Source organism: Rhinoderma darwinii (genome assembly GCF_050947455.1).
Source record: "Rhinoderma darwinii isolate aRhiDar2 chromosome 5 unlocalized genomic scaffold, aRhiDar2.hap1 SUPER_5_unloc_2, whole genome shotgun sequence".
Lineage (NCBI taxonomy): Eukaryota > Metazoa > Chordata > Amphibia > Anura > Rhinodermatidae > Rhinoderma > Rhinoderma darwinii.
In genome coordinates, this window is record NW_027461776.1 from 935059 (window position 1) to 1167558 (window position 232500).

Below are 232500 nucleotides of genomic sequence, written 5' to 3' on the forward strand. Positions count from 1 at the left end.
CCCCGTGTAATATCTGACACGTAATACAGGCCCCCCGTGTAATATCTGACACGTAATACAGCCGCCCCCACCCGTGTAACATCTGACATGTGATACAGACCGCCCCCCGTGTAATATCTGACATGTAATACAGACCCCCTTGTGTAATATCTGACACGTAACACAGACCCCCCCCCGTGTAATATCTGACACGTAATACAGGCCCCCCCCCGTGTAACATCTGACATGTGATACAGACCCGCCCCCCGTGTAATATCTGACATGTGATACAGACCCGCCCCCCGTGTAATATCTGACATGTGATACAGACCCCCCGTGTAATATCTGACATGTAATACAGACCCCCCGTGTAATATCTGACATGTAATACAGACCCCCCCCCGTGTAATATCTGACATGTGATACAGACCCCCCCGTGTAATATCTGACATGTGATACAGACCCCCCCGTGTAATATCTGACATGTAATACAGACCCCCCCCGTGTAATATCTGACATGTAATACAGATCCCCCCGTGTAATATCTGACATGTAATACAGACCCCCCCCCCGTGTAATGTCTGACATGTGATACAGATCCCCCCGTGTAATATCTGACATGTGATACAGACCCCCCCCGTGTAATATCTGACATGTGATACAGACCCCCCCCGTGTAATATCTGACATGTAATACAGACCCTCCCGTGTAATATCTGACATGTAATACAGATCCCCCCGTGTAATATCTGACATGTAATACAGACCCCCCCCCGTGTAATATCTGACATGTAATACAGATCCCCCTGTGTAATATCTGACATGTAATACAGACACCCCCCCCCCCGTGGAATATCTGACATGTAATACAGACCCCCCTGTGTAATATCTGACATGTGATACAGACCCCCCCCCCCCCGTGTAATATCTGACATGTAATACAGACACCCCCCCGTATAATATCTGACATGTAATACAGACCCCACCCCCCGTATAATATCTGACATGTGATACAGACCCCCCGTGTAATATCTGACATGTAATACAGACCCCCCCGTGTAATATCTGACATGTGATACAGACCCCCCCGTGTAATATCTGACATGTGATACAGACCCCCCCTGTGTAATATCTGACATGTAATACAGACCCCCCCGTGTAATATCTGACATGTAATACAGACCCACCCCGTGTAATATCTGACATGTAATACAGACCCCCCCGTGTAATATCTGACATGTAATACAGACCCCCCCCGTAATATCTGACATGTAATACAGACGCCCCCTCCGTAATATCACACATGTAATACAGACCCCCCCCGTGTAATATCTGACATGTGATACAGACCCCCCGTGTAATATCTGACATGTGATACAGACCCCCCGTGTAATATCTGACATGTGATACAGACCCCCCCGTGTAATATCTGACATGTGATACAGACCCCCCCGTGTAATATCTGACATGTAATACAGACCCCCGTGTAATATCTGACATGTAATACAGACCCCCCCCCTGTGTAATATCTGACATGTAATACAGACCCCCCCCGTGTAATATCTGACATGTAATACAGACCCCCCTGTGTAATATCTGACATGTAATACAGACCCCCCTGTGTAATATCTGACATGTAATACAGACGCCCCCTCCGTAATATCACACATGTAATACAGACCCCCCCCTGTGTAATATCTGACATGTAATACAGACCCCCCTGTGTAATATCTGACATGTAATACAGACCCCCCCCCGTGTAATATCTGACATGTAATACAGACGCCCCCTCCGTAATATCACACATGTAATACAGACCCCCCTGTGTAATATCTGACATGTAATACAGACCCCCCCGTGTAATATCTGACATGTAATACAGACCCCCCCTGTGTAATATCTGACATGTAATACAGACCCCCCCTGTGTAATATCTGACATGTAATACAGACCCCCCTCGTGTAATATCTGACATGTAATACAGACCCCCCCCGTGTAATATCTGACATGTAATACAGACCCCCCCCGTGTAATATCTGACACGTAATACAGACCCCCCGTGTAATATCTGACACGTAACACAGACCCCCCCGTGTAATATCTGACACGTAATACAGACCCCCCCCGTGTAATATCTGACATGTAATACAGACGCCCCCTGTGTAATATCTGACACGTAATACAGACCCCCCCCCGTGTAATATCTGACATGTAATACAGACCCCCCCGTGTAATATCTGACATGTAATACAGACCCCCCCTGTGTAATATCTGACATATTACACAGGGGGGGGGTCTGTATTACATCTGACATGTAATACAGACCCCCCCGTGTAATATCTGACATGTAATACAGACCCCCCCGTGTAATATCTGACATGTAATACAGACCCCCCCGTGTAATATCTGACATGTAATACAGACCCCCCCCGTGTAATATCTGACACGTAATACAGATCCCCCCCGTGTAATATCTGACATGTGATACAGACCCCCCCGTGTAATGTCTGACATGTAATACAGATCCCCCCCGTGTAATATCTGACTCGTAATACAGACCCCCCCGTGTAATATCTGACATGTAATACAGACCCCCCCGTGTAATATCTGACATGTAATACAGACCCCCCCCGTGTAATATCTGACATGTAATACAGACCCCCCCCGTGTAATATCTGACATGTAATACAGACCCCCCCGTGTAATATCTGACATGTAATACAGACCCCCCCGTGTAATATCTGACATGTAATACAGACCCCCCCGTGTAATATCTGACATGTAATACAGACCCCCCCCGTGTAATATCTGACATGTAATACAGACCCCCCCCGTGTAATATCTGACACGTAATACAGATCCCCCCCGTGTAATATCTGACATGTGATACAGACCCCCCCGTGTAATGTCTGACATGTAATACAGACCCCCCCCCCGTGTAATATCTGACACGTAATACAGACCCCCCCCCCGTGTAATATCTGACATGTGATACAGACCCCCCGTGTAATATCTGACACGTAACACAGACCCCCCCCCGTGTAATATCTGACATGTGATACAGACCCCCCCCTGTGTAATATCTGACATGTAATACAGACCCCCCCCGTGTAATATCTGACATGTAATACACAGACCCCCCCCCCCGTGTAATATCTGACATGTGATACAGATCCCCCCGTGTAATATCTGACATGTGATACACAGACCCCCCCCCCGTGTAATATCTGACATGTGATACACAGACCCCCCCCCCCCGTGTAATATCTGACATGTGATACAGACCCCCCCCCTGTGTAATATCTGACATGTGATACACAGACCCCGCCCCGTGTAATATCTGACATGCGATACAGACCCCCCGTGTAATATCTGACATGTAATACAGACACCCCGTGTAATATCACACATGTCATACACAGTACGGATGTTACAGGTGAGGACGCAATTGTTGGGGGTCATACATGTAACATGTTCTCCCTCCCCGGCTCTCACCTCCGCCCGCCCCCGGGCCGCCATAGTCCTCCCTCAGCCCCCGGAGAGGAGGGAACAGACCCTTCCGCCGGCTCAGAATGGTTCTATGAGCAAAGCATTGTGGGGTTGTGGGAGGAGCTACACACTGACAGAGGTTCGCGGACACTTCCCTCCAGTGCTTCTCTTCGTTAGGACACGCCCCCTACACTGGTTCTTGCTTATTCAACTATCCCATTATATGACCCTCCTACTAGGACACGCCCTTTATATGACGATGCAACTAGTAAATGCCCATTAAATGACGCTACTACTAGGACACGCCCTTTATAAGTCGATGCAACTAGGAAATGCCCATTATATGGCGCTACTACTAGGACACGCCCTTTAGATGACGCCACTACTAGGACACGCCCCATGGGACCGTGTTGTTACTGCTCCTCCCTCTCCCAGCGCGCGCTGTGTCATGTGGCCTGGACACTCCGACCGGGGAAGCCAGAAACTGTGTGACAGCATGATACATGTCCCGGAGCGACGCAACTCTGGAGGAAAGAGATAAAGTGTAATCACCTCGAGAGGAAAGAGATCCAGCGTAATCACCTCTAGAGGAAAAAGATCCAGTGTAATCACCTCTAGAGGAAAGAGATCCAGTGTAATCACCTCTAGAGGGAAAGAGATCCAGTGTAATCACCTCTAGAGGGAAGAGATCCAGTGTAATCACCTCTACAGGAAAGAGATCCAGTGTAATCACCTCTAGAGGGAAAGAGATCCAGTGTAATCACCTCTAGAGGGAAGAGATCCAGTGTAATCACCTCTAGAGGAAAGAGATCCAGTGTAATCACCTCTAGAGGAAAGAGATCCAGTGTAATCACCTCTAGAGGAAAGAGATCGAGTATAATTATCTCAAGAGGAAAGAGATCCAGTGTAATCATCTCTACAGGAAAAAGATCCAGTGTAATCACCTCTAGAGGAAAGAGATCCAGTGTAATCACCTCTAGAGGGAAAGAGATCCAGTGTAATCACCTCTAGAGGGAAGAGATCCAGTGTAATCACCTCTACAGGAAAGAGATCCAGTGTAATCACCTCTACAGGAAAGAGATCCAGTGTAATCACCTCTAGAGGAAAGAGATCGCGTATAATTATCTCAAGAGGAAAGAGATCCAGTGTAATCACCTCTACAGGAAAGAGATCCAGCGTAATCACCTCTAGAGGAAAGAGATCCAGCGTAATCACCTCTACAGGAAAGAGATCCAGCGTAATCACCTCTAGAGGAAAGAGATCAAGTGTAATCCTCTCAAGAGGAAAGAAATCCAGCGTAATCACCTCTAGAGGAACGAGATCCAGTGTAATCACCTCTAGAGGAAAGAGATCCAATGTAATCACCTCTACAGGAAAGATATCCAGTGTAATAACCTCTAGAGGAAAGAGATCCAATGTAATAAATTCTAAAGGAAAGAGATCCAGTGTAATAACCTCTAGAGGAAAGAGATCCAGTGTAATCACCTCTAGAAGAAAGAGATCCAGCGTAATCACCTCTAGAGGAAAGAGATTCAGCGTAATCACCTCTAGAGGCAAGAGATCCAGTGTAATCACCTCTACAGGAAAGAGATCCAGTGTAATAACCGCTAGAGGAAAGAGATTGAGTATAATTATCTCAAGAGGAAAGAGATCCAGTGTAATCACCTCTACGGGAAAGAGATCCAGTGTAATCACCTCTAGAGGAAAGAGATCGTGTATAATTATCTCAAGAGGAAGGAGATCCAGTGTAATCACCTAGAGGGAAAGAGATCTAGTGTAATCCTCTCAAGAGGAAGGAGATTCAGCGTAATCACCTCTACAGGAAAGAGATCCAGTGTAATCACCTCTACAGGAAAGAGATCCAGTGTAATCACCGCTACAGGAAAGAGATCCAGTTTAATCACCTCTACAGGAAAGAGATCCAGTGTAATCGCCTCTAGAGGAAAGAGATCCAGTGTAATCACCTCTAGAGGAAAGAGATCGTGTATAATTATCTCAAGAGGAAAGAGATCCCGTGTAATCACCTCTACAGGAAAGAGATCCAGTGCAATCACCTATAGAGACAAGAGATCTAGTGTAATCACCTCTAGAGGAAAGAGATCCAGTGCGTGCACCTCTAGAGGAAGGGGATCCAGTATAAACCTCTCAAGAGGAAAGAGATCCAGTGTAATCACCTCTAGAGAAAAGAGATCAAGTGTAATCCTCTCAAGAGGAAAGAAATCCAGCGTAATCACCTCTAGAGGAACGAGATCCAGTGTAATCACCTCTAGAGGAAAGAGATCCAATGTAATCACCTCTACAGGAAAGAGATCCAGTGTAATAACCTCTACAGGAAAGAGGTGCAGTGTAAACACCTCTACAGGAAAGAGATCCAGTGTAATAACCTCTAGAGGAAAGAGATCCAGTGTAATCACCACTAGAGGAAAGAGATCCAGTGTAATCACCTCTAGAGGAAAGAGATCCAGCGTAATCACCTCTAGAGGAAAGAGATCCTGTGTAATCACTTCTACAGGAAAGAGATCCAGTGTAATCACCGCTAGAGGAAAGAGATTGAGTATAATTATCTCAAGAGGAAAGAGATCCAGTGTAATCACCTCTACGGGAAAGAGATCCAGTGTAATCACCTCTAGAGGAAAGAGATCGTGTATAATTATCTCAAGAGGAAGGAGATCCAGTGTAATCACCTAGAGGGAAAGAGATCTAGTGTAATCCTCTCAAGAGGAAGGAGATCCAGCGTAATCACCTCTACAGGAAAGAGATCCAGTGTAATCACCTCTACAGGAAAGAGATCCAGTGTAATCACCTCTACAGGAAAGAGATCCAGTTTAATCACCTCTACAGGAAAGAGATCCAGTGTAATCGCCTCTAGAGGAAAGAGATCCAGTGTAATCACCTCTAGAGGAAAGAGATTGTGTATAATTATCTCAAGAGGAAAGAGATCCCGTGTAATCACCTCTACAGGAAAGAGATCCAGTGTAATCACCTCTACAGGAAAGAGATCCAGTTTAATCACCTCTACAGGAAAGAGATCCAGTGTAATCGCCTCTAGAGGAAAGAGATCCAGTGTAATCACCTCTAGAGGAAAGAGATTGTGTATAATTATCTCAAGAGGAAAGAGATCCCGTGTAATCACCTCTACAGGAAAGAGATCCAGTGCAATCACCTATAGAGACAAGAGATCTAGTGTAATCACCTCTAGAGAAAAGAGATCCAGTGCGTGCACCTCTAGAGGAAAGAGATCCAGTGTAAACCTCTAAAGAGGAAAGAAATCCAGTGTAATCACCTCTACAGGAAAGAGATCCAGTGTAATAACCTCTACAGGAAAGAGGTGCAGTGTAATCACCTCTACAGGAAAGAGATTCAGTGTAATCAGCTCTACAGGAAAGAGATCCAGTGTAATCACCTCTACAGGAAAGAGATCCAGTGTAATCACCTCTACAGGAAAGAGATCCAGTGTAATCACCTCTACAGGAAAGAGATCCAGTGTAATCACCTCTACAGGAAAGAGATCCAGTGTAATCACCTCTACGGGAAAGAGATCCAGTGTAATCACCTCTAGAGGAAAGAGATCGTGTATAATTATCTCAAGAGGAAGGAGATCCAGTGTAATCACCTCTAGAGGGAGAGATCCAGTGTAATCCTCTCAAGAGGAAAGAGATCCAGTGTAATCACCTCTACAGGAAAGAGATCCAGTGTAATCACCTCTACAGGAAAGAGATCCAGTGTAATCACCTCTACAGGAAAGAGATCCAGTGTAATCACCTCTACAGGAAAGAGATCCAGTGTAATCACCTCTAGAGGAAAGAGATCCAGTGTAATCACCTCTAGAGGAAAGAGATCCAGCATAATCACCTCTAGAGGAAAGAGATCCAGTGTAATCACCTCTTCAGGAAAGAGATCCAGTGTAATCACAGCTAGAGGAAAGAGATTGAGTATAATTATCTCAAGAGGAAAGAGATCCAGTGTAATCACCTCTACGGGAAAGAGATCCAGTGTAATCACCTCTAGAGGAAAGAGATCGTGTATAATTATCTCAAGAGGAAGGAGATCCAATGTAATCACCTAGAGGGAAAGAGATCTAGTGTAATCCTCTCAAGAGGAAGGAGATGCAGCATAATCACCTCTACAGGAAAGAGATCCAGTGTAATCACCTCTACAGGAAAGAGATCCAGTGTAATCACCTCTACAGGAAAGAGATCCAGTTTAATCACCTCTACAGGAAAGAGATCCAGTGTAATCGCCTCTAGAGGAAAGAGATCCAGTGTAATCACCTCTAGAGGAAAGAGATTGTGTATAATTATCTCAAGAGGAAAGAGATCCCGTGTAATCACCTCTACAAGAAAGAGATCCAGTGCAATCACCTATAGAGACAAGAGATCTAGTGTAATCACCTCTAGAGGAAAGAGATCCAGTGCGTGCACCTCTAGAGGAAAGAGATCCAGTGTAAACCTCTCAAGAGGAAAGAGATCCAGTGTAATCACCTCTAGAGAAAAGAGATCAAGTGTAATCACCTCTAGAGGAACGAGATCCAGTGTAATCACCTCTAGAGGAAAGAGATCCAATGTAATCACCTCTACAGGAAAGAGATCCAGTGTAATAACCTCTACAGGAAAGAGGTGCAGTGTAATCACCTCTACAGGAAAGAGATCCAGTGTAATCACCTCTACAGGAAAGAGATCCAGTGTAATCACCTCTACAGGAAAGAGATCGAGTATAATTATCTCAAGAGGAAAGAGATCCAGTGTAATCACCTCTACGGGAAAGAGATCCAGTGTAATCACCTCTAGAGGAAAGAGATCGTGTCTAATTATCTCAAGAGGAAGGAGATCCAGTGTAATCACCTCTAGAGGGAGAGATCCAGTGTAATCCTCTCAAGAGGAAAGAGATCCAGTGTAATCACCTCTACAGGAAAGAGATCCAGTGTAATCACCTCTACAGGAAAGAGATTCAGTGTAATCACCTCTACAGGAAAGAGATCCAGTTTAATCACCTCTACAGGAAAGAGATCCAGTGTAATCGCCTCTAGAGGAAAGAGATCCAGTGTAATCACCTCTACAGGAAAGAGATCCAGTGCAATCACCTATAGAGACAAGAGATCTAGTGTAATCACCTCTAGAGGAAAGAGATCCAGTGCGAGCACCTCTAGAGGAAAGAAATCCAGTGTAATCCTCTCAAGAGGAAAGAAATCCAGTGTAATCACCTCTAGAGGAAAGAGATCCAGTGTAATCCTCTCAAGAGGAAAGAAATCCAGCGTAATCACCTCTAGATGAACGAGATCCAGTGTAATCACCTCTAGAGGAAAGAGATCCAATGTAATCACCTCTAGAGGAAAGAGATCCAGTGTAATAACCTCTACAGGAAAGAGGTGCAGTGTAATCACCTCTACAGGAAAGAGATCCAGTGTAATCACCTCTACAGGAAAGAGATCCAGTGTAATCACCTCTACAGGAAAGAGATCCAGTGTAATCACCTCTACAGGAAAGAGATCCAGTGTAATCACCTCTAGAGGAAAGAGATCGAGTATAATTACCTCAAGAGGAAAGAGATCCAGTGTAATCACCTCTACGGGAAAGAGATCCAGTGTAATCACCTCTAGAGGAAAGAGATTGTGTATAATTATCTCAAGAGGAAGGAGATCCAGTGTAATCACCTCTAGAGGGAGAGATCCAGTGTAATCCTCTCAAGAGGAAAGAGATCCAGTGTAATCACCTCTACAGGAAAGAGATCCAGTGTAATCACCTCTATAGGAAAGAGATCCAGTGTAATCACCTCTACAGGAAAGAGATCCAGTTTAATCACCTCTACAGGAAAGAGATCCAGTGTAATCACCTCTACAGGAAAGAGATCCAGTGCAATCACCTATAGAGACAAGAGATCTAGTGTAATCACCTCTAGAGGAAAGAGATCCAGTGCGAGCACCTCTAGAGGAAAGAAATCCAGTGTAATCCTCTCAAGAGGAAAGCAATCCAGTGTAATCACCTCTAGAGGAAAGAAATCCAGTGTAATCCTCTCAAGAGGAAAGCAATCCAGTGTAATCACCTCTAGAGGAAAGAGATCCAGTGTAATCCTCTCAAGAGGAAAGAAATCCAGCGTAATCACCTCTAGATGAACGAGATCCTGTGTAATCACCTCTAGAGGAAAGAGATCCAATGTAATCACCTCTAGAGGAAAGATATCCAGTGTAATAACCTGTAGAGGAAAGAGATCCAATGTAATAAACTCTAAAGGAAAGAGATCCAGTGTAATAACCTCTAGAGGAAAGAGATCCAATGTAATAAATGCTAAAGGAAAGAGATCCAGTGTAATAACCTCTAGAGGAAAGAGATCCAGAGTAATAACCTCTAGAGGAAAGAGATCCAGTGTAATAACCTCTAGAGAAAAGAGATCCAATGTAATAAACTCTACAGGAAAGAGATCCAGTGTAATCACCTCTAGAGGAAAGAGATCCAGTGTAATCACCTCTGCAGGAAAGAGGTTCAGTGTAATCACCTCTAGAGGAAAGAGATCCAGTGTAATCGCCTCTAGAGGAAAGAGATCCAGTGTAATAACCTCTAGAGGAAAGAGATCCAATGTTATCACCTCTACAGGAAAGAGATCCAGTGTAATCACCTCTACAGGAAAGAGATCCAGTGTAATCACCTCTACAGGAAAGAGATCCAGTGTAATCACCTCTACAGGAAAGAGATCCAGTGTAATCACCTCTACAGGAAAGAGGTTCAGTGTAATCACCTCTACAGGAAAGAGATCCAGTGTAATCACCTCTAGAGGAAAGAGATCCAGTGTAATAACCTCTAGAGGAAAGAGATCCAATGTAATCACCTCTACAGGAAAGAGATTGTGTAATAACCTCTAGAGGAAAGAGATCCAATGTAATCACCTCTACTGGAAAGAGATCCAGTGTAATCACCTCTACAGTAAAGAGATCCAGTGTAATCACCTCTACAGGAAAGAGGTTCAGTGTAATCACCTCTAGAGGAAAGAGATCCAGTGTAATCGCCTCTAGAGGAAAGAGATCCAGTGTAATAACCTCTAGAGGAAAGATCCAATGTAATCACCTCTACTGGAAAGAGATCCAGTGTAATCACCTCTACAGTAAAGAGATCCAGTGTAATCACCTCTACAGGAAAGAGATCCAGTGTAATCACCTCTAGAGGAATGAGATCCAATGTAATCACCTATACATTAAAGAGATCCAGTGTATTCACCTCTACAGGAAAGAGATCCAGTATAATAACCTCTAGTGGAAAGAGATCCAGTGTAATCACCTCTAGAGGAAAGAGATCCAGTGTAATCACATCTACAGGAAAGAGATCCAGTGTAATCACCTCTAGAGGAAAGAGGTTCAGTGTAATCACCTCTAGAGGAAAGAGATCCAGTGTAATCACCTCTACAGTAAAGAGATCCAGTGTATTCACCTCTACAGGAAAGAGATGCAGTGTAATAACCTCTAGAGGAAAGAGATCCAATGTAATCACCTCTAGAGGAAAGAGATCCAATGTAATCAACTCTACAGGAAAGACATCCACTGTAATCACCTCTAGAGGAAAGAGATCCAATGTAATCACCTCTACAGTACAGAGATCCAGTGTATTCACCTCTACAGGAAAGAGATCCAGTGTAATAACCTCTAGAGGAAAGAGATCCAGTGTAATTACCTCTAGAGGAAAGAGATCCAGTGTAATCACCTCTAGAGGAAAGAGATCCAGTGTAATCACCTCTAGAGGGAAGAGATCCAGTGTAATAACCTCTAGAGGAAAGAGATCCAATGTAATCACCTCTAGAGGAAAGAGATCCAATGTAATCAACGCTACAGGAAAGAGATTGTGTAATAACCTGTAGAGGAAAGAGATCCAATGTAATCACCTCTAGAGGAAAGAGATCCAATGTAATAAACTCTACAGGAAAGAGATCCAGTGTAATCACCTCTAGAGGAAAGAGATCCAGTGTAATCACCTCTACAGGAAAGAGGTTCAGTGTAATCACCTCTAGAGGAAAGAGATCCAGTGTAATCGCCTCTAGAGGAAAGAGATCCAGTGTAATAACCTCTAGAGGAAAGAGATCCAATTTAATCACCTCTACAGGAAAGAGATCCAGTGTAATTACCTCTACAGGAAAGAGATCCAGTGTAATCACCTCTACAGGAAAGAGATCCAGTGTAATCACCTCTAGAGGAAAGAGATCCAATGTAATCACATACAGGAAAGAGATCCAGTGTATTCACCTCTACAGGAAAGAGATCCAGTATAATAACCTCTAGAGGAAAGAGATCCAGTGTAATTACCTCTAGAGGAAAGAGATCCAGTGTAATCACCTCTACAGGAAAGAAATCCAGTGTAATCACCTCTAGTGGAAAGAGGTCCAGTGTAATCACCTCTAGAGGAAAGAGATCCAGTGTAATCACCTCTACAGGAAAGAGATCCAGTGTAATCACCTCTAGAGGAAAGAGGTTCAGTGTAATCACCTCTAGAGGAAAGAGATCCAGTGTAATCACCTCTACAGTAAAGAGATCCAGTGCGTGCACCTCTAGAGGAAAGAGATCCAGTGTAAACCTCTCAAGAGGAAAGAAATCCAGTGTAATCACCTCTACAGGAAAGAGATCCAGTGTAATAACCTCTACAGGAAAGAGGTGCAGTGTAATCACCTCTACAGCAAAGAGATTCAGTGTAATCAGCTCTACAGGAAAGAGATCCAGTGTAATCACCTTTACAGGAAAGAGATCCAGTGTAATCACCTCTAGAGGAAAGAGATCCAATGTAATCACATACAGGAAAGAGATCCAGTGTATTCACCTCTACAGGAAAGAGATCCAGTATAATAACCTCTAGAGGAAAGAGATCCAGTGTAATTACCTCTAGAGGAAAGAGATCCAGTGTAATCACCTCTACAGGAAAGAAATCCAGTGTAATCACCTCTAGTGGAAAGAGGTCCAGTGTAATCACCTCTAGAGGAAAGAGATCCAGTGTAATCACCTCTACAGGAAAGAGATCCAGTGTAATCACCTCTAGAGGAAAGAGGTTCAGTGTAATCACCTCTAGAGGAAAGAGATCCAGTGTAATCACCTCTACAGTAAAGAGATCCAGTGCGTGCACCTCTAGAGGAAAGAGATCCAGTGTAAACCTCTCAAGAGGAAAGAAATCCAGTGTAATCACCTCTACAGGAAAGAGATCCAGTGAAATAACCTCTACAGGAAAGAGGTGCAGTGTAATCACCTCTACAGCAAAGAGATTCAGTGTAATCAGCTCTACAGGAAAGAGATCCAGTGTAATCACCTCTACAGGAAAGAGATCCAGTGTAATCACCTCTACAGGAAAGAGATCCAGTGTAATCACCTCTACAGGAAAGAGATCCAGGGTAATCACCTCTAGAGGAAAGAGATCGAGTATAATTATCTCAAGAGGAAAGAGATCCAGTGTAATCACCTCTACGGGAAAGAGATCCAGTGTAATCACCTCTAGAGGAAAGAGATCGTGTATAATTATCTCAAGAGGATGGAGATCCAGTGTAATCACCTCTAGAGGGAGAGATCCAGTGTAATCCTCTCAAGAGGAAAGAGATCCAGTGTAATCACCTCTACAGGAAAGAGATCCAGTGTATTCACCTCTACAGGAAAGAGATGCAGTGTAATAACCTCTAGAGGAAAGAGATCCAATGTAATCACCTCAAGAGGAAAGAGATCCAATGTAATCAACTCTACAGGAAAGACATCCAGTGTAATTACCTCTAGAGGAAAGAGATCCAATGTAATCACCTCTACAGTAATGAGATCCAGTGTATTCACCTCTACAGGAAAGAGATCCAGTGTAATAACCTCTACAGGAAAGAGATCCAGTGTAATTACCTCTAGAGGAAAGAGATCCAGTGTAATCACCTCTACAGGAAAGAGATCCAATGTAATCACCTCTAGAGGAAAGAGATCCAATGTAATCACCTCTACAGTAAAGAGATCCACTGTAATCTCCTCTAGAGGAAAGAGATCCAGTGTAATTACCTCTACAGGAAAGAGATCCAATGTAATCACCTCTAGAGGAAAGAGATCCAGTGTAATCACCTCTACAGGAAAGAGATCCACTGTAATCACCTCTAGAGGAAAGAGATCCAGTGTAATCACCTCTACAGGAAAGAGATCCAGTGTAATTTCCTCTAGAGGAAAGAGATCCAGTGTAATCACCTCTAGAGGAAAGAGATCCAGTCTAATCACCTCTAGAGGAAAGAGATCCAGTGTAATCACCTCTAGAGGAAAGAGGTATTTTGCCAGTGCAATTGAAAGGGGACATTGCATTGGATATTCCTTCCCTATAAACGGTCGGTATCCAACTTTATATTGATTGAGGGCGACCTGATCTATCATTTTCTTGCCCCCTTTTCTTCTTTTCCCATAATTTCTGGAGTCAGTTCACACATTGCATAAATACGGCGTATACCTGTATTATGCTGCGGAAAATCCACTACATGAGAAGAGATGAAAGAAGTCTCATCCGCACGCTGCGTAAATAACGAGCGGGAAAAACGTCCAGAAATTGTCCTGCGGTGCAGAATCTTATTCCATATCATGTCGGCTGTATTGGTGTGAACGCGGCTTATTAGTTGCGGCTTTTCCCTATTGAATTCAATGGGAGGTAAAACCGTCAAAAAATAGCAGCAGGGGCGTAGCTAAGGGCTCGTGGGCCCTGGTGCAAAATTCAGTTTGGGCCTCCCCAACACCACCAGACCCCTCCCTGCGCCTATGCCCTTGCCCAACAGTCCCCATGGATGCCCCAAGTATACTGACACCATAGCAGCCTTCACGGTATAAATGCCCCCCATAGCTTCCCCACACAGTATAATGCCCCCCATAGCGGCCCCCACACAGTATAATGCCCCCCATAGCTTTTCCACACAGTATAATGTCCCCATAGATTCTCCACACAGTATAATGCCCCCCATAGCGGCCACCCACACAGTATAATGTCCCCATAGCTTCCCCCACACAGTATAATGTTCCCCATAGCTTCCCCCCAAAGTATAATGCTCCCCATAGCTGCCACCACACAGTATAATGCCCCCATAGCTGCCACCACACAGTATAATGCCCCCATAGCTGCCTCCACACAGTATAATGCCCCCATAGCTGCCACCACACAGTATAATGCCCCCATAGTTGCCCCCACACAGTATAATGTCCCCATAGCTGCCCCCACACAGTATAATGCCCCCATAGCTGCCTCCACACAGTATAATGCCCCCCCATAGCTGCCTCCACACAGTATAATGTCCCCATAGCTGCCTCCACACAGTATTATGTCCCCATAGCTGCCTACACACAGTATAATGCCCCCATAGCTGCCCCCACACAGTATAATTCCCCCATAGCTGCCCCCACACAGTATAATGCCCCCATAGCTGCCCCCACACAGTATAATGCCCCCCATAGCTGCCTCCACACAGTTTAATGCCCCCATAACTGCCTCCACACAGTATAATGTCCCCATAGCTGCCCCCACACAGTATAATGTCCCCATAGCTGCCCCCACACAGTATAATGCCCCCATAACTGCCCTCCACGGTATAAATGCCCCCCATAGCTTCCCCTCACAGTATAAAGCTCCCCATAGCTTCCCCACACAGTATAATGTCCCCATAGCTGCCACCACACAGTATAATATCCCCATAGCTTCCCCCACACAGTATAATATCCCCATAGCTGCCCCCACACAGTATAATGCCCCATAGCTGCCTCCACACAGTATAATGTCCCCATAGCTGCCCCCACACAGTATAATGCCCCATAGCTGCCTCCACACAGTATAATGCCCCCATAGCTGCCTCCACCCAGTATAAAGCTCCCCATAGCTGCCCCCACACAGTATAATGCCCCATAGCTGCCTCCACACAGTATAATGCCCCCATAGCTGCCCCCACACAGTATAATGTCCCTATAGCTGCCCCACACAGTATAATTCCCCCATAGCTTCCCCCCACAGTATAATTCCCCCATAGCTTCCCCACACAGTATAATGCCCCCATAGCTTCCCCACACAGTATAATGTCCCCATAGCGGCCCCCCACACAGTATAATGTCCCCATAGCTGCCCCCACACAGTATAATGCCCCCATAGCTTCCCCACACAGTATAATGTCCCCATAGTTTCCCCACACAGTATAATGCCCCATAGCTGCCCCACACAGTATAATGCCCCCATAGCTTCCCCACACAGTATAATGTCCCCATAGCTGCCTCCACACAGTATAATGTCCCCATAGTTGCCCCCACACAGTATAATGTTCCCATAGCTGCCTCCACACAGTATAATGTCCCCATAGCTGCCTCCACACAGTATAATGTCCCCATAGCTGCCTCCACACAGTATAATGTTCCCATAGCTGCCCCCACACAGTATAATGTCCCCATAGCTGCCCCCACATAGTATAATGTCCCCATAGCTGCCCCCACACAGTATAATGTCCCCATAGCTGCCCCCACACAGTATAATGCCCACATAGCTGCCTCCACACAGCATAATGTCCCCATAGCTGCCCCCACACAGTATAATGTCCCCATAGCTGCCCCACATAGTATAATGCCCCCATAGCTTCCCCACACAGTATAATGTCCCCCATAGCTGCCTCCACACAGTATAATGCCCCCATAGCTTCCCCACACAGTATACTTCCCCCATAGCTTCCCCCCACAGTATAATGTCCCCATAGCTGCCCCCACACAGTATATTGCCCCCATAGCTTCCCCACACAGTATAATGTCCCCATAGCTGCCCCCACACAGTATAATGTCCCCATAGCTGCCCCCCCACAGTACAATGTCCCCATAGCTGCCTCCACACAGTATAATGTCCCAATAGCTGCCCCCACACAGTATAATGTCCCCATAGCTGCCACCACACAGGATAATGCCCCATAGCTGCCCCCACACAGTATAATGTCCCCATAGATGCCCCCACACAGTATAATATCCCCATAGCTGCCCCCACACAGTATAATGTCCCCATAGCTGCCACCACACAGGATAATGCCCCATAGCTGCCCCCACACAGTATAATGCTCCCCATAGCTACCCCACACACTATAATGCCCCCACACAGTATAATGCCCCCATAGCTGCCCCACACAGTATAATGTCCCCATAGCTGCCACCACACAGTATAATGCCCCATAGCTGCCTCCACACAGTATAATGCTCCCCATAGCTTCCCCACACAGTATAATGTCCCCATAGCTGCCCCCACACAGTATAATTTCCCCATAGCTGCCCCCACACAGTACAATGTCCCCATAGCTGCCTCCACACAGTTTAATGTCCCTTTAGCTGCCCCCACATAGTATAATGTCCCCATAGCTGCCCCCACACAGTATAATGTCCCCATAGCTGCCCCCACACAGGATAATGCCCCATAGCTGCCCCCACACAGTATAATGCTCCCCATAGCTTCCCCACACAGTATAATGCTCCCCATAGCTGCCTCCACACAGTATAATGCCCACACACAGTATAATGCCCCCATAGCTGCCCCCACACAGTATAATGTCCCCATAGATGCCACCACACAGTATAATGCCCCCATAGCTGCCTCCACACAGTATAATGCTCCCCATAGCTGCCTCCACACAGTATAATGTCCCCATAGCTGCCCCCACACAGTATAATGTCCCCATAGCTGCCTCCACACAGTATAATGCCCACATAGCTGCCTCCACACAGTATAATGCTCCCCATAGCTGCCTCCACACAGTATAATGTCCCCATAGCTGCCTCCACACAGTATAATGTCCCCATAGCTGCCTCCACACAGTATAATGCTCCCCATAGCTGCCTCCACACAGTATAATGTCCCCATAGCTGCCTCCACACAGTATAATGTCCCCATAGCTGCCTCCACACAGTATAATGCTCCCCATAGCTTCTCCACACAGTATAATGTCCCCATAGCTGCCTGCACACAGTATAATGTCCCCATAGCTGCCTCCACACAGTATAATGTCCCCATAGCTGCCTCCACACAGTATAATGTCCCCATAGCTGCCCCCACACAGTATAATGCCCCCATAGCTGCCTCCACACAGTATAATGCTCCCCATAGCTTCTCCACACAGTATAATGTCCCCATAGCTGCCTCCACACAGTATAATGCCCCCATAGCTGCCTCCACACAGTATAATGCCCCCATAGCTGCCCCCACACAGTATAATGTCCCCATAGCTGCCTCCACACAGTATAATGCCCCCATAGCTGCCTCCACACAGTATAATGCCCCCATAGCTGCCCCCACACAGTATAATGCTCCCCATAGCTTCTCCACACAGTATAATGTCCCCATAGCTGCCTCCACACAGTATAATGCCCCCATAGCTGCCTCCACACAGTATAATGCCCCCATAGCTGCCCCCACACAGTATAATGCCCCCATAGCTGCCTCCACACAGTATAATGTCCCCATAGCTGCCTCCACACAGTATAATGTCTCCATAGCTGCCTCCACACAGTATAATGCCCCCATAGCTGCCTCCACACAGTATAATGTCCCCATAGCTGCCACCACACAGTATAATGCCCCCATAGCTGCCTCCACACAGTATAATGCTCCCCATAGCTTCTCCACACAGTATAATGTCCCCATAGCTGCCTCCACATAGTATAATGCCCCCATAGCTTCCCCACACGGTATAATGTCCCAATAGCTGCCTCCACATAGTTTAATGTCCCCATAGCTGCCCCCACACAGTATAATGTCCCCATAGCTGCCCCCACACAGTATAATGTCCCCATAGCTGCCTCCACACAGTATAATGTCCCATAGCTGCCTCCACATAGTATAATGCCCCCATAGCTGCCTCCACACAGTATAATGTCCCATAGCTGCCCCCACACAGTATAATGTCCCCATAGCTGCCTCCACACAGTATAATGTCCCCATAGCTGCCCCCACACAGTATAATGCCCCCATAGCTGCCTCCACATAGTTTAATGTCCCCATAGCTGCCCCCACATAGTATAATGTCCCCATAGCTGCCCCCACACAGTATAATGTCCCCATAGCTGCCCCCACACAGGATAATGCCCCATAGCTGCCCCCACACAGTATAATGCTCCCCATAGCTGCCTCCACACAGTATAATGCCCCCATAGCTGCCACCCACACAGTATAATGTCCCCATAGCTGCCCCCACACAGTATAATGTCCCCCATAGCTGCCTCCACACAGTATAATGTCCCCATAGCTGCCTCCACACAGTATAATGTCCCCATAGCTGCCTCCACACAGTATAATGTCCCCATAGCTGCCCCCACACAGTATAATGTCCCCATAGCTGCCTCCACACAGTATAATGTCCCCATAGCTGCCTCCACACAGTATAATGTCCCCATAGCTGCCCCCACACAGTATAATGCCCCCATAGCTGCCTCCACAGTATAATGCCCCCATAGCTGCCCCCACACAGTATAATGTCCCCATAGCTGCCCCCACACAGTATAATGCCCACATAGCTGCCTCCACACAGTATAATGCTCCCCATAGCTGCCTCCACACAGTATAATGTCCCCATAGCTGCCTCCACACAGTATAATGTCCCCATAGCTGCCTCCACACAGTATAATGCCCCCATAGCTGCCCCCACACAGTATAATGTCCCCATAGCTGCCCCCCCACAGTACAATGTCCCCATAGCTGCCTCCACACAGTATAATGTCCCAATAGCTGCCCCCACACAGTATAATGTCCCCATAGCTGCCACCACACAGGATAATGCCCCATAGCTGCCCCCACACAGTATAATGTCCCCATAGATGCCCCCACACAGTATAATATCCCCATAGCTGCCCCCACACAGTATAATGTCCCCATAGCTGCCACCACACAGGATAATGCCCCATAGCTGCCCCCACACAGTATAATGCTCCCCATAGCTACCCCACACACTATAATGCCCCCACACAGTATAATGCCCCCATAGCTGCCCCACACAGTATAATGTCCCCATAGCTGCCACCACACAGTATAATGCCCCATAGCTGCCTCCACACAGTATAATGCTCCCCATAGCTTCCCCACACAGTATAATGTCCCCATAGCTGCCCCCACACAGTATAATTTCCCCATAGCTGCCCCCACACAGTACAATGTCCCCATAGCTGCCTCCACACAGTTTAATGTCCCTTTAGCTGCCCCCACATAGTATAATGTCCCCATAGCTGCCCCCACACAGTATAATGTCCCCATAGCTGCCCCCACACAGGATAATGCCCCATAGCTGCCCCCACACAGTATAATGCTCCCCATAGCTTCCCCACACAGTATAATGCTCCCCATAGCTGCCTCCACACAGTATAATGCCCACACACAGTATAATGCCCCCATAGCTGCCCCCACACAGTATAATGTCCCCATAGATGCCACCACACAGTATAATGCCCCCATAGCTGCCTCCACACAGTATAATGCTCCCCATAGCTGCCTCCACACAGTATAATGTCCCCATAGCTGCCCCCACACAGTATAATGTCCCCATAGCTGCCTCCACACAGTATAATGCCCACATAGCTGCCTCCACACAGTATAATGCTCCCCATAGCTGCCTCCACACAGTATAATGTCCCCATAGCTGCCTCCACACAGTATAATGTCCCCATAGCTGCCTCCACACAGTATAATGCTCCCCATAGCTGCCTCCACACAGTATAATGTCCCCATAGCTGCCTCCACACAGTATAATGTCCCCATAGCTGCCTCCACACAGTATAATGCTCCCCATAGCTTCTCCACACAGTATAATGTCCCCATAGCTGCCTCCACACAGTATAATGTCCCCATAGCTGCCTCCACACAGTATAATGTCCCCATAGCTGCCTCCACACAGTATAATGTCCCCATAGCTGCCCCCACACAGTATAATGCCCCCATAGCTGCCTCCACACAGTATAATGCTCCCCATAGCTTCTCCACACAGTATAATGTCCCCATAGCTGCCTCCACACAGTATAATGCCCCCATAGCTGCCTCCACACAGTATAATGCCCCCATAGCTGCCCCCACACAGTATAATGTCCCCATAGCTGCCTCCACACAGTATAATGCCCCCATAGCTGCCTCCACACAGTATAATGCCCCCATAGCTGCCCCCACACAGTATAATGCTCCCCATAGCTTCTCCACACAGTATAATGTCCCCATAGCTGCCTCCACACAGTATAATGCCCCCATAGCTGCCTCCACACAGTATAATGCCCCCATAGCTGCCCCCACACAGTATAATGCCCCCATAGCTGCCTCCACACAGTATAATGTCCCCATAGCTGCCTCCACACAGTATAATGTCTCCATAGCTGCCTCCACACAGTATAATGCCCCCATAGCTGCCTCCACACAGTATAATGTCCCCATAGCTGCCACCACACAGTATAATGCCCCCATAGCTGCCTCCACACAGTATAATGCTCCCCATAGCTTCTCCACACAGTATAATGTCCCCATAGCTGCCTCCACATAGTATAATGCCCCCATAGCTTCCCCACACGGTATAATGTCCCAATAGCTGCCTCCACATAGTTTAATGTCCCCATAGCTGCCCCCACACAGTATAATGTCCCCATAGCTGCCCCCACACAGTATAATGTCCCCATAGCTGCCTCCACACAGTATAATGTCCCATAGCTGCCTCCACATAGTATAATGCCCCCATAGCTGCCTCCACACAGTATAATGTCCCATAGCTGCCCCCACACAGTATAATGTCCCCATAGCTGCCTCCACACAGTATAATGTCCCCATAGCTGCCCCCACACAGTATAATGCCCCCATAGCTGCCTCCACATAGTTTAATGTCCCCATAGCTGCCCCCACATAGTATAATGTCCCCATAGCTGCCCCCACACAGTATAATGTCCCCATAGCTGCCCCCACACAGGATAATGCCCCATAGCTGCCCCCACACAGTATAATGCTCCCCATAGCTGCCTCCACACAGTATAATGCCCCCATAGCTGCCACCCACACAGTATAATGTCCCCATAGCTGCCCCCACACAGTATAATGTCCCCCATAGCTGCCTCCACACAGTATAATGTCCCCATAGCTGCCTCCACACAGTATAATGTCCCCATAGCTGCCTCCACACAGTATAATGTCCCCATAGCTGCCCCCACACAGTATAATGTCCCCATAGCTGCCTCCACACAGTATAATGTCCCCATAGCTGCCTCCACACAGTATAATGTCCCCATAGCTGCCCCCACACAGTATAATGCCCCCATAGCTGCCTCCACAGTATAATGCCCCCATAGCTGCCCCCACACAGTATAATGTCCCCATAGCTGCCTCCACACAGTATAATGTCCCCATAGCTGCCCCCACACAGTATAATGTCCCCATAGCTGCCCCCACACAGTATAATGTCCCCATAGCTGCCCCCACAGTATAATGCCACATAGCTGCCACCACACAGTATAATGTCCCCCATAGCTGCCTCCACACAGTATAATGTCCCCATAGCTGCCTCCACACAGTATAATGTCCCCATAGCTGCCTCCACACAGTATAATGTCCCCATAGCTGTCTCCACACAGTATAATGCTCCCCATAGCTTCTCCACACAGTATAATGTCCCCATAGCTGCCTCCACACAGTATAATGTCCCCATAGCTGCCCCCACACAGTATAATGTTCCCATAGCTGCCTCCACACAGTATAATGTCCCCATAGCTGCCTCCACACAGTATAATGCCCCCATAGCTGCCTCCACACAGTATAATGTCCCCATAGCTGCCTCCACACAGTATAATGTCCCCATAGCTGCCTCCACACAGTATAATGTCCCCATAGCTGCCTCCACACAGTATAATGTCCCCATAGCTGCCTCCACACAGTATAATGCCCCCATAGCTGCCTCCACACAGTATAATGTCCCCATAGCTGCCCCCACACAGTATAATGACCCATAGCTGCCTCCACACAGTATAATGTCCCCATAACAGCCTCCACACAGTATAATGTCCCCATAGCTGCCTCCACACAGTATAATGCCCCCATAGCTGCCTCCACACAGTATAATGTCCCCATAGCTGCCCCCACACAGTATAATGTCCCCATAGCTGCCTCCACACAGTATAATGACCCCATAGCTGCCTCCACACAGTATAATGCCCCCATAGTTGCCCCCACACAGTATAATGACCCATAGTTGCCCCCACATTATAATGTCCCCATAGCTGCCTCCACACAGTATAATTCTCACCAGTGATGTATATACAGTGATATCACTAGCTCTATATACTGGAGATCTGGGTGTAGTCATTGGCGTAGCTATAGGGGTCGCAGCGGTCGCAATTGCGACCGGCCCCCGAAGCCAGGGGGGCCCACGGCCCCCCGCACCACATCAATAAAAAGTTACTATAGTAACTCGGGCCGCGGGCCCCTGTTACTATAGTAACATACTTTACTTACCTTCCTGGTTCCGGATCGCAGCGGAGGTCCTGACGTCAAGCGCTGTGCGCAGCGCATGACGTCACAGCGCTATGCGCCGCGCACAGCATCGAGACGATAGAACTCCCGCCGCGGCCGAAGAGGAAGGTAAGGTTAGCCCTGACTGGCGGGGACCGACTCCCGGGACCCGCCAATCAGCTGTTTTGAAGGGGCCGCAGCACTCGTACGAGAGCTGCTCCCCTTTATTCCTGTCACTTCATTCCGGTCACACTGTGAATCGGTGTCGGCGATTCACAGTGTGAGCGAGTAGTGAAATGAAGGGGAAGCAGTTCTCGTACGAGTGCTGCGGCCCCTTCAAAACAGCTGATTTGCGGGTCCCGGGCGACACATCAGCTATTGATGGCCTATCCTGAGGACAGGCCATCAATGTTTAGGGACTGCACAACCCCTAAGCCTACGATGTAGCAGGCTTAGGGGGCCCATGAGACAGGATCACAGATTGTGTGATCCTGTCTGCTGGGCCCTGTATCTAAGCCAATCACATGGTAGGCTTAGATACATGGCCCATGCGTGATCCTGTCTGATGGGCCCTGTATCTAAGCCAATCACATGGTAGGCTTAGATACATGGCCCATGTGTGATCCTGTCTGATGGGCCCTGTATCTAAGCCTACGTTGTGGTAGGCTTAGATACAGGGTCCCACAGACAGTATCACACATGGGCCCTGTATCTAAGCCTAACACATGTGTTACTAATAGTTTTTTGTGTGTTTTCTTACAGGTTCGGTCGTTGGACTGCGGCGGATTCCAGGACTACTTCGATGACGGCTTTTTTTTTTATTATCAATAAAATGGTTAATAAGGGCTGTGTGGGGGTTTTTATTTCAATAAAATATTTTTTCTGTCTTTGTGGTTTTTTTTAAACTATATTACTATCGCCTTAGTAATGGCCGCCGGCTGATTGACGGCATCCATTGCTAAGGCGGGGCTTAATGTGAGCCGGTGCAGAGGTGAACACTAACCCCCATTATTACCCCGGTACCCACCGCCACCAGGGGTGCTGGGAAGAGCCGGGTACCATCCAGTACCTGACCATCTGTAGTGATAATCGGCCACTGGGGTGGCCGCAGGCTGGTATTATCAGGAGGGGAAAGGCCAGATACAGTGGCCCTTCCTACCCTGGTGATGCTGCCTGCTGCTGCTTTATTGTATCTGGCTGGTTATGAAAAATGGGGGGGAACTCACGTCATTTAAAAAAAAATAAAATAAAAAATAATTGGAAAGAACGATGTGGGGTCCCCCCATATTTTCATAACCAGCCAGATACAACACAGCAGCAGCAGGCAGCATTACCAGGGTGGGAGGTGCCACTGTTTCTGGCCTTCCCCAGCCTAATACTACCAGCCTGCGGCCACCCCGATGTCTGACCGTCACTACAGATGGTCGGGTACTGGATGGTACCCGGCTCTTCCCAGTACTCCTGGTGGCGGTGGGTACCGGGGTAATAATGGGGGTTAGTGTAGCCTCTGCACCGGCTCACATTAAGCCCCGCCTTAGTAATGGAGGTTGTCAATCAGCCAGCGGCCATTACTAAGGCGGTAATAATAAAGTTTAAAAAGATACAAGCACATAGAAAAATATTTTATTGAAATAAAAAAACAACCCTCATTAACCATTTTATTGAGAATAAAAAAAACGCCGTCATTGAAGTCCTCGAATCCGAAGTCCAACAACCGAACCTGTAAAATAACACAAACACACAAAAATAATCAGTAACACATAAAGAAGCAAAATTATTATTCTTACCTTTCCTGGGTCCAGCGCTGGAGCCACAATGTCAGCGTGCTGGGCCATGTATCTAATCCAATCATGTGTGATACTGTCTGCTGAGCTGTGTATCTAATCCAATCATGTGTGATACTGTCTGCTGAGCCGTGTATCTAATCCTATCATGTGTGATACTGTCTGCTGAGCTGTGTATCTAATCCTATCATGTGTGATACTGTCTGCTGGGCCCTGTATCTAATCGTATCTTGTGTGATACTGTCTGCTGAGCTGTGTATCTAATCCTATCATGTGTGATACTGTCTGCTGAGCCACTGTATCTAATCCTATCATGTGTGATACTGTCTGCTGAGCTGTGTATCTAATCCTATCATGTGTGGTACTGTCTGCTGAGCCACTGTATCTAATCCGATCATGTGTAATACTGTCTGCTGGGCCACTGTATCTAATCCTATCATGTGTGATACTGTCTGCTCAGCCACTGTATCTAATCCTATCATGTGTGATACTGTCTGCTGAGCCACTGTATCTAATCCTATCATGTGTAATACTGTCTGCTGGGCCACTGTATCTAATCCTATCATGTGTGATACTGTCTGCTCAGCCACTGTATCTAATCCTATCATGTGTGATACTGTCTGCTGAGCTGTGTATCTAATCCTATCATGTGTGATACTGTCTGCTGAGCCACTGTATCTAATCCTATCATGTGTGATACTGTCTGCTGAGCTGTGTATCTAATCCTATCATGTGTGGTACTGTCTGCTGAGCCACTGTATCTAATCCTATCATGTGTAATACTGTCTGCTGGGCCACTGTATCTAATCCTATCATGTGTGATACTGTCTGCTCAGCCACTGTATCTAATCCTATCATGTGTGATACTGTCTGCTGGGCCACTGTATCTAATCCTCTCATGTGTGATACTGTCTGCTGAGCCACTGTATCTAATCCTCTCATGTGTGATACTGTCTGCTGAGCTGTGTATCTAATCCTATCCATAGTTTATAGGGTCGTAGTGCTATAGATATGCTATGCTGTCTCCTATACACACACTTTTTTTTGGGCGGACACACATGTATTGGGGCTATTTCCCTGACATTTTAAGCCCTGAGGGTCTGTTCACACGGCAGCGTCCGTTACGGCTGAGATTACGGAGCTGTTTTCAGGAGAATGTGCATGTGCAGGCGTCTTTCGCTGCGTCCATTACGGACGTAATTGGAGCTGTTTTTCTATGGAAAACGGCTCCATTTACGTCTGAAGAAGTGACAGGCACTTCTTTGACGCGGGCGTCTTTTTTACGCACCGCCTTTTGACAGCGGCGCGTAAAAAAAAAATGACCGTCGGCACAGAACATCGTAAAGCCCATTCTAATGAATGGGCAGATGTTTGCCAACGCTTTTGAGACGCATTTTCGGACGTAATTCAATGCTAAAACGCCCGAATTACGTCCGTAAATAGGGTGTGTGAACCCAGCCTTAGTGACGCCCCCGGCTGCTAGTGCTGCATTGTTGGGTCACTTAGGAGACCCAGCGATGCAGCTGAAAGCTGCGGACCGTCGGCCATGAGAAGTTTGCAGGGGGGGGGGGGGGGCCCAGTAAGAATTCTTGCATCGGGGCCCATGAGCCTTTAGCTACGCCCCTGGGTGTAGCACTGATCACTATACTCTAGATGACCTCTCACCAGTGATGTATATACAGTGATATCACTAGATCTATATACTGGAGATCTGGGTGTAGTACTGATCACTATACTCTAGATGACCTCTCACCAGAGATGTATATACAGTGATATCACTAGCTCTATATACTGGAGATCCGGGTGTAGTACTGATCACTATACTCTAGATGACCTCTCACCAGTGTTGTATATACAGTGATATCACTAGCTCTATATACTGGAGATCCGGGTGTAGTACTGATCACTATACTCTAGGTGACCTCTCACCAGTGATGTATATACAGTGATATCACTAGCTCTATATACTGGAGATCCGGGTGTAGTACTGATCACTATACTCTAGATGACCTCTCACCAGTGTTGTATATACAGTGATATCACTAGCTCTATATACTGGAGATCTGGGTGTAGTACTGATCACTATACTCTAGATGACCTCTCACCAGAGATGTATATACAGTGATATCACTAGCTCTATATACTGGAGATCCGGGTGTAGTACTGATCACTATACTCTAGATGACTTCTCACCAGTGATGTGTATACAGTGATATCACTAGCTCTATATACTGGAGATCCGGGTGTAGTACTGATCACTATACTCTAGATGACCTCTCACCAGTGATGTATATACAGTGATATCACTAGCTCTATATACTGGAGATCCGGGTGTAGTACTGATCACTATACTCTAGATGACCTCTCACCAGTGATGTGTATACAGTGATATCACTAGCTCTATATACTGGAGATCCGGGTGTAGTACTGATCACTATACTCTAGATGACCTCTCACCAGTGATGTATATACAGTGATATCACTAGCTCTATATACTGGAGATCCGGGTGTAGTACTGATCACTATACTCTAGATGACCTCTCACCAGTGATGTATATACAGTGATATCACTAGCTCTATATACTGGAGATCCGGGTGTAGTACTGATCACTATACTCTAGATGACCTCTCACCAGTGTTGTATATACAGTGATATCACTAGCTCTATATACTGGAGATCCGGGTGTAGTACTGATCACTATACTCTAGATGACCTCTCACCAGTGATGTATATACAGTGATATCACTAGCTCTATATACTGGAGATCCGGGTGTAGTACTGATCACTATACTCTAGATGACCTCTCACCAGTGATGTATATACAGTGATATCACTAGCTCTATATACTGGAGATCCGGGTGTAGTACTGATCACTATACTCTAGATGACCTCTCACCAGTGATGTATATACAGTGATATCACTAGCTCTATACACTGGAGATCTGGGTGTAGTACTGATCACTATACTCTAGATGACCTCTCACCAGTGATGTATATACAGTGATATCACTAGCTCTATATACTGGAGATCCGGGTGTAGTACTGATCACTATACTCTAGGTGACCTCTCACCAGTGATGTATATACAGTGATATCACTAGCTCTATATACTGGAGATCCGGGTGTAGTACTGATCACTATGCTCTAGATGACCTCTCACCAGTGATGTATATACAGTGATATCACTAGCTCTATATACCGGAGATCCGGGTGTAGTACTGATCACTATACTCTAGATGACCTCTCACCAGTGATGTATATACAGTGATATCACTAGATCTATATACTGGAGATCCGGGTGTAGTACTGATCACTATAATCTAGATGACCTCTCACCAGTGATGTATATACAGTGATATCACTAGCTCTATATACTGGAGATCCGGGTGTAGTAATGATCACTATACTCTAGATGACCTCTCACCAGTGAAGTATATACAGTGATTTTACTAGCTCTATATACTGGGGATCCGGGTGTAGTACTGATCACTATACTCTAGATGACCTCTCACCAGTGATGTATATACAGTGAGATCACTAGCTCTATATACCGGAGATCCGGGTGTAGTACTGATCACTATACTCTAGATGACCTCTCACCAGTGATGTATATACAGTGATATCACTAGCTCTATATACTGGAGATCCGGGTGTAGTACTGATCACTATACTCTAGACCTCTCACCAGTGATGTATATACAGTGATATCACTAGCTCTATATACTGGAGATCCGGGTGTAGCACTGATCACTATACTCTAGATGACCTCTCACCAGTGAAGTATATACAGTGATATCACTAGCTCTATATACTGGAGATCCGGGTGTAGTACTGATCACTATACTCTAGATGACCTCTCACCAGTGATGTATATACAGTGATATCACTAGCTCTATATACTGGAGATCTGGGTGTAGTACTGATCACTATACTCTAGGTGACCTCTCACCAGTGATGTATATACAGTGATATCACTAGCTCGATATACTGGAGATCCGGGTGTAGTACTGATCACTATACTCTAGATGACCTCTCACCAGTGATGTATATACAGTGATATCACTAGCTCTATATACTGGAGATCCGGGTGTAGTACTGATCACTATACTCTAGATGACCTCTCACCAGTGATGTATATACAGTGATATCACTAGCTCTATATACTGGAGATCCGGGTGTAGTACTGATCACTATACTCTAGGTGACCTCTCACCAGTGATGTATATACAGTGATATCACTAGCTCTATATACTGGAGATCCGGGTGTAGTACTGATCACTATACTCTAGATGACCTCTCACCAGTGATGTATATACAGTGATATCACTAGCTCTATATACTGGAGATCCGGGTGTAGTACTGATCACTATGCTCTAGATGACCTCTCACCAGTGATGTATATACAGTGATATCACTAGCTCTATATACTGGAGATCCGGGTGGAGTACTGATCACTATTCTCTAGTGACCTCTCAACAGTGATGTATATACAGTGATAACACTAGCTCTATATACTGGAGATCCGGGTGTAGTACTGATCACTATACTCTAGATGACCTCTCACCAGTGATGTATATACAGTGATATCACTAGCTCGATATACTGGAGATCCGGGTGTAGTACTGATCACTATACTCTAGATGACCTCTCACCAGTGAAGTATATACAGTGATATCACTAGCTCTATATACTGGGGATCCGGGTGTAGTACTGATCACTATACTCTAGATGACCTCTCACCAGTGATGTATATACAGTGATATCACTAGCTCTATATACTGGAGATCCGGGTGTAGTACTGATCACTATACTCTAGGTGACCTCTCACCAGTGATGTATATACAGTGATATCACTAGCTCTATATACTGGAGATCCGGGTGTAGTACTGATCACTATACTGTAGATTACCTCTCACCAGTGATGTATATACAGTGATATCACTAGCTCTATATACTGGAGATCCGGGTGTAGTACTGATCACTATACTCTAGATGACCTCTCACCAGTGATGTATATACAGTGATATCACTAGCTCTATATACTGGAGATCCGGGTGTAGTACTGATCACTATGCTCTAGATGACCTCTCACCAGTGATGTATATACAGTGATATCACTAGCTCTATATACTGGAGATCCGGGTGTAGTACTGATCACTATACTCTAGATGACCTCTCACCAGTGATGTATATACAGTGATATCACTAGCTCTATATACTGGAGATCCGGGTGTAGTACTGATCACTATAATCTAGATGACCTCTCACCAGTGAAGTATATACAGTGATATCACTAGCTCTATATACTGGGGATCCGGGTGTAGTACTGATCACTATACTCTAGATGACCTCTCACCAGTGATATATATACAGTGATATCACTAGCTCTATATACTGGAGATCCGGGTGTAGTACTGATCACTATACTCTAGATGACCTCTCACCAGTGATGTATATACAGTGATATCACTAGCTCTATATACTGGAGATCCGGGTGTAGTACTGATCACTATTCTCTAGATGACCTCTCACCAGTGATGTATATACAGTGATATCACTAGCTCTATATACTGGAGATCCGGGCGTAGTACTGATCACTATACTCTAGATGACCTCTCACCAGTGATGTATATACAGTGATATCACTAGCTCTATATACTGGAGATCCGGGTGTAGTACTGATCACTATACTCTAGATGACCTCTCACCAGTGATGTATATACAGTGATATCACTAGCTCTATATACTGGAGATCAGGGTGTAGTACTGATCACTATACTCTAGGTGACCTCTCACCGGTGATGTATATACAGTGATATCACTAGCTCTATATACTGGAGATCCGGGTGTAGTACTGATCACTATACTCTAGGTGACCTCTCACCAGTGATGTATATACAGTGATATCACTAGCTCTATATACTGGAGATCCGGGTGTAGTACTGATCACTATACTCTAGATGACCTCTCACCAGTGATGTATATACAGTGATATCACTAGCTCTATATACTGGAGATCCGGGTGTAGTACTGATCACTATACTCTAGATGACCTCTCACCAGTGATGTATATACAGTGATATCACTAGCTCTATATACTGGAGATCTGGGTGTAGTACTGATCACTATACTGTAGGTGACCTCTCACCAGTGATGTATATACAGTGATATCACTAGCTCTATATACTGGAGATCCGGGTGTAGTACTGATCACTATACTCTAGATGACCTCTCACCAGTGATGTATATACAGTGATATCACTAGCTCTATATACTGGAGATCCGGGTGTAGTACTGATCACTATACTCTAGATGACCTCTCACCAGTGATGTATATACAGTGATATCACTAGCTCTATATACTGGAGATCCGGGTGTAGTACTGATCACTATACTCTAGATAACCTCTCACCAGTGATGTATATACAGTGATATCACTAGCTCTATATACTGGAGATCCGGGTGTAGTACTGATCACTATACTCTAGGTGACCTCTCACCAGTGATGTATATACAGTGATATCGCTAGCTCTATATACTGGAGAGCCAGGTGTAGTACTGATCACTATGCTCTAGATGACCTCTCACCAGTGATGTATATACAGTGATATCACTAGCTCTATATACTGGAGATCCGGGTGTAGTACTGATCACTATACTCTAGATGACCTCTCACCAGTGATGTATATACAGTGATATCACTAGCTCTATATACTGGAGATCCGGGTGTAGTACTGATCACTATACTCTAGATGACCTCTCACCAGTAATGTATATACAGTGATATCACTAGCTCTATATACTGGAGATCCGGGTGTAGTACTGATCACTATACTCTAGATGACCTCTCACCAGTGATGTATATACAGTGATATCACTAGCTCTATATACTGGAGATCCGGGTGTAGTACTGATCACTATATTCTAGATGACCTCTCACCAGTGATGTATATACAGTGATATCACTAGCTCTGTATACTGGAGATCCGGGTGTAGTACTGATCACTATACTCTAGAAGACCTCTCACCAGTAATGTATATACAGTGATATCACTAGCTCTATATACTGGAGATCCGGGTGTAGTACTGATCACTATACTCTAGATGACCTCTCACCAGTAATGTATATACAGTGATATCACTAGCTCTATATACTGGAGATCCGGGTGTAGTACTGATCACTATACTCTAGATGACCTCTCACCAGTGATGTATATACTGTGATATCACTAGCTCTATATACTGGAGATCCGGGTGTAGTACTGATCACTATACTCTAGATGACCTCTCACCAGTGATGTATATACAGTGATATCACCATCTCTATATACTGGAGATCCGGGTGTAGTACTGATCACTATACTCTAGATGACCTCTCACCAGTAATGTATATACAGTGATATCACTAGCTCTATATACTGGAGATCCGGGTGTAGTACTGATCACTATACTCTAGATGACTTCTCACCAGTGATGTATATACAGTGATATCACTAGCTCTATATACTGGAGATCCGGGTGTAGTACTGATCACTATACTCTAGATGACCTCTCACCAGTGATGTATATACAGTGATATCACTAGCTCTATATACCGGAGATCCGGGTGTAGTACTGATCACTATACTCTAGATGACCTCTCACCAGTGATGTATATACAGTGATATCACTAGCTCTATATACCGGAGATCCAGGTGTAGTACTGATCACTATAATCTAGATGACCTCTCACCAGTGAAGTATATACAGTGATTTTACTAGCTCTATATACTGGGGATCCGGGTGTAGTACTGATCACTATACTCTAGATGACCTCTCACCAGTGATGTATATACAGTGATATCACCAGCTCTATATACCGGAGATCCGGATGTAGTACTGATCACTATACTCTAGATGACCTCTCACCAGTGATGTATATACAGTGATTTCACCAGCTCTATATACCGGAGATCCGGGTGTAGTACTGATCACTATACTCTAGGTGACCTCTCACCAGTGATGTATATACAGTGATATCACTAGCTCTATATACTGGAGATCTGGGTGTAGTACTGATCACTATACTCTAGACCTCTCACCAGTGATGTATATACAGTGATATCACTAGCTCTATATACTGGAGATCCGGGTGTAGTACTGATCACTATACTCTAGATGACCTCTCACCAGTGATGTATATACAGTGATATCACTAGCTCTATATACTGGAGATCCGGGTGTAGTACTGATCACTATACTATAGATGACCTCTCACCAGTGATGTATATACAGTGATATCACTAGCTCTATATACTGGAGATCCGGGTGTAGTACTGATCACTATACTCTAGATGACCTCTCACCAGTGATGTATATACAGTGATATCACTAGCTCTATATACTGGGGATCCGGGTGTAGTACTGATCACTATACTCTAGATGACCTCTCACCAGTGATGTATTTACAGTGATAACACTAGCTCTATATACTGGAGATCTGGGTGTAGTACTGATCACTATACTCTAGATGACCTCTCACCAGTGATGTATATACAGTGATATCACTAGCTCTATATACTGGAGATCCGGGTGTAGTACTGATCCCTATATTCTAGATGACCTCTCACCAGTGATGTATATACTGTGATATCACTAGCTCTATATACTGGAGATCCGGGTGTAGTACTGATCACTATACTCTAGATGACCTCTCACCAGTGATGTATATACAGTGATATCACTAGCTCTATATACTGGAGATCCGGGTGTAGTACTGATCACTATACTCTAGGTGACCTCTCACCAGTGATGTATATACAGTGATATCACTAGCTCTATATACTGGAGATCCGGGTGTAGTACTGATCACTATACTCTAGATGACCTCTCACCAGTGATGTATATACAGTGATATCACTAGCTCTATATACTGGAGATCCGGGTGTAGCACTGATCACTATACTCTAGATGACCTCTCACCAGTGATGTATATACAGTGATATCACTAGCTCTATATACTGGAGATCCGGGTGTAGTACTGATCACTATACTCTAGATGACCTCTCACCAGTGATGTATATACAGTGATATCACTAGCTCTATATACTGGAGATCTGGGTGTAGTACTGATCACTATACTCTAGATGACCTCTCACCAGTGATGTATATACAGTGATATCACTAGCTCTATATACTGGAGATCTGGGTGTAGCACTGATCACTATACTCTAGGTGACCTCTCACCAGTGATGTATATACAGTGATAACACTAGCTCTATATACTGGAGATCCGGGTGTAGTACTGATCACTATACTGTAGATTACCTCTCACCAGTGATGTATATACAGTGATATCACTAGCTCTATATACCGGAGATCCAGGTGTAGTACTGATCACTATACTCTAGGTGACCTCTCACCAGTGATGTATATACAGTGATATCACTAGCTCTATATACTGGAGATCCGGGTGTAGTACTGATCACTATACTCTAGATGACCTCTCACCAGTGATGTATATACAGTGATATCACTAGCTCTATATACTGGAGATCCGGGTGTAGTACTGATCACTATACTCTAGATGTCCTCTCACCAGTGATGTATATACAGTGATATCAGTAGCTCTATATACTGGAGATCCGGGTGTAGTACTGATCACTATACTCTAGATGACCTCTCACCAGTGATGTATATACAGTGATATCACTAGCTCTATATACTGGAGATCCGGGTGTAGTACTGATCACTATACTCTAGATGACCTCTCACCAGTGATGTATATACAGTGATATCACTAGCTCTATATACTGGAGATCCGGGTGTAGTACTGATCACTATACTCTAGATGACCTCTCACCAGTGATGTATATACAGTGATATCACTAGCTCTATATACTGGAGATCTGGGTGTAGTACTGATCACTATACTCTAGATGACCTCTCACCAGTGATGTATATACAGTGATATCACTAGATCTATATACTGGAGATCCGGGTGTAGTACTGATCACTATACTCTAGATGACCTCTCACCAGTGATGTATATACAGTGATATCACTAGCTCTATATACTGGAGATCTGGGTGTAGTACTGATCACTATACTCTAGATGACCTCTCACCAGTGATGTATATACAGTGATATCACTAGCTCTATATACTGGAGATCCGGGTGTAGTACTGATCACTATACTCTAGATGACCTCTCACCAGTGATGTATATACAGTGATATCACTAGCTCTATATACTGGAGATCCGGGTGTAGTACTGATCACTATACTCTAGATGACCTCTCACCAGTGATGTATATACAGTGATATCACTAGCTCTATATACTGGAGATCCGGGTGTAGTACTGATCACTATACTCTAGATGACCTCTCACCAGTGATGTATATACAGTGATATCACTAGCTCTATATACTGGAGATCCGGGTGTAGTACTGATCACTATACTCTAGATGACCTCTCACCAGTGATGTATATACAGTGATATCACTAGCTCTATATACTGGAGATCCGGGTGTAGTACTGATCACTATACTCTAGATGTCCTCTCACCAGTGATGTATATACAGTGATATCAGTAGCTCTATATACTGGAGATCCGGGTGTAGTACTGATCACTATACTCTAGATGACCTCTCACCAGTGATGTATATACAGTGATATCACTAGCTCTATATACTGGAGATCCGGGTGTAGTACTGATCACTATACTCTAGATGACCTCTCACCAGTGATGTATATACAGTGATATCACTAGCTCTACATACTGGAGATCCGGGTGTAGTACTGATCACTATACTCTAGATGACCTCTCACCAGTGATGTATATACAGTGATATCACTAGCTCTATATACTGGAGATCCGGGTGTAGTACTGATCACTATACTCTAGGTGACCTCTCACCAGTGATGTATATACAGTGATATCACTAGCTCTATATACTGGAGATCCGGGTGTAGTACTGATCACTATACTCTAGATGACCTCTCACCAGTGATGTATATACAGTGATATCACTAGCTCTATATACTGGAGATCCGGGTGTAGCACTGATCACTATACTCTAGATGACCTCTCACCAGTGAAGTATATACAGTGATATCACTAGCTCTATATACTGGAGATCCGGGTGTAGTACTGATCACTATACTCTAGATGACCTCTCACCAGTGATGTATATACAGTGATATCACTAGCTCTATATACTGGAGATCCGGGTGTAGTACTGATCACTATACTCTAGATGACCTCTCACCAGTGATGTATATACAGTGATATCACTAGCTCTATATACTGGAGATCTGGGTGTAGTACTGATCACTATACTCTAGATGACCTCTCACCAGTGATGTATATACAGTGATATCACTAGATCTATATACTGGAGATCCGGGTGTAGTACTGATCACTATACTCTAGATGACCTCTCACCAGTGATGTATATACAGTGATATCACTAGCTCTATATACTGGAGATCTGGGTGTAGTACTGATCACTATACTCTAGGTGACCTCTCACCAGTGATGTATATACAGTGATATCACTAGCTCTATATACTGGAGATCCGGGTGTAGTACTGATCACTATACTCTAGATGACCTCTCACCAGTGTTGTATATACAGTGATATCACTAGCTCTATATACTGGAGATCCGGGTGTAGTACTGATCACTATTCGATGTTTTGTACAGATCAGACATGATAGACTTAGGCGACCATTGTTCCCGGTATTTTGTATATTCTTTTATTACTTGGTTGAAGACATTCACAAACTTTTGGCAATGTGAAGGGTCCCTCGTTCTCGGTTACGGGTTTTCTTGAGTCATGATTCGCTTCCCGCTATAACTTATAATTTGAGGGAATTTTCAGCAGTCAGCAAGCAAATTCTCGAATGGATCCTAAAGCCTGGTGACGAGGTAAGACGTGCGGGGAGCATTTAGGGCAGTATGGCGGGCTCTGCAGTGAGTGCCATGGATCCTGTGTAAAAGAAAAAGCAAAATGAGGTGGACAAGTAAGAGGGAAAGGGCATTGGGGTAACATTGGGAAATGACAGAAGGGTGAAGTGCCCCTGTCTCTTGTCCTGGGATGGGGGTGCTTATCTAGTTATACGATGGTCACCTTCTTGGTCTGCTGTGGTTGGGTTTATGTACAGGGGCATTTGTAAAGATGAGCGTGGTAATGAGACAAGATAGAAGGGGCCGGTACTCACTGGTTCATCTTGGTTCTCTGTGTATCTTGTCCACAGGGGGAGATAAGGTTTAGGGACTGAATCTGGGATAAGTGTTTTGGGAGTCCTTGCTTGGCCTTCGACTTACTAGAACTTTTAGGGGCTTTTGGTGGGACTTCACTTTTGGACCCCATTGATTGCATGAGGAGAGGGAGGATCGTGTGCCGGAAATGTTTTTATTGGAAATGTTTTTATTGGAAATGTTTTTATTGGAAATGTTTTTATTGGAAATGTTTGTGCTTCATTATTTTTTGCCCTTCTTTTCCTTTCTTGCTCTAAAAAAAGATATTTCCTGGTTTGAAGGATTCTCCCCCTTAAATGGTGAATTCTGGAATATCAGATCTTTACCTTTCTCCACATGCATCAGAGTAAATCCTGCAGGTGGATCATCGAACACCACTGATCCTGAGCGATCAGGTAAAGTTTCCTGGGCCCCAACTATTCCATGTATAATACTGGTGTCTTACGTGGCAGAGAGGTTTTTGGGACCCTCGCGTACCAGGGCTCCACTGTTGCCTCTGCACCCCTTCTAGAAACACCCAGATTTAGAGCAATAACCTTTATGTCTATGGCCGACTCAGTCATGTGACTGTCAACTCTTACCAAATGCAGAAATGTTCTGTTGTACATTCGACCTACTCTATACGAGGGGGCATTATAGAGATCTACGTGGTCCATGTTCTGTATGAAATACCAGGACAGAGTCAAGAAGATCCCAGGACTTGTGCACTTATTGCAATGAACTTTGTCCTGGAGAAAAAACTGCAGCAAGAACCAAACTTTCTACCTTCCCGTTCTTGGTACGTTGTAGAGGGAGCACGGATTGTGACCCGTCTATGTAATCATTTAACTTTACAGGGAGGGCCCCCAAAATCTCTGACCTGAAGCTCTAAAGCTGTGGCCCTAGGACATAAGCAGGAATCTTCTGAGATGAGCGAATTCGATGGTTTCAGCTACCAGGCTCAGGGTGGTCTCCGTTCATTAACCAGAACCCACAATGATAAGATGTGGCACAGGGTTGGACTGGCCTCGGTACCCGCGTGCCATCTTTTTCACTGATGATATGGCATGTGACTGCTCTACGTGTGGCCCCAGCGGTTCTATGGCTCTTCACAGCAGTTTTATGACATCTTCTACACGGGGAGTCCATGCACTGACACGGTACGAGAGAACTGAACCGGGAGGCTCTTCTCTTGACCACTCTTTCTATGTCCAGATCTGACTGATTGTTGAGTTCTATGCCGATGAGCAGAGAACTCCTGGCAGATGACTCCATAGATCAGATCAATCACTGAAGTAATGGAAGAACACGTGGAGAAAATCTGTGGGGAAGGATCCACATCTTCTAATTCCTGTCATAATCGTAAACCCCCTAGAAGGGCACAAGTCATCATTTCTCCTGGTCTCTGATCCGGTTTTTAGGATGACACAGATACAACCCCTACATTAAAGTGCACATCACGGGACTCATCGCTGTCCTCATCTGCATGGCCAGTCACCTACTAATGGGATCATATTCCAGGTACAGACGAGTGCTACCTAATGAGTCCACTCCTCAGATTCTCCAGTTTCCATGATACATCCCCGTCAGAACGTGGACACGCGTCTCCTCACGATTGTCCTGACCAACCTGTGATCAGAGGACCCTCTCAGTAGGACGACCCATGTGACTCTTACCAATGTTCTTGCTTTAGATTTTGGTTTTATCCTGTCACAGGAAACATTACGATCCTTCTGTATGTTTTCAGAACTTACTGACTTAGGCTTCATGCACACGACCGTGCCCGTTATTACGGCTCGTAATGACTGGCACGGCTGGCCGTTTTTACGAGCCGTACTCCCATTATAAAGTATAGGAGCACGGCCCGTAAAATAAAAAAATAGGACATGTCCTATTCCCTCCGTCTGGAAAAAGAAAGGTTCACCCTGCAGAGGCGACAAGTCTTCTTTACTGTGAGAACGGTGAATCTGTGGAATAGTCACCGCAGGAGCCGTCACAGCAGGGACAGGAGATGCTGCAAAAAAGGCAAAGATCATTTCTTAGAACAAAAAAATATCACCTCCTATGTGTAGAAATTGTTTACTTCCTCTTTCCCATCCCTTGGTTGAACTTGATGGACATGTGTCTTTTTTCAATCCTACAAACTATGTAACCATGTAAGGTGTCTATGGCACGGACACCCTCCCGTAGACATATGGGAAGGTGTCCGTCGGCCATAGAAATGAATTAGCCCGTAATAACGGACCATAATTACAGTCCGTAATTACAGGCGATTTTACAGTCGTGTGCATGGGACCCTAGACTTAGATTGGTCTTGAGATGTTTACTCTGTCACTCCTTTATCTTGAATAGACATTAATGACCGTGACGAGCTATAAAGATTCTCGTCAACCAGCTCTTACCACACCAGAGAATCCACAATCAGGGGAATAGCATGCAGTTAAGCCCATTCCCTGAGAAAAATTGGCTACCTGTTGCAGTACGCACATGATTTTGGCCAGTGCCAATCCTAGCTGGCATCAGTGGACGGATTCACATTCTCTGTTGGTATCTTACATGTAATAAGCAGTATCTCATTCCTACTTTAAGTAGCACTGTGCTTGGGGAGTCCTCAGCAAGCGGAGGAGCTTCCTCTGCTCCTCCACTCTGAACTAGTTCTCAAGCAGGGAACAGATGGTTCCCTGCTTCAGAATTAGTGGCTACTCCTTGAGCGGAATCACCGTTGCCAATGATCTGGCCGTAGATTCCGCTCCTAGACGAAATCCCTGAGGTCACTGTCCATATATGGTCATTGACGTCAGGAGCAGGGAATCGCTAGCCAGAGTCGGCAACAGGGATTCTGCTCAGGAAGTAGCCACTGACGTCACTGTCCATATATGGACAGTACCGTCAAGTGCTTCCCCAAACACAGCGCTTAAAGTAGCGCTGTGCATGGGGAGTCTTCGGTGAGCAGAGGAGCTCCCTCTGCTCCTCCGCTCTGAACCAATTCTGAAGCAGGGAGCTGAAGGTTCCCAGCTTCAGAATTAGTGGCTATTCCTTGAGCGGAATCCATGTTGCCGATGATCTGGCCGGGGATTCCGCTCCTAGAGGAAAGCCCTGAGGTCACTGTCCATATATGGACATTGACGTCAGGGGCTTCTCCTGGATCAGGATCCCCGGCCAGAGTCGGCAACGGGATTTCCGCTCTGACGTCACTGTCCATATATGGACAGTGACATCAGGTCTTCCCTCTAGAATCCCCGGCCTATGCTCTGGCTGGGGATTCCACTCCTAGAGGGAGTCCCAATGGCGCTATCTACGGGGGGTGGAGGGGGGCATGGCGCTAGCTTCAAGGGGTTTGTGGCACTATCTACATGTACACAGGGGCACTATCTACAGGGGACTCTGTGGCACTATGTACATGGGCACTATCTACATGGGCACTGTCACGAGCTACAAGAGAACTGGCACTAGGGCACTGGCACTAGGGGCAGCTAAGGGGGAATTATACTGTATGAGGCAGCTAAGGGGGAATTATGCTTTATGGGGGAATTTGTTTGGGCATTATACTGCATCGGTGCACCAGTATGGGCATTATACTGCAAGGGGTAATCTGTGTTAGCTTTATACTGGGTGCATCTATGGGCCAGTATACTGCATGGTGGCATCTATGGAGGAATTATACTGTATGGTGGCAGCTAGAGGGCATTATACTGTATGGTGGCAGCTATGGAGGAATTATACTGTATGGTGGCAGGCTATGGGGCAGTATACTGTATGGTGGCAGCTATGGGGGGCATTATACTGTGTGGAGGCAGCTATGGGGGCATTATACTGTGTGGGGGCAGCTATGGGGACATTATACTGTGTGGAGGCAGCTATGGGGACATTATACTGTGTGGGGGCAGCTATGGGGGCATTATACTGTGTGGTGGCAGCTATGGGCGCATTATACTGTATGGTGGCAGCTGTGGGGGCATTATACTGTAAGGTGGCAGCTATGGGGGTATTATACTGTAAGGTGGAAGCTATGGGGACATTATACTGTGTGGAGGCAGCTATGGGACATTATACTGTGTGGAGGCAGCTATGGGTTACAATATACTGTGTGGAGGCAGCTATGGGGACATTATACTGTAAGGTGGCAGCTATGGGGACATTATACTGTGCGGAGGCAGCTATGGGGACATTATACTGTGTGGAGGCAGCTATGGGGACATTATACTGTGTGGGGCAGCTATGGGGACATTATACTGTGTGGAGGCAGCTATGGGACATTATACTGTGTGGGGCAGCTATGGGTTACAATATACTCTGTGGAGGCAGCTATGGGGACATTATACTGTAAGGTGGCAGCTATGGGGACATTATCCTGTGTGGAGGCATCTATGGGGACATTATACTGTGTGGGTGGCAGCTATGGGGACATTATACTGTGTGGGGAAGCTATGGAGACATTATACTGTGTGGGGAAGCTATGGGGGCATTATACTGTGTGGAGGCAGCTATGGGGACATTATACTGTGTGGGGAAGCTATGGGGGCATTATACTGTGTGGAGGCAGCTATGGGGGCATTATACTGTGTGGAGGCAGCAATGGGGACATTATACTGTGTGGGGGCACTATGGGGGACATTATACTGTAAGGTGGCAGCTATGGGGACATTATACTGTGTGGGGGCAGCTATGGGGCATTATACTGTATGGTGGCAGCTATGGGGGCATTATACTGTGTGGAGGCAGCTATAGGGACATTATACTGTGTGGGGGCAGTTATAGGGGCATTATACTGTATGGTGGCAGCTATGGGGACATTATACTATGTGGGGGCAGCTATGGGGACATTATACTATGTGGGGGCAGCTATGGGGACATTATACTGTGTGGGGGCAGCTATGGGGACATTATACTGTGTGGAGGCAGTTATAGGGGCATTATACTGTATGGTGGCAGCTATGGGGACATTATACTATGTGGGGGCACTATGGGGGCATTATACTGTGTGGGGGCAACTATGGGGGCATTATACTGTGTGGAGGCAGCTATGGGGGCATTATACTGTGTGGGGGCAACTATGGGGGCATTATACTGTGTGGTGGCAGCTATGGGACATTATACTGTGTGGAGGCAGCTATGGGGACATTATACTGTGTGGAGGCAGCTATGGGGACATTATACTGTGTGGGGGCAGCTATGGGGACATTATACTATGTGGGGGCAGCTATGGGGACATTATACTGTGTGGGGGCAGCTATGGGGACATTATACTATGTGGGGGCAGCTATGGGGACATTATACTATGTGGGGGCAGCTATGGGGACATTATACTATGTGGGGGCAGCTATGGGGACATTATACTATGTGGGGGCAGCTATGGGGCATTATACTGTGTGGAGGCAGTTATGGGGTCATTATACTATGTGGGGGCAGCTATGGGGACATTATACTATGTGGAGGCAGCTATGGGGACATTATACTGTGTGGGGGCAGCTATGGGGACATTATACTATGTGGGGGCAGCTATGGGGCATTATACTGTGTGGGCTGAATCGGGGTGTGTATGGGCGGGGATTGGGTGGGATTAGAGGCATGGCTTAAAAGAAATTAAATTGTTGTGACGCACTGCGCCTGCCACATCAGTTGTCCCTCTTTGTGATATTTGAAAGTTGGGAGGTATGCTGTGTGTATATCGGATGTGTGTGTGTGTGTGTGTGTGTGTGTGTGATATGTTGTACTGTGTGTATCTCTGATGTGTGTGATATGTTGTACTGTGTGTATATCTGATGTGTGTGATATGTTGTACTGTGTGTATATCTGATGTGTGTGATATGTTGTACTGTGTGTATATATGATGTGTGTGATATGTTGTACTGTGTGTATATCTGATGTGTGTGATATGTTGTACTGTGTGTATATATGATGTGTGTGATATGTTGTACTGTGTGTATATCTGATGTGTGTGATATGTTGTACTGTGTGTATATATGATGTGTGTGATATGTTGTACTGTGTGTATATATGATGTGTGTGATATGTTGTACTGTGTGTATATATGATGTGTGTGTGATATTTTGTACTGTGTGTATATATGATGTGTGGGATATGTTGTACTGTGTGTATATATGATGTGTGTTATATGTTGTACTGTGTGTATATCTGATGTGTGTGATATGTTGTACTGTGTGTATATATGATGTGTGTGATATATTGTACTGTGTGTATATATGATGTGTGTGTGTGATATGTTGTACTGTGTGTGTATATAGGCTGTGTGTGATATGTTGTACTGTGTGTGTATATATGATGTGTGTGATATATTGTACTGTGTGTATATATGATGTGTGTGTGTGATATGTTGTACTGTGTGTGTATATATGATGTGTGTGATATGTTGTACTGTGTGTATATATGATGTGTGTGATATATTGTACTGTGTGTATATATGATGTGTGTGTGTGATATGTTGTACTGTGTGTGTATATAGGCTGTGTGTGTGATATGTTGTACTGTGTGTATATATGATGTGTGTGATATGTTGTACTGTGTGTATATCTGATGTGTGATATTTTGTACTGTGTGTATATATGATGTGTGTGTGATATGTTGTACTGTGTGTATATATGATGTGTGTGATATGTTGTACTGTGTGTATATCTGATGTGTGTGATATGTTGTACTGTGTGTATATATGATGTGTGATATGTTGTACTGTGTGTATATATGATGTGTGTGATATGTTGTACTGTGTGTATATCTGTTGTGTGTGTGATATGTTGTACTGTGTGTGTATATAGGCTGTGTGTGTGAGATATGTTGTACTGTGTGTATATATGATGTGTGTGATATGTTGTACTGTGTGTATATCTGTTGTGTGTGTGATATGTTGTACTGTGTGTATATATGATGTGTGTGATATGTTGTACTGTGTGTGTATATAGGCTGTGTGTGTGAGATATGTTGTACTGTGTGTATATCTGATGTGTGCGATATGGTGTACTGTGCGTATATATGATGTGTGTGATATGCTGTACTGTGTGTACATATGATGTGTGAGTGTGATATGTTGTACTGTGTGTATATATGATGTGTGATATGTTGTACTGTGTGTATATATGATGTGTGATATGTTGTACTGTGTGTATATAGGATGTGGGTGATATGTTGTACTGTGTCTATATATGATGTGTGATATGTTGTACTGTGTGTATATCTGATGTGTGTGATATGTTGTACTGTGTGTATATCTGATGTGTGTGATATGCTGTACTGTGTGTATATATGATGTGTGTGATATGTTGTACTGTGTGTATATATGATGTGTGTGATATGTTGTACTGTGTGTATATATGATGTGTGATATGTTGTACTGTGTGTATATATGATGTGTGTGATATGTTGTACTGTGTGTATATAGGATGTGTGTGATATGCTGTACTGTGTGTATATATGATGTGTGATATGTTGTACTGTGTGTATATATGATGTGTGTGATATGTTGTACTGTGTGTATATCTGATGTGTGTGTGTGATATGTTGTACTGTGTGTATATATGATGTGTGTGTGTGATATGTTGTACTGTGTGTATATATGATGTGTGTGATATGTTGTACTGTGTGTGTATATAGGCTGTGTGTGTGATATGCTGTACTGTGTGTATATATGATGTGTGATATGTTGTACTGTGTGTGTATATATGATGTGTGTGATATGTTGTACTGTGTGTATATATGATGTGTGTGTGATATGTTGTACTGTGTGTATATATGATGTGTGTGATATGTTGTACTGTGTGTGTATATAGGCTGTGTGTGTGATATGTTGTACTGTGTGTATATATGATGTGTGTGATATGTTGTACTGTGTGTATATCTGATGTGTGATATTTTGTACTGTGTGTATATATGATGTGTGTGTGATATGTTGTACTGTGTGTATATCTGATGTGTGTGATATGTTGTACTGTGTGTATATATGATGTGTGTGATATGTTGTACTGTGTGTATATCTGATGTGTGTGATATGTTGTACTGTGTGTATATATGATGTGTGATATGTTGTACTGTGTGTATATATGATGTGTGTGATATGTTGTACTGTGTGTATATCTGTTGTGTGTGTGATATGTTGTACTGTGTGTGTATATATGATGTGTGTGATATGTTGTACTGTGTGTATATATGATGTGTGTGATATGTTGTACTGTGTGTGTATGTAGGCTGTGTGTGTGAGATATGTTGTACTGTGTGTATATCTGATGTGTGCGATATGGTGTACTGTGTGTATATATGATGTGTGATATGTTGTACTGTGTGTATATATGATGTGTGTGATATGGTGTACTGTGTGTATATGATGTGTGTGATATGTTGTACTGTGTGTGTATATGATGTGTGTGATATGTTGTACTGTGTGTATATATGATGTGTGTGATATGTTGTACTGTGTGTATATATGATGTGTGATATGTTGTACTGTGTGTATATATGATGTGTGTGATATGGTGTACTGTGTGTATATGATGTGTGTGATATGTTGTACTGTGTGTGTATATGATGTGTGTGATATGTTGTACTGTGTGTATATATGATGTGTGTGATATGTTGTACTGTGTGTATATATGATGTGTGTGATATGTTGTACTGTGTGTGTATATCTGATGTGTGTGATATGTTGTACTGTGTGTGTATATGATGTGTGTGATATGTTGTACTGTGTGTATATATGATGTGTGCGATATGGTGTACTGTGTGTATATATGATGTGTGTGATATGCTGTACTGTGTGTACATATGATGTGTGAGTGTGATATGTTGTACTGTGTGTATATATGATGTGTGATATGTTGTACTGTGTGTATATATGATGTGTGATATGTTGTACTGTGTGTATATATGATGTGTGTGATATGTTGTACTGTGTGTATATAGGATGTGTGTGATATGTTGTACTGTGTCTATATATGATGTGTGATATGTTGTACTGTGTGTATATCTGATGTGTGTGATATGTTGTACTGTGTGTATATCTGATGTGTGTGATATGTTGTACTGTGTGTATATCTGATGTGTGTGATATGCTGTACTGTGTGTATATATGATGTGTGTGATATGTTGTACTGTGTGTATATATGATGTGTGTGATATGTTGTACTGTGTGTATATATGATGTGTGTGTGTGATATGTTGTACTGTGTGTATATATGATGTGTGTGATATGTTGTACTGTGTGTGTATATGATGTGTGATATGTTGTACTGTGTGTATATATGATGTGTGATATGCTGTACTGTGTGTATATATGATGTGTGAGTGTGATATGTTGTACTGTGTGTATATATGATGTGTGTGATATGTTGTACTGTGTGTGTATATGATGTGTGATATGTTGTACTGTGTGTATATATGATGTGTGATATGCTGTACTGTGTGTATATATGATGTGTGATATGTTGTACTGTGTGTATATCTGATGTGTGTGATATGCTGTACTGTGTGTATATATGATGTGTGATATGTTGTACTGTGTGTATATATGATGTGTGTGATATGTTGTACTGTGTGTATATCTGATGTGTGTGATATGCTGTACTGTGTGTATATATGATGTGTGATATGTTGTACTGTGTGTATGTATGATGTGTGTGATATGTTGTACTGTGTGTATATAGGATGTGTGTGATATGCTGTACTGTGTGTATATATGATGTGTGATATGTTGTACTGTGTGTATATATGATGTGTGTGATATGTTGTACTGTGTGTATATATGATGTGTGTGATATGTTGTACTGTGTGTATATATGATGTGTGTGATATGTTGTACTGTGTGTATATATGATGTGTGTGTGTGATATGTTGTACTGTGTGTATATATGATGTGTGTTATATGTTGTACTGTGTGTATATATGATGTGTGTGATATGTTGTACTGTGTGTATATATGATGTGTGTGATATGTTGTACTGTGTGTATATATGATGTGTGTGATATGTTGTACTGTGTGTATATATGATGTGTGTGATATGTTGTACTGTGTGTATATATGATGTGTGTGTGTGATATGTTGTACTGTGTGTATATATGATGTGTGTTATATGTTGTACTGTGTGTGTATATAGGCTGTGTGTGTGATATGTTGTACTGTGTGTATATATGATGTGTGTGTGATATGTTGTACTGTGTGTATATATGATGTGTGGGATATGTTGTACTGTGTGTATATAGGATGTGTGTGATATGCTGTACTGTGTGTATATATGATGTGTGATATGTTGTACTGTGTGTATATATGATGTGTGTGATATGTTGTACTGTGTGTATATATGATGTGTGTGTGTGAGATATGTTGTACTGTGTGTGTATATAGGCTGTGTGTGTGATATGTTGTACTGTGTGTATATATGATGTGTGTGATATGTTGTACTGTGTGTATATCTGATGTGTGATATTTTGTACTGTGTGTATATATGATGTGTGTGTGATATGTTGTACTGTGTGTATATCTGATGTGTGTGATATATTGTACTGTGTGTATATATGATGTGTGTGATATGTTGTACTGTGTGTATATCTGATGTGTGTGATATGTTGTACTGTGTGTATATATGATGTGTGATATGTTGTACTGTGTGTATATATGATGTGTGTGATATGTTGTACTGTGTGTATATCTGTTGTGTGTGTGATATGTTGTACTGTGTGTGTATATATGATGTGTGTGATATGTTGTACTGTGTGTATATATGATGTGTGTGATATGTTGTACTGTGTGTGTATGTAGGCTGTGTGTGTGAGATATGTTGTACTGTGTGTATATCTGATGTGTGCGATATGGTGTACTGTGTGTATATATGATGTGTGTGATATGTTGTACTGTGTGTGTATATGATGTGTGTGATATGTTGTACTGTGTGTATATATGATGTGTGTGATATGTTGTACTGTGTGTATATATGATGTGTGTGATATGTTGTACTGTGTGTATATATGATGTGTGTGATATGTTGTACTGTGTGTATATCTGATGTGTGTGATATGTTGTACTGTGTGTATATATGATGTGTGTGATATGTTGTACTGTGTGTGTATATGATGTGTGTGATATGTTGTACTGTGTGTATATATGATGTGTGTGATATGTTGTACTGTGTGTATATATGATGTGTGTGATATGTTGTACTGTGTGTATATATGATGTGTGTGATATGTTGTACTGTGTGTATATCTGATGTGTGCGATATGGTGTACTGTGTGTATATATGATGTGTGTGATATGCTGTACTGTGTGTACATATGATGTGTGAGTGTGATATGTTGTACTGTGTGTATATCTGATGTGTGTGATATGTTGTACTGTGTGTATATATATGATGTGTGTGATATGTTGTACTGTGTGTATATATGATGTGTGTGATATGTTGTACTGTGTGTGTATGTAGGCTGTGTGTGTGAGATATGTTGTACTGTGTGTATATCTGATGTGTGCGATATGGTGTACTGTGTGTATATATGATGTGTGTGATATGCTGTACTGTGTGTACATATGATGTGTGAGTGTGATATGTTGTACTGTGTGTATATATGATGTGTGTGATATGTTGTACTGTGTGTATATATGATGTGTGATATGTTGTACTGTGTGTATATATGATGTGTGATATGTTGTACTGTGTGTATATAGGATGTGTGTGATATGTTGTACTGTGTCTATATATGATGTGTGATATGTTGTACTGTGTGTATATCTGATGTGTGTGATATGTTGTACTGTGTGTATATCTGATGTGTGTGATATGCTGTACTGTGTGTATATATGATGTGTGATATGTTGTACTGTGTGTGTATATATGATGTGTGATATGTTGTACTGTGTGTATATCTGATGTGTGTGATATGTTGTACTGTGTGTATATCTGATGTGTGTGATATGCTGTACTGTGTGTATATATGATGTGTGATATGTTGTACTGTGTGTATATATGATGTGTGTGATATGTTGTACTGTGTGTATATCTGATGTGTGTGATATGCTGTACTGTGTGTATATATGATGTGTGATATGTTGTACTGTGTGTATGTATGATGTGTGTGATATGTTGTACTGTGTGTATATAGGATGTGTGTGATATGCTGTACTGTGTGTATATATGATGTGTGTTATATGTTGTACTGTGTGTGTATATAGGCTGTGTGTGTGATATGTTGTACTGTGTGTATATCTGATGTGTGTGATATGTTGTACTGTGTGTATATATGATGTGTGTGATATGCTGTACTGTGTGTATATATGATGTGTGATATGTTGTACTGTGTGTGTATATATGATGTGTGTGATATGCTGTACTGTGTGTATATATGATGTGTGATATGTTGTACTGTGTGTATATCTGATGTGTGTGATATGTTGTACTGTGTGTATATCTGATGTGTGTGATATGTTGTACTGTGTGTATATATGATGTGTGTGATATGTTGTACTGTGTGTATATATGATGTGTGTGTGTGATATGTTGTACTGTGTGTGTATATATGATGTGTGTTATATGTTGTACTGTGTGTGTATATAGGCTGTGTGTGTGATATGTTGTACTGTGTGTATATCTGATGTGTGTGATATGTTGTACTGTGTGTATATATGATGTGTGTGATATGCTGTACTGTGTGTATATATGATGTGTGATATGTTGTACTGTGTGTATATATGATGTGTGATATGTTGTACTGTGTGTATATCTGATGTGTGTGATATGTTGTACTGTGTGTATATCTGATGTGTGTGTGTGATATGTTGTACTGTGTGTATATCTGATGTGTGATATGTTGTACTGTGTGTATGTATGATGTGTGTGATATGTTGTACTGTGTGTATATCTGATGTGTGTGATATGCTGTACTGTGTGTATATATGATGTGTGATATGTTGTACTGTGTGTATATATGATGTGTGTGATATGTTGTACTGTGTGTATATATGATGTGTGTGTGTGATATGTTGTACTGTGTGTGTATATAGGCTGTGTGTGTGATATGTTGTACTGTGTGTATATATGATGTGTGTGATATGTTGTACTGTGTGTATATCTGATGTGTGTGATATGTTGTACTGTGTGTATATCTGATGTGTGTGATATGCTGTACTGTGTGTATATATGATGTGTGATATGTTGTACTGTGTGTATGTATGATGTGTGTGATATGTTGTACTGTGTGTATATAGGATGTGTGTGATATGCTGTACTGTGTGTATATATGATGTGTGATATGTTGTACTGTGTGTATATATGATGTGTGTGATATGTTGTACTGTGTGTATATATGATGTGTGTGTGTGATATGTTGTACTGTGTGTGTATATAGGCTGTGTGTGTGATATGTTGTACTGTGTGTATATATGATGTGTGTGATATGTTGTACTGTGTGTATATATGATGTGTGTGATATGTTGTACTGTGTGTGTATATAGGCTGTGTGTGTGATATGTTGTACTGTGTGTATATATGATGTGTGTGATATGTTGTACTGTGTGTATATATGATGTGTGTGTGTGATATGTTGTACTGTGTGTATATATGATGTGTGTGATATGTTGTACTGTGTGTGTATATAGGCTGTGTGTGTGATATGTTGTACTGTGTGTATATATGATGTGTGTGATATGTTGTACTGTGTGTATATATGATGTGTGTGTGTGATATGTTGTACTGTGTGTATATATGATGTGTGTGATATGTTGTACTGTGTGTGTATATGATGTGTGATATGTTGTACTGTGTGTATATATGATGTGTGTGATATGTTGTACTGTGTGTATATATGATGTGTGTGTGTGATATGTTGTACTGTGTGTATATCTGATGTGTGTGATATGTTGTACTGTGTGTATATATGATGTGTGATATGTTGTACTGTGTGTATATATGATGTGTGTGTGATATGTTGTACTGTGTGTATATATGATGTGTGTGATATTTTGTATTGTGTGTATATATGATGTGTGTGATATGTTGTACTGTGTGTATATCTGATGTGTGTGATATGTTGTACTGTGTGTATATATGATGTGTGTGATATGTTGTACTGTGTGTATATATGATGTGTGTGTGATATGTTGTACTGTGTGTATATCTGATGTGTGTGATATGTTGTACTGTGTGTATATATGATGTGTGTGATATGTTGTACTGTGTGTATATATGATGTGTGTGTGTGATATGTTGTACTGTGTGTATATCTGATGTGTGTGATATGTTGTACTGTGTGTATATATGATGTGTGATATGTTGTACTGTGTGTATATCTGATGTGTGTGATATGTTGTACTGTGTGTATATATGATGTGTGTGATATTTTGTATTGTGTGTATATATGATGTGTGTGATATGCTGTACTGTGTGTATATCTGATGTGTGTGATATGTTGTACTGTGTGTATATATGATGTGTGTGATATGTTGTACTGTGTGTGTATATGATGTGTGTGATATGTTGTACTGTGTGTATATATGATGTGTGTGTGATATGTTGTACTGTGTGTATATATGATGTGTGTGATATGTTGTACTGTGTGTGTATATGATGTGTGTGATATGTTGTACTGTGTGTATATATGATGTGTGTGATATGTTGTACTGTGTGTATATATGATGTGTGTGTGATATGTTGTACTGTGTGTATATATGATGTGTGTGATATGTTGTACTGTGTGTGTATATGATGTGTGTGATATGTTGTACTGTGTGTGTATATGATGTGTGTGATATGTTGTACTGTGTGTATATATGATGTGTGTGATATGTTGTACTGTGTGTGTATATGATGTGTGTGATATGTTGTACTGTGTGTATATATGATGTGTGTGGTATTTTGTATTGTGTGTATAATTGTTAATACCAATATCTGCTCCTGCACATGGACCTTAAGGGTATGTTCACACACTGAGTCAAAAACGGCTAAAAATTCCGGAGCTTTATTCAGAGCCTCTGATTTTCAGCCATTTTTGAGGCTATTGACACAATGAAAAACGTCTCCAAGAGCGCTCAAGATGTGACCTGCGCCTTCTTTTTATGCTGGATTCACACGAGCATGTTCGGTCCGTAAAGGACGGAACGTATTTCGGCCGCAAGTCCCAGACCAAACCCACTGCAGGGACTCCTAGCGTCGTACGGTCCTGGACTTGCGGCCGAAATACGTCCGTCAATTACGGACCGAACATGCTCGTGTGAATCCAGCCTGACAGGGCGTGTGTTTACTCTGTGTTTTTTTTAAATGGCAGCGTAAAAAAAAATGCCCCTTCTGAGTGAAACGCTGTTTTTCCCATTGAATTCAATGGTCAGACGTTTGTAGGTGTTCAGCTGCCGTTTTTTTGCGCGTATTTCGGAGCCTTTACGCTGAAAACACAGCGTGTGAATATACCCTCAGACTGGTCTGTCAGACTGGGGCACCTGGAGGGGTCACCTTGAAAGGCTCTGGATGGACAGGTCAGGGCTCCCATACAAGGAGGGAAGGTTTTCTCACGTTGGACAGACAGGGGGCGCTCTATGCTCCAGGTCAATGTGAAGTCTGAGGATTTACCAGGTCACTTTCTTTGCTCTGTGATTTCTTTCTCTTCTGTAAGTAGCTGAAAACTTTGTCCCGGAAAACCTGTAAAACAAGTAAGGACATGGGGCGTATGAGACATGTGGCGTATGAGACATGGGGCGTATGAGACATGGGGCGTATGAGACATGGGGCGCATGAGACATAGGGCGTATGAGACATGGGGCGTATGAGACATGGGGCGCATGAGATATGGGGTGTATGAGACATGGGGCGCATGAGACATAGGGCGTATGAGACATGGGGCGCATGAGACATAGGGCGTATGAGACATGGGGCGCATGAGATATGGGGTGTATGAGACATGGGGCACATGAGACATAGGGCGTATGAGACATGGGGCGCATGAGACATAGGGCGTATGAGACATGGGGCGCATGAGACATAGGGCGTATGAGACATGGGGCGCATGAGACATAGGGCGTATGAGACATGGGGCGTATGAGACATGGGGCGCACGAGACATGGAACGTATATGTGTGCAACTTCTACTTAATTCTACAAAATGTGGGAGAAAACACGTTTTTTGGAAATAGGGGGCGCCCCATCAGACATTACTCTTATCTGGAATAATGAATATCTCTGATCTGAAGTGACGACTTTCCATCATTCCAAATTTTGGATATTAGAGAAAAACGACCGCTTCACGTTTAAATTAAACCATTTGATGTATTGTCTCCCTGTCAACACTTCATATTTTTTAGTATTACCCAATCAAAGAATGATCACCCGCCTTTACTATACATGAGTGTCACATTATCGCCACTCTCAATCTAACCTCTAAAAGGGCCAAACCCCTAAGGTGCACGATCTGCTGCTGAAGATCAGCTGTAGGGACAACCACCTGCCAAGAAAAAAGATGGAACTAGCTACTGTCACACGAAGTCTCCCCTCACACGGCCCGGCTACTGTCACACGATGTCTCCCCTCACACTGCCCAACTACAGTCACACGAAGTCTCCCCTCACATGGCCCAACTACTGTCACACGATGTCTCCCCTCACACTGCCCAACTACAGTCACACGAAGTCTCCCCTCACATGGCCCAACTACTGTCACACGATGTCTCCCCTCACACTGCCCAACTACAGTCACACGAAGTCTCCCCTCACATGGCCCAACTACTGTCACACGATGTCTCCCCTCACACTGCCCAACTACAGTCACACGAAGTCTCCCCTCACACGGCCCAACTACTGTCACACGATGTCTCCCCTCACACTGCCCAAATACTGTCACACGATGTCTCCCCTCACACTGCCCAAATACTGTCACACGATGTCTCCCCTCACACGGCCCAACTACTGTCACACGATGTCTCCCCTCACACGGCCCAACTACTGTCACACGATGTCTCCCCTCACACTGCCCAAATACTGTCACACGATGTCTCCCCTCACACTGCCCAACTACAGTCACACGATGTCTCCCCTCACACTGCCCAAATACTGTCACACGATGTCTCCCCTCACACTGCCCAAATACTGTCACACGATGTCTCCCCTCACACGGCCCAACTACTGTCACACGAAGTCTCCCCTCACACGGCCCAAATACTGTCACACGATGTCTCCCCTCACACGGCCCAACTACTGTCACACGATATCTCCCCTCACACTGCCCAACTACAGTCACACGAAGTCTCCCCTCACACTGCCCAAATACTGTCACACGAAGTCTCCCCTCACACGGCCCAACTACTGTCACACGAAGTCTCCCCTCACACTGCCCAAATACTGTCACACGATGTCTCCCCTCACACGGCCCAACTACTGTCACACGATATCTCCCCTCACACTGCCCAACTACAGTCACACGAAGTCTCCCCTCACACGGCCCAACTACTGTCACACGATGTCTCCCCTCACACTGCCCAACTACTGTCACACGATGTCTCCCCTCACACTGCCCAACTACTGTCACACGATGTCTCCCCTCACACTGCCCAACTACTGTCACACGATGTCTCCCCTCACACTGCCCAACTACTGTCACACGATGTCTCCCCTCACACTGCCCAACTACTGTCACACGATGTCTCCCCTCACACTGCCCAAATACTGTCACACGATGTCTCCCCTCACACTGCCCAACTACTGTCACACGAAGTCTCCCCTCACACTGCCCAAATACTGTCACACGATGTCTCCCCTCACACTGCCCAAATACTGTCACACGAAGTCTCCCCTCACACGGCCCAACTACTGTCACACGATGTCTCCCCTCACACTGCCCAACTACTGTCACACGATGTCTCCCCTCACACGGCCCAACTACTGTCACACGATATCTCCCCTCACACTGCCCAACTACAGTCACACGAAGTCTCCCCTCACACTGCCCAAATACTGTCACACGAAGTCTCCCCTCACACGGCCCAACTACTGTCACACGAAGTCTCCCCTCACACTGCCCAAATACTGTCACACGATGTCTCCCCTCACACGGCCCAACTACTGTCACACGATATCTCCCCTCACACTGCCCAAATACTGTCACACGAAGTCTCCCCTCACACGGCCCAACTACTGTCACACGATGTCTCCCCTCACACTGCCCAACTACTGTCACACGATGTCTCCCCTCACACTGCCCAAATACTGTCACACGATGTCTCCCCTCACACTGCCCAACTACTGTCACACGAAGTCTCCCCTCACACTGCCCAAATACTGTCACACGATGTCTCCCCTCACACTGCCCAAATACTGTCACACGAAGTCTCCCCTCACACGGCCCAACTACTGTCACACGATGTCTCCCCTCACACTGCCCAACTACTGTCACACGATGTCTCCCCTCACACTGCCCAACTACTGTCACACGATGTCTCCCCTCACACTGCCCAACTACTGTCACACGCAGTCTCCCCTCACACTGCCCAAATACTGTCACACGATGTCTCCCCTCACACGGCCCAACTACTGTCACACGATGTCTCCCCTCACACTGCCCAACTACAGTCACACGAAGTCTCCCCTCACACTGCCCAAATACTGTCACACGAAGTCTCCCCTCACACTGCCCAAATACTGTCACACGATGTCTCCCCTCACACGGCCCAACTACTGTCACACGATGTCTCCCCTCACACTGCCCAACTACTGTCACACGATGTCTCCCCTCCCACTGCCCAAATACTGTCACACGATGTCTCCCCTCACACGGCCCAACTACAGTCACACGATGTCTCCCCTCACACTGCCCAACTACTGTCACACGATGTCTCCCCTCACACGGCCCAACTACTGTCTCACGATGTCTCCCCTCACACGGCCCGGCTACTGTCACACGAAGTCTCCAATCACACGGCCCAACTACAGTCACACGATGTCTCCCCTCACACTGCCCAACTACTGTCACACGATGTCTCCCCTCACACTGCCCAACTACAGTCACACGATGTCTCCTCTCACACGGCCCGGCTACTGTCACACGATGTCTCCCCTCACACTGCCCAACTACAGTCACACGATGTCTCCCCTCACACTGCCCAACTACTGTCACACGAAGTCTCCCCTCACACGGCCCGGCTACTGTCACACGATGTCTCCCCTCACACTGCCCAACTACTGTCACACGATGTCTCCCCTCACACTGCCCAACTACTATCACACGAAGTCTCCCCTCACACGGCCCAACTACAGTCACCCGATGTCTCCCCTCACACTGCCCAACTACTGTCACACGAAGTCTCCCCTCACACTGCCCAAATACTGTCACACGATGTCTCCCCTCACACGGCCCAACTACTGTCACACGATGTCTCCCCTCACATGGCCCAACTACTGTCACACGATGTCTCCCCTCACACGGCCCAGCTACAGTCACATGATGTTGTGGCGAAACCGGGTCAGTGGGGGTCGGTTTACGCCAAGAGAATGTGGGCGATAGATTCAGGCGACACAGATTAACCCCTTGCGTACCTTTGACGTAATAGTACGTCGCTGGCCGCTTATTCCAGCGTACCTTCGACGTACTATTACGGCGCAGGAATAAACTGTCACTATGTGAAATCACATAGTGACAGAACAGCGGCGGCAGCTGTCATTGACAGCTAACCGTCTCTGCTACCGGCCTGGGGACCAATTAGCAGTCCCCAATGCCGGCGATTGCTGTGATTGGTCAGTCTCTGAAGACTGACCAATCACAGCCGTCTGTGACGTCGTCTGCAGGAGAAAGCTCCTGTCACTTTCTCTGATCTCCTCACTTCTGTGAGATACGTGAGGAGATCAGAGAAAGCGGTGTAAAAAAAAAAAAAACACTTTTAATTAACCCCTTCCCGAAAATTGGCGTATAGTAACGCCCTGAGGATGAAGCGGGCACAGGAGCTGTGCTCGCTCCATCTTCATCGGATGTCGGCTGTAATATACAGCCGACATCCCACTGCAACTACAGCGATCACTGTCCTCTCCGATCGCTGTAGTTTAACCCCTTAAATGCCGCTGTCAATAGCGACAGCGGCATTTAAGTGATTGATACAGAGGGAGGGGGCTCCCTCTGCACCCCATTGCCCCCCCGCGAAAAATCGCGGTATTCTGATGGTTGCAATGGCAACCAGGAAGCCTAGCAACGGCTTCCTGGTTGCCAGGTACGGGAGCCTATTAGGTCCTGCCCCATGCAGGACGTAATAGGCTCAATTGTCAGTTGTAAAGTGACAGTTACAATACACTGCACTACATCAGTACATACAGAAGTAGTGCAGTGTATTGTGCAGGGGATCAGAAGATCAGATCTTCCAGTCCCCTAGTATGTGGAAAATAAAAAGTGAAAAAAAAGTAAAAAAAAAAGTTTTCGATAAATAAATACAAGTTTTACGTAATAAAAACAATAAATCGCCTTGTTTCCCTGATCAAGCCCTTTATAATTAGAAAAAAAATGAAAAAAAAGACAAAAACTAGACATAATAGGTATCGCCGCGTTCGTATCGGCCTGACCTAAAAAAATATCATATTATTTATCCCGCACGGTGAACACCGTAAAAAAAATACCATAAAAAACAATGGCAGAATTTCCTTTTTTGGTCACGTTGTTTCCAAAAAAATGGAATAAAAAGTGATCAAAAAGTCGCGCGTAGCCAAACATGGTACCAATAAAAACGACAGTGTGTCACGCAAAAAATGTATGTACTCCGCACAGATTACATATGCCCCCACATTATAAACTGAAACACCAGTAAAACACTAAACAAAACTACTACCAAGCAAAATCTGCGCTCCAAAAGCCAAATGGCGCTCCTTCTGGGCCTGGCAGTGTGCCCAAACAGCGGTTTATGACCACATATGGGGTATTACCGTACTCTGGAGAGCCGCTTAACAATTTATGGGGCGTATGTCTCCAGTGGTACAAGCTGGGCCCAACGCATTGGGCACTGAAATAGCATATATGTGGAAAATGTCAATTTTCAATCTGCAACATCCACTTTGCACTAATTTCTGCAAAACCTTTGGGGGTCAAAATGCTCACTACACTTCTAAGATGAATTCCTTGAGGGGTGTAGTTTCCTAAATGGGGTCACTTCTCGGGAGTTTTCACTGTACTCGTACCTCAGCGCAATGCAACATGGCGTCAAAAACAAATTTTGTAAAATCTCCACTCCAAAAACGAAATTGCACTTTTTCCGTTTAGACCCTTGCCGTATGTCCAAATAGCCGTTTACAACCACATATGGGGTATTTCCGTAATCAGGAGAAATTGTGTAACACATTTTGGGGTGTCTTTTCTCCTGTATTCCTTGTGGAAATGAAAAATTCTGAGCTAAAGCTACATGTTATTGGAAAAAAAAAATGTTTTCATTTTCACGGACCAATTCTAATAAAATCTATAAAACACCTGAGGGCTCAAAATGCTCACTACACCTCTAATTTAATTCTTTCAGGGGTATAGTCTCCAAATTGGGATCACATCTGGGGAATTTCTACTGTACTGGTACTTCAGGGACTCTGCAAATGCGACATGGCCCCCAGAAACCAATTCAGCAAAATCTGAGCTGCAAAATCCAAATGGTGCTCCGTCCCTTCTGAGCACTGCCATGGGTCCAAACAGCAGTTTATTACCACATAATGGGGTATTTCCGTAATCAGGAGAAATTGCTTTACAAATGTTGAGGTGCTTTTTCTCCTTTATTCCTTATAAAAATTAGAAAATTCTGTGTTTTTTCAAAAAAAAAGTCTCTTTTCATCTTCACAGACTAATTCCAATAAATTCAGCAAAAAACCTGTGGGGTCAAAATGATAACTTTACCACTAGAAAAATTCCTTGAGGGGTATAGTTTCCAAAATGGGGTCACTTTTGGGGGGATTCCACTGTTTAGGTCCCTCCAGGGCGTTGCAAACGTGACACGGCACTGAAAACCATTCCAGTAAAATCAGAGCTCCAAAATCCAAATGGCGCTCCTTCCCTTCTGAGCCCTGCTGTGGGTCCAAACAGCAGTTTATTACCACATATGGGGTATTTCCGTAATCGCGAGAAATTGCTTTACAAATGTTGGGGTGCTTTCTCTCCTTTATTTCTTGCAAAAATTAGAAATTTTTACGTTTTTCCAGAAAAAAAGTAGATTTTCATTTTCACAGACTAACTCCAGAAAATATAGTAAAATACCTGTGGGGTCAAAATGCTAACTATACCCCTAGATAAATTCCCTGAGGGGTGTAGTTTAAAAAATGGGGGTCACTTTTGGGGGTTTCCACTGTTTTGGCACCACAAGACCTCTTCAAACCTGCCATGGTGCCTAAAATATATTCTGAAAAAAGGAGGCCCCAAAATCCAAGAGGTGCTCCTTTGCTTCTGAGGCCGGTGTTTCAGTCCATTATCACACTAGGGCCACATGTGGGATATTTCTAAAAACTGCAGAATCTGGGCAATAAATATTGAGTTGCGTTTCTCAGGTAAAACCTTCTGTGGTACAGAAGAAAATGTATTACATATGAATTTTGTAAAAAAAAATGAAATTTGAAAATTTCAGCTCTACTTTCCTTCAATTCCTGTAAAACGCCTAAAGAGTTGAAACACTTTCTGAATGCTGTTTTGGATACTTTGAGGGGTGCAGTTTTCAAAATGGGGTGTTTTATGGGGGTTTCTAATATATAAGGCACTCAAAACCACTTCAGAACTGAACTCGTCCCTGAAAAAATCGCTTTTTGAAATTTTCTTAAAAATATGAGAAATTGCTGCTAAAGTTCTAAGCCTTGTGAGGTCATAGAAAAATAAAAGGATGTTCAAAAAACGATGCAAACATAAAGTAGACATGTGGGAGATGTTAATTGGTAACTATTTTGTGTGGTATTACCATCTGTTTTACAAGCAGATACATTTAAAATGGGAAAAATCATAATTTCTTCATATTTTCGCTAAATGTTGGTGTTTTTCACAAATAAGCAATGAATTTATCGACCAAATTTTTGCACTAAACTAAAGTACAATATGTCACGAGAAAACAATCTCAGAATCAATTGGATAGGTAAAAGCATTCCGGAGTTATTACCACATAAAGTGATACATGTCAGATTTGAAAAAATGGGTCTGGTCCTCAAGGCCAAAATGAGCTGGGTACTCAAGGGGTTAACAGGGGACAAGCCACAGAGGCGCGTTTATTAACAGGGAGAGACACACACAGAACCAATGCATCGCTGCTTCTCCCCTCTGGGCTGGATGGGACAGGCTACCTCACTATGGGGTCTCTCCACTGTACCTTTCATCCTTTGGGGTGTCTCCAGATCCTCCTTAGTTGGATGGGACACCAGCACTTGTCCTCTATTACTGTCCCTAGGTCAGGTACCATCTCTGAGGTAGACAGCCCCTGCCTGCAGCTCACACTGCTATCTCATCCTCTCCTGGGCAGCAACTAACTCAGTTCTCCTCCAGCACCACGATATCCCTCACTCACCCCTCCCTCAGGAAACAGGCCCCCTCCTTTTTCTTATTTACATTAAACAAGTTCCCGCTCTCAGCCTGTGACTCATTCTCCTGCAGTGTAAGATTAACCCTAGAGGGGGAGGACAGTGAAGCAGCACTGAATACAATACAAATAAAACAACTGGTTATCAAACATAACGTAATGCAGTTTGAGGGGACATATCCCCATCTAGCACCGGGCACCATCTAAGCTATGGCACCCGGATGGCGGGAGTGCGACGGTTTGCGGCAGGCTTAACCTTTATCTGGGTACAATGCCTGTAACCGTCACCCGTTCCGCCACAGACCTCCCCCAGCTTAGATCCAGAATCAGTCCTGCTGACCCTCTGTCGGGTCAGTGATGAGATCTGGGCCCGGTGCTGTCAGTCTCCGCCCATCAGTGTCCTGCTGCCGAGAGAGTCCATCAGCATTCCCGTGGTCCCGGCCCTTTTTATGAGAGATGGTAAAGTTATAGGATTGTAAGGCCAGGCTCCACCGTAGTAAACGCCCATTGTCCCCGGCGGTTCGGTTCAACCAACTGAGAGGACTGTGGTCTGTGACTATGGTGAACTCCCTCCCATAAACGTAGGGCTGGAGCTTCTTTAGAGCCCACACGACAGCCAGGCACTCCTTCTCAATGGTTGCGTATGCCCTCTCTCGGTCCAGCAACTTCTGGGAGAGGTACGTGACCGGGTGTTCGTGGCCCGCCTGGTCCACTTGGCTCAGTACCGCTCCCAGCCCGACGTCTGAGGCATCGGTTTGGACTATGAACCGCCGGTGGAAGTCAGGGGCAGCCAGGACAGGGGAGGTGGAGAGGGCAGTCTTAAGGCTCCCGAAGGCCGCCTCACAGTCAGGGGACCAGGGCATCAGTCGACTGAACCTTTTGGACGTCAAGTCGGTCAAGGGCTTGGCCAGGGTACTATACTGCGGGATGAATTTTCGGTAGTACCCTGTGACTCCCAGAAAGGCCCTAACCTGCTTCTGGTTGGCCGGCCGGGGCCATTGGAGAATGGCCTCCACCTTGGCCGGCTCGGGGCGGATCTGTCCGCTGCCCACTCGGTGCCCCAGGTAGGCGACTTCTGCCATCCCCATCTGGCACTTGTCGGGGCGGATGTTGAGGCCGGCGTACCGGATGCGCTCCAGGATCTGCGCCACGTGCCCTAAGTGTTCCTCCCAAGTCTCGCTAAAGATAGCGATATCGTCCAGGTAGGCCTGGGCAAACTCTTGACACCCCACGAGGATCCGGTCGACCACCCTCTGGAAGGTCGCGGGGGCGTTCTTCATCCCGAATGGCATGCACGTAAATTCAAACAGGCCGAACGGGGTGATGAACGCCGAGCGCTCTTGGGCTTCCTTGGTCAGAGGAATCTGCCAGTAGCCCTTGCTGAGATCCAGAGTGGACACGAAGCGTGCCCCTCCCAGCCTATCGAGCAGCTCATCAATCTGGGGCATCGGATAGGCATCCGTAACGGTTACCTCGTTCATCCGCCGGTAGTCTACACAGAACCTCGTGGTTTTGTCCTTCTTGGGGACCAACACAACGCCGGTGGCCCAAGGACTGTGAGATGGTACAATGACCCCCATCTCCAGCATTTCTTCTACTTCTTTCCTCATTGTGGTCAGCACTGAGGGAGCCACTCGGAACGCGGGCTGCCTCAGGGGTCGGGCTCCTCCAGTGTCGACCTCGTGAGCGACTAGGGAGGTATGTCCGGGGGACGCGGTGAACAGGGCCTCCTGGACTGCTAACACCTCCCCCATCTCCCTACTCTGCAAGCGCGATAGCTGGACTTCAAGCTGCACATCTGCCAGCCCTGTCTGGCGTCGGGCCTCTGCCAGTAGGTCAGGGATGCGGTCCACGTCAGGGTTGTCCATGGGCGGGCAGCATATCGCGACCGCTCCGACCTCCCTTACCACATAGGTCTTGAGCCGGTTTATGTGGTCGTTCCGTACCCGCTTTTCTGCCTTGTCGTGGGCTACTAGGTAGTTCGTCGTCCCCTGTCGCCCCACTACAGTGTACGGTCCAGCCCAATTGGCCTGCAACTTGTTGCCTCGTACTGGCGCGAGGACCAGTACCTTCTCCCCCACCCCCAGCTCTCGGGGTCGGGCGCTACGGTTGTACTCGTCCCGTTGACGGCTACGAGCTACTTCCAATCGCTGATGGGCCAAATCCATCAGCCGTGCTAGGCGCTCCCGCATTTGGCTCACATAGTCTACTACCGGGATCTCCGGGCTTGTAAACTTCCCTTCCCAACCTTCCCGGACTAAGTCCAAGGGTCCCCGGACCCGCCTCGCGAACAGCAACTCGAATGGGGAGTGCCCGGTAGACTCCTGCGGCACCTCTCGATAGGCAAAGAGAAGCTGCTGCAAGGAGCGGTCCCAGTCTCTCCCCTCCGAGTGGACGTATCGGAGTAGCAACTGCTTGAGGGTACCGTTGAACTTATCACACAGTCCGTTCGTTTGGGCGTGGTAGGCGGTGGTTCTTAGAGAACTCACCCCGTGCCGATTCCAGAAGTCCTGCATGAGTTCTCCCTGGAATTGAGATCCCTGGTCTGTGAGTACCTCACGCGGGAACCCCACCCGGCTGAAGATGTCCATGAGTCCCTGGGCGACGTGCTCAGCATCTATGGAGGACAGAGCCACTGCGTCCGGGTATCTGGTAGCGAAGTCTACCAGGGTTAGGATGTAACGCTTTCCCCCTCGGCTGGGGGGATTAATGGGGCCAACCAGATCTATGGCCACCCGCTGGAAGGGCTCTCGGATGAGGGGCAGCTGCCTGAGCGGCACCTTGCGCGGGGCCCCCGCCACCTGTTGGCAGACGGGGCACGAAGCTCGGTACCGCCGCACGTCCTCAGTCAGTCCTGGCAAAAAGAAAGCCTTCGAGAGCCGGGCCCTGGTGGACCTGGTCCCAGTGTGACCCGCCGTGGGTATATCGTGGGCCAGAGCTAACAGTCGTGCACGGTAGGCTTGGGGAACAAGCAGATGTTTTGAGGCGGTCCAGGGCGACTCGGGCTTGGTCGGGGCTTCGACCCGGTACAACAGCCCGTTGTCCCACTGGAACCCTGCCTGGGCCCCTCCACTGGGTGGTCGATCGGCCAGGCTACGGGCAGAGGACAGGGAAGGATCCGTATGCTGGGCCTCCCTAAAAGCGACCCTATAAACCTCCCCCAGGTCTGTCGGGGGGTTCGTTGGGTGGGTCAGTTGTGAGGCGTCAGGGCCTTGGGTACTTACCACCGGCGGTTCGGGGAGCGGGGCTTCCGGGAGAGGAGCCTCGGTGGTTACACTGGTCGGTGGTGGAGGCCGGTAAAGGTTCTCCCGGGCTTGGCTGCGGGTCACGGCCCCAGCGAACTGACTTGTGAGACCGTTCCCATGGTCGTTCCCCAATAAGACATCGGCGGGGAGATCCGGCATGAGCCCGACTTCGACCTCCCCTTTTCCGGGGCCCCAGTCCAGGTAGACTCTGGCGCCGGGAATGGACCACTGCTGTCCGTCCGCCAGGGCAATCCGGGCTAATCGCTGGGGAAGAACCTTAGACTGGGGAACCAGGTCCGCTCTTACCAGGGTGAGGGATGCCCCCGAGTCACGGAGTCCTTGGACGGTGCGGCGTCCCAGCACCACGGGCTGTCGGTGGCCCTGCATGTTGGCAGGGACCTGGTTCGTCACGAGGCTCGCAAGCTCTACGTGGTAGACCACCTCCTCCACCTCTGGTGCATCTAGGAGGTGGTCACACTCATCAGGGTCGCCCGCCTCCGGGCAAAAGGCGACCCGGGTTGGGGTTGGTCTGGGAAAGGGCACCGTTGATTGGGCCAGGGGGCAGTCCCGTCGGATGTGCCCCGGCTGGTGGCACCCATAACACTGGCGGGAGTCCGTAGGGCCGCGGACCCTTGGAGGGATCGGGGCGGCCGTAGGCTGCGGCTGGGGTCTCATCGAAGTTGGCCGGGGTGGTTCCGCTATTTTGGTAGGGGCTCGGAGCTCTCGGCGTTGGTCCTGGCGCGGAAGGCTTCTCCACTGGGGTCGGTGGGCCAAGAACTCGTCGGCCAGGGTGGCGGCATCTTCAGGGGTGCTGGGGTGGCGGTCCGCGACCCAGGCACGAACGGGGGCCTCTATCCTGGAGAGGAGTTGCTCCAAAATGACGAGGTCCTCCAGGGCCTCCCGACTGAAGGCCTTCTTCCCCTCGGCCCACCTGGAGCAGCTTAAGCGGAGCTGGGCTGCCAGTTCCACATGGGTACCCTGGCCGGCGAGCGTCAAATTACGGAACCGCTCTCTGTAATCTCTGGGGTGATCGCATACCTCTTCAGCAGGGCGTCCCGGAGGCAACCGTAGTCCCGTCCGTCCTCTGGACCTAGGCTCCGGTAGACTTCAAGGGCCCTCCCTTGCAGGCTGGGCCCCACGTAGCGAGCCCATTCGGTGGTGGGGATGTCATGCACCTGTAGCTGTGTCTCCAGCATGGTTAGGTGCGCATCGATATCCGTGGACGAAGGATCCAACTTGGGGAGTTCGTTGTATCGCAGTTGGGGTCTTCGGGGCCCGGCAGGGATTGGGGTTTTTCGTTCTGGGGGTGCCACTGCACGGGCCACGGCCCCAACGATGATCAGGCGCTCGGCCTCGGAGCTTTGAGGCCCCAGAGCGGTCAGCAGATCCCCCATCCGCAGGGCCTGGGCGTCCGAGATGGTGCTATGGCCGGTTCCCTGGTGACTGGCCGATTCTTCGGGGCAGTAGTCAACGTCACCCTCGGCCATCTCTCCCATCTCGGCCGGGTTCGCCAGGTTCCAGGCTTGGAGCTTCTCAATCAGCCGATCCTTGATGTCGCGGGACGAGAAGGCAATGCGCCGGAACCGGCACAGCTCTTGGAGTGTAATTCGGAGGTAGCTGCCATAGGGAACATCCTCTGCTCTGCCGGGAGGATCCATAGAGTCAGGCTCCATGACTGGGGATTTAGGTGCCTGTGGTCCCCCTGTACTGCAGCACGTGTGGCAGTCCGCCCTTGAGGTCTGGCCGCGAAGCGCCGGATGGTACCAGGGTACCTATCCCCTGCCGCTTCCCCAGGAACGGGCCGAATCTATCCCACCGCTGCCACCAAATGTGGCGAAACCGGGTCAGTGGGGGTCGGTTTACGCCAAGAGAATGTGGGCGATAGATTCAGGCGACACAGATTAACGGGACAAGCCACAGAGGCGCGTTTATTAACAGGGAGAGACACACACAGAACCAATGCATCGCTGCTTCTCCCCTCTGGGCTGGATGTGACAGGCTACCTCACTATGGGGTCTCTCCACTGTACCTTTCATCCTTTGGGGTGTCTCCAGATCCTCCTTAGTTAGATGGGACACCAGCACTTGTCCTCTATTACTGTCCCTAGGTCAGGTACCATCTCTGAGGTAGACAGCCCCTGCCTGCAGCTCACACTGCTATCTCATCCTCTCCTGGGCAGCAACTAACTCAGTTCTCCTCCAGCACCACGATATCCCTCACTCACCCCTCCCTCAGGAAACAGGCCCCGTCCTTTTTCTTATTTACATTAAACAAGTTCCCGCTCTCAGCCTGTAACTCATTCTCCTTCAGTGTAAGATTAACCCTAGAGGGGGAGGACAGTGAAGCAGCACTGAATACAATACAATATAAAACAACTGGTTATCAAACATAACGTAATGCAGTTTGAGGGGACATATCCCCATCTAGCACCGGGCGCCATCTAAGCTATGGCACCCGGATGGCGGGAGTGCGACGGTTTGCGGCAGGCTTAACCTTTATCTGGGTACAATGCCTGTAACCGTCATCCGTTCCGCCACAGATGTCTCCCCTCACATGGCCCAACTACAGTCACACGATGTCTCCCCTCACATGGCCCAACTACAGTCACACGATGTCTCCCCTCACACGGCCCAACTACTGTCACACGATGTCTCCCCTCACATGGCCCAACTACAGTCACACGATGTCTCCCCTCACACGGCCCAACTACTGTCTCACGATGTCTCCCCTCACACGGCCCAACTACAGTCCCACGATGTCTCCCCTCACACGGCCCAACTACTGTCGCACGGTGTCTCCCCTCACATGGCCCATCTACTGTCTCACGGTGTCTCCCCTCACATGGCCCAACTACTGTCACACGATGTCTCCCCTCACACGGCCCAACTACTGTCACACGGTGTCTCCTCTCACATGGCCCGGCTACTTTCACACAGTGTCTGCTTCTTAATGAAGATTAACGATAAACGAAAGATAATTGCTAGGAAACAATGGCGCTGCTCGTCCAGTGGGCGTCGACCTCATGGAAATTACAATCTGACTTTTCAAGCCACCGTTCTTCATATAAAGTCGCCCCATGTAAAGGGACTACAGGCTAGGGTTACTGGTGAACACTGGTCGAAGGCCTCTCACCTCATACAGGTAGTCGATGATTTCCAGAATAGTGAGGATGCTGGCTCCAATGAACAAGCCCATCTGACCGCCAATGTCACCTGGAGATTTACGTAAAGTATGAGACAACATGACATCTGAATCTTAATCCTAACCCTCCATACCGGCTCCACACCATCGACACACCGGCTCCACACCATCGACACACCGGCTCCACACCATCCACACACCTGCTCCACACCATCCACACACCGGCTCCACACCCTCTAAACACCGGCTCCACACCCTCTACACACCGTCTCCACACCCTCTACACACCGTCTCCACACCCTCTACACACCGTCTCCACACCCTCTACACACCGGCTCCACACCATCTACACACTGGCTCCACACCCTCTACACACCAGCTCCACACCATCTACACACCGGCTCCACACCATCTACACACCGACTCCACACCATCTACACACCGGCTCCACACCATCTACACACCGGCTCCACACCATCTACACGCCGACTCCACACCATCTCCACGCCGGCTCCACACCGGCTCCACGCCATCTCCACACCGGCTCCACGCCATCTCCACACTTGCTTCACACAATCTACACACCGGCTCCACACCATCTACACAGACACTCCACACCATCTACAGAGCCGCACCACACCATCTACAGAGCCGCTCCACACCGGCTCCCCACCCTCTACACACCGGCTTCACACCCTCTACACACAGGCTCCACACCCTCTACACACCATCTACACACCAGCTCCACACCATCTACACACCGACTTTACACTGGCTCCACACCATCTACACACCGGCTCCACACCATCTACACACCGGCTCCACACCATCTACACACCGGCTCCACACCATCTACACACCATCTACACACCATCTACACACCGGCTCCACACCATCTACACACCGGCTCCACACCATCTACACACCGGCTCCACACCATCTACACACCGGCTCCACACCATCTACACACCGGCTCCACACCATCTATACACCGGCTCCACACCATCTATACACCGGCTCCACACCATCTACACACCGGCTCCACACCATCTACACACCATCTACACACTGGCTCCACACCCTATACACACCAGCTCCACACCATCTACACACCGACTCCACACCATCTACACACCGGCTCTACACCATCTATACACCGGCTCCACACCATCTACACACCGGCTCCACACCATCTACACACCGGCTCCACACCATCTACACACCGGCTCCACACCATCTACACGCCGACTCCACACCATCTCCACGCTAGCTCCACACCGGCTCCACGCAATCTCCACACCGGCTCCACGCCATCTCCACACTTGCTTCACACAATCTACACACCGGCTCCACACCATCTACACAGACACTCCACACCATCTACAGAGCCGCACCACACCATCTACAGAGCCGCTCCACACCGGCTCCACACCCTCTACACACCGGCTTCACACCCTCTATACACAGGCTCCACACCCTCTACACACTGGCTCCACACCATCTACACACCAGCTCCACACCATCTACACACCGACTTTACACTGGCTCCACACCATCTACACACCGGCTCCACACCATCTACACACCATCTACACACCATCTACACACCGGCTCCACGGCATCTACACACCGGCTCCACACTATCTACACACCGGCTCCACACCATCTACACACCTGCTCCACACCATCTACACTCCAGCTCTACACCATCTATACACCGGCTCCACACCATCTATACACCGGCTCCACACCATCTACACACCGGCTCCACACCATCTACACACCGGCTCCACACCATCTACATACCGGCTCCACACCATCTACACACCGGCTCCACATCATCTCCACACCGCCTCCACACCAACTCCACACCGGCTCCACACCATCTACACACCGGCTCCGCACCATCTACACACCGGCTCCACACCATCTACACACCATCTACACACCGGCTCCACACCATCTACACAGACACTCCACACCATCTACAGAGCCGCACCACACCATCTACAGAGCCGCTCCACACCGGCTCCACACCCTCTACACACCGGCTTCACACCCTCTACACACAGGCTCCACACCCTCTACACACTGGCTCCACACCATCTACACACCAGCTCCACACCATCTACACACCGACTTTACACTGGCTCCACACCATCTACACACCGGCTCCACACCATCTACACACCATCTACACACCATCTACACACCATCTACACACCGGCTCCACGGCATCTACACACCGGCTCCACACTATCTACACACCGGCTCCACACCATCTACACACCGGCTCCACACCATCTACACTCCAGCTCTACACCATCTATACACCGGCTCCACACCATCTATACACCGGCTCCACACCATCTACACACCGGCTCCACACCATCTACACACCGGCTCCACACCATCTACATACCGGCTCCACACCATCTACACACCGGCTCCACATCATCTCCACACCGCCTCCACACCAACTCCACACCGGCTCCACACCATCTACACACCGGCTCCGCACCATCTACACACCGGCTCCACACCATCTACACACCATCTACACACCGGCTCCACACCATCTACACAGACACTCCACACCATCTACAGAGCCGCTCCACACTGGCTCCACACCCTCTACACACCGGCTTCACACCCTCTACACACAGGCTTCACACCCTCTACACACGGGCTCCACACCCTCTACACACAGGCTCCACACACAGGCTCCACACCCTCTACACACAGGCTCCACACCCTCTACACACAGGCTCCACACCCTCTACACACAGGCTCCACACCCTCTACACACAGGCTCTACACACCGGCTCCACACCCTCTACACACCGGCTCCACACCGGCTCCACACCCTCTACACACCGACTTTACACCGGCTCCACACCATCTACACACCGGCTCCACACCATCTACACCACGGATCCACCCCGGCTCCACCCCACCTCCACCCCATCTACACACCGGCTCCACCCAATCTACACACCGTCTCCACACCCTCTATACACCGGCTCCACACCCTCTACACACTGGCTCCACACCATCTACATAACGACTTTACACCGGCTACACACCATCTACACACCGGCTCCACACCATTTACACCCTGGCTCTACCCTGGCTCCACCCCGTCTCCACCCCATCTACACACCGGCTCCACCCCATCTACACACCGACTCCACCCCATCTACACACCGGCTCCACACCCTCTACACACCGGCTCCACTCTCCCTTCAGACACCGCTTCACTTTGCGCATACTTTCAATTCGCTGCACCTGGCAGAGAACTGAAGTCACATTGGGTTTTGTGTCTCACCCAACAGTCCCGCCACTTCATACGCTTTCTTCTGCTCAATTGTTTCATAGTTCAGCGCTTCAAAAAAGATGTCCAAAACCAGAATGTTGTCTCTGAGAGAAAAGTCAGACAACCAGAGTTATAGGTTTAAAACTGAAGACTGTGATCTCTTAGAGACAGTTATATTAGAGATAGACAGTCAATAGAGAGAAACGGTCACTCAAGAAAGAGCTGGAAACAGTCAGTCAGTCAGTCACTCAAGAAAGAGCTGGAAACAGTCAGTCAGTCAGTCAGTCTAGAAAGAGCTGGAACAGTCAGCCAGTCAGTCAGTCAGTCAGTCAAGAAAGAGCTGGAACAGTCAGTCAGTCAGTCAAGAAAGAGCTGGAACAGTCAGTCAGTCAGTCAGTCAGTCAAGAAAGAGCTGGAACAGTCAGTCAGTCAGTCAAACAGTCAAGAAAGAGTTGGAAACAGTCAGTCAAGAAAGAGCTGGAACAGTCAGTCAGTCAGTCAGTCAGTCAAGAAAGAGCTGGAAACAGTCAGTCAAGAAAGAGCTGGAACAGTCAGTCAGTCAGTCAAGAAAGAGCTGGAAACAGTCAGTCAAGAAAGAGCTGGAACAGTCAGTCAGTCAGTCAAGAAAGAGCTGGAAACTTTAGGTTCCCTCTGGTATGAAGCAATTCTCACTTGATGTATTCCTCGGTCCGGTTGTATTTTTTGGCCATGTATTTGGAAGCAGACTTGCTCGGGATTTTCACCATGGACAGCTCTTTCCCGTAGCGAACCATCTTACACGGCGTCTGACAGTCACACAGTGGCTCCTCTTCATTTGATGAGGTTTCTAGACACAGAACAGAACATCCTTACAGTCCTGGGCAGCTCCTGTACATCAGACACTGGGCTCATGTCTGTTTTATGACTTATCAATAACTCGCCATGTCCAAGTTTTCTGCTTTTTCCCATGACATTTAAAAATATGTAGCGGTTCTAGTCATCTCTACAAAAATATTCTGATCGACCATCACAACTGTGGAAAATACTGACTGCACACACCACAGAACTCACCACTCCAAACACTGACCTCACCACCCCCAACGCTGACCTCACCACCCCCAAAGCTGACCTCACCACCCCAAACGCTGACTTCACCACTCCCAACACTGACCTCACCACTCCCAACACTAACCTCACCACCCCTAACGCTGACCTCACCACCCCTAACGCTGACCTCACCACCCCTAACGCTGACCTCACCACCCCTAACGCTGACCTCACCACCCCCAACACTGACCTCACCTCCCTCAACACTGACCTCACCTCCCTCAACACTGACCTCACCACCCCCAACACTGACCTCACCACCTCAACACTGACCTCACCTCCCTCAACACTGACCTCACCACCCCCAACACTGACCTCACCACCCCCAACACTGACCTCTCCACCCCAACACTAACCTCACCACCCCCAACGCTGACCTCACCACTCCCAACACTGACCTCACCACTCCCAACACTGACCTCACCACTCCCAACACTGACCTCACCACTCCCATTGATGACCTCACCACCCCCAACACTGACCTCACCACCCCCAACTCTGACCTCACCACCCCCAAACAATGACCTCACCACCCCCAACACTGACCTCACCACTCCCAACACTGACCTCACCAACCCCAACACTGACCTCACCACTCCCAACACTGACCTCACCACCCCAACACTGACCTCACCACCCCCAACACTGACCTCACCTCCCCCAACGCTGACCTCACCACCCCCACCGCTGACCTCACCACCCCCACCGCTGACCTCACCACCCTTAACACCAACCTCACCACCCTCAACACTGACCTCACCTCCCCCAACACCGACCTCACCTCCCCCAACACAGACCTCACCACTCCCAACACTGACCTCACCACCCCTAACATCGACCTCACCTCCCCCAACACCGACCTCACCTCCCCCAACACCGACCTCACCTCCCCCAACACAGACCTCACCACTCCCAACACTGACCTCACCACCCCCAACACCGACCTCACCACCCTGGCTCAGTGACCTCACTTTCCACATCACTCACCTCAACACGCCCAACATGGAACTCCTATCCCTACATTACTGATCGCAGCACCCCTAACACAGACCTCACCTCCCCCAACCCACATCACTGAGCGCACAACCACGCATCACCCACTTCACCTTCCCACATTGCTTACTGCACTACCCCCCCAACCTCGTATAACTGACCTATTTTCTTCAAATGCTTCTCGGCACAGCTGACGTCATCCTCCAGTTCGCATATGATATCATTACCTGGAGAGAGATGGGGCAGTTAGTGGATCTGATTATAGACATTTACTCCATCTCAGTATTGTAGCCCTAGTCTGATCCATCTAAGCCCCAGTTGTTGTAGGTAATGTTATCACTGGTGTCTAAGGACTTCCGAGACGTCTGTTCTCTGGGGAACAATGTACCTGGCGGGCTGAATATTTTCTTTTGGATTCTGCATTTTTCCTCCAAGAAGATGATAGTATTTTCAAAGAATTCATTATTTGTCTTAATCCTGCAAACTTAAGTATTCACTCCCGGAAAGATACTGAACATGTCTAGATGAAAGAAATTGCCCTAACAATTGGCCTCTTCCCGTGAATCTAGAAAGTTCACATATCATTAGTCAGACTGTGAACCTGAAGGAAAGCTGTAAAGATGAAGAGCAGAAGATTACTGGTGGAGTTCTAGACGAGCACAAGATAGGAAGCGGCAACAAAATAATATCCAAGTGTTCGGACGTCCTAGGAGCAGCGCTGGAACAAATGTGAGGAAATGAACGCTGCAACATACTCCCAGCACTGCCTAGACCTGGCCGTCCCTCAAAGCTCAGCCTCATGGCAAGAAGGAGATGTCTGAAGGAAGCTGCAGAGAGGCCGATGGAGTTCCAGAGTCCAGTGACTGCGGTGAAGGTCACCAGCCACCCATATACAGAGCTCTGCATACAACCAGCATGGGAGGGCGGCTAGAAAGAAGCTATTACTGACGATAAACCCCATCAAAGGGGAGACATTTCCTCAACCTGTTGCAGGAAAATTTTATGGGCCAGTTTGTGGAAGACCCGACTAGAGGTGAAGCTCTGTTGGATCTGGTCATTTCTAATAATGCAGATCTTGTTGGGAATGTCAATGTTCGTGAAAACCTCGGTAACAGTGATCACAATATAGTTACATTTTACCTATACTGTAAAAAACAAACGCAGGCTGGGAGGGCAAAAACATTTAATTTTAAGAAAGCCAATTTCCCCAGGATGAGGGCGGCAATTCAGGATATGGACTGGGAAGAACTAATGTCAAATAATGGAACAAATGATAAATGGGAGATTTTCAAATCTACTTTGAGTTATTATAGTGCAAAATTTATTCCTACAGGTAACAAGTATAAACGACTCAAATTAAACCCCACATGGCTTACACCTTCTGTGAAAGGGGCAATACACGACAAAAAAAGGGCATTTAAAAAATACAAATCTGAGGGTACAGCTGTAGCCTTTGTAAAATATAAAGAGCTTAATAAAATCTGTAAAAATGTAATAAAATTAGCAAAAATACAAAATGAAAGGCAGGTGGCCAAGGATAGTAAAACAAATCCCCAAAAATTCTTCAAGTATATAAATGCAAAAAAGCCAAGGTCTGAACATGTAGGACCCCTAGATAATGGTAATGGGGAGTTGATCACAGGGGATCAAGAGAAGGCAGAGTTACTAAATGGGTTCTTTAGCTCTGTATATACAACAGAAGAAAGAGCAGCTGATGTAGCCGGTGCCAGTGCTGAGGAGCTGATGTAGCCAGTGCCAGTGCTGAGGAGCTGATGTAGCCGGTGCCAGTGCTGAGGAGCTGATGTAGCCGGTGCCAGTGCTGAGGAGCTGATGTAGCCGGTGCCAGTGCTGAGGAGCTGATGTAGCCGCTGCCAGTGCTGAGGAGCTGATGTAGCCGGTGCCAGTGCTGAGGAGCTGATGTAGCCGGTGCCAGTGCTGAGGAGCTGATGTAGAAGGTGACAGTGCTGAGGAGCTGATGTGGCCGCTGCCAGTGCTGAGGAGCTGATGTAGCCGCTGCCAGTGCTGTTAATATATCAGTTGATATATTGAATTGGATGAATGTAGAGATGGTCCAAGCTAAATTAAATAAAATAAATGTGCACAAGGCCCCGGGACCAGATGGGTTACACCCTAGAGTTCTTAAAGAGCTTAGTTCAGTTATTTCTGTCCCCCTTTTCATAATATTCAGAGAATCTCTAGTGACTGGTATAGTGCCAAGGGACTGGCGCAGGGCAAATGTGGTGCCTATTTTCAAAAAGGGCTCTAGGTCTTCCCCGGGTAATTATAGACCAGTAAGCTTAACATCCATCGTGGGGAAAATGTTTGAGGGGCTATTGAGGGACTATATACAGGATTATGTGACAATAAATAGCATTATAAGTGACAGCCAGCACAGTTTTACTAAGGACAGAAGTTGTCAAACTAACCTAATCTGTTTTTATGAAGAGGTGAGCAGAAGTCTAGACAGAGGGGCCGCTGTGGATTTAGTGTTTTTGGACTTTGCAAAGGCATTTGACACTGTCCCCCATAGACGCCTAATGGGTAAATTAAGGACTATAGGTTTAGAAAATATAGTTTGTAATTGGATTGAGAATTGGCTCAAGGACCGTATCCAGAGAGTTGTGGTCAATGATTCCTTCTCTGAATGGTCCCCAGTTATAAGTGGTGTACCCCAGGGTTCAGTGCTGGGACCCCTATTATTCACCTTATTTATTAATGATATAGAGGATGGGATTAATAGCACTATTTCTATTTTTGCAGATGACACCAAGCTATGTAATATAGTTCAGACTATGGAAGATGTTCATGAATTGCAGGCAGATTTAAACAAACTAAGTGTTTGGGCGTCCACTTGGCAAATGAAGTTTAATGTAGATAAATGTAAAGTTATGCATCTGGGTACCAACAACCTGCATGCATCATATGTCCTAGGGGGAGCTACACTGGAGGATTCACTTGTTGAGAAGGATCTGGGTGTACTTGTAAATCATAAACTCAATAACAGCATGCAGTGTCAATCAGCTGCTTCAAAGGCCAGCAGGATATTGTCGTGCATTAATAGAGGCATGGACTCGCGGGACAGGGATGTAATATTACCACTTTACAAAGCATTAGTGAGGCCTCATCTAGAATATGCAGTTCAGTTCTGGGCTCCAGTTCATAGAAAGGATGCCCTGGAGTTGGAAAAAATACAAAGAAGAGCAACGAAGCTAATTAGGGGCATGGAGAATTTAAGTTATGAGGAAAGATTGAAAGAATTAAACCTATTTAGCCTTTAAAAAAGACGACTAAGGGGGGACATGATTAACTTATATAAATATATTAATGGCACATACAAAAAATATGGTGAAATCCTGTTCCTTGTAAAACCCCCTCAAAAAACAAGGGGGCACTCCCTCCGTCTGGAGAAAAAAAGGTTCAAGCTGCAGAGGCGACAAGTCTTCTTTACAGTGAGAACTGTGAATCTATGGAATAGCCACCGCAGGAGCTGGTCACAGCAGGGACAGTAGACACCGCAGGAGCCGTCACAGCAGGGACAGGAGACACCGCAGGAGCCGTTACAGCAGGGACAGGAGACACCGCAGGAGCCGCCACAGCAGGGACAGTAGACACCGCAGGAGCTGGTCGCAGCAGGGACAGGAGATGACTTTAAAAAAGGGTTAGATAATTTCCTAGAACAAAAAAATATTAGCTCCTATGTGTAGAAATTTTTCCTTCACTTTTCCCGTCCCTTGGTTGAACTTGATGGACATGTGTCTTTTTTCAGCCGTACTAACTATGTAACTATGTAACTATGTAACTATCACAGCTACAATGTGGGAGGACGTTTTGTAGTCAACTGATATAAAAATGAGGCTTTATGTCCAAAATTCAGAAAACACCATCCTAGCAGGGGGGAGGGGACGCATCAAGTCAAGCACAAAGCTGAATGTTTTACAAGAGTTCATCACAGTCCATGTCCCAATCCAATCTGCGGCTACAAGCGTTATCCAAATAACATGAAGAACATGGAGCAGATCTGCCAGGAAGGATGGGGTGAAAATTAGCCCCAAACAGCGTGCAGAGCTGATAGAACGTACCCCAGCAGACTGGCAATGGTCACTGTAGCAAAATGGGGTTCTACTTAGCACTGGCCTAAAGGGGTTGAATACTTGTGCGAGATGCGAATTTCACTTTTTAATTTTATTTGAAAAACATTTAATGAAAAATAATAAATTATGAGTTTCAGACTTTACTGATTAATCTGTTGCCCCCAAGTCCTTCCCTTGCTCTGTTATCCCCAGGTATATTTCATTTAACATACACTGTATGGCTTAAAGTATATGCACCCCCTCCTAATTATTGAGTTCAAGTATTTCAACCACAGCCATTAGAAACTGGTGCATAAAATCAAGCACACAGCCATGTCATCTCCATAGAGAAACATTGCTAGTGACATGGGTCGTACTGAAGAACTCATTGACTCTACACGTGAGATCACAGACTGCACCAATGGGATCTTCTCACATGTAGCTATGAGAAATCACAAGATCATTCTGACTGCGTCTTCCCTTTAAAAAACGGTTCTGCTGTGAATGTAAATAAAAGTTACCTGGCATATGGACCAATCGACAATTGCATTCTTTCAGGATCAGACGTGTCTCACAGTCAATGCGACAGGCCGAGATGCTGTAGGAATCAAAGTAAGGCGAAGAAAAGGGAGTATCCTTACAGTCCCCCCACGGCGGGGGCAGGTATGTCAACTGAGGTAAAAGGCATTAAGGACAAATATTCACAAGTTTGTATGTGACTGGAAGAGGTGGCACTATACGACACAGACCCCCTGTGAGAACCAAGACCTCACCTCACAGGAGAAGCTACTCTTCCAATAACATTGAGCCCTCTTTTCCGAGCTTTAATTTCCGGGTTGGATTTAGGACTCTCTTAAGCTGCCCATACCTGTTGGGGTGTTTGTGAAGTTTTGTTGAATCTTAAGATTCTCCTAAGACTGGAATTATTGATGTCCACTGCCTACCATGAAAGATCAGCTGTGTAAATGGAAAACATCAGTTTCGTGATCGTCCCTTCAGGTGTTTTTCCAAAATAAGATCATTTCTTTAGACATTGATATCGACTGAACCGGGCAATTTTGTGACCACCTCTCAAAGTAGTTCAAACCTTTGTTGAATCTTTAAAACTAGTTAGTAAATACGACCTCTTCAGAACAAGGACAACACTCAGAGAGCAATACTGCGTATAGAGGACCTTTCTAGGGATCAAATTGTGATGTAGACATCAGTAAATGCATAAGTGACCATCATGTTACATCATCATCCACATCAACATCTACATCACCAACCATATCTACATCGTCATCCACATCCACATCAATATCACCATCCACATCCACATCACCATCCACATCAACATCACCATCCACATCACCATCCACATCAACATCATCATCCACATCAACATCACCATCCACATCAACATAACCATCCACATCAACATCAATATCCACATCACCATCCACATCAACATCACCATACACATCAACATCACTATCCACATCAACATCACCATCCACATCAACATCACCATCCACATCAACATCACCATCCACATCAACATCACCATCCACATCAACATCAATATCCACATCCACATCATCATCCACATCAACATCACCATCCACATCAACATCATCATCCACATCAACATCACCATCCACATCAACATCAATATCCACATCACCATCCACATCAACATCACCATACACATCAACATCACCATCCACATCAACATCATCATCCACATCAACATCACCATCCACATCAACATCACCATCCACATCAACATCACCATCCACATCAACATCACCATCCACATCAACATCAATATCCACATCACCATCACCATACACATCACCATCACCATACACATCAACATCACCATCCACATCAACATTACCATCCACATCAACATCACCATGCAGATCAACATCACCATCCACATCAACATCACCATCCACATCAACATCACCATCCACATCACCATCTACATCAACATCACCATACACATCACCATCCACATCAACATTACCATCCACATCTACATCACCATCCACATCAACATCACCATCAACATCACCATCATCATCCACATCTATATCACCATCCACATCAACATCACCATCCACATCTACATCCCCATCCACATCAACACCACCATCCACATCAACATCAACATCACCATCCACATCTACATCACCATCCACATCAACACCACCATCCACATCAACATCAACATCACCATCCACATCAACATTACCATCCACATTTAGGAATCTCTTAAGCTGCCCATACCTGTTGGGGTGTTTGTGAAGTTTTGTTGAATCTTAAGATTCTCCTAAGACTGGAATTATTGATGTCCACTGCCTACCATGAAAGATCAGACGTGTAAATGGAAAACATCAGTTTCGTGATCGTCCCTTCAGGTGTTTTTCCAAAATAAGATCATTTCTTTAGACATTGATATCGACTGAATCGGGCAATTTTGTGACCACCTCTCAAAGTAGTTCAAACCTTTGTTGAATCTTTAAAACTAGTTAGTAAATACGACCTCTTCAGAAAAAGGACAACACTCAGAGAGCAATACTGCGTATAGAGGACCTTTCTAGGGATCAAATTGTGATGTAGACATCAGTAAATGCATAAGTGACCATCATGTTACATCATCATCCACATCAACATCTACATCACCAACCATATCTACATCGTCATCCACATCCACATCAATATCACCATTCACATCAACATCACCATCCACATCACCATCCACATCAACATCACCATCCACCTCAACATCCACATCAACATCATCATCCACATCACCATCCACATCAACATCACCATCCACATCAACATCACCATCCACATCAACATCACCATCCACATCACCATCCACATCAACATCACCATCCACATCTACATCACCATACACATCAACATCACTATCCACATCCACATCACCATCCACATCAACATCACCATCCACATCACCATCCACATCAACATCACCATCCACATCAACATCACCATCCACATCAACATCACCATCCACATCTACATCACCATCCACATCTACATCACCAACCACAACAACATCACCATCCACATCAACATCACCATCCACATCAACATCACCATCCACATCACCATCCACATCAACATCACCATCCACATCTACATCTCCATCCACATCAACATCACCATCCACATCTACATCACCATCAGCATCCACATCTACATCACCATCCACATCAACATCACCATCCACATCTACTTCACCATCCACATCACCATCACCATCCACATCACCATCCACATCTACATCACCATCCACATCAACATCACCATCCACATCTACATCACCATCCACATCACCATCACCATCACCATCCACATCACCATCTACATCACCATCCACATCAGCATATACATCACCATCCACATCAACATCCACATCAGCATACACATCACCATCCACATCACCATCCACATCAACATCCACATCAACATCCACATCACCATACACATCACCATACACATCACCATACACATCACCATACACATCAACATACACATCAACATACACATCACCATCCACATCACCATCCACATCACCATCCACATCACCATCCACATCACCATCCACATCAACATCCACATCAACATCCACATCACCATCCACATCAACTTCTACATCCTAACTTGCTTAAATAGTGGCAGTTATGTGTTGATATATGTGGACATTCATGTAGATGGTGATTTGATTCTACATCCTCGAGACAACACGACACCCAACAGAAATCATCAGGGAAATGTTGTCATCAGAACCTCTCAGTGGTGCAGTTGTCAGACCTGTAATGTCAAATGTTCAGAAGAAAGAAGAAGAAATGAGTTTTGAGAACCCTCCATAGGCAGCACACGGTCCTATGTGCCTGCTGACAGCTTTGAATCTAAAACAGAGATAAAACGTCAATCACAGTCCTGGAGACAATGGAGAATATAGAAGTTCTATATCATGAAGGACTCTTCTAGCATTGTCATCCTTGACTAGTAATTGTTGTCACGTTGGGTTAGAGGACACACTATAGAACTCATACTGATAGAAAAGGATACCTGCTGCTGCTGACAGGACACGAAAGTCTGGAACCCTGGGGCAACGCCAAACCCCAGTTGGCCTATGTAGGGTGGCTCATCCTGACTGTGTATCTGCACCTTCACTCCAGCCTCCAGCAGAGAATCACCTGTGCAGGACAAAGTATGAGAACACAAGAGAATTTAATGTTTTATGAAGGAGAGGTCGTCAGCATGGCTGCTGATAATCTAATGGTCTCCTCAGATACAAGGTCATCATTATGGCTTCTTGTATCCCAGGCAGCAGCTCCTCTTATTGAGCCATCAAAGATGCTGGATATCTCCCCTGCTGAATCTGTTGTCAAGCTTTTCTTGATTTTTGCCTCTCTGGATTCCGTGCCCTGATTGCCTGATAAGTTTGACCCTTTTGGCTTCCTTTATAAGCCTGGTGCTTGCACTTCTTCCTTTCCAGACCATTGAGCTTCCTGCTTCTCTTCTAGCTCCCTGCTGGCTCTCTACAAACTGTTGCTTCATATCTGCACCGATATTGGATTGTTTCCCGACCACGTCTCTGCCTCATGCTACAACCTTTGGCTGCTTATCTGTGTACAGAACCTGGACTGTTCCTTGACCACTCTTACAGTTATCACCCACCTGCTACAGACCCTGACAGAACTGTCTGGCAAAAATATGGAGTCCACTGGAACAAGTCCATTGACAAACTACGAAGCAACAAATTGCGGTACTATAAGATAAGCATTTGGCACTACCTATCAAGAGATATTTGGGAGAATGGTTTTAACGGCTGTTGGTTTTGATGTGTGTGCCCCCCTCTTACTTTCTTTTAGATATTTGTTTAATATGGATCCTTGGTTACTCTTACATTTTCTGGGGAGCGTTGAGTCGACATTCGTCCGGATGGTCGTCAGTTGGGTCTTCCTTGTGAGACTGGTATCGTATGGTCTGGAGTCGGTGCTCCCCACGTTCCAGTATTAATGCAGGCTGGATCGGCCTCCCGATGTGCTGATACTGCACATTGGGGGAAACTATTTGGGCCTTAGGTACTCCCGGAATAATATCAGATACATAAATTTAATCTTTTGCGCACATCGTCGACTGATCCCAACTTGATAAATGTGTGGTCTGATATTGTTGTGGCTCAGAATTGGGGAATTGTGGTCCTTCATAAAAACTTGGAATCCCACTCTACGGAGTATTTACATAGTGATGGTCTCCACCTTAACGCCATCGGCACAGATTTCTTAAAGTTAGGTCTTTGTGTAGACGTGGAGCAAGCAGCGGTTTTGTGGGACTGGATGGCATAAGGTTTATGCATCCCAGTCTGTGGTGTGTGGATACGTGCTACAAATTATTTTATGGTTATTTTGGTGTAAGGAGGTCACATCGTAAGTATGATGATCTCTTGTTTAGCAGTGCAACGCCAGTAAAACTATCCATGTCAGTAAGAAGGTACCACAGGGATGGTAACCGTCACGGTGTAGAATTAAGTCTGCCCCCGGGGTGGTCCAGTGCGACTGCGGAAATTGGAGCAATTTGATGCTTCTTTTGGAGCCCTATACTCCAAGCAGAGTGCAATCTTTCTCTGGGTTATAGCTATAGCAGGTAAATATGTGTGTATTATGTGCCGTGCCTGTAAAATGGGAGACGGCCATGGTTAGTGACAGGGTTATTAATATTATTATGTATGTGATTACATATTTACTTATTGTGTTATTAAACGGCCATTAAACCAGTCGCATGCAGTCTGTGTCTTTATTTTTGTTCCACGGTTCAAGGCGGGTATTATACAAGTGTAAGTGAAGGGGGTTGAAAAGTTTAAAATTCCTCTTCCCATAGCCATGTAGGCTGTGCTGTATGTTAGGGTGCTGTATGTAGGCGGTGCTGTACATAGGCGGTGCTGTATGGAAGCGGTGCTGTATGTTGGCGGTGCTGTGTGTAGGCGGTGATGTATGTAGGCGGTGCTGTATGTACGCGGTGCTGTATGTAAACGGTGCTGTATGTAGGCGGTGCTTAACTTCATCACACACCCCCCATTTCCACTGCATTTCAGACCCTGCTACAACATTACCTGCTGACATTTCATGATCTGCTCGTTAGCTCAGAAAAAAGGAGGCTGATATCACTCTGTCCTGCTGAATGAATTATAATCGCAGACTGGTTGTTTTAAAAAGGGGGATGGTACCTGAAATTATTGTCTTCTTCTGTTAACCATGATTACCTCCAAGGAAATACGTGCAGTCATCATTGCTTTGCATCGAATGGGCTTTACAGGAAAGGACATTGCTGCTTGTAAGATTGCCCCTAAATCAACCATCTATCGGATCATCAAGAACTTCAAGGAGAGAGGTTCAATTGCTGAGAAAAAGCTACAGGGAGCCCAAGAAAGTCCAGCAAGTGCCAGGACCATCTCCTAAAGAAGATTCAGCTATGGGATCGGTTCAACACCAGTGCAGAGCATGCTCAGGAATGGCAACAGGCAGGTGTCAGTGCATCTGCACGCACAGTGAGGCAAAGTCTTTTGGAGGCCGGGCTGGTGTCAAGAAGAGCAGCAAAGAAGCCGCTTCTCAAAAACATCATGGACAGAGACATTGTGCAGGAAGTACAGGGATTGAACTACAGAGATGTGGGGTTGAGTGATTTTCTCTTATGAAGCCTCCTTCACACTGTCTGGGACATCAGGAAGAATGATTGTCTGAAGAAGAAAAGGTGAATGCTACCATGAGTCCTGTGTCCTGCCAACAGTAAAGCATTCTGAGACCATTCATGTGGGGGGGGTTAATTTTCATCCAAGGGCTGGGGCTCACTCACAATTATACCTAACACCACTTCCATTAATAAAGAATGGGATCTAAACATCCTCCAAGAGCGACTTCTCCCAACCATCCAGGAGCAACTTCTCCCAACCATCCAGAAGCAACTTGTCCAAACCTTCCAGGAGCAACTTCTTCCAACCATCCAGGAGCAACTTCTGCCAACCATCCAGGAGCAACTTCTCCCAACCATCCAGGAGAAACTTCTCCCAACCTTCCATGAGCAACTTCTCCCAACCATCCAGGAGCAACTTCTGCCAACCATCCAGGAGCAACTTCTCCCAACCATCCAGGAGAAACTTCTCCCAACCTCCCATGAGCAACTTCTCCCAACCATCCAGGAGCATCTTCTCCCAACCATCCAGGAGCAACTTCTCCCAACCATCCAGGAGCAACTTGTCCAAACCTTCCAGGAGCAACTTCTCCCAACCATCCAGGAGCAACTTCTGCCAACCATCCAGGAGCATCTTCTCCCAACCATCCAGGAGCAACTTCTACCAACCATCCAGGAGCAACTTGTCCAAACCTTCCAGGAGCAACTTCTCCCAACCATCCAGGAGCAACTTCTGCCAACCATCCAGGAGCAACTTCTCCCAACCATCCAGGAGAAACTTCTCCCAACCTTCCATGAGCAACTTCTCCCAACCATCCAGGAGCATCTTCTCCCAACCATCCAGGAGCAACTTCTCCCAACCATCCAGGAGCAACTTCTCCCAACCATCCAGGAGCAACTTCTCCCAACCATCCAGGAGCAACTTCTGCCAACAATCCAGGAGCAACTTCTCCCAACCATCCAGGAGAAACTTCTCCCAACCTTCCATGAGCAACTTCTCCCAACCATCCAGGAGCAACTTCTGCCAACCATCCAGGAGAAACTTCTCCCAACCTTCCATGAGCAACTTCTCCCAACCATCCAGGAGCATCTTCTCCCAACCATCCAGGAGAAACTTCTCCCAACCTTCCATGAGCAACTTCAACCAACCATCCAGGAGCATCTTCTCCCAACCATCCAGGAGCAACTTCTCACAACCATCCAGGAGCAACTTCTCCCGAGCATCCAGGAGAAACTTCTCCCAACCTTCCATGAGCAACTTCTCCCAACCATCCAGGAGCATCTTCTCCCAACCATCCAGGAGAAACTTCTCCCAACCTTCCATGAGCAACTTCAACCAACCATCCAGGAGCATCTTCTCCCAACCATCCAGGAGCAACTTCTCACAACCATCCAGGAGCAACTTCTCCCGAGCATCCAGGAGCAACTTCTCACAACCATCCAGCAGCAACTAAGTGTAGTTCCAAAAACCGGTTTGACTTACTGTGTTGTGTGTGACAAAGTGGGGGGCCATTGTATGTGATATATGTATTGATTGCTTGCTTGCTAAAAAGTTTGCAAAAGTGACATAATTTAAAACCATTTTTTCTTTGCAGCTTCCTTCCTGCTGAGCAGCTGACTAGGGGGAGGGGTTAGCTGGTCCCAGGTGGTATAAATCAGGCCTTAGTACTCTGTAGAGCCTGCTCTGTGGGCTTGAAAAAACAAGTGGTTTGTATATCAAGTGGAGTTCCAAAAACCGGAGTTGAAAAGAGGAGTTAAGCCCCAGTAAGTACGTGGATTCCGTGCCCTGATTGCCTGATAAGTTTGACCCTTTTGGCTTCCTTTATAAGCCTGGTGCTTGCACTTCTTCCTTTCCAGACCATTGAGCTTCCTGCTTCTCGTCTAGCTCCCTGCTGGCTCTCTACAAACTGTTGCTTCATATCTGCACCGATATTGGATTGTTTCCCGACCACGTCTCTGCCTCATGCTACAACCTTTGGCTGCTTATCTGTGTACAGAACCTGGACTGTTCCTTGACCACTCTTACAGTTATCACCCACCTGCTACAGACCCTGACAGAACTGTCTGGCAAAAATATGGAGTCCACTGGAACAAGTCCATTGACAAACTACGAAGCAACAAATTGCAGTACTATAAGATAAGCATTTGGCACTACCTATCAAGAGATATTTGGGAGAATGGTTTTAACGGCTGTTGGTTTTGATGTGTGTGCCCCCCTCTTACTTTCTTTTAGATATTTGTTTAATATGGATCCTTGGTTACTCTTACATTTTCTGGGGAGCGTTGAGTCGACATTCGTCCGGATGGTCGTCAGTTGGGTCTTCCTTGTGAGACTGGTATCGTATGGTCTGGAGTCGGTGCTCCCCACGTTCCAGTATTAATGCAGGCTGGATCGGCCTCCCGATGTGCTGATACTGCACATTGGGGGAAACTATTTGGGCCTTAGGTACTCCCGGAATAATATCAGATACATAAATTTGATCTTTTGCGCACATCGTCGACTGATCCCAACTTGATAAATGTGTGGTCTGATATTGTTGTGGCTCAGAATTGGGGAATTGTGGTCCTTCATAAAAACTTGGAATCCCACTCTACGGAGTATTTACATAGTGATGGTCTCCACCTTAACGCCATCGGCACAGATTTCTTAAAGTTAGGTCTTTGTGTAGACGTGGAGCAAGCAGCGGTTTTGTGGGACTGGATGGCATAAGGTTTATGCATCCCAGTCTGTGGTGTGTGGATACGTGCTACAAATTATTTTATGGTTATTTTGGTGTAAGGAGGTCACATCGTAAGTATGATGATCTCTTGTTTAGCAGTGCAACGCCAGTAAAACTATCCATGTCAGTAAGAAGGTACCACAGGGATGGTAACCGTCACGGTGTAGAATTAAGTCTGCCCCCGGGGTGGTCCAGTGCGACTGCGGAAATTGGAGCAATTTGATGCTTCTTTTGGAGCCCTATACTCCAAGCAGAGTGCAATCTTTCTCTGGGTTATAGCTATAGCAGGTAAATATGTGTGTATTATGTGCCGTGCCTGTAAAATGGGAGACGGCCATGGTTAGTGACAGGGTTATTAATATTATTATGTATGTGATTACATATTTACTTATTGTGTTATTAAACGGCCATTAAACCAGTCGCATGCAGTCTGTGTCTTTATTTTTGTTCCACGGTTCAAGGCGGGTATTATACAAGTGTAAGTGAAGGGGGTTGAAAAGTTTAAAATTCCTCTTCCCATAGCCATGTAGGCTGTGCTGTATGTTAGGGTGCTGTATGTAGGCGGTGCTGTACATAGGCGGTGCTGTATGGAAGCGGTGCTGTATGTTGGCGGTGCTGTGTGTAGGCGGTGATGTATGTAGGCGGTGCTGTATGTACGCGGTGCTGTATGTAAACGGTGCTGTATGTAGGCGGTGCTTAACTTCATCACAAACCCCCCATTTCCACTGCATTTCAGACCCTGCTACAACATTACCTGCTGACATTTCATGATCTGCTCGTTAGCTCAGAAAAAAGGAGGCTGATATCACTCTGTCCTGCTGAATGAATTATAATCGCAGACTGGTTGTTTTAAAAAGGGGGATGGTACCTGAAATTATTGTCTTCTTCTGTTAACCATGATTACCTCCAAGGAAATACGTGCAGTCATCATTGCTTTGCATCGAATGGGCTTTACAGGAAAGGACATTGCTGCTTGTAAGATTGCCCCTAAATCAACCATCTATCGGATCATCAAGAACTTCAAGGAGAGAGGTTCAATTGCTGAGAAAAAGCTACAGGGAGCCCAAGAAAGTCCAGCAAGTGCCAGGACCATCTCCTAAAGAAGATTCAGCTATGGGATCGGTTCAACACCAGTGCAGAGCATGCTCAGGAATGGCAACAGGCAGGTGTCAGTGCATCTGCACCCACAGTGAGGCAAAGTCTTTTGGAGGCCGGGCTGGTGTCAAGAAGAGCAGCAAAGAAGCCGCTTCTCAAAAACATCATGGACAGAGACATTGTGCAGGAAGTACAGGGATTGAACTACAGAGATGTGGGGTAGACTGATTTTCTCTTATGACGCCTCCTTCACACTGTCTGGGACATCTGGAAGAATGATTGTCTGAAGAAGAAAAGGTGAATGCTACCATGAGTCCTGTGTCCTGCCAACAGTAAAGCATTCTGAGACCATTCATGTGGGGGGGGGGTTAATTTTCATCCAAGGGCTGGGGCTCACTCACAATTATACCTAACACCACTTCCATTAATAAAGAATGGGATCTAAACATCCTCCAAGAGCGACTTCTCCCAACCATCCAGGAGCAACTTCTCCCAACCATCCAGAAGCAACTTGTCCAAACCTTCCAGGAGCAACTTCTTCCAACCATCCAGGAGCAACTTCTGCCAACCATCCAGGAGCAACTTCTCCCAACCATCCAGGAGAAACTTCTCCCAACCTTCCATGAGCAACTTCTCCCAACCATCCAGGAGCAACTTCTGCCAACCATCCAGGAGCAACTTCTCCCAACCATCCAGGAGAAACTTCTCCCAACCTCCCATGAGCAACTTCTCCCAACCATCCAGGAGCATCTTCTCCCAACCATCCAGGAGCAACTTCTCCCAACCATCCAGGAGCAACTTGTCCAAACCTTCCAGGAGCAACTTCTCCCAACCATCCAGGAGCAACTTCTGCCAACCATCCAGGAGCATCTTCTCCCAACCATCCAGGAGCAACTTCTCCCAACCATCCAGGAGCAACTTGTCCAAACCTTCCAGGAGCAACTTCTCCCAACCATCCATGAGCAACTTCTCCCAACCATCCAGGAGCAACTTCTCCCAACCATCCAGGAGAAACTTCTCCCAACCTTCCATGAGCAACTTCTCCCAACCATCCAGGAGCATCTTCTCCCAACCATCCAGGAGCAACTTCTCCCAACCATCCAGGAGCAACTTCTCCCAACCATCCAGGAGCAACTTCTCCCAACCATCCAGGAGCAACTTCTGCCAACAATCCAGGAGCAACTTCTCCCAACCATCCAGGAGAAACTTCTCCCAACCTTCCATGAGCAACTTCTCCCAACCATCCAGGAGCAACTTCTGCCAACCATCCAGGAGCATCTTCTCCCAACCATCCAGGAGAAACTTCTCCCAACCTTCCATGAGCAACTTCTCCCAACCATCCAGGAGCATCTTCTCCCAACCATCCAGGAGAAACTTCTCCCAACCTTCCATGAGCAACTTCTCCCAACCATCCAGGAGCATCTTCTCCCAACCATCCAGGAGCAACTTCTCACAACCATCCAGGAGCAACTTCTCCCGAGCATCCAGGAGCAACTTCTCACAACCATCCAGCAGCAACTAAGTGTAGTTCCAAAAACCGGTTTGACTTACTGTGTTGTGTGTGACAAAGTGGGGGGCCATTGTATGTGATATATGTATTGATTGCTTGCTTGCTAAAAAGTTTGCAAAAGTGACATAATTTAAAACCATTTTTTCTTTGCAGCTTCCTTCCTGCTGAGCAGCTGACTAGGGGGAGGGGTTAGCTGGTCCCAGGTGGTATAAATCAGGCCTTAGTACTCTGTAGAGCCTGCTCTGTGGGCTTGAAAAAACAAGTGGTTTGTATATCAAGTGGAGTTCCAAAAACCGGAGTTGAAAAGAGGAGTTAAGCCCCAGTAAGTACGTGGATTCCGTGCCCTGATTGCCTGATAAGTTTGACCCTTTTGGCTTCCTTTATAAGCCTGGTGCTTGCACTTCTTCCTTTCCAGACCATTGAGCTTCCTGCTTCTCGTCTAGCTCCCTGCTGGCTCTCTACAAACTGTTGCTTCATATCTGCACCGATATTGGATTGTTTCCCGACCACGTCTCTGCCTCATGCTACAACCTTTGGCTGCTTATCTGTGTACAGAACCTGGACTGTTCCTTGACCACTCTTACAGTTATCACCCACCTGCTACAGACCCTGACAGAACTGTCTGGCAAAAATATGGAGTCCACTGGAACAAGTCCATTGACAAACTACGAAGCAACAAATTGCGGTACTATAAGATAAGCATTTGGCACTACCTATCAAGAGATATTTGGGAGAATGGTTTTAACGGCTGTTGGTTTTGATGTGTGTGCCCCCCTCTTACTTTCTTTTAGATATTTGTTTAATATGGATCCTTGGTTACTCTTACATTTTCTGGGGAGCGTTGAGTCGACATTCGTCCGGATGGTCGTCAGTTGGGTCTTCCTTGTGAGACTGGTATCGTATGGTCTGGAGTCGGTGCTCCCCACGTTCCAGTATTAATGCAGGCTGGATCGGCCTCCCGATGTGCTGATACTGCACATTGGGGGAAACTATTTGGGCCTTAGGTACTCCCGGAATAATATCAGATACATAAATTTGATCTTTTGCGCACATCGTCGACTGATCCCAACTTGATAAATGTGTGGTCTGATATTGTTGTGGCTCAGAATTGGGGAATTGTGGTCCTTCATAAAAACTTGGAATCCCACTCTACGGAGTATTTACATAGTGATGGTCTCCACCTTAACGCCATCGGCACAGATTTCTTAAAGTTAGGTCTTTGTGTAGACGTGGAGCAAGCAGCGGTTTTGTGGGACTGGATGGCATAAGGTTTATGCATCCCAGTCTGTGGTGTGTGGATACGTGCTACAAATTATTTTATGGTTATTTTGGTGTAAGGAGGTCACATCGTAAGTATGATGATCTCTTGTTTAGCAGTGCAACGCCAGTAAAACTATCCATGTCAGTAAGAAGGTACCACAGGGATGGTAACCGTCACGGTGTAGAATTAAGTCTGCCCCCGGGGTGGTCCAGTGCGACTGCGGAAATTGGAGCAATTTGATGCTTCTTTTGGAGCCCTATACTCCAAGCAGAGTGCAATCTTTCTCTGGGTTATAGCTATAGCAGGTAAATATGTGTGTATTATGTGCCGTGCCTGTAAAATGGGAGACGGCCATGGTTAGTGACAGGGTTATTAATATTATTATGTATGTGATTACATATTTACTTATTGTGTTATTAAACGGCCATTAAACCAGTCGCATGCAGTCTGTGTCTTTATTTTTGTTCCACGGTTCAAGGCGGGTATTATACAAGTGTAAGTGAAGGGGGTTGAAAAGTTTAAAATTCCTCTTCCCATAGCCATGTAGGCTGTGCTGTATGTTAGGGTGCTGTATGTAGGCGGTGCTGTACATAGGCGGTGCTGTATGGAAGCGGTGCTGTATGTTGGCGGTGCTGTGTGTAGGCGGTGATGTATGTAGGCGGTGCTGTATGTACGCGGTGCTGTATGTAAACGGTGCTGTATGTAGGCGGTGCTTAACTTCATCACAAACCCCCCATTTCCACTGCATTTCAGACCCTGCTACAACATTACCTGCTGACATTTCATGATCTGCTCGTTAGCTCAGAAAAAAGGAGGCTGATATCACTCTGTCCTGCTGAATGAATTATAATCGCAGACTGGTTGTTTTAAAAAGGGGGATGGTACCTGAAATTATTGTCTTCTTCTGTTAACCATGATTACCTCCAAGGAAATACGTGCAGTCATCATTGCTTTGCATTGAATGGGCTTTACAGGAAAGGACATTGCTGCTTGTAAGATTGCCCCTAAATCAACCATCTATCGGATCATCAAGAACTTCAAGGAGAGAGGTTCAATTGCTGAGAAAAAGCTACAGGGAGCCCAAGAAAGTCCAGCAAGTGCCAGGACCATCTCCTAAAGAAGATTCAGCTATGGGATCGGTTCAACACCAGTGCAGAGCATGCTCAGGAATGGCAACAGGCAGGTGTCAGTGCATCTGCACGCACAGTGAGGCAAAGTCTTTTGGAGGCCGGGCTGGTGTCAAGAAGAGCAGCAAAGAAGCCGCTTCTCAAAAACATCATGGACAGAGACATTGTGCAGGAAGTACAGGGATTGAACTACAGAGATGTGGGGTAGAGTGATTTTCTCTTATGAAGCCTCCTTCACACTGTCTGGGACATCTGGAAGAATGATTGTCTGAAGAAGAAAAGGTGAATGCTACCATGAGTCCTGTGTCCTGCCAACAGTAAAGCATTCTGAGACCATTCATGTGGGGGGGGGGTTAATTTTCATCCAAGGGCTGGGGCTCACTCACAATTATACCTAACACCACTTCCATTAATAAAGAATGGGATCTAAACATCCTCCAAGAGCGACTTCTCCCAACCATCCAGGAGCAACTTCTCCCAACCATCCAGAAGCAACTTGTCCAAACCTTCCAGGAGCAACTTCTTCCAACCATCCAGGAGCAACTTCTGCCAACCATCCAGGAGCAACTTCTCCCAACCATCCAGGAGAAACTTCTCCCAACCTTCCATGAGCAACTTCTCCCAACCATCCAGGAGCAACTTCTGCCAACCATCCAGGAGCAACTTCTCCCAACCATCCAGGAGAAACTTCTCCCAACCTCCCATGAGCAACTTCTCCCAACCATCCAGGAGCATCTTCTCCCAACCATCCAGGAGCAACTTCTCCCAACCATCCAGGAGCAACTTGTCCAAACCTTCCAGGAGCAACTTCTCCCAACCATCCAGGAGCAACTTCTGCCAACCATCCAGGAGCATCTTCTCCCAACCATCCAGGAGCAACTTCTCCCAACCATCCAGGAGCAACTTGTCCAAACCTTCCAGGAGCAACTTCTCCCAACCATCCAGGAGCAACTTCTGCCAACCATCCAGGAGCAACTTCTCCCAACCATCCAGGAGAAACTTCTCCCAACCTTCCATGAGCAACTTCTCCCAACCATCCAGGAGCATCTTCTCCCAACCATCCAGGAGCAACTTCTCCCAACCATCCAGGAGCAACTTCTCCCAACCATCCAGGAGCAACTTCTCCCAACCATCCAGGAGCAACTTCTGCCAACAATCCAGGAGCAACTTCTCCCAACCATCCAGGAGAAACTTCTCCCAACCTTCCATGAGCAACTTCTCCCAACCATCCAGGAGCAACTTCTGCCAACCATCCAGGAGCATCTTCTCCCAACCATCCAGGAGAAACTTCTCCCAACCTTCCATGAGCAACTTCTCCCAACCATCCAGGAGCATCTTCTCCCAACCATCCAGGAGAAACTTCTCCCAACCTTCCATGAGCAACTTCTCCCAACCATCCAGGAGCATCTTCTCCCAACCATCCAGGAGCAACTTCTCACAACCATCCAGGAGCAACTTCTCCCGAGCATCCAGGAGCAACTTCTCACAACCATCCAGCAGCAACTAAGTGTAGTTCCAAAAACCGGTTTGACTTACTGTGTTGTGTGTGACAAAGTGGGGGGCCATTGTATGTGATATATGTATTGATTGCTTGCTTGCTAAAAAGTTTGCAAAAGTGACATAATTTAAAACCATTTTTTCTTTGCAGCTTCCTTCCTGCTGAGCAGCTGACTAGGGGGAGGGGTTAGCTGGTCCCAGGTGGTATAAATCAGGCCTTAGTACTCTGTAGAGCCTGCTCTGTGGGCTTGAAAAAACAAGTGGTTTGTATATCAAGTGGAGTTCCAAAAACCGGAGTTGAAAAGAGGAGTTAAGCCCCAGTAAGTGCTCTTCTTCTTTTCTTTTACTTTGACAATTGCTCACTGTTTTGTTGTAACTTGGATAATGGCCAGCAAGATTGGAGGTTTTCTTCAGTGCACAGTTTGCCATATGTATGCACGACTGGAGCCGGAGTTCCAGGGTGAATATCTCTGTGGCAGATGTGAGCATGTTGTTCACCTGGAAGCTCGTATTAGAGATCTGGAGGAGCAGAATGCAACACTGAGGAGGATAGACAATCTTGAGCTGAGCTTGCTGCTCACGGAGCATGCAGTTAGTGGGTTACAACTGGAGGGTGAAGACATGGGTGAGCAGGATCAGGTAAGTAGCTGGGTTAATGTAGTTAGGGGCAGTAGAAAGGGGTCAAAGAAAAGGAAGGCCGATGCGGTTTCTGACATTCCAACCAAAATTGCCAAGTTGGGTGATGATGCGAGGGTGTCAGTCTCAGAAATGGCAGCCCTAGTGGATACTGATCTCCCTAACAGCCGGGAGAACAGCCCAGCTAGTAGTCGGCGGGATGGTAATGCAGGTAAGCCAAGACAATTGATAGTCGTAGGGGATTCTATAATCAGGAAGACGGATAGAATAATTTGTCGTCAAGACCACCTCAACCGAATGGTTTGCTGTCTCCCTGGTGCCAGGGTTCGGCATGTGGTGGAACGGGTGGACAAATTGCTGGGAGGGGCTGGTGATGATCCAGCTGTCGTGGTCCATGTCGGTACCAACGACAGAATAAATGGTAGGTGGAGGAGCCTTAAGAATAATTTTAAAGAACTAGGCCACAAGCTGAAGGGAAGGACCTCCAAGGGTGTATTCTCAGGAATACTGCCTGTGCCATGCGCATCACAGAAACAAAGCAAAAAGGACACGGCGCCAAACTTGCGGAATCAATAGGTAATAGAGCGAAAAACGCACATAAATGCTCACCTCAAAGGCTGCAAATTACCGGCATGTAATTTGTAATGGAAAGCTGCTGCCAATCCCAACGCAAACTCCCACGGAGATGCCAAGGTAATAGAGATAAATGGTAAAAAACGGGATAAACGGCGCTGCTTAGTGAAATTGATTTAATAAAAATACAGGGGATGCTACGCGTTTCAACGCCGGACCGGCGTCTTCATCAGGCATGTCAACAGGATAATACATAAACACACATATATATACACATGCACATAGTTGATGACAGAGTGATTGGACCAGTTCAGACCAGCCTCCTGGCCAAAAAACCGCCAAAAACAGCAGGTCAGAGTTCAGTAGTAACATAAAGGGTAATGAATAGTCACAAATAGGTTAATAACAGCAATTGAATGGGTGGACTGATGATATACAGTAAAATGAGAAAATAAGCAATGTAAATGTTGAACCGCTCAGCCGAATTAAAAAGAGTTTATACGCATCGTACTAAAACTGCAGACAAAACATTCCATTGTTAATAAAAGAACAATATTATTATTAAGACACATGCAGTAAATGAGCGTAAAGGGGTGACATATTATCTGCAGAGGATATATACAATCGGGCGTTGTCAGGGAGATCGTAAGCACTAACAAATCATGGTGGAACGTTGTCATGGAGATCATAAACAATACCGCAAGAGAGGAGAAGTCGTGATGAAACTTTGCATGGTGGAACGCAGGACGCGAATAATGCGCTAGAAGGACCGACGGAAAGGAGAGGTTTTAACCGAAGACAGATTAGCCTAGATTTAGATTTGGGAAGGCATGAGTAAGTAATTGGCAGACGGTAGATAACGTGTTACATTCAAAAGTGAATTAGAAAAAAACGAATAGACAAAGCAAGGAATGTAGTCATGACGACCACTGACAACTACGGTGGCCGGGCAGGTTCAAGACGTTTTATGGGGAGTAAAACTCCCACGGCACTAGATAGTCGATGCAAGAAGAGAAAAAGTCAGATAGGTGAGTGAAACCTCTAAAATAATTAGACTGATAGGAATGTCATTATTAGAATGATTAAAAAACAAGGAATACATGGTAATGAATAGGCCGTATGGGTTATAATGTACAGGGAATAAAACCTAATGCCCAGATGTAAGACTACACCAAACCATAATATATATATATACTCAATTGACAAGGGAGGGGGGGGAGAATTGATGTAAATAGTGTTGATATGCACAAGTGATTAAAAAGAGATGAATGTTGAATAGATAATGACATAGATATATAAGTGATTGGACAGATGTGGTGTCATTAGTCCAGTGCGGACTCTGTAATGTCATTCAGACCATTTGGATATAATGTCCCCAGTTTATATATCCAAAAATGTTCCCTTTGCTTCAATCTGATAAACCTATTGGATATGTCTATAGGTATTTTCTGGATGGGAGTCACAGTGATGGTGTCAAAACTGCACTTGTGTTCCGCGGCACAATGGCGAGACACACTATGTTTATCAAAACCCGTCCTAACATGAAATCTATGCTTATTGACCCTACATCTGAGGGTTTGAGTGGTACGAGCCACGTATTGCCGATCACACGTGCATTGCAGCAGGTGGATGACGTAGTCGCTACCGCAGTTCAGAAAACTTTCATTAGTTGTTACAGAAGTAAAATGCGTTATTTTGTTCGCAATGTTTAGACAACATAAACATCTGGACTTGCCGCAACGATAGGACCCATTAGTGATTAATGATGTTTTCAGGGGGTCATGAGTCATTTTCTGTAGTTTGCTGGGCGCAATCATATTTCTCAGCGTTTTAGCCCTTCTATACGTGATCCTGGGCCTGATGGGAAGGACGCTTTTCATGAATGTGTCATTCGTAAGAATATGCCGATGTTTCAGGAGTACGGAACTGATCAATTTGCTCCCTTTATTAAAAGTAGTAATAAAATGACAATTAAAATCGGTGGGTTTCGATGCAGCGCGGGCACTGGGGTTATAAACTCGGATTGCGTTAACGCTTTCGCTCTGGATTCGGCTCCCATAATCAGACTGGTTGGAAAGTTTTTTTGTTTGAACCTCTTTTTGAGTATATTGCATTCAATGGAGAAGTCTTTATCGTTAGTGCAGTTCTTTCTTATCCGTTTGAATTGGCCAAAGGCACATTCTTCAGCCATGGACGGTAATGGGCACTTTTAAAATGCAGATAGCTGTTAACGTCAACCCCTTTAACATGTGTTTTGGTGCTTAAAAGGTGGCCATTTTTTTCAATTGTGAGGTCTAAAAAATCAATTCGTTCAAGAGAAGATGTATGTGTGAACGAAATGCCCAAATTATTGCTATTAACCCCTTAGCACACCAGGACGTACCGGTACGTCCTGTATTGAAGTGCTTTAAGCCACAGGGACGTACCGGTGCGTCCTGGCTAAAAACTGTCACCCTGTCAAAGGACAAGGTGACAGAACTGTGCCGTCAACTGTTTATGACAGTTGACCGGCACAGTAAGACGGCAGGGGACCATTCACAGCGGTATCCTGCCGGCGATCGCTGTGATTGGTCAGTCAAAGCAGACTGACCAATCACAGCTCTATGACGTGGGTATGTGATGACGCTGGCTCAGAAGCTGAGCCAGCGTTATCACCACCGGGAATCAGATGTCCTCTGCAATGGCCAGGACCGGAGCTAGGCTCCGATCCGGCCAATTAACCCCTTCGATGCATCGATCAACGTGATCGATGCATCGAAGTGGCTTGTAGCCTGTCGGCAACCACGATGGTTGCCACGGGCGCGGATGTCAGCTGTCTGTCACAGCTGACATCGTGCCCTAATGGCCAGGAACGGAGCAAGGCTCCGATCCGGCCTATTAACCCCTTAGATCGTACCCTATGATTGCTAATAACAACCATCGGCACCCGCGAAGGTTCCGATGGTTGCTATGGCAACCATAGCCTAACAATCGCTTCCTAGTACGGAAGCCTATTAGGCTCCGCCGGGAGGTGAAGCCTAATAGGCTTGCTGTCAGTGAATAGCTGACAGCTCTAATACACTTCACTATGTAGGTAGTGCAGTGTATTAGAATAGCGATCAGGGCTTCATGCCTTCAAGTTCCCTAGTGGGACAAAAAAAAAAGTTAAAACAAGTTAATAAAAATGTTGTAAAAAAGTTAAAAAAAAATACTTTTCATGTTAAAAAAAACACTATAACAGCCTTTTTTCCTATAATAAGTCTTTTATTATAGGAAAAAACAAAAAACATAAAAAAAAGTACACATATGTGGTATCCCCGCGTCCGTAACGATCGAAACTATAAAAATATCACGCTATTTTACCCATACGGTGAACACCGTAAAAAAATTAAATAGAAAACTATTCCAGAATCGCTGTTTGTTAGTCACTACCCCTCGCAAAACAGAATAAAAAAAGGGATCTAAAAGTTGCATGTACCCCAAAATTATACCATTAAAAAAACGCAGCCCGTCCCGCAGCTTTTTTGACGGAAAAATAAAAAAGTTCTGGCTCTAAGAATCTGGTGACACCAAAAATAATTTATTTGAAACAAAAGGGATTTTATCGTGCAGACGCTGCAAAACATAAGCAAAACTATATACATCTGGTATCGCCGTAATCGTACCGACCCGCAGAATAACGTAAAATTGTCATTCATAGCGCATGGCGAACGCCGTAAAAAAATAAATAATAAAAAAACATCAGAATTGCAGGTTTTTGGTCACCTGGCTTGCCAAAAAAATGAAATACAAAGTGATCAAAAAATTACATGTACCCCAAAATGGTACCAATGAAATCTACAGATTGTCCCGCAACAAATAAGCCCTCGCATGCCAAGTAGCACTCCTGCCATTCTGAGCCCTGCGGTGTATCCAAGCAGCAGTTTATAACCACATATGGGGTATTGCCGTAATCGGGAGAAATTGCTTTACAATTGTTGGGGCGCTTTTTCTCCTTTATTCCTTGTGAAAATGAAAACAATTCAACATTTTAGTGGAAAGAATGTAGATTTTCATTTTCACTGCATAATCCCAATAATTCAGCAAAAAAACTGTGGGGTCAAAATGCTCACTATACCGCTAGATAAATTCCACGAGGGGTATAGTTTCCCAAATGGGGTCACTTTTGCCGGGTTTGCACTATTTTGGCCCCTCAGTGGCTTTGCAAATGTGACATAGGGCCGCAAACCATTCCAGCAAAACTTGAGCTCCAAAAGTCAAATGGCGCTCCGTCCTTTCTAACTTCCGCCATGTGTCCAAACAGCAGTTTATTACCACATATGGGGTATTGATGTGCTCAGAAGAGTTTAATTTACAAATATTGGGGTGTTTTTTCTCCTTTATCTGTTGAAAAAATGAAAAAATCTGAGCTAAAACTACATTTTATTAGAAAAAAATTAGATTTTCAATTTCACGGCATAATTCACATAGATTCAGCAAAAACCGTGTAGGGTCAAAATGCTAACTATACCCCTAGAAAATTCCTTGAGGGGTGTAGTTTCCAAAATGGGGTCACTTTTGGGGAGTTTCCACTGTTTTGGTCCCTCCAGGGCGTTGCAAACACGACACGGCACCGAAAACCATTCCAGCAAAATCTGCGCTCCAAAATCCAAATGGCCCTCGTTCCATTCTGAGGCCTGCCGTGGGTCCAAACAGCAGTTTATTACCACATATGGGGTATTGCCGTAATCGGGAGACATTGCTTTACAAATGTTGGGGTGCTTTTTCTCCTTTATTCCTTGTAAAAACGAAAACATCGTATGTTTTTTCAGAAAAAAAGTAGATTTTCATTTTCACAGACCAGTTCCAATAAATTTAGCAAAAAACCTGTGGGCTAAAAATGCTAACTATATCCCTAGAAAAATTCCTTGAGGTGCTTAGTCTCCAAGATGGGGTCACTTTTGGGGGGTTTCCACTGTTTTGGCACCACAAGACCTCTTCAAACCTGACATGGTGCCTAAAATATATTCTAATAAAATAGAGGCCCCAAAATCCACTAGGTGCTCCTTTGCTTCTGAGGCCGGTGTTTCGGTCCTTTACCGCACTAGGTCTACATGTGGGATATTTCTAAAAATTGCAGAATCCGGGCAATAAATATTGAGTTGTATTTCTCTGATAAAACCTTCCGTGTTATAGAAAAAACTGTATTACAAATGAATGTCGTAAAAAAAAATTGAAATTTGTAAATTTCACCTCTACTTTGCTTTATTTCTTGTGAAACGCCTAAATGGTTCAAATAATTTCTGAATGTGGTTTTGAATACTTTGAGGGGTGCAGTTTTTAAAATGGGGTGATTTATGGGGATTTTCTAATATATAAGTCCCTCAAAGCCACTTCAGAACTGACCTGGTCCCTGAAAAAATAGCCTTTTGAAATTTTCCTGAAAATGTGAGAAATTGCTGCTAAAGATCTAAGCCTCGTAACGTCCTAGAAAAATAAAAGCACGTTCAAAAAACGATGCCAACATAAAGTAGACATATGGGGGATGGTAACTAGTAACTATTGTGTGTGGTATTACTGTCTGTTTTACAAGCAGATACATTACAATTTAGAAAAATGCAGATTTTTGCAAATTTTCTCTACATTTTGGTATTTTTTACAAATAAATATTGAATTTAACGACAACATTTTTTCAGTATCATAAAGTACAACATGTCACGAGAAAACAATCTCAGAATCGCTTAGATAGGCAAAAGAATTCCAACGTTATTACCACATAAAGTGACACATGTCAGATTTGCAAAAATCGGCTGTGTCCTGAAGGCCAAAATAGGCTGTGTCCTTAAGGGGTTAAGGTGATTAATAAACTCCGAAATTACAGTTATATCACCTTTAATGATAAAAAAGAGGTCATCGATATAACGCTTGTAAAAAATGATATTATCCTTATAGTTATGGTCACCGTATACGTAAAAATCTTCAAAGGCCCCCATATACAGGTTAGCGTACGATGGGGCAAATCTCGACCCCATCGCACAGCCCTTTGTCTGTCTGTAGAATTTTCCTTCAAATGTGAACACATTATGCTAAAGTATAAAGTCAATACAGTCCATTAAAAAATGTGTCTGATTATTCGGGAAACGTGGGTCTGAAGTTAAATAAGTTAAAGACGCTTCCATGCCCAGATCATGTGGGATATTCGTATAAAGTGATGACAAATCTGATGTTAAAAACCAAAGGTCCGTAAAATCGTGGCTAGTTTGCAGGTTGTACAATTCTCTAATTAGATGGGTAGAATCTTTAAGGTAGGACGGCAGTTTATCCACATGTGTTTGCAGATGAATATCTATGAAATGGGACAAGTTACTGGTCAGGGACCCTATCCCTGAGATGATGGGTCTACCAGGGGGATTAGATAGGGATTTGTGAATCTTTGGTAAATGGTAAAGAAATGGAGTGGTGGGAAATGGAACAGTTCAAAATAATTTTTCTTTTTTATTTAAAATCTGATCAATAAAAGCCGTTTCAATAAGGGATTTGTATTCTGATTGGAATGAAGGTATCGGATTGCACTGTAGTCTCTCGTAGAAATTTATGTCAGACAGCAATCTGTAGGCCTCATTGGTATAATCTAACCGGTCCTGAATAATGATCCCACCACCCTTGTCGGCAGACCGTATAACGATTTGGTGGTTTTTTTGCAGACTTTTTAATGAAATGCGCTCGAGTTTAGTAAGATTATCTGGAGAATAAATGGGTTGTTCTATTATTTTAAATTCATTGCTGACCAGATTGTAAAAGGTTTCAAGGGCCGGTCCACGATGATGGAGGGGATAGAATGAAGACCTAGGGTGAACATCTACACTAATGTTTAGGGATGGGGGGAAAAAAGGCTGAGGTCTGTGTGGGCTCAGGAGGAGAGATTACTGGAGATAATGCAAAATGACGCAAAAGTGTGAGTTTACGCATAAACCTATTAAGGTCCATGAAAATTTCAAAGCCATCAGGTGGGGCAAAAAGAAAGGCCCTTGGAGAGTAAACTGGTCTCGTTGGTGTTCAGAATATATTTGGATAGATTGAAAAGCTTTATTGTTTCTGTCTGTATTTCTTTGGGAGAAGGGGGAGGCTTATGTCTGCCCCCTCTGCATCCTCTGGCTCTTCCTCCAGTTTTCTTTTTGATGTGGTCTTTTGTATTCTTGGAAAGAAGGCAGTGATCGTTTGGGATTTTGGACTTTTTATGATAGGCAGAAGGATATCTCGTGATTGGGAAATCGGGGTGATTGGAGGTCTGGTGAACTGCGATGGAAGTCCTAAAAAAGAGACTGTTGCCAAAAATGGGTTCAAGGCCATCCGTAGTGATGTTATGTGGATATGGCACAATGTGCGGACTACTATCCAGGGCCAGGTCGTCATGTGTTGATATATTCAACAAAGATGATGGAAGGGGGGATGTAATGTCAATGGAGTCATTAAATAAGGGAGATTCAATGGACAGATCAGGCGGAGTATCTGGAATAAGATTAAATAACTTCAAATGTGCATCTCAATTGGCAGATTTAAATGCATATTGGGGTATTTGCCCCAAGTGATTGGTACATATAGTATTTGCAGTGTTAGGATTTTGGGGGTCTATGCGGTTAGTAGGAATAGAGTATTGAAGGTGTGAATGGCTGGTAGGAGTAAGGAATGGTTTGGGATTGCAAACAGGGGCCATTAATCTTGTGTTAGAACTGATATTATTAGATATGCTAATATTTTTGTTCATATGGACTAAGGGGGTGGGTTTGTTCATATTTTTTATTTCAGTTATGTTGGTCCTAGATATTTCATCACCAATAAGATCTTGTTTGGGTTTGGAGCGTTTAAAAGAGTAAGATGATTTGCTGAGAGGGGTATTGAGTTTATTTTTAAGGAGGTCCATATGTGGACGTTTGATTGGAAGGGGTTTGGAGGTCCAATCACCCAACTTGTTGTCAATATAATCAGCTCTGTCTCTTTGGAGTTTTTTCATTTTTTTACAGATGGTATCTCTTTCAAATAAATGCAAACGATCAATAGTCGATAATTCTAATTTTTTCTAATCGGGAATACCGGAGAAAAAGCCCAACTGCTCGCTTAGCTCATCTATAGTGTTTGACAATTCAGCACAAATACTTAATCTTTTTTTGTGCAAACATTTGATCAGCCCAGCATTGCTATGTTCCAATGCCTTGAGCCATTCAGTACAAAAACTACTGTCATTAAGGTATGGAGTGTTGAAACAGACCCTGAGGCCCCTAGGTGCTATTTTTTCTGACAGGTATATGTCCAAAAAACGACAGTCAATGCTCAGAAAGGCTTCCTCTTTCAATGAATCCTCTAATTGCAGGAATAAATCAGTCATTTTCTTCATTTCCTCAATATTGATGATGTTACTCACAGGTATGATCCGATCATCGTGGAAGTCCATTGCTGTAAGCTGTGTGATAAGACAATCCCGTGAAAGACAGCGGGAGCTCAGGGAGTTAAATGCATGGCTGAAGTCTTGGTGTAGAGGAGAAGGATTTGGGTTCCTAGAGCACTGGGCTGACTTTTCATTGGGGTACAAACTGTATTCTGCAGATGATTTGCACCTAAATGGAAGGGGGTCCGCTGTGCTGGGGGAGAGAATTCTAGCTGGGGTGACGGAGTATTTAAACTAGGGCTGAGGAGGGAGGTCAATGTAGAAAAAAAAGGGGTAGTTAGGTTAGAGAGGGGTCAGACTATATTGGTGGGGGGAGAAACAGAATGTGGGGAGAGGACTAGACAACAAGATAAGGAGATCCTTTCGTTACAGAACATCAGTGTAAATAAAAAGGCCCAATTAATGTAAAATCACATTTCTGATAATAAAAGTGAAAAACTGACAGGCAAGTTAAAGTGTATGTTCACAAATGCCAGAAGTCCAGCAAGCAAAATGGGGGAGCTGGAGGCCTTGATACTGGAAGAAAATATATAGTTGGTGTTGCTGAAACATGGCTGGACTCTTCACATGACTGGGCTGTAAATCTACAGGGTTTTACACTGTTTCGGAAAGACAGGACAAATAGGAAAGGTGGTGGTGTATGTCTGTATGTGAGAAGTGATATGAAGGCGGTGGTGTATGTCTGTATGTGAGAAGTGATATGAAGGTGGTGGTGTATGTCTGTATGTGAGAAGTGATATGAAGGTGGTGGTGTATGTCTGTATGGGAGAAGCGATATGAAGGCAAGTGTGAAAGAGACAATAGTGGGTGAAGATTGTGAGGAGGTTGAAACCTTGTGGGTGGAACTAGAAAGGGAGGTAAACACTGAAAAAATTACTTTTGGTGTAATCTATAGACCCCCCAATATAACTGAGGAGATGGAAGTTCAGCTATATAAACAGATGGAGCGGGCTGCACAGGCGGGTACTGTAGTGATAATGGGAGATTTTAATTTCCGGGATATTAATTGGTGTCATGGTTCAGCTTCAACGGCAAAGGGGAGACATTTCCTCAACCTGTTGCAGGAATATTTTATGGGCCAGTTTGTGGAAGACCCGACTAGAGGTGAAGCTCTGTTGGATCTGGTCATTTCTAATAATGCAGATCTTGTTGGGAATGTCAATGTTCGTGAAAACCTCGGTAACAGTGATCATAATATAGTTACATTTTACCTATACTGTAAAAAACAAACGCAGGCTGGGAGGGCAAAAACATTTAATTTTAAGAAAGCCAATTTCCCCAGGATGAGGGCGGCAATTCAGGATATGGACTGGGAAGAACTAATGTCAAATAATGGGACAAATGATAAATGGGAGATTTTCAAATCTACTTTGGGTTATTATAGTGCAAAATTTATTCCTACAGGTAACAAGTATAAACGACTCAAATTAAACCCCACATGGCTTACACCTTCTGTGAAAGGGGCAATACACGACAAAAAAAGAGCATTTAAAAAATACAAATCTGAGGGTACAGCTGTAGCCTTTGTAAAATATAAGGAGCTTAATAAAATCTGTAAAAAGATAATAAAATTAGCAAAAATACAAAATGAAAGGCAGGTGGCCAAGGATAGTAAAACAAATCCCCCAAAATTCTTCAAGTATATAAATGCTAAAAAGCCAAGGTCTGAACATGTAGGACCCCTAGATAATGGTAATGGGGAGTTGATCACAGGGGATCAAGAGAAGGCAGAGTTACTAAATGGGTTCTTCCGCTCTGTATATACAACAGAAGAAAGAGCAGCTGATGTAGCCGGTGCCAGTGCTGAGGAGCTGATGTAGCCGCTGCCAGTGCTGAGGAGCTGATGTAGCCGCTGCCAGGGCTGAGGAGCTGATGTAGCCGCTGCCAGTGCTGAGGAGCTGATGTAGCCGCTGCCAGTGCTGAGGAGCTGATGTAGCCGCTGCCAGTCCTGAGGAGCTGATGTAGCCGCTGCCAGTGCTGTTAATATATCAGTTGATATACTGAAATGGATGAATGTAGATATGGTCCAAGCTAAATTAAATAAAATAAATGTGCGCAAGACCCCGGGACCAGATGGGTTACACCCTAGAGTTCTTAAAGAGCTTAGTTCAGTTATTTCTGTCCCCCTTTTCATAATATTCAGAGAATCTCTAGTGACTGGAATAGTGCCAAGGGACTGGCGCAGGGCAAATGTGGTGCCTATTTTCAAAAAGGGCTCTAGGTCTTCCCCGGGTAATTATAGACCAGTAAGCTTAACATCCATCGTGGGGAAAATGTTTGAGGGGCTATTGAGGGACTATATACAGGATTATGTGACAATAAATAGCATTATAAGTGACAGCCAGCACAGTTTTACTAAGGACAGAAGTTGTCAAACTAACCTAATCTGTTTTTATGAAGAGGTAAGCAGAAGTCTAGACAGAGGGGCCGCTGTGGATTTAGTGTTTATATGAGAGGTGAGGAGAAGCCTAGACAGAGGGGCCGCTGTGGATATAATGATATATGAGGGGTGAGGAGAAGCCTAGACAGAGGGGCCGCTGTGGATTTAGTGTTTTTGGACTTTGCAAAGGCATTTGACACTGTCCCCCATGGATGCCTAATGGGTAAATTAAGGACTATAGGTTTAGAAAATATAGTTTGTAATTGGATTGAGAATTGGCTCAAGGACCGTATCCAGAGAGTTGTGGTCAATGATTCCTGCTCTGAATGGTCCCCGGTTATAAGTGGTGTACCCCAGGGTTCAGTGCTGGGACCACTATTATTCAACTTATTTATTAATGATATAGAGGATGGGATTAATAGCACTATTTCTATTTTTGCAGATGACACCAAGCTATGTAATATAGTTCAGTCTATGGAAGATGTTCATGAATTACAGGCAGATTTAAACAAACTAAGTGTTTGGGCGTCCACTTGGCAGATGACGTTTAATGTAGATAAATGTAAAGTTATGCATCTGGGTACCAACAAACTGCATGCATCATATGTCCTAGGGGGAGCTACACTGGGAGTAATAATCTTCAGCATCATATGTCCTAGGGGGCGCTACACTGGCGGATTCACTTGTTGAGAAGGATCTGGGTGTACTTGTAAATCATAAACTAAAAAACAGCATGCAGTGTCAATCAGCTGCTTCAAAGGCCAGCAGGATATTGTCTTGTATTAAAAGAGGCCTGGACTCGCGGGATAGGGATGTAATATTACCACTTTACAAAGCATTAGTGAGGCCTCATCTAGAATATGCCGTTCAGTTCTGGGCTCCAGTTCATAGAAAGGATGCCCTGGAGTTGGAAAAAATACAAAGAAGAGCAACGAAGCTAATTAGGGGCGCGGAGAATTTAAGTTATGAGGAAAGATTAAAAGAATGAAACCTATTTAGCCTTGAAAAAAGACGACTAAGGGGGGACATGATTAACTTATATAAATATATTAATGGCACATACAAAAAATATGGTGATATCCTGTTCCTTGTAAAACCCCCTCAAAAAACAAGGGGGCACTCCCTCCGTCTGTAGAAAAAAAGGTTCAACCTGCAGAGGCGACAAGCCTTCTTTACCGTGAGAACTGTGAATCTATGGAATAGCCACCGCAGGAGCCGTCACAGCAGGGACAGGAGACACCGCAGAGCCGTCACAGCAGGGACAGTAGACACCGCAGGAGCTGGTCACAGCAGGGACAGGAGACACCGTAGGAGCTGGTCACAGCAGGGACAGGAGACACCGCAGGAGCCGTCACAGCAGGGACAGGAGACACCGCAGGAGCTGGTCACAGCAGGGACTGGAGACACCGCAGGAGCCGTCACAGCAGGGACAGTAGACACCGCAGGAGCTGGTCACAGCAGGGACAGGAGACACCGCAGGAGCTGGTCACAGCAGGGACAGGAGACACAGCAGGAGCTGGTCACAGCAGGGACAGGAGACACCGCAGGAGCTGGTCACAGCAGGGACAGGAGACACCGCAGGAGCTGGTCACAGCAGGGACAGGAGACACCGCAGGAGCTGGTCACAGCAGGGACAGGAGACACCGCAGGAGCTGGTCACAGCAGGGACAGGAGACACCGCAGGAGCTGGTCACAGCAGGGACAGGAGACACCGCAGGAGCCATCACAGCAGGGACAGGAGACACCGCAGGAGCTGGTCACAGCAGGGACAGGAGACACCGCAGGAGCCGTCACAGCAGGGACAGGAGACACCGCAGGAGCCGTCACAGCAGGGACAGGAGACACCGCAGGAGCCGTCACAGCAGGGACAGGAGACACCGCAGGAGCCGTCACAGCAGGGACAGGAGACACCGCAGGAGCTGGTCACAGCAGGGACAGGAGACACCACAGGAGCTGGTCACAGCAGGGACAGGAGACACCGCAGGAGCCGTCATAGCAGGAACAGGAGACACCGCAGGAGCTGGTCACAGCAGGGACAGGAGACACCGCAGGAGCTGGTCACAGCAGGGACAGGAGACACCGCAGGAGCTGGTCACAGCAGGGACAGGAGACACCGCAGGAGCCGTCATAGCAGGAACAGGAGACACCGCAGGAGCTGGTCGCAGCAGGGACAGTAGACACCGCAGGAGCCGTCATAGCAGGAACAGGAGACACCGCAGGAGCTGGTCGCAGCAGGGACAGTAGACACCGCAGGAGCCGTCACAGCAGGGACAGGAGACACCGCAGGAGCCGTCACAGCAGGGACAGGAGACACCGCAGGAGCTGGTCACAGCAGGGACAGGAGACACCGCAGGAGCTGGTCACAGCAGGGACAGGAGACACCGCAGGAGCTGGTCACAGCAGGGACAGGAGACACCGCAGGAGCCGTCATAGCAGGAACAGGAGACACCGCAGGAGCTGGTCGCAGCAGGGACAGTAGACACCGCAGGAGCCGTCACAGCAGGGACAGGAGACACCGCAGGAGCCGTCACAGCAGGGACAGGAGACACCGCAGGAGCTGGTCACAGCAGGGACAGGAGACACCGTAGGAGCTGGTCACAGCAGGGACAGGAGACACCGCAGGAGCTGGTCACAGCAGGGACAGGAGACACCGCAGGAGCTGGTCACAGCAGGGACAGGAGACACCGCAGGAGCTGGTCACAGCAGGGACAGGAGACACCGCAGGAGCTGGTCACAGCAGGGACAGGAGACACCGCAGGAGCTGGTCACAGCAGGGACAGGAGACACCGCAGGAGCCGTCACAGCAGGGACATGAGACACCGCAGGAGCTGGTCACAGCAGGGACAGGAGACACCGCAGGAGCCGTCACAGCAGGGACAGGAGACACCGCAGGAGCCGTCACAGCAGGGACAGGAGACACCGCAGGAGCCGTCACACCAGGGACAGGAGACACCGCAGGAGCCGTCACAGCAGGGACAGGAGACACCGCAGGAGCTGGTCACAGCAGGGACAGGAGACACCGCAGGAGCTGGTCACAGCAGGGACAGGAGACACCGCAGGAGCTGGTCACAGCAGGGACAGGAGACACCGCAGGAGCCGTCATAGCAGGAACAGGAGACACCGCAGGAGCTGGTCGCAGCAGGGACAGTAGACACCGCAGGAGCCGTCACAGCAGGGACAGGAGACACCGCAGGAGCTGGTCACAGCAGGGACAGTAGATGGCTTTAAAAAAGGGTTAGATAATTTCCTAGAACAAAAAAGTATTAGCTCCTATGTGTAGAAATTTTTCCTTCCCCTTTCCCGTCCCTTGGTTGAACTTGATGGACATGTGTCTTTTTTCAGCCGTACTAACTATGTAACTATGTAACTACTCCCAACCATCCAGGAGCAACTTCTCCCAACCATCCAGGAGCAACTTGTCCAAACCTTCCAGGAGCAACTTCTCCCAACCATCCAGGAGAAACTTCTCCCAAGCATCCAGGAGCATCTTCTCCCAACCATCCAGGAGCAACTTCTCCCAAGCATCCAGGAGCATCTTCTCCCAACCATCCAGAAGCAACTTCTCCCAAGCATCCAGGAGCAACTTCTCCCAACCATCCAGCAGCAACTACTCCCAACCATCCAGGAGCAACTTCTCCCAACCATCCACCAGCAACTACTCCCAACCATCCAGGAGCAACTTCTCCCAATCACCCAGGAGCAACTTCTCCTTACCATCCAGGAGCAAATTCTCCCAACCATCCAGGAGCAATTTGGTGATGGACAATGCGTTTTCCAGCACGATGGACCTTGTCACAAGGCAAAAGTGAAAACTAAGTGGCTGGATGAACAAAACATTAACATTTAGGCTGGGTTCACACGAGCATGTTACGTCCGTAATGGACGGAACGTATTTCGGCCGAAGTCCCGGACCGAACACAGTGCAGGGAGCCGGGCTCCTAGCATTATAGTTATGTATGACGCTAGGAGTCCCTGCCTCTCCGTGGAACTACTGTCCCGTACTGAAAACATGATGACAGTACGGGATAGTTGTCCCGCAGTGAGGCAGGGACTCCTAGCGTCGTACATAACTATGATGCTAGGAGCCCAGCTTCCTGCAGTGTGTTTGGTCTGGAACTTGCGGCTGAAATACGTTCCGTCCATTACGTACCAAACATGCTCGTGTGAACCCAGCCTTTGGGTCCATGGCCAGAAAATCCCTTTGAGAACCTGTGGTCAATCCTCAAATAGCGGGTGGACAAACAAAGACACAGAAATTGTCATAAACTTCAAGACTGATTAGGTAAGAGTGGGTCATCAGTCAGGATTTGGCTGAGGAGCTGATATCCAGCATGCCGGGGTGAACTGCAGAAGTTTTGAGGAAGGGTCAACACTGGAAATATTGAGTCTTTACATAAACCTAATGGACTTGTCAATAAAAGTTTATTAACTTATGAAATGTTTCTAATTTTACTTCAGTTGCTATAGAAACATCCGACTGAAAGACCTAAAAACTTTGTAGAAACCAAAATTTGTGTCAGTCTCAAAACTTTTGGCCAGGACTGTAATATTGAGAAGATGTTTGACTCCAGAGTTATCAGGGATGTTGGGCAGCTCCACTGCTGAATCGATTGTCCAAGTTCTCTTGATTTTTGTGGATTCCTTGCCTTGATTGCCTGATTGCTCTCACCCTTTTGGATTCCTATATATTTCTGGCTTTTTCACTTTCTCCTTGCCAGATTATTGAGCTTTCTACCCTTAATCTGCTTAACTGCTGCCTGTCTACAAACTGTTGCCAATTATCTGCTCCGAGCTTGTTGGATTGTCTCCTGATCATGTCTTCATTATGTCTTCTCCACCCTCCACCACTCATAATCGTCTTCTAGAGAGTCAAAGTCTTCACCCCATATCATCTCCACCCTCCACCACACATAATGGTCTCCTACAGATTTAAGGTCTTCACCCCATGTCATCTCCCCCCTTCACCACACAATGATATTCTACAGAGTCAAGGTCCTTACCCCATGTCATCTCCACCCTCCATCACACATAATGGTCTCCTACAAATTTAATATATTATAACCTATATATATATATTTTTTCTTTGCCAATTCATTATTCAAGATATCATATAATCCATATTCATTAAACCAAAAAGAAAAATCCTGATATCATATCATTTCATTTATTCAAGATATGTTTATTAATAGTTTATTATACAATAATACAAAAAATACAAAGATAACCCCCCTCCCAAGTATATACTATAGACAAAATAAAATATGATTAAAAATAAGCCAGGTGTCATATGATACAATATCACAGGTCATAGATCATCAATGGTAAATATGTCCACATAACATATAGCATGCACCCTAAAGATAGATACGAAACTGTATGTGTATACAAGAGCAAAAAAATGCACTGTATAGCTATATTTCAAAGTCACTACACTGATAGGTTGTTCCAGTCACATGGGTACCAGCAATAGTATTTAGTTAAAGTAAGGGAACCCAATGTGAAACAAGGTAACTATTGATAGTTATAGAAGGTGCACTATACCTGTGGAGTACATGATGAATGTAGGGTGAGACACCTGGACACCGAGCACCTCGACGCGCGTTTCGCAACCTTCGTCAGGAGATGTGCTCACTAATCCAAGGACTACAGTTTAAATATTATGTGCAGGAAACCGAGGACCAATGGTGTGCAGCGTTTCGCACACACCCATTCACGTCACGTCATCAGAATCATGACACGCATCACTGCGTGTCACCCGTACGAACGGTGCGTGTCAAGCTTGCCAGAAATGCACATCATTCTCCGGACCCGTCCCAGCCTCAAAACAGTGAGTAAAACAACGCAGAAGCGCACTGTTCCCGGACTCAGCTTTATCAAGATTATCAATGAAAGAAATCATTCAGCAAGATTTAATACCATCGAATCATAAAGAGATTCAATGGAAACCCAGCCAGAGCACAAAAGTAACCCCTATAGATCTGGGCCGTACAATTATCAATAAATCCCCTCATATATGCTATAAGAGACATCAGAGGAGTAATACAATGACATGAAATACATAACATATATATATCCAATGTCTCTCACTACATATATGAAAGTGCGGTCAATACTCTTCACATATAGATGCCAAAATGTCTGTTGTTCATACAAAAAATATATATACATATACACACATATGAAAATCAATAATTAAAAATTACATGTATATATATATACAAAAAAAAAATATTTAATAAAAAAATATAATAAAATAAGAACAACAACAACAGTACTATATTTCCAAATACATACACATGTACAGTATATACACATAGAAAATACAACGAAAAAACACACGTGAAATAAGTGAAAAAGGTTATTATAATAAATTATTACATGTGTACAAACACCTATATAAACAAATTCATGTATACAATGTATAAGGTAAAATATATAAATATATGTGTAAAGATGAAGAATCAAAAAAGGAAATCCTCAATAAAAAACGAAATTTTATCATATAAAATTCCACGGCACGCCCACGAGTGCCAGGGCCAGAGCACGTGATAGTCCCACGGGAGGCGGACATCCGGGGCACTACCCGAGCGGGGGCTCTCCACTCGAGGATGTACACCGGGTCCAAACCTCACGCGGGACAAGCCAAGCAATCGCCAAAACAGTCACCAGCAAGCCAGGATAAATATATACATAAAAAATTTCATATAATATACAAAAATGATTCTTTGTGTTATATAGAAAAACCAATATATGAAATATATATAATGTGTCAAATGTGCTATTGAATGTGTTCCCACCAATCCAAATTCAATACAAAAAAGGAAAAAGTAAAACATGACCCAAAAATGAAATGATACTATAAAATGCAAAACAAAAAATAAGAAAAATAAGAAATATATGAATATATAAATGTACATCAGCTATATATACATGCCAAACCAACATTATAGAATACATAATATGCAAATATATAAAGTGAGATTAAAAAATCTTACGCTAATCTTTTTATGGGTTTCTGGGAACGACAAATGATTTTGGATAAACAGAACCCATATGAGCTCTCTGTTATTTCATGGGGGCGCTATATAGACGATGTGCTGTTCGTATGGCAGGGCGGTGAGCGGGACTTGACATCATTTCTTGACAATTTAAATAACAATGACATGAATGTCAAACTTGTCAGCAAATACAGCCGAACAGAGATTGACTTTTTGGACCTTAGAATTTCTAATGCATCCGATGGTCGGGTGGTTACTGATATTTTTAGGAAAGATACCTCCGTTAATTCCTATTTGAAGGCTGACTCCTCACATCCAAAACATGTGATTAAGGCTATTCCACGGGGACAATTTATACGTGCAAGATGTATTTGTTCCTCTGATACATGTTTTGATAATAGATCTAAAGATCTAACTGAAAGATTTCTTAGGAGAGGCTATGACAACTCCTATGTTAAACAGGAATATGAGTATGTAAGGACCCTAAAAAAAATGACCTTCTGAAACCCAAAATAAAACAACAATCAAAGAACAGTACTGTGAGATTTATCTCTAGATATAATAAGAATTTGAACTCTATTCGTGATATCTTTCAGAAACATTGGTCTGTATTACATACAGACAAGCGACTAAGTAAAATACTGACTGAGAATCCGGCTATGATACCGCGTCGGAGACCCAATTTACGGGATATGCTAGTCCAGAGTCATTATGTTCCTCCAATGAGTAGGTACATATTTGGTTCCAGGGGACCCAGATGGGGCAATGTACTCTGCGGATCCTGTGGTGCATGCCAAGTAATGGAAAGAACCAACTCCTTTTTGGGGTCAGATTCAGCTAAGTCGTATAATATAGTGCACTTTATAAAATGCAATGTCCGAAATGTGGTTTATCACGCGCAATGTCCCTGTAATAAAATCTATGTGGGGATGACCACACGGGAGCTGAAAGTACGCGTGATGGAGCACATTCGTGACATAAAAGGGATCACGAATAGGGATTATGAAGAAAGTTTTGGTGATCGAAATAAACCTTTGGCTAGACATTTTAGGGACCACCACGATAACAATTGGAGTTTGCTTAAAATTAAGGGGATCGATCGGATATATCAGGGGAACCGTGGGGGTGATATCTTTAGAGACCTTTTGCGGAAGGAGACCAAATGGATAGTTACTTTGGACACTGTCTCCAAAAAGCCTAAATGAATCTCAAAGTTTTGCATCCTCCTTGTAAGTATTGTTCGATGTTTTTAATCTTTTATATTTTGCTACTACTCCAATTAGATTCCATGTGACCATTTTCGACTCGAACTGAGTTTTTGATGACCGGAACACGCGACTACAAAATAAAGGATACTAAGGATGATAAGAAAAATGACCATCATGAATCTACGTCAATAGTTTGACTTTATCAGTTGATTATATGAGCGTAGTATTTGTTTATAGGTGGGTTTGATATCCGTTTGTGCAATCCCTCTAAAATGTTGTAGAAAGTGATATTTGATTGGGCCATTGATTGCGCTTGTTATCTGTGCATGTCATTTATATTAGTGTTCTATATATATTTTTTTAATCTCACTTTATATATTTGCATATTATGTATTCTATAATGTTGGTTTGGCATGTATATATAGCTGATGTACATTTATATATTCATATATTTCTTATTTTTATTATTTTTTGTTTTGCATTTTATAGTATCACACTAAGCAACAATTATTGCATTGATATATGACAAATGTCCGTTCACTTAATTAATTGCAAAACTAAGGGCATCGTGTACCTGATCTCCTGTGTATGTGGACTGCAATATGTCGGCAAGACAATCAGAGAATTTAGGAGACGAATAAGGGATCATATAGGCGACATTCGCCGCAATATGGACACTTCGGTGGCCCGACACGTATGGGAAAAACATGGCGGTGATACCCACGTCATCAAATTCCAGGGGATTGAACATATTAGGCCATCTGCCAGGGGGGGCAATTGGGACAAAAGGATTCTGCAAAAAGAGGCCCAATGGATTTTCCGCATGCATACCATGAAACCGGCGGGTCTCAATGAACAGATATCGTTCAACTGTTTCCTCTGAATTGGTCATATGTCACCTGGGGCCTGAGTGAATCATATTGTCACACCTTGCCAATATTCAATCGCTCTATTGTCAGTTCAACGCACGAATCCCTATGTGGTGACTTGTATTTTTAAGGAGGTTTTGAGCGGTCCCTTTAATGTGTAGTGAATGGCTAACACAACCCCTTTCCTTCTGTAAATAAATACGGCGATCGAGTGCACATTATCAACTGCATTCCGGGATTGCTGAGTCTCCCATTGCAGGACGACACACACTGCGATCGAATATGCCACTGTGTGGGCTTAGGATCGCTGTGTTCTTGTCTGGATACTCTTCCTAGCTGCATATCCCAGGCCAGTGGGTTACGGCCGCCTGGTGATCCCTGGTTACTAGGGACGCTCTTGTTCCTCCCACCTGCAGTGACAGCGAGCGCCCGGGGGCCGGCCCTGTCCAGGCCGCGCGGCCTCGCATGGATTGGCTGCCCGGCCGCCGCGTCGCTCCAGGGAGGGAGGGGCTAGTACTACATATGTCCGGCATTTCACTCGGCTCGTGTTCGACCAGCTGACTAGTGTCGTACACGAGCCGGGTGAATGATTTGAGACACGCAATAGGTGTCTCCCGGCCACATAACATAATCAAATATAGATGTGTTGTAATCGCATCAGTGTGACCCCTGATGAAGCACCGTGAATACTAGCGGTGCGGAAACGCGTAGGGACACGTGTTAGTGGCACGGATTGACCAGGTGTTATATCATAATACAGACAGGGGGAAGTGTTGCTTGGCAGCAATTGGTGCTAACAACAGTATCTAAAATCGCTCCTCCATCTGTCTGGTGTACCGTGCTTATGCCTTCTTAGTACTTTTGGCTACTTAGCCTAATTTTAGTAAGGTTTTCTATAATAAAAATCGAATTTTAATCGTTCATATAGGCAGTGATACTAGCATTTTATAGTATCATTTCATTTTTGGGTCATGTTTTACTTTTTCCTTTTTTGTATTGAATTTGGATTGGTGGGAACACATTCAATAGCACATTTGACACATTATATATATTTCATATATTGGTTTTTCTATATAACACAAAGAATCATTTTTGTATATTATATGACATTTTTTATGTATATATTTTTCCTGGCTTGCTGGTGACTGTTTTGGCGATTGCTTGGCTTGTCCCGCGTGAGGTTTGGACCCGGTGTACATCCTCGAGTGGAGAGCCCCCGCTCGGGTAGTGCCCCGGATGTCCGCCTCCCGTGGCACTTTCACGTGCTCTCGCCCTGGCAATCGTGGGCGTGCCGTGGAATTTTATATGATAAAATTTCGTTTTTTATTGAGGATTTCCTTTTTTGATTCTTCATCTTTACACATATATTTATATATTTTACCTTATACATTGTATACATGAATTTGTTTATATAGGTGTTTGTACACATGTAATAATTTATTATAATAACCTTTTTCACTTATTTCACATGTGTGTTTTTTGTTGTATTTTCTATGTGTATATACTGTACATGTGTATGTATTTGGAAATATAGTACTGTTGTTGTTGTTGTTGTTGTTGTTGTTGTTGTTGTTGTTGTTGTTCTTATTTTATTATATTTTTTTATTAAATACATTTTTTTTGTATATATATATACATGTAATTTTTAATTATTGATTTTCATATGTGTGTATATGTATATATATTTTTTGTATGAACAACAGACATTTTGGCATCTATATGTGAAGAGTATTGACCGCACTTTCATATATGTAGTGAGAGACATTGGATATATATATGTTATGTATTTCATGTCATTGTATTACTCCTCTGATGTCTCTTATAGCATATATGAGGGGATTTATTGATAATTGTACGGCCCAGATCTATAGGGGTTACTTTTGTGCTCTGGCTGGGTTTCCATTGAATCTCTTTATGATTCGATGGTATTAAATCTTGCTGAATGATTTATTTCATTGATAATCTTGATAAAGCTGAGTCCGGGAACAGTGCGCTTCTGCGTTGTTTTACTCACTGTTTTGAGGCTGGGACGGGTCCGAAGAATGATGTGCATTTCTGGCAAGCTTGACACGCACCGTTCGTACGGGTGACACGCAGTGATGCGTGTCATGATTCTGATGACGTGACGTGAATGGGTGTGTGCGAAACGCTGCACACCATTGGTCCTCGGTTTCCTGCACATAATATTTAAACTGTAGTCCTTGGATTAGTGAGCACATCTCCTGACGAAGGTTGCGAAACGCGCGTCGAGGTGCTCGGTGTCCAGGTGTCTCATCCTACATTCATCATGTACTCCACAGGTATAGTGCACCTTCTATAACTATCAATAGTTACCTTGTTTCACATTGGGTTCCCTTACTTTAACTAAATACTATTGCTGGTACCCATGTGACTGGAACAACCTATCAGTGTAGTGACTTTGAAATATAGCTATACAGTGCATTTTTTTGCTCTTGTATACACATACAGTTTCGTATCTATCTTTAGGGTGCATGCTATATGTTATGTGGACATATTTACCATTGATGATCTATGACCTGTGATATTGTATCATATGACACCTGGCTTATTTTTAATCATATTTTATTTTGTCTATAGTATATACTTGGGAGGGGGGTTATCTTTGTATTTTTTGTATTATTGTATAATAAACTATTAATAAACATATCTTGAATAAATTAAATGATATGATATCAGGATAAATCCTACAGATTTAAGGTCTTCACCCCATGTCATCTTGACCCTCCACCGCACAATGATCTTCTACAGAGTCAAGGTCTTCACCCCTTGTCATCTCCACCACACATAATGGTCTCCTACAGATCATCATTATTCAAGAGTCCTCCGATGTAAAGACAAATCTCAGCTGTCACATATTCCCACCTGCTGTCACCCAGGAAGTGACTTACCTGTATTCTCAAACACAGGGATATACTCATCCTGCTGAATGTCCAGCGTCAGTTCTAAGCCGTTTCCCGTTCCACCCTTTAAGGTGTACAGCAGCTCATATCCATCCTTCCCGGAGTTAAATGTGTAGCACTTTCCATTACTCGTATATTCCTGAAACAGAGGAGACAACAGTAAGACCTCACCTGACAAGGTCTCGTCCTGCAACATTCTCCACCTCACCTGACAAGGTCTCGTCCTACATCATTCTCCACCTCACCTGACAAGGTCTCGTCCTACAACATTCTCCACCTCACCTGACAAGGTCTCGTCCTGCAACATTCTCCACCTCACCTGACAAGGTCTCGTCCTACATCATTCTCCACCTCACCTGACAAGGTCTCGTCCTACAACATTCTACACCTCACCTGACAAGGTCTCTGCCTACAACATTCTCCACCTCACCTGACAAGGTCTCGTCCTACAACATTCTACACCTCACCTGACAAGGTCTCTGCCTACAACATTCTCCACCTCACCTGACAAGGTCTCGTCCTACAACATTCTACACCTCACCTGACAAGGTCTCTGCCTACAACATTCTCCACCTCACCTGAAAAGGTCTCATCCTACAACATTCTCCATCTCACCTGACAAGGTCTCGTCCTGCAACATTCTCCACCTCACCTGACAAGGTCTCATCCTATAACATTCTCCACCTCACCTGACAAGGTCTCGTCCTACAACATTCTCCACCTCACCTGACAAGGTCTCGTCCTACAACATTCTACACCTCACCTGACAAGGTCTCTGCCTACAACATTCTCCACCTCACCTGAAAAGGTCTCATCCTACAACATTCTCCATCTCACCTGACAAGGTCTCGTACTACAATATTCTCCACCTCACCTGACAAGGTCTCGCCCTGCAACATTCTCCACCTCACCTGACAAGGTCTCGTCCTACAACATTCTACACCTCACCTGACAAGGTCTCTTCCTACAACTTTCTCCACCAAACCTGACAAGGTCTCGTCCTACAACATTCTCCCCCTCACCTGACAAGGTCTCGTCCTACAACATTCTCCACCTCACCTGACAAGGTCTGGTCCTACAACATTCTCCACCTCACCTGACAAGGTCTCTTCCTACAACATTCTCCACCAAACCTGACAAGGTCTCGTCCTACAACATTCCCCACCTCACCTGACAAGGTCTCGTCCTACAACATTCTCCCCCTCACCTGACAAGGTCTCGTCCTACAACATTCTCCCCCTCACCTGACAAGGTCTCATTCTACAACATTCTCCACCAAACCTGACGAGTTCTCGTCCTACAACATTCTCCACCTCACCTGACAAGGTCTCGTCCTACAACATTCTACACCTCACCTGACAAGGTCTCTGCCTACAACATTCTCCACCTCACCTGACAAGGTCTCATCCTACAACATTCTCCATCTCACCTGACAAGGTCTCGTCCTACAATATTCTCCACCTCACCTGACAAGGTCTCGCCCTGCAACATTCTCCACCTCACCTGACAAGGTCTCGTCCTACAACATTCTACACCTCACCTGACAAGGTCTCTTCCTACAACATTCTCCACCAAACCTGACAAGGTCTCGTCCTACAACATTCTCCCCCTCACCTGACAAGGTCTCGTCCTACAACATTCTCCACCTCACCTGACAAGGTCTGGTCCTACAACATTCTCCACCTCACCTGACAAGGTCTCTTCCTACAACATTCTCCACCAAACCTGACAAGGTCTCGTCCTACAACATTCCCCACCTCACCTGACAAGGTCTCGTCCTACAACATTCTCCCCCTCACCTGACAAGGTCTCGTCCTACAACATTCTCCCCCTCACCTGACAAGGTCTCATTCTACAACATTCTCCACCAAACCTGACAAGGTCTCGTCCTACAACATTCTCCACCTCACCTGACAAGGTCTCGTCCTACAACATTCTACACCTCACCTGACAAGGTCTCGTCCTACAACATTCTCCACCTCACCTGACAAGGTCTCGTCCTACAACATTCTCCACCTCACCTGAAAAGGTCTCGTCCTACAACATTCTCCACCTCACCAGACAAGGTCTCGTCCTACAACATTCTCCACCTCACCTGACAAGGTCTCGTCCTGCAACATTCTCCACCTCACCTGACAAGGTCTCATCCTACAACATTCTTCACCTCACCTGACAAGTTCTCGTCCCACAACATTCTCCACCTCACCTGACATGGTCTCGTCCTACAACATTCTACACCTCATCTGACAAGGTCTCGTCCTACAACATTCTCCACCTCACCTGACAAGGTCTCATCCTACAACATTCTCCACCTCACCTGACAAGGTCTCGTCCTACAACATTCTCCACCTCACCTGACAAGGTCTCGTCCTGCAACATTCTCCACCTCACCTGACAAGGTCTCATCCTACAACATTCTCCACCTCACCTGACAAGGTCTCGTCCTACAACATTCTCCACCTCACCTGACAAGGTCTCATCCTACAACATTCTCCACCTCACCTGACAAGGTCTCGTCCTACAACATTCTCCACCTCACCTGACAAGGTCTCATCCTACAACATTCTCCACCTCACCTGACAAGGTCTCGTCCTACAACATTCTCCAACTCACCTGACAAGGTCTCGTCCTGCAACATTCTCCACCTCACCTGACAAGGTCTCGTCCTGCAACATTCTCCACCTCACCTGACAAGGTCTCGTCCTACAACATTCTCCACCTCACCTGACAAGGTCTGGTCTTAAGACATTCTCCACCTCACCTGACAAGGTCTCATCCTGCAACATTCTCCACCTCACCTGACAAGGTCTCGTCCTGCAACATTCTCCACCTCCCCTGACAAGGTCTCGTCCTACAATATTCTCCACCTCACCTGACAAGGTCTCGTCCTATAACATTCTCCACCTCACCTGAAAAGGTCTCGTCCTATAACATTCTACACCTCACCTGACAAGGTCTCGTCCTATAACCATCTCCACCTCATCTGACAAGGTCTGGTCATAAGACATTCTCCACCTCACCTGACAAGGTCTCATCCTGCAACATTCTCCACCCCACCTGACAAGGTCTCGTCCTGCAACATTCTCCACCTCACCTGACAAGGTCTCATCCTATAACATTCTCCACCTCACCTGACAAGGTCTCGTCCTACAACATTCTACACCTCACCTGACAAGGTCTCGTCCTACAACATTCTCCACCTCACCTGACAAGGTCTCGTCCTACAACATTCTCCACCTCACCTGACAAGGTCTCGTCCTAGAACATTCCCCACCTCACCTGACAAGGTCTCGTCCTACAACATTCTCCACCTCACCTGACAAGGTCTCGTCCTACAACATTCTCCACCTCACCTGACAAGGTCTCGTCTTACAACATTCTCCACCTCACCTGACAAGGTCTCGTCCTATATCATTCTCCACCTCACCTGACAAGGTCTGGTCTTAAGACATTCTCCACCTCACCTGACAAGGTCTCATCCTGCAACATTCTCCACCTCACCTGACAAGGTCTCTTCCTACAACATTCTCCACCTCACCTGACAAGGTCTCGTCCTACAACATTCTCCACCTCACCTGACAAGGTCTCGTCTTACAACATTCTCCACCTCACCTGACAAGGTCTCTTCCTAAAACATTCTCCACCTCACCTGACAAGGTCTCGTCCTACAACATTCTCCACCTCACCTGACAAGGTCTCGTCCTGCAACATTCTCCACCTCACCTGACAAGGTCTCGTCCTACAACATTCTCCCCATCACCTGACAAGGTCTCGTCCTACAACATTCTCCACCTCACCTGACAAGGTCTCGTCCGACAACATTCTTAAACTCACCTAACAAGGTCTCGTCCTACAACATTCTCCACCTCACCTGACAAGGTCTCTTCCTACAACATTCTCCACCAAACCTGACAAGGTCTCGTCCTACAACATTCCCCACCTCACCTGACAAGGTCTCGTCCTACAACATTCTCCCCCTCATCTGACAAGGTCTCGTCCTACAACATTCTCCCCCTCACCTGAAAAGGTCTCATTCTACAACATTCTCCACCAAACCTAATAAGGTCTCGTCCTACAACATTCTCCACCTCACCTGACAAGGTCTCGTCCTACAACATTTTCCACCTCACCTGACAAGGTCTCGTCCTACAACATTCTCCACCTCACCTGACAAGGTCTCGTCCTACAACATTCTCCACCTCACCTGACAAGGTCTCGTCCTGCAACATTCTCCACCTCACCTGACAAGGTCTCGTCCTGCAACATTCTCCACCTCACCTGACAAGGTCTCGTCCTGCAACATTCTCCACCTCACCTGACAAGGTCTCGTCCTAAAACATTCTCCACCTCACCTGACAAGGTCTGGTCTTAAGACATTCTCCACCTCACCTGACAAGGTCTCATCCTGCAACATTCTCCACCTCACCTGACAAGGTCTCGTCCTGCAACATTCTCCACCTCCCCTGACAAGGTCTCGTTCTACAACATTCTCCACCTCCCCTGACAAGGTCTCGTCCTACAACATTCTTCACCTCACCTGACAAGTTCTCGTCCCACAACATTTTCCACCTCACCTGACAAGGTCTCGTCCTACAATATTCTCCACCTCACCTGACAAGTTCTCGTCCTATAACATTCTCCACCTCACCTGACAAGATCTCATCCTGCGACATTCTCAACCTCAAGTGACAAGGTCTCGTCCTATAACATTCTCCACCTCACCTGACAAGGTCTCGTCCTACAACATTCTCCACCTCACCTGACAAGGTCTCGTCCTACAACATTCTCCACCTCACCTGAAAAGGTCTCGTCCTACAACATTCTCCACCTCACCAGACAAGGTCTCGTCCTACAACATTCTCCACCTCACCTGACAAGGTCTCGTCCTGCAACATTCTCCACCTCACCTGACAAGGTCTCATCCTACAACATTCTCCACCTCACCTGACAAGGTCTGGTCTTAAGACATTCTCCACCTCACCTGACAAGGTCTCATCCTGCAACATTCTCCACCTCACCTGACAAGGTCTCGTCCTGCAACATTCTCCACCTCCCCTGACAAGGTCTCGTCCTACAATATTCTCCACCTCACCTGACAAGGTCTCGTCCTATAACATTCTCCACCTCACCTGACAAGGTCTCGTCCTGCAACATTCTCCACCTCACCTGACAAGGACTCGTCCAACAACATTCTCCACCTCACCTGACAAGATCTCGTCCTACAACATTCTACACCTCACCTGACAAGGTCTCGTCCTACAACATTCTTTACCTCACCTGACAAGGTCTCGTCCTGCAACATTCTCCACCTCACCTGACAAGGTCTCGTCCTACAATATTCTCCACCTCACCTGACAAGTTCTCGTCCTAAAGCATTCTCCACCTCACCTGACAAGGTCTCGTCCTGCAACATTCTCAACCTCACCTGACAAGGTCTCGTCCTATAACATTCTCCACCTCACCTGACAAGGTCTCGTCCTACAACATTCTCCACCTCACCTGACAAGGTCTCGTCCTACAACATTCTCCACCTCACCTGACAAGGTCTCGTCCTGCAATATTCTCCACCTCACCTGACAAGGGCTCGTCCTACAACATTCTCCCCATCACCTGACAAGGTCTTGTCCAACAACATTCTCCACCTCACCTGACAAGGTCTCGTCCAACAACATTCTCCACCTCACCTGACAAGGTCTCGTCCAACAACATTCTCCACCTCACCTGACAAGGTCTCGTCCCATAACATTCTCCACCTCACCTGACAAGGTCTCATCCTGCAACATTCTCAACCTCAAGTGACAAGGTCTGGTCATAAGACATTCTCCACCTCACCTGACAAGGTCTCATCCTGCAACATTCTCCACCTCACCTGACAAGGTCTCGTCCTGCAACATTCTCCACCTCACCTGACAAGGTCTGGTCTTAAGACATTCTCCACCTCACCTGACAAGGTCTCTTCCTACAACATTCTCCACCTCATCTGACAGGGTGTCTTCCTACAACATTCTCCACCAAACCTGACAAGGTCTCGTCCTACATCATTCTCCACCTCACCTGACAAGGTCTCGTCCTACAACATTCTCCACCTCACCTGACAAGGTCTCGTCCTACAACATTCTCCACCTCACCTGACAAGGTCTCGTCTTACAACATTCTCCACCTCACCTGACAAGGTCTTGTCCTACAACATTCTCCCCATCACCTGACAAGGTCTCGTCCTACAACATTCTCCACCTCACCTGACAAGGTCTCGTCCAACAACATTCTCCACCTCACCTGACAAGGTCTCGTCCTACAACATTCTCCACCTCACCTGACAAGGTCTCGTCCTACAACATTCTCCACCTCACCTGACAAGGTCTCGTCCTGCAATATTCTCCACCTCACCTGACAAGGGCACGTCCTACAACATTCTCCCCATCACCTGACAAGGTCTTGTCCAACAACATTCTCCACCTCACCTGACAAGGTCTCGTCCAACAACATTCTCCACCTCACCTGACAAGGTCTCGTCCAACAACATTCTCCACCTCACCTGACAAGGTCTCGTCCTACAACATTCTCCACCTCACCTGACAAGGTCTCGTCTTACAACATTCTCCACCTCACCTGACAAGGTCTCGTCCTGCAACATTCTCCACCTCACCTGAAGTTTTCGTCCTTCAACATTCTCAACCTCACCTGACAAGGTCTCGTCCTATAACATTCTCCACCTCATCTCACAAGGTCTGGTCTTAAGACATTCTCCACCTCACCTGACAAGGTCTCATCCTACAACATTCTTCACCTCACCTGAAAAGGTCTCGTCCTGCAACATTCTCCACCTCACCTGACAAGGACTCGTCCAACAACATTCTCCACCTCACCTGACAAGATCTCGTCCTAAAGCATTCTCCACCTCACCTGACAAGGTCTCATCCTGCAACATTCTCAACCTCACCTGACAAGGTCTCGTCCTACAACATTCTCCACCTCACCTGACAAGGTCTCGTCTTACAACATTCTCCACCTCACCTGACAAGGTCTCGTCCTGCAACATTCTCCACCTCACCTGAAGTTTTCGTCCTTCAACATTCTCAACCTCACCTGACAAGGTCTCGTCCTATAACATTCTCCACCTCATCTGACAAGGTCTGGTCTTAAGACATTCTCCACCTCACCTGACAAGGTCTCATCCTACAACATTCTTCACCTCACCTGAAAAGGTCTCGTCCTGCAACATTCTCCACCTCACCTGACAAGGACTCGTCCAACAACATTCTCCACCTCACCTGACAAGATCTCGTCCTACAACATTCTACACCTCACCTGACAAGGTCTCGTCCTGCAACATTCTCCACCTCACCTGACAAGGTCTCGTCCTACAATATTCTCCACCTCACCTGACAAGTTCTCGTCCTAAAGCATTCTACCCCTCACCTGACAAGGTCTCATCCTTCAACATTCTCAACCTCACCTGACAAGGTCTCGTCCTACAACATTCTACACCTCACCTGACAAGGTCTCGTCCTACAAAATTCTCCACCTCACCTGACAAGGTCTCGTCCTACAACATTCTCCACCTCACCTGACAAGGTCTCATCCTGCAATATTCTCCACCTCACCTGAGAAGTTTTCGTCCTGCAACATTCTCAACCTCATCTGACAAGGTCTCATCCTGCAACATTCTTCACCTCACCTGACAAGGTCTCTGCCTACAATATTCTCCACCCCACCTGACAAGGTCTCGTCCTACAACATTCTCCACCAAACCTGACAAGGTCTCGTCTTACAACATTCTCCACCTCACCTGACAAGGTCTCTTCCTACAACATTCTCCACCTCACCTGAGAAGGTCTCGTCCTGCAATATTCTCCACCTCACCTGACAAGGTCTCGTCATACAACATTCTCCACCAAACCTTGTAACTATGTAACTATGTAACCTGACAAGGTCTCGTCCTAACACATTCCCCACCTCAAGTGACATGGTCTCATCCTACAACATTCTCCCCCTCACCTGACAAGGTCTCGTCCTACAACATTCTCCACCTCACCTGACAAGGTCTCGTCCTACAACATTCTCCACCTCACCTGACAAGGTCTCGTCCTGCAACATTCTCCACCTCACCTGACAAGGGCTCGTCCTACAACATTCTCCCCATCACCTGACAAGGTCTCGTCCTACAACATTCTCCACCTCACCTGACAAGGTCTCGTCCTACAACATTATCCACCTCACCTGACAAGGTCTCGTCTTACAACATTCTCCACCTCACCTGACAAGGTCTTGTCCTACAACATTCTCCACCTCACCTGACAAGGTCTCGTCCTACAACATTCTCCACCTCACCTAACAAGGCCTCGTCCGACAACATTCTCCACCTGACCTGACAAGGTCTCTTCCTACAAAATTCTCCACCTCACCTGACAAGGTCTCGTGCTACAACATTCTCCACCTCACCTGACAAGGTCTCGTCCTGCAACATTCTCCACCTCACCTGACAAGGTCTCGTCCTGCAACATTCTCCACCTCACCTGACAAGGTCTCGTCCTACAACATTCTCCACCTCACCTGACAAGGTCACGTCTTAAGACATTTTCCACCTCACCTGACAAGGTCTGGTCTTAAGACATTCTCCACCTCACCTGACAAGGTCTCGTCTTATAACATTCTCCACCTCACCTGACAAGGTCTCGTCCTACAACATTCTCCACCTCACCTGACAAGGTCTCGTCCTACAACATTCTCCACCTCACCTGACAAGGTCTGGTCTTAAGACATTCTCCACCTCACCTGACAAGGTCTCGTCCTGCAACATTCTCCACCTCACCTGACAAGGTCTCGTCCTGCAACATTCTACACCTCACCTGACAAGGACTCGTCCAACAACATTCTCCACCTCACCTGACAAGGTCTCGTCCTACAACATTCTACACTTCACCTGACAAGGTCTCGTCCGACAACATTCTTCACCTCACCTGACAAGGTCTCGTCCCACAACATTTTCCACCTCACTTGACAATGTCTCGTCCCGCAATATTCTCCACCTCACCTGACAAGGTCTCGTCCTACAACATTCTCCACCTCACCTGACAAGGTCTCGGCCTGCAATATTCTCCACCTCACCTGAGAAGTTTTCGTCCTGCAACATTCTCAACCTCACCTGACAAGGTCTCGTCCTATAACATTCTCCACCTCACCTGACAAGGTCTCGTCCCACAACATTTTCCACCTCACTTGACAATGTCTCGTCCCGCAATATTCTCCACCTCACCTGACAAGGTCTCGTCCTACAACATTCTCCACCTCACCTGACAAGGTCTCGTCCTGCAATATTCTCCACCTCACCTGAGAAGTTTTCGTCCTGCAACATTCTCAACCTCATCTGACAAGGTCTCATCCTGCAACATTCTTCACCTCACCTGACAAGGTCTCTGCCTACAATATTCTCCACCCCACCTGACAAGGTCTCGTCCTACAACATTCTCCACCAAACCTGACAAGGTCTCTTCCTACAACATTCTCCACCTCACCTGACAAGGTCTCGTCCTGCAATATTCTCCACCTCACCTGACAAGGTCTCGTCATACAACATTCTCCACCAAACCTTGTAACTATGTAACTATGTAACCTGACAAGGTCTCGTCCTACAACATTCTCCACCTCACCTGACAAGGTCTCGTCCTACAACATTCTCCACCTCACCTGACAAGGTCACGTCTTAAGACATTTTCCACCTCACCTGACAAGGTCTGGTCTTAAGACATTCTCCACCTCACCTGACAAGGTCTCGTCTTACAACATTCTCCACCTCACCTGACAAGGTCTCGTCCTACAACATTCTCCACCTCACCTGACAAGGTCTCGTCCTGCAACATTCTCCACCTCACCTGAAGTTTTCGTCCTTCAACATTCTCAACCTCACCTGACAAGGTCTCGTCCTATAACATTCTCCACCTCATCTGACAAGGTCTGGTCTTAAGACATTCTCCACCTCACCTGACAAGGTCTCATCCTACAACATTCTTCACCTCACCTGAAAAGGTCTCGTCCTGCAACATTCTCCACCTCACCTGACAAGGACTCGTCCAACAACATTCTCCACCTCACCTGACAAGATCTCGTCCTACAACATTCTACACCTCACCTGACAAGGTCTCGTCCTGCAACATTCTCCACCTCACCTGACAAGGTCTCGTCCTACAATATTCTCCACCTCACCTGACAAGTTCTCGTCCTAAAGCATTCTACCCCTCACCTGACAAGGTCTCATCCTTCAACATTCTCAACCTCACCTGACAAGGTCTCGTCCTACAACATTCTACACCTCACCTGACAAGGTCTCGTCCTACAAAATTCTCCACCTCACCTGACAAGGTCTCGTCCTACAACATTCTCCACCTCACCTGACAAGGTCTCATCCTGCAATATTCTCCACCTCACCTGAGAAGTTTTCGTCCTGCAACATTCTCAACCTCATCTGACAAGGTCTCATCCTGCAACATTCTTCACCTCACCTGACAAGGTCTCTGCCTACAATATTCTCCACCCCACCTGACAAGGTCTCGTCCTACAACATTCTCCACCAAACCTGACAAGGTCTCGTCTTACAACATTCTCCACCTCACCTGACAAGGTCTCTTCCTACAACATTCTCCACCTCACCTGAGAAGGTCTCGTCCTGCAATATTCTCCACCTCACCTGACAAGGTCTCGTCATACAACATTCTCCACCAAACCTTGTAACTATGTAACTATGTAACCTGACAAGGTCTCGTCCTAACACATTCCCCACCTCAAGTGACATGGTCTCATCCTACAACATTCTCCCCCTCACCTGACAAGGTCTCGTCCTACAACATTCTCCACCTCACCTGACAAGGTCTCGTCCTACAACATTCTCCACCTCACCTGACAAGGTCTCGTCCTGCAACATTCTCCACCTCACCTGACAAGGGCTCGTCCTACAACATTCTCCCCATCACCTGACAAGGTCTCGTCCTACAACATTCTCCACCTCACCTGACAAGGTCTCGTCCTACAACATTATCCACCTCACCTGACAAGGTCTCGTCTTACAACATTCTCCACCTCACCTGACAAGGTCTTGTCCTACAACATTCTCCACCTCACCTGACAAGGTCTCGTCCTACAACATTCTCCACCTCACCTAACAAGGTCTCGTCCGACAACATTCTCCACCTGACCTGACAAGGTCTCTTCCTACAAAATTCTCCACCTCACCTGACAAGGTCTCGTGCTACAACATTCTCCACCTCACCTGACAAGGTCTCGTCCTGCAACATTCTCCACCTCACCTGACAAGGTCTCGTCCTGCAACATTCTCCACCTCACCTGACAAGGTCTCGTCCTACAACATTCTCCACCTCACCTGACAAGGTCACGTCTTAAGACATTTTCCACCTCACCTGACAAGGTCTGGTCTTAAGACATTCTCCACCTCACCTGACAAGGTCTCGTCTTACAACATTCTCCACCTCACCTGACAAGGTCTCGTCCTACAACATTCTCCACCTCACCTGACAAGGTCTCGTCCTACAACATTCTCCACCTCACCTGACAAGGTCTGGTCTTAAGACATTCTCCACCTCACCTGACAAGGTCTCGTCCTGCAACATTCTCCACCTCACCTGACAAGGTCTCGTCCTGCAACATTCTCCACCTCACCTGACAAGGACTCGTCCAACAACATTCTCCACCTCACCTGACAAGGTCTCGTCCTACAACATTCTACACTTCACCTGACAAGGTCTCGTCCGACAACATTCTTCACCTCACCTGACAAGGTCTCGTCCCACAACATTTTCCACCTCACTTGACAATGTCTCGTCCCGCAATATTCTCCACCTCACCTGACAAGGTCTCGTCCTACAACATTCTCCACCTCACCTGACAAGGTCTCGGCCTGCAATATTCTCCACCTCACCTGAGAAGTTTTCGTCCTGCAACATTCTCAACCTCACCTGACAAGGTCTCGTCCTATAACATTCTCCACCTCACCTGACAAGGTCTCGTCCCACAACATTTTCCACCTCACTTGACAATGTCTCGTCCCGCAATATTCTCCACCTCACCTGACAAGGTCTCGTCCTACAACATTCTCCACCTCACCTGACAAGGTCTCGTCCTGCAATATTCTCCACCTCACCTGAGAAGTTTTCGTCCTGCAACATTCTCAACCTCATCTGACAAGGTCTCATCCTGCAACATTCTTCACCTCACCTGACAAGGTCTCTGCCTACAATATTCTCCACCCCACCTGACAAGGTCTCGTCCTACAACATTCTCCACCAAACCTGACAAGGTCTCTTCCTACAACATTCTCCACCTCACCTGACAAGGTCTCGTCCTGCAATATTCTCCACCTCACCTGACAAGGTCTCGTCATACAACATTCTCCACCAAACCTTGTAACTATGTAACTATGTAACCTGACAAGGTCTCGTCCTACAACATTCTCCACCTCACCTGACAAGGTCTCGTCCTACAACATTCTCCACCTCACCTGACAAGGTCACGTCTTAAGACATTTTCCACCTCACCTGACAAGGTCTGGTCTTAAGACATTCTCCACCTCACCTGACAAGGTCTCGTCTTACAACATTCTCCACCTCACCTGACAAGGTCTCGTCCTACAACATTCTCCACCTCACCTGACAAGGTCTCGTCCTACAACATTCTCCACCTCACCTGACAAGGTCACGTCTTAAGACATTTTCCACCTCACCTGACAAGGTCTGGTCTTAAGACATTCTCCACCTCACCTGACAAGGTCTCGTCCTGCAACATTCTCCACCTCACCTGACAAGGTCTCGTCCTGCAACATTCTCCACCTCACCTGACAAGGTCTCGTCATACAACATTCTCCACCAAACCTTGTAACTATGTAACTATGTAACCTGACAAGGTCTCGTCCTACAACATTCCCCACCTCAAGTGACATGGTCTCATCCTACAACAGTCTCCACCTCACCTGAAGTTTTCGTCCTGCAACATTCTCAACCTCACCTGACAAGGTCTCGTCCTATAACATTCTCCACCTCATCTGACAAGGTCTGGTCTTAAGACATTCTCCACCTCACCTGACAAGGTCTCATCCTACAACATTCTTCACCTCACCTGACAAGGTCTCATCCTGCAACATTCTCCACCTCACCTGACAAGGTCTCGTCCTGCAACATTCTCTACCTCACCTGACAAGGACTCGTCCAACAACATTCTCCACCTCATCTGACAAGATCTCGTCCTACAACATTCTACACCTCACCTGACAAGGTCTCGTCCTACAACATTCTTTACCTCACCTGACAAGGTCTCGTCCTGAAACATTCTCCACCTCACCTGACAAGGTCTCGTCCTACAATATTCTCCACCTCACCTGACAAGTTCTCGTCGTAAAGCATTCTCCACCTCACCTGACAAGGTCTCATCCTGCAGCATTCTCAACCTCACCTGACAAGGTCTCGTCCTATAACATTCTCCACCTCACCTGACAAGGTCTCGTCCTACAACATTCTCCACCTCACCTAACAAGGTCTCGTCCGACAACATTCTCCACCTGACCTGACAAGGTCTCGTCCTCCAACATTCTCCACCTCACCTGACAAGGTCTCGTGCTACAACATTCTCCACCTCACCTGACAAGGTCTCGTCCTGCAACATTCTCCACCTCACCTGACAAGGTCTCGTCCTGCAACATTCTCCACCTCACCTGACAAGGTCTCGTCCTACAACATTCTCCACCTCACCTGACAAGTTTTCGTCCTGCAACATTCTCCACCTCACCTGACAAGGTCACGTCTTACAACATTCTCCACCTCACCTGACAAGGTCTCTTCCTACAACATTGTCCACCTCACCTGACAAGGTCTCGTCCTACAACATTGTCCACCTCACCTGACAAGGTCTCGTCCTACAACATTGTCCACCTCACCTGACAAGGTCTCGTCCTACAACATTCTCCACCTCACCTGACAAGGTCTCTTCCTACAACATTCTCCACCTCACCTGACAAGGTCTCGTCCTGCAATATTCTCCACCTCACCTGACAAGGTCTCGTCCTACAACATTCTCCACCTCACCTGACAAGGTCTCGTCCCACAACATTTTCCACCTCACCTGACAAGGTCTCGTCCCGCAATATTCTCCACCTCACCTGACAAGTTCTCGTCCCACAACATTTTCCACCTCACCTGACAAGGTCTCGTCCCGCAATATTCTCCACCTCACCTGACAAGTTCTCGTCCCACAACATTTTCCACCTCACCTGACAAGGTCTCGTCCTGCAACATTCTCCACCTCACCTAACAAGGTCTCGTCCTACAATATTCTCCACCTCACCTGACAAGTTCTCGTCCTAAAGCATTCTCCACCTCACCTGACAAGGTCTCATCCTGCAACATTCTCAACCTCACCTGACAAGGTCTCGTCCTATAATATTCTCCACCTCACCTGACAAGGTCTCGTCCTACAACATTCTACACCTCACCTGACAAGGTCTCGTTCTACAACATTCTCCACCTCACCTGACAAGGTCTCGTCCTACAACATTCTCCACCTCACCTGACAAGGTCTCGTCCTACAACATTCTCCACCTCACCTGACAAGGTCTCGTCCTACAACATTCTCCACCTCACCTGACAAGGTCTCGTCCTACAACATTCTACACCTCACCTGACAAGGTCTCGTCCTACAACATTCTCCACCTCACCTGACAAGGTCTCGTCCTACAACATTCTCCACCTCACCTGACAAGGTCTCGTCCTACAACATTCTCCACCTCACCTAACAAGGTCTCGTCCGACAACATTCTCCACCTCACCTGACAATGTCTCGTCCTACAACATTCTCCACCTCACCTGACAATGTCTCGTCCTACAATATTCTCCACCTCACCTGACAAGTTCTCGTCCTAAAGCATTCTCCACCTTACCTGACAAGGTCTCATCCTACAACATTCTACACCTCACCTGAAAAGGTCTCGTCCTACAACATTCTCCACCTCACCTGAAAAGGTCTCTTCCTACAACATTCTACACCTCACCTGACAAGGTCTCGTCCTACAACATTCTCCACCTCACCTGACAAGGTCTCATCCTGCAACATTCTCCATCTCACCTGACAAGGTCTCGTCCTGCAACATTCTCCACCTCACCTGACAAGGTCTCGTCCTGCAACATTCTCCACCTCACCTGACAAGGTCTCGTCCTGCAACATTCTCCACCTCACCTGACAAGGTCTCGTCCTGCAACATTCTCCACCTCACCTGACAAAGACTCGTCCTACAACATTCTCCACCTCACCTGACAAGGTCTCGTCCTACAACATTCTCCACCTCACCTGACAAGGTCTCGTCTTACAAAATTCTCCACCTCACCTGACAAGGTTTCTTCCTACAACATTCTCCACCTCACCTGACAAGGTCTCGTCCTGCAACATTCTCTACCTCACCTGACAAGGTCTCGTCCTACAACATTCTCCACCAAACCTGACAAGGTCTCGTCCTACAACATTCCCCACCTCACCTGACAAGGTCTCTTCCTACAACATTCCCCACCTCACCTGACAAGGTCTCTTCCTACAACATTCTCCACCTCACCTGACAAGGTCTCGTCCTACAACATTCCCCACCTCACCTGACAAGGTCTCGTCCTACAACATTCTCCACCTCACCTGACAACGTCTCGTCCTACACCATTCTCCCCCTCACCTGACAAGGTCTTGTCCTACAACATTCTCCACCTCACCTGACAAGGTCTCGTCCTACAACATTCTCCACCTCACCTGACAAGGTCTCGTCCTGCAACATTCTCCACCTCACCTGACAAGGTCTCGTCCTGCAACATTCTCCACCTCACCTGACAAGGTCTCGTCATACAACATTCTCCACCAAACCTTGTAACTATGTAACTATGTAACCTGACAAGGTCTCGTCCTACAACATTCCCCACCTCAAGTGACATGGTCTCATCCTACAACAGTCTCCACCTCACCTGAAGTTTTCGTCCTGCAACATTCTCAACCTCACCTGACAAGGTCTCGTCCTATAACATTCTCCACCTCATCTGACAAGGTCTGGTCTTAAGACATTCTCCACCTCACCTGACAAGGTCTCATCCTACAACATTCTTCACCTCACCTGACAAGGTCTCATCCTGCAACATTCTCCACCTCACCTGACAAGGTCTCGTCCTGCAACATTCTCTACCTCACCTGACAAGGACTCGTCCAACAACATTCTCCACCTCATCTGACAAGATCTCGTCCTACAACATTCTACACCTCACCTGACAAGGTCTCGTCCTACAACATTCTTTACCTCACCTGACAAGGTCTCGTCCTGAAACATTCTCCACCTCACCTGACAAGGTCTCGTCCTACAATATTCTCCACCTCACCTGACAAGTTCTCGTCGTAAAGCATTCTCCACCTCACCTGACAAGGTCTCATCCTGCAGCATTCTCAACCTCACCTGACAAGGTCTCGTCCTATAACATTCTCCACCTCACCTGACAAGGTCTCGTCCTACAACATTCTCCACCTCACCTGACAAGGTCTTGTCCTACAACATTCTCCACCTCACCTGACAAGGTCTCGTCCTACAACATTCTCCACCTCACCTAACAAGGTCTCGTCCGACAACATTCTCCACCTGACCTGACAAGGTCTCGTCCTCCAACATTCTCCACCTCACCTGACAAGGTCTCGTGCTACAACATTCTCCACCTCACCTGACAAGGTCTCGTCCTGCAACATTCTCCACCTCACCTGACAAGGTCTCGTCCTGCAACATTCTCCACCTCACCTGACAAGGTCTCGTCCTACAACATTCTCCACCTCACCTGACATGTTTTCGTCCTGCAACATTCTCCACCTCACCTGACAAGGTCACGTCTTACAACATTCTCCACCTCACCTGACAAGGTCTCTTCCTACAACATTGTCCACCTCACCTGACAAGGTCTCGTCCTACAACATTGTCCACCTCACCTGACAAGGTCTCGTCCTACAACATTCTCCACCTCACCTGACAAGGTCTCTTCCTACAACATTCTCCACCTCACCTGACAAGGTCTCGTCCTGCAATATTCTCCACCTCACCTGACAAGGTCTCGTCCTACAACATTCTCCACCTCACCTGACAAGGTCTCGTCCCACAACATTTTCCACCTCACCTGACAAGGTCTTGTCCCGCAATATTCTCCACCTCACCTGACAAGTTCTCGTCCCACAACATTTTCCACCTCACCTGACAAGGTCTCGTCCTGCAACATTCTCTACCTCACCTGACAACGTCTCGTCCTACAACATTCTCCACCAAACCTGACAAGGTCTCGTCCTACAACATTCTCCACCTCACCTGACAAGGTCTCTGCCTGCAACATTCTCCACCTCACCTGTCAAGGTCTCGTCCTACAACATTCTCCCCCTCACCTGACAAGGTCTCGTCCTACAACATTCTCCACCTCACCTGACAAGGTCTCGTCCTACAACATTCTCCCCCTCACCTGACAAGGTCTCGTCCTACAACATTCAACACTTCACCTGACAAGGTCTCGTCCTACAACATTCTCCACCTCACCTGACAAGGTCTCGTCCTACAACATTCTCCACCTCACCTGACAAGGTCTCGTCCTACAACATTCTCCACCTCACCTGACAAGGTTTCGTCCTGCAGCATTCTCCACCTCACCTGACAAGGTTTCGTCCTACAACATTCAACACTTCACCTGACAAGGTCTCGTCCTACAACATTCTCCCCCTCACCTGACAAGGTCTCGTCCTACAACATTCAACACTTCACCTGACAAGGTCTCGTCCTACAACATTCTCCACCTCACCTGACAAGGTCTCGTCCTACAACATTCTCCACCTCACCTGACAAGGTCTCGTCCTACAACATTCTCCACCTCACCTGACAAGGTTTCGTCCTGCAGCATTCTCCAACTCACCTGACAAGGTTTCGTCCTACAACATTCAACACTTCACCTGACAAGGTCTCGTCCTACAACATTCTCCCCCTCACCTGACAAGGTCTCGTCCTACAACATTCTCCACCTCACCTGACAAGGTCTCGTCCTACAACATTCTCCCCCTCACCTGACAAGGTCTCGTCCTACAACATTCTCCACCTCACCTGACAAGGTCTCGTCCTACAACATTCTCCCCCTCACCTGACAAGGTCTCGTCCTACAACATTCTACACTTCACCTGACAAGGTCTCGTCCTACAACATTCTCCACCTCACCTGACAAGGTCTCGTCCTACAACATTCTCCACCTCACCTGACAAGGTCTCGTCCTACAACATTCTCCACAACTTATGAAAGTGACTCATGGGGGAATGTCTCCCAGCCACTTGGGATTATTGTGTCCACAGGGTCTTCGCAGGAGATTACAAACGGACCAGTGCTGTTGAAAAGTCCTATCCCCAGGTGTCCCCGGTTATTGCACACTTGACTATGTTGGTGAATCTCCAGCCCTGAATATTTTAGTTTTACCATTCTGTGGTATTTCCGACTATATCGTATCCTCATCTCCCCCGTCATCCCCCCCCCCCCTGTAGCCGCCATTACTGAATTACTGATCATGATGGAAGAGCTGCAGAAACTCAGGAATGACCACGGATCAAAAACTCCCCAAGATTTAGCCTCAGCCACAGTGTGAACAGGGGAGAAGTGGCTGTAAGACGCTTGTCTCTTCTCTGGTCACCACGGAAAGATGGGAGAACCGTCTCCCCTGGACAAGGCTGCTGGCCCCAGGAGCTAACAATCACATCCTACGTTCTGGCTCTGGGATGTCACGGGTTTATTTCTCAACGGGTTTACTTTTCATTCTAAAACAACGTTATTGACCCGAGCAGAAAATGTGCAGGAATCGACCGGGCCCCCGGGGGGATATCGGGTGCAGAGGACAGGAGGTGTCAAATTTACCGCAGGACATTAGTGAAATATAAGACGTGAGAGATGGCGTGAAATATAACGCAGTGTACAGCACCAGATGCAGGACATGTCTGCACTGAGAGTGTATCACACATGAGAGCCTTAGATACAGAAGCTCAGCAGACAGTATCACACATGAGAGCCTTAGATACAGAAGCTCAGCAGACAGTATCACACATTAGAGGCTTAGATACAGAATCTCAGCAGACAGTATCACACATGATAGGACTAGATACACAGCTCAGCAGACAGTATCACACATGATAGGATTAGATACACGGCTCAGCTGACAGTATCACACATGATAGGATTAGATACACAGCTCAGCAGAACAGTATCACACATGAGAGGCTTAGATACAGAAGTTCAGCAGACAGTATCACACATCATAGGATTAGATACACAGCTCAGCAGACAGTATCACACATGAGAGGCTTAGATACAGAAGCTCAGCAGACAGTATCACACATAAGAGCCAAAGATACAGAAGCTCAGCAGACAGTATCACACATGATAGGATTAGATACACAGCTCAGCAGACAGTATCACACATGATAGGATTAGATACACAGCTGAGCAGACAGTATGACACATGATAGGATTAGATACACAGCTCAGCAGACAGTATCACACATGATAGGATTAGATACACAGCTCAGCAGACAGTATCACACATGATAGGATTAGATACACAGCTCAGCAGACAGTATCACACATGATAGGACTAGATACACAGCTCAGCAGACAGTATCACACATGATAGGATTAGATACACAGCTCAGCAGACAGTATCGCACATGATAGGATTAGGTACACAGCTCAGCAGACAGTATCACACATGATAGGATTAGATACAGCAGCTCAACAGACAGTATCACACATGATAGGACTAGATACAGAAGCTCAGCAGACAGTATCACACATGATAGGATTAGATACACAGCTCAGCAGACAGTATCACACATGATAATACTAGATACACAGCTCAGCAGACAGTATCACACATGATAGGATTAGATACACAGCTCAGCAGACAGTATCACACATGAGAGGCTTAGATACAGAAGCTCAGCAGACAGTATCACACATGATAGGACTAGATACACGGCTCAGCAGACAGTATCACACATGATAGGATTAGATACACAGCTCAGCAGACAGTATCACACATGATAGGATTAGATACACAGCTCAGCAGACAGTATCACACATGATAGGATTAGATACAGTGGCTCAGCAGACAGTATCACACATGATAGGATTAGATACACAGCTCAGCAGACAGTATCACACATGATAGGATTAGATACACAGCTCAGCAGACAGTATCACACATGAGAGGATTAGATACACAGCTCAGCAGACAGTATCACACATGATAGGATTAGATACACAGCTCAGCAGACAGTATCACACATGATAGGATTAGATACACAGCTCAGCAGACAGTATCACATGATAGGATTAGATACAGGGCTCAGCAGACAGTATCACACATGATAGGATTAGATACAGTGCTCAGCAGACAGTATCACACATGATAGGATTAGATACACAGCTCAGCAGACAGTATCACACATGACAGGATTAGAGACACAGCTCAGCAGACAGTATCACACATGATAGGATTAGATACACAGCTCAGCAGACAGTATCACACATGACAGGATTAGATACACAGCTCAGCAGACAGTATCACACATGATAGGATTAGATACACAGCTCAGCAGACAGTATCACACATGATAGGATTAGATACACAGCTCAGCAGACAGTATCACACATGATAGGATTAGATACACAGCTCAGCAGACAGTATCACACATTATAGGATTAGATACAGTGCTCAGCAGACAGTATCACACATGATAGGATTAGATACACAGCTCAGCAGACAGTATCACACATGATAGGATTAGATACACAGCTCAGCAGACAGTATCACACATGATAGGATTAGATACAGTGGCTCAGCAGACAGTATCAAACATGATAGGATTAGATACACAGCTCAGCAGACAGTATCACACATGATAGGATTAGATACACGGCTCAGCAGACAGTATCCCACATGATAGGATTAGAATTGAATTTATTCAAAACAGAGCTCTGTAGACATCTGACCCTCTCTCCACTTGTCTTCTCCTGGATTCTGCGGTCAGTTCTTGATGTAGGTGCAGGTCTCAGAGGTGGGACCTGCATCTATCAGACTTTTTAAAATTTCCTGTAGACATGCCATAAATGTCCAAGATTGGAAATCTCCTTTAATACAACAGAGTGAAATCCAGTGACTCACCGGTGACGTCTTCTCAGATTGGAGTCGCTCACTTAACCTTTTTTTCTTCTTCCGACCGAGATTGTCCTGACGCCTTCTCCCCACTATGAATCGCCTCTGCAGAATTTGAAACACCAAATTTTTTTGCTTCTCGCTTTTATATCACCTGCCCACCCTCTACAAAAACCTCACAGTTATAGTACCCCAGATGGAAATAATGCCCCCTCGGTGACACACACTATATTAGTGCCACACACTGCTCTCTGAAGATATTACCACACACACTGCTCCCTGTATATATTACCACACACACTGCTCCCTGTATATATTACCACACACTCTGCTCCCTGTATATATTACCACACACACTGCCCCCTGTATATATTACCACACACACTGCCCCCTGTATATATTACCACACACACTGCTCCCTGTATATATTACCACACACACTGCCCCCCTGTATATATTACCACACACGCTGCTCCCTGTATATATTACCACACACACTGCCCCCTGTATATATTACCACACACACTGCCCCCCTGTATATATTACCACACACGCTGCTCCCTGTATATATTACCACACACTCTGCTCCCTGTATATATTACCACACACACTGCCCCCTGTATATATTACCACACACGCTGCTCCCTGTATATATTACCACACACACTGCCCCCTGTATATATTACCACACACACTGCCCCCTGTATATATTACCACACACACTGCTCCCTGTATATATTACCACACACACTGCTCCCTGCATATATTACCACACACACTGCCCCCTGTATATATTACCACACACACTGCTCCCTGTATATATTACCACACACACTGCTCCCTGTATATATTACCACACACACTGCTCCCTGTATATATTACCACACACACTGCTCCCTGTATATATTACCACACACACTGCCCCCTGTATATATTACCACACACACTGCTCCCTGTATATATTACCACACACGCTGCTCTCTGAAGATATTACCACACACACTGCTCCCTGTATATATTACCACACACACTGCTCCCTGTATATATTACCACACACACTGCCCCCTGTATATATTACCACACACACTGCCCCCTGTATATATTACCACACACTGCTCCCTGTATATATTACCACACACTGCTCCCTGTATATATTACCACACACTGCTCCCTGTATATATTACCACACACACTGCCCCCTGTATATATTACCACACACACTGCTCCCTGTATATATTACTACACACACTGCTCCCTGTATATATTACCACACACACTGCTCCCTGTATATATTACCACACACGCTGCCCCCTGTATATATTACCACACACACTGCCCCCTGTATATATTACCACACACTGCCCCCTGTATATATTACCACACACACTGCTCCCTGTATATATTACCACACACACTGCCCCCTGTATATATTACCACACACTGCCCCCTGTATATATTACCACACACACTGCTCCCTGTATATATTACCACACACACTGCTCCCTGTATATATTACCACACACACTGCTCCCTGTATATATTACCACACACACTGCTCCCTGTATATATTACCACACACACTGCTCCCTGTAGATATTACCACACACACTGCTCCCTGTAGATATTACCACACACACTGCTCCCTGTATATATTACCACACACACTGCCCCCTGTATATATTACCACACACGCTGCTCCCTGTATATATTACCACACACACTGCCCCCTGTATATATTACCACACACGCTGCCCCCTGTATATATTACCACACACGCTGCTCCCTGTATATATTACCACACACACTGCTCCCTGTATATATTACCACACACACTGCCCCCTGTATATATTACCACACACACTGCCCCCTGTATATATTACCACACACACTGCTCCCTGTATATATTACCACACACACTGCTCCATGTATATATTACCACACACACTGCCCCCTGTATATATTACCACACACACTGCCCCCTGTATATATTACCACACACACTGCTCCCTGTAGATATTACCACACACACTGCTCCCTGTATATATTACCACACACGCTGCTCCCTGTATATATTACCACACACACTGCCCCCTGTATATATTACCACACACACTGCTCCCTGTATATATTACCACACACGCTGCTCCCTGTATATATTACCACACACGCTGCCCCCTGTATATATTACCACACACACTGCCCCCTGTATATATTACCACACACACTGCCCCCTGTATATATTACCACACACGCTGCCCCCTGTATATATTACCACACACGCTGCCCCCTGTATATATTACCACACACACTGCCCCCTGTATATATTACCACACACACTGCTCCCTGTATATATTACCACACACACTGCCCCCTGTATATATTACCACACACAGTGCTCCCTGTATATATTACCACACACGCTGCCCCCTGTATATATTACCACACACACTGCTCCCTGTATATATTACCACACACACTGCTCCCTGTATATATTACCACACACACTGCTCCCTGTATATATTACCACACACACTGCCCCCTGTATATATTACCACACACACTGCCCCCCTGTATATATTACAACACACACTGCTCCCTGTATATATTACCACACACGCTGCTCCCTGTATATATTACCACACACGCTGCTCCCTGTATATATTACCACACACACTGCTCCCTGTATATATTACCACACACACTGCTCCCTGTATATATTACCACACACTGCCCCCTGTATATATTACCACACACACTGCCCCCTGTATATATATTACCACACACACTGCTCCCTGTATATATTACAACACACACTGCTCCCTGTATATATTACCACACACGCTGCTCCCTGTATATATTACCACACACGCTGCTCCCTGTATATATTACCACACACACTGCCCCCTGTATATATTACCACACACACTGCTCCCTGTATATATTACCACACACGCTGCTCCCTGTATATATTACCACACACACTGCCCCCTGTATATATTACCACACACACTGCTCCCTGTATATATTACCACACACACTGCCCCCTGTATATATTACCACACACACTGCCCCCTGTATATATTACCACACACACTGCTCCCTGTATATATTACCACACACACTGCTCCCTGTATATATTACCACACACACTGCCCCCTGTATATATTACCACACACACTGCCCCCTGTATATATTACCACACACACTGCCCCCTGTATATATTACCACACACGCTGCCCCCTGTATATATTACCACACACACTGCTACCTGTATATATTACCACACACACTGCTCCCTGTATATATTACCACACACACTGCTCTCTGAAGATATTACCACACACACTGCTCCCTGTATATATTACCACACACACTGCTCCCTGTATATATTACCACACACACTGCTCCCTGTAGATATTACCACACACACTGCCCCCTGTATATATTACCACACACACTGCCCCCTGTATATATTACCACACACACTGCTCCCTGTATATATTACCACACACGCTGCTCCCTGTATATATTACCACACACACTGCTCCCTGTATATATTACCACACACGCTGCTCCCTGTATATATTACCACACACACTGCCCCCTGTATATATTACCACACACACTGCTCCCTGTATATATTACCACACACACTGCCCCCTGTATATATTACCACACACACTGCTCCCTGTATATATTACCACACACGCTGCTCCCTGTATATATTACCACACACGCTGCCCCCTGTATATATTACCACACACGCTGCTCCCTGTATATATTACCACACACTGCCCCCTGTATATATTACCACACACACTGCCCCCTGTATATATTACCACACACACTGCCCCCTGTATATATTACCACACACACTGCCCCCTGTATATATTACCACACACACTGCTCCCTGTATATATTACCACACACACTGCTCCCTGTATATATTACCACACACACTGCTCCCTGTATATATTACCACACACACTGCCCCCTGTATATATTACCACACACACAGCCCCCTGTATATATTACCACACACACTGCCCCCTGTATATATTACCACACACACTGCTCCCTGTATATATTACCACACACACTGCTCCCTGTATATATTACCACACACACTGCTCCCTGTATATATTACCACACACACTGCCCCCCTGTATATATTACCACACACACTGCTCCCTGTATATATTACCACACACACTGCTCCCTGTATATATTACCACACACACTGCCCCCTGTATATATTACCACACACACTGCTCCCTGTATATATTACCACACACACTGCCCCCTGTATATATTACCACACACACTGCTCCCTGTATATATTACCACACACACTGCCCCCCTGTATATATTACCACACACACTGCTCCCTGTATATATTACCACACACACTGCTCCCTGTATATATTACCACACACGCTGCTCCCTGTATATATTACCACACACACTGCCCCCTGTATATATTACCACACACACTGCTCCCTGTATATATTACCACACACACTGCTCCCTGTAGATATTACCACACACACTGCCCCCTGTATATATTACCACACACACTGCTCCCTGTATATATTACCACACACACTGCCCCCTGTATATATTACCACACACGCTGCTCCCTGTATATATTACCACACACACTGCCCCCTGTATATATTACCACACACACTGCCCCCTGTATATATTACCACACACACTGCTCCCTGTATATATTACCACACACACTGCTCCCTGTATATATTACCACACACACTGCTCCCTGTATATATTACCACACACACTGCCCCCTGTATATATTACCACACACACTGCCCCCTGTATATATTACCACACACACTGCCCCCTGTATATATTACCACACACACTGCTCCCTGTATATATTACCACACACACTGCTCCCTGTATATATTACCACACACACTGCTCCCTGTATATATTACCACACACACTGCCCCCTGTATATATTACCACACACACTGCTCCCTGTATATATTACCACACACACTGTCCCCTGTATATATTACCACACACACTGCTCCCTGTATATATTACCACACACACTGCCCCCTGTATATATTACCACACACACTGCCCCCTGTATATATTACCACACACACTGCTCCCTGTATATATTACCACACACACTGCTCCCTGTATATATTACCACACACACTGCCCCCTGTATATATTACCACACACACTGCTCCCTGTATATATTACCACACACGCTGCTCCCTGTATATATTACCACACACGCTGCTCCCTGTATATATTACCACACACACTGCTCCCTGTATATATTACCACACACGCTGCTCCCTGTATATATTACCACACACACTGCTCCCTGTATATATTACCACACACACTGCTCCCTGTATATATTACCACACACACTGCTCCCTGTATATATTACCACACACGCTGCTCCCTGTATATATTACCACACACACTGCCCCCTGTATATATTACCACACACACTGCTCCCTGTATATATTACCACACACACTGCCCCCTGTATATATTACCACACACACTGCTCCCTGTATATATTACCACACACACTGCTCTCTGAAGATATTACCACACACACTGCTCCCTGTATATATTACCACACACGCTGCTCCCTGTATATATTACCACACACACTGCCCCCTGTATATATTACCACACACACTGCTCCCTGTATATATTACCACACACACTGCCCCCTGTATATATTACCACACACACTGCCCCCTGTATATATTACCACACACACTGCCCCCTGTATATATTACCACACACGCTGCCCCCTGTATATATTACCACACACACTGCTACCTGTATATATTACCACACACACTGCTCCCTGTATATATTACCACACACACTGCTCTCTGAAGATATTACCACACACACTGCCCCCTGTATATATTACCACACACACTGCTCCCTGTAGATATTACCACACACACTGCCCCCTGTATATATTACCACACACACTGCTCCCTGTATATATTACCACACACACTGCTCCCTGTAGATATTACCACACACACTGCCCCCTGTATATATTACCACACACACTGCTCCCTGTATATATTACCACACACACACTGCTCCCTGTATATATTACCACACACACGCTGCTCCCTGTATATATTACCACACACACGCTGCTCCCTGTATATATTACCACACACACTGCTCCCTGTATATATTACCACACACGCTGCCCCCTGTATATATTACCACACACACTGCCCCCTGTATATATTACCACACACACTGCTCCCTGTATATATTACCACACACACTGCTCCCTGTAGATATTACCACACACACTGCCCCCTGTATATATTACCACACACACTGCTCCCTGTATATATTACCACACACGCTGCTCCCTGTATATATTACCACACACACTGCTCCCTGTATATATTACCACACACACTGCTCCCTGTATATATTACCACACACACTGCCCCCTGTATATATTACCACACACGCTGCTCCCTGTATATATTACCACACACACTGCCCCCTGTATATATTACCACACACACTGCTCCCTGTATATATTACCACACACACTGCTCCCTGTAGATATTACCACACACACTGCCCCCTGTATATATTACCACACACACTGCTCCCTGTATATATTACCACACACACTGCTCCCTGTATATATTACCACACACACTGCTCCCTGTATATATTACCACACACACTGCTCCCTGTATATATTACCACACACACTGCTCCCTGTAGATATTACCACACACACTGCCCCCTGTATATATTACCACACACACTGCTCCCTGTATATATTACCACACACGCTGCTCCCTGTATATATTACCACACACACTGCTCCCTGTATATATTACCACACACGCTGCTCCCTGTATATATTACCACACACACTGCCCCCTGTATATATTACCACACACACTGCCCCCTGTATATATTACCACACACACTGCTCCCTGTATATATTACCACACACACTGCTCTCTGAAGATATTACCACACACACTGCTCCCTGTATATATTACCACACACGCTGCTCCCTGTATATATTACCACACACACTGCCCCCTGTATATATTACCACACACACTGCTCCCTGTATATATTACCACACACGCTGCTCCCTGTATATATTACCACACACGCTGCCCCCTGTATATATTACCACACACGCTGCTCCCTGTATATATTACCACACACTGCCCCCTGTATATATTACCACACACACTGCCCCCTGTATATATTACCACACACACTGCCCCCTGTATATATTACCACACACACTGCCCCCTGTATATATTACCACACACACTGCTCCCTGTATATATTACCACACACACTGCTCCCTGTATATATTACCACACACACTGCTCCCTGTATATATTACCACACACACTGCCCCCTGTATATATTACCACACACACAGCCCCCTGTATATATTACCACACACACTGCCCCCTGTATATATTACCACACACACTGCTCCCTGTATATATTACCACACACACTGCTCCCTGTATATATTACCACACACACTGCTCCCTGTATATATTACCACACACACTGCCCCCCTGTATATATTACCACACACACTGCTCCCTGTATATATTACCACACACACTGCTCCCTGTATATATTACCACACACACTGCCCCCTGTATATATTACCACACACACTGCTCCCTGTATATATTACCACACACACTGCCCCCTGTATATATTACCACACACACTGCTCCCTGTATATATTACCACACACACTGCCCCCCTGTATATATTACCACACACACTGCTCCCTGTATATATTACCACACACACTGCTCCCTGTATATATTACCACACACACTGCCCCCTGTATATATTACCACACACACTGCTCCCTGTATATATTACCACACACACTGCTCCCTGTATATATTACCACACACACTGCTCCCTGTATATATTACCACACACGCTGCTCCCTGTATATATTACCACACACACTGCCCCCTGTATATATTACCACACACACTGCTCCCTGTATATATTACCACACACACTGCTCCCTGTATATATTACCACACACACTGCCCCCTGTATATATTACCACACACACTGCTCCCTGTATATATTACCACACACACTGCCCCCTGTATATATTACCACACACACTGCTCCCTGTATATATTACCACACACACTGCTCCCTGTATATATTACCACACACACTGCCCCCTGTATATATTACCACACACACTGCCCCCTGTATATATTACCACACACACTGCCCCCTGTATATATTACCACACACACTGCTCCCTGTAGATATTACCACACACACTGCTCCCTGTATATATTACCACACACGCTGCTCCCTGTATATATTACCACACACACTGCTACCTGTATATATTACCACACACACTGCCCCCTGTATATATTACCACACACACAGCCCCCTGTATATATTACCACACACACTGCCCCCTGTATATATTACCACACACACTGCTCCCTGTATATATTACCACACACACTGCTCCCTGTATATATTACCACACACACTGCTCCCTGTATATATTACCACACACACTGCCCCCTGTATATATTACCACACACACTGCTCCCTGTATATATTACCACACACACTGCCCCCTGTATATATTACCACACACACTGCTCCCTGTATATATTACCACACACACTGCCCCCTGTATATATTACCACACACACTGCTCCCTGTATATATTACCACACACACTGCTCCCTGTATATATTACCACACACACTGCCCCCTGTATATATTACCACACACACTGCCCCCTGTATATATTACCACACACACTGCCCCCTGTATATATTACCACACACACTGCTCCCTGTAGATATTACCACACACACTGCTCCCTGTATATATTACCACACACGCTGCTCCCTGTATATATTACCACACACACTGCTCCCTGTATATATTACCACACACACTGCCCCCTGTATATATTACCACACACACAGCCCCCTGTATATATTACCACACACACTGCCCCCTGTATATATTACCACACACACTGCTCCCTGTATATATTACCACACACACTGCTCCCTGTATATATTACCACACACACTGCTCCCTGTATATATTACCACACACACTGCCCCCTGTATATATTACCACACACACTGCCCCCTGTATATATTACCACACACGCTGCCCCCTGTATATATTACCACACACTGCTCCCTGTATATATTACCACACACTGCTCCCTGTATATATTACCACACACACTGCTCCCTGTATATATTACCACACACACTGCTCCCTGTATATATTACCACACACACTGCCCCCCTGTATATATTACCACACACACTGCTCCCTGTATATATTACCACACACGCTGCCCCCTGTATATATTACCACACACGCTGCCCCCTGTATATATCACCACACACGCTGCCCCCTGTATATATTACCACACACGCTGCTCCCTGTATATATTACCACACACACTGCTCCCTGTATATATTACCACACACACTGCCCCCTGTATATATTACCACACACACTGCCCCCTGTATATATTACCACACACACTGCTCCCTGTATATATTACCACACACACTGCCCCCTGTATATATTACCACACACACTGCCCCCTGTATATATTACCACACACACTGCTCCCTGTATATATTACCACACACGCTGCCCCCTGTATATATTACCACACACACTGCCCCCTGTATATATTACCACACACACTGCTCCCTGTACATATTACCACACACACACTGCTCCCTGTATATATTACCACACACACTGCCCCCTGTATATATTACACCACACACACTGCCCCCTGTATATATTACCACACACACTGCTCCCTGTATATATTACCACACACACTGCCCCCTGTATATATTACCACACACACTGCTCCCTGTATATATTACCACACACACTGCTCCCTGTATATATTACCACACACACTGCCCCCTGTATATATTACCACACACGCTGCTCCCTGTATATATTACCACACACACTGCCCCCTGTATATATTACCACACACACTGCTCCCTGTATATATTACCACACACACTGCCCCCTGTATATATTACCACACACACTGCTCCCTGTATATATTACCACACACACTGCTCCCTGTATATATTACCACACACACTGCCCCCTGTATATATTACCACACACGCTGCTCCCTGTATATATTACCACACACACTGCCCCCTGTATATATTACCACACACGCTGCTCCCTGTATATATTACCACACACGCTGCTCCCTGTATATATTACCACACACGCTGCTCCCTGTATATATTACCACACACGCTGCTCCCTGTAGATATTACCACACACGCTGCTCCCTGTATATATTACCACACACACTGCCCCCTGTATATATTACCACACACACTGCTCCCTGTATATATTAACACACACACTGCCCCCTGTATATATTACCACACACACTGCCCCCTGTATATATTACCACACACGCTGCTCCCTGTATATATTACCACACACGCTGCTCCCTGTATATATTACCACACACGCTGCTCCCTGTATATATTACCACACACGCTGCTCCCTGTATATATTACCACACACGCTGCTCCCTGTATATATTACCACACACGCTGCTCCCTGTATATATTACCACACACACTGCCCCCTGTATATATTACCACACACACTGCTCCCTGTATATATTTACACACACACTGCCCCCTGTATATATTACCACACACACTGCCCCCTGTATATATTACCACACACGCTGCTCCCTGTATATATTACCACACACTGCCCCCTGTATATATTACCACACACGCTGCTCCCTGTATATATTACCACACACACTGCTCCCTGTATATATTACCACACACGCTGCCCCCTGTATATATTACCACACACGCTGCTCCCTGTATATATTACCACACACGCTGCCCCCTGTATATATTACCACACACACTGCCCCCTGTATATATTACCACACACTGCCCCCTGTATATATTACCACACACTGCTCCCTGTATATATTACCACATACACTGCTCCCTGTATATATTACCACACACGCTGCCCCCTGTATATATTACCACACACGCTGCCCCCTGTATATATTACCACACATACTGCCCCCTGTATATATTACCACACATACTGCTCCCTGTATATATTACCACACACACTGCCCCCTGTATATATTACCACACACGCTGCTCCCTGTATATATTACCACACACGCTGCCCCCTGTATATATTACCACACACGCTGCCCCCTGTATATATTACCACACACTGCCCCCTGTATATATTACCACACACTGCTCCCTGTATATATTACCACATACACTGCTCCCTGTATATATTACCACACACGCTGCCCCCTGTATATATTACCACACACACTGCTCCCTGTATATATTACCACACACACTGCTCCCTGTATATATTACCACACACGCTGCTCCCTGTATATATTACCACACACGCTGCCCCCTGTATATATTACCACACACACTGCTCCCTGTATATATTACCACACACACTGCTCCCTGTATATATTACCACACACACTGCCCCCTGTATATATTACCACACACGCTGCCCCCTGTATATATTACCACACATACTGCTCCCTGTATATATTACCACACACACTGCCCCCTGTATATATTACCACACACACTGCTCCCTGTATATATTACCACACACGCTGCCCCCTGTATATATTACCACACACGCTGCTCCCTGTAGATATTACCACACACACTGCTCCCTGTATATATTACCACACACGCTGCTCCCTGTATATATTACCACACACTGCCCCCTGTATATATTACCACACATACTGCTCCCTGTATATATTACCACACACACTGCTCCCTGTATATATTACCACACACACTGCCCCCTGTATATATTACCACACACGCTGCTCCCTGTATATATTACCACACACACTGCCCCCTGTATATATTACCACACACACTGCCCCCTGTATATATTACCACACACACTGCTCCCTGTATATATTACCACACACGCTGCTCCCTGTATATATTACCACACACACTGCTCCCTGTATATATTACCACACACACTGCCCCCTGTATATATTACCACACACGCTGCCCCCTGTATATATTACCACACATACTGCTCCCTGTATATATTACCACACACACTGCTCCCTGTATATATTACCACACACACTGCCCCCTGTATATATTACCACACACACTGCCCCCTGTATATATTACCACACACGCTGCCCCCTGTATATATTACCACACACACTGCTCCCTGTATATATTACCACACACACTGCTCCCTGTAGATATTACCACACACACTGCCCCCTGTATATATTACCACACACACTGCTCCCTGTATATATTACCACACACACTGCTCCCTGTATATATTACCACACACACTGCCCCCTGTATATATTACCACACACACTGCCCCTGTATATATTACCACACACACTGCTCCCTGTATATATTACCACACACACTGCCCCCTGTATATATTACCACACACACTGCCCCTGTATATATTACCACACACACTGCCCCCTGTATATATTACCACACACACTGCTCCCTGTATATATTACCACACACGCTGCCCCCTGTATATATTACCACACACGCTGCCCCCTGTATATATTACCACACACTGCTCCCTGTATATATTACCACACACACTGCTCCCTGTATATATTACCACACACACTGCCCCCTGTATATATTACCACACACACTGCTCCCTGTATATATTACCACACACACTGCCCCCTGTATATATTACCACACACGCTGCCCCCTGTAGATATTACCACACACGCTGCCCCCTGTATATATTACCACACACACTGCCCCCTGTATATATTACCACACACACTGCTCCCTGTATATATTACCACACACACTGCCCCCTGTATATATTACCACACACGCTGCCCCCTGTATATATTACCACACACGCTGCCCCCTGTATATATTACCACACACACTGCCCCCTGTATATATTACCACACACACTGCCCCCTGTATATATTACCACACACACTGCCCCCTGTATATATTACCACACACACTGCTCCCTGTATATATTACCACACACACTGCCCCCTGTATATATTACCACACACACTGCTCCCTGTATATATTACCACACACACTGCTCCCTGTATATATTACCACACACACTGCCCCCTGTATATATTACCACACACACTGCCCCCTGTATATATTACCACACACACTGCCCCCTGTATATATTACCACACACGCTGCTCCCTGTATATATTACCACACACACTGCTCCCTGTATATATTACCACACACTGCTCCCTGTATATATTACCACACACACTGCCCCCTGTATATATTACCACACACACTGCTCCCTGTATATATTACCACACACACTGCTCCCTGTATATATTACCACACACGCTGCCCCCTGTATATATTACCACACACACTGCTCCCTGTATATATTACCACACACACTGCTCCCTGTATATATTACCACACACACTGCCCCCTGTATATATTACCACACACACTGCCCCCTGTATATATTACCACACACGCTGCTCCCTGTATATATTACCACACACACTGCTCCCTGTATATATTACCACACACACTGCCCCCTGTATATATTACCACACACACTGCCCCCTGTATATATTACCACACACTGCTCCCTGTATATATTACCACACACACTGCTCCCTGTATATATTACCACACACACTGCCCCCTGTATATATTACCACACACACTGCTCCCTGTATATATTACCACACACACACTGCCCCCTGTATATATTACCACACACACTGCCCCCTGTATATATTACCACACACACTGCTCCCTGTATATATTACCACACACACTGCTCCCTGTATATATTACCACACACACTGCTCCCTGTATATATTACCACACACACTGCCCCCTGTATATATTACCACACACACTGCTCCCTGTATATATTACCACACACACTGCCCCCTGTATATATTACCACACACACTGCCCCTGTATATATTACCACACACACTGCCCCCTGTATATATTACCACACACACTGCCCCCTGTATATATTACCACACACACTGCTCCCTGTATATATTACCACACACTGCTCCCTGTATATATTACCACACACACTGCCCCCTGTATATATTACCACACACACTGCTCCCTGTATATATTACCACACACACTGCTCCCTGTATATATTACCACACACGCTGCCCCCTGTATATATTACCACACACACTGCTCCCTGTATATATTACCACACACACTGCTCCCTGTATATATTACCACACACACTGCTCCCTGTATATATTACCACACACGCTGCCCCCTGTATATATTACCACACACGCTGCTCCCTGTATATATTACCACACACACTGCTCCCTGTATATATTACCACACACACTGCCCCCTGTATATATTACCACACACACTGCCCCCTGTATATATTACCACACACTGCTCCCTGTATATATTACCACACACACTGCTCCCTGTATATATTACCACACACACTGCCCCCTGTATATATTACCACACACACTACTCCCTGTATATATTACCACACACACACACTGCCCCCTGTATATATTACCACACACACTGCCCCCTGTATATATTACCACACACACTGCTCCCTGTATATATTACCACACACACTGCTCCCTGTATATATTACCACACACACTGCTCCCTGTATATATTACCACACACACTGCCCCCTGTATATATTACCACACACACTGCTCCCTGTATATATTACCACACACACTGCCCCCTGTATATATTACCACACACACTGCCCCTGTATATATTACCACACACACTGCCCCCTGTATATATTACCACACACACTGCCCCCTGTATATATTACCACACACACTGCCCCCTGTATATATTACCACACACGCTGCTCCCTGTATATATTACCACACACACTGCCCCCTGTATATATTACCACACACACTGCCCCCTGTATATATTACCACACACGCTGCTCCCTGTATATATTACCACACACACTGCCCCCTGTATATATTACCACACACACTGCCCCCTGTATATATTACCACATACACTGCTCCCTGTATATATTACCACACACACTGCTCCCTGTATATATTACCACACACTGCCCCCTGTATATATTACCACACACACTGCTCCCTGTATATATTACCACACACGCTGCTCCCTGTATATATTACCACACACACTGCCCCCTGTATATATTACCACACACACTGCCCCCTGTATATATTACCACACACACTGCCCCCTGTATATATTACCACACACTGCTCCCTGTATATATTACCACACACACTGCTCCCTGTATATATTACCACACACACTGCTCCCTGTATATATTACCACACACGCTGCTCCCTGTATATATTACCACACACTGCCCCCTGTATATATTACCACACACACTGCTCCCTGTATATATTAACACACACACTGCCCCCTGTATATATTACCACACACACTGCCCCCTGTATATATTACCACACACGCTGCTCCCTGTATATATTACCACACACGCTGCTCCCTGTATATATTACCACACACACTGCTCCCTGTATATATTACCACACACGCTGCCCCCTGTATATATTACCACACACACTGCTCCCTGTATATATTACCACACACACACTGCCCCCTGTATATATTACCACACACACTGCCCCCTGTATATATTACCACACACACTGCTCCCTGTATATATTACCACACACACTGCTCCCTGTATATATTACCACACACACTGCTCCCTGTATATATTACCACACACACTGCCCCCTGTATATATTACCACACACACTGCTCCCTGTATATATTACCACACACACTGCCCCCTGTATATATTACCACACACACTGCTCCCTGTATATATTACCACACACACTGCTCCCTGTATATATTACCACACACACTGCCCCCTGTATATATTACCACACACACTGCCCCCTGTATATATTACCACACACACTGCCCCCTGTATATATTACCACACACACTGCCCCCTGTATATATTACCACACACGCTGCTCCCTGTATATATTACCACACACACTGCCCCCTGTATATATTACCACACACACTGCCCCCTGTATATATTACCACACACGCTGCTCCCTGTATATATTACCACACACACTGCCCCCTGTATATATTACCACACACACTGCTCCCTGTATATATTACCACACACTGCCCCCTGTATATATTACCACACACACTGCTCCCTGTATATATTACCACACACGCTGCTCCCTGTATATATTACCACACACACTGCCCCCTGTATATATTACCACACACACTGCCCCCTGTATATATTACCACACACACTGCTCCCTGTATATATTACCACACACACTGCCCCCTGTATATATTACCACACACACTGCTCCCTGTATATATTACCACACACACTGCTCCCTGTATATATTACCACACACACTGCCCCCTGTATATATTACCACACACACTGCTCCCTGTATATATTACCACACACGCTGCTCCCTGTATATATTACCACACACACTGCCCCCTGTATATATTACCACACACACTGCTCCCTGTATATATTACCACACACACTGCTCCCTGTATATATTACCACACACACACTGCTCCCTGTATATATTACCACACACACTGCTCCCTGTATATATTACCACACACACTGCTCCCTGTATATATTACCACACACACTGCTCCCTGTATATATTACCACACACACTGCCCCCTGTATATATTACCACACACACTGCTCCCTGTATATATTACCACACACACTGCTCCCTGTATATATTACCACACACACTGCCCCCTGTATATATTACCACACACACTGCTCCCTGTATATATTACCACACACGCTGCCCCCTGTATATATTACCACACACGCTGCTCCCTGTATATATTACCACACACACTGCCCCCTGTATATATTACCACACACACTGCCCCCTGTATATATTACCACACACGCTGCTCCCTGTATATATTACCACACACACTGCCCCCTGTATATATTACCACACACGCTGCTCCCTGTATATATTACCACACACACTGCTCCCTGTATATATTACCACACACACACTGCCCCCTGTATATATTACCACACACTGCCCCCTGTATATATTACCACACACACTGCTCCCTGTATATATTACCACACACACTGCTCCCTGTATATATTACCACACACACTGCTCCCTGTATATATTACCACACACACTGCCCCCTGTATATATTACCACACACTGCTCCCTGTATATATTACCACACACTGCTCCCTGTATATATTACCACACACACTGCTCCCTGTATATATTACCACACACACTGCTCCCTGTATATATTACCACACACACTGCCCCCTGTATATATTACCACACACGCTGCTCCCTGTATATATTACCACACACACTGCTCCCTGTATATATTACCACACACACTGCTCCCTGTATATATTACCACACACACTGCCCCCTGTATATATTACCACACACACTGCCCCCTGTATATATTACCACACACACTGCTCCCTGTATATATTACCACACACACTGTCCCCTGTATATATTACCACACACACTGCTCCCTGTATATATTACCACACACACTGCCCCCTGTATATATTACCACACACGCTGCCCCCTGTATATATTACCACACACACTGCTCCCTGTATATATTACCACACACGCTGCTCCCTGTATATATTACCACACACACTGCTCCCTGTATATATTACCACACACACTGCCCCCTGTATATATTACCACACACACTGCTCCCTGTATATATTACCACACACACTGCTCCCTGTATATATTACCACACACACTGCTCCCTGTATATATTACCACACACACTGCTCCCTGTATATATTACCACACACACTGCTCCCTGTATATATTACCACACACACTGCTCCCTGTATATATTACCACACACACTGCTCCCTGTATATATTACCACACACACTGCTCCCTGTATATATTACCACACACACTGCTCCCTGTATATATTACCACACACACTGCTCCCTGTATATATTACCACACACACTGCCCCCTGTATATATTACCACACACACTGCCCCCTGTATATATTACCACACACACTGCCCCCTGTATATATTACCACACACACTGCCCCCTGTATATATTACCACACACACTGCTCCCTGTATATATTACCACACACACTGCCCCCTGTATATATTACCACACATACTGCTCCCTGTATATATTACCACACACACTGTCCCCTGTATATATTACCACACACACTGCTCCCTGTATATATTACCACACACACTGCCCCCTGTATATATTACCACACACACTGCCCCCTGTATATATTACCACACACACTGCTCCCTGTATATATTACCACACACACTGTCCCCTGTATATATTACCACACACACTGCTCCCTGTATATATTACCACACACACTGCCCCCTGTATATATTACCACACACACTGCCCCCTGTATATATTACCACACACACTGCCCCCTGTATATATTACCACACACACTGCCCCCTGTATATATTACCACACACACTGCTCCCTGTATATATTACCACACACACTGCCCCCTGTATATATTACCACACACACTGCCCCCTGTATATATTACCACACACACTGCCCCCTGTATATATTACCACACACACTGCCCCCTGTATATATTACCACACACGCTGCTCCCTGTATATATTACCACACACACTGCCCCCTGTATATATTACCACACACACTGCCCCCTGTATATATTACCACACACGCTGCTCCCTGTATATATTACCACACACACTGCCCCCTGTATATATTACCACACACACTGCCCCCTGTATATATTACCACACACACTGCCCCCTGTATATATTACCACACACACTGCCCCCTGTATATATTACCACACACACTGCTCCCTGTATATATTACCACACACACTGCCCCCTGTATATATTACCACACACACTGCCCCCTGTATATATTACCACACACACTGCCCCCTGTATATATTACCACACACACTGCCCCCTGTATATATTACCACACACGCTGCTCCCTGTATATATTACCACACACACTGCCCCCTGTATATATTACCACACACACTGCTCCCTGTATATATTACCACACACACTGCTCCCTGTATATATTACCACACACGCTGCTCCCTGTATATATTACCACACACACTGCTCCCTGTATATATTACCACACACACTGCTCCCTGTATATATTACCACACACACTGCTCCCTGTATATATTACCACACATGCTGCTCCCTGTATATATTACCACACTCTGCTCCCTTCTTGTAGATAGTGACACACACAGTTGTACTATGAGGGTGCCGGTGCCGCAGCGGTCTCTGATATGCTGCCAGTAATAAGATAGGACATCAGTATTTGACCAGTGGGGGTCCTACGCCTGTGACCCCTACTATTCTGCAGAATAAAGGGGCCCTCACAGGACCAGCTGCTCTTCTGTATCCGACTCCTGCAACAATAAATTATTAGCGCCAACATGTCCGACTTACAGGAGCGGGGACCCAGGGGGGCGATTTAGTAATACGGTCTCATATGATGGGGGCACCGTGACTGTCACTGTTATAAAGGCAATGTGGCTTTCACTAACATGGAGACAATGTTGCTGTTATAGTGTTACCTTGGCTGTCATTGTTATGGGGCACTGTTGCTGTCATTGTTATGGGGACACTGTGGTTTGTCATCCTCCCTCTCGATAGGACACATGGTATACTGTACATTATCGGGGGGTCCTGTTAAACATGGCAGCAGAATAGGATGATATCTTATAGAGAATTACAATCTGTCATTGCCCTGATGGGGTGTTAGAGCTGGCGCCGCGCCATCAGCACACGCACCGCCGCCACCTCCTGATGACATCATTTTTTTATATCACTAATTCCACTTGGCGCTTCGGTTGCCATTTTGCATGTTTTTCAGACTATTTGAATGATGATTTCCATGTGTCCCGACCTGTGAGGACAACGTCAGTGCCAGCGAGGGGCCGAGGCAGAAAACAGGACAAATAAGTCCCCAGAAATAGGCTGAGATGTTCTGCAGATCTCTAGCTAGGTGAGTGGTGTAATAATCTGCAGAATACTATATATCTGTAAGGAGGTAGGGGGCAGTGCAATGTTCTGCAGATCTCTAGCTAGGTGAGTGGTGTAATAATCTGCAGAATACTATGCTCCGCTACCTCCTTATCTACCACCACTCATCTACCTCGAGATCGGCAGAACATTGCACTGCCCGCTACCTCCTTACAGATTCAATGTTCTGCAGTTCTGTGGCCTTGCTGCTCTTGTGGTGAGTGGAGATGAGGGATTGCCGGCCTCTGTGGTGAATATCCATTACTCCTTACAGTGTTTTCCCTATAAATTGTCAGACGCACCCTCGATCTGTGAGGGTCTTACGGGAGAGATTCTCCAGACATGAGGGGTCCCTGTATTTGGGGGAGGGGTACTGCAGATGATTGTGGCAGTGAGTGTGCTTGGGGGAGAGGTGCTGCACAGGATTGTGGGAGTGAGCGTGCTCGGGGGAGAGGTGCTGCACATGATTGTGGGAGTGGGTGTGCTCGGGGGAGAGGTGCTGCACATGATTGTGGGAGTGAGCGTGCTCGGGGAGAGGTGCTGCACATGATTGTGGGAGTGAGCATGCTCGGAGGAGAGGTGCTGCACATGATTGTGGGAGTGAGCGTGCTCGGAGGAGAGGTGCTGCACATGATTGTGGGAGTGAGCGTGCTCGGAGGAGAGGTGCTGCACATGATTGTGGGAGTGAGCGTGCTCGTGGGAGAGGTGCTGCACATGATTGTGGGAGTGAGCGTGCTCTCAGGAGAGGTGCTGCACATGATTGTGGGAGTGAGCGTGCTCGTGGGAGAGGTGCTGCACATGATTGTGGGAGTGAGTGTGCTCGGGGGAGAGGTGCTGCACATGATTGTGGGAGTGAGCGTGCTCTCAGGAGAGGTGCTGCACATGATTGTGGGAGTGAGCGTGCTCGGGGGAGAGGTGCTGCACATGATTGTGGTAGTGAGTGTGCTCGGGGGAGAGGTGCTGCACATGATTGTGGGAGTGAGCGTGCTCGGAGGAGAGGTGCTGCACATGATTGTGGGAGTGAGCGTGCTCATTTTTAGTTTCTCCCAGACATTTCTAAGGAGAGAAACCTGTCAGGTGTGACTCCCTCTCCTCCATGGATGGGGACCCCATGTTCTCAGAATTTGTGGGGTTCCAGAAGCTAAATGACATGACAAAAGGTTTAATAGAAGGAAAACACCTATAAATGTCAGGCTCCAAATATATATATACTGCACAAATTGCGGCCCACTTAATACCCAGCCATAGACATGAGATACGGGGCAGGATATTGCAAACATGTCTCTGGCTCTGTCACCAGACTATAAATAACAGTGCCAAATAACGGTTCCATATAGTGCCCAAAAAACAGTGCCATAAAGTGCCCAAATAAAAGTGCCATATGGTGCCCCAAGTAACGGTGCCATATAGTGCCCAAATAATGGTGCCATAGAGTGCCCAAATAATTTTGCCATATAGTGCCCAAGTAATGGTGCCATATAGTGCCCAATAACGGTGCCATACAGTGCCCAATTAACGGTGCCATATAGTGCCAAAATAACAGTGCCATATAGTGCCCAAATAACAGTGCCATATAGTGCCAAAATAACAGTGCCATATAGTGCCAAAATAACAGTGCCATATAGTGCCAAAATAACAGTGCCATATAGTGCCCAAATAACTGTGCCATATAGTGCCCAAATAACTTTGCCATATAGTGCCCAAATAACAGTGCCATATAGTGCCCAAATAACAGTTCCATATAATGCCCAAGTAACAGTGCCATATAGTGACCAAATAACGGTGCTGTCACGAAGGGTCTGTGGACCCACTGGGCCATACCGCCTTGGCGGTAAGGCAGCTGGCAACCAGGGCGCAGATCTGAGTCAATGGTATATAGGATACCTGTGGCAGCACGGACAGTAGCTTGGCAGGAACTAGGCAGCAGGTGTACGACAGGCGTGGGTAGGCAGTCAAGCGTGGTATCAGGAGCAGGAAACACTAGGGGACCATTTGCATAGACAGACTAAGGAAACAAAACTACGCTCAGGAATAGAACTGGGGGGCTGTACCCCTCTTATAGTCCAGGGTACTATCCTAATAACAGTGCCATATACTCCCCTAATAACAGTGCTATATACTCCCCTAATAACAGTGCCATATACTCCCCTAATAATAGTGCCATATACTCCCCTAATAATAGTGCCATATACTCCTCTAATAACAGTGCCATATACTCCCCTAATAACAGTGCCATATACACTCCTAATAACAGTGCCATATACTCCCCTAATAACAGTGCCATATACTCCCCTAATAACAGTGCCATATACTCCCCTAATGACAGTGACATATACTCTCCTAATAACAGTGCCATATACTCTCCTAATGACAGTGCCATATACTCCTCTAATAACAGTGTAATATACTCCTCTAATGACAGTGCCATATACTCTCCTAATAACAGTGCCATATACTCCTCTAATAACAGTGTAATATACTCCCCTAATGACAGTGCCATATACTCCCCTAATAACAGGGCTATATACTCCCGTAATAACAGTGTAATATACTCTCCTAATAACAGTGCCATATACTCCTCTAATAATAGTGCCATATACTCCTCTAATAATAGTGCCATAGACTCCCCTAATGACAGTGCCATATACTCTCCTAATAACAGTGCTATATACTCTCCTAATAACAGTGCTATATACTCTCCTAATAACAGTGCCATATACTCCTCTAATAACAGTGTAATATACTCCCCTAATGACAGTGCCATATACTCCCCTAATAACAGTGCTATATACTCCCGTAATAACAGTGTAATATACTCTCCTAATAACAGTGCCATATACTCCCCTAATAACAGTGCCATATATACACCCCTAATAACAGTGCCATATACTCTCCTAATAACAGTGCTATATACTCTCCTAATAACAGTGCCATATACTCTCCTAATAACAGTGCCATATACTCCTCTAATAACAGTGCCATATACTCCCCTAATGACAGTGCCATATACTCCCCTAATAACAGTGCTATATACTCCCATAATAACAGTGCCATATACTCCCCTAATAACAGTGCCATATACTCACCTAATAACAGTGCAATATACTCACCTAATAACTGTGCCATATACTCCCCTAATAACAGTGCCATATACTCTCCTAATGACAGTGACATATACTCCCCTAATAACAGTGCCATACACTCTCCTAATGACAGGGGAGTATATAGCACTGTTATTAGGGGAGTATATGGCACTAATAACAGTGCCATATACTCCTTTAATAACAGTGCCATATAATCCCCTAATAACAGTGCCATATAATCCCCTAATAACAGTGCCATATACTCTCCTAATAACAGTGCCATATACTCTCCTAATAACAGTGCCATATACTCCTCTAATAACAGTGCCATATACTCTCCTAATGACAGTGCCATATACTCCCCTAATAACAGTGCTATATACTCCCCTAATAACAGTGCCATATACTCCTCTAATAACAGTGCCATATACTCCTCTAATAACAGTGCCATATACTCTCCTAATGACAGTGCCATATACTCCCCTACTAATAGTGTCATATACTCTCCTAATAACAGTGCCATATACTCCTATAATAACAGTGCCATATACTCTCCTAATGACAGTGCCATATACTCCCCTAATAACAGTGTCATATACTCTCCTAATAACAGTGCCATATACTCCTCTAATAACAGTGCCATATACTCCTCTAATAACAGTGCCATATAATCCACTAATAACAGTGTCATATACTCTCCTAATAAGAGTGCCATATACTCCTCTAATTATAGTGCCATATACTCCTCTAATAACAGTGCCATATACTCCCCTAATAAAAATGTCATATACTCTCCTAATAACAGTGTCATATACTCCTCTAATAACAGTGTAATATACTCCCCTAATGACAGTGCCATATACTCCCCTAATAACAGGGCTATATACTCCCGTAATAACAGTGTAATATACTCTCCTAATAACAGTGCCATATACTCCTCTAATAATAGTGCCATATACTCCTCTAATAATAGTGCCATAGACTCCCCTAATGACAGTGCCATATACTCTCCTAATGACAGTGACATATACTCACCTAATAACAGTGCCATATACTCCCCTAATAACAGTGCCATATACTCCCCTAATAACAGTGCCATATACTCCCCTAATAACAGTGCCATATACTCCCCTAATAACAGTGCCATATACTCCCCTAATGACAGTGACATATACTCTCCTAATAACAGTGCCATATACTCTCCTAATAACAGTGCTATATACTCTCCTAATAACAGTGCCATATACTCTCCTAATAACAGTGCCATATACTCCTCTAATAACAGTGTAATATACTCCCCTAATGACAGTGCCATATACTCCCCTAATAACAGTGCTATATACTCCCGTAATAACAGTGTAATATACTCTCCTAATAACAGTGCCATACACTCCCCTAATAACAGTGCCATATATACACCCCTAATAACAGTGCCATATACTCTCCTAATAACAGTGCTATATACTCTCCTAATAACAGTGCCATATACTCTCCTAATAACAGTGCCATATACTCTCCTAATAACAGTGCCATATACTCCTCTAATAACAGTGTCATATACTCTCCTAATAACAGTGCCATATACTCCTCTAATAATAGTGCCATTTACTCCTCTAATAACAGTGCCATATACTCCCCTAATAAAAGTGTCATATACTCTCCTAATAACAGTGTCATATACTCCTCTAATAACAGTGCCATATACTCCTCTAATAACAGTGCCATATACTCCCCTAATAACAGTGTCATATACTCTCCTAATAACAGTGTCATATACTCTCCTAATAACAGTGCCATATACTCCTCTAATAACAGTGCCATATACTCCTCTAATAACAGTGCCATAAACTCCACTAATAACAGTGCCATATAATCCACTAATAACAGTGTCATATACTCTCCTAATAACAGTGTCATATACTCTCCTAATAACAGTGCCATATACTCTCCTAATAACAGTGTCATATACTCTCCTAATAACAGTGTCATATACTCTCCTAATAACAGTGCCATATACTCCTCTAATAATAGTGCCATATACTCCCTTAATAATAGTGCCATATAATCCCCTAATAACAGTGCCATATACTCTCCTAATAACAGTGCCATATACTCTCCTAATAACAGTGCCATATACTCTCCTAATAACAGTGCCATATACTCTCCTAATAACAGTGCCATATACTCCCCTAATAACAGTGCCATATACTCCTCTAATAACAGTGCCATATACTCCCTTAATAACAGTGCCATATACTCTCCTAATAACAGTGCCATATACTCCCCTAATAACAGTGCCATATACTCCCATAATAACAGTGCCATATACTCTCCTAATGACAGTGCCATATACTCTCCTAATGACAGTGCCATATACTCTCCTAATGACAGTGCCATATACTCCCCTAATAACAGTGCCATATACTCCCCTAATAACAGTGCCATATACTCCCCTAATAACAGTGCCATATACTCACCTAATAAGAGTGCCATATACTCCCCTAATAACAGTGCCATATACTCCCCTAATAACAGTGCCATAAACTCCCCTAATAACAGTGCCATATACTCCCCTAATAACAGTGTCATATACTCTCCTAATAACAGTGCCATATACTCTCCTAATAACAGTGCCATATACTCCTCTAATAATAGTGCCATATACTCTCCTAATAATAGTGCCAAATACTCACCTAATAACAGTGCCATATACTCCCCTAATAACAGTGCTATATACTCCCTTAATAACAGTGCCATATACTCCCCTAATAACAGTGCCAAATACTCACCTAATAACAGTGCCATATACTCCCCTAATAACAGTGCTATATACTACCCTAATAACAGTGCCATATACTCCCCTAATAACTGTGCCATATACTCACCTAATAACAGTGCCATATACTGCCCTAATAACAGTGCCATATACTACTCTAATAACAGTGCCATATACTCTCCTAATGACAGTGACATATACTCCCCTAATAACAGTGCCATATACTATCCTAATAACAGTGCCATATACTCCCCTAATAACAGTGCTATATACTCCCTTAATAACAGTGCCATATACTCCCCTAATAACAGTGCCAAATACTCACCTAATAACAGTGCCATATACTCCCCTAATAACAGTGCTATATACTACCCTAATAACAGTGCCATATACTCCCCTAATAACTGTGCCATATACTCACCTAATAACAGTGCCATATACTGCCCTAATAACAGTGCCATATACTACTCTAATAACAGTGCCATATACTCTCCTAATGACAGTGACATATACTCCCCTAATAACAGTGCCATATACTCTCCTAATGACAGTGCCATATACTCCCCTAATAACAGTGCTATATACTCCTCTAATAACAATGCCATATACTCCTCTAATAACAGTGCCATGTAATCCCCTAATAACAGTGCCATATACACTCCTAATAACAGTGCCATATACTCCCCTAATAACAGTGCCATATACTCCCCTAATAACAGTGCCATATACTCCCCTAATAACAGAGTCATATACTCACCTAATAACAGTGCCATATACTCCCCTAATAACAGTGCCATACACTCCCCTAATAACGGTGCCATATATACACCCCTAATAACATTGCCATATACTATCCTAATAACAGTGCCATATACTCCCCTAATAACAGTGCCATATACTCTCCTAATAACAGTGTCATATACTCTCCTAATAACAGTGCCATATACTCTCCTAATAAGGGTATGTTCACACGGCCAAATTTCAGACGTATACGAGGCGTATTATGCCTCGTTTTACGTCTGAAAATATGGCTACAATACGTCGGCAAACATCTGCCCATTCATTTGAATGGGTTTGCCGACGTACTGTGCAGACGACCTGTTATTTACGCGTCGTCGTTTGACAGCTGTCAAACGACGACTCGTAAAAATACAGCCTCGTCAAAAGAAGTGCAGGACACTTCTTTCAGACGTTTTTGGAGCTGTTTTCTCATAGACTCCAATAAAAACAGCTCCAAAAACGAGTTGGTAAAAAAATGAGTTGGTAAAAATGCGAGTTGGTAAAAAACGTCTGAAAAGCAGGGTCTGTTTTCCCTTGAAAACAGCTCTGGATTTTCAGACGTTTTGGTTGACTACGTGTGAACATACCCTTAGGGTATGTTCACACGGCGGGGGTCCGTAACGGCTGAAATTACGGGGATGTTTCAGCCTGAAAACATCCCCGTAATTTCAGCCGTACCGGCATGTGCGGGCGCTTGAACGCCGCGTCAATTACGGCCGTAATTAGCGCTGCTATTCATTGGAGTCAATGAATAGCGGCTCCAATTACGGCCAAAGAAGTGACAGGTCACTTCTTTGACGCGGGCGTCTATTTACGCGCCGTCATTTGACAGCGGCGCGTAAATATACGCCTCGTGTGAACAGACAAACGTCTGCCCATTGCTTTCAATGGGCAGATGTTTGTCAGCGCTATTGAGGCGCTATTTTCAGACGTAATTCGGGGCAAAAACGCCCGAATTACGTCCGTAAATAGGCCGTGTGAACATACCCTAACAGTGTCATATACTCTCCTAATAACAGTGCCATATACTCTCCTAATAACAGTACCATATACTCCTCTAATAACAGTGCCATATACTCCCCTAATAACAGTGCCATATACTCTCCTAATAACAGTGTCATATACTCCCCTAATAACAGTGCCATATACTCCCTTAATAATAGTGCCATATAATCCCTTAATAACAGTGCCATATAATCCCCTAATAACAGTGCCATATACTCCCTAATAACAGTGCCATATACTCCCTTAATAATAGTGCCATATAATCCCTTAATAACAGTGCCATATAATCCCCTAATAACAGTGCCATATACTCTCCTAATAACAGTGCCATATACTCTCCTAATAACAGTGCCATATACTCCTCTAATAACAGTGCCATATACTCCCCTAATAACAGTGCCATATACTCCTCTAATAACAGTGCCAAATACTCCCCTAATAACAGTGCCATATACTCCCCTAATAACAGTGTCATATACTCTCCTAATAACAGTGCCATATACTCCCCTAATAACAGTGCCATATACTCCCATAATAACAGTGCCATATACTCTCCTAATGACAGTGCCATATACTCTCCTAATGACAGTGCCATATACTCCCCTAATAACAGTGCCATATACTCCCCTAATAACAGTGCCATATACTCAACTAATAAGAGTGCCATATACTCCCCTAATAACAGTGCCATATACTCCCATAATAACAGTGCCATAAACTCCCCTAATAACAGTGCCATATATACACCCCTAATAACAGTGCCATATACTATCCTAATAACAGTGCCATATACTCCCCTAATAACAGTGCTATATACTCCCTTAATAACAGTGCCATATACTCCCCTAATAATAGTGCCATATACTCCCCTAATAACAGTTCTATATACTCCCCTAATAACAGTGCTATATACTACCCTAATAACAGTGCCATATACTCCCCTAATAACTGTGCCATATACTCACCTAATAACAGTGCCATATACTGCCCTAATAACAGTGCCATATACTACTCTAATAACAGTGCCATATACTCTCCTAATGACAGTGACATATACTCCCCTAATAACAGTGCCATATACTCTCCTAATGACAGTGCCATATACTCCCCTAATAACAGTGCTATATACTCCTCTAATAACAATGCCATATACTCCTCTAATAACAGTGCCATGTAATCCCCTAATAACAGTGCCATATACACTCCTAATAACAGTGCCATATACTCCCCTAATAACAGTGCCATATACTCCCCTAATAACAGTGCCATATACTCCCCTAATAACAGAGTCATATACTCACCTAATAACAGTGCCATATACTCCCCTAATAACAGTGCCATACACTCCCCTAATAACAGTGCCATATATACACCCCTAATAACATTGCCATATACTATCCTAATAACAGTGCCATATACTCCCCTAATAACAGTGCTATATACTCCCCTAATAACAGTGCCATATACTCCCCTAATAATAGTGCCATATACTCACCTAATAACAGTGCCATATACTCCCCTAATGACAGTGACATATACTCTCCTAATAACAGTGCCATATACTCTCCTAATAAGAGTGCTATATACTCTCCTAATAACAGTGCCATATACTCCCCTAATAACAGTGCCATACACTCCCCTAATAACAGTGCCATATATACACCCCTAATAACAGTGCCATATACTATCCTAATAACAGTGCCATATACTCCCCTAATAACAGTGCTATATACTCCCCTAATAACAGTGCCATATACTCCCCTAATAATAGTGCCATATACTCCCATAATAACAGTGCCATATACTCCCCTAATAACAGTGCCATATACTCACCTAATAACAGTGCCATATACTCACCTAATAACAGTGCCATATACTCCCCTAATAACAGTGACATATACTCCCCTAATAACAGTGCCATACACTCTCCTAATGACAGTGCCATATACTCCCCTAATAACAGTGCTATATACTCCCCTAATAACAGTGCCATATACTCCTTTAATAACAGTGCCATATAATCCCCTAATATCAGTGCCATATAATCCCCTAATAACAGTGCCATATACTCTCCTAATAACAGTGCCATATACTCTCCTAATAACAGTGCCATATACTCCTCTAATAACAGTGCCATATACTCCTCTAATAACAGTGCCATATACTCTCCTAATGACAGTGCCATATACTCCCCTAATAACAGTGTCATATACTCTCCTAATAACAGTGCCATATACTCCTCTAATAACAGTGCCATTTACTCTCCTAATGACAGTGCCATATACTCCCCTAATAACAGTGCCATATACTCCCCTAATAACAGTGTCATATACTCTCCTAATAACAGTGTCATATACTCTCCTAATAACAGTGCCATATACTCCTCTAATAACAGTGCCATATACTCCTCTAATAACAATGCCATATACTCCACTAATAACAGTGCCATATAATCCACTAATAACAGTGTCATATACTCTCCTAATAACAGTGTCATATACTCTCCTAATAACAGTGCCATATACTCTCCTAATAACAGTGTCATATACTCTCCTAATAACAGTGCCATATACTCTCCTAATAACAGTGCCATATACTCCTCTAATAACAGTGCCATATACTCCTCTAATAACAGTGCCATATACTCCTCTAATAACAGTGCCATATACTCCCCTAATAACAGTGCCATATACTCCCCTAATAACAGTGCCATATACTCTCCTAATAACAGTGTCATATACTCTCCTAATAACAGTGCCATATACTCCTCTAATAATAGAGCCATATACTCCCCTAATAACAGTGCCATATACTCCTCTAATAACAGTGTCATATACTCCCCTAATAACAGTGTCATATACTCTCCTAATAACAGTGTCATATACTCTCCTAATAACAGTGCCATATACTCCTCTAATAATAGTGCCATATACTCCCTTAATAATAGTGCCATATAATCCCCTAATAACAGTGCCATATAATCCCCTAATAACAATGCCATATACTCTCCTAATAACAGTGCCATATACTCTCCTAATAACAGTGCCATATACTCTCCTAATAACAGTGCCATATACTCCTCTAATAACAGTGCCATATACTCCCCTAATAACAGTGCCATATACTCCTCTAATAACAGTGCCATATACTCCCCTAATAACAGTGCCATATACTCCCCTAATAACAGTGTCATATACTCTCCTAATAACAGTGCCATATACTCCCCTAATAACAGTGCCATATACTCCCATAATAACAGTGCTATATACTCCCCTAATAACAGTGCCATATAATCCCCTAATAACAGTGCCATATACTCTCCTAATAACAGTGCCATATACTCCTCTAATAACAGTGCCATATATTCCCCTAATAACAGTGCCATATACTCTTCTAATAACAGTGCCATATACTCTTCTCATAACAGTGCCATATACTCCCCTAATAACAGTGCCATATACTCCTCTAATAACAGTGCCATATACTCCTCTAATAACAGTGCCATATACTCCTCTAATAACAGTGCCATATACTCTCCTAATGACAGTGCCATATACTCCCCTAATAACAGTGTCATATACTCTCCTAATAACAGTGCCATATACTCCTCTAATAACAGTGCCATATACTCCACTAATAACAGTGCCATATAATCCACTAATAACAGTGTCATATACTCTCCTAATAACAGTGCCATATACTCCTCTAATAACAGTGCCATATACTCCCCTAATAACAGTGTCATATACTCTCCTAATAACAGTGTCATATACTCTCCTAATAACAGTGCCATATACTCCTCTAATAATAGTGCCATATACTCCCTTAATAATAGTGCCATATAATCCCCTAATAACAGTGCCATATAATCCCCTAATAACAGTGCCATATACTCTCCTAATAACAGTGCCATATACTCTCCTAATAACAGTGCCATATACTCTCCTAATAACAGTGCCATATACTCCTCTAATAACAGTGCCATATACTCCCCTAATAACAGTGCCATATACACTCCTAATAATAGTGCCATATACTCCCCTAATAACAGTGCCATATACTCTCCTAATAATAGTGCCATATACTCCTCTAATAACAGTGCCATATACTCCCCTAATAACAGTGACATATACTCCCCTAATAACAGTGCCATACACTCTCCTAATGACAGTGCCATATACTCCCCTAATAACAGTGCTATATACTCCCCTAATAACAGTGCCATATACTCTCCTAATGACAGTGCCATATACTCTCCTAATGACAGTGCCATGTACTCCTCTAATAACAGTGCTATATACTCCCCTAATAACAGTGCCATATAATCCCCTAATAACAGTGCCATATGCTCTCCTAATAACAGTGCCATATACTCCTCTAATAACAGTGCCATATACTCCCCTAATAACAGTGCCATATACTCTTCTAATAACAGTGCCATATACTCTTCTCATAACAGTGCCATATACTCCCCTAATAACAGTGCCATATACTCCCCTAATAACAGTGCCATATACTCTTGTAATAACAGTGCCATATACTCCTCTAATAACAGTGCCATATACTCCTCTAATAACAGTGCCATATACTCCCCTAATAATAGTGCCATATACTCCCCTAATAACAGTGCCATATACTCCCCTAATAACAGTGCCATATACTCCTCTAATAACAGTGCCATATACTCTTCTCATAACAGTGTCATATACTCTCCTAATAACAGTGTCATATACTCTCCTAATAACAGTGTCATATACTCTCCTAATAACAGTGCCATATACTCCTCAAATAATAGTGACATATACTCCCCTAATAACAGTGCCATATAATCCCCTAATGACAGTGCCATATATAGTCCCCTAATAACAGTGCCATATACTCCTCTAATAACAGTGCCATATACTCCTCTAATAACAGTGCCATATACTCCCCTAATAATAGTGCCATATACTCCCCTAATAACAGTGCCATATACTCCCCTAATAACAGTGCTATATACTCCCCTAATAACAGTGCCATATAATCCCCTAATAACAGTGCCATATACTCTCCTAATAACAGTGCCATATACTCCTCTAATAACAGTGCCATATACTCCCCTAATAACAGTGCCATATACTCTTCTAATAACAGTGCCATATACTCTTCTCATAACAGTGCCATATACTCCCCTAATAACAGTGCCATATACTCCTCTAATAACAGTGCCATATACTCCTCTAATAACAGTGCCATATACTCCTCTAATAACAGTGCCATATACTCTCCTAATGACAGTGCCATATACTCCCCTAATAACAGTGTCATATACTCTCCTAATAACAGTGCCATATACTCCTCTAATAACAGTGCCATATACTCCACTAATAACAGTGCCATATAATCCACTAATAACAGTGTCATATACTCTCCTAATAACAGTGCCATATACTCCTCTAATAACAGTGCCATATACTCCCCTAATAACAGTGTCATATACTCTCCTAATAACAGTGTCATATACTCTCCTAATAACAGTGCCATATACTCCTCTAATAATAGTGCCATATACTCCCTTAATAATAGTGCCATATAATCCCCTAATAACAGTGCCATATAATCCCCTAATAACAGTGCCATATACTCTCCTAATAACAGTGCCATATACTCTCCTAATAACAGTGCCATATACTCTCCTAATAACAGTGCCATATACTCCTCTAATAACAGTGCCATATACTCCCCTAATAACAGTGCCATATACACTCCTAATAATAGTGCCATATACTCCCCTAATAACAGTGCCATATACTCTCCTAATAATAGTGCCATATACTCCTCTAATAACAGTGCCATATACTCCCCTAATAACAGTGACATATACTCCCCTAATAACAGTGCCATACACTCTCCTAATGACAGTGCCATATACTCCCCTAATAACAGTGCTATATACTCCCCTAATAACAGTGCCATATACTCTCCTAATGACAGTGCCATATACTCTCCTAATGACAGTGCCATGTACTCCTCTAATAACAGTGCTATATACTCCCCTAATAACAGTGCCATATAATCCCCTAATAACAGTGCCATATGCTCTCCTAATAACAGTGCCATATACTCCTCTAATAACAGTGCCATATACTCCCCTAATAACAGTGCCATATACTCTTCTAATAACAGTGCCATATACTCTTCTCATAACAGTGCCATATACTCCCCTAATAACAGTGCCATATACTCCCCTAATAACAGTGCCATATACTCTTGTAATAACAGTGCCATATACTCCTCTAATAACAGTGCCATATACTCCTCTAATAACAGTGCCATATACTCCCCTAATAATAGTGCCATATACTCCCCTAATAACAGTGCCATATACTCCCCTAATAACAGTGCCATATACTCCTCTAATAACAGTGCCATATACTCTTCTCATAACAGTGTCATATACTCTCCTAATAACAGTGTCATATACTCTCCTAATAACAGTGTCATATACTCTCCTAATAACAGTGCCATATACTCCTCAAATAATAGTGACATATACTCCCCTAATAACAGTGCCATATAATCCCCTAATGACAGTGCCATATATAGTCCCCTAATAACAGTGCCATATACTCCTCTAATAACAGTGCCATATACTCCTCTAATAACAGTGCCATATACTCCCCTAATAATAGTGCCATATACTCCCCTAATAACAGTGCCATATACTCCCCTAATAACAGTGCCATATACACTCCTAATAATAGTGCCATATACTCCCCTAATAACAGTGCCATATACTCTCCTAATAATAGTGCCATATACTCCTCTAATAACAGTGCCATATACTCTCCTAATAACAGTGTCATATACTCTCCTAATAACAGTGTCATATACTCTCCTAATAACAGTGTCATATACTCTCCTAATAACAGTGTCATATACTCTCCTAATAACAGTGCCATATACTCCTCTAATAATAGTGCCATATACTCCCTTAATAATAGTGCCATATAATCCCCTAATAACAGTGCCATATAATCCCCTAATAACAGTGCCATATACTCTCCTAATAACAGTGCCATATACTCTCCTAATAACAGTGCCATATACTCTCCTAATAACAGTGCCATATACTCCTCTAATAACAGTGCCATATACTCCCCTAATAACAGTGCCATATACTCCTCTAATAACAGTGCCATATACTCCCCTAATAACAGTGCCATATACTCCCCTAATAACAGTGTCATATACTCTCCTAATAACAGTGCCATATACTCCCCTAATAACAGTGCCATATACTCCCATAATAACAGTGCTATATACTCCCCTAATAACAGTGCCATATAATCCCCTAATAACAGTGCCATATACTCTCCTAATAACAGTGCCATATACTCCTCTAATAACAGTGCCATATACTCCCCTAATAACAGTGCCATATACTCTTCTAATAACAGTGCCATATACTCTTCTCATAACAGTGCCATATACTCCCCTAATAACAGTGCCATATACTCCTCTAATAACAGTGCCATATACTCCTCTAATAACAGTGCCATATACTCTCCTAATGACAGTGCCATATACTCCCCCTAATAACAGTGTCATATACTCTCCTAATAACAGTGCCATATAATCCCCTAATAACAGTGCCATATACTCTCCTAATAACAGTGCCATATACTCCTCTAATAACAGTGCCATATACTCCCCTAATAAACAGTGCCATATACTCTTCTAATAACAGTGCCATATACTCTTCTCATAACAGTGCCATATACTCCCCTAATAACAGTGCCATATACTCCTCTAATAACAGTGCCATATACTCCTCTAATAACAGTGCCATATACTCTCCTAATGACAGTGCCATATACTCCCCTAATAACAGTGTCATATACTCTCCTAATAACAGTGCCATATACTCCCCTAATAACAGTGCCATATACTCCTCTAATAACAGTGCCATATACTCCTCTAATAACAGTGCCATATACTCCTCTAATAACAGTGCCATATACTCTCCTAATAACAGTGCCATATACTCTCCTAATAACAGTGCCATATACTCCTCTAATAACAGTGCAATATACTCCTCTAATAACAGTGCCATATACTCCTCTAATAACAGTGCCATATACTCCCCTAATAACAGTGCCATATACTCCCCTAATAACAGTGCCATATACTCTCCTAATAACAGTGTCATATACTCTCCTAATAACAGTGCCATATACTCCTCTAATAATAGAGCCATATACTCCCCTAATAACAGTGCCATATACTCCTCTAATAACAGTGTCATATACTCCCCTACTAACAGTGTCATATACTCTCCTAATAACAGTGTCATATACTCTCCTAATAACAGTGCCATATACTCCTCTAATAATAGTGCCATATACTCCCTTAATAATAGTGCCATATAATCCCCTAATAACAGTGCCATATAATCCCCTAATAACAGTGCCATATACTCTCCTAATAACAGTGCCATATACTCTCCTAATAACAGTGCCATATACTCTCCTAATAACAGTGCCATATACTCCTCTAATAACAGTGCCATATACTCCCCTAATAACAGTGCCATATACTCCTCTAATAACAGTGCCATATACTCCCCTAATAACAGTGCCATATACTCCCCTAATAACAGTGTCATATACTCTCCTAATAACAGTGCCATATACTCCCCTAATAACAGTGCCATATACTCCCATAATAACAGTGCTATATACTCCCCTAATAACAGTGCCATATAATCCCCTAATAACAGTGCCATATACTCTCCTAATAACAGTGCCATATACTCCTCTAATAACAGTGCCATATACTCCCCTAATAACAGTGCCATATACTCTTCTAATAACAGTGCCATATACTCTTCTCATAACAGTGCCATATACTCCCCTAATAACAGTGCCATATACTCCTCTAATAACAGTGCCATATACTCCTCTAATAACAGTGCCATATACTCCTCTAATAACAGTGCCATATACTCTCCTAATGACAGTGCCATATACTCCCCTAATAACAGTGTCATATACTCTCCTAATAACAGTGCCATATACTCCTCTAATAACAGTGCCATATACTCCACTAATAACAGTGCCATATAATCCACTAATAACAGTGTCATATACTCTCCTAATAACAGTGCCATATACTCCTCTAATAATAGTGCCATATACTCCTCTAATAACAGTGCCATATACTCCCCTAATAAAAGTGTCATATACTCTCCTAATAACAGCGTCATATACTCACCTAATAACAGTGCCATATACTCCTCTAATAACAGTGCCATATACTCCTCTAATAACAGTGCCATATACTCCCCTAATAACAGTGTCATATACTCTCCTAATAACAGTGTCATATACTCTCCTAATAACAGTGCCATATACTCCTCTAATAATAGTGCCATATACTCCCTTAATAATAGTGCCATATAATCCCCTAATAACAGTGCCATATAATCCCCTAATAACAGTGCCATATACTCTCCTAATAACAGTGCCATATACTCTCCTAATAACAGTGCCATATACTCTCCTAATAACAGTGCCATATACTCCTCTAATAACAGTGCCATATACTCCCCTAATAACAGTGCCATATACACTCCTAATAATAGTGCCATATACTCCCCTAATAACAGTGCCATATACTCTCCTAATAATAGTGCCATATACTCCTCTAATAACAGTGCCATATACTCCCCTAATAACAGTGCCATATACTCCCCTAATAACAGTGTCATATACTCTCCTAATAACAGTGCCATAGACTCCCCTAATAACAGTGCCATATACTCCCATAATAACAGTGCCATATACTCTCCTAATGACAGTGCCATATACTCTCCTAATGACAGTGCCATGTACTCCTCTAATAACAGTGCTATATACTCCCCTAATAACAGTGCCATATAATCCCCTAATAACAGTGCCATATGCTCTCCTAATAACAGTGCCATATACTCCTCTAATAACAGTGCCATATACTCCGCTAATAACAGTGCCATATACTCTTCTAATAACAGTGCCATATACTCTTCTCATAACAGTGCCATATACTCCCCTAATAACAGTGCCATATACTCCCCTAATAACAGTGCCATATACTCTTCTAATAACAGTGCCATATACTCCTCTAATAACAGTGCCATATACTCCTCTAATAACAGTGCCATATACTCCCCTAATAATAGTGCCATATACTCCCCTAATAACAGTGCCATATACTCCCCTAATAACAGTGCCATATACTCCTCTAATAACAGTGCCATATACTCTTCTCATAACAGTGTCATATACTCTCCTAATAACAGTGTCATATACTCTCCTAATAACAGTGTCATATACTCTCCTAATAACAGTGCCATATACTCCTCAAATAATAGTGACATATACTCCCCTAATAACAGTGCCATATAATCCCCTAATGACAGTGCCATATATAGTCCCCTAATAACAGTGCCATATACTCCTCTAATAACAGTGCCATATACTCCTCTAATAACAGTGCCATATACTCCCCTAATAATAGTGCCATATACTCCCCTAATAACAGTGCCATATACTCCCCTAATAACAGTGCCATATACACTCCTAATAATAGTGCCATATACTCCCCTAATAACAGTGCCATATACTCTCCTAATAATAGTGCCATATACTCCTCTAATAACAGTGCCATATACTCTCCTAATAACAGTGTCATATACTCTCCTAATAACAGTGTCATATACTCTCCTAATAACAGTGTCATATACTCTCCTAATAACAGTGTCATATACTCTCCTAATAACAGTGCCATATACTCCTCTAATAATAGTGCCATATACTCCCTTAATAATAGTGCCATATAATCCCCTAATAACAGTGCCATATAATACCCTAATAACAGTGCCATATACTCTCCTAATAACAGTGCCATATACTCTCCTAATAACAGTGCCATATACTCTCCTAATAACAGTGCCATATACTCCTCTAATAACAGTGCCATATACTCCCCTAATAACAGTGCCATATACTCCTCTAATAACAGTGCCATATACTCCCCTAATAACAGTGCCATATACTCCCCTAATAACAGTGTCATATACTCTCCTAATAACAGTGCCATATACTCCCCTAATAACAGTGCCATATACTCCCATAATAACAGTGCTATATACTCCCCTAATAACAGTGCCATATAATCCCCTAATAACAGTGCCATATACTCTCCTAATAACAGTGCCATATACTCCTCTAATAACAGTGCCATATACTCCCCTAATAACAGTGCCATATACTCTTCTAATAACAGTGCCATATACTCTTCTGATAACAGTGCCATATACTCCCCTAATAACAGTGCCATATACTCCTCTAATAACAGTGCCATATACTCCTCTAATAACAGTGCCATATACTCCTCTAATAACAGTGCCATATACTCTCCTAATGACAGTGCCATATACTCCCCTAATAACAGTGTCATATACTCTCCTAATAACAGTGCCATATACTCCTCTAATAACAGTGCCATATACTCCACTAATAACAGTGCCATATAATCCACTAATAACAGTGTCATATACTCTCCTAATAACAGTGCCATATACTCCTCTAATAATAGTGCCATATACTCCTCTAATAACAGTGCCATATACTCCCCTAATAAAAGTGTCATATACTCTCCTAATAACAGTGCCATATACTCCTCTAATAATAGTGCCATATACTCCTCTAATAACAGTGCCATATACTCCCCTAATAAAAGTGTCATATACTCTCCTAATAACAGTGTCATATACTCTCCTAATAACAGTGCCATATACTCCTCTAATAATAGTGCCATATACTCCCTTAATAATAGTGCCATATAATCCCCTAATAACAGTGCCATATAATCCCCTAATAACAGTGCCATATACTCTCCTAATAACAGTGCCATATACTCTCCTAATAACAGTGCCATATACTCTCCTAATAACAGTGCCATATACTCCTCTAATAACAGTGCCATATACTCCCCTAATAACAGTGCCATATACACTCCTAATAATAGTGCCATATACTCCCCTAATAACAGTGCCATATACTCTCCTAATAATAGTGCCATATACTCCTCTAATAACAGTGGCATATACTCCCCTAATAACAGTGCCATATACTCCCCTAATAACAGTGTCATATACTCTCCTAATAACAGTGCCATAGACTCCCCTAATAACAGTGCCATATACTCCCATAATAACAGTGCCATATACTCTCCTAATGAGAGTGCCATATACTCTCCTAATGACAGTGCCATGTACTCCTCTAATAACAGTGCTATATACTCCCCTAATAACAGTGCCATATAATCCCCTAATAACAGTGCCATATGCTCTCCTAATAACAGTGCCATATACTCCTCTAATAACAGTGCCATATACTCCCCTAATAACAGTGCCATATACTCTTCTAATAACAGTGCCATATACTCTTCTCATAACAGTGCCATATACTCCCCTAATAACAGTGCCATATAATCCACTAATAACAGTGTCATATACTCTCCTAATAACAGTGCCATATACTCCTCAAATAATAGTGACATATACTCCCCTAATAACAGTGCCATATAATCCCCTAATGACAGTGCCATATATAGTCCCCTAATAACAGTGCCATATACTCCTCTAATAACAGTGCCATATACTCCTCTAATAACAGTGCCATATACTCCCCTAATAATAGTGCCATATACTCCCCTAATAACAGTGCCATATACTCCCCTAATAACAGTGCCATATACACTCCTAATAATAGTGCCATATACTCCCCTAATAACAGTGCCATATACTCTCCTAATAATAGTGCCATATACTCCTCTAATAACAGTGCCATATACTCTCCTAATAACAGTGTCATATACTCTCCTAATAACAGTGCCATATACTCCTCTAATAACAGTGCCATATACTCCTCTAATAACAGTGCCATATACTCTCCTAATAATAGTGCCATATACTCCTCTAATAACAGTGCCATATACTCTCCTAATAACAGTGTCATATACTCTCCTAATAACAGTGTCATATATACACCCCTAATAACAGTGCCATATACTCCTCTAATAACAGTGCCATATACTCCTCTAATAACAGTGCCATATACTCCCCTAATAACAGTGCCATATACTCTCCTAATAACAGTGTCATATACTCTCCTAATAACAGTGCCATATACTCCTCAAATAATAGTGACATATACTCCCCTAATAACAGTGCCATAGACTCCCCTAATGACAGTGCCTTAGTATCTATGTAATTTGACAGCCCATGGTATAAGCAAAGTTCATAAGAAGCTACCAGGGAGGAAGCGCATGGTAGAGAGCGGGTGCTGGAGGGTGATTGGCAATTGCCTTTTTAGTCCCTACCATAATTCAGCTCTGGTCATCGGTGGTCTCTTTTGTGGGGAGCGAGGTCTACTCCGGCTCTTTTCCTCATTCTAGAAGCAATGACCGGCCAAATACAGAAAATTTACTGCAATTTCTTTACTTTGGTCATTTCACATTTGTACAAAAAGTGGTAAAACTGGGCCAGAAACCATGACCCCCAAATTATTAACCAGGACTACAAAACCCCAAAAACTGTTACATAATTATGGGGTCCATCCAGCGGTCTCCACATCGTCATTATGACGTTCTGAGTTATACAGGGGCTTGTGTCATGTGACTAAACTCCTCATCATTGGCCGGTAACTTGTGGGAATCCTCAAGATTCACTCCAAAGCAATATACCAGTAAAATGAGCCGAATTCTACCAGGGACCCCCTGAGGTTCCCCTGTGACCCCAGTCTCCTGCCCTGATCTGCCCCTATTCCTCCATGTGATGCTTTATTGCATAGTCATGGTAATGATGGGGGTTATAGTCCTGGTTGTGTGGCCTCCTGGGTAAGTTTATAACCTTAGTGTTTATTTTGTTGGGGAAAGTATTTGTAGAAAAGCTCGTCCTGAACTCTCCGGACTCGGTGCTGTGGCGCAGATATTGGCGCACATTTATTAAGGAGTCGCCTGATTTCTGCAGAAATTGGACAAGTTGGATTTAGGATTTGCACCAAATTTTCTCTAATTTCAAGATCCGCCATTATGTAGAAATGTCGCCATTATTTCCATTCTTCTCCTTTCGTCATTTTCACTACGGGAACCTGCCCTTGTCTTGAGGGTTTGCCTGTAAAAACTGTGTGTGGAGCCATGGAGATCACCACGACGCCTTGTCCAGAGAAGTTGCAGAAAAATGGACTAAACCGCCGTCCCACATTCACAGCAAAACGTGCACGTGAAGCCGGCATCAAGATTTCCCCCGACCTGAGCGTTCACTGGGGAAGGAGCACGCGCGGCGGATATTTCCTAGTAGGTAGGATTCTCCACCACCACAGAATGCGGGAATATCACATCTTTACTAGTAAACGCTGCAGTTGGATCATCTACCACCAATGATGGAGCAGACCCCCCCCCCCCAGACATAATTACCGCTGTTCGGACCTCTTACACTATAGCTATGTCTCTGGTCGGCAGTAACGCGGGTTTCATGATGGGGGAGAAAAGGTTTTCCTTCTCCCTATGACGGAAATCTGTTCTCATTGTGTACAAGCCCTTAGACATTGCACTTACAGAATCCCCATGATGAAGAGGATGGGCTTTGTGGAGTCCCCGGACCCCCGTACTGCAGGTCTGCGATGTCTAATGCTCCGTCATAACGTTTTATGCTGGAGATTTCGAGGTTCAAAACGGGTAAATTGTAGAACTTTGCTTCCCCCTATTGAACCAGGGACTAAGACTAAATAAATGTAATTCTGTTAATCTTTGCTCATAAGTAAGGTTCTCCATGCTCTTTATCAGTTTGGTGGCTCTTTGTACTTTTTACATCTCCAGAACTGACCTGTATATTGTAGTTGAGGCCTCACTAACGCTTTATAAAGAGGTAATATTATATCCCCCCCCCCCCCCCGAGCCCAGAACTGACCTGTATATTGTAGTTGAGGCCTCACTAACGCTTTATAAAGAGGTAATATTATATCCCCCCCCCCCCCGAGCCCAGAACTGACCTGTATATTGTAGATGAGGCCTCACTAACGCTTTATAAAGAGGTAATATTATATCCCCCCCCCCCCCGAGCCCAGAACTGACCTGTATATTGTAGATGAGGCCTCACTAATGCTTTATAAAGAGGTAATATTATATCCCCCCCCCCCCGAGCCCAGAACTGACCTGTATATTGTAGATGAGGCCTCACTAATGCTTTATAAAGAGGTAATATTATATCCCCCCCCCCCCCCCCCCGAGCCCAGAACTGACCTGTATATTGTAGATGAGGCCTCACTAACGCTTCATAAAGAGGTAATATTATATCCCTGCCCCCGAGTCCAGAACTGACCTGTATATTGTAGACGAGGCCTCACTAATGCTTTATAAAGAGGTAATATTATATCCCTGCCTCCGAGTCCATGCCTCTTGTGATACACCACAATATCCTGCTGGGCTTACAAGCAGCTGATTGACATTGTGCTGCAGTCTATGATCTACACGTACACGGAGATCCTTCTCCACAAGTCAGTCTCCCAGTGTAGCTCCTCTAGGACATATGATCCTGCAGATTATTACTCCCAGTGTAGCTCCTCTAGGACATGTGATCCTGCAGATTATTACTCCCATGTGCAGAACTTTACATTTATCCACAATAAACCGTGAATATTGTCAGAGGGATTTGTCTACAGGTCAGTGAGGCTGCTCAGAACCATTGACCTGATATCTTCTAGCCAATCCGTGGGACAAATCAGAGGATGGATTTGAGTGGAACGTTAACGTTGTTAACATCGTCTTTTGTCTTCGATTATCGGGGGGGGGGGCAGTATCATCAAATTCTACTTAAAGAGATAAAGAAATGAAATAAAACCCAGAAATTTCATGAATAAATAAAGGGGACGAAACTTCTACCTGAAAAGAACTGGAGATGCGGGTACTCACCACAGAGAAGTCCTTGGCTCCACAGTCCCTGTTTCGATAACGACACTTTAATACCATGTCCTCCATACTGTGACCTGTTCGCTCATAGAATTCTTTTAGTGAGAAGGCTTTGTCAGTGTCGCTCGTATTTTGTATCACGTCCTTCAGCTCATCCATGTGTTCCTGTAGACCCAAGATGTTGCCCATATATTCGAGGTCCCTGCTCGTTAGCTGCGACAGGCGGAATTTGTTATAATTGCAGATGGTGATGGCCGGGAAGGTCATTAAGCTGCTCTCCATTTCATCCAGGGTGGTAACGTGGTGGTACTCCGAATAATATATGATCCGATCAGCCACTTGGAAAAGGAAGCAGCTGAGAGATGACAGAAAGGCACAAGCCCAAAACACTCTTCTTGGGGTGACCCCACCTGGGAGGAAGACGTGGCTGATCCCATGAAGGGTTGAGTTACTGGCAAACACGGTGAGATCGGAAGCCTTCGCATTATTCTCTTCTTCCTCATCTGGTGGAGGTTTCAGAATATCCATATGAAGTTGATTTGTCTTCCCCTGAAGGATCTAGTACAAGGATCTGGGGATTTAGGGGATCAGGACTTGGTGCTCCAGTCTTTCTGCAGGACTGGGACTGCTGCAGATGTGGAATGGAGAATGAGTTGGGAGGAGGACGCCCAGGTGTCTGATGGGATGCTCTGGAAGTTTAGAGGCTTTTGGTTTGCGGTGCCTGAGTGAAGAGGAGGAGGAGGAGGGGGTGATGCTATTAGAGGACTAAGGACCACAGAAAGTACACAAGGCGAAAATAATGGATCAGAACGAAACCAAATACCATCAGTCCTGAGGGACGGAGAGGAGGAGGTGCACAGCGAGACCAAATGTGAGCGTACGAGATGGAGAAAAGAGACAGACAACGGGCTGGGACAACGAGACGTCTAAAGGCTAATGATCAGGACTAAGAAAACCACGAGATGTGAAGATAAGTGCACAGGGACTATACAAAGCCTGAAACTGTACAGAGACTAAAACTGCAGCGCCACGAAACAGGGCTCACTAATCAGGGTGCAAGGTGACCATAGGGGTCAGTGGTGTGATACTCTGCAGAATATATCATTATGGATCCGTCAGGAGGTGGAGGAGCAATGTTCTGCAGGTCTCTAGAGAGGTCAGTGGTGTAATAATCTGCAGAATATATCACTATGTATCTGTCAGGAGGTAGAGGAGCAATGTTCTGCAGGTCTCTAGAGAGGTCAGTGGTGTAATAATCTGCAGAATATATCACTATGTATCTGTCAGGAGGTAGAGGAGCGATGTTCTGCAGATCTGTAGAGAGGTCAGTGGTGTAATAATCTGCAGGATATATCACTATGTATCTGTCAGGAGGTAGAAGAGCGATGTTCTGCAGATCTGTAGAGAGGTCCGTGGTGGATTGGGGCGTGGCCAGCTACTGATGTGAGAGGACGTGTGTGGCGATAGCTCCGGGCCAGCATCCTATAATATATCCTCCTCACGGGACTGTACTACGTGAAATCAGCCAAAATTCCTTACCAGCTGCGTCGGAAGGGAAGGACATCTTCCAAGAAAAAGATGAGTCCGCCTAAAGCGATGGACGCGGCGGAAAAGCTGAAATCATATGCCCGCGTGGTGATCCAAGATGGCGTCGGCGGGAGCTCTGCTGTGCAGGCCGAGGCAGTGGCAGGGACAACCACCCCTGTCTCCTCGGAACAGGATGCGGGAATCACGCTGCAGGAGGCATCGGATAAGCTGCTGACAGCCATCCTTGAGACACGCACGACACTCACGACTAAGATAGATGAGGTGAGAGTGGACGTGGGCCTATTGAGGCAGGATCTGCAGAATGTGCGGGAGAGAGTCACGGAGACGGAGGGCAGGATTTCGGCCTTGGAAGATCTTACTGCTAATATGCCTGCGGCTATTCAAGATTTGCACCGTAAAGTTGATTTGTGGCGCCAGAAAGCCGACGATTTGGAAAATAGATCGCGCCGCAATAATCTCCGCATTGTGGGGTTGCCGGAGAGGGCAGAGGGGCAGAGATCGGGAGAGTTTGTGGAGAAATGGCTTAAGGAGACCTTCCCAGCTGCATCATTCTCGCTGGCGTATGCGGTAGAAAGGGCGCACAGGGTCCCAGCACGATTACCACCTCTGGGTGCTCCCCCAAGACCTCTGCTTGCTCGGATGTTGAACTGCAAAGATCGGGACACGGTTCTGCTGGAAGCTCGGAAGGCCGGAGGGATCCGATTTGAAAATGCTTCTGTGTCCATATATCCGGATTTTTCTCCTGATTTGCAGAGACAGAGGGCGTCTTATGTCCCTATCAAGCGCCGACTCCGGGGCCTGCAGATTCCTTATTCGATGGCATATCCGGCTAGATTGTGGGTTGTGGATGGAGATAGAGCCATATTCTTTACGGATCCAACTGAGGCGGAAGAATGGCTTACGAGAAAGCATAGGCAATCTCCCCGACGATGAGTGCTGTGGCTGTGCAGGATGGAAGTTGTTTCCGACATATGGAACTCATGGATACCCCATATTGCTTATATTACAGATGTTCCAGTTGAAAGTATCCTTATAAGATAATGATGTGATGATGTAACATATTATCTGCAACATGTTATGGGGGGCCTGAGGTCCATGTTATAAGCTGGGCAGTTAATTCCCATAGTCTCATCCTTATATGTTCTAAATAGGAGGGATGGGGGACCGATAATATACGTCAGGTATTAAAATGTCTTTATAATACCTGGGATGCTGGCTGGGAGAAACGCTATACCTATACAGATAGTGTATTTGCGGCAGAAATACGCTAGCCGTAGAAACTACCCCCTAGAGTATAGGCTACAAAGGTTTGCTCCTGTTGAGCAATGTTTGTTTTTGAGGTTGTTATGAAGGATATTGAGTCAACTCACATTACCGCGGAAATCGGCATTGTTACTGCATACCAAAGAGTCATGGAGGGTACTGTATACGGGATTGGGACAATTGTCACTCAAGGGTTGGGGGGTAGGCTCCTGGGCAATGGTGCTCCAATATGTGTTAACAGTATGGAATGGCAGGATTACGGTTAATGTCCTGGAATGTCCGGGGAATGGGGTCTCCTGAAAAGAGGCATATGATATTCGCTGCTGTGCGGGGACAGCGTCCACATGTAACGTGTCTACAGGAAACACACATGACACCGGATACTGTGTCGAGTCTGAATAAGCCTTGGGTACAGTGGGTGGGACATGCCTCACACACCTCGTACTCCAGAGGGGTGGCCATCTTAGTGCACGCAGAGCTCCAATGGAAATTGCTACAATCCAATATGGACCCGGAGGGGCGGTAAATTTTTTTACATGCGGTCCTAGATGACTGCCCATATGTGATCTTGGGGGTGTATAATCCTCCACCAGCCTCACTGGCAATAATCCAGGAAGCTGTCCGATTTGTATCAGCACATTCGGGGGCTCGAGTGATCATGATGGGGGATCTCAACTTGGTTATGGACCCAGGTATAGATAGACTGCAGGGGAATGGGAGTAGAGGTCCTGGTAGCCCCACTCAGTTGAGCCTGCTGGTAAAGGAAATGGGATGGATAGACCTGTGGAGGGCGACACATGAAAGGATCAGAGAGTTCACATGTCACACCCCGCAATACAACGCGCTGTCAAGAATTGATTATATATTTGGATCACCTGCGGTTTTCCAGGAGGTGGATTCTGTGGATCATTTACCGAGGGGGATCTCGGATCATAGCCCGATCTTATTGACATTAAAAAGGCCACAGGTAGGCAGAAGGGGGATGGGTAAAATACACCCGTTTTGGCTTCAGCTCATCCAACAAAACGATCGCATACCGGAACAGTTATCAATATTTATAGAAGCGCATGTTCAGATGGAAAATCGGTCACTGGTGTGGGATACCCTCAAGGCCTATTTGAGGGGGTGTCTCCGATCCTCCATATCCTATGTAAAACGAGCTTCCGCCCTGCAGGAGGAGGACCTAGCATATCAATGTTCACAGGCGGAAGGGGCATTTGTTCAGGATCCCACACCAGTTAACCGGAATGCATGGCTGGATTTGGGTAGACAGTATCTACAGGTCCTGAGGGATAAGACGTCGCGTAGTTTATTCTTTAGCAAACAATCTCATTTTGAATTGGGCAATCAATCGGGTAAAATTCTGGCACATATGGTGCGGAACAGTTCTAGATCCCCCCCGGTGATGGGCATAGCGGGGCCCGGAGACAGGATCTGCACCTCCCCGGGAGAGGTTCTCGAGCAATTTACACAGTTTTATGATCAGCTGTATGCTTCAAAAGTTTACTACGGGATGGATGAGATGGAGAGGTACTTGGATGGAATATCGTTTCCTACATTGACAGCGGAGGGGGTGGCATCGCTTGAGGCTCCATTTACGGTAGATGAGATCTTGGAGGGAATGGCTTCATTGGCTAAGGGGAAGGCTTCAGGGCCGGATGGGATTCCCCTGGAGGTATATCTACAGTATGGGGAGCTGCTGGCCCCCCAATTGCTGGCCATGTTTGAACATAGCTATCAGAGTTCTGCTCTTCCGGAATCCATGTGTGACGCCACCATAATTGTGTTGCTGAAGCCAGACAAAAAACCGGATGAATGTGGTTCATATAGACCGATCTCGCTGCTGACAGTGGATTACAAAATCCTGACTAAGATGTTAGCTAATAGGCTCTGCAGAGTGATAAAGGAGATCATCCACTCAGACCAGTGCGGCTTTATACCCGGCAAGTCCACCTTAGAGAATATTAGGCGGGTACAGGTGGTGACGCAGATTGGATGGGAGGAGCAGCAGGATTGGGCGGTGGCATCTCTGGACGCGGCAAAGGCATTTGACTCGGTAGAATGGCCCTATCTGCTGGCAGTGCTGCGAAGATTTGGGTTTGGGGAAGGATTTATTAATTGGGTGTCCTTGTTGTATAAATCTCCACGAGCGCAGGTGTTGGTGAATGGGGCCCTGTCCCCTTCCTTTGGCCTCCATAGGGGCACGAGGCAGGGGTGCCCACTTTCGCCACTACTCTTCGCATTGGCCATTGAACCACTGGTTCTTAACATCAGGAGGGATCCTGCATATATGGGAATTAGAATAGGGGATAGAGAGGACCGGATAGGGTTATATGCGGACGATATGGCGTTGTTTATGGCGAACCCCAATGCCACCCTTCCTAGGGCCATTTTCCTCATCAATGTTTTTGGAAAATACTCAGGGTTACTAATTAATTGGTCCAAATCGTATTTGATGCCATTGAGGCAGGATAACTGTGGATGGGGCGCTCAATTTTGCGGACTGCCGGTAAGACCAGAGTTCAAGTACCTGGGGATTAATATTGCCAGGGATAGCTCTAGATCGTATGGGTTAAATGTAGCACCCTTGATCACGTATCTAAGGGACAAAATACAGGTGTGGAAAGGCCTGCCTTTGTCAGTGGCAGGACGCGTCAATCTATTAAAGATGATAGTATTGCCGAAGTTCTTGTACGTGTTGGAGCATATGAATGTGCTGGTGCCTAAAAGGTTCTTTAAAATAATAAACTCGTTGTTCGCGCCGTTTGTTTGGGGGGGGGGGAGATCTAAACTCAAGCTGTCGATTCTACAACGACCTAAAGATGAGGCTGGGGCTGCGTTACCGGATGTTTTTCTATATTACTTGGCGGGTCAGCTCAGGTACTTGATCTCTTGGGTCTCCCCCCCCCTAAAGACTAATGCGGAGTGTCATCTAGCCCGGGTACTGGGCTTAAAAAACTTATGGCCGATACTGGAGCCGCATGACTTCAGACACCGCTCCCTGTTACCCTTACATAAGTTGGCCAGACGAGTCTGGCAACAGGCTAAAGATCTACTGGGGTGTGTGGGGGTGGTGGCGGAGAGCCCGCTGTGGGATAACCCGAGCTTTTCCCATCTGCACGGGATGGTGGAGAAATGTTACTGGGCCTCTAGAGAGGTAGCCGCTCTGTCACAATTGCTAACGGAAGAAGGGTCGGTAATGTTGGTGAGTGAGATTCGGGCAGCATTCAATATACCGCCAGGGGATGAATTATATTGCATACAGCTTCATCATGCTCTATTAGCACAATTCCCATTGAACTCCGTGACATACTCTAGTTGTGATTTGGTGGTGAGGTTGAACAAGCCGTTTACAAGAGGTGTAGTTTCCCAAATGTATTCTTTTCTAATGGAGGCTAAAATGCGAATGGAGCCCCTGGGGGTGGAGGATGGGTGGCGTGCATTAATTCCACAACTCACAGTGGAGGAATGGAGGGAGGCGCTGGGCTCCCATTTGCTGGTTTCCCCAGCTGCAAATAATAAACTAGTGCAACTGTTCATCATCCACCAATGTTATTTAACGCCCGTAAAGCTACATCATATGGGAAGAATGGAGTCCTCACAATGTCATAGGTGTGGAGAGATGAGGGCAGACTTTATACACCTAATGTGGGGTTGTCATTGGATTCTTAGCTTTTGGGAGGAGGTGGTTGCATTATTAACGGCAGTGATGGGGAGGACGATACCTTGTAGGCCGGAGGTGTGTTTACTGGGACTGCTAAATGAGGAGCAATGGTCGATATATGAGAGGATTTTTCTCAGAGAAACACTATTTATGGCAAGGAAGGCGGTGGCCATGAGATGGATGGCGGAGAGGACCCCGACAGTAGCGCAATGGCGTAAATTGGTCAATGACATGCTTCCATTCGAGAAAATAGTGTATAAACACCGGGGGAAACCGGCTAAATTTGATCTGGTCTGGGAAGGTTGGTGCTCATCGAATCTCACTCACTGTACAGTCCAAGGGCTATCAGCCGCTCTGGCACAAGCTGGGGGTGAGAACATGTAAAAGAATCAGGAGGAGGACACGTCCAGGCGCTTCGATATATGACGTACGAGATGATTGGGGCGGTATGGCAGAATATTGAAATGGGGGCGTATTCCTATTTTCATGATGTACTGTAATAAAAGTCGGGTTGGATTGACGTGATCATCCTGTATTATGTATATGTGGTCTGCGAACCATGGGTTAATATCATGGATACCTGTGAGTATTCACTTTGTATATATTGAATCTTCTGATATATGTACTATTGAGTGTATAATGTTCTCCTGATGTATGTGATGGTTTGACTCTGACAGTTACTTTTAATAAAACGAGTTTAAAAAAAAAAAAAAAAGGTCAGTGGTGTAATATTCTGCAGAATATATAAAATGTGTAGTGAGATGGCGACTGGGAAGATAATCCTTTACCTCTCCAGAGATGAGACAGAGGAACGCTGCACACCCAATGTCAAGGCTGATGGTGTTTCTGTGTCCTGTCCCGGTGCCTGGCAGTCAGGGCCGGCGTTAGGGGAGGAAAACTGAGAAATTGTTCAGGGCCCACATCCTCTCAGGGCCCACTGCCCAGTGGCGGCACTATAGCAGCTCCTACGGGGCCGTCTCATGCCTGGTGGCGTCGCTAACACAAGGGGGGCCCTTGGTGCTACCAACTGCCACATTCACTTGTATCTGCACCCTATAAGATGCTGGTGAGATTACGTCACTGGTTCACGCCGGCCTATGCAACACTCACATCCCGGAGTCTCGAGGCTGTGGAGAAGCTCCATCCATTATGGAAATGGGGCTGTGTGGCACTATCTCCAAGGGAGGGGGGCTGTGTGGCACTATCTCCAAGGGAGGGGGACTGTGTGGCACTATCTCCAATGGAGGGGGACTGTGTGGCACTGTCTCCAAGGGAGGGGGTCTGTGTGGCACTATCTCCAAGGAAGGGGGGCTTTGTGGCACTATCTCCAAGGGAGGGGGGCTGTGTGGCAGGATCTCCAAGGCAGGGGGGCTGTGTGGTACTGTCTCCAAGGGAGGGGGCTGTGTGGCACTGTCTCCAAGGGAGGGAGCTGTGTGGCACTGTCTCCAAGGGAGGGGGGTGTGTGGCACTATCTACAAGGGAGGGGGTCTGTGTGGCACTGTCTCCAATGGAGGGGGCTGTGTGGCACTATGTTCAAAAGAGGGCACTGTGTGGCACTATATCCAAGGGAGGGGCGCTGTGTGGCACTATCTCCAATAGAGGGGGACTGTGTGGAACTGTATCCAAGAGAGGGGGCTATCTCCAAGGGAGGGGGACTGTGTGGCACTGTCTCCAAGGGATGGAGTCTGTGTGGCACTATCTCCAAGGAAGGGGGGCTTTGTGGCACTATCTCCAAGGGAAGGGGGGCTGTGTAACACTATCTCCAATGGAGGGGGGGCTGTGTAGCACTATCTCCAAGGGAGGGCGCTGTGTGGCACTATCTCCAAGGGAGGGGGCTCTGTGGCACTATTTCCAAGGGAGAGGGGGCTGTGTGGCACTATCTCCAAGGGAGGGGGACTGTGTGGCACAATCTCTAATGGAGGGGGCTGTGTGGCACTGTATCCAAGAGAGGGGTGCTGTGTGGCACTATCTCCAAGGGAGGTGGCTGTGTGGCACTATCTCCAATGTAGGGGGCTGTGTTGCACTATCTCCAAGGGAAGGGGGGCTGTGTAACACTATCTCCAATGGAGGGGGGGCTGTGTTGCACTATCTCCAAGGGAGGGGGGGGCTGTGTGGCACTATCTCCAAGCCAAGAGAGGGGGCTATGTGGCACTATCTCCAAGGGAGGGGGCTCTGTGGCACTATTTCCAAGGGAGAGGGGGCTGTGTGGCACTATCTCCAAGGGTGCAGGGTTGTGTGGTCCTATCTCCAAGGGAGGGGGCTCTGTGGCACTATCTCCAAGGGAGGGGGGGCCGTGTGGCACTATCTCCAAGGGAGGGCGGCTGTGTGGCACTATCTCCAAGGGAGGGGGACTGTGTGGCACTATCTCTAGGGAAGGTGGCTGTGTGGCACTGTATCCAAGGGAGGGGACTGTGTGGCACTGTCTCCAAGGGAGGGGGACTTTGTGGCACTATCTCCAAGGGAGGGGGACGGTGTGGCACTATCTCCAATGGAGTAGGACTGTGTGGCACTGTCTCCAAGGGAGGGGGCTGTGTGGGACTATCTCCAAGGGAGGGGGCTGTTTGGCACTAAGTCCAAGTAAGGGGGCTGTGTGGCACTATCTCCAAGAGAGGGTGGCTTTGTGGTCCTATCTCCAAGGGAGGGTGGCTTTGTGGCACTACCTCCAAGTGAGGGGGGCTGTGTGGCACTATCTCCAAGTGAGGGGGGCTCTGTGGCACTATCTCCAAAGGAGGGGTACTGGGTGGCACTGTCTCCAAGGGGGGGGCTGTGTGGCACTTTCACCAAGGGAGGGGGGCTGTGTGGCACTATCTGTAGGGAAGGTGGCTGTAAGGCACTGTATCCAAGGGAGGGGGCTGTGTGGCACTATCTCCTTGGGAGGGGGGCTATGGGGCACTATCTCCAAGGGAGGGTGGCTGTGTGGCACTATCTCCAAGGGAAGGGGCTGTGTGGCACTATCTCCAAGGGAGGGGGCTGTGTGGCACTATCTCCAAGGGAGGGGGCTGTGTGGCACTATCTCCAAGGGAGGGGGACTGTGTGGCACTATCTACAATGGAGTAGGACTGTGTGGCACTGTCTCCAAGGGAAGGGGCTGTGTGGCACTATCACCAAGGGAGGGGGTCTCTGTGGCACTATCTCTAGGGAGGGTGGCTGTGTGGCACTATCTCCAAGGGAGGGGGTTGTGTGGCACTAACTGCAAGGGAAGGGGGGGCGTGTGGCACTATCTACAAGGGAGAGCGGCTGTGTGGCACTATCTCCAAGGGAGGGGGACTGTGTGGCACTATCTCCAAGGGAGGGGGACTGTGTGGCACTATCTCCAAGGGAAGGGGTGCTGTGTGGCACTATCTCCATGGGAGGGGGGCTATTGGGCACTATCTCCAAGGGAGGGTGGCTGTGTGGCACTATCTCCAAGGGAAGGGGCTGTGTGGCACTAACTCCAAGGGAGGGGGCTGTGTGGCACTATCTCCAAGGGAGGGGGACTGTGTGGCACTATCTCCAATGGAGTAGGACTGTGTGGCACTGTCTCCAAGGGAAGGGGCTGTGTGGCACTATCACCAAGGGAGGGGGTCTCTGTGGCACTATCTCTAGGGAGGGTGGCTGTGTGGCACTATCTCCAAGGGAGGGGGTTGTGTGGCACTAACTGCAAGGGAAGGGGGGCCGTGTGGCACTATCTACAAGGGAGGGCGGCTGTGTGGCACTATCTCCTAGGGAGGGGGGCTGTGTGGCACTAACTCCAAGGGAAGGAGCGCTGTGTGGCACTATCTCCAAGTGAGTGGGGCTGTGTGGCACTATCTCCAAGGGAGGGGGCTGTGTAGCACTAACTCCAAGGGAGGGGGCTGTTTGGCACTATCTCCGAGGGAGGGTGGCTTTGTGGCACTATCTCCAAGGGTGCGGGGTTGTGTGGTCTTATCTCCAAGGGAGGGGGGCACTATCTCCAAGGGAGGGGGCTGTATGGCACTAACTCCAAGGGAAGGGGGGCTGTGTGGCACTATATCCAAGGGAGTGCGGCTGTGTGGCACTATCTCCAAGGGAGGGGGGCTGTGTGGCACTAACTCCAAGGGAAGGAGCGCTGTGTGGCACTATCTCCAAGGGAATGGGTGCTGTGTGGCACTATCTCCAAGGGAGGGGGGCTGTGTGGCACTATCTCCAAGGGAGGGGGGCTACGGGGCACTATCTCCAAGGGAGGGGGCTGTGTGACCCTATCTCCAAGGGAGCGGGGCTGTGTGGCACGATTTCCAAGGGAGGGGAACTGTGTGGTACTGTCTCCAAGGGAGGGCGCTGTGTGGTGCTATTTACAAGGGGGGGTGGTGCTATCTGCAGGGGGCACAGTTACTGAGGGATCATAATTACCATCTGGGACACTGTGGATTATGAGTTTGTTTAGAGGATGGGGTGTAGGTGCGGAGGATGGGGTGTAGGTGTGGAGGGTGCTGGAAAAGCGAGAAACCAACATGTCTGCGTGTCATATTCTGAAGAGACGAGTCACGGCTGGAATAAGTCGTCACAGTGGTCTGAGCCGGTTGGAGAAGAAAAGGGAAAGTGAACGACTCTAATCAGAGAAAACATCACCTGAGTCAGCGTGGGAAGCTACAGGCGGCGCTATGATAGGTGAGTCACTCCTAGAACATTGCATAGGTCGCTCTGTGTCGGGGAGACGTTAGTTATGTGACCACAGGACCAGAAGACACATCAGAACCACAGACAACATCTCACCAGAAGGACCTGACACCTGCACTGTAAAGTATAGTGGTGGATAGTTATGTGGCATAAATAAGACAGAAGTCTGCAGTGGAACTTGATAACCATGTCCTACAGCAGGACACAACAACGTAAGTGTAAGGAGCGACCCACCAACTATATGCGGGACTGTTCCTGTATATGTCGAGACGGCAGTATATCCTGCATGTCCAATTTCCAGCAGGTTCAAGGAGTTCGGCCACTGAGAATGTGTATATTGTAAGGCCGCAGCAGGAAAAGCCCTGGAGGGGGAGTTTATATCTCAGTGTGTTGGGATGGGTGAGATGAGGATGTTTGAGGTTTGCTGAGGATTTCCGGGCCTGGTGGGCAGGATTAGTAGAGGAACTTGCTTTTCCCTTCCCCTCTCCAGTCCATGGGTTTTCCCCAGTTCACATCGGTACTGGACTCATTACTGAGCCATAAAACCTCTGCATGAAGTGAAGGGATGATCAGAGCCCGGGAATCCACACAAGGAAAGGTTAGAGAGTCTGATCCAAGGAGCGCTGGACACACGGTACATAAAAAGACATACCTCCCAACTTTTGCATTCGGAAAAGAGGGACATTTTAAGCCACGCCCACTAACCACGCCCAATATCCGGCATCAACACATCAAATCACGGCCAGATCCTTCTGCAAATGACACGCGCACATTCTCACTGCGGATCGCTAGACTGTCTGGATATCACAGATATTATAGATCCGGTTATATTGTCACTGCGGATCTCTAGACTGTCTGGATATCATAGATATTATGGATCCGGTTATATCGTCACTGCGGATCTCTGGACTGTCTGGATATCACTGATATTATAGATCCGGTTATATCATCACTGCGGATCTCTGGACTGTCTGGATATCATAGATATTATGGATCCGGTTATATCGTCACTGCGGATCTCTGGACTGTCTGGATATCACAGATATTATGGATCCGGTTATATCGTCACTGCGGATCTCTGGACTGTCTGGATATCACAGATATTATGGATCCGGTTATATCGTCACTGCGGATCTCTGGACTGTCCGGATATCACAGATATTATGGATCCGGTTATATCGTCACTGCAGATCTCTAGACTGTCTGGATATCACAGATATTATGGATCCGGTTATATCATCACTGCAGATCTCTAGACTGTCTGGATATCACAGATATTATGGATCCGGTTATATCATCACTGCAGATCTCTAGACTGTCTGGATATCTCAGATATTATGGATCCGGTTATATCGTCACTGCGGATCTCTGGACTGTCCGGATATCACAGATATTATGGATCCGGTTATATCGTCACTGCGGATCTCTAGACTGTCTGGATATCACAGATATTATGGATCCGGTTATATCATCACTGCGGATCTCTAGACTGTCTGGATATCACAGATATTATGGATCCGGTTATATCGTCACTGCGGATCTCTGGACTGCCTTGATATCACAGATATTATAGATCCGGTTATATCGTCACTGCGGATCTCTGGACTGTCTGGATATCACAGATATTATGGATCCGGTTATATCGTCACTGCGGATCTCTGGACTGTCTGGATATCACAGATATTATGGATCCGCTTATATTGTCACTGCGGATCTCTGGACTGTCTGGATATCACAGATATTATGGATCCGGTTATATTGTCACTGCGGATCTCTGGACTGTCTGGATATCACAGATATTATGGATCCGGTTATATCGTCACTGCGGATCTCTGGACTGTCTGGATATCACAGATATTATGGATCCGGTTATATCATCACTGCGGATCTCTGGACTGTCTGGATATCACAGATATTATGGATCCGGTTATATCGTCACTGCGGATCTCTAGACTGTCTGGATATCACAGATATTATGGATCCGGTTATATCATCACTGCGGATCTCTGGACTGTCTGGATAGCACAGATATTATGGATCCGGTTATATCATCACTGCGGATCTCTGGACTGTCTGGATATCACAGATATTATGGATCCGGTTATATCGTCACTGCGGATCTCTAGACTGTCTGGATATCACAGATATTATGGATCCGGTTATATCGTCAATGCGGATCTCTAGACTGTCTGGATATCACAGATATTATGGATCCGGTTATATCGTCACTGCGGATCTCTGGACTGTCTGGATATCACAGATATTATGGATCCGGTTATATCGTCACTGCGGATCTCTGGACTGTCTGGATATCACAGATATTATGGATCCGGTTATATTGTCACTGCGGATCTCTGGACTGTCTGGTTATCACAGATATTATGGATCCGGTTATATCGTCACTGCGGATCTCTAGACTGTCTGGTTATCACAGATATTATGGATCCGGTTATATCGTCACTGCGGATCTCTGGACTGTCTGGATATCACAGATATTATGGATCCGGTTATATCGTCACTGCGGATCTCTAGACTGTCTGGATATCACAGATATTATGGATCCGGTTATATCGTCACTGCGGATCTCTAGACTGTCTGGATATCACAGATATTATGGATCCGGTTATATCGTAACTGCGGATCTCTGGACTGTCTGGATATCACAGATATTATGGATCCGGTTATATCATCACTGCGGATCTCTGGACTGTCTGGATATCACAGATATTATGGATCCGGTTATATCATCACTGCGGATCTCTGGACTGTCTGGATATCACAGATATTATGGATCCGGTTATATCGTCACTGCGGATCTCTGGACTGTCTGGATATCACAGATATTATGGATCCGGTTATATCGTCATTGCGGATCTCTGGACTGTCTGGATATCACAGATATTATGGATCCGGTTATTTGGTCACTGCGGATCTCTGGACTGTCTGGATATCACAGATATTATGGATCTGGTTATATCGTCACTGCGGATCTCTGGACTGTCTGGATATCACAGATATTATGCATCCGGTTATATCGTCACTGCGGATCTCTAGACTGTCTGGATATCACAGATATTATGGATCCGGTTATATCGTCACTGCGGATCTCTAGACTGTCTGGATATCACAGATATTATGGATCCGGTTATATCGTCACTGCGGATCTCTGGACTGTCTGGATATCACAGATATTATGGATCCGGATATATCGTCACTGCGGATCTCTAGACTGTCTGGATAGCACAGATATTATGGATCCTGTTATATCGTCACTGTGGATCTCTGGACTGTCTGGATATCACAGATATTATGGATCCGGTTATATCGTCACTGCGGATCTCTGGACTGTCTGGATATCACAGATATTATGGATCCGGTTATATCGTCACTGCGGATCTCTAGACTGTCTGGATATCACAGATATTATGGATCCGGTTATATCGTCACTGCGGATCTCTAGACTGTCTGGATATCACAGATATTATGGATCCGGTTATATCGTCACTGCGGATCTCTGGACTGTCTGGATATCACAGATATTATGGATCCGGTTATATCGTCACTGCGGATCTCTGGACTGTCTGGATATCACAGATATTATAGATCGGGTTATATCGTCACTACGGATCTCTGGACTGTCTGGATATCACAGATATTATGGATCCGGTTATATCGTCACTGCGGATCTCTGGACTGTCTGGATATCACAGATATTATGGATCCGGTTATATCGTCACTGCGGATCTCTGGACTGTCTGGATATCACAGATATTATGGATCCGGTTATATCGTCACTGCGGATCTCTGGACTGTCTGGATATCACAGATATTATGGATCCGGTTTAATCGTTACTGCAGATCTCTGGACTGTCTGGATATCACAGACATTATGGATCCGGTTATATCATCACTGCGGATCTCTGGACTGTCTGGATATCACAGATATTATGGATCCGGTTATATCGTCACTGCGGATCTCTGGACTGTCTGGATATCACAGATATTATGGATCCGGTTTAATCGTCACTGCGGATCTCTGGACTGTCTGGATATCACAGATATTATGGATCCGGTTATATCATCACTGCGGATCTCTAGACTGTCTGGATATCACAGATATTATGGATCCGGTTATATCGTCACTGCGGATCTCTAGACTGTCCGGATGTCACAGATATTATGGATCCGGTTATATCGTCACTGCGGATCTCTGGACTGTCTGGATATCACTGATATTATGGATCCGGTTATATCATCACTGCGGATCTCTAGACTGTCTGGATATCACAGATATTATGGATCCGGTTATATCGTCACTGCGGATCTCTAGACTGTCTGGATATCACAGATATTATGGATCCGGTTATATCATCTCTGCGGATCTCTGGACTGTCTGGATATCACAGATATTATGGATCCGGTTATATCGTCATTGCGGATCTCTAGACTGTCCAGATGTCACAGATATTATGGATCCGGTTATATCGTCACTGCGGATCTCTGGACTGTCTGGATATCACAGATATTATGGATCCGGTTATATCATCACTGCGGATCTCTAGACTGTCTGGATATCACAGACATTATGGATCCGGTTATATCGTCACTGCGGATCTCTAGACTGTCTGGATATCACAGATATTATGGATCCGGTTATATCATCTCTGCGGATCTCTGGACTGTCTGGATATCACAGATATTATGGATCCGGTTATATCGTCATTGCGGATCTCTAGACTGTCTGGATATCACAGATATTATGGATCCGGTTATATCGTCACTGCGGATCTCTAGACTGTCTGGATATCACAGATATTATGGATCCGGTTATATCGTCACTGCGGATCTCTAGACTGTCTGGATATCACAGATATTATGGATCCGGTTATATCGTCACTGCGGATCTCTAGACTGTCTGGATATCACAGATATTATGGATCCGGTTATATCGTCACTGCGGATCTCTAGACTGTCTGGATATCACAGATATTATGGATCCGGTTATATCGTCACTGCGGATCTCTGGACTGTCTGGATATCACAGATATTATGGATCCGGTTATATCGTCACTGCGGATCTCTGGACTGTCCGGATATCACAGATATTATGGATCCGGTTATATCGTCACTGCGGATCTCTGGACTGTCTGGATATCACAGATATTATGGATCCGGTTATAACGTCACTGCAGATCTCTGGACTGTCTGGATATCACATACATGATGGATCCGGTTATATCGTCACTGCGGATCTCTAGACTGTCTGGATATCACAGATATTATGGATCCGGTTATATCGTCACTGCGGATCTCTGGACTGTCTGGATATCACAGATATTATGGGGACGGTTATATCGTCACTGCGGATCTCTAGACTGTCCGGATATCACAGATATTATGGATCCGGTTATATAGTCACTGCGGATCTCTAGACTGTCCGGATATCACAGATATTATGGATCCGGTTATATCGTCACTGCGGATCTCTGGACTGTCTGGATGTCACAGATATTATGGATCCGGTTATATCGTCACTGCGGATCTCTAGACTGTCTGGATATCACAGATATTATGGATCCGGTTATATCGTCACTGCGGATCTCTGGACTGTCTGGATATCACAGATATTATGGATCCGGTTATATCGTCACTGCGGATCTCTAGACTGTCTGGATATCACAGATATTATGGATCCGGTTATATCACCACTGCGGATCTCTAGACTGGATATCACAGATATTATGGATCCGGTTATATCACCACTGCCGATCTCTAGACCGTCTGGATATCACAGATATTATGGATCCGGTTATATCGTCACTGCGGATCTCTGGACTGTCTGGATATCACAGATATTATGGATCCGGTTATATCGTCACTGCGGATCTCTGGACTGTCTGGATATCACAGATATTATGGATCCGGTTATATCGTCACTGCGGATCTCTAGACTGTCTGGATATCACTGATATTATGGATCCGGTTATAGTCTCACTGCAGATCTCTAGACTGTCTGGATATCACAGATATTATAGATCCGGTTATATCATCACTGCGGATCTCTGGACTGTCTGGATATCACAGATATTATGGATCCGGTTATATTGTCACTGCGGATCTCTAGACTGTCTGGATATCACAGATATTATGGATCCGGTTATATCGTCACTGCGGATCCCTGGACTGTCTGGATATCACAGATATTATGGATCCGGTTATATCATCACTGCGGATCTCTGGACTGTCTGGATATCACAGATATTATGGATCCGGTTATATCGTCACTGCGGATCTCTAGACTGTCTGGATATCACTGATATTATGGATCCGGTTATAGTCTCACTGCAGATCTCTAGACTGTCTGGATATCACAGATATTATGGATCCGGTTATATCGTCACTGCGGATCCCTGGACTGTCTGGATATCACAGATATTATGGATCCGGTTATATCATCACTGCGGATCTCTGGACTGTCTGGATATCACAGATATTATGGATCCGGTTATATCGTCACTGCGGATCTCTAGACTGTCTGGATATCACTGATATTATGGATCCGGTTATAGTCTCACTGCGGATCTCTAGACTGTCTGGATATCACAGATATTATGGATCCGGTTATATCGTCACTGCGGATCCCTGGACTGTCTGGATATCACAGATATTATGGATCCGGTTATATCATCACTGCGGATCTCTGGACTGTCTGGATATCACAGATATTATGGATCCGGTTATATCGTCACTGTGGATCTCTGGACTGTCTGGATATCACAGATATTATGGATCCGGTTATATCATCACTGCGGATCTCTGGACTGTCTGGATATCACAGATATTATGGATCCAGTTATATCGTCACTGCGGATCTCTAGACTGTCTGGATATCACAGATATTATGGATCCGGTTATATCGTCACTGCGGATCTCTGGACTGTCTGGATATCACAGATATTATGGATCCGGTTATATCGTCACTGCGGATCTCTGGACTGTCTGGATATCACAGATATTATAGATCCGGTTATATCGTCACTGCGGATCTCTGGACTGTCTGGATATCACAGATATTATAGATCCGGTTATATCGTCACTGCGGATCTCTGGACTGTCTGGATATCACAGATATTATGGATCCGGTTATATCGTCACTGCGGATCTCTGGACTGTCTGGATATCACAGATATTATGGATCCGGTTATATCGTCACTGCGGATCTCTGGACTGTCTGGATATCACAGATATTATGGATCCGGTTTAATCGTTACTGCAGATCTCTGGACTGTCTGGATATCACAGACATTATGGATCCGGTTATATCGTCACTGCGGATCTCTAGACTGTCAGGATGTCACAGATATTATGGATCCGGTTATATCGTCACTGCGGATCTCTGGACTGCCTGGATATCACAGATATTATGGATCCGGTTATATCGTCACTGCGGATCTCTGGACTGTCTGGATATCACAGATATTATGGATCCGGTTATATCATCACTGCGGATCTCTAGACTGTCTGGATATCACAGATATTATGGATCCGGTTATATCGTCACTGCGGATCTCTAGACTGTCCGGATGTCACAGATATTATGGATCCGGTTATATCGTCACTGTGGATCTCTGGACTGTCTGGATATCACAGATATTATGGATCCGGTTATATCGTCACTGCGGATCTCTAGACTGTCCGGATGTCACAGATATTATGGATCCGGTTATATCGTCACTGCGGATCTCTGGACTGTCTGGATATCACAGATATTATGGATCCGGTTATATCATCACTGCAGATCTCTGGACTGTCTGGATATCACAGATATTATGGATCCGGTTATATCGTCACTGCGGATCTCTAGACTGTCTGGATATCACAGATATTATGGATCCGGTTATATCATCTCTGCGGATCTCTGGACTGTCTGGATATCACAGATATTATGGATCCGGTTATATCGTCATTGCGAATCTCTAGACTGTCCGGATGTCACAGATATTATGGATCCGGTTATATCGTCACTGCGGATCTCTGGACTGTCTGGATATCACAGATATTATGGATCCGGTTATATCATCACTGCGGATCTCTAGACTGTCTGGATATCACAGATATTATGGATCCGGTTATATCGTCACTGCGGATCTCTAGACTGTCTGGATATCACAGATATTATGGATCCGGTTATATCATCTCTGCGGATCTCTGGACTGTCTGGATATCACAGATATTATGGATCCGGTTATATCGTCATTGCGGATCTCTAGACTGTCTGGATATCACAGATATTATGGATCCGGTTATATCGTCACTGCGGATCTCTAGACTGTCTGGATATCACAGATATTATGGATCCGGTTATATCGTCACTGCGGATCTCTAGACTGTCTGGATATCACAGATATTATGGATCCGGTTATATCGTCACTGCGGATCTCTAGACTGTCTGGATATCACAGATATTATCGATCCGGTTATATCGTCACTGCGGATCTCTAGACTGTCTGGATATCACAGATATTATGGATCCGGTTATATCGTCACTGCGGATCTCTGGACTGTCTGGATATCACAGATATTATGGATCCGGTTATATCGTCACTGCGGATCTCTGGACTGTCCGGATATCACAGATATTATGGATCCGGTTATATCGTCACTGCGGATCTCTGGACTGTCTGGATATCACAGATATTATGGATCCGGTTATAACGTCACTGCAGATCTCTGGACTGTCTGGATATCACATACATGATGGATCCGGTTATATCGTCACTGCGGATCTCTAGACTGTCTGGATATCACAGATATTATGGATCCGGTTATATCGTCACTGCGGATCTCTGGACTGTCTGGATATCACAGATATTATGGGGACGGTTATATCGTCACTGCGGATCTCTAGACTGTCCGGATATCACAGATATTATGGATCCGGTTATATAGTCACTGCGGATCTCTAGACTGTCCGGATATCACAGATATTATGGATCCGGTTATATCGTCACTGCGGATCTCTGGACTGTCTGGATGTCACAGATATTATGGATCCGGTTATATCGTCACTGCGGATCTCTAGACTGTCTGGATATCACAGATATTATGGATCCGGTTATATCGTCACTGCGGATCTCTGGACTGTCTGGATATCACAGATATTATGGATCCGGTTATATCGTCACTGCGGATCTCTAGACTGTCTGGATATCACAGATATTATGGATCCGGTTATATCACCACTGCGGATCTCTAGACTGGATATCACAGATATTATGGATCCGGTTATATCACCACTGCCGATCTCTAGACCGTCTGGATATCACAGATATTATGGATCCGGTTATATCGTCACTGCGGATCTCTGGACTGTCTGGATATCACAGATATTATGGATCCGGTTATATCGTCACTGCGGATCTCTGGACTGTCTGGATATCACAGATATTATGGATCCGGTTATATCGTCACTGCGGATCTCTGGACTGTCTGGATATCACAGATATTATGGATCCGGTTATATCGTCACTGCGGATCTCTAGACTGTCTGGATATCACTGATATTATGGATCCGGTTATAGTCTCACTGCAGATCTCTAGACTGTCTGGATATCACAGATATTATAGATCCGGTTATATCATCACTGCGGATCTCTGGACTGTCTGGATATCACAGATATTATGGATCCGGTTATATTGTCACTGCGGATCTCTAGACTGTCTGGATATCACAGATATTATGGATCCGGTTATATCGTCACTGCGGATCCCTGGACTGTCTGGATATCACAGATATTATGGATCCGGTTATATCATCACTGCGGATCTCTGGACTGTCTGGATATCACAGATATTATGGATCCGGTTATATCGTCACTGTGGATCTCTGGACTGTCTGGATATCACAGATATTATGGATCCGGTTATATCGTCACTGTGGATCTCTGGACTGTCTGGATATCACAGATATTATGGATCCGGTTATATCGTCACTGCGGATCTCTGGACTGTCTGGATATCACAGATATTATGGATCCGGTTATATCGTCACTGCGGATCTCTGGACTGTCTGGATATCACAGATATTATGGATCCGGTTATATCGTCACTGCGGATCTCTGGACTGTCTGGATATCACAGATATTATGGATCCGGTTTAATCGTTACTGCAGATCTCTGGACTGTCTGGATATCACAGACATTATGGATCCGGTTATATCGTCACTGCGGATCTCTAGACTGTCAGGATGTCACAGATATTATGGATCCGGTTATATCGTCACTGCGGATCTCTGGACTGCCTGGATATCACAGATATTATGGATCCGGTTATATCGTCACTGCGGATCTCTGGACTGTCTGGATATCACAGATATTATGGATCCGGTTATATCGTCACTGCGGATCTCTAGACTGTCCGGATGTCACAGATATTATGGATCCGGTTATATCGTCACTGCGGATCTCTGGACTGTCTGGATATCACAGATATTATGGATCCGGTTATATCATCACTGCGGATCTCTAGACTGTCTGGATATCACAGATGTTATGGATCCGGTTATATCGTCACTGCGGATCTCTAGACTGTCAGGATGTCACAGATATTATGGATCCGGTTATATCGTCACTGCGGATCTCTGGACTGCCTGGATATCACAGATATTATGGATCCGGTTATATCGTCACTGCGGATCTCTGGACTGTCTGGATATCACAGATATTATGGATCCGGTTATATCGTCACTGCGGATCTCTAGACTGTCCGGATGTCACAGATATTATGGATCCGGTTATATCGTCACTGCGGATCTCTGGACTGTCTGGATATCACAGATATTATGGATCCGGTTATATCGTCATTGCGGATCTCTAGACTGTCTAGATATCACAGATATTATGGATCCGGTTATATCGTCACTGCGGATCTCTAGACTGTCTGGATATCACAGATATTATGGATCCGGTTATAACGTCACTGCAGATCTCTGGACTGTCTGGATATCACAGATATTATGGATCCGGTTATATCGTCACTGCGGATCTCTAGACTGTCCGGATGTCACAGATATTATGGATCCGGTTATATCGTCACTGCGGATCTCTGGACTGTCTGGATATCACAGATATTATGGATCCGGTTATATCGTCATTGCGGATCTCTAGACTGTCTGGATATCACAGATATTATGGATCCGGTTATATCGTCACTGCGGATCTCTAGACTGTCTGGATATCACAGATATTATGGATCCGGTTATATCGTCACTGCGGATCTCTAGACTGTCTGGATATCACAGATATTATGGATCCGGTTATATCGTCACTGCGGATCTCTGGACTGTCTGGATATCACAGATATTATGGATCCGGTTATATCGTCACTGCGGATCTCTGGACTGTCCGGATATCACAGATATTATGGATCCGGTTATATCGTCACTGCGGATCTCTGGACTGTCTGGATATCACAGATATTATGGATCCGGTTATAACGTCACTGCAGATCTCTGGACTGTCTGGATATCACATACATGATGGATCCGGTTATATCGTCACTGCGGATCTCTAGACTGTCTGGATATCACAGATATTATGGATCCGGTTATATCGTCACTGCGGATCTCTGGACTGTCTGGATATCACAGATATTATGGGGACGGTTATATCGTCACTGCGGATCTCTAGACTGTCCGGATATCACAGATATTATGGATCCGGTTATATAGTCACTGCGGATCTCTAGACTGTCCGGATATCACAGATATTATGGATCCGGTTATATCGTCACTGCGGATCTCTGGACTGTCTGGATGTCACAGATATTATGGATCCGGTTATATCGTCACTGCGGATCTCTAGACTGTCTGGATATCACAGATATTATGGATCCGGTTATATCGTCACTGCGGATCTCTGGACTGTCTGGATATCACAGATATTATGGATCCGGTTATATCGTCACTGCGGATCTCTAGACTGTCTGGATATCACAGATATTATGGATCCGGTTATATCACCACTGCGGATCTCTAGACTGGATATCACAGATATTATGGATCCGGTTATATCACCTATTATGGATCCGGTTATATCGTCACTGCGGATCTCTGGACTGTCTGGATATCACAGATATTATGGATCCGGTTATATCGTCACTGCGGATCTCTGGACTGTCTGGATATCACAGATATTATGGATCCGGTTATATCGTCACTGCGGATCTCTGGACTGTCTGGATATCACAGATATTATGGATCCGGTTATATCGTCACTGCGGATCTCTAGACTGTCTGGATATCACTGATATTATGGATCCGGTTATATCGTCACTGCGGATCTCTGGACTGTCTGGATATCACAGATATTATGGATCCGGTTATAACGTCACTGCAGATCTCTGGACTGTCTGGATATCACATACATGATGGATCCGGTTATATCGTCACTGCGGATCTCTAGACTGTCTGGATATCACAGATATTATGGATCCGATTATATCGTCACTGCGGATCTCTAGACTGTCTGGATATCACAGATATTATGGGGACGGTTATATCGTCACTGCGGATCTCTAGACTGTCCGGATATCACAGATATTATGGATCCGGTTATATAGTCACTGCGGATCTCTAGACTGTCTGGATATCACAGATATTATGGGGACGGTTATATCGTCACTGCGGATCTCTAGACTGTCCGGATATCACAGATATTATGGATCCGGTTATATAGTCACTGCGGATCTCTAGACTGTCCGGATATCACAGATATTATGGATCCGGTTATATCGTCACTGCGGATCTCTGGACTGTCTGGATGTCACAGATATTATGGATCCGGTTATATCGTCACTGCGGATCTCTAGACTGTCTGGATATCACAGATATTATGGATCTGGTTATATCGTCACTGCGGATCTCTGGACTGTCTGGATATCACAGATATTATGGATCCGGTTATATCGTCACTGCGGATCTCTAGACTGTCTGGATATCACAGATATTATGGATCCGGTTATATCACCACTGCGGATCTCTAGACTGGATATCACAGATATTATGGATCCGGTTATATCACCACTGCCGATCTCTAGACCGTCTGGATATCACAGATATTATGGATCCGGTTATATCGTCACTGCGGATCTCTGGACTGTCTGGATATCACAGATATTATGGATCCGGTTATATCGTCACTGCGGATCTCTGGACTGTCTGGATATCACAGATATTATGGATCCGGTTATATCGTCACTGCGGATCTCTGGACTGTCTGGATATCACAGATATTATGGATCCGGTTATATCGTCACTGCGGATCTCTAGACTGTCTGGATATCACTGATATTATGGATCCGGTTATAGTCTCACTGCAGATCTCTAGACTGTCTGGATATCACAGATATTATGGATCCGGTTATATCGTCACTGCGGATCTCTGGACTGTCTGGATATCACAGATATTATGGATCCGGTTATATTGTCACTGCGGATCTCTAGACTGTCTGGATATCACAGATATTATGGATCCGGTTATATCGTCACTGCGGATCCCTGGACTGTCTGGATATCACAGATATTATGGATCCGGTTATATCATCACTGCGGATCTCTGGACTGTCTGGATATCACAGATATTATGGATCCGGTTATGTCGTCACTGCGGATCTCTGGACTGTCTGGATATCACAGATATTATGGATCCGGTTATATTCTCACTGCGGATCTCTAGACTGTCTGGATATCACAGATATTATGGATCCGGTTATATCGTCACTGTGGATCTCTGGACTGTCTGGATATCACAGATATTATGGATCCGGTTATATCGTCACTGTGGATCTCTGGACTGTCTGGATATCACAGATATTATGGATCCGGTTATATCATCACTGCGGATCTCTGGACTGTCTGGATATCACAGATATTATGGATCCGGTTATATCGTCACTGCGGATCTCTAGACTGTCTGGATATCACAGATATTATGGATCCGGTTCTATCGTCACTGCAGATCTCTGGACTGTCTGGATATCACAGATATTATGGATCCGGTTATATCGTCACTGCGGATCTCTAGACTTTCTGGATATCACAGATATTATGGATCCGGTTATATGGTCACTGCGGATCTCTAGACTGTCTGGCTATCACAGATATTATGGATCCGGTTATATCGTCACTGCGGATCTCTGGACTGTCTGGATATCACAGATATTATGGATCCTGTTATATCGTCACTGCGGATCTCTGGACTGTCTGGATATCACAGATATTATGGATCCGGTTATATCGTCACTGCGGATCTCTGGACTGTCTGGATATCACAGATATTATGGATCCGGTTATATCGTCACTGCGGATCTCTAGACTGTCTGGATATCACAGATATTATGGATCCGGTTATTTAGTCACTGCGGATCTCTAGACTGTCTGGATATCACAGATATTATGGATCCGGTTATATCATCACTGCGGATCTCTGGACTGTCTGGATATCACAGATATTATGGATCCGGTTACATCGTCACTGCGGATCTCTGGACTGTCTGGATATCACAGATATTATGGATCCGGTTATATCATCACTGCGGATCTCTGGACTGTCTGGATATCACAGATATTATGGATCCGGTTACATCGTCACTGCGGATCTCTGGACTGTCTGGATATCACAGATATTATGGATCCGGTTATATCGTCACTGCGGATCTCTGGACTGTCTGGATATCACAGATATTATGGATCCGGTTATATCGTCACTGCGGATCTCTGGACTGTCTGGATATCACAGATATTATGGATCCGGTTATATCGTCACTGCGGATCTTTGGACTGTCTGGATATCACAGATATTGTGGATCCGGTTATATCGTCACTGCGGATCTCTGGACTGTCTGGATATCACAGATATTATGGATCTGGTTATATCGTCACTGTGGATCTCTGGACTGTCTGGATATCACAGATATTGTGGATCCGGTTATATCGTCACTGCGGATCTCTAGACTGTCTGGATATCACAGATATTATGGATCTGGTTATATCGTCACTGTGGATCTCTGGACTGTCTGGATATCACAGATATTATGGATCCGGTTATATCGTCACTGCCGATCTCTGGACTGTCTGGATATCACAGATATTATGGATCCGGTTATATCGTCACTGCGGATCTCTAGACTGTCTGGATATCACAGATATTATGGATCCGGTTATATCGTCACTGCGGATCTCTAGACTGTCTGGATATCACAGATATTATGGATCCGGTTATATCGTCACTGCGGATCTCTGGACTGTCTGGATATCACAGATATTATGGATCCGGTTATATCGTCACTGCAGATCTCTAGACTGTCCGGATATCACAGATATTATGGATCCGGTTATATCGTCACTGCGGATCTCTGGACTGTCTGGATATCACAGATATTATGGATCCGGTTATATCGTCACTGCGGATCTCTGGACTGTCTGGATATCACAGATATTATGGATCCGGTTATATCGTCACTGCAGATCTCTAGACTGTCCGGATATCACAGATATTATGGATCCGGTTATATCGTCACTGCGGCTCTCTAGACTGTCCGGATATCACAGATATTATGGATCCGGTTATATCGTCACTGCGGATCTCTGGACTGTCCGGATATCACAGATATTATGGATCCGGTTATATTCTCACTGTGGATCTCTGGACTGTCTGGATATCACAGATATTATGGATCCGGTTATATTCTCACTGTGGATCTCTGGACTGTCTGGATATCACAGATATTATGGATCCGGTTATATCGTCACTGCGGATCTCTGGACTGTCTGGATATCACAGATATTATGGATCCGGTTATAATGTAACTGCGGATCTCTGGACTGTCTGGATATCACAGATATTATGGATCCGGTTATATCGTCACTGCGGATCTCTAGACTGTCTGGATATCACAGATATTATGGATCCGGTTATATCGTCACTGCGGATCTCTAGACTGTCTGAATATCACAGATATTATGGATCCGGTTACATCGTCACTGCGGATCTCTGGACTGTCTGGATATCACAGATATTATGGATCCGGTTATATCGTCACTGCGGATCTCTGGACTGTCTGGATATCACAGATATTATGGATCCGGTTATAATGTAACTGCGGATCTCTGGACTGTCTGGATATCACAGATATTATGGATCCGGTTATATCGTCACTGCGGATCTCTAGACTGTCTGGATATCACAGATATTATGGATCCGGTTATATCGTCACTGCGGATCTCTAGACTGTCTGAATATCACAGATATTATGGATCCGGTTATATCGTCACTGCAGGTCTCTAGACTGTCTGGATATCACAGATATTATGGATCCGGTTATATCGTCACTGCGGATCTCTAGACTGTCTGGATATCACAGATATTATGGATCCGGTTATATCATCACTGCGGATCTCTGGACTGTCTGGATATAACAGATATTATGGATCCGGTTATATCGTCACTGCGGATCTCTGGACTGTCTGGATATCACAGATATTATGGATCCGGTTATATCATCACTGCGGATCTCTGGACTGTCTGGATATCACAGATATTATGGATCCGGTTATATCGTCACTGCGGATCTCTGGACTGTCTGGATATCACAGATATTATGGATCCGGTTATATCGTCACTGCGGATCTCTGGACTGTCTGGATATCACAGATATTATGGATCCGGTTATATCGTCACTGCGGATCTCTGGACTGTCTGGATATCACAGATATTATGGATCCGGTTATATCGTCACTGCGGATCTCTGGACTGTCTGGATATCACAGATATTATGGATCCGGTTATATCGTCACTGCGGATCTCTAGACTGTCTGGATATAACAGATATTATGGATCCGGTTATATCGTCACTGCGGATCTCTGGACTGTCTGGATATCACAGATATTATGGATCCGGTTATATCGTCACTGCGGATCTCTTGACTGTCTGGATATCACAGATATTATGGATCCGGTTATATCGTCACTGTGGATCTCTGGACTGTCTGGATATCACAGATATTATGGATCCGGTTATATCGTCACTGCGGATCTCTAGACTGTCTGGATATCACAGATATTATGGATCCGGTTATATCGTCACTGCGGATCTCTAGACTGTCTGGATATCACAGATATTATGGATCCGGTTATATCGTCACTGCGGATCTCTAGACTGTCTGGATATCACAGATATTATGGATCCGGTTATATCGTCACTGTGGATCTCTGGACTGTCTGGATATAACAGATATTATGGATCCGGTTATATCGTCACTGCGGATCTCTAGACTGTCTGGATATCACAGATATTATGGATCCGGTTATATCATCACTGCAGATCTCTGGACTGTCTGGATATCACAGATATTATGGATCCGGTTATATCGTCACTGCGGATCTCTTGACTGTCTGGATATCACAGATATTATGGATCCGGTTATATCATCACTGTGGATTTATGGACTGTCTGGATATCACAGATATTATGGATCCGGTTATATCATCACTGTGGATCTCTGGACTGTCTGGATATCACAGATATTATGGATCCGGTTATATCGTCACTGTAGATAGCACCATACACAGCCCCCTGTAAATAGCACCAAACACAGCTCCCCTGTAGATAGCGTCACACACATTCCCCCTGTAGATCGCTCCACACACAGCCCCCCTGTACATAGCTACACACACAGCCCCCCTGTAGGTACCGCAACACAACCCCCTTATACTTTGTGCCACAATGCCGGCAGAGCGGAGAGCGGTAGAGGTCGCCGGCCCTACTGCTGCCACTCACCGTCAGAAGAAGGCAGGAGTCTTGAAGTGGTGTTCTCACTGGTGTCGATGCCGGCCCGGGAGTGGACCAGTCCAGTCACCTGACCTGTCACCGGACCGGTGAGGTCAGATGACAGGTCAGGTGACTGGACTGGTCCACGGCCGTGCCGGCATCAATCCAAGTGAGAACACCGCCGCAAGACTCCTGCCTTCTTCTGATCGCTGCTGCAGTCGTCTGGCATGCAGGGCGCCTGTCAGCAGCGATCGGCTGTTTTGATACAGCTGCAGCGCCCAGAGGGACATTTTGCAGACCGCCGGGGACGGTGGGACACCGGTGAGAAACCGGGATTGTCCCGCCGGTTCCAGGATGGTTGGGAGGTATGAAAAAGCTGAGGAAACCTGCTGATTAGTCAGTGCCCAGACAGGCAACTCTTTTGTATTGTTTCTATGCTGGAATAGTTCTTCATTTTTGGACTACAATAAAGCGAAGTGTGGACTTTAAACTTAAACTGTATTCACATTTTCATGACCTTCTTAAGTAGAGTCGTGTGATATTGAATCTTCTTATCTTCCCTTTCCCTCCTCTCAACTCAAGAAAGACACGTGACAACCGAGGTTGGATGTGAAATGGCCACAGCAGCCGTTTATTGATTTACAACATTTAGAAAATGCAATTTAATCCGAAACATTCGGATAAACACAAGGAATTCAACTAAAAAATTCCTTCTATAATTCACATGACCCGACATGGGTCAGTATGCAAATAAAACCACATCAATAATAATAACAACAACATAAAATAACATAAAGTCCGCCAGGGGAAGTCCTTGAAGTTCTTTTCCGTTTATTTACCTTGAGTTATCCATCTGCAACCACCAACTCTTTACCTCCAGCCGTAAAGCATCTCGGAGACACCGATCACCTCTGCAGATGGCTCCAACCAGAAGACCAGATCAAAGGGATAACACCCTATGGAGTCTTCCCAATATTATACCTTTCTGGGGGACACATACCCCCGATGAGACCCCCCCCCACACCAGTTCGTACTAACCAGCCTCAAGGACTCCCCCCGCCACAGCGAAATAGGCCTTTACCACCTTAAGCCTGTTAGTCCCTCCAAACCACAACCGCCCTTTCAATCCCCACTGCTAGGGAGAGGCTCCACAAATCCATCCCAACCTCGGTAAGATGCACTCCATCACTCCTCCAAAGATTACCTTCCCCTGACTCCAAATCCCTGTGACAATTACACAAACAATGAAACAGTACAGTGCTGATAACAACTGTGGGCAGACGTAAGTGTGAAACCTGTTGGACTCCCAATGCGACGCACACCCTCGTCCAGCCCCCAACGCACAGCCTCGGTCGCCATGCCGATGCAAAACAAATGAGAAGCGTAATGGGCAGAACTGACTCCGACCTCAGATAAGCATTTTTTAAACACAGCGCAAAATTGGTACCTGGAAAGGAATGTTCCATTCTAATGACGGATAAAAGGTAATTCAGGTCCCCCCATCTGTGGCCTAAAAACAAGCATGCAACTAACAAGACATACAGCCGACCCCGGGAGAGCAAACAACACTATCCGCTTCCATCTTGGAACGCCGCAAAAACAATTCCAGTCTGTCCCCATACAGACGTGCATCCTCCTGCATCAAGTCCCCCGCCCGCGATGTACTCGGAGAAACCAACTCGCCCAATCTAAGTGCTCCAAAAAACGCGAGGGAAAACGCTAGGCAAAACAGCTGAACCTCAAAAGACGAATTACAGACTGACTCAACAGATGTGCCCAAGGAGCAGAGGAGAGTAACTGACACAGGCCGCCCCTGATCTAATACCGCCCTGCCTCAACGCAAACCTTTTAAAGCTTGCCCAACCAAAAAACCCTTGGTCACATCCCGTAAACCCCGCAACTTAAAACCAAAAGCCAAAGCAGATACGAAACGATTAACCTTAGCCACAGAAAACCCTGCCTCATAAGCGTCCCCCAACCAATACAACAAGTACACCAACCTGTCTTGATCTGAGCTGACGTCACCTAAACCTCTAACCCACTCCTCCCACTGCCGCCAACTAGCAGAATATGCGATCCACGTTGAGCTCGACAAAGACCTTCAGATCAAACTTCCCGTGGCACCGAAACCAGGTCCCATAAATGGACAGATCCGCTCCCGGCGCCAGTTGTCGGAAACGATCCCACTGCGAGCGAGAAAACGCATCAGCGATACAATTGTTCACTCCCGGCACATGCACTTCAACCACCCACATATTCAAAGACAAACCAGCACCAGGTGACGCAACAACTGAACCACGGGCGGAGATGATGCCGAGATGTTATTAATCGCTAATACCACACCCATATTATCACAATGGAAGCGAACCTTTTTATCCCTGAGCTTGTCCCCCCAAATGGTCATAACAACCACGATGGGGAACAGCTCGAGCAGGGCCAAGTTACGCGTGAGACCACTGACCACCCAGCTTGATGGCCAACAGTAAGCGCCAAAACCGCCCAACCCTGCCGCATTAGTAAAAAGGTCTAGATCGCACGTATCCTGCACCGGAGACATCCAGGGGGATCTACCATTGTATTGACCGAGAAAATCGTCCCAAACCCTTAAGTCCGCCCGATGTCCTACCCCTATCCTCACAAAATGATGCAGTTCTCGTACGCCCGCTGTCGCTGCTGCCAAACGTCTGCAAAAACCTCTTCCCATGGGCATAATATGACACGCAAAGTTTAGCTTCCCAAGCAGGGACTGAAGACCGCGCAAGGTAATTTTCTTTAAGTGACAAGCTCGTCTCACCTCCTGACGCAGCAAATTTAACTTATCCTCAGGAAGTCTGCACTCCATCGCAAACAAATCTATCTCGATTCCTAAAAAACAGATAGTGGTGACTGGGCCCTCTTTTTTTCCTGGCGCTAGTGGAATCCCAAATTCCCTCGCACATTTTTGTAAGGAGTACAACAATAGGGGAACTGTTGGGGCCGACAAACAAAAAATCATCGAGGTAATGGATTAAAGAATCAAACCCAGCTACACCCTTCATTACCCATTCCACAAAGCAACTAAACACTTCAAAGCATGCGCAAGAAAGAGAGCACCCCGTAGGAAGGCAACGATCGACATAGAACCCCCCATTCCAGAAACATCCAAACAGCCATTGGCTGGCAACAATCGGAAAGCCGCTTCGATGTCAGTTTTTGCCAACAACGCACCGGCCCCCGCCCGCCCACCGAACTAAAACCACTGCTTTGTCAAACGACGTGTAGACTACTGAGCATAAATTGTGATCGATGCCGTCAATAACTGACGACCCCCTGGGAAAAGACAGATGTTGAATCAAACAAAATTTTTGTGGCTCACACTTTGGCACTATTCCCAGGGGGGAGACAACCAAATTCTCTACTGGTGGATCGAAGAAGGGGCCTGCCATACGACCTAACGAAACCTCCTTAATAAGTTTTACCGAAACGACCTCGGAGTGCTGATAAGCCAATTTAAGATTACGCCGTGTCACCGGGACCTCATGAGGGGGAGGGGCAATAACAAAACCAAAACAAAACCCGTCATAAAGTAATTTTGCCACAATCCTTTCGGGGTATTCATTTAGATAAGGGGCCATCTTTTCCAACCTCACCGGCGTCACCCCCTTGACCAGCAGAGTTGGATTGGGTACCCGACCGCTTTCCCTTCCGCATACATTTCGAAGGCCCGTGGGAAGACCCGTTGCATTGTGAACAAATTTGCTTAAACTTACAGATGGCCCCGAACATACACTGGTCGTCGTTGAATTGCAAGCAAAACCCAAGTTTTGTACCAGAGCCCTGTCCGGCCTGACTGGACCAACCCACCTGCCCAACGCTCCCGGGAAAGGACTGTTTAACTGGGGCAGTAACCCATAACCACAAAGCGATATCTTTCTCATCCCACCTAAAGGATCGCTTTACACTGACGAAATTGCTCGTCGTAACGCAACCACGCCTGACCGCCATACGCTCTATGAGCCTCACAGATGGCATCCAAATAGCAGAACAGCGCCGAGAGGATTTCCAGCACCTTTTCCCCGATCACACTTGCCAAAATGGCAAAAGCCTGAAGCCAATTCACGAACGTCTGCGGGATAAGTCTATACCACCTACATTCCTCCTCACCCTTTTTACTCTTGTCTCGCTTGCTTTTGTCCAAATTAAACTTTGCAAGCGGCAGAAGAGAAAACATTTCTACGTATTCATCTTTCCAAATCCGCTCATGGACTTCTTCCTTAAGGTGAGCCTCTAACGGGCCCTCAAAACATACATACACTTCGCCACGAGCACGATCATCAAGGCGGATCCTATCCCCGTCCTTTTGCGCCTCGGTTTGAACTGACACCGCAACCGCCCCCCTCGACGTCCCCAATGGTTTCCCGACAATGGGCCGCGACTGTGTCGTCCCCTCAATGTCACGTGAACCGTCCCAGACTACTACCGGGGACGCCGCTGGGACTGCTGGCACATACGCCCTATCCAAGCGCCCGATTAACTCGCGCAAAAAACACACTAAATCGGCTAAACCATCACGCCCTGCGACACCACTAATGACGTCCGATGAATCTGTGCTCTCCGGCCCCCCACCCACTACACCCGACATAAAAATTGCAGAATAAGGCAAAGAAGGTGCTATACACTCACCAGGATGCCCAGGCGCTGTGCTCCGCCAGCCGGAAAGTCCTGAACATGCTGAGGCTCTTCCAACTCGCCATCTTCCATCTTATCCACCGCTGACGTCTGGCAATCACATTGGCATCTTTGACACGGGGATCCCGGAGTGCTGGTAGATGGGCCGCTGACCTGCCGCCCGACAGAGGGGACCCAGACTTCAGACAGAATATTGCGTCTCACTGCTGCTGAGGATCGATGAGTCCTCCCTGAAGACGCCAGCCCCCTGGTCGGAACATCACCATGCAGGGCATCCGTCGACATCACACCTGGCATGGCATCAGAAGGAGGGGGTGTGACTGGGAGCCCAAGCTGCGACTCCGTTAACTGCCGAGCCCCGCCACGGCTGAGGATTCCTGCCAGGTTCGCAGCCTCTGAGTGGGGATATCCATCCAAGATGTCTGGCCTGCAGCGTCCCTAGAGGGGCTCCTCCTGCTGCGCCTGACCCGCTGGACGACCTCCGGGCTAAGCCTTGCTGGCAGGCGAGAACGCCGGGAGCGGCGAGGTGAGAAGGCCTGAACAGCCACCGCCCCCGAGGATGCAGTAAAGTCCCCGCTCCGTGAAGGAGCACTACTAGGAAATAATTCCCCTCCCGCCCCCATGCCACCGGAAGTGGAGAGGGGGCCGGGGGAGGGGAGCATGTGCGGGCCAGGAGTGGTCACAAAACGCCGAGCGCTGCGGAGAGGGGGGCCAGATGGAGGTACCCTGGCCATCACAGCGACCTGCCCTTCTAGCCACCCTGGACCATGGTGCACAGCAGCAGCACGGAGCTGCTCCAGCAGTCTGTTAGCGGACGCCATGAGGACACAGAAGGTAAGAACTGCTATTTACTAGTTGTTCTTCCCGCTGCTTCCCGCTCAATGCCAAAAACAGCGGGAGGAACAGCATACCCAACCCTCTACTCCTCCTCCCCTAGCTCCTCCTGCCATCCCCTGCACTGCCCCCTACACAACCCAAAGTATTAACCCCCTCCCTCCTATAACGGTCATGGAGGCTTCCCCTTATGTTTTGTGGGCTGCAGTCCAGCCTCTTCTTTACTGACAGTTAAGCCCTGTGCACAGATCCTAACAATATAAATAATTATAATTTCCATGGCGATGCTGCCACAGGCTTAATTGATGTGGTGTTATTGTGCGCTCAGGACCTGTGGTCACGTGTTTTGAACTGTGCAGATCCTCAAGGCAGGAAAGCTCACTTCTACTTAATACTGTCCAGGCTATAGTGGCTTACGCTGTCTATTGCATGTGTCGGGTTATACAGTCCAAGCACCATCTTTGACTGTATTTTACATGCCATTAAAGGTGTGAGGATGCAACCAGCATGGGGGCGCTGCGTACCTCGTGTTCAGCTGGGGTAAAATGATAAAAGACGGTTGTTCCCACTAATTAGGATTCAGTGCACGGCTATGGTTGTAGTGATGGCTGGTGGGGATGCCAGGGAGCCTCCCCGCAAGAAAAAAGAATTGTACGGTGGGTGGAGATGCCAGGGGGCCACCCTGTAAGAGAGTGCTGTTAGCCAAGTGGTGTTTCCAGGAAGCCTCCCTGCAAAAGAGACAGAAAAGGAGCAAAGAGAAAAAAGGTTCTAAAGATAAAGAGGACTTTACCGCTGCATCAGGAAGAAGGTTTTGTCCAGAAGTCACGTTTGTGAGCCGCCATTGCCGACTTGCCCACATTTTGCCACCATCTTGCTGTGTAGTGTTGCAGAAGAGCGAGCCTCTCACGTGTGAGAAAATCTCTGTGCTTTTCCAATTGTGGCCGAATTTCAGTGCAAAGACCGTTCATGGCATTGAAATCTGACTGCGACATGACTGAGGTATGTTTGATGTCTATGACCTCCCACCAGTAACCCAAATAATGGACCACAACCTGAAATTCGCGTAAAGGACACAGCAGCCATTTATTAAATACACAAAATATTCAAATGCAATAATAATATAACCGTAATATAAAAATATCTTATAAATGACCATCCTGCAATATTCATCACACATTCTCCAGTTACAGGATCCTGGAAGGCACTTCAGCCATTATATTTAACTCCATCCTTTCCTTGTCAGGTCTGGACTTATTGCCCTACAGCCGTGCTGCACCTGACCCGAGGGCACCAACCATCTCCAAGACCTCCCGTCCTGGGGACCCTGCCCATCAGGAATGTATGCAAAACCAGCTGGGTAACCACTCCCGGCCCCTCCAATACTACCCATGGTTAAACGCCCCGAGTTCTTTCCCAACAATCTCCTATGTTGTTATCCTTCTTGCCATTACGTGCCTTCAAAGACCCCTCCTCCTGCCGCCACGACATTCATGTGTGACCCCTTACACATGATTGTCCCTCCACAACCGCAGGGCTTTCTCCAGGCCGTCCTTAATGACCAGGGTCCACATATCCAGCCCTACTTCATTCAAATGGACCCTGTCCAACCGAAGAAAGCCAACCTCATCCCCCTCCAACTCTCTATGATGCACTACAACACCACCATTGCGAGCCACAAATTTTCCAATCACTTTGTTAACCTTCGCTCTGGCACGATTCAAACTGTGCACCGAACGCTCCTGCCGCCAAACCCTGCGAGCAACAATATCCGACCAAATAATAATCAAGCCCGGAAATAATGACCATAAACGCAACAAATCCAATTTAAGATCCCGCATCAGATCCCTATACGACCTTATTCCCAAATCATTACCTCCCAGGTGCACGACCAAAATATCAGGCGCCCTATCCAACCCTGCAAAGAACCGGAGCTCTGGTAAACGCCTGCACCACAGCATGCCCCGCAGACCCAACCATATGACCTGAACCTCGGACTGGTCCAAGCCCAACTGTCGTCCAGCCGGACGAACATCAGCCCGAACACCTCTCCAGTGCACGTATGAGGGCCCCATGATCCACATCAAACAGGGGCCCGCACCTAGAACAAAATACACAAGAAGATTAAGACATCAAAATCAAACAACAACCCACCACCCAGGCATTCTACAAATCCTACCGTCCCAAAGTACCCTAAAGCAAATGGGGGCGGACATAAATCCTGTATCTGTCCAACTTCCACCTGCCTATCTTTTTCACCATAGCCGGGGATAAACCCCACCTAGCCGACTCAGTGGCCGCGCCAATGCGAAACAAATGGGAACTATATTCAAAGCCCACCCGCCCAGACAACAGAACACATTTCCGAAAAACCTGCACAAACTGATTATTTAGATAGAGACAAACCATCAGCACGGACCAACAAAGATACCGGCTCCGCAGGCCTAACTGCCACATAATCCAGAAAACAGCGAACTGGACCCTGGTAACGCCCCCAGGAACACCAAGAAACCTTTCCCTGCTTGATCAGTCTTTGATCTGCGGAGCAAGCACGACAGGGAGGACCCGTTTAATGCAACATCCAAAAACAACAACCCCCCAGCCACCCGCTTGCTTGTTGCCACCAACGCGGAGATCCTAAAAGCACCAAAGAAAGCCAACAAGAAAGCGTGAACAGCAGAACCTCAAACTGGGACGCACAAACAGCCCGCAGCTGCCCACAAAGTGATTCCAATAGATCAAAAGATACCGGCTTCCTATAGTCCCTGGACACTGAACCTTTTCTAAACTCCTTCATTGCCTGCCTAACCAAGAAGGACTTAGTCGCATCCTCTTCCCCTTTTATCTGAAACCAAAGCAATGGCCGAAAACTGCCTAGCCATGCCCGAGGAAGACACCCTTTAGCTACAGGACTTTACTATAAAATACATCAAGCATGCTAACCGATCCCCGGCATCATGTCTCACCTGAGCACTCCACAACAAGCCTTCCCGAACCTGTCAAATTGTACTGTACTCCTTCCATGTGGCCCCACGGACAGACCGCTGAATCAACGACATCGCTTCTGTCATACCACCTTCCAAAGATGCTCCGGGCAAACAATACCATGAGTCTCCGCGCCAAGCGCCAGCAGACGAAACCTGTCCCACTGTTGACGAGAAAGGGAATCAGTCAGAGAATTAAGCCCCCCTGGAACATGAACTGCCACAAAATGCGAATTCAACACCAACCCCCTCATAACCAAGTGTCGCAACAATCGTTATACCGGAGGGGGATTGGCCGTATGAGCATTGATGGCCTGAACCACTCCCAAATTATCACACACAAAACGCCCAGATGATCTGCGCTGGAGTGTGTCGTCACTTCTGGTCCGGCCGACACTGACATAGACACCGGTCTGTCTGGCACTTCCGGGCTGTCTGTCGAAGGCAGGAGGAGGGAAGATGGTTGCAGTCCCTCTCTCCCTGCCACCTCCGATCCTGCCCGCCTGCCGGGAAGCCTCCTAGCCCCCGAGCCTGGCGCCCACTTAGGAGGAGGGGCCCTGTTGGGGCTCCCATGGCATCGACGGGACAGAGGAGTTACCTCAGGAGAAAGCCTCTCCGGAAGACTGGAACGCCGGCTCCTGCAGCCCACCCTGCCTGTGGGGCTGGCAACTGCTACAGGAGGCATAGCCCCCACAAATTGTTGCTTCAGCCAGCCAGGACCATGAACAAGCGCCGCATCACGGATCCGGGACATCATGGACGCAGCGGCCATCGTTCAGGTAAGCACACGAAACTACCTGCAGAAACTTTCTTCTCCTGTTGTCCAGCAGGAAAGAGGGCTGCCTCTATCCCACCAGGGCTTATATGTACCATAATCCTCCCCTAACTTAAAGATCCACCCCTAAGCCAAACCCCTTCTGACTTAACCATTTAATAGGATTTAAACTAGCATATAAATATAAATATAAATATATAGCTATGCCCAAACCACCTCATCATGCGCGCTCTTCATTACGTTGGGTTTACTGCAACTCTAAGCAAACTTTCCGGGACAGTTTACAAAAGCCTGGAAGGAAACATCACAAGCCCCAACCTGAACCCCATACAAAGAGAAAGCACGGGTCCGAGCACCGAGGCCAATAACCTGACTGAGGAACGGGTGGAGAGAGAAGCTTGTGGAAGGCGACTGCTCAGAAATCTCTGCGATCCCATAGTCTGGATTATACAGGACACGTGAATGCGGGGGGATTATTACTTTCGTTACACCGGGTGGCGGGGGATATTTTTGGACTGTGGTTTATTAGGGATCTTCTTCCCTCTCCATAGTTGAACCTGATATGTTACACGGTGGAGACGTCTTCTCTTTCCTCCTCTCATCGTTATCTTCTACGTCTGGATTCACATATCGAGTATTTGTTGCAGATTTTTAAGTCATAGAAAGAAGGGGAAATATAAAAGAATAACTTCTACTTCTTCATCCTCCTGGACCCACTTCTGGCTTTGGCTCAAAAACCTGCATCAAAATTGTGATGTGTGAATCCAGCCCAACTCTTCACCGCCTGTGGTCCGGTCCTGTTTCCAGCCCGGCCTGGTTGGTTAGTGGCGCTGCTGATCTCTACCAGTCAATCCTGTGATCTGCTGATAAGAGGCATCTCCTGCACACCCCCCCCCCCCCATTACTCCTATAGATCTAGACACGGAGTAGATTCTGGGGCCGTGTCCTATACATTATATACAGAACTAAATAATTAATATGAACAATATAACATTAGAAACCTCAACTCCACTTACGACTGCTGACGATGGAGAACACGGCTGCGGTCACAGGAAGCATTTTAAAGGAAAGTCGAAAACTCTATACAAATGACTGAGCATCAGATATCACCCCATGAGCGGCGGGCCGGGGTGCGGCACCAGGTCCAGAGTAACCCCACAGTCGCACCTTGTTACATAGTCAGGAGTCCAGCTACCCCCCCCCCCCCTCATCCTGACGTGTTGAGCAGCAGCAATAAAGAAGCTCCAAGAGGCAGAAAACAATTGTCAGAAGAAATCCCCGGATTATCCCCCATCTCCAACATCTACTGCAGGAAATGTCCAATATTATGTCCTCCGAGACGTCCCAAACCAAGTGATAAAGACTCAGTCCTGGATTGTCCTGAGGATGTGACAGACATTTATGATTCCTACTGATCATCTCAGGTTCTATCCCCGCACTTCACAGACAACAGCAGTGATCAAAAAACCATCCGTCCGCCATCATTCCCCTGATAAATCAATGTTTTTGGTCGGTGATATTTCTACATAGCAGATAAATGACTTGTAAGTGAAATAGAAAAACCAGAGCCAACAATTAGAACCTGCGAGCCGCTCATTCTGAGGAATTGACTCATTAATTGTTCACAATAATCGCAGTGAGGCGGCAAATTGGTGAAATCCTTCATTCTGTGGAATAACAGGGGTCAGTTTTGGCCCTTATTTAAGATGGAATTCGTGCGTTTCTCGTTTACCGCAGCCGATCCAGCCGAGGGCAAGGACCCTGAGAAGGACATCAGCCGAGCCTGCGGGGCATGAATGTGGGGTAAAGTTGTTGGGTACAATTGTGTTTTGTATATTTGGTGGATTCTGCGGGATGGCGGCGCAGAGTGACGTGGGGATCTGGATCGGGGATCGGACGTCCACGTTATGGAGGACGCAGCGCACAATTTGATTTCTTTCTTTCTTTAGTTTCTGATTTATTGTATAGGGAGGAGATAAGCGTCTATTTCTGGATATGAGGAGCTGCCGCTTACGTCCGGCGCCGTTTTAGTGACCGGGATCATTATTTCAGTTTTTTGTCTAATCAGTGGGATCAAGTGATCGAGGATCGAGTGATCACAATGACGGCCTCGTCCAGGACGTCAGTGATCAGACGACTTATATATACGGATTGTAGACGGAAACCTCGGGCGGCTCTGAACATCCGTTACTTTATCATCCCAACACCCTCCAGTGGATTCAGAATGTGTAACATCTGCCGACTGGCAACTTCCAGGGTAGACAAAGCTACGAAAAGTAAGTACACCCATGTGTTACACAAACCTCACAGATCTGGAAACAGTAAGTGCCCCCTTGGCTCCAATCCCGGGTACTGGCCCCGTGGCAGACACAACCTCCGGCAGATGTTTCTTATACTGCCGGACTGTGACATCCCTCCTTTACTTCAGCAGTTCCTGGGTGGGAGTTACTGGGATGTTGAGGGTAATTGTCCTGATACAATGTCCACTTTCTGCTGAGTTTGATCTTCTGAGCGATGCTCTCACATTCTCCTCCCGCCATCCCTGGTGCAATGAAGAATCTGAAGTGGATTCCATGATGGTAAAATGCTCAAACCAGAGTATCTCCTCCACCACCATGCCATCACACTGCCTCCCACCATGCCATCACACTGCCTCCACCATGCCATCACACTGCCCCCCACCATGCCATCACACTGCCTCCACCATGCCATCACACTGCCCCCCACCATGCCATCACACTGCCCCCACCATGCCATCACACTGCCCCCACCATGCCATCAAACTGCCCCCACCATGCCATCACACTGCCCCCCACCATGCCATCACACTGCCTCCACCATGCCATCACACTGCCCCACACCATGCCATCACATTGCCCCGACCATGCCATAACACTGCCCACACCATGCCATCACACTGCCTCCACCATCCCATCACACTGCCCCAACCATGCCATCACACTGCCCCCACCATGCCATCACACTGCCACCACCATGCCCCCACCAAGCCATCACACTGCCTCCACCATGCTATCACACTGCCTCCACCATGCCATCACACTGCTTCCACCATGCCATCACACTGCCCCCACCATGCCATCACACTACCTTCACCATCCCATCACACTGCCTCCACCATGCCATCACACTGCCCCCACTATGCCATCACACTGCCAACACCAAGCCATCACACTGCCTCCACCATGCCATAACACTGCCCCCACCATGCTATCACACTGCCTCCACCATGCCATCACACTGCCCCCACCATGCCATCACACTGCCCCCACCATCACACTGCCCCAACCATGCCATCACACTGCCCCCACCATGCCATCACACTGCCACCACCATGCCCCCATCAAGCCATCACACTGCCTCCACCATGCTATCACACTGCCTCCACCATGCCATCACACTGCCTCCACCATGCCATCACACTGCTCCACCATGCCATCACACTACCTTCACCATCCCATCACACTGCCTCCACCATGCCATCACACTGCCCCCACTATGCCATCACACTGCCTCCACCATCCCATCACACTGCCCCCACCATGCCATCAAACTGCCCCCACCATGCCATCACACTGCCTCCACCATGCCATCACCCTGCCTCCACCATCCCATCACACTGCCTCCCCCATCGCACTGCCTCCACCATGCCATCAAACTGCCTCCACCATCACGCTGCCCCCACCATCACACTGCTCCAACCATACCATCACACTGCCTCCACCATCACACTGCCGCCATCATGCCATCACACTGCCTCTACTATGCCATCACACAGCCAACACCAAGCCATCACACTGCCTCCACCATGCCATAACACTGCCCCCACCATCACACTGCCCCCACCATGCCATCAGACTGCTCCCACCATGCCATCACACTGCCATCACACTGCCCCCACCATGCCATCACACTGTTCCCACCATGCCATCACACTGCCCTCACCATGCTATCACACTGCCCCCACCCTGCCATCACACTGCCTCCACCATCCCATCACACTGCCTCCGCCATCCCATCACACTGCCCCCACCCTGCCATCACACTGCCCCCATCCTGCCATCACACTGTCTCCACCATCCCACCACACTGCCTCCACCATGCCATCACACTGCCCCCACCATGCCATCACACTGCCCCCACTATCCCATCACACTGTCTCCACCATGCCATCACACTGCCTCCACCATGCCATCACACTGCCCCCACCATGCCATCACACTGCCTACACCATCACACTGCCCCCACCATGCCATCACACTGCCTCCACCATCACACTGCCCCAACCATGCCATCACACTGCCCCCACCATGCCATCACACTGCCACCACCATGCCATCACACTGCCCCCACCATCACACTGCCCCAACCATGACATCACACTGCCCCCACCATGCCAATACACTGCCACCACCATGCCCCCACCAAGCCATCACACTGCCTCCACCATGCCATCACACTGCCCCCACCATGCCATCACACTACCTTCACCATCCCATCACACTGCCTCCACTATGCAATCACACCGCCCCCACCATGCCATCACACTGCCTCCACCATCCCATCACACTGCCCCCACACTGCCCCAACCATGCCATCTCACTGCCCCCACCATGCCATCACACTGCCCCCACCAAGCCATCACAGTGCATCCACCATGCCATCACACTGCCCCCACCATCACACTGCCCCCACCATGCCATCACACTACCTTCACCACCCCATCACACTGCCTCCACTATGCCATCACACTGCCCCCACCATGCCATCACACTGCCCCCACCATGCCATCACACTGCCCCCTCCATGCCATCACACTGCCCCCACCATGTTTTACAGAGGACGTGGTGGCTTTGGATCATGAGCGGTTCCAAGCCTTCTCCATACTTTCTTTTCCCTTCATTCTGATCCAGGTTGATCTTAGTTTCGCTTCTTTACATGCTGTTTGGCAAAGTCTGATCCGGCCTTTCTATTTTTGAGGCTGATTAATGGTTTGCACCTTGTGGTGAACCCTCTGTATTTGCTCTCATGAAGTCTTCTCTTGATGGGAGACTTAGATACTGATCCACCTACTTCCAGATTGTTCTTCACTTGGGTAGATGTTGTGAAGGGGTTTTTCTTCACCATGGAAAGGATTCTGTGATCATCCACCACTGTTGTCCTCCGTGGACGTCCAGACCTTTTGGAGTTCACCAAATCACCAGTGCGATTTGGCCGCTCCTGACATTTGTGCTTCTCTCTGATGGATTTCTACAGTTTTTTCAGCTTAACGATGGTCGGTGTCACTTGCATTGAGAGCTCCTCTCACCTCATGTTGTGGGTTCACAGCAACAGCTTCCAAATGTAAATGCCGCACCTGGAATTAACTCAAGACCTTTTACCTGCTTAATTGATGATGGATTAACGAGGGAACAGCCCATGCAGGCCATTAAAGAGCTTGTGAGATAATTGTCCAATTACCTTTGGTCCCTTGAAAAAGAGGCAGCTACATATTAAAGAGCAGTAATTCCTAAACCCTTCCTCAAATTAGGATGTGAATACCCTTAAATTAATGCTGAGAGTCTGCACTTTAAGCCCAGATTATATAACTGGATATTCAATATGTTCTGGTAAACAGCTAAAATGCCAAAACTTGTGTAACTGTCCAAATAATTCTGGCCCTAACTGTATCTGTAGAGTGTGTGTCAGCAGTTGTTGTCACTTGATGTTTTATATAAAGATTGAGCATGTCAGCAGCCATTGTCACTGGAGTGTCAGCAACAGTAGTCACAGGGTGTATTATATGTAAAGTGAGCAGCCATGGTGATCGGAAGTATTATGCATTGAGTGAGCGAGTCAGTAGATATTGTTACCGGATGTATTATCTGTAGTGAGTATGTCAGCAGTTGCGGTCACCGGATGTATTATATATTGAGTGAGCGTTTCAGCAGCCATGGTCACCGGAAGTATTATGTATTGAGTGAGCGTGTTGGCAGCCATTGTTACCGGACGAGTATTATCTATAGTGAGATTGTGTCAGCACCTTGGTCAGATGTATTATGTATTGTAGAGTGAGCGTGTCAGCAGTCATTGTCACCGGATGTATTATGTATAGTGAAAATGTCAGCAGGCCTGGTCACCAAACTCATTATTTGTAGTGTCAGCACAACCATGGTCACTGGATATATTCTCTGTAGAGGGGTGTTATTGTCACATGAAGTTTTATGTATAAATTGGGCATGACAGCAGCCATAGTCACCAGATGTATTATCTGTACAGTGAGCATTTCAGCAGCAGTGGTCACTGGATGTATTATCTGTACAGTAAGCGTGTCAGCAGCAGTGGTCACCAGATGCATTATCTGTACAGTGAGCGTTTCAGCAGCAGTGGTCACTGGATGTATTATCTGTACAGTAAGCGTGTCAGCAGCAGTGGTCACAGGATTTATCTGTACAGTGAGCGTGTCAGCAGCAGTGGTCACAGGATTTATTATCTGTACAGTAAGCGTGTCAGCAGTAGTGGTCAGCGGATATATTATCTGTACGGTGAGCGTTTCAGCAGCAGTGGTCACCGGATTTATTATCTATACAGTGAGTGTGTCAGCAGCAGTGGTCAGCGGATGCATTATCTGTAGAGTAAGCATGTCAGCAGAAGTATGTTCTATCTGCAGAGCGAGCATTTAATCAGCCGTGATCACCAGATGTATTATCTGTACAGTGGGCATTTCAGCAGCAGCAGTGGTCACCGAATGTATTATCTGTACAGTTAGCATGTCAGCGCCAGTGGTCAGCGGATTTATTAACTGTAAATTGAGCGTGTCAGCAGCAGTGGTCACCGGATGTATTATCTGTAGAGTAAGCGTGTCAGCAGAAGTACATTCTATCTGCAGAGCAAGTGTTTCATCACCAGATGTGTTATGTGGAGACAGAGCATCACTGAATCGAATCACCATAACTGCACATTTTTCTCACTCATCTGCCAGCAACTACGGTTTTGTTGCAGAATTTAATAAACAGCCAAACTGAAGAACCCCGACCACCCCCCTCATGGTCTCTCCTGGGAACAGCAGGTTCTTGCTGCCTCCTGAATTATATACATGGTGGAAGGAACGGCTGCTATCATCATCTACAGTTACTGCCGAGGTGAGGAGCCGGACAGCATTATGTGGCCAGTCATGGACGTCCGGCTCAGCTCTTACAAGGATTTTGACTCAAAAAGGTTTCACGTATTTTAATGATACAACAGTCACAGTATAAAAAGTGCTTCAGAGAAAACATTGTACGTACAGGGCGGGCGAGGACAGCGGGGTTAGTGTTGAGTGGTGGACGCTCGGCCACATCTCCTTCAAAGTCTCTACTGTAATATAAATAATAGTGTCATGTGCGTCCTTCACTTTACACCGGAGCTCCATGTCCTCAACAAAGCCCTAAGACCACGGAGGATTCTAGAAGTGTCTGCTGCCATGCTGATGTTTTCTGATGGGGTACAATAACTGGAAAAGACGGGAGATGTTCCTCTGGCACGTACTCCACGTTTACCTGCCAGTGATGGAGCACAGGCTGGAAGTGTCCACTCCTGACATAAGCGTTCAGCTTCCCACCTTACACCATCTCTACCCACAATGCAGCAGAACATCGCAGCTCAATGTACATAGAAGAACCTGCTGCAGGACTACATGAGAACCCGGGTCACGTACAACGAGCGGTGCGGTTGACACCTTCCATTTTTGGTCCACATTACAGCGGCATTAACACTGGTCACCTGAACATCTGCCGTCTTCTTCGCCTCGGCTCTTGCACAGGATGATGGGACATACAAGTAGTAGTGATTATGTTTCCCTAACACCCCGGCACTCATACACTCCCAGAACATGCGCTCACAAAGACTCCATCATGTAGAAGAGAAATGAGCGGATTAGACGTGGCACACACAGATAGCAGCATGCAATCAGGACTACAGGGCCTAGGACAGCGACTCGAGAACACAGACGGCCACGGTCATCCAACCATCAAGTATAAATAGCGGGAGAGGGACGGGGGACGCGGAGGTTCAGTCTGCTCCAACATACAGCGAAGAGTGACCTGAAGTGAGTGCACTGCCAGCAAAAGGAACAGCTGTCACAAGAGGGGGGGCTCCTATGCTTTATTATTAGCACCATGAAGTTCAGGACCTCAGCTGGTCTATGAGGGTGGGTCAAGCCCTCGACCGGTGGGGTATTATGTAAGTTTCTTCTTTCCTATGTAATCATCTTTGGAAGGGGGTGACCCCAATAGTTCCCTCTGACCCCTGGCAGCACTAGCAGCACTGTGCCGATCTCTCACATCATGGCACGTAGCGCCACATGGCTGTCTGGAGTATGTGTCCTCTGGTGGATGAGGAGGTGGGAACTTTGGCGAAAGCTCTTTCCACATTCTGCGCAGGTGTACGGCCGCTCGCCCGTGTGTACCCTCTGATGCGTCACCAGTGACGAGTTGCGACTGAAACACTTTCCACATTCATTACACACAAACGGCTTCTCTCCGGTGTGGATGCGCTGGTGGATGACCAGGTAGGAGCTCTGACTGAAGCTCTTTCCGCACTCCTTGCAGGTGTAGCGTTTCTCTCCGCGGTGGACGCGGTGGTGCCGATTGTAGTCAGAACTGTGGATGAAACCCTTCCCACACTCAATGCAGATGTACGGTTTCTCGCCCGTGTGGGTCCTCTGGTGGGTCACCAGGGTAGAGTTACAGCTAAAGCTCTTCCCGCACCGCAAGCAGGAGTAAGGTTTCTCACCAGTGTGAATTCTTTGGTGAGTCACTAACTGAGAGCTTCTCCGAAAACACTTTCCACAATCAGTACAACTGAAGGGCTTCTCCCCGGTGTGCGTTCTTTTGTGCCGGAGATACGCGGACTTGTACCGGCTAGTTTTCCCACACTCCACACAAATATATTTTTTGTCTTTCGAGTCTGTGTCTTGCAAGATTTTAATTGCCTTGAATGCTTTTAAGCGTTGATCGGAGGAGTGTGAGCGCCCTCTAGGGGAGGCCAGATTCTCCTCATGATCTTCGAAGGGGATATCCTGCGCATCATAAGTATAAGAGCTCTCACCCATCTGAAAGCCGACGTCCTCCTCCACCCCAGACTCTCTGCGGGAGGACTCTCGCTCACTGGCCAAGTTCTGCAGATGAGCTATGATGTTAGACAGTTTACTGGCCCCTTTGCCGCTGGGACCGGCTTTGGCAGATTCACTGTGGGGCGAGTTGTCCTTCTTCTCGGACTCAAATAAACTTTCTTCACTCTCTTCACCTCGAGCTAATTGGGAAATATCATCATCATCATCATCGTCGTCATGACAGTCTAAGAGCACGCCACACTGCTGGATATATAACGTGTTCTCGTCTTCAGTTCCATTCATCGGCCCAAAAGCGTCTGCACAGAAAGAACACGTCACTAATATAAAGCAGAGATTAATCTCTGCCCCTCACCCACATCCCTGCTCTTACCTCTCCCTGCCCTTCACCCACACCCCTGCTCTAACCTCTCCCTGCCCTTCTCCCACATCCCTGAGCTTACCTCTCCCTGCCCTTCTCCCACATCCCTGCTCTAACCTCTCCCTGCCCTTCTCCCACATCCCTGCTCTAACCTCTGCCTGCCCTTCACCCACACCCATGCTTTCACCTCTCCCTGTCCTTCACCCACACCCTGCTCTCCTCTTCCTGCCCTTTACCAAGCCCCTCTCACCTCTGCCTGCCCTTCACCCACACCCCTGCTCTAACCTCTGCCTGCCCTTCACCCACACCCCTGCTGTCACCTCTCCCTGCCCTTCTCCCACATCCCTGCTCTAACCTCTCCCTGATCTTACCTCTCCTTGCCCTTCTCCCACATCCCTGCTCTTACCTCTCCTTGTCCTTCTCCCACATCCCTGCTCTAACCTCTCCCTACCCTTCACCCACATCCCTGCTCTCAACTCACCATACCCTTCACCCACACCCCTGCTTTCACCTCTCCCTGCGCTTCACCCACACCCCTGCTTTACTCTCCCTGCCTTTTACCAAGCCCCTGCTCTCACATCTCACTGCCTTTTATCCACATCCCTGCTCTCACCTCTGCCTGCTCTATACCAATATCCCTCTCACCTCTCCCTGCCCTTTTCCCAAACCCCTGCTCTCACCTCTGCCTGCCCTTTACCCACAGCCCTGCTCTCACCTCTGCCTGCCCTTCACCCACATCAATGCTCTCCCCTCTGCCTGCCCTTCACCCACACCAATGCTCTCCCCTCTGCCTGCCCTTCACCCACACCAATGCTCTCCCCTCTGCCTACCCTTCACCCACACCCCTGCTCTCACCTCTGTATGCCCTTCACCTACACTCCTGCTCTCACCTCTGCCTTCACCAACACTCCTGCTCTCACCTCTGCCTGCCCTTCGCCCACACCCCTAATCTCACCTCTGCCTGCCCTTCACCCACACTCCTGCTCTAACCTCTGCCTGCCCTTCACCCACACCCATGCTTTCACCTCTCCCTGTCCTTCACCCACACCTTGCTCTCCTCTCCCTGCCCTTTACCAAGCCCCTCTCACCTCTGCCTGCCCTTCACCCACACCCCTGCTCTAACCTCTGCCTGCCCTTCACCCACACCCCTGCTGTCACCTCTCCCTGCCCTTCTCCCACATCCCTGCTCTAACCTCTCCCTGCCCTTCTCCCACATCCCTGCTCTAACCTCTCCCTGCCCTTCTCCCACATCCCTGCTCTAACCTCTCCTTGCCCTTCTCCCACATCCCTGCTCTAACCTCTCCCTACCCTTCACCCACATCCCTGCTCTCAACTCACCCTACCCTTCACCCACACCCCTGCTTTCACCTCTCCCTGCGCTTCACCCACACCCCTGCTTTACTCTCCCTGCCTTTTACCAAGCCCCTGCTCTCACATCTCACTGCCTTTTATCCACATCCCTGCTCTCACCTCTGCCTGCTCTATACCAATATCCCTCTCACCTCTCCCTGCCCTTTTCCCAAACCCCTGCTCTCACCTCTGCCTGCCCTTTACCCACAGCCCTGCTCTCACCTCTGCCTGCCCTTCACCCACACCAATGCTCTCCCCTCTGCCTGCCCTTCACACACCAATGCTCTCCCCTCTGCCTACCCTTCATCCACACCCCTGCTCTCACCTCTGTATGCCCTTCTCCTACACTCCTGCTCTCACCTCTGCCTTCACCAACACTCCTGCTCTCACCTCTGCCTGCCCTTCGCCCACACCCCTAATCTCACCTCTGCCTGCCCTTCACCCACACTCCTGCTCTAACCTCTGCCTGCCCTTCACCCACACCCATGCTTTCACCTCTCCCTGTCCTTCACCCACACCCTGCTCTCCTCTCCCTGCCCTTTACCAAGCCCCTCTCACCTCTGCCTGCCCTTCACACACACCCCTGCTCTAACCTCTGCCTGCCCTTCACCCACACCGCTGCTGTCACCTCTCCCTGCCATTCACCCACACCCCTGCTCTCACCTATGCCTGTCCTTCACACACACCCCTGCTCTCACCTCTCCCTGTCCGTTACCCAAACCCCTGCTCTCACATCTGCCTGTCATTCACCCACAACCCTGCTCTCACCTCTGCCTGCCCTTTACCCACATACCTGCTCTAGCATCTCCTTGCCCTTTACCCACATCCCTGCCCTAACCTCTGCTTCCCCTTCACCCACCCCTGCTCTCCCTTCTGCCTGCCTGTCACACACTCCTGCTCTCACCTCTGCCTGCCCCTCACACACCCCCGCTCTCACCTCTGCCTGACCTTTACCCACACCCCTGCCCTCACCTCTGCCTGACCTTTACCCACACCCCTGCCCTAACCTCTGCCTGACCTTTACCCACACCCCTGCCCCTCACACACTTCTGCTCTCACCTCTGCCTGACCTTTACCCACACCCCTGCTCTCACCTCTGCTTGCCCCTCACACAGCCCTGCTCTCACCTCTGCCTGCCCCTCACTCACATCCCTGCTATCACCTCTGCCTGCCCTTCACCCACACTCCTGCTCTAACCTTTGCCTGCCCCTCATCCACACCCATGCTTTCAACTCACCCTGCCCTTTACCCACATCCCTGCTCTCAACTCTGCTTGCCCTTCACCCATACCCCTGCTCTCAACTCTGCTTGCCCTTCACCCATACCCCTGCTCTCACCTCTGCCTGCCCTTCACAAACACCCCTGCTCTCTCCTCTGCCAGCCCTCCACTAACACCCCTGCTCTCATATCTTCCTGCCCTTCATCCACACCCCCACTCTCACATCTGCCTGCCCTTTGCCCAAACACCTGCTCTCACCTCTGTCTGCCCTCCACCCACACCCCTGCTCGCACGTCTGCCTGCACTTTACCCACACCACTGCCTGCCTTTTATCCACATCCCTGCTCTTATCTCTGCATGCCCTTCAAAAACACCCGTGCTCTCACCTCTGGCTGCCTTTCATCCACACCCCTGCCTCTGCCAGCCCTTCATCTACACCCCTGCTCCTTATCCAAACCCCTGCACTCACATCTGCTTCCCCTTTACCCACACCCCTGCTTCCCCCTCACCCAAACCCCTGCTCTCACCTCTGCCTACCCTTCACCCACACCCCTGCTCTCACCTCTGTATGCCCTTTACGAATATCCCTGCTTTCACCTCTCCTTGCCCTCACCTCTTCCTGCCCTTCACCCACTCCTGCTCACGCCTCTGCCTGCCCTTCACCCACTCCTGCTCACGCCTCTGCCTGCCCTTCACCAACATCCCTGCTCTCACCTCTGCCTGCTCTTCACCAACATCCCTGCTCTCACCTCTGCCTGCCCTTCACCAACATCCCTGCTCTCACCTCTGCCTGCTCTTCACCAACATCCCTGCTCTCACCTCTGCCTGCCCTTCACCCATACCCCTGCCTGCCTTTTACCCACATCCCTGCTCACACCTCTCCCTGCCCTTCACACAACCCTGCTCTAACCTCTCCCTGCCCTTCTCCCACATCCCTGCTCTTACCTCTCTTCCTGCCCTTCACCCATATCCCTGCTTTCCAACTACATCCCTTCCCTC

The 232500-nt window shown here is 46.1% G+C and overlaps 3 protein-coding genes across 3 annotated transcripts in view; 1 reads left to right on the forward strand and 2 right to left on the reverse strand.

Moving 5' to 3' along the window:
* Positions 1–36432: 36432 nt before the first annotated feature.
* LOC142687187 (acid-sensing ion channel 1C-like) lies at positions 36433–181819 on the reverse strand. The gene is made up of 10 exons (XM_075847553.1): positions 181295–181819; positions 116124–116274; positions 80318–80445; positions 76744–76894; positions 72314–72379; positions 70746–70899; positions 70086–70177; positions 66749–66828; positions 52451–52519; positions 36433–36651 (listed from the first exon to the last, which is right to left on the reverse strand). Exons 1-10 carry the CDS (start codon positions 181817–181819, stop codon positions 36547–36549), a joined length of 1521 nt encoding a protein of 506 aa, XP_075703668.1. The 3' UTR covers positions 36433–36546.
* LOC142687186 (uncharacterized) lies at positions 78124–80102 on the forward strand. The gene is made up of 2 exons (XM_075847552.1): positions 78124–78471; positions 78951–80102. The coding sequence occupies exons 1-2, from the start codon at positions 78124–78126 to the stop codon at positions 80100–80102; spliced, it is 1500 nt and encodes a 499-aa protein (XP_075703667.1).
* A 44858-nt stretch (positions 181820–226677) lies between the features above and the next one.
* Positions 226678–232500, reverse strand: part of LOC142687181 (uncharacterized) — a 27541-nt gene continuing 21718 nt past the window's right edge. The window contains exon 3 of the mRNA XM_075847546.1: positions 226678–228870. Within this exon, the coding sequence (XP_075703661.1) occupies positions 227780–228870 (1091 nt within the window). The 3' untranslated portion in view covers positions 226678–227779. The remainder of the gene's footprint in view (positions 228871–232500) is intronic.

What these genes read in the sequence shown, in the direction of transcription:
- LOC142687186 (XM_075847552.1), top strand. Translation starts at nt 78,124, where the DNA reads ATGCAGATCAACATCACCATCCACATCAACATCACCATCCACATCAAC. An exon ending in ACATCAACATTACCATCCAC is followed by an intron (nt 78,472 to 78,950) that starts ATTTAGGAATCT and finishes ATTCACATCAAC; the next exon opens with ATCACCATCCACATCACCAT.
- LOC142687187 (XM_075847553.1), bottom strand. Translation starts at nt 181,819, where the DNA reads ATGGATATTCTGAAACCTCCACCAGATGAGGAAGAAGAGAATAATGCG. An exon ending in GAGCCAAGGACTTCTCTGTG is followed by an intron (nt 116,275 to 181,294) that starts GTGAGTACCCGC and finishes CCTCTGTTTCAG; the next exon opens with GAATATACGAGTAATGGAAA. An exon ending in CCCTGTGTTTGAGAATACAG is followed by an intron (nt 80,446 to 116,123) that starts GTAAGTCACTTC and finishes TGTCCTGCACAG; the next exon opens with GTGATTCTCTGCTGGAGGCT.